The sequence below is a fragment of the Anser cygnoides genome, chromosome 36 (assembly GCF_040182565.1).
Source record: "Anser cygnoides isolate HZ-2024a breed goose chromosome 36, Taihu_goose_T2T_genome, whole genome shotgun sequence".
Lineage (NCBI taxonomy): Eukaryota > Metazoa > Chordata > Aves > Anseriformes > Anatidae > Anser > Anser cygnoides.
Window position 1 is genome coordinate 1,955,578 of NC_089908.1, and position 288,358 is coordinate 2,243,935.

At 46.6% G+C, this 288,358-nt stretch overlaps 1 protein-coding gene and 3 long non-coding RNA genes across 9 annotated transcripts; 3 read left to right on the forward strand and 1 right to left on the reverse strand.

Moving 5' to 3' along the window:
• Positions 1-1,356: 1,356 nt before the first annotated feature.
• On the reverse strand, positions 1,357-158,707 carry LOC125181524 (protein FAM219A). 6 transcript variants are annotated; one of them, XM_066986971.1, is made up of 6 exons: positions 158,341-158,669; positions 60,914-61,013; positions 17,553-17,655; positions 13,059-13,139; positions 12,641-12,695; positions 1,357-11,612 (listed from the first exon to the last, which is right to left on the reverse strand). In XM_066986971.1, exons 1-6 carry the CDS (start codon positions 158,365-158,367, stop codon positions 11,454-11,456), a joined length of 525 nt encoding a protein of 174 aa, XP_066843072.1. In that variant the 5' UTR covers positions 158,368-158,669; the 3' UTR covers positions 1,357-11,453. The 6 variants fall into 6 exon arrangements, with proteins under 6 accessions (XP_066843072.1, XP_066843071.1, XP_066843070.1 ...); XM_066986970.1 differs by having other exon boundaries at positions 1,357-11,609; positions 158,308-158,664; XM_066986969.1 differs by having other exon boundaries at positions 1,358-11,612; positions 158,308-158,663.
• On the forward strand, positions 81,199-183,418 carry LOC136788430 (uncharacterized). The gene is made up of 3 exons (XR_010827227.1): positions 81,199-81,945; positions 86,645-89,580; positions 178,388-183,418. It is a non-coding gene; the product is annotated as an uncharacterized lncRNA (long non-coding RNA).
• Positions 172,510-176,434, forward strand: LOC125181918 (uncharacterized). Its single transcript, XR_007160595.2, has 2 exons — positions 172,510-172,999; positions 173,418-176,434. It is a non-coding gene; the product is annotated as an uncharacterized lncRNA (long non-coding RNA).
• Positions 183,419-187,518: 4,100 nt separating the features above from the next.
• LOC136788425 (uncharacterized) lies at positions 187,519-192,655 on the forward strand. Its single transcript, XR_010827220.1, has 2 exons — positions 187,519-187,703; positions 191,475-192,655. It is a non-coding gene; the product is annotated as an uncharacterized lncRNA (long non-coding RNA).
• Positions 192,656-288,358: the final 95,703 nt, after the last annotated feature.

Here is a 288,358-nt window from a genome sequence, read left to right on the forward strand (position 1 = left end):
TGGGCGGACTCAGTGACACTGCATGGGACTGGGGTCTCCCAGCCCACGTGGCCCTGCGTGGAAATGGAATGGGGCCCCGGTGCCACCAGATTCTGGTGGTGCTTATGTCATCAGTGACATCATAGTGTGGCAGCAGGGGGGATTTGGGCACTTTCTGTGCCATGGCTGCGCTCCCAGGGACAGCATGTCCTGGATTAGGGTACAGCAACCCGTCCCTGCATCCCTCCCCCATCTTCCCTCCATGCCTCCTGCCATGGGCATCCCCCTGGCCCCAGGTTTCCTCCCCTCTTGCAGGCAATTAGATTAGCAAGGGTAGGAAACAATTTCAGCTGGTCCTAGTCAACATATTGTGAAAGGTTTGGGACTGTGGCTCCCAGGCATCACAGTAATTGCTGCTTTTCCAGCCCCCCTCTCCCATATTTCCTTAGAAATCCCGGAGCAGTACCACACCGCTGCAGCCACCACCATGCGGCACAGCAGGGGGCTCCACACTTGGACTGTGGCACTGTTCGGTCATTTTAGGGTATCCAGGGGAATTACTGCCTGCTTGGGGGGACCTCTTTCCCCTTTTTCATTAAAAAGCTGGATTTAGGTGACTGTGAGTGGCTCGTTTGCTATCCCGAGTGCTGCGGTGGGCTCTGCAGGGCTGGTGGAGGGAGCAATCCTCACCCAGCACCGTCAGCCAGGTTACACCCGGGAAGGGATTTACATGAACCATGTGTGCTTGTTGCCCAAAGGATGCCAAGCAGAACCCCCACCCCCTGCCCTGGGCACCTCCATCCTGAGGCTCCCCAAGATGCCACTGTTTTTCATCCCTCCTGGGAGCTGGGTAAAACCTGCCTGTCCCGTGCGGGGGGGACATGGCAAGGCAAGAGGGGACTGTGGCTTGCTCTTTAATGGGATAAATTCAAGTTGCGAGCCTCTTGCCCATGGGTTTGCATTAGTTACTGGCAGGAAAGCAGGAGTTGACGGTATTGAGGCATTGATGGCACTGCTGCACCTCCCTCCCGGGTCCTGGGCTCACTGCCCAGCTCCTCTCCATTTGTCACTGGCAGCCCTAAATCATTGGCTTACAGGTTGAAGGAAAGCACACGGCAAAGCGATGGGGGCAGGAGGGAACCAGGGGCTGGAAAGCAGTGGGACTGCCTCTGCAGATACAACCCATCAACCAAGGTGTTACTGGGAGAGGAGCAGTCTTCTGAGGTGCTTCCTCATGGGGAAGGCCAGGGCTGGCTTCCTAAATCCCCTCATCCTTGGAGAGGGCTCCCAGGGGCCACCCCACTACAGAGCACCCCTCTGTTCCCAGGAGAGCTCCTGTTTTCCTTGAGCAGGAGGCCAAGCAAGGGTGTATCAGTACAAAACCTCCTGTTCCCCATCCACTTGTCCACCTGTGGTTTCAGGCTCAGCGAGGGCTGGGGCTGCAGAGGAGGTGGTGCTGTCCGTGTCCTCCCACCCCGCTGTCCATCTCGCTCCAGTGACAAAGGCTGGCAGGCTGGTTTTCATATATATGCTTTTTAATATCATTAATTGTTACACTACACACAAACAGTAACAATGATAAATACTGCAATGGAAATGTTAAAAAAAAATATTATACGCTTCATGTTTTTTCAAACAAACATACTTTTAAAATAAATTAATGCATAAAACTGATGGTAGAAAAAAGAAAACCCAAAACAAACCACAACACAACTGATCTGTTTAAGGCAATACTCTACGTGGACGGGAACAGAAGTACAACAGTGTGCTACATGTTCTGAACAGGAAGAAAGAAAAAGAAGCCATACAAGATGCAGATTGATGCTTCAGGAGTAAAAAACTCCCAAAACCAGATAATAAAACCAATGGCCAAGTTAAGTGCAGCATTAATACACTCTGCATGTCAAATGATTAGCAGGTTCCTAACATGGACTAAGGTCAAACTACAACAAGTTTATCTTCCTAATTAAAAGGTTATTCAGGTCAAACCCTACATTTAATTCTACTTTGCATTTGGCTGTTTCAGCTATGTTTCACTATATGCAAGGACAGCCAGAAATTCATCTCGTGCTCTGAGATTAACACAAAGGTTGGGAGGTCTCTCCTGAAAGGCATTTCCATTAACTATATCCCAGAAGGATCCCATCTGCAGTGACCCACAAATGCCTCCCGCCACCCCCTCCCCTGGGCGCCAGGCACCGTGCGGTGGAAGGAGACCTTGGTAGCATTTGCTTGGGTTTCTTTCAAGCTGAGGACATGAAATGGAAATTCGGACTTGATCTGGACTCAGAAGAGGGCTGTCCCCCCACCTGCCAGGTTATCTGGAGCCTGCTGGAAGCGCAGCCTGCTCATTGCCAGCACAGGAGAAACCCAGCCTGTAGCCAGGCTCTGGATGCAGCTGTGACGTTTGCTATCAAAGCTGGTGTGAAGCTCCATACCTGCCCGGACAGCCAATCAACCCCAATTATTAATGCAGCCCAGAACTTGGCCACTGGAAGGTGGACAAAAATCTTAATGCCAAAAAAATCCCCCTCTCCCTCAAAATCAAAATCAAAAAGGAACAGTAGCCACTTCCTGCCAGATTCCCATCAGCTGCCACGTACGCAAGATTGGCAGTGCCGGATCTCACCAGCATCGACCCAGTACGTTCCCGGTAAGATGCGTGTCTGCAAGGTGCTGCCAGGGGCAAAGAAGCTTCCTGGGACATGGTCAGAGCCTCCTGTGCTGCCCTGCTGGGGTGCTTGTGGAGGAAGCCATGGTACACAAGGAAAGAAATCCAAGTGGAGTTACTAAAAATTAAGAATTGTGATGGCCAACAGCTATCCGGACTGCCTTGGGTTTGGGTGGGAGAGGGGGATGCAGAACTGGGCTGAGAGTCATTCTGGTGCAACTGCCTCTGTTGCTCATCACTAGTTCAAGGGAAAAAAAAAAAAAGATGATGGCTGCTTTGAGAAAAGAGGAGTAAAAGGAGGACGTGTGCAATATAACAAGGCTTGAGATTCTAGAACTAACCACTGGACACAGATACCGAAGTTTACCTGTGACAACTAGTTATACTTCTATCATTGCTGCTGCTTTCCCCCCTTCCCTTATCTGACCCTTCTCTAGTTTGAGAAGCTGTAGCTGTTGACGTGATGGTCAGCGTTGGTTCTCCCACCCTAGTTCCTGCACGGCGCTCTAGGTGACTCAGCTACAGGATGTGCCATGAGGTCTGGAAATCACACGGTAGACACAGACCAGCTCTGCATGCAAGCAGCACCTGCTTTCAGAACCCTTTAGAAAGTATTTAATGGTACTTTGTTTCCTTCTTTACTAAGGGTCCAATAACTCCTGTGGAAGGAGTTAAAAAGTGCAAAAAGGGAGGGAGGGGGGGAATATCTTCCTGAATTTTCTCCCCTGCAAAGACTTCATCCTCTGCAAGAGTTGTTCTCCCTGCAGAACTACAGCCCTACCCACGTGTTTCACAGCTGAGAAGGGGACCACTGACAGACTTCCACCTGTGCCTCCCCATGGGTCTCAGGCTCAGGCAGGTCTTGGACTGGGATCTCTGGTCCCAGTGTGCCCACAGTGCTGATGCTGGAAGGGTGACGGCACCCACCTGGGCTTGGTGGCTCACACCAAGGTTTTAAACTCGCTCAGGTGACCCTCAGCTCCACAGCCTTCCCCTGGCCACTCGGGTGGGTGAAGAGAAATCCCATCCAGCTCGCTGGCTCACCCACCATCATGCCTCTTGGGTCTCCTGCTGGTCTGATGTTTGCCTTGGGTTTGTCACCGGACAGAGGCAGCAACAAGCTGAACATACCTGCTATCCCAGCCAGCTTCCCCACACAAAGAAACAGAGCAGAGAAATCTGAGCTGAGGAAGGAGGCAGAAGTGACAAAAACCAGAAAGGCTGCTGTGAAGAGAGCTTGTCCAAATTTTCCAGCTCCCCATTGGTCTATATCACATCTCCTGATAAACTTTTCCTTTCCCAGATCATGCGGCCTTGAGGAAGATGAGTAACAAATGAAGATGCAGATTTCTTGGGACCAGTGCAGAAATGAGAAGGCAGCCCGGGCAGAGCAGTGCTTTCTGGAGACCTGACCTGGGGCAGCTGAATAGACAGATCGGGGAGAAATGTTGCTCTGGGAGGGCAAACATCTCGGCATGTAACGGGACTTATCTCAGCATGGCCTTTTGGTGGCCTTTTCTTTTCCTGGTGCCTACTGTGCTGGTTTCCAGTGCCATGCCTGAGACAGTCACATTTAAATGAGGCTTCTTTTGTACCTTCACTCCCTGATGTAATCCCACCGCCTCTATCGCCACTTGTTACTATGGAAATGGCTGCCTCACAGACCAGGCACAATCAGCCAGGAGAGCTCCTCCTAGGAGCAAACCCATCTTTCGCTGAAGCAGCTTTTTACAGAAAAAGAAAGCCTCAGACCCACCACCAGTTTCTGCTGGCAACTGGGTCTGGAAAGCAATGGGAAGACCTGTTCGCTGCAGGCGCCAGGGAAAGTCAGCGATGTCCTTCTCCATGCCGTGGCTTCCTGAATGCTTGCATGGGCCACGGTGCTCTGCTCTATGTAACCTCCATTAGCCCCTGGCCCTTACCTTCCAAGCAAGCTCAGCCAGGCTGCTGTGATCCTGGGATTGCCACCGATGTCAAGGGGGCTGAAGGAGGGTATGTAGCTGTAATTTTTGGGAAGCAATGCAACAGCTCAGTTGCACAACACAGGGAGTGAAAACTGGGATGCGAGCCCCTGTGAGAAACCTGCACCTGGTTAGTCTGTCATTATCCTCTCTATGTAATCCCAGGTCCCAATCTCTTCCTCTGTCTCTGGCCCTTCTGCTTCAGGGTTTGTGTGGCTCTGTAACAGGCACGTTCGTCTGGTGAGGTGCAGTTCAAGGTCTGGAGCAGCCTCTCGCACAAGAAGGCCTTGACAAGAAGTGACAAGGATGCCTTGTCCTCCTTGAGGTGAAAAGCACTTTAAAATGCAGACCTTCCCGTGCCTGCCCCTCAGGCTCAGCCTAGTCCAGCTTCCCCTGTAGCACTCTGCCCATCTCTGCAGATGTTTCTGAGACATGAGAACTAGAAAGAGAAGTGAGTTGTGAAGAGACAGCTCTGAAGGGTGCCAGAGGCCAAAGCCAGGGTATGTTCAGGGTGGCACATGCAGCCTGTGCTTGCTGAGCAGCCAGGTGACAAAGCCTGTTCTGTTCTAGGTAAGAGTGGCCATACTGTGTGAGTATGTCAAGGAAGAATGGAAAAATAAAGGAAGAGCCCAGACACAAGTGCCTCAGATCATTACATAAATGCTAAATATAAAAGCATGAAACTTCCCTGGGAATATCTCAAAAAAACCCTTCAGTGATCTCTTCCACCCAATTAAAATTCACTGTCTGAGTTGGAAATCCACTTGCACTCCTAAATTCCTTAAGTCTGCTAGCAGGGGATGGTGCTGTTGAACCACCAATTCTTCTTACATGTTCCCTGTGTCAGCGTGCATATTAAGTAGCCAGATGTGAATGAGCCAACAGCCAAATAACTGAGAAACATCCCATTGCCAAACATCTGCCCCCAAAGCTGTTTAATTTCTCTACTAAGCTCACCTTGCAGCCTTCTGGTACATGCAAGCAACATCAGAAGCTGGTAAACAGAAGGAGAGTAGAGTTGTGTTGCTGTTCTCTGCAGAACTTTGAAAATATGTGTAAAACTTTTATAGCATACTTTTTGCACCCTGTTTACAGATCTGTCCTATCAGTGGTGCCTGCCACACACTTGGCAACATCCATGCGGGGGTGGTGGTAGCATCCGGGGAAGGCAGGTTTCTCCTCTGCGCTGCAGAAGGGAATGGATGTCAAGAGGGGATGTGACCTGCCTGGGGTTGGAGCAAACACACGTGCCAAAAGCAGCGAGGGACCCCAGATCTCATTTCTGTGCTGATGGTCCAGCAGACTCTCTGCAGTACTATTTGGCTGCAGTGTTAGCTCAGGGACACGGTGTTTCTGGTGTACGCATCTGAAAACAAGCTTAGCTTGGTATCAGCACTGTACTGAGATAGATTAGTTTGGACAACTGGGATTTGCCCTAGGCCAAGGCAGCACTTGGCAACCTTTCCAGTTATTGCTTCTTTTTCTTCTCTCGTTCCATCTGGTGCCCAGCTGGGTCTTTCCTTCCTTCAAAAGCATCTTCATGTTTCTGTTGAGTCACATACAGGGTGCTGCACTTTTCAAGCTTCCTGCACGCCGTTGTACAGCTTGCAGGCCAGCCTGAGGACAGACTCTGCATGGAGAGGGAAGGTTTCTGCTCAGGATCTCAGATCAATGTGTCAGCCAGCACACAGCTGAGCAGAGCAGCTGTCTCCTTTTGGGAAAGGAGACGGAGAGCCAAACCAGAAGCAGTTGAGTCTGTCCTGTCCGTGGGTGAGCACAGCATCCTCAAGCCCCTCTGTGAAGCAGGCTTGGCTGCCTGCTTTTGCAATTGCAAGGCATCTACAAGCAGGATGGCCAGAAGAGCAGAGTAGGCTTGACAGCCAAATATACGCGTTGGGGATAGACGTGCAGCAACATCAGATATGATCCAGCGGCTCTTCCAAAGGTTGGCTTTAAGATATGCCTGATAGGACATCAAATGAGCCTCTGGGATGGTCACCTGGACATCAGCCTTCCTTCAACCAAAGGTTATTTATACAACCACAGGAAAAGCAGACTAGACCACGCTATCTAGAGCCCTTCCTCGACACTGGGAGGATACTTCCCCTCACACGGACATCTGGAAATAGGGGGGTTTGCAGACTGACTGGAGAGACAAGAATTGAGTGCTGAGACCTTGTAGTCCAAAGTTGACATGAAAGGGCTAAACTAACATCTGATAAGAGGAAGTGATTTGCCTAACCTCAGGTAATTTGGTGACTAAAATTACTTAAAATCCTAGCCAAAAAAGCCAATCTGGCTTTAGGATGGAATTTTCAAATTTAGGAATTTTCAAATGCAAATTCCTTTGTTAGTGGCACCAGCATCACTATAAGGAAGCTATCCTATTTGCGTGGTAATTTAGATGGACAGTAATGCAGCTTTTTATACTCCACAGCACTCCTCCCCCTGGTATTCTGTACACTTCAGACTGAAAATAGGGCCTGAAAAGACCGTATGGTTTGGTGCAAAGACTGGAACAAGGAATGCTTCGCTTTCTTGCAAGTAACCTGCAGTTTGGAGAGTACCCAGCAGCCCTGCAGATTTTAGGGCTTTCTAATGCTGCAACAAAGAGTCAGGGGCTGTGCTGTTTGCTTTTGTCTTCTCTGGGCCATGGCAGCAGATATACTGCTGATGTAAGGAGAACAGTGACAGAACAACCATGTATCTATACTCCTTCCTGGGAAGCCCCCACAACCTCCAGTGAGGGCACAAGGAAAACCTTCTGGCCAAAACACAAAGGTCTGAACACAAGACCAGACAGGGAGAGGCAAGCCAATTTGCTGTTAACACACACTGCTGGGCTGTCCATCGGATTCTGTAAAGAGCCAACAAACATGCCCCATGGTCATAACCTGATTAAGGGGCTGCAGTTCAGAAGGGTTAGTGGTCAGTTTTCTATGATAGCCACACGTGCATTGCCTTAATCCATTCAGCCTTCCTGATAATGACCCTACACAGGTAACTACTTTTCCCCACCCTTTCTACTTTATTCCCCTAATAAAATATATGAACACAAAGCATAGAGAGGAGAAGCCAAAAAATTGCCATTTTATGGTCCTGTACTGTCATGCCAAATCAACTATTTGTGCAACCAGCTCCTTCTGTGAGCAGGGAAAAACACTTGGCTTGTGCTTCTGTCTATTTGGAGGAAGCACTGGCCTAGTTCACATTTAAATTCATCTTCCTCCCTCACATGTGCAAATGAGTAGTTCCCTCCCAGGGACCGATGATACAAAACTGGGAGGAGTGGCCGACACGCCAGAAGGCTGTGCTGCCATTCAGCGAGACCTGGACCGGCTGGAGAGATGGGCAGGAAGAAACCAAATGAGGTTTAATAAGAGCAAGTGTAGAGTCCTGCACCTGGGAAGGAACAACTGGACGTATCAGTACAGGCTGGGGGACGACCTGCTGGAGAGGAGCTCTGAAGAGAAGGACCTGGGGGTCCTGGTGGACGACAGGTTGGCCATGAGCCAGCAGTGTGCCCTCATGGCCAAGGCGGCCAACAGGATCCTGGCGTGCATTAAAAGGAGTGCGGCCAGCAGGTCAAGGGAGGTGATCCTCCCCCTCTACTCTGCCCTGGTCAGGCCTCACCTGGAGTACTGTGTCCAGTTCTGGGCTCCCCGGTACAAAAAAGACAGGGATCTCCTGGAAGGAGTCCAGCGGAGGGCCACAAAGATGATACAGGGCCTGGAGCATCTTCCCTATGAGGAAAGGCTGCGAGACCTGGGTCTGTTCAGCCTGGAGAAAAGAAGACTGAGAGGGGATCTCATCAGTGTGTATAAATACCTGAGGTGTGGGAGACAGAGGGATTTGGCCAACCTCTTTTCAGTGGTTTGTAGGGACAGGACAAGGGGTAATGGCCACAAGATGGAGCACAGGAAGTTCCGCACCAACATGAGAAAGAACTTCTTCACGGTGAGGGTGACGGAGCACTGGAACAGGCTGCCCAGGGAGGTTGTGGAGTCTCCTTCTCTGGAGATATTCAAGGCCCGTCTGGACGCCTACCTGGGCAACCTGCTCTAGGGAACCTGCTTTGGCAGGGGGGTTGGACCTGATGATCTCTTGAGGTCCCTTCCAACCCCTACAATTCTGTGATTCTGTGATTCTGTGACCTTAAGTGGTTATGGTGGAAGCAGGTGCACATCACACAATGCAAAGGGTGTAGGGCAGTTGCAGGGTTGTGGGGTTGGGGAATGCCTCAGAGCACATGGCAGGCAAAAAACAGAAATCAGGGCAATAAAAGGACTTAGCAGTGGTGCCATGGGGCAGTGGTTACAGGGAAGGTCTGTCCTTCAGAGGGGAAGTTACAGCTGTGGGAGACACAATCTCAGACATCTACTTCCATCTTTGTCCTAAGACAAAGGTGGTTTGATGGAGAACTGTGCGATGTGCAGTCTGCCAAGGTTAACCAACGGAAACAGACACCTCATTGCTTGAGCAGGCTCACCAAAATACCCCAAGCTCCTGAGCAAAGGCTGTGGGAAAGGCTGAGTGTGTGCAGCCTGCCTGAAAGGCACAGACACTGACCCAGGAGGAGAAGTGCAATGGAGATGTTGCATGATACCAACGCTGAACTGCAAACTCCTGCTTTAGAAGTGTGAATGTTTAAAGAGACTTGGCCATGTCCTATAGGATTTAGTTTGACCATGTGGTTTCTATTTTCTGTTTTGACTACATTCCCCATCTGAAAAAAAGACTCCTGAGCTTTTCCTCCCTTTTAACCTCTCTTCCTACACAGTGCTGTTAGAGCTCTTCTCCCCACTGCAGACAACTTGCTAATCTCACACCTGAGCTAGCACTGGAGAGGAAGGCTGGCACACGAAAGAAGAAGCAAGGAATTAGGGACCTGAAGCTTTGTGCTTCTTTAGAAACATTTTTGAAATATTCCCCCTCAGCACTGCCACATGATGAGAAAGTGAGAGGAATTCAATAGAGGAACACTCTCTCCCTAGAGGAGTTGGCAAGTTAACCAGCACTTCTGCACAAGGAGGCAGAGATGCTCAGTAAACAAGTCTGCTCCATCCTCTTTCTGTTCCCTGGCAGATAGGGCAACAGTCCCTGTTTCGAGGAGGGGGCAAACACAGCTTTCACGGTTGCCTGCAGCTAGCTGCTGAATAATAAAGCCCAGGAGCCCTGTATGCCTGCTCTTTTGCTCATGCTGCGGATGACATCATGCCTTGCACTGCACAGAGTGAAAACGTGTGATGTTAAACAAGTGTCCTCTTCATCACTAAGAGAACTTCTTAAAGAGTCAGCTCATGATGTGCAAATTTCATACAAGGGATCTGTAATTCAGGGTGGAGATCAGGCTCTTTCTTGTGGCTCAGGGGAATTCTGATGGGAAACTTAGAATTGCCTTCGCTTTTTCCCTCCACCAGGCTCTAAAGAGAGTGCTGACATAAGGCAGGCAGTCTTTCTTCCTGGCTGAGCAGGAAAAGACACAGTTGTGGCTGTGTCAAAAGATTTCACCTCAGAGAAAGATGCCAGCCTATCCATCACCTGAATCCCATGTCTTCTGAAGCCAGCAGTGTAAGACTGAACAAGGAGAGGACATATTTTCTAAATCCAGAAATGATTTTGCATTTAAAACAATCTGTTGGTGAACTGGCAATTCAGCCCAGAAATCTAATGTAATGCCAGGTTTCCTGACTATTCCAGCATCAAATAAACATAATTGTTCCTGATGTGGGACTGCTCTAACAGAGCAGTTCACAAGGGGGCAGAGATGCAATAAACAGTAGTTCCCTCTCATGGCTTTTTTTTTCAGCTGAATCTGCTCATAATCCCTCTGTTGCTGAAAACTCCCCTAAAGTCTGACACCACCACGTTAACTAATGTCTCCCATAGGCACCAAGAGATACACTGTCAAGAGTACCAACAGCTGAGCTCCAAAAAATATGCTTTCTTCAACTAGCTTTTTCAGCACTGACCTTCAGACTGTACAGCTCGAGTCCTGTCTTATGCAGGACTCATTTTTTCTTAGTTGAACAAAGTTTAAGATTTTTGGAAGCAGATGGCTCTCACAGGACTTAAGTAGAAGCTGAAGTCAGTGTATTCAACTGAACTGAACTCATGATTATGGTATTCTCAGGCAAGGACTGAATCTACTGAGAGTATGGATGGATTGCAAATCAAATCTGATGTGTTTGGTGATAATTTAATGTGGTGCTAAGGGTAGATTGCATTGGGTATGTGACACAACAGCTCCAGCTACTACTGACTCACAGAGAAATGCCACCATCTTGCTCTCTTTGCAAGTGAATGAATTGTGTCATGTTGATCCTGGCTAGACTTGCCATAAGAAAGGATGCCCTGCTCTGTTGCCATTCTCGTGCCCTGGTCATGGTGTAATTTTGGTTACACAGGCAAATGAGGCTTAGTGAACTAATTATGAACTGACCTCAGGTAAACCCCCCTGACACCTCAGACTCACCCCTGATCTTGCAAATGGATTGTTTTTAGAGGGTAGGATTAACTGCAGCCCCATCTGATCCTTCCCATTCTGGAACTGACACCTTACAAAACATCTCTGGTGCCTACACAAACCCAGAAGTATCTCTGGGCCCTTCTGCATCCGCTCCCTGGACCAGTCAGTTCTGCCAGGCACTGCCTGGCACTTAGTTTAACTCTTTTGTTTAACCAGAGTTTAAAATAACTTATCAACCAATCATAAAATGAATTTTTTGGTTTCTCCTGGCTCCATGAACACAAAGAGGTGCACATCCTACCATAGGAGGAAGCAATGGCAGTTAAGTTTTACAGTTATAGTGGAAAGCACTGATCACAGCCTGCCGGCCTCACTACTGGATGTGACAGGCGGTGGAGGAGGTGGCTTGGCAACACATGCAGGTAGGGTTGACCGATTTAGGGGGGATTAGGTCGAGGTCCTCGTCATCTGGGATCTCATCTAACCGGTACCCGTCCTTTAGCAGCTGGATGTTCAAGTCTTGGTTGATCTGCTACAGACAAAGAGACAGTCAAACACTTGAGACTTCTTGCTTCTGACAGGTTGGAAGAGGAAGGAGGTCCCTTATTCTGGAATATATCTCCCACATACGATATGGGAAATATATATGATATTTAAAATGGGAAATAATGATAATAAACCAACTGGGAGCTGTGTAGTCCCTCCACTCAGTCTGGGGCACTACAGCATTTGAAAGGTGGTGGTAAAGCCACTTGGTTCTTTGTAATCTCAGATTCAAGTGCTGCCTAGCACTTTCACCTCTGGGTGAAAAACCCTTCAAGTCAGGGCCCACAGATGGCCCAGATCATTTGACCTGGTCCCTGCTCTTGGCTGTTTCTCCACACTTCAGAGGGATTTTGCCCCAGGAAGAGACACAAGGGGGAACAGTTTCCAGCAGCTTGCGTGCAGAATGGCTGCTCAGCACCCTGATTGTAAATCAGATCCTACAGAAGCAGCACCCAGAGGCTGAGCAACTAATTCACTGGAGAGCTTGGGAATACATTCAGAAACAATGCAAGGGATTAGCAAACATGAACTTCCTGCCATTTCTCTTTGAGAGGGCAAGAGTTCATATCTGTAAGTCCTCTTTGGAATTTCTGCTTGCTCCAAGTAAACACCCTCCAGGTGACCCTGACCCCCACTAGAACTGGAAATGACAGCACACCCTCAGCTCCTTTATTTGTGTCCTTGGCAAGTGGACGGTTGCTGAGCTGCCACGACAGACAAGTTGATGCTTTTGCACCACATGGGCACTGCAGGACTGAGCAGAACTGGGAAAAGCTTCAGTGAAGCTGACGGGAAAAACTCTGTGCTGTGGTGGTGTGGGGACGGAGCCAACTAGATCACTGGGGAAGAAAGAAACATGACACAGTTTCTGCCACGGCCCCTTACAGACTCACAGAGTTTACACCACTGGTAAATTCCTTGTGTAGCCGTTTCTGGCTACAAAAGGCCACTCTAAGGCGTTTCTGGATGCTCTAGTATCAGCATTCATGGCTGGGAAGAGAGAGTGTAACTCACCTCAGCTGATGAGTATCCCGAGGAGGAATATCTGGACATGTCGAAGTCATCATCACTGCAGGGAAGGACAAGACAGCAAAGAAGGAAACAGTTAAAGAGACCTGAATTCCCTGCTTAGTCCTATCCTTCTTGTGCTGTGAAGCTGCCCTTTAGGCACAGAGAATTTACATCAAGGGAGCCTGGAGAGCAACTTTCATCTGTGAACCTCAGACATTTCCATGAAAGTGCTCTTTACTCTTGTCTCTTCCTGCTTGTTTACATGCACAGACCAATTACGGCATATGCCAAAGGGCACAGCAAGGAAGGCTGCAAGTGGTCTGCAAGAATGGTTTCAGCAGGAGTTAGCTCCAGTGCTGTGCTTTGTCATGAAAACTTGCTTGCACCTTAACATATATCATCTTATTATCACTTTGCATACCTGTCCGTATCCAGGGCTACCAGTGGCTTTTCATCTGGACTCTGATCTAATGACGAATAGCCCTTATTGGGAATGACGAGCCTGAAATAATTAAATGTTCTCCATTAACCACACAGTAAAGCTCAGTACCACACATAGTCGTATCAAAGTCACATGATAGTTAAGCTTTCCCCATTTCACTTCTTTGCAAGTCCTCCCTTATTGGTGAAGACATTTAAATAGGTGCAATTCAGAGGAGGCAGGCTATGTCTCTGGGTAGCTCAGAGCAGATTTACAAGGACGGATGCTGGACATGCCTTGGGAACACACTCCTCCCTGGAAGACAAAATGATTGGGACACTCTGGGCTTCATTCTGATGAAACTGTTCAGTTCGCAGTGCTTGCCTTATCAGACTTCTGTGTTGTTTTTTTTCCTAGCAATGAGTACATGGCACTTGCAATAAGTAAGCAGGAGAAGGTATTCTAGCTAAAGGAAGGTATTATAGGATTGGAAATCAGGGATTTGGTCTTTCTGCCTGAGTCCCTACCCAGTCCCCATAACACAGAACTTGTGAAATCTCACCCCTAAATTTAGTAATATGAGAAGTGAGAACTAGTGGGTGCAGCATAAGAGCCCTGTCTGACTAGCACTTTTAAAATCCCATTATTCTATAAAGACTTTCAGTTCATCAGAAGTGTTACAATGGCTGATGATGACTTTGCACCTTTAATTGCCTGAGGGAGTCTGTGGAATGGAATATAGACTTCAGAGCCTCTAGGATAAGGAAAATACATTATTCAGTGGTATCCAGCTCACAACAGTTATTTCATCCACAAAACTGCACAAAGACTTGGGTTCATATTTAAAATAAGATCAACCAGACTGAGCAAATGGAGCAAGGTACTATGTTCAGCAGGTGGGAACTGCAAGATTATCATGGAAATCTCCTTATTCAATGGGTTAAATCAGATTCTCTCCCAAATAAATGATTGGTCTTTAACAATACAATGATGCAGCAGGGCTTCACTAAGAGTTTGGGAAAATCTAAAAATGATAATCCATCTCATCCATGCTCTAACTGCTCTTTAACCAGCTGCAATGCTCTTCTGCTCAAAAAATTTCAGAAAGTCATTATGATTTTAGTAATGTAAAGGCATTGAAGATGGGCAAGGCTCAGGGAAAGCAAAATATATTAAATGTTCTAACGAAGCAGATGTATAGGCTCATAACTAGTTGCATTTTCTTACTGCATTCATTGAAATGCAAGGCTAAATAAATTAATTGATGCAGAATTTCCAGGCTGCTGCATCAGGGTACTGCAGAAAATGGGATCCACTTGCAAAATGCAAAACCCCTTCCCATATCCTCCAGAGGTTCCTTCTGCTCCCTACAAAGCATGTAGGAAGGAAGTCAAAAAGCAAAGATGTCTGGAACTAAAACAGAAGCTGTGATCTGGCAGCTTGCCTATCCAGATACCAGAAGCACTCACTTCCATGCCTGCTCTCCATTTTTCAAGTCACTGCTCCACATACACTCACTGACAATTGTTACTACATTGTGAATGAACAAAGCACTATCAGGGGATCAAGGAGAACAGTCCTTTGTGGTGCTATTTACTTGATTAAAACAAATCACTACATCTTTTTGTTGAGAAATGTTTTTTTTCTTAGCAATGGAACTTCAACTTCTCTGCCACAGACTAAAACTGTGATAATGTTTTTGTCCTTGATTTAAGCCTTTTTCTCACATCCTGATTGCCTTTTTTTTCTTGCTTCCCAGTGTCCTTGGAACAAAGCTGGGTTTAAGTTGTACCTGCTTTCATCTGCAGGTATGAGCTTTTAGTCTTGGTGGTTTTGGTTGCTTAACATGGAATACTTTACAACAACATCTGCGTTTAGTTTATCTTTAGAGTGGACTACAATATCTGGCTGTGTAGAAGTAGTGCAGATGGTGTTGTGGGCTCTGCCTGTGCTTGCAGTGGGGATTGGCAGCATCACACCAACCTTGTTCACATTTTATTTGCTCTTAGGGAGGCTGAGCATGTTATGGATCCAGATTCTTTCACCTCTAAGGCTGGCTGTGCCCCTGCCTCAGAAGAAGACTCAATGGTGAAGGGAACCTGGTATCAGAGGCCGGATTTCAGAAATTCATATAAGTAATACTGAAGAACAATGGCCTCGGGGAAGGAGGAGGAAGTGGGGCAGGGACAAAGAGAAGCAATACACTTTGAATGAAAGAAGGAAAACATATTTGATGAGGAGAAGAGCAAAAAAGGGGAAATGGCTTTAGCTTCTTCTCCTATAGAGCCTGGAAGAAGCCAACAGTTCAGACATAAAGAGCAACTAGAACCTGGATGTTTTGCAGTGTATCCCACTGGAGTCTCTCATTGTACTGCAGCCTTGTGAACAAGGTTGTGACATTTCTGCCTTCCTGGGGTTGCCCTGTCTATGGCAGGACAGAGCAAACCATTCTGAGGTATCGTGAGGGCTGTGTCCAGAGTGCTGCTTGGTTCCTAGAAAGCCAAGGGAGCTGGGGGATGAGGAATCATGGGCCAGCAAGAGCCTGTGCCAGGCATCTCCCAGCTCTCCATACAGGAGCAACAGAGCTTGGCTACATCTGCTACTAAAGCAGTTGCTGCAAACCTGTGTTTTTCAGATCCCAAAGGAAGCTTCTAAAAGCTGTGTGAAAAGTAACTAAGAGATGTGAATCTATTGCCAGCAGGCTTAGCTTGTCTGTGCAGGGTTCTCCACATCCCTGAACACTGCTCAGATGTCCATGGATGGCATAAAACTGAGCTGGCTGTTCTAAAGCTTTTGTCAATGGTCGTCAGTGCTCTACCCTTCCCAAACCAAATCACTCTTCCTTCCACTGGCACCTCTGAAACAGCAGCCCCTCCAGGCAGAAGTAACTAATTTTACAGGAGGGCATCAGCACTTATCCTCTCTCCCTTACTATCTTCCCCCACTAATTTCAGTGTTTCTAAATCTCTAAAGCAGCAAATCTGCTACTATTCCTCTTGGGAAGCTATTGTGCAGCCTAATGCCAAAAGAATCCAAGTCTTCCCAGCTTGCATTTGGGATACAAAGAGGAGCAGTGGGTACGGAAAACCCAGCTGGGCATTTGCAGAATTTCTTACTGCCAGTAAGGGCCTGGCACCTTTACGTGGTCTCAACAACCAAATTTGGAGCAGTGTAGCATATTTTACCAACATTGCAGGTGCTTACAAATAAAACTTGACAAAGTCCTGGCATGATTTATGACTGCTGTTGTGGGTTTTGGGAACTAATTTGAAACAAAGAACCTCATCTGTTGGATGTATTGCACAGAGAGAGGCTCTCACCTACAGCTCCTATGCTACTTAATATATGGTAATCCATGCAAGTTTCTCATTCATCAACAAAAACACAGCTTTAATGCAGACTCTGCTGTCATTTTAAATAAGATCCTCCAATAAAAATTGCCACCTTTCTCATAGCATGCAAAGAGTGCAATCCTGTTGACTCAGTGGGTTCCTGCCCCTGAATGTAGGCAAACAATACACAATTGTACTGATGCCTGCATGGAAAAAAACAAAACAAAACAAAACAAAAACACACCAGAAATACTCTGAAAGAAAGTATTCAGGTAAGAACTTCTTTGTTTACAGAGGTTTGTAGCACTGTCTGATACTGTCATACAGAGATGAGCCAAAGCAGCCCCAGCAAAGTATGACCATGCTGTTTGCAGTGTGGAGGAGGTGTATAGCAAAGCACGCAGAGATGAATTATACACAAGCCTTCATTAAGTTAATCAGTATGGGGAAGAGGGCATTTTCAAAAAGAAGCAGGGGAACTATTGGGATAAAAGCAGCCAAGTCAGAACTAAGCTCTAAAACAGTTTGCTGTTACATGAAGCAGCACTGTACGCTCTCCCACTGGTAGGATTACAACGTTACATGAGGATGCCCAGAGCATTCGAGACAAACATATCAAACCTCTGATTTTCACAGAATGATCGAATCACAGGAAGGTTTGGGTTGGAAGGGACCTTAAAGATCACCCAGTCCCACCCCCCTGCCATGGGCGGGACACCTCCCACCAGCCCAGGCTGCCCAAAGCCCCATCCAGCCTGGCCTTGAGCACTGCCAGAGATGGGGCATCCACAGCTTCTCTGGGCAGCCTGTGTCAGTGCCTTGCCATCCTTACAGTAAAGAATTTCCTCCTAACATCTCATCTAAATTCTCTTCATTTAGTTTAAAACTGTTCCCCCTTGTCCTATCACTACCTTCCCAGGTAAAAGCCGTTCTCCAGGCCGGGCTCCCTCTGCCTCCTGCAGGCTGTATTGTCACTCATCCTGGGCCCAGCTGTCCCCACGTTCCCCCATGGGACAGGATGCAACACAGCACGGTGTTTGGGAAGGGCCATCACTGCTCTTGCTGTGTATTTGTAGGGGAATAGCAATGAATGTTGTTCTTGTCATCTTAAGGCCATTAGGGATTGCAGCTTAGAGCACAGCTGAGTTTTCCAGTCCTTTACCTTGTCCGTGCCATCACATTGTTCTTCTTGGGCTGCTGATTAACTGGGCTGCCCATGTTGCCGTTCTTCAGAGAGCCCTTCCGAGCCAGCTCCCTCTGTTTCTCTGCATATGGGATACAAAGGGGAAAAGCAAAATTAGGGCACCAGCCTGGCAGGTCACCATACAGCTACAGAAACCCAGATTTGATTGCAGCAAAAGGGATTGCAGAATTAATAGCACAGGACATGAGCACTCCATCTCCCAAGCAGACACAGCAAAGGCCGGAGGAGCTGTGTCCCGTTGCCTCCGAGGTCCCTAGGGGCTAAAGCTCATATGCCCTGCCTCGCAGCAGCCTGCTGACCAGGCCACACCACGACAGCCATAGAGCTTCTGGATGCAGGCCGGGACTGTCCCGCTAAGGCTGAAGAAGGGCAGAACCCCTTCCTCTGTGCAGCTATGGGCTCTGAGACTGCACTGTATGCTGGGCAAGGGAATTTATCCTTTTACATTTTCTCCTATTCAGGCTGACACTGAGGGGCCCAGCTGGGACAGAAAAGAGCCTCCGTCAATGCAGCACCGTCATTTAGTGTTAGTCCAGCCTAGCTTGACACCATGCCTGAGTTATTACCACTTCCCTGGCTGGCAACTCAATGGACTAACACACCCTACAGCAGAAAACGTTGCTGCCTCCCTGTCCTGGTTTCAGTTAGGACAGAGTTAATTTTCCCTCATAGTAGCTGGTAGGGTGCTATGTTTTGGATTAGGATGAGAAGAGCGCTGATAACATGCTGATGTTTTAATTGTTGCAGAGCAGTGTTTACACCAGGCCAAGGACTTTTCAGCTTCTCGCTCTGTCCTGCCAGCGAGCAGGCTGGGGGTGCAGCAGGAGCTGGGAGGGGACAGACCCAGGACAGCTGACCCAAACTGGCCAAAGGGGTATTCCATACCATCTGACGTCATGCTAAACAATATATAGGGGTGGCTGGCCGGGGTGGGGGGCCGGCTGCTCGGGGATAGGCTGGGCATCGGTCAGCAGGTGGTGAGCAATTGCATTGTGCATCACTTGTTTCATACACATTATTATTAGTAATACTATTATCATTATTATACCCCTTCTCCTCCTGACAGCCTGTGATGTCCCCAGCGTGTCTTCCTCTTTTATCCCACATTGAATCTTGCGAGCTTTATTTCTTTATTTAAGTAAAGTAAAAAAGCTGCACATTGTGCAGCTGTATTTTTAAACAGGCTATTGTTTGCTTAGTTTTCAAAGCATGTTCTATTTGCTGCTGAAATGTACCTTAAACCTCTGACAGTACGTGGGGCTTTCTTTGTGTATTCATTGCAAGAGGGGATTAAAATTAGCTTCTCGTTTAGGAGAGGCTATTTCTCTTCTTAATAACTTCTCACCACAGGATCATAACCAGAGTTCAGGTCCAAAAGCTAAGCCTTCTGCAGGAATGCAGCATTTGTGCTGTATTAAATCATCCCTGCCTCCAGGATAGGAGGGATAGGAGCCCATCTATGATGGGCTATCATATAAACTGATATTTAGTTTTCTGATTCAAAGCAATCAGTTAGCAATTGGCCACAAAAGCTGAGCTAACTGCCCCAAACTCATCCTGTAATGTCAGGCAAGTCTGGTAGGGAAAAGCAAAGTGAGAGACCAGCAAGGCAGGAAAAGGCCTAGTTAAAAACATTCTCCAGAGTGTGAGAAAATGCTGGAAACTACTTTTGTGTCATGCCTGAATAATAGGGGTTTACCAGACTGCTGGCTGGGGAACCTGAATAATGAATTCATTTTGTTTCTGCTTCCCCTGGGGTGTGTGAAATGTGCTGATATATTTTTCTCTTGCAGATTTTATTCCCCTTGGAGAGAAAAGCACCTGTTGCTTGTTGTGGGAAAGCTGCGTGCCTACCCAGGTGTGCAAGGGTGAGATAGGCCAACTCTGTCCTTAACACAGGGGTAAGAGCAAGGAAATGTGTCCATGGCCGCCTTTTCTGACGGATGAACAAGCGGCAGAGATACCTAGATACTGTGGCTGAGGAACCTGCAGAGAAGAGTATATACTCATACAAACCATGCCCAGCGCTGCTCCTGCTGACAGCAGAGGTAAATAAAAGCTCATTGAAGTTGGCAGGGGAAGGACCAGACCTATAACTCTCTTTGGCATGAGCAACAAAGAGACTGATACAGTATCGAAGTCAAAACCTTAAATCACAGTAATTTCTCATGACTGGAACTTGCAAATGCAGTGGTTATCTTTGTCTCCAGAAAAAAAAAAAAAAAGCTGGTATTTTGCAGGCCATGTGAATGGTGCTATTCAAACATAGAGGGATAAAGTGGGATTTTATGGAGGCAAAGGTTTACAACCCTAAATACAAAACAGCCTCCACACATCTACACCAGGAGCTCTAGTGGCTGACCACAAATATGCAGTGCTGTTACAATATACAAGTTATACAAGTTGCCAATACTTCAAGATGCTGTATAATTCACAAAAAGCACCTGACTCAGAAACAAGGTTACAGATTTCATTTTCTGTCAAGACACTTCAGGCTTGCCTGAGCCTTTTAAATGTACTGCTGCTCTCTGATTCCTATTGATTACTCACTACAAGCACTAATGCTGTTTTCCAATTCAGATTACTCATTCAGTTGATGAATATGAGCTTTAGCTACGTCTTCTTCCTTCAGTAGGTCTCCCCATGACTATTTCTCTGCTCTTACTGAGTGATAATTCAATGTGTGAGGTTGAATGATAAGACTTCTCCTATTTAACCCCTTCTTTCACTTACTTAGTGGCTTGGAGCGAATATTCCCAAAGCAATAGCACTGCAGGAATACAGTGTCATTGTCACATCCATGCTTGTGTCCCCAGACAAATTTCTTAATCATGAATCAACAGGTCAGCTCCCTTTTGGATGCTATGAATACTGAGTCCGTGGTGGCCAAAAAGCAAAAAATAGGAGGGAGAACAGGAGCTCTATCCAGCTCTGGGGTGACAGGACAAGCTCCTGGAAGATGGTAGAGATGTGTATGAGTCACTTCAGGCTTGGAGGCAAGGAAATGAGCTAACCAAGTCTTACAAGTATTATGAACTGCTGCTACTTCCACCATCAACCAAAGGAGCTGTTTGGGTGCCAGTCTCCTGAAGTAATTCTGAGCAGCCTTGCACACCAACCATCAGGTCCATGAGAATGGTGGGCTTTCAGTGCCCATTTTCTGCTTGGTGTTTCCTCCTGGCCTAGCAGGTGAAGTTGGTGAACTCCATTTATAGGCAGCGAGCTCTTTTCCAGCTCATTTAGTTTTAGCTCCCAGATGTTTGTTTTAAGGCCAGAGCTCCACATGGTAAGTATCTAAGCTCCTTTTAGAAATGTGATTGACTTAGGCAGTTCAGATGATGTTACTGTCAGGGTCCAACATGTTTACAAAAAAACTATAAATTCACAAATAAGTCCTCGTAGAAGCTGCAATCAAATGCATATAGCAGCATGTGGGAGTGTGGCCATGGGGGTCGACAAGCCCCATGGTTGGTGATAACATCAGATGGACTCTTATGGATGAGACCATCAGGAATGTAAAGAGTTTAGAGGGAACAAAGAAGGGTGATTCAGGAGACGCCTTGCTGTCTCGGGTTGCCTGTTCTCCAGCCATTAAGGCATGGAAGTTGCTGGGAGTTTGCTGTTGCCGGGCAAAGTTGTTGACCAATGAATAGTTAGTGGAAAAGTACTGCTGTGGGGCGAATGGTATAAGAAGGGAGCCTGTCCTCAATATAGGGTGATGAAGTTATGCCCTCAATAAGAGAGAGATGAAATTATGCCCTCAATAAGAGAGATTTGAAGTTATGTCATCAATAAACTAGTAGCAGTTACTGATCCTGAAAGAACCCTGGTGTCCGTGTGGTCATTACGCCACAGCAGCATGGTAAAGAGAAGGTGAAAGAAGGAACAACAACCTAGTCTTGAAAAGTAAACAGCATTTTTCTTTACAGGCTGCCCCATACTGGCTGATGTTAGACCCAAATGAGCATGAATCCCAACACCACCACCCTCCAGTGACCCAACTGTGCTAACCCTTGTGTGAAAACTGGGAACCAAGTCCTTGGGCAATTCTCAAGGTTAGGACTGCATGAAAAACAAAAGTGCTCTTTCCTTCTCAGTATCCCAGGCTCTCTGGTATGGTAGTCAAATATTCCCCATTGGACTTAAATGGCACCTATGTTCCTGTTTGTCTCCCTAAAAGCCTCAAGGCCAAAGCTTGAGACATGAGGGGCATGGTCCAACCACAGAGGATAGGCTTAGTTTGTCTTCTGCCCTTGGCAACTTCTGGCACTGGCTATGCAAAGTCTCTCCATGTCTGGGACTGCCTGTGCTGCCCACGGTATTCCAGTATGTGCAAACAAACTTCCAGGAAGGCAACACAGCCTGATGGAAAATCGATGCCGACCCTACAAAACCACCTAATTCTGGGTGTAAGGAATAGTCCAGCAATTCGTGCCACTAAGGGGTGTGAAGGGTTAACATTGAGGCCTGGGTTTAGGCGAGAAGAGAACAAAGGGATTTCTTCAGAGAAAAACTGCTGACTTTGCACGGACGTGCAGTAACTTCTGACACCCGGCCAAGAGACCACTAGATAAGGAGGAAGAATATGAGCCTCCCCGTCCGAGCGGCCCCCGAGAGACTAACAGAGACTGATAAGCAGGCGCCCCTGGGAGGACTTCGGATTCGGGAAACCAATTATAATAACCCTGCCTCTTCTAGAAGTAGTAATGAATATGTATTAGCCTAGGAGTATAAAAATTAGCCGTCTTATGTAACAGGTGTGCGTCCTGGTGGAACAGAGACTCCCGGCGTACCCAGCGCTGTTTGCTTGCCTCTATTCATTTAATAAATTGTAAACTTTGATTGTAATCCTATTTGGGACTCAGTCATTTATAACAATTGGGGGCTCGTCCGGGATGGTCTTGGTTCCTGAATTCTGACTTGATCTAGGAGGGGCGCCCCCACCATTTGGTGGCTCCTGTTCGAGTCAGGTCGGGGCTAACACCATCTTGAACCTGAATAAGGGCAAGCAAAGATTTAGATTTTTTTATGAGCTCCCTTTGCCAGCTGCAGCACTATATTTTGCCCGTAATTCTGCGCGCGAAGATCCGAACGAAGACGACGGAGTCGTAAGTATTTAAGGCGTATACCGTTCGGTTGGGTGGGTTTCGGTTGCCTGTGTGTGTGTGAGAGTGTGACTGAGACGGAACGTAGTTCCGAAGCGATTGTGGAGGTCTTCTAACCGCGGTTCCAATCTCCCGCGAGGGACTTGGCCGGTGAAGGACCGAAGCGATTCCTATAGGATTCGTGGGTGGGTGATAGGTCCTAAACCCCCTGCAAGACACTCTCACTAAGGCAACCAAGGGCTGTAGGAATTGCCACAGTAAAATTCCTAGATGGGTCAGACAAAATTGAAAACCCGGGACCAGAGAAAAGGGAGCAAATTACCAGACATACCACCAGAAAGTACATTAGGGATAATGATTAGAAATTGGAACGATAGGGGCCCCAGAAAAGGAAAAAAGTAAATTAAAAATGGTCCAGTATTGTATGACAGAATGGCCAAAGGAGCCTTTAAGACCACATGCCTTTTGGCCCGTTTTCGGATCCTTCGAAGACTGGGTTTGCCAGGCCTTAAATATACATGTTAATTCAAAGGAACCTTTTTAGCCAGGAGGAAAGTGATTATGCAGGATTATGGATCAGGACTTCACGTCCTTTTCCAGCCTCAATATTTACACTAAAAGCAGACGAGAAGTTTGACAAAGAAGAGAACAAAAAAATAAAAAATAAAAAAAAAGGAAAAAGAAAAAGATGATGAATGGGAGTCATTGGATAACCCACCACCTCTATATCCTAACAATCCACCCCCGGTGGTGCATCTTGTAATCCTGTTTTGTTCTTAAATGTTTTGACTGTGTCAAGGAGGAAGGTGGGAGCATTATCTAAGTAACAGTTTAGAAGTTTGGGTATATTCGCGGTGGTGTTTGGTCAGTTTCCCAAGTATCGGGGTGGGGGGGGGGGTGAGTGATTATCAAAGTGTTAGAACAGAGAGTCACTTCTTTGGTGGTTCGGGCCTGAGCCCTGGGAATTTGGTAAGAAGGGGGAGAGCGAATTTATTTAGGCCTCAATACCTTTTAAACCCCCATCTTGACGGATACACAGGAGTGATTCCTTGTTTTGTGTAGGCTTACTAACAAAGTGCATGAGAAAAATTAGCATTCGGCTTGAAATTCGGTCTTGTTGAAATGTAAATTTTGTGAAAAAGGTGGTATTGTTTGTCTAGAAGACAGAAGGCTGAGTGCTTCAGGTGTTTTTCCGAAGTCCTGCGGATTTATGATTGGAATGGGGCTCATTAATAATCTGAAATAGTAAAGTTTGTATGTGGAAAGAAGAGTTTAATCCCAGAGAATTGGGACATTTGGGAAGAAGATTAGGAAAAGATAGTAAAAACCTGCAATAAAAAGGTTTGCGTGGAAATTGAAACAAGGGACAGTAAGTAATATAAATAAATAAAAGGGAATGGGAAATCAAGGAAAAGGGGAAAATCCAAAACAAAGACGTCCTAAAAAAAAAAAAAAAAAGCCTCCTTGGGTGCATATTGGCACATTGGAAGGATATTGTTAGAAATGGGGGCACAGAAAGCAAGAGGACTTTCACTAAGTATTGCAATCAATGGTGGCCACTATATAAGCTAAATGGCCACTTTATGGATCAATCGACTATAACAGTGTCTTGCAATTAATGTTTTTGAGGAGAGAAGGAAAATAGGATGAAATGTTGTATAGTGATATGTTGTTTCAGCATGTTGGAGGGAAAAGGTTTGGAATTAAGTTGGCCCCTGACTGAGCCTTTGGTGTTGGCATTAGAAAAGTACAGGCTGGAGAAAGATAAAGGAAGCGTTAAAAGGGTTGTTGAAGGTGTTAAAGGTTGTGTGGTATGTAGTATTTAACAGAGCTGTTTGAAGTTGAATGAGCAGGGAAAGAGGATGTAGGAATGCTAATAGTTCAGCCTCAACCCGAGGCTGAGATCTCTAAATCGCGGTGTGAGCCCTCTGGGGCAGGGGGACCGTGATGGGTCCGAGAGAGTTGTCGTGGAAACAGAAAAGCAGCTAACTCTTGAAACAACCTGAGTTCCTGTGTGAGCTCAGATTGCCAATGGGACCGCTCAGGGAACTGTCAACGATTGCATTCCCCTGACCGACCCCCTCACTGAGACCCTAATCACCCCAGAAATTATGTAAATACCAAAATCTGGTTAAAATGGGAAATGAGAATCTGTTCCAACAAGGTCCAAAAGAAACCCCTATGGAATTTTTGAATTTTTGGACCAACTTTGAAATGCAATGAGAAAAAAAAATGGACCTGGCTTAAAAACAAACAAACAAACAAACAAACAAACAGAGGCAACTGGCTAGCCTCTTTCCAGGGCAATCGGCCCCTGATATCAGAAAGAAATTGTCTTAGGCTGCAGGACAAACTTACAACAGTCAGGAATGACGGGGACCTGGGGCATCTACCCTAGCAGGTCCACTAGTTGAAATAAAGCTAGGAAACGAAGACAGAGGCTTGAATTTTTTGTTGGTTATGGGAGCTTCTTTCTCTGTGTTAGTCAGTAAATGTAATAGGAGCAACATATTCAGTGTTAAATAGTTTAAAAGGACGATTAGGAACTAAGACAACTACAATAATTGGAGCCACAGGGAAGGAGGAGGAACGGCCATTCTTACGACCCCTTGATTTGCGTTTTGGGGGTAAGGAACTAACCCATGAATTTTAGTATGTACCAGAATGCCCGATGCCACTCTTGGGACGGGATCTATTAGCCAAATTAGATGCAACAATAACCTTTGAGGATGGAGAATTAATAATGAAGGTACCTGAGTCCAAAGTAGGACAAATTCTACTCAAAGTAGGACAAAGATAAACCCTTTGTTAATATTCCAAGAGAAGTAGAAAATGCAGTTATACCAGCAGTATGGGAAACAGATGTACCAGGGAAGTCGAAACTGGCACAACCGGTAAAGGTGGAATTAAAGGAAGGAGCCAAACCTGTTTGAATCAAACAATATCCGCTTAAGATAGAAGCTAGGCACGGGAATGGTGAAAATTATTGACAAATTTCTCAAATATCAGATTCTGGAAGAATGTAAATCGGAATACAATACTCCAATTTTTCCAGTAAAGAAGCCGAATGGCGAGTATAGATTTGTACAAGATCTTAGAGCAATAAATGAAATAACAAAGGATATTCACCCAGTAGTAGCTAATCCTTACACATTGTTAACATCTGTGAAAGGGAAATATAAATGGTTTACCGTGATAGATTTAAAGGATGCCTTCTTTTGCATACCTCTTGATAAAGGTAGTAGAAAATTATTTGCCTTCAAATGGGAAAACATATTGAAGTTTTTGGACCACATATGGTAACAACCATTTTAGAACAAAAGGGGGGGGGGGGCACTGTTTATCACCCAGCCGGATGATGAAATATCAGGCAATACTAACTGAACAAGATGACATAACCTTGAAAACGACTAACCTGTTATATCCAGCAGTATTTCTAGGAACTGTTCCAGAAGAAGGACCATTGGAACACAATTGTGTGGAAATAATCGAACATACGCCAGCCGTGAATATTCGAAGGATGTACCCCTTGAAAGGTATTCAGTGGGAATACCACACTCCGTGGCACCCACAAAGCTCAGGGAAAGTAGAAAGGATGAATCAAACAATAAAACAACAATTGGCTAAGTTAATGATGGAGACACAGCTGCCCTGGACGAAATGCTTACCATTGGCACTTTTAAACATAAGAACTAAACCACACAGTGAGACTGGATTATCACCATATGAAATGTTATATGGTATGCCTTATTCTCAAGGGATGCCCCTAGGGAACAATGTAGTTGAGGATCATAGTATCCAGAAATACATAATTACCATTGGAAGGAGATTACAGGAGCTAAGAGAAATTGGGATGATGACTCAGACACCACCTTTAGGATTTGCTATTCATAAGATACAACCAGGAGACAAGGTCTTAATAAAAACCTGGAGAGAGGAATCATTGAACCCCCGATGGGAGGGACTGTACCTTGTTTTACTTACTACTGAAACAGCTGTGAGAACAGCAGAAAGGGGTTGGACCCACGCATCCAGAATAAAAGGACCAATAACTACCGAAGCCTGGAGGGTTGAGTCCACTCCTGGGGAACTGAAACTGAGACTAAAGAGGAACTGATATCCCAGCAATGACGTTCTGCATGAATTAAGGGCACTGGATAAAGAGGACAAGGCTGAAGGGAGGAAAGGGAGAAGGCAAGACCGGGGTAGGACCCTCCACTGCGGTGTGTATGGTCTACCGAGGGAGGCAACCCCTTTGGGTATTGACCGCCGAGTGAGAGTGCCTCGACCGGACTTCTCCCACACCAAGATCAGTTTGTCCTGAGAAAAATAACATGAGAACCTTTTAAACCCATAATAAAATTGTGATTAGTTTTTCCAGGAGCTGCATCACCCCGAAGGGCTGAATGGTAACACAAGCTCTGAAAGCGGGCCCAACCCCATGATTGAAGGCGCTTCCCACACTCTCAAGATTGGACGGCGAAAAAGGCTTATAATATGACAGGTCGCCAAAGAGAACTGAATTGTGACTGTAAGTGGAAACCCAACGTGGGAGCTTGGAGGCGTGCATATACGAGTACAAACGGGGCAGACATTGTAACAGGACCACTCGGTAACAAGGACACTCTGTATTATCACGCCCCAAAGGGTAAAGAGGGATGGGATGGTCATTTTCCAAACGGGACATGGGCCCTAAAGGGACATTATTGGGTGTGTGGCAAACATGCTTACAAGAGGCTACCCGGAAACTGGTCGGGAATATGCTATGTGGGGTACATAAGACCCTTGTTCTTTTTATTGTCACAAACACAAGGAAATCATTTAGGAATAAGATTATATGATGACCTGAACAGAGTGAAACGATCTATTGATACTTCCTTAGCTGGAGATAGCGCCCAAAAATGGGGAAAGGATGAATGGCCTCCTGAAAGAATCATACAGCATTATGGGCCAGCTACCTGGAACCCGAATGAGTTGGTATCAGGAGCCCGGGAACCTATTTATAATTTGAACCCAATAATTAGGTCGCAAGCTATCCTCGAAGTTGTAACCAATCAAACAGCGACGGCCTTGGATCTTCTGGCTGATCAATCCACTCAGATGAGGAATGCTATCTTTCAACATAGAACGGTCTTAGACTATTTACTAGCAGAAGAAGGGGGAGTGTGTGGAAAACTGAACGATTCTAATTGTTGTTTACAAATTGATGATAAAGGAAAAGTGGTTAAGCAGATAAAAGAAATTAAAAAGCTAGCCCACGTCCCAGTACAAACTTGGAAGGGTATGGATTGGGATTTCTTTTCATGGTTGCCCGGTAGACCAAGGGTTAAAAGGATGCTATTTTTATTTTTATGTGGTGTAATGACATTATTGTTTATACCTTTTATGATACCTTGCTTTACGTTGTTGATACGGCGGATAATAAATAGCACCCAATTTGTGATGACTTTGGGAGAGAAAAGGTGATGTGTCGATAATGATGCTTAAGAAATGGACACCCCGAGAACTGACTGATGAAATCCAACTGCTACTAACAAAGGTTGAAGAAGAGACACGAATTGATGATATTAAAAAAAAAAAGGGAGGAATTGTAAGGAATAGTCCAGCAATTCGTGCCACTAAGGGGTGTGAAGGGTTAACATTGAGGCCTGGGTTTAGGCGAGAAGAGAACAAAGGGATTTCTTCAGAGAAAAACTGCTGACTTTGCACAGACGTGCAGTAACTTCTGACAGCCGGCCAAGAGACCACTAGATAAGGAGGAAGAATATGAGCCTCCCCGTCCGAGCGGCCCCCGAGAGACTAACAGAGACTGATAAGCAGGCGCCCCTGGGAGGACTTCGGATTTGGGAAACCAATTATAATAACCCTGCCTCTTCTAGAAGTAGTAATGAATATGTATTAGCCTAGGAGTATAAAAACCAGCTGCCTTACGTAACAGGTGTGCGTCCTGGTGGAGCAGAGACTCCCGGCGCACCCAGCGCTGTTTGCTTGCCTCTATTCATTTAATAAATTGTAAACTTTGATTGCAGTCCTATTTGGGACTCAGTCATTTATAACATGGGCAACTTTCAGGCACCAGGAAAATGAGGAATGGTTGTTAACAGGCACTGGTGCCAAATACAGAGAAAATGGGACACACAGGAATAAATGAAGGAGCGGAAGACTGTGATTCCCAGACACCAGTTATTTTGTGCCTGCTGAGTTTGCTGTTTGATGATCAGTAAAAAGCTAATATGGCAGAGATACAAGGTGAATGACAGAGACTTGGAGATTGGGAAACCAGAATAAAACAAGGCTGTTCTCCAGCTATTTCAGAGAAATTTCTAACTGCTGGCAGTAAAAGGGCAGTATAATAGCAGAGCTCCAACAGTGCTCTGAATGTGGCATTTGCAAGTATTTGAAATGAGCTGTTCAGCTTTCATTTCACTTGGCTGTTATACTTTTTATCATTGTACCTAGTGAAATATTCACTCCCATGTGGTTTGTCATCCTCTTCCCATGAAGCGGTTGGTTATGGGTGAGTGAGCATACTGTAAGTACAGATGTGATGGCTTGCAGAGCCAACAGGCAAGCAATTCCAGCAAGGCTAGTAGAGATGGGGGTGAGACAGCTTCAACCAAATCTGAGTTCCTGCTGGCTTTTCACTAATTTTCCAGAGAGATGCTTCCTGTGCACGACAGAACATAGGAGGCTGGGAGGGTATGAAGCAGCTGGTATGTGCCTTTAACATTAAAAAGTATGCTCAATTAGGAGTCTGAAGGTCATGTCTGATCATTAGTAGGGCTGTTGTGTTGGGTAATCTACCTGGCTCCACACTTGAGTGGAGCAAACTTTTGTTTCAGTGGCGAGCTCAGAGAGCACAGGCAGCTATGCGTTCAGCCTGATGCGCTGGGGATTGTGGCTGCAGCACTTCCTCCTAAGCCAATCCTGGACATTGTGTTGGAAGAGGAAAGTGTGGAGTGACACACACATGTCTGTGCCTGTGTGTGTACGTGGGGAGGGGTCCAGGATCCTTTCAATACCCATATACACCTCTGAATAGCAGGAGGTGCAATGTAGAATTGTTACCTGTTCAACCGGCTGGATGTGTCTGGTTCCTTTGTGACAAGGGAAGATAGTAATGGAGCATGTGAAGCAGAATGAACTTACATGAATGTGTCTACGTAAAACATCAGAGCTGAATAAATCATTACAATCATACCTCTGGATTCAGTATTTAACAAAATCATAACCAGTTTTAATTACAATTTCCCATTTTTTGTTTTTAAATGGAATTCTGAGCAGCTTTTTGGTACACATTGCTATGTGTGGCATTGGTTTTGTCTACACTCTATCCTAACCAGAAACGTTAAAAAATAGCGTACATTTTGGTCTCCTGCAGAACTGCTCCTTTTGCAGTATCAGGCAAAGCAGACAACCCAGGAATTTGGTGAGCATCAGCTCATGCTATGCTGAAGATCTGTTTGGAGGGTCTGAATCCCCAAATCCACGCTTCCCATTTATCTCAAGATGCTGACTCTGGCTATGTTCAAACAGTTTGGGTTGAGAGTGGTTTAGGATGCTGTTGTCTCTCACTGCCACAGTGCTTGACTGTGGGTATCCTTCTCATCTGAGGCAGCCTGATCAGCACAAATGCTGTTTGGTGGCAGATGAGGCTGATTTGCTTCCTTAGCACTATGGGTTGGAAGCAGGCAGGCACTGCCTGCTCCTGTCTTTTGGCCGAGAGCTGCTAGCTGAACCTCACTACCTCAGCTGCTTGTGAACCTGCCTAGGTGGGAGGAGACGGAGCTTCCTGCCATGGGGACTGTGCAGTGTGGTTCCATGGGATTTGATGCAGTCGGAAGACAAAGAGAAATTAATCCAGTGTGACAGAGTTGTATTTTTCCATCTTCAAGATCTACGAAATGAGATTTTGGGATGTATTTGTTTCTCTGTCCCCCACTGTCAGTCAAGACCATTTCAGAGGCTGAGGACTACAGCAATTCCCTGATGAATTCCTCCTTCTCAAGCAAGCCAAGAATTTAAATTACACAGTAAATAAAATTAATCTGTCTGTTCACACCCCGCTGAATGATCAAGAGTCATGAACAAATGGAGGGAGAACGAACAAAATGCTGACTTCAACTTTCACTTGGAGACCAAGTCCTGAACCCAGCTCAGAGCATCATTCAGCCCCGGGACATCGGCATGCATCTACTTAACACTGAAACCATACCGAACTTTCACCTCTGACAGAGAGCGTTTGGCAGCTGGGAGCGTGTCTCTCCTTGGAGAGATTTCAGGGCACACTTCAGTAGGGGCTTTGCCTGCACGCTGAGGAGTGCTGTATGGAAAGGGAGGTAAATGAATGCTGTGTGCTGTGGCTATGCCAGTGCCAACAAGGGCTGTGCTCCCTGGGGAGATTTGGAGCGCATGTGTGTGAGTGGTGGTTTTACTCAGGTGGGCAGCCGAGTTCCACCACAGCCACTCTCTCACTCCCCCTCTCAAAGGGAAAAGGGGAGAAAATACGACACAAAGAAAAGACTCTTCACATAAGTAGGGGTCAGATAGCTAAGTCATCCAGCTCCCAACTTGGGACAATATTTTTACCCAAAGCACCTCATTTTTGCTGACCCAGACAAACTTGTGGAGATTAGCAAGCTATGTCTAATTGTGAGAACTCTCAACAAGAGTGGGCATACAAATCTGTCCTCCAAGGTCCCTCCTGGACCAGGTTTTAAGCACCCATGTAGCTGCATTTTCTTCTGTTTTGCTGCTCTGGCTGCTGCTCTGTCCCTTTGGTACGACTGAGAGCTGGCACAAACCCTGCTGGGCAGTGGTTTTAAGCTCCCCTGAAGGCCTGACCAGAGACAGGAGTGGTATGCAGTACAGTACAGACACAATGTTTGTGTCTCTTTTCCAAGGATGCAGCTCTTAACTTCTAACACAGGAGCTCCTACAACAAGCAGTCAGTGCACTGCCTGCGCAGCAATGCAGGGCTAATGTGAGAAACAAAGTTGTGTTTTTGCAATAGAAGGTGTTTTTGCAGTGGAAAATTCCACTAAACTTGCATATTCAGAAGTGATTGCGTGGCATAGCAGTGGGAATATGTTAAGCAGATAAGGGGAAGGTCCCACTGTCCCAAAATAAGGAGGATAGCTAAGAAAAACAGGATGAACAGTATGAAATCAGTAAAAACAAAAATCGCAGGCCCTCTAGTCACGAGAGAAGAAGGAAAAAAAAGGAAAAGGAGAAATTAACGGTTGGTCAAATCAAATTGTACATATATGGTATAGAAGCATGTCGACTAGGTTGTGAACCTGTAGTACTCAGCCAATGAGGAAACAGGGGAGAAATCAGGTGTCGGGTAATAGGGAATATAAGGTTATGATAAACTTTTACTGTGTGCTCCTGCTTGCAGGACGCCTGCCATTGCAATGGCAAATAAAATAGCTTCACAGAAGGTCCTTTCTGAAGAAAATTATTGAGATTTTTCTCACATTGATTCCTGGGGAATGCTCTTCTGAAGCGCTGGCTCCACAAGTTAGAGAGGTTTCTGTGTGGCCAGGCTGATGTTACTATTTGCATTTCCCTTCAGAAAACACACACTAAACTAAGTGCCATGCTTTTCCTTAGCACAGAGGAGGACAGGTAAATGGCTGCTCCAGTCCCAACTGAATCCACTCACACCACAATCGTCTCCAAAATTGGCTTTATGTTCCAACAGAATGCCCCTGTACACTAGACGCGTTGTCCCAGCCCCAAAGCTCATTTATCTGACCTTCGCGTGATTATAGGAAAGAATGACTTCTCTGTTTATATCCATTATTGGGCTCTGACATGAAGGAGAGCTGGGTATCCAGTGCAACTAGCTATCTAGCAAAGGAAACCTTATAGCTGTAAACATTAGGGAAATAATTTACTGTTTTGAACACAGCCCATTTTACCTCTTCATGGCACGGTATAATCATGAATCACCTTTGTGAAGCAGTAAGCTATATTTTACTGATGGGAGAAACTATTTAACTGCTTTACCTTCAAGCCATGCAAAGCATCTGTGGCAGCAGGGAAGCAGAAAATGGGGACTCCTGGCTCCCCGTCCTCTCCCTGCTCTGTCTCTGCAGCCATCTTATTTAGACAGGTTGTGACTACGTAGCAGCAGGCAGCAACTGATCTCTCTTAAGCTTTGAACATCTATCTGGGCTGATTTCAAATGCATCTGTTGTCGCAGCTCCCAGCTCACAAGGGCATTTTGTTGTGATTCAGCTAGTGCTTTTTCACTTATTAAAAATTGAGACTTTTATTCCTAATGGCTGCAAAATACCGAATATAAAGATTTCATCCATCACTGTCAAAACTGGAATGTATGAACAGCATCAGTCTTATTTAAATGTATTTTTTTCTTCTTGCACATTTACCTTCAGAAAGATTTTTTTTTGGTATTTTCAACTATTTCTCAAAGAATAGTTTTCCTACCAGCCAAAAGAACAAAGTTAGATATGTGGGGAAGTGCTCGCAACCTGACAAGCCCAGCTAAAAAGTTTCAGCTTATAAAGTGAACTCTAAAAAATATAATCCATAAATCTGAGTTACTCTCTCCCTTTACATATTTTAAAGGTACAAAGAAAATGAAGTTATTTCATCCGGAAAGACTTCTGCAAATGCTCCCTCCAACATCATTTCTACTCAGATGAATACAGGTTTAAGACAAAGTCATTTGCTTGTCCCGAGTCTGTTGCACAGTAGATTAGATAAAAAAAAATAAAAAAGTAGTCTATTAAATGCAATTTAATTCTTATTGGTAATAGCTGTCTTCATTTAAAGCATCACTTATGCTAAAGGCACAGCAACAATCTGCCAGAGAAACAGAGTCAATCTTAGTGCCCACATCACATTTGTTATGGTCCTGAAGTTCTCTGCAGGCAGAGTTCAAAGGGGCTCACGCTGGAGATAACAGCAACGTACAGGTAGAGATGAGGACAGTTCTTAATATAAAACCCTGATGTGTCAAGCCCATCCAAAGCTGCGGTATAGCAGTGCCATCCCGATGTCACTCTGCTGGCCACCCCAGTGCAGTTGTCATTCACAGCCACAGAGGTCAGGTGCTAAAGCACTGCTGGCCTGAGTGAGGTTTCACACTGCTTTCTGGGGGCTGTAAAAAGGAGTCCAGGTGAAGGGGAGGCAGGTACAAACTAGACTCTGAGTGTCAGACCTTGTGTTTCAGAGCTCCGCGTGTTCCCAATCCTCTTGCAAAGAGTCAGACTTCTGTCTTGCCACACCGAAAGACCTGATGTGATCCCATTGACTGGCAAGCGCATCCGCCTCCCCCTAGCAGGCGGCAAGGGAGGTTTCTGCCTCTGCCCCCCAGCTGCCTGCTCTCACCACCGCAGCACTAAATGAGATCTTTCCCCAGGCTGCAGCTGCAGAGCCCCTGCCACTGACCCGCTCTCTTCAGTGACCCAGTGAGGCAGAAATGGTGGCAGGCTGACACTTCTACCTCCCTCCATGATGGGCAGCTGTATTCACCCAGGGGAGGAAAAATACCAGCTCGGATTTGCTTATCAAAAGACTGTTAGCTAAGGATTTTCTACAGCATTTCTAAACAAAGGAGAGGAGGCAAGCAAAAGCAATATGGGAATTATTGTAATTTCTGTGCTCATTGCATGCGTGGGTCAGGTTTGTGCTGGGCCATGGTGTGTGTATATTCAGCTTCACTTGGCAAATACATTCTTGTGAGCTAAAATCTCCTACTGCATATAAGCATGAGGTTGATTGCTGTATAGTTACAGGTTTGGCTGCCTGACCCGAGTTGGAGCTGGGATAAAAGGAACAGAAGAGTTGTAACAGTAGAAGAAAGGAGAGAAACAGCCTGAGGGTCTCAGCAAGCGAGATTTTAGTGCAGTAGCACTATGGGACTAGAGAGTGTGTATATAAGATGTAGTTCCATGCCTGAGGAAATTAAGACAGAAAACAGAATGTGTGTAAACAGTACAGGCAGCTAAAATGGTAGGTGTTTCAGTGATGTACAGCTCCTCTTGGTTCCAACTTCAGTTTGAATTATCTTTCAATAATTAAGATTTACAACAGGCTTTAACTTCTACCCGCAGATTCTTAAACACAGCAAAAGTTGGTTGAAGCTAATGATGAAAAAGTGGAGCGAGGAGGGTCAGCTTTTTTTTCCTGACAAAAACACTGAACTCCACCAGTCACTGTTAATTCCAGTCCTTTCAAAGGACTTTATAAAAATGACCTTCAGCCAGACGGTGCTGCCGGGTGGACAGGAAGGGGTGAAGGGGAAGGAAGGGGATTCGGCAGCGGGATGTGCAAGGAACAAAGCTACAGACTGCAATCTAGAGCAGAAGATGTGAGGAGTTGTCGTAAGGCATGGTGGTATTTCAGAAAGCCTTTGCAAAAACACAAGGCTGTTTTGTTTTTCTTTTTGGTATGCATTTTTTAAAGAAACTAATCTGCCTGTTCATAATCTGTTTTGAATCAAGAACACAGATTTCCATTGCAAACCAACTGTGTGCAGGGTAAATAGCAATTGTCTTTTATGTCTCATTATTTCCCTCTATGGAAGATTCAGCAGCTCAAAGTCACACTGCATGTCAAATTACCCCGGGGACAGAAAGTAGGGGTGATGGGAGATGGGACTGGCTGTCCTGGAGACAACTTCAGTGTGAAACTCTCTGAATGCACAAACTGGAGCAGGGAAACAAACCAGTTACCCCAAGGCAAAAAGTTCAAGCGAGTGCAGGGAGGATGAAGCAGCCATGGTGTACATACCCACCCACACCCACAACCTGTTCAATAACTCTCAAGCCTAGAATCTCTTTCTCACACACAAAATGCTGGAAAGAGCCTGGCTTTTGCCAAGACCCAAACAGAAATAGCTGTAATGTTCAGATTTCCTGATAGTCTCTCTGCCCCACTGATTCTGGCATGCGCAGTGCTCAGGGAGGATGGGGAAAAGCTGTGAGTAGAGGGAAAGGGTGGCAGAAAACACTTTCTGCTTTCAACGAGCCTTTGTGGCTGCTAACAGCTGCACTTGTGAGGTGATCGGAAGGGCAACACCATGCTTCGGGGAATAAAAAGCCTTCAACTTCTCTCTGGTCAGCACCAGCAGAGATGTGGAGGAAGCCCTTGGATTGACAGCCTTGTCCTTTCCAGGGATAGCACTTAAGCAAAAATTTGGGGGCACTGGGATGTGCCAATCTGTCTTCAAGAGGTTCTCTCCCTGAGCAGTGTGTGCATTTTCCGATCACCAACACATAACCCAGCAAAGCCAGCTGCGCGGGGAGACGTGCCCTGACTTGGAGCACGTAAGGACAAAAACTGAGGAGAGCCAGAAAAACAACTCAAACTGGCATTTTTGCATCCTCTGTGTCTGTTCCCCAGGCACCTTAAGTCACATTGGCTCAGGCCAATGACAGGAACAAGGTTTCCTCCTACCAGCTCTACAGGGGCCAGTAACATGTAAGGGAGAGCAAGCAGCATCTCCTCTCCTGAGCACGCTGATGAAGCTGTCCGAGCAGCTCTGACAGCATCACCTCTGCAGCAACCTCGGCTGGGAAAGGCACAGAGAGCCCTCACTCTTCCACGTCCCTCTGGAGAGGATGGAATCAAAAACAGGGGGCAGAAAGGCTTTTCTTCTGTAAATTAAATTAATTTGATGCTTAAAGCCAGTGAACTGGAATAAATAGGAACCCAGCAAAGTACCTCTATTCTTTCTGTGCTGGTGCGGGTGCTTTGTGGCAGAGTGGGTGCTGCTGCTCTGGGCTGGTTCTCTCTGTGGCAGGGCAGCAGCTTCAGATTTATTGTTTGGAAGCCAATAATGACATTTTGCTCTTTGAGAGTACAAATTTCAGAAACACAGACAGGAAAACTTGGAGGTTAAAATCTATCCCATTTGGTGCTCTGGAATGGCCTCAGTGGCTGTATAGTTTTCTTACTTTACTTCAAGAGTTAAATGCACCCTGCTTACTTTAGTTCACCTTGTGGAAAATCCTACTTAGGATTCACTGCTGGCTCCATAATCTGGTCGTCTGCATAGATCTCAGGACAGTCAACAGATGTCTAGTGATGACAGTGCAAGGTGCTGGGGACCTGGCAAGGCATCATCCTGAGAGAGCTTGCGTTTACCAGTTACATCTGACAGCCTCCAAGTGAAGTCAACAATTACAACTAGGATCAGCCAGCTAAAATGATCCCCCTAACTTTCTGGCTCAGAGCAGACTTTGGTACCTAAAAATGTCTCACAACATTGTGGGGCCAAAGGAAGAAGGCACAAGTCAGCGCCTGAGCAGATTGCTACCATGGGGCACTCCCCGCCTCTGGAAGCTCTGAGGTCCAAGGCCACCAGCCTGGGGGGACTTCAGCACTGCTGAATAGGCAGAGGGATACGTGTTTAGCAAGCCCTAGAGGTTTTCAAGGACTGCCCCAAATAAAAGGTTTTACAATGGTGGCCATGTACAAGTCCTGATATCAATACTTATCCTTTTCTTCCACCTAACACACTGCCATCTCCTCCACAGGTCACAGCCCAGAGTACTCAGACTTTCAGCAGCTGTTAACCACTGCTAAAGGCCAACTTGAATGCTAACTACATGATGAGTACAGTACTCAGGAAGCAAAAGTAAATAATTTGTTGAGGTGAAGGACCACAAGAAACATACTCAAGAGTCTTCAATTTTAGGTCTTCAATATTCTTTGCTTAGTTTTTCACAATTCTGTGATTCTGCCTCTGGATAATAGTCTATGAGGTCTGGCAAGTTGCTTTTGTTGTTGTTGTATCCTGTGTTAGAAAACTTTTAGCATTATTCTGTAACCTTGTTAGATATCACAATCAGCTTTTCATAAGCATCTCTTTGTTCCAGACTCCGAGATCATGAAAGAGAATTTCTTTCTTCTGTGCTATAAGCAATAAGCAATACATATACAATAAGCAATACAATAAGCAAATACAATAAGCAATAAGCTATAAGCAATACATCACAGTTTGCTCCAGACCAGCATTCATTTTTTCCCAAGAGAATCTCTGCACCTCTAACAATGTTGAACACCTGCCCACTGCCTCCACTCCTGCCCTAAATTCCTCTAAGAAGATCAAAACAGTGTTTTTTAAGTCATCAAAATAACAGACCTCATTCTTCAGGATGAATTTTAACTTCTTCTGCTTAAAAAATGCTCCCCCCATTCTGCAGAAAAAAAATACATGGGATATAAATGGGAAAGAACACAGAATGGGAGGATTCATCCACTTATTTTTTTTCTTTTCTTTCTCTTAATCATTTGTGGCAAGCAACATGTAGGGATCTACATGTGATGGGGCTCTGGGTCATGATCTTTTCTTGCAAAGTCCCCTTAATAACCCAAATTACAGTGGAAAAAAATCCTTCTGCCAAGTTGAGACTGAACTGCCTTTCCCAATGGCTGCTGGAGACATCAGCAATGCTAAGAAGAGCCCAAACTGGTCTAAGAAGTGGAGCTGTTGTACAGCTGCATTAGCAGGTGCTTGTTTGTCATCTGTGCTGCACCTCATGAAAACTTGCACAACCATCTTGAATTTGTTTCTGCTTCGTAATATTCCATTGCTACCCTTTGTGAATGCCCTTGTTCTGCTAGGACACAGTGAGTGCAAGAAATTAGGCTGCTTGCTGGTATTAAAAGATCACTCGACATTGAGAAACATGGATAAAATGCCAGTCAGGAGACATCTGTAAAAGAGCAAATTACCCTGTCTGTGCACTGGAGTCAGTCAGAGGTAAAAGCAAAGGAGAAAAATAATTTTAATATATTCTTAAATGTAATCATTGTACAATTGGGGAGGTTTGCTGAATTAAAGAGAAAGAATAGAGCAATAAAAAAAATAGAAAGAAAAACATTTGTAACAGAGTGAAAATGAAGCAGCAATTGGGTTTCTCTTGTTTACCAGTGGACCTCATGTTTATGAATGAGGACTGCTCTGTGCCAGTGCACTCAAGTTACCTAAGTCAACCTCTGCAAATCCTGCTGGGTTTGTGTTGGGATCCCAAGAGAATAACTAGATAGGACTTAGAAAGGATATGACATCTGAAAAAAATAACTGGAGGTCAAACCAGGAATGGGATCATAGGAAGGTTGGAAGGCACCTCAGGAGGTTTCTAGCCCAGTGCCTTGCTCAAAACAGGATCACCAACTGGATCAGACTGGGTTGCTCAGAGCTTTATTCAGTCAGGTTTTGAAAACCTCTAAGGATGGAGGTGACACGTCCTCTCTGGGAAAAGATTTTCTGTGCTTGACTCTTCTTGTGGTGAAAAAGGTTTTCCTTAATTGCGATTAAGGTGTGAAAAGAAACAGGCTGGGAACGAAGTACCCATCAGATGCTGCAGGCAATTGATTGCCAACTTGGCCATGTTGGTATCGCTCCTCACTGCCACAAAGGAAGTTTCTTACAATGTCTTTCCACTCCTCTTACAACTCCCCAGATTATCCTGTCATCCTCCATTTGATGGTCATAACCAGGTAAACGCAGACAGTTTTTCCCCCTTTATTCCTGCCCTTTCCTCTTTCTCTGCCCTACCCTGAGGCAGAGGGTACAGAGGTACATAATGTGTCCATAACACCATTTTCTAGGAAGGTGGAAACTCCTGCATTGCTATGACAGTTTTATTGCAGACACAAAGAAGAACACTGTCAGCAAAGGACAGGAGATCACCTCCTTGTGTGGCTGATCATCCCCTTTCAATGAAGGGTAGCAAAACACTTTATAAAGCCAAATCCAAGGACTATCCTGTACCTTAGCTCTTCTGCACACAGGCAGAAGTGAGTCAGTTATGTGAGGCATTAAGAACATAGCATCTGCCTGCACTGAAATATCTACGTCACGGTTTTGTTTTTACATTTTGCAATTGCTTTACATCATCCTGCCCCAAAGATCAGAAGCTGAGTAAAGCCACATTTCAGCCTGGTAGTTAAAGCATTCAGGCAGAGAAAGAACTTGATTCTTCCATGTTCTGACTGAAAGTCTCTATTAGCTAAACAAGGCAAAGATGTTTTGTGTCTTGAGCCTTGTCCTGGTTCCAGTTAGGACAGAGTTAATTTTCCTCCTAGTAGCTGGTAGGGTGCTATGTTTTGGATTAGGGTGAGAAGAGCGCTGATAACATGCTGATGTTTTAATTGTTGCAGAGCAGTGTTTACACCAGGCCAAGGACTTTTCGGCTTCTCGCTCTGTCCTGCCAGCGAGCAGGCTGGGGGTGCAGCAGGAGCTGGGAGGGGACAGACCCAGGACAGCTGACCCAAACTGGCCAAAGGGGTATTCCATACCATCTGACGTCATGCTAAACTATATATAGGGGTGGCTGGCCGGGGTGGGGGGCCGGCTGCTCGGGGATAGGCTGGGCATCGGTCAGCGGGTGGTGAGCAATTGCACTGTGCATCACTTGTTTTCTTACACATTATTATTATTAATACTATTATCATTATCACTATTATTATTATTATTGTTATTATTATTTTACTGTCTTAATAAACTGTCTTTATCTCAACTCACCGGCTTCACTTTCCCGTTTCTCTCCCCCATCCCAGAGAGGGAGGGGGGAGGGTGAGCCAACGGCTGTGTGGTGTTTAGCTGCCAGCCGGGTTAAACCACAACAGTCCTTTTGGCGCCCAACGTGGGGCTCGAAGGGTTGAGATATCGACAAATTTGACCAGAGTGTGTTAAACTAAAATTGGTATAAGTATTGGACCTGCTTAATAGTTGCTAGTCACGATGTTGATTGCCTTAATCTCCAGTCTCCTGTACCTGTATTCCAAATTGAGTTTTATGGTGCGTTACTTTCTGTATGTGCTCCCTGTTGCACTGTTTATCCTTTCCGGGCCCTGGTTTAAGATTGTTATGGTACTGTGCAGTGTAACAATGGCTTATGAAATGATGAAATATCTGGTCACGACTCTAACCTGGTATTTGTACTCAGCACTGACGTCGACTCTATACTTTGGAACCCATATCTCGGAAACTATTAGCAATTACACCTATTGCCTGTTTTCGTTAGGGAGCCAATCTGTGAAGGGGACAGGGGAAGACATGTTTCCCTACCTGTTCACTCTCCCTTTCTCCTTCACCACCACCCTCTTATCCCCCGAGCTAGTTACGGTGGTTCTCCGAGATGTTGAATATCCTTGGGATACTCAGACCAGCCTGCTCTTGTTGTTATGTCTCCTGAATGCGCTTCAGGTTTTGTTGAGGGTTAAACAACTACTTAGGAATCTCATCCGGAGATCTGTCTTGAGGCGGGATAGTTGCGAGTGGCAGGGAGTGTGGGAGGATATGGGCAGGTTTCTAGAGCAGTGGTCACCTCCAGTGTTTTGGACATTCACCCCTGAACAACTGCAAAATCCTAAAAAGCTGGCAGAATGCTTGAAAAAAAGGTGTCATGACTCTGGCAGTTCCAAAGTGACACAAATCACTGTAGCGTGCTGGGGTCTGGCTTGTGCCTATCGAGCTGCAATTGATGCTACTAGCAACCTAGTGACAGACGCTGCAGCCGCTCCTGCTCTTGCAGCTGCTCCAGTTCCAGCTCCTGCAGCCGCTCCAGCTCCAGCTCCTGCAGCTGCTCCCACTCCTGTGGCTGGGTCAGAGAAACGAGCTGTAGCAGTGCAAGTTGACCCCGCAGAGGGTATTCCAACCCCTGTGGCAGACCCTGTGTCTGGGTCAGAGAAACGAGCTGTAGCAGTGCAAGTTGACCCCGCAGAGGGTATTCCAACCCCTGTGGCAGACCCTGTGTCTGGGTTAGAGAAACGAGCTGTAGCAGTGCAAGTTGCCCCTGTAGACAAGGTGAAAAAATGGTATAGAGGCTCAGGTCGTTTAGAACGCAGACAGTCTTCTGCTAAGTCTGGGCATAGTGAAGACGAGGCTGGGCCATCAAAGGTGCAGGAGACTGAAGATGAGGATGGGGATGTCGAAAAATCAACAGTAACTACCCGGACTCTATACCAGCGTGAGCTACGAGATGTGCGAAAAGATTTTGGTCGCTGTATAGGCGAGCAGCTTGTCACCTGGCTGCTCTGGTGCTGGGACACCGGAGCCAATTATGTGGAATTAGAGGGCAAGGAAGCCAGGCGGCTGGGATCCCTTGCTAGGGACGCATGCATTGACAAAGCAATTGGAGATGGAGCACGATCTCGCAGCCTCTGGAGGCGTCTCCTGTCAGCTGTGCAGGAAAGGTATCCCTTCAAGGAAGAACTTGTATGTCTACCAGGCAAATGGACCACCATGGAGAAGGGAATTCAGTACCTGAGGGAATTGGCCGTACGGGAAGTAATTTATAAGGACCTAGACGACGCACAAACATCCGCAGATCCAGATGCAGTCCGGTGTACACCACCCATGTGGCGGAAGTTTGTACAGAGTGCACCATCATCATATGCCAGCTCATTGGCAATACTAGCCTGGAAAGCGGAGGAGAATCCCACAGTGAATGAAGTGACTAAAATACTCCGGCAGTACGAAGGAAATCTCTCCTCTTCCCTACAGGCCTGTGTCTCAGCTGTGGAGAAACTCTCTGAAGAGGTCCACCAACTTAAAGAGAATTTATCTTCCCCTCCACCTGAACGAACCAGTGTCCACCAGCTAAAAGAGAATGCTTTGGAGAAACTTTCTGAAAAGATCCACCAACTTGAAGAGAGATTATTTTCCTCCCCACCTGTACAAACCACTGTCTCAGCTATTAGGGGTAAACGTTCATCTATGCAAGGAAGACAATATGGTGGGCACACACACCGCGCCACCCTGTGGTTTTACCTACGTGACCATGGACAGGACATGAGAAAATGGGATGGAAAATCTACCGCGACCCTAGAGGCACGGGTACGTGAATTGCAAAGGAAAACAAGTGGGAAAAAGGGATTCTCTGAAAAGTTTGCTGCTCCAACTTCCAGCAGGCAGTCCTTTAAACACAGAAACGAAGATTCTGACCAGGACTAGAGGGGCCCTGCCTCCAGCCAGGGGGAGGAAAGGGACAATCGAGTTTATTGGACTGTGTGGATTCGATGGCCTGGCACGTCAGACGCACAGAAGTATAAGGCTTTGGTAGACACCGGTGCACAATGTACTCTAATGCCATCAAGCTATAAAGGGCCAGAGCCAATCTGTATTTATGGTGTGACGGGGGGATCCCAGCAGTTAACTGTATTGGAGGCTGAAGTGAGTCTAACCGGTAATGAGTGGCAAAAGCACCGTATTGTGACTGGCCCAGATGCTCCGTGCATCCTTGGCATAGACTATCTTAGAAGAGGATATTTCAAGGACCCAAAAGGGTTCCGCTGGGCTTCTGGCATAGCTGCCTTGGAGACAGAGGACATTAAACAGTTGTCTACCTTGCCTGGTCTCTCAGAGGACCCTTCTGTTGTAGGGTTGCTGAGGGTTGAAGAACAGCAAGTGCCGATCGCTACCACAACTGTGCACCGGCGGCAATATCGCACCAACCGAGACTCCCTGAGTCCCATCCATAAGCTAATTCGTCAACTGGAGAGCCAAGGAGTGATCAGCAAGACTCATTCACCTTTTAATAGTCCTATACGGCCAGTGCGAAAGTCTAATGGTGAGTGGAGACTAACAGTGGACTATCGTGGCCTGAACGAAGTCACGCCACCACTGAGTGCTGCAGTGCCGGACATGCTAGAACTCCAGTATGAACTGGAATCAAAGGCAGCCAAGTGGTACGCCACAATTGATATCGCTAATGCATTTTTCTCCATCCCTCTAGCAGCACAGTGCAGGCCACAGTTTGCTTTCACTTGGAGGGGTGTCCAATGCACCTGGAATCGGCTGCCCCAGGGGTGGAAACACAGCCCTACCATTTGCCATGGACTGATCCAGTCTGCGCTGGAGCAGGGGGAAGCTCCTGAACACCTGCAGTACATCGATGACATCATTGTGTGGGGTGACACTGCAGAAGAAGTTTTTGAGAAAGGGAAGAAAATAGTCCAAATCCTTCTGAAGGCCGGTTTTGCCATAAAACAGAATAAAGTTAAAGGACCTGCAGGAGAGATCCAGTTTTTAGGAATAAAATGGCAAGATGGACGTCGTCAAATCCCAATGGATGCGATCAACAAAATAACAGCTATGTCTCCACCAACTAGCAAAAAAGAAACACAAACTTTCCTAGGTGTCGTGGGGTTTTGGAGAATGCATATTCCAAATTACAGTCTGATTGTAAACCCGCGCTACCAAGTAAGCCGTAAGAAGAATGCTTTTGAATGGGGCCCTGAGCAACGACAAGCCTTTGAACAAATTAAGCAGGAAATAGTTCATGCAGTAGCCCTCGGGCCAGTCCGAACAGGACCAGATGTAAAGAATGTGCTCTACACCGCAGCCGGGGAGAATGGTCCCACCTGGAGCCTCTGGCAGAAAGAACCTGGGGAAACTCGAGGTCGACCCCTGGGGTTTTGGAGTCGGGGATACAGAGGATCTGAAGCCCGCTATACTCCAACTGAAAAGGAGATATTGGCAGCATATGAAGGAGTTCGATCTGCTTCGGAAGTGGTCGGTACTGAAGCGCAGCTCCTCCTGGCACCCCGACTGCCGGTACTAGGCTGGATGTTCAAAGGAAGGGTCCCCTCTACACATCATGCAACTGATGCTACATGGAGCAAGTGGGTTGCACTGATGACTCAGCGGGCTCGAATAGGAAACCCCAGTCGTCCAGGAATCTTGGAGGTGATTATGGACTGGCCAGAAGGCAAATACTTTGGGATATCATCAGAGGAGGAGGTGGTCCGTGCTGAAGAAGCCCCACTGTACAACAAGCTACCGGAAAATGAGAAGAAATATGCCTTGTTCGCTGACGGGTCCTGTCGTATTGTGGGAAAGCATCGGAGATGGAAAGCTGCTGTATGGAGTCCTACACGACGAGTTGCAGAAGCTGCTGAGGGAGAAGGTGAATCGAGTCAGTTTGCAGAAGTGAAAGCCATTCAGCTGGCTTTAGATATTGCTGAACGAGAAAAGTGGCCAGTTCTCTATCTCTATACTGATTCATGGATGGTAGCAAATGCCCTGTGGGGGTGGTTACAGCAATGGAAGAAGAACAACTGGCAGCGCAGGGGCAAGCCCATCTGGGCTGCTGCATTGTGGCAAGATATTGCTGCCCAGGTAGAGAACCTGGTTGTAAAGGTACGCCATGTAGATGCTCATGTGCCCAAGAATCGGGCTACTGAAGAACATCAAAACAACCAGCAGGTGGATCAGGCTGCTAAGATTGAAGTGGCTCAGGTGGACCTGGACTGGCAACATAAAGGTGAATTATTTATAGCCCGATGGGCCCATGACACCTCAGGCCATCAAGGTAGAGATGCAACATACAGATGGGCTCGTGATCGAGGGGTGGACCTGACCATGGACACTATAGCACAGGTTATTCATGACTGTGAAACATGTGCTGCAATCAAGCAAGCCAAACGGTCAAAGCCTCTTTGGTATGGAGGACGATGGCTGAAATATAAAGATGGAGAGGCCTGGCAGATTGCTTACATCACACTCCCTCAAACCCGCAACGGCAAGCGCCACGTACTTACAATGGTGGAAGCAACCACCCGATGGCTGGAAACATATCCTGTGCCCCATGCCACCGCCCGGAACACTATCCTGGGCCTTGAAAAGCAAGTCCTATGGCGACACGGCACCCCAGAGAGAATTGAGTCAGACAACGGGACTCATTTCCGAAACAACCTTATAGACACTTGGGCCAAAGAACAAGGTATTGAGTGGGTGTATCACATCCCCTATCATGCACCAGCCTCTGGAAAAGTTGAACGATACAATGGACTGTTGAAGACTACACTGAAAGCAATGGGTGCTGGGACATTCAAAAATTGGGATACACATTTGGCAAAGGCCACCTGGTTAGTCAATACCAGGGGATCTGCCAACCGAGCTGGACCTGCCCAATCAAACCTGTTACGCACTGTAGAAGGGGATAAAGTTCCTGTAGTGCACGTAAGAAACATGCTGGGTAAAACAGTCTGGGCTACTCCTGCCTCAGGAAAAGGCAAACCTATTCGTGGAATTGCTTTTGCTCAGGGACCTGGATGCACTTGGTGGGTAATGCAAAAGAATGGGGAGGTCCGGTGTGTACCTCAAGGGGATTTGATACTGGGTGAGAATAGCCCATGAGTTGAATTGTAGTATGTTAATTATTATATAATACTGTATGTCATCACTACCATGATTGCTATATATCATAGATGAAAATGGTGATTAATTAGAATGTATTGGAAAGAGTGTAACCTGAGCATGACATAAATGGTATGGAATAAGGGGTGGATATCTGTCCTGGTTCCAGTTAGGACAGAGTTAATTTTCCCTCATAGTAGCTGGTAAGGTGCTATGTTTTGGATTAGGGTGAGAAAAGCGCTGATAACATGCTGATGTTTAATTGTTGCAGAGCAGTGTTTACACCAGGCCAAGGACTTTTCGGCTTCTCGCTCTGTCCTGCCAGCGAGCAGGCTGGGGGTGCAGCAGGAGCCGGGAGGGGACAGACCCAGGACAGCTGACCCAAACTGGCCAAAGGGGTATTCCATACCATCTGACGTCATGCTAAACAATATATAGGGGTGGCTGGCCGGGGTGGGGGGCCGGCTGCTCGGGGATAGGCTGGGCATCGGTCAGCGGGTGGTGAGCAATTGCATTGTGCATCACTTGTTTTCTTACACATTATTATTATTAATACTATTATCATTATCACTATTATTATTATTATTGTTATTATTATATTCCTGTCTTAATAAACTGTCTTTATCTCAACTCACCGGCTTCACTTTCCCGTTTCTCTCCCCCATCCCAGAGAGGGAGGGGGGAGGGTGAGCGAACGGCTGTGTGGTGTTTAGCTGCCAGCCGGGTTAAACCACAACAAGCCTCTCAATTTTTTCTAGCCAGAAACACCTTGCAAATTAGACCCAGATTTGGGAATACTTTTGGAATGAGCAAGTACATATTCTTTCAGTGAATGTACAAAAATAAAGTGCTAGGGTTTATTGAAGACTTTAAGCCCAAGATACCTGTTTCTTCTTTAAAAAATTTAAACAAAGCCTGAAAAATCTTAATTTTAAAGAGCGGCCTCTGTTCTGGACTCAAACTACCCATGCCTGACAGCATCACTTTAAATATTAAATATGCTAGCCTTGCTCAGGATCTATTTTTAACACTGTGTCATTTAATATGTCAAATACTGCTTGTCAGATCACTTATACAAAGTACAATTGTCTCAATTGTAATCTTCACCTCTTCTCCAAAATTGCTAGTCTTACAACTAGTATTTTAAATAAATCAAAGCAAATCTTTCTTTTTTTGAAAACCTGCTCTTATTTTGGGCCCGGTAGTGGAGGCAGACCGAGAGGGGCTGTTTTCTGGCACGATGTTTCCTGGGAGCTCCATTGCAGTGAAGGAACTGCCAGCAGCCCGCAGCTCTGAAACAACTGGTGCGATCAAACCCTCTTCTCATAGCCAGCTCACGGTTTACTCATGGCAGAAAGCACTTTTAAGCTCCTGAACTTCAGCCTGCTGAGCTAGATGGGAGAGTGCATTGTTCCTCCAAAAGACATCAACAGCTGCTGACTTGATTGTACCATTTCATAGCAGGGAGCAAAAAAGTGGGTATGTGTGTAGGTTGTTTGGAAAAAGAAGGAATTGTCTTGCATTTAGAGCAAAAGGTAGAAAAAATCAGTTACAGTAAACTTAACATGATGACTTTGGGTTTACAATAGAATTGCCTTAACACCCTGTAGAAGATTAATTTTATTGTGCTATAAAAAAGTGTTACTTTAAAGATGGAATTGAAACAGTTCCCCGTCCACAGAGGCTTAGGCTGAATCAATTCAAGCTCTTCTCAGGGTAAGAACTGAGGGAAGAAAAGGGCACAGAGTTAAGTACCAGAGCAGAGGACACAGATGAAAGAAAAAGATTTGGGCAGAGTCCACAGGCAAAAGGGACACGGAGCGGAAGGCAGGAGCTGGGGAGAGGCAGTGGCTGAGCTGTGCAGTCATGAAACGTGAGGATGAAATGTTTCACTGAGAGAGAAAGCAGGACGAAGCCTGGGAGAGGAGCAGTTTGCAAAGCAGAGGGGAGAGAACAGGAGTCCACCACTAGTACTGGCCAAGGCTGGAGGCAGGGAGGAGCAGATCACAGGGATTATAAAGGAGAAGTTGGAGATGACTCTGAGCAAATGAATCCAGCAAGCTGGATCTACCTGGCAAGAATGTGTTTGCTGTCCTTCCTCTCCCCTCTTATTCAGACCTGGAGAAAGGAACACAAACGTTGTCTGTGGGACATGCTTTTTCTACAGGTTAATTTAGAAAAATGGTTTGGGGAATACTCATGTTTTAAAAACTGATGAACAAATTCTGTTTCTCCTTCTGGAAGAGGTTTCACAAAGGGGACTATGACTGTTTTGCACAGTACCCGACTGTGATGTCTCATTTCCATGAATGATGCAATAAATGCCTACCCTCAGCACAAGCTTTTCAGCCATGATTCAGTCAGTAATTAAAGCTCTTTAAATGATAGCTGTGTTTAACAACTGGCGAAATGGGATCAGACTGTCCAATTACTGCTGTGACTTTACAACTTTTTAAATAAAATCTTATCTTGGTAAGTATGTGGCATCTATAAAAACAGCTTTATTTTCCTTCAGCGAGACCTGCTTTATAGAGAATAGCTGCCAAGCGGAACAAAAAAAGAGCTGTGCCAAAAGCTTGAGGTTTGAGAGAAAAGGAGGAGAGGTGCCAGAGGTGTTTCTGCATGCAGCAGAGCAGAAAGACTGCAACTGGTACAGGCTGTGGTCCTTCCTGAAGAGGCCACCTGCCTCGTTACTTGCAGGGGTGAAGCGGCTGTCAGGGTACAGGCGAAGCTCCCTCTCAGTCCCAGCCAGGGCTTGCAAGATCCAGAAGCCTCGTTGCACAACTGCCCCCACTGTCTGCACTGCAGCCTCATTTCTATTTCTAAAAGTTCTCCATAAAGGTGTTGGTGTAAAAGGTGGGAGGGATCTCTGACCTCAAGCTTGGATCCTGAGAACAGCTGGAGATGCTGTAGAATCACTTCCATTGGTCTGCTAACCTAGGCAACAGCCTCCTTTGTGTGTACCCACCATAGGCCCATGGAGCAACATGCCCCGTGACCTGCTCCAACCAGCCCTCTTCCCTCCATGAAGCACTGTGAAAGAAACATGCTGATTCCCCCACTTTGGGGAAGCTCTTCTCCCCAGCCCTCTGAGCTGAAACTGATGGACACGATGAAGTCCAACAGTTGCTAACTGAGCAAAAAAAAACCATGTTTAGTTTGCTGCTGTTGCTCCAATCCTACCTCTTGTCCATCATTTGGTACATCTTTCTCACTGACACCATAAGAGCCTGGGCACATGGGTGGTGCTTAGCTGCACTGCTGTACTGTGCCTGGCACACTGGGGCTCTGCTGTGCACAGCTTGGTGCAACGCTGGCTGCTGTAAATGGAGACAAGACAGACTGTCCCCAGGTTCAGGGCAGAAGGGCTCCTTGAATGTTCCTCCGTTAATGTTCAGCTCAGGTTCATTTCCAAGACCACTAGGGTACCCTCACCTAACAAGGACCCTGCTATTGCCAGGACACAAATATTGATGACATCCTCATCCATTCTGCTTTCCCACTGTAGCACATTGAGATTGGAAACTCTCCTGAGTCTCTGAAGGATCCTTTAAGATTTCAGAGAAATGACAAGAAGTTTTCAGGGTGCTGTGAGCATCCTCCATGAATAAGGATAGCAGTTAAAGAACATGAATTGCAGTGAATTCCTATACCAGCACAAGCCCCTTCCCTTTGAGAAAGTATGTGTTATTTCTCCATAATAGAGCCCTGGACAGAGCACTTTAGCCCCAACATTCAATAAGCAGGCAGTAACCTTTCCCAGTTAAGAGCTGAGTGTGCAGCACAGAGAAGACAAAGGGAGAGCCCACACCACTGAATAGTCAGAACAAATTCAATTAACTGTCAGGTACAGTTTAAGGCTCATCATTAATAAATCAAACACAGAATTAAAAAAAAAAAAGCATCATCCAACCTTGTCTGTGGATGTCGTGGTCTGTTCTGGAGCCAGTTTACATTAATTACACTGGGCTCTACTTGCTTCCCTTGCCTGCTACACAGAAACTCATCTACCTGCAGAGATGTTAGAAGGAATTATAAAAATAGTCAGACCGGGGGAAGTGTTTCTTTGCAGAGGGCCAGAGGAGCAGGTGGAACCTACATTTGAGGACACGGGGCTCTGTGAAGCCAGAAAACTTAGTCCTATCATCCCTTTCCTGTGTTGGCTCTGTCGAAGGTGTCAGCACCTGAGCGGGCAGCTTTGTTAGCACAGCTGATGTTAGTCTTTTTAATGTCAGGAACAAAGTGCACATCATCTTTGGGGGTGAACACACTTTTAAATGGGGTCTCTATTTGCTTCGCAGAAAGCAGCGATGACAGCAATATGCAGCATGTAGTGAGACCTCTGAACAGACCATGGGCTTATCACTGCTGGGGTGTTCACTGCTGTGGTTAGGTTCTGCCAGGGTAGTTTTTATTCTAATCACTACTTCAATTACTGTGTTTTTCCCTCCTTCTATCAGAGATTCTCAGTAATTTGCTTAATTTGTTTACCTCACAACCTACTGCTAGTGAAATAAGCAGGACATGATCTGAGCTACTTCTTACATTTGTGACAGATTATGGCAGGTCAGGGCAGTGCAAAAAAGAGAACCTGTAATTTGCAGCTCTGGTCTTCTGCTTCAAGCACAAAACCTCCATTCAGATGCTTTGGCACATTCTGATTACAAAGTGAAATAACTTGTGTAGAAGCAGATCTCCAGGATTAGCTCACTTTCCTGGACTACCACATATGTTTATACTATAAAAACTCCGAGGCTAGAGGATGGTCAAATCCTGCCCATCAGAATAATACAGCTAGCTCATAGCCTCTTCCTACACGACCTTTTATCTGAAGCCATGTTAGTCAAGACTGTTGTGTGTGATACAAGATGTGAGTGCACGTGTGTCTATCGGCTGGTGAGGCAGGTGGGTACGCAGTGACTTGTCACAGGAGAGGTGCACGTATGATGGAGGAGGGCTGGGAGGGGCAGTAAGACCCTGGTGGGCTGGCATAACAAATTGAACAGCAGTGACAGAAAGACTAGGATCATTTAGTGTAAATGTAAATCATGCCACATCGTGCTCGTATTTATTTGTCCACACTTTGCTTTGCTCCTGGCTTTGCTGACTGGTACTTCCCTTCCCTCTGTCTCATCTACCTACACACATCCTCCTGCCCAGAGATCTCTGCTGAACCCCACTGGGTTGCTCGATTCCAGTTTCTCTTAATGGCTTTACTGTTTACTGGTGCCTGTGTCAGCTACAGCATCTCACACACCTCTTCCTTTCTGATCCTCTATTTCTCCTCTAGCTAATCTTCAATAACATGCCTGTCACATCTGTTTTTCTGCCCTCGTCTTTGCCACTCTGTCTGCAGACAGCCCTGCTGCCCTTAACGTGATGCAGCTGTTCACTCTCATTCCCTTCCAAACAGCCTGGAGATATCCTACAGGAAGGATGCTGCAATAAATCTGTGTACACAATTTCTCTTACAAATGGTAAGAGTAATAACATATGAAATAATGTTTAAATAAATTCCTCCCAGCCCCAGGAGACCTCCGAGTGGTAGGCTGCACTTCTGTCTTCATGAAGAAAATCAATAGCAGTGCTATATTGCCACTGCACTCTGGCTTCCACATTACTCATCCCCCCTCACCCCCCCCCCCCAACATACAGACTGTGTTCAAGGAAATGGGTGCTCCCAAGGGAGGAAAATAAATGGCTTTGTGCACTTAAGGTAACGATGTCATTTGAGGTCACCAAGCAAACAGTTATGGATACGGAAATCTGCAGTTTTGTCAATAGAGCTGGAACCTGGGGACCTAGCTAAAGAGATACAGCTTTTTAATAAAATGTTTCCCTAATTTACTTACAGAGCTTCTTCCCAGGAACAACAGCTGCTGTACCTAATTAACATTAATCGCCTTGTTACAGAAGAACTGGGAATAGTACAGTACTTGAGGTACTGACAAAAGGATACACTAATGGCATTGATTTGTCCAGTCTACTACAACCTTCCCTTATTATTCTACTTTCTGTATTGAAACACTTAGAAGTCACAAGCTGTGAAGCAGACTGGGAAGAGATGATGCAGAAAAGAAGCCAAGGATGCAGACAGGTACCAATCCATTCAGACTGCACAAGAAGCTTGATACCTGCTCCCTTTGGGATGGCATCTCCCAGAGCCACTTTTTCATCTTGACCTCTGGCAAAAGCAGCACTGGAAGGGGGTCTCTGAGTGAGGCATCCTTTTGAACAGCACTGGGACAGGTTACTCCACTGTTCATTTTGTGTCTCTTCAGTGGATCTGCTTTAGAACAAGTTCTGAACCCATACACAACCTTATGAGAGTGGTTCAATAGCTACACATGAGTTAAATAACTACACATTGAAAGATCAGTTTCAGAGGCAACATGGAGAGTTAAAGGCAGCCTGTCCTTTACTGGGCTAGAGACCATCTGTAAAGTTTCAACCAGAAATACACGAATTTTGTTATGTTGAACCCTGAGGGCTTTGTAGTTCTCAGCTCATTGACTGATATTCCCAGTACTACTCATCCCTGACAGTATGGCAATTTAATATCTGCCACGAATGCACAGCAGCAGGCTGGAAGGCAGGAGGCAACACCAAAGCTTGTGCTGTTAGCCTCTGTCCCCAAGTGGATGATTCCTTTGTTCACTCCAGTCTCCACTAAGATGGGGCCCAGCCATAAATTAGATCCTTAGTGTCCTGGTTCCAGTTAGGACAGAGTTAATTTTCCCTCATAGTAGCTGGTAGGGTGCTATGTTTTGGATTAGGATGAGAAGAGCGCTGATAACATGCTGATGTTTTAATTGTTGCAGAGCAGTGTTTACACCAGGCCAAGGGCTTTTCGGCTTCTCGCTCTGTCCTGCCAGCGAGCAGGCTGGGGGTGCAGCAGGAGCTGGGAGGGGACAGACCCAGGACAGCTGACCCAAACTGGCCAAAGGGGTATTCCATACCATCTGACGTCATGCTAAACAATATATAGGGGTGGCTGGCTGGGGTGGGGGGCCGGCTGCTCGGGGATAGGCTGGGCATCGGTCAGCGGGTGGTGAGCAATTGCATTGTGCATCACTTGTTTTCTTACACATTATTATTATTAATACTATTATCATTATCACTATTATTATTATTATTGTTATTATTATATTCCTGTCTTAATAAACTGTCTTTATCTCAACTCACCGGCTTCACTTTCCCGTTTCTCTCCCCCATCCCAGAGAGGGAGGGGGGAGGGTGAGCGAACGGCTGTGTGGTGTTTAGCTGCCAGCCGGGTTAAACCACAACACTTAGTTTTTTCCAACTCAAGCACACCAGGGAACAACATGCTGAATTTCCTTGGGACAGGATTTCTGTTGCCGTTTCACCCTTACCAGAGTTGCTTGCTGTAAGTGAACATCATTCAAGTTAAGTGACTGAGGTTTCAGAGAATGTTGTTAACAAGCAGGAATTAATACAATAGCACAGGAGAAATAATTTGGTGCTTGGAAGTGGACACACGTGATTGGTGTCTCTGTGCAGAATCCCTGTCCCCAGCTAGAGGCTGAGAAAGCCAGAGATATGAAATCCTCTCCTGCCATCAGGTAAAATCTTAGACATGGAGAAGTCCAGTGATGGAGCGATGAGCAACAGGTAGGGATTGGGCCCATTCCCTCACAGCCTGGTTACGTCTCCGTATGTCACACTCCAGTGCTGGGTACCACTGGGCTCCCTTTTAGCAATCCTCTCAGCAAGCCCCTCAGCTTAAGCAAGACCTGCAACAGCCTCTTGCAAAATTCAAGGATAATCCTGGTCAACCCCTAGTGTGGCATTTGCCTCAAAAGGTATTTGGATAATGCCCTCATTAAAAGGCTTTAACTTTTGGTTAGCCCTGAAGTAGTCAGGCAGTTGGACAAGAAGATCTTTGAAGCTCCCTTCCAACAGAACTATTCTATTCTATTCCAGCATAGATGAAAAAATATTTTATTTCCTGCTATTTCTTCCTCATTATCCAAATATGTTTTGTATACTTATTGCTGGATTTGACAGGTATTATAAGGTTATACCATACAACAGGGTGATATAAAACTTAATTGGATATCTGCAGAGTGCTTTGAGCTTAAAAGGAGATATGGTACATAGCATATTCTGTATGGTATGTATAATAGAGCAAAAAAGTGAAAATTTTACTCAAATTCTTGTATCTTTCAGGACATTTGATGTATCCTTTAAATATGCTTTTTTTTTTTAACATCAGCACTTTTTTTTTTTAAATAAACAACATCATAGAGAGGTGGGACTGATACAGAGAGAAACAGAAGCAGACAGAAAGCCTCGGTGGTCTAATCTGAGATCTCATCTCTCCTTGGAGGGAGAGCATTATGGTTATGTGTCAGAGCACAGCTTTTTCTCCTTCCTTCACCTCACCCTGCTTGACTCAGGCCCCCCTATGGCTGCTCAGTTGCTCTCATCTCCTTCTTGTCATACAGAAAGCCAAAAGGCCAGGCTAGGATGATTCAAGATGCTTTTATGCTCACCCTAGCGATAGGTCCAGGCTCCAGGAAAGCATAATTTCCTCCCTGACAGTAACAGGACTGTGGCTGACCTGCTCTAAGAATGATCTGTGCAATGTCTCCTGGAGAAAAAAAGCAACATCCTACAATGCAGCTGGCCCCAGCAAAGTGTTAGTACCCTATTAATTCATGAAATAGCTCTGCTCTGTTAGCTGTAGGACAGCTTCCTGCCTCTTGAAGCAAGGGAAGTTTTTGGTTAGGCTGGCAGATTATATAATTGAGCAACAGCAACTTACATTAAAGGCAAATTTGTGACATGTGCTTCTCCTTATGGGGCTGACTAGTACCAGCCACTGTGGCTTTTTTGGTACTTAGATAAATACCAGCATGAGATCTGAGCTGGGAGAGGAACAAAACTGTAGATAGGAAAGTGGGAAAATTATCTGCTACATTTGCAATTCAGGTCACTTTTTACAAGAAGCTTTGCAAACAAAATCTAAAATAAAAACCACAAATATTTTCAAGCCAGCATCAATATGAAATAGGCTTCCTTTTGGGACTTCATCTGCATGTAGCTCACTCAGTCCTAAGGTGGGATCCAGTGTGCTAGATTAGACATTTGCTGATCACATACAGTTAGGCACCCCACTGAGCAATCTTCCAAAAGCAGTGCCATATTTCTCTACCTAGTTTAAGGAGAGAAGGTGCTTACATCTAAGCAGACAAGATCCCACCAGAGCCCTCCAAAAATACCCACCTTTCCCCATTAGCTGACTGGCAACTTTATAAAGAAGCAGTTAAGAAACTGCTCCAGAACCTAGCTAAACTAAAGACAGCAAGGAAGTGCTGACATCAGGTGCACTGCATCCCTGATGGGTGTCTAGAAGAGCGAGCCCACAGAGAATAATTAGGAGGTCAAAAGGCTGGGAAGAAAGGTATTGGCTGCAACATTTGAGCCTCTTCTGAATATAGCCCATAAAGCATGTATTTTCATAAATGGAGAAGATTTATCCTTTTTCAAGAACCATGTCCAAGGAGAGCCTCTCTAATTTTCCACAAAACAATCAAAACTCCCTAATGGCAGCTTGATTTTTCATACCCATCATCAGCCCTTGTTACTTTGCTTGCCTGAAGCCAGTTACAGTCAGCGAGCCCTTTCTGGGGTGGAGTATCTCCCTCCAGCACATTAAGTGTACTGGCCAGGTGTCATGCCTTGGACACTGCAGTTTTCCTTCCCTCTACAACAGTTGAGATTGCATGAAAGCCTACATTGAAGCCAGCCTGCATGCTAGTCACGGACACTGAGTAAGAAAAGGAAGCAGGTCTCAGAGGGATGCTGCTATGAGTCGCTCTGTCTGTCTGTCTCTCTCTCGTATGTTCATCTTGCAGACAGGGATGTGGGGGATTTACTGCCAAGCTCCTGGCGTGATGGATGTGTTGATAAAGATGCCACTGCCACAGTCCCTCATCACCACTGTAGCCTGTGCTGCAACCTATTGCCACACTGCCTATTTTGTTTTAACGCAAACTGTCACATCACTGACTGCTAGGTAAGACAGACAGGCTGTCTGGATGGGGATTTCAGCGCAAAGAAGTGAAATTAAAAATGCAAAATAGAAAAACAGATGGCATAAACTTCATTAAAATAATATGTCATCTTGTGGGGATCCCATGGGGATCTGTTACCTTCCAGTGGATATGGAGCCCCTGAGGTTTACATTTAGGGATTATTCTGTTCCTTCCTCTCCTTATCACGACTCTCTTCTGTTTTCCAAAGGCTTGTGGTATGTGTTCCATCTGGATATGCCTCCTAATAAGGATGTGCTGGAGACATCTCCCAGCACTAATGGACACCCAACCCCCCCAGTGCTGTCGGGAGCCTCCTTATCAAGTGATTTGCAGGCAAGAAAGAAGCATGGCTGAGTCCTGAAACTTCAAGAGAAAGACAAAGTGGGAGTGTTAGGAAAGTAAGGAGTACATAATTAATATGGATAGAATATCTGTAAGTCTTAAGATGATGAATTACATGAGGCAGGAGAAGTTACTTTCCCTTGATGTGAAGTTTGTCTCTTTTTAGATGTGGTACCAGCAACAAGCTAAATACTTTACTATTCTGCTTACAAACCAGGTGTAATCTTTAGGAACTTACTAGAAATAAAAGCCACCTGTGAAGATTTTCTTGTATCTAACTGACCCCCAAACAAACATGTGGTAATGCCATGTATTTACTTATGGGGCAGAGAAACAACCATAGAAAGGACATTCAAGCAGCAGGATAAATCTGAGTTCGGAGCATGCAGCACAGCACACTTTCTGTCGCCTTCAATCACTGTGGGCTCTGGAAGCAAAACTTGTATGCATGCTGGGTTGCTATTTAATTGAGCTCATTTAAACCAAGCTTCCAGCAAGCTGTTGTGGTTTAACCAGGCTGGCAGCTAAACACCACACAGCAGTTCGCTCACCCTCCCCCCTCCCTCTCTGGGATGGGGGAGAGAAACGGGAAAGTGAAGCCGGTGAGTTGAGATAAAGACAGTTTATTAAGACAGGAATATAATAATATAAGGAATATAAGGAATATAATAATAACAATAATAATAATAATAGTGATAATGATAATAGTATTCATAATAATAATGTGTACGAAACAAGTGATGCACAATGCAATTGCTCACCACCCGCTGACCGATGCCCAGCCTATCCCCGAGCAGCCGGCCCCCCCACCCCGGCCAGCCACCCCTATATATTGTTTAGCATGACGTCAGATGGTATGGAATACCCCTTTGGCCAGTTTGGGTCAGCTGTCCTGGGTCTGTCCCCTCCCAGCTCCTGCTGCACCCCCAGCCTGCTCGCTGGCAGGACAGAGCGAGAAGCCGAAAAGTCCTTGGCCCGGTGTAAACACTGCTCTGCAACAATTAAAACATCAGCATGTTATCAGCGCTCTTCTCATCCTAATCCAAAACATAGCACCCTACCAGCTACTATGAGCTACTTAACTCTGTCCTAACTGGAACCAGGACACAAGCACATATGACAGATTTATATATGAATCTTCACAGAGTATAAAATGACATTTATCAACCTTCCGTCAGAGCATTTGATATTTGAACAACTGATTCTGATTTAACAGTGAAAAATGCCACTATCCATACAGAAAACTTGCAATAGGATTAAAACCCTAGTCACTACCATCCCCAACAATGGCTCTGCCAGGTAAGCTATTAAACATTTATGTACTACCTTAACTTTGTCTAGGCTTAAAGGGATTAAAAAGCAGTCCAAATCCCGATGAGTTTAATGCAGAAGAGACTAAAGATTGAGTTGGAAGAAAAGGAGCCAGAGCTGGGAGATGTGAGACATTACGCTGCTTGAAAATTGCAAAGGTCGGGCAGATTTTAAGAACGACAGCAGCAGGAGCTGACTGATGTGGATTAAAAGCATGTTACACTGGCTGCAGACAATACCATCAGTCTCGTTTTGGCCCAGGTAACCTAGCACTCATCAGAGTATGGCTAAGAGTAGAGAGTCAATCCAAATACCGCTAGATATGCGTTCACCTAATTAAAGAGGCACACTGTATCCACAGGGAGAGGAGGTTTTTGAGCAGACTTTTCTCTGGAGCCTGGGCAGGAACGTGCTTGTCAGCGTTGTTGGACAATTCCTCCTAAGCAGGTAGATTTCACTAACTATGATCTTCATAAGCACAGTGTGGTCAGCACCGAGCATTCACTAGGCAGGAGCACTAGCAGGTCCTGGAGGCTGCGTTCTTCTATAACTCTGTGGAGCTCTAACATAATACAAGTTTTGGATGTTTTCTGTTATTCCCAGAAGACGCCAGTTGAGCCTGTCCCTGCTTTCATGGTTAAGCATGCTTTAATTTCCAGATGTAATATACCCCTCACAATTTATGCTTAACTTTTCCAATGTTGACACCATTTATTACGTCAAATATTTCTTTTTTTGTTCCTGATATTTACTTCCTGAAAGATTTATATATGGCAAGCAAATCCTTTCTCCATCCTGGTTTTACCAGGTTCAATATGCTAACCTCTTTTAGTTTTCTGTTATATGACAGGCTTTCAAATCCCATGTCTTATGTAGTTCTCATCTACGCCTAGCCCACACTAAATTCTTATTGGTGGAACTGAAGAGATGAGATTGCTACACTGCATTGCAAACATCTTACCCTGGCCTTTCACAATAGCAATGATACACCTTTATCTACTGGAAAAAGTGATACTGACTCTTCTAATATCTACCTTTCCCACTTTAATGGTGGATAATATCATTCAGCAGTGGCCAAATGGAATAAAATTTTCCCTACATGATAAAGCAGAAGTTTTGGCAGAAGAACTAATCATTCTGCTCTATCTGTATGTTTGGAAAAAAGCTGGGAAACTGCAAAGGTATGACTATGGCATATTTTTATGTATTAGTCCATTTTAACAATTGCTTATCTTGCAATCATATCAGGCTTCCTCTTCCTTAGTCACTTCCAGTTGGTAAACTCCAATTTACAGCAGATTGAGTTGCTCCTGTCATATTTTTCTCATTTCTATTATTTCAGTTTTTATGCCTTTTCTCTGTGGTATTTCTGAGTCTTTGTTGTACTGATGTCTCCCTCCTTTCTTAGCCAACTCCCTCCTGCTTTTTGTCCCTTTGTCATTAATGAACTTCTAAAAGAAATGACTGTTGGAGAAGTCCATTAACAATCTCCTTTCTTCTGACAGTTTCTCCTTCACCACTACCTAATGTAGTTCCCGGGGTTCTCAATTCACTGTCCCTGCTTATGCACTCACTTCATAAAACTGAAATTTGTTATAGATCTATTTTAAATTACCTTTACATTTAATTTGCATGAATTGAACTTATTATCTCTGAATCCAAATCTATTTTTGATGATCAGATCTTCTATGATGTCCTCATGTGTTACCAAAGCCAAGTATAGAATAGCACCATTTTCTGTCACATTAGTGAATCTCTGGAGGATATCTTTATTGTCTAGAAATACAAGAATGTCTCGGACCTCCCAATAATAGTATCAATTGCTCTCCAACCTAATTCCTGATGTTAAATTATCCAAAACTACTGCAGTAGTAATTACCTCTCTAATAACATTACAGAACTCTTTAGGTAGTGAAAAAGGAACCTGATGGCATATGGCATGCTGGCAGTGATTATCTTTTACCAAACTGTGAGTTGAGCTGTCATTAACACTGCTTTCTGCCTTTTCCTGAAAGGCAGCTGCCGGTTTTAGAGTACTTATGATTGCTATTGCAGGGCAGATCTACTGTCCCAATGCACTTGCTCATATCCTCTATCAATAGTTCAAGGTCTTCCACTTTGCTGCATAACCTTGCTGCATTTGCACATACAACTTTGTCTTTTCCTCCCTAGTCACTCTTTCTTCAAGATCACTATTCAACTACTTTCTTTCACTTTGCTGTCCATGGACCTAGTCTACAAAATTCCTTTATGCACTGCAATGACCAGATTTGTCTATTATTCAATCTCTCATATACTCCATCAGAGCCTTGAGACTGCACAAGTGCTTCCAGCCTTTTCTGAGTGTTTCTTTAAAGCTTCTCTTACCAATGAAGCCAACACCACTGTTTGCAGTAGTACTGCAGGTCCTTGGGTTAAACCTACCTATTGACAAGATCTCTTCATAACCACATAACAATGCTCACACTTTCCCAAATCTTGTTCAGACTTTATCTGTCTGCTGACCTTCCCTGTCATTTATTTGGTAGGGTCCGGAGCTATGCCACTGAACATCTGGGCATCCACTTTTTTTCAGAGCCTTCCCTGACATAGCACAGTCAACCTCAATCAGCTCTAGCAGTATCCCATCAATGTCATTTATTCTGATGCGAAGGACAACTATGGACTGCTTTCTGCTCCTATCTGGAAATTTTCCAGACCATTTTTTACCCATGCTCTAAGCAAAAAGCACACTATTCCTTTGACATGTCCTTTGTCAGGGTCTTGAGTCTGTATGGCACAACAGCAGCTCAGGTTTTGGAAGCAGGATGGCAATGTGTGGATTGCTGTCCTCTTGTAAGCATCATCTTTGTGAGGAAGCAGTGTATTGTGCTAATATATGCTGCTGCTTCCAGAACTTCAGAAATACTGCTCAGAAATAGCATGAGCATTTCTTTGTGAACTATTACAAACCTACAGTCCCTCCACCTCACAACACAGCTATGTCTTTTCCTGGTAATGGTCCAAGTCTCTGTTCCTCTCCCTTTTGTTTGCAGTCATCCTGTCCTCTTCTTTTTACAGTCCCTCTATATTATCTTCATTCTTTTTCTGGCCAAGCCTTAATCTTAGCTTGATGAAATTCTGTGAGTTTAAAAAGCTATGCCTTCCTTTTGAAAAAGACCTCTACCACAGCCCAAGACAAAGTGTCCTTCAACGTTTGTAGGTCAGTTCCCTGAGCAGTGGAATCACACTGATAAACTGCTCTGTGAGATTTCTGAGCTGAGCTGGCACATTCAGTCATACAAATGGAGATCTGCTTATGATCCCACTAGCACCTCAACATATTACAGACCCTAGATTCAGCCTTCTCATTCTTCATCAGCAAAGACTCACCTAATTTCACTTGGAGTGGGGGCGGCTTATAGTTCATGGCTACAGTCTCTCCCTCTCTCGTATCACAATCTCTGTCCGAAATAGATGCAGCTGTTGGATCCTGTGGAGATAGAAAATGAAACAGAACAGAACGGTTTAGCTAAAAGTTATGCAGTCACTTCTCTAACTGACTATTAGGTGAGTCCATCCCCACCTGCGTTCAGAGGGAGCAGAGACTATGCTGGTGTTTCAAATGGCTGAAACCTAGGGGAAAATCACAGAACTCTAGAAGCATGTTTAGTATGTTTAAAGTATCTCTGGAAATGCCAGATTTCAACATCAGACACATGATAGATGATATCGGGAATATAATATGGAGGGTGGGTCACCAGATCAAATTCAGCCTGGGCTGGCAATAGTCCCAAGCCATTTTCATATGATGACTCTTTGGTGTGTCGTATGAAACACACTACAGTTTCAACTGAGTTCTAAGTGGATCAGTCAACCTCATGATTAAAACTAAAAAGCTCGTGACCAGCTGTGTAAGTCTAGCTCAAAAGGAATTAAGACCAAATGAAAAGGTGAATTCAATCTCCGGTCCATCTTGGAGAAGACTGAAGAAGCCTGTATTTCCCATACTGGACCTATTTTGCGGCTAAATGGGAAGATTTAATTTCAGTATCTGTCAGCACAGCAACTTTCACTGGAATCCCCCTAAAACAAAAGCTCCCAAAACTTAAATCTGCTCCATCATGTCCACTCGCAGACAACCTAATCCAGGTAGCGCTGTACTCAGTGTTACAGTGCATCAGAGCATTCATACAGAGACAAGTTACCAATTCACTTGGCTCCAGCACTGATGAAAGTATTTAAAATCCTTTCACGTCAAATTTCAAACCTGTTGGACTTATCTCTATTTAGCACCACTGATTTTCCAATGTGTTCACTTCTTCCCAGCTAGAAACTAAATTGAACATGCATATGTATATATGCAAATATGGGTATATGAATTCTGATTTATAATAGGTACAGCTGCACAGGGAAAACAAACATCCAGCATTAAGTCCAATATCTGAAGAAACCATCACTTTGTAGAAATAGAACAAATCGTGAGAAACTAAATATCGATAAATACCACTCCAAACTAGCTAATTAATATTGTCCATCTCTCAGTTTCTGGAGATTTTTACAGATTTTCTAGTAAAAATGCAACCCATGATTTGGCACTGACACCTGTATGCAATGCAAGCCAGTTAGTGAGTTTCAAAGCAAGGGACTGTTGCTCTTCTGTCTCAGAAAGAAATGTCTGTGAGCTCAGTGAGTTCTCCTTCAGTCAGTAAGCTCTGCAGAAAAGGACCGAGGAGTCAAGTTGACAGGACACCAAGGACACCAAGTTGAAGGTGAGTCAGCAATGAAGAGTAGAAGGGTAACAGCATTCTTGGCTGCATTAGGCAAAGCATTGCCAGCAGGTCAACAGATATGCTCCTTCCCCTCTACTTAGCACTGGGGAGGCTGCACCTGCAGTGCTGGGTCCAGTTCCAGGCCCCTCAGTACAAGAGAGACATGGACACACTGGAGAGAGTCCAACAGAGGGCCACCACGACGATCAAGGTGCTGGAGCACCTCTCCTGTGAGGAGAGGCTGAGAGAGCTGGGGCTGTTCAGGGGGGACAAGAGGCGGCTCAGGGGGGGATCTCACCAATGTCTAGAAATGCCTGAAGGGAGGGTGCAAAGAGGACGGATCCAGGCTCTTCCCAGTGGCGCCCAGTGCCAGGACAAGAGGTCATGGGCACAAACTGGAGCACGGGAGGTTCCCCCTGACCACCAGGAAGCACTGCTGTGCTGTACAGGCAACAGAGCACTGGCACAGGTGGCACAGAGAGGCTGTGGGGTCTCCCTCTTTGGGATCTTCAAAATCCACCTGGACTGGTCCTGGGCACCCTGCTCTGGGTGTCCCTGCTTGGGCAGGGGTTGGACCAGATGGCATCCAGAGGTCCTGCCCACCTCAGCACTTGGCGAGTCTGTGAACCACCATCCCTTCCACCCCCAGTGCCTGCCTTCTCTTTGCTCTTTTTAATTCTTTAGCTCTTTTTAATACACTGTGTTTAAGAGATAAAATATGTTTCTTGAATTAGGCTGTGTCTTAATAGGAACTGGTCAAATAACACATGCAGGATTATTTTATCAAAATTCTGCTCCCTTGCACTGTCCAGTAGACGTTCTTTGACAGCACTTAAAATGGATAGTGCTTACAAGACTCTGCATTCAATGACACAAAATAGATAATGCTGAACCTTCCTCTAAAACGTAGCCACTGCCAGAGTAGCGCAGCAGCAGTTTAATAATACGGTGAGAAAGGTTACAGTAAGTTGCAGACAACCAAGCCAGTATCCAGGAGAACATGATTAGGCATGAATAATAAATCACATGGATTTTAGGTTAGAAATCCTACTTTTGTGACAAAAAATACCAGATTTTTAATAACCACACTGAATGACAAAGTACGGCAGCTGAATGGTAAAAATACAACAGTTGAAATTAAATGAAGATAAAAGTGGCAGACAGAAGAAAAAAAAAATCCCAACTTCACAAATGAAAATGGTGAGCTGCAGCTAGCTTCTGTCACTCAAGGAAGAGATCCTGGATGACAGGTTCCATGAGATGACCAGAACAACACAGACCAGGACTCTTCAGCCAGGAAGAGACAATGGATGGGGGATCTGGGAGAAGTTTAAATGATCCAGAGTGGGATGAGAAGGTGAATAGGGATCAGCCAGCCTTTATTTTCTACAAGAAAGGGCTATCAAATGGCAGTTAACATGCAGCAGCTGGAAACAAACTCAGTACTTCTCCATACAACAGGTGACAGGCTACTGAGGATGCTAAAAGGGGCTGAGAAAAGGGCGAGATAAATGCATGGAAGGGATATCCATGAAGATTATCAAATACTAAAGTTCTGCTGTGAGCTTAGGCAGCCCTAGAGGCACAGATCTCTGGAGAGAGTGAACCAGGGAGGTAACACCGGGGACTCACCCTGTTCTCGTGCTCATGGGGACACAATGAAGGGGTAGGTGAGACCTTTCATCTGACTAGTCTATGCCAGGAAATCATTTCTAAGGCCTAAAATGTTGCCCTTCTGCCTCAGCACACCTCACTGCTACATCAGACACACTTGGGCACACACTCCTGCCGCACAGCACTCATGACGGGCACAAAGGGCCTATGCAGCAACAGCTGAGCCTGAGCAACCACCGCTGCGGTGCACGGGCCAGGCCTGCTCCCTCTGAATTGCAAAACTGAACCAGAAGGACACCGAGCTGGGCCAGGGACAGCACCCCCAGCACTAGTGTGTCTTGTCCGTGGCACTGGCATAACCATGGTTCTGCAGCAACGCACAGGGCTCCAGACAAGCACAAGCACAACAGCATTCCTGTGGTTCAGCTAGGGCTGCAGCCTTGCCTCTGTGCATCATGAATGCACACATTTCTCTCTCTGTAGCAAATCTACCCAGAGAAATATTTACTCAACTGTTGTGGTTTAACCCGGCTGGCAGCTAAACACCACACAGCCGTTCGCTCACCCTCCCCCCTCCCTCTCTGGGATGGGGGAGAGAAACGGGAAAGTGAAGCCGGTGAGTTGAGATAAAGACAGTTTATTAAGACAGGAATATAATAATAACAATAATAATAATAATAGTGATAATGATAATAGTATTAATAATAATAATGTGTAAGAAAACAAGTGATGCACAATGCAATTGCTCACCACCCGCTGACCGATGCCCAGCCTATCCCCGAGCAGCCGGCCCCCCCACCCCGGCCAGCCACCCCTATATATTGTTTAGCATGACGTCAGATGGTATGGAATACCCCTTTGGCCAGTTTGGGTCAGCTGTCCTGGGTCTGTCCCCTCCCAGCTCCTGCTGCACCCCCAGCCTGCTCGCTGGCAGGACAGAGCGAGAAGCCGAAAAGTCCTTGGCCCGGTGTAAACACTGCTCTGCAACAATTAAAACATCAGCATGTTATCAGCGCTCTTCTCATCCTAATCCAAAACATAGCACCCTACCAGCTACTATGAGGGAAAATTAACTCTGTCCTAACTGGAACCAGGACAGATATCCACTCCTTATTCCATACCATTTATGTCATGCTCAGGTTACACTCTTTCCAATACATTCTAATTAATCACCATTTTCATCTATGATATATAGCAATCATGGTAGTGATGACATACAGTATTATATAATAATTAACATACTACAATTCAACTCATGGGCTATTCTCACCCAGTATCAAATCCCCTTGAGGTACACACCGGACCTCCCCATTCTTTTGCATTACCCACCAAGTGCATCCAGGTCCCTGAGCAAAAGCAATTCCACGAATGGGTTTGCCTTTTCCTGAGGCAGGAGTAGCCCAGACTGTTTTACCCAGCATGTTTCTTACGTGCACTACAGGAACTTTATCCCCTTCTACAGTGCGTAACAGGTTTGATTGGGCAGGTCCAGCTCGGTTGGCAGATCCCCTGGTATTGACTAACCAGGTGGCCTTTGCCAAATGTGTATCCCAATTTTTGAATGTCCCAGCACCCATTGCTTTCAGTGTAGTCTTTAACAGTCCATTGTATCGTTCAACTTTCCCGGAGGCTGGTGCATGACAGGGGATGTGATACACCCACTCAATACCATGTTCTTTGGCCCAAGTGTCTATCAGGTTGTTTCGGAAATGAGTCCCATTGTCTGACTCAATTCTTTCTGGGGTGCCATGTCGCCATAGGACTTGCTTTTCTAGGCCCAGGATAGTGTTCCGGGCGGTGGCATGGGGCACAGGATATGTTTCCAGCCATCCGGTGGTTGCTTCCACCATTGTAAGTACGTGGCGCTTGCCGTTGTGGGTTTGAGGGAGTGTGATGTAATCAATCTGCCAGGCCTCTCCATCTTTATATTTCAGCCATCGTCCTCCATACCAAAGAGGCTTTGACCGTTTGGCTTGCTTGATTGCAGCACATGTTTCACAGTCATGAATAACCTGTGCTATAGTGTCCATGGTCAGGTCCACCCCTCGATCACGAGCCCATCTGTATGTTGCATCTCTACCTTGATGGCCTGAGGTGTCATGGGCCCATCGGGCTATAAATAATTCACCTTTATGTTGCCAGTCCAGGTCCACCTGAGCCACTTCAATCTTAGCAGCCTGATCCACCTGCTGGTTGTTTTGATGTTCTTCAGTAGCCCGATTCTTGGGCACATGAGCATCTACATGGCGTACCTTTACAACCAGGTTCTCTACCTGGGCAGCAATATCTTGCCACAATGCAGCAGCCCAGATGGGCTTGCCCCTGCGCTGCCAGTTGTTCTTCTTCCATTGCTGTAACCACCCCCACAGGGCATTTGCTACCATCCATGAATCAGTATAGAGATAGAGAACTGGCCACTTTTCTCGTTCAGCAATGTCTAAAGCCGGCTGAATGGCTTTCACTTCTGCAAACTGACTCGATTCACCTTCTCCCTCAGCAGCTTCTGCAACTCGTCGTGTAGGACTCCATACAGCAGCTTTCCATCTCCGATGCTTTCCCACAATACGACAGGACCTGTCAGTGAACAAGGCATATTTCTTCTCATTTTCCGGTAGCTTGTTGTACAGTGGGGCTTCTTCAGCACGGACCACCTCCTCCTCTGATGATATCCCAAAGTATTTGCCTTCTGGCCAGTCCATAATCACCTCCAAGATTCCTGGACGACTGGGGTTTCCTATTCGAGCCCGCTGAGTCATCAGTGCAACCCACTTGCTCCATGTGGCATCAGTTGCATGATGTGTAGAGGGGACCCTTCCTTTGAACATCCAGCCTAGTACCGGCAGTCGGGGTGCCAGGAGGAGCTGCGCTTCAGTACCGACCACTTCCGAAGCAGATCGAACTCCTTCATATGCTGCCAATATCTCCTTTTCAGTTGGAGTATAGCGGGCCTCAGATCCTCTGTATCCCCGACTCCAAAACCCCAGGGGTCGACCTCGAGTTTCCCCAGGTTCTTTCTGCCAGAGGCTCCAGGTGGGACCATTCTCCCCGGCTGCGGTGTAGAGCACATTCTTTACATCTGGTCCTGTTCGGACTGGCCCGAGGGCTACTGCATGAACTATTTCCTGCTTAATTTGTTCAAAGGCTTGTCGTTGCTCAGGGCCCCATTCAAAAGCATTCTTCTTACGGGTTACTTGGTAGAGCGGGTTTACAATCAGACTGTAATTTGGAATATGCATTCTCCAAAACCCCACGACACCTAGGAAAGTTTGTGTTTCTTTTTTGCTAGTTGGTGGAGACATAGCTGTTATTTTGTTGATCACATCCATTGGGATTTGACGACGTCCATCTTGCCATTTTATTCCTAAAAACTGGATTTCTCGTGTAGGTCCTTTAACTTTATTTTGTTTTATGGCAAAACCAGCCTTCAGAAGGATTTGGACTATTTTCTTCCCTTTCTCGAAAACTTCCTCTGCTGTGTCACCCCACACAATGATGCCATCCATGTACTGCAGGTGTTCAGGAGCTTCCCCCTGCTCCAGCGCAGACTGGATCAGTCCATGGCAAATGGTAGGGCTGTGTTTCCACCCCTGGGGCAGCCGATTCCAAGTATATTGGACTCCCCTCCAAGTGAAAGCAAACTGTGGCCTGCACTGTGCTGCTAGAGGGATGGAGAAAAATGCATTAGTGATATCAATTGTGGCATACCACTTGGCTGCCTTTGATTCCAGTTCATACTGGAGTTCTAGCATGTCCGGCACTGCAGCACTCAGTGGTGGCGTGACTTCGTTCAGGCCACGATAGTCCACTGTTAGTCTCCACTCACCATTAGACTTTCGCACTGGCCATATGGGGCTATTAAAAGGTGAATGAGTCTTGCTGATCACTCCTTGGCTCTCCAGTTGACGAATTAGCTTATGGATGGGACTCAGGGAGTCTCGGTTGGTGCGATATTGCCGCCGGTGCACAGTTGTGGTAGAGACTGGCACCTGCTATTCTTCAACCCTCAGCAACCCCACAACAGAAGGGTCCTCTGAGAGACCAGGCAAGGTAGACAACTGTTTAATGTCCTCTGTCTCCAAGGCAGCTATGCCAAAAGCCCAGCGGAACCCTTTTGGGTCCTTGAAATATCCTCTTCTAAGATGCCAAGATGTCTATGCCAAGGATGCACGGAGCATCTGGGCCAGTCACAACACGGTGCTTTTGCCACTCATTACCGGTTAGACTCACTTCAGCCTCCAATACAGTTAACTGCTGGGATCCCCCCGTCACACCATAAATACAGATGGGCTCTGGCCCTTTATAGCTTGATGGCATTACAGTACACTGTGCACCGGTGTCTACCAAAGCCTTATACTTCTGTGCGTCTGACGTGCCAGGCCATCGAATCCACACAGTCCAATAAACTCGATTGTCCCTTTCCTCCCCCTGGCTGGAGGCAGGGCCCCTCTAGTCCTGGTCAGAATCTTCGTTTCTGTGTCTAAAGGACTGCCTGCTGGAAGTTGGAGCAGCAAACTTTTCAGAGAATCCCTTTTTCCCACTTGTTTTCCTTTGCAATTCACGTACCCGTGCCTCTAGGGTCGCAGTAGATTTTCCATCCCATTTTCTCATGTCCTCTCCATGGTCACGTAGGTAAAACCACAGGGTGGCGCGGTGTGTGTGCCCACCATATTGTCTTCCTTGCATAGATGAACGTTTACCCCTAATAGCTGAGACAGTGGTTTGTACAGGTGGGGAGGAAAATAATCTCTCTTCAAGTTGGTGGATCTTTTCAGAAAGTTTCTCCAAAGCATTCTCTTTTAGCTGGTGGACACTGGTTCGTTCAGGTGGAGGGGAAGATAAATTCTCTTTAAGTTGGTGGACCTCTTCAGAGAGTTTCTCCACAGCTGAGACACAGGCCTGTAGGGAAGAGGAGAGATTTCCTTCGTACTGCCGGAGTATTTTAGTCACTTCATTCACTGTGGGATTCTCCTCCGCTTTCCAGGCTAGTATTGCCAATGAGCTGGCATATGATGATGGTGCACTCTGTACAAACTTCCGCCACATGGGTAGTGTACACCGGACTGCATCTGGATCTGCGGATGTTTGTGCGTCGTCTAGGTCCTTATAAATTACTTCCCGTACGGCCAATTCCCTCAGGTACTGAATTCCCTTCTCCATGGTGGTCCATTTGCCTGGTAGACATACAAATTCTTCCTTGAAGGGATACCTTTCCTGCACAGCTGACAGGAGACGCCTCCAGAGGCTGCGAGATCGTGCTCCATCTCCAATTGCTTTGTCAATGCGTGCGTCCCTAGCAAGGGATCCCAGCCGCCTGGCTTCCTTGCCCTCTAATTCCACATAATTGGCTCCCGTGTCCCAGCACCGGAGCAGCCAGGTGACAAGCTGCTCGCCTATACAGCGACCAAAATCTTTTCGCACATCTCGTAGCTCACGCTGGTATAGGGTTCGGGTAGTTACTGTTGATTTTTCGACATCCTCATCCTCATCTTCAGTCTCCTGCACCTTTGATGGCCCAGCCTCGTCTTCACTATGCCCAGACTTAGCAGAAGACTGTCTGCGTTCTAAACGACCTGAGCCTGAACAATAATAATAATAATAGTGATAATGATAATAGTATTAACAATAATAATGTGTAAGAAAACAAGTGATGCACAATGCAATTGCTCACCACCCGCTGACCGACGCCCAGCCTATCCCCGAGCAGCCGGCCCCCCACCCCGGCCAGCCACCCCTATATATTGTTTAGCATGACGCCAGATGGTATGGAATACCCCTTTGGCCAGTTTGGGTCAGCTGTCCTGGGTCTGTCCCCTCCCAGCTCCTGCTGCACCCCCAGCCTGCTCGCTGGCAGGACAGAGCGAGAAGCCGAAAAGTCCTTGGCCTGGTGTAAACACTGCTCTGCAACAATTAAAACATCAGCATGTTATCAGCACTCTTCTCATCCTAATCCAAAACATAGCACCCTACCAGCTACTATGAGGGAAAATTAACTCTGTCCTAACTGGAACCAGGACAGGCTTCTAAAATAAGAGTCCACCTCACCTCCACACCTGTGTCTCTGTGACTAATTAGCAGCCGGAGGATACGGGTTCTCCTCTGATAAAGCGCTGTTTGGCTCGGCTCTCCCCTGACACGTTTGTATTAGAAATATCTCGTTATGTGACTAATCTGGGAAGCCGAGACGAAGGCACAGGAGCCGACTTAAAGGGAAATTGCTGACTTTTATGGACACAGCTCATAAATTATTCTGCCTCCAAAGGGCAGAGATACTTCTTTCCCTCCCATTCCTGAAAAAAAAAAAAAGTACAAAATTAAGATCTCTGAAGAAAAACCTATTTTTATTCCGAGAAGGGGAAACTCTCATCTCCTCCACTACTGAAGCCAGTGGCACTGGGCTGGCTTGCGTTTCCCTGGTTATTGCAGGACTGCAGTTTGCTGGCTGCAGAGGGCCGGGACAGCACGCCAGCCCGACACCGCAGCAGGGGTAGGCCTCAGCGAGTTGCTCGACAGCCGCAGCGCTGTCAGAGGCTGTGGATGGGAAGTGACAAGCATGGTTAGGGTTTAACCACGTTCAGCTTCGAGCTGGTGGCACGCAAAATGCCAGCCACATCCCCGGCTGTCCCTTGAGAGCAAGGGAAGATATTTAGCGCTGTTATCTTTCACACAGCGCAGCAGCCTCAGCGAGGACCAGAGCATGCCTCAAATACTGAGGTAAACCCAGCTTGGCAGGAGCTGTTTGAAATAAAGGCAAGCAGACACCATTTAACAGCGTGAGGAGAGCGTTTTTAAGGGGAGATTTGTTTCTCTCCACGTTCCCTGCAATGGAGCTGGTCTCCATCCGGCCCCAGCTTGTCTCCTCGGCCTCCCGTTGACAGCACCAGAAAGAGATATCAGGCCAGACAGCTTCCGCCTCGCTTCTCCTTTGAAGGCAGCCCCTTTATCAGCCTAAATCAAGCCATCTGTCCCTGGCCCCCTCCGAGGCGATGCAGCAGATTGCAGAGGAAACACCGCGCGAGGTGGGACCAGGAGGTCAAGGAAGCTCCTCGCACGCACAAAAAGCCAAACCAGACCCCCTTCCCCCAGCGCCGGGGGGAAGCCCTTGAGCTGGGAAGGGAGATGAAAGGGTGGCTGCTGCCATCAGTGCTCCTGGGATGAGCTCAGACACACGCTCACCGGTCCCTGCTGCTTGGCTCCCTCTGGGCTGCTGCTCCTTCTGCCACGGAGACATGGAGCAGCCCCAAAGCCCTGCACAGGGGCTCCCAGAGGCTTGCTGGAAGGCAGGCTGCTGAGAGACACGCAGGGCTTTGCTTGCTTAGCGTGACTGCCCAAATCTTTCCATTTTGACAGTTCACTGTTTGCTGTTTTTTTTTTTTTCATTTGCCAAATGCCTATTCTCTGGGCCAAAATTTTGCACTCCAGGTACTTCTCAACCTCATTTGTTTTTTTTAAAAAAAATCAATATATAATTTAATAAACACAAATACAATTTTTTTGTTGGGGTGCTGGGAATCTATTTTGTCACCTTCAGCCCTCCCTGCTAAGTGATAGCCCCTCAGCAATCGCAGCCTCAGGGTGATGAGGGCAGGGGGCTGAGGAAGGAGGGGAGGCAGAGTCTGCTGGTAGGACTCAAGATGGATAGGGATGGGGGAAGTGGATGGGGTGGCTAGCTAGGAGGGGCTGAAGGATGTTCCTGGACAGGTCCAAGAAGACAATGAAGAGACAGGACGGGGATGGTGAGTGTACCATTGCTGTTACTTCCCCAGCTGTATTAAGCTCTAAAAGCCCTCCTGCACTGACGAGAAATCAGCAGGATTTAGTAACCATGCTGTCCCTGTGGCCTGAGCTTAGCTAGGGCTAGTGGCACAGAGCTGAGCGCTCAGACAGCCTTGATCCATGCTGATGCTGCTGTGCCAGGTCATGCTGGACTTCCTTTATAGCCCATTTTCCTCTGTTAAAACTGCAGGGAACTGACATTACAAGAAAAAAACCCCAAACCAGCAGGGCTGGTTATCCAAGCTCCAAAATACAGCGGCTGCAGCCTAATTTGAGTCCTTGCAACCTATGTGCTATAAAACAGTCTTTAATGACATACTCACGTAACCTCTTTTCCTTGGTAATTCAGGGGACAGGACAGACCTATGCTGGAGATGAACCAGGGTTAAGCAACCAGGGAAGAGAAGCCCAAGTACATGATTTCTTGCAGAAGCTGCAAGTCACGTAGGGAGCAGGGAAACAGTGCACAGGAGGAAAGATGATCTCGTGGTTATACAACCCAGGGCTGTCCTAGGGAACTGGGACCTTTACTCTTGAGCTCTTACGTGAAGTGTGCCAAGCCTCTTAAACCAGATTTCCCACAAAGGATCACTAATAAGGTCTCTCTCCTTTCCTGGGTTCCTGGCTCATAGCCCTGTAGTGCAATTTGCTGAGTGCTGCTTGCAACTGCTACCAAAGTGAGCGGCAGATGTGCTGTGAATAGGAGAAAAGCTATGAATCAGGATGATAAAATAATCATCAGGCAAGAGGTGTGCTGCACCAAAAACCCCAAATGATGTTCTGGCCTGAATTACTGTCTGTTTCAAGCCCTTATCCATCTAGTCACAAAATCATAAGAGAGAGGGATGGGATTTTGAAAGGGCTGGGGGATCTTGCGGGCTTTTTAAACCACCCCCTCACCAGGCAGGAGCGCTGCAAAGATAAACAAAGACTTCGTGAAGTGCTCAAGCACCATGTCCGGCCAAACACCACAGAACAGCCCACAAAATGACTGACTTAGGGGTATTTTGACCTGCTGTGAACACCTAGACAGCCAGGTAGGCACAATGAGACTACAGCAAAATCCAGAAAGCCTTGCTTGTGAACAGAGCGAATCCTGTCCATCTGAACAGAGAAATGGTCTTGTTTCTAAACTATTCATAGTGCATAAGGTCCGTATCAGGGAGGAGGCTTAACGTGGCAGTTTGTAAGTAGCTCTGGGCATTCTCCTTAGACATTGACTATCCCTTTCTGTCAAGTGAAGCCTGTGCCAGTGGGTCCATAAGCCATAGGAATGGGTTCACATCCCAGCCTCTCCTCCTCACCCCACTATAACTCAGCTTTGGGATCTGTGTTGTTCTAAGTTCTGTTTTGGAGTAGCAGTCTGGGTACCCACAAAAACCTTGTCTCTTTTTTCTACCTCCTTGACTATTTCCCTCCTCTTAGTATGCATCCTTTTATTTATTTCCCGAAGAAGAAACAATTCCACTATTTTCACTGTCTCTTTCTTGTTACCATCTCTTTATGGTTCTACAACGTCTTTCTCAAGGTGGGTGATCAGAAACACATGCAATGTCCCAGGCACCGTACTACTGATCTAGAACGGCTTCACAGTATCTTGTCTACTCTCTGCTCCCTGAACTTTTGTTTGCCTTTTTGTTTTTGTTGCCACGAAACCTAGATAGCTTAATTCGAGTTCCCAGCAGTGATGCTGAGTTCTTTCCCATGTCTCAGCTATCCTCCTTTTCATCTTTCAAAGCGTTTTTGTGAGAGGTGTCTGAATCATTATCCCCATTTTATACCTGGGCAAGCTGAGATCCAGAGAGGTGAAGCTGTTCAACACAAGAGCAGGAGAGCTGTGTCCTCCCCCCGGTTTTGCCTCTGAGACAAGAGCATTTTCATAAATGCATTTCTACCGAATCCACTTGATAGCACACACCAGAAAGCAGTGAGTACCAATATTACACTTCCAACTACACTGCAGGGGAAGGAAAATGGTCAGAAGCTGCAGTTCCAGGACTACGTTACAGTCCTGAAAAGTGGTTCCTTCCTGCGAGAACTTGATATTAAGCAGAAAATTACATAAACAAATCAAAAGTCTTGCAAGCCGCATTGTTCCCCAGACATTTTAAAGGTTGGGTTCAGTATACATGCTTGTTTCTTTTTCTTGTAATCTTCTTTTTCCAGCAAAATGTTTTTTCCAGAATTGCCTTGCAAACGGCTTCATGCTCTTTGCTCATTTAATTTTCTCAGGAACTTACTCCTTTCTCATTATCATCCAAACTACTGTAATTCAGACAGCGCTCCCCAACGTGTCAATTATGTCACACATCCCTGATCAATGTAAAGAGTCGCCTCTCTACCAATCTGTCACATCTGACAATTTCTGCTCCCTGTGAGTCTCATTTATATAAGGAGCTCACAATTAAGAGCAACACATGAGCTTAAAAAGATAATAAAAAATGCACAATTTGCCTTAGTATCTTCCCCTAAGGTACTTTCTCAGTTGTAGATATTGAGGCTAAGTCCACACTTGCGTCTGCTTCTTTTGCTTTGTATGGAGAAGTGGAGACTAGAAACAAGTCAACAAAACAAGAATGGGATCTTTTGGAAGGGTTTCAATTTGATTTGTAAGTTGCCTATAGAATTAATGCATGGGGAAGCATTAAGAAGACCTCCTATTAACACCAAAGTCTTTTTAGCTTCATGAGGATGACTTAGAAAATACATCCTGATACAGGAGAGATGGTTCACAAAAACTTTATGTAAGAAAGGTCCCTTGAGCCTGGTTCTACCTCTTTGTCTTCATGGCTTTCAATTAACAATGTGGGTGGGCGCAGAAACACTTTCAGCTCATTATTTTCTTTTCAAATACTGGTGGACATGAGATATTTAGCTGAAACAGCCCTTTGTAGATATCTTAAATTCCATTAAGATGACAGACAAGGGAAAGAGGTACTGTTTTCCCTACATACTAGTTCCATCTTTTGCAGGGTAGAATCAGCTTCATGAATTAACTTAAGGTTTGCAATGCCTGTGCTGCTGGAAAAAGCTATCTGAAATGCACATCTTAAGAGTAATGATTGATTTAAGCTGAACTCAGGCACTTATGGAGGCACAAATCAGGAATGTTACTGGCTAAAATATCCAGAAGCCTCCCAATAAAATAAAAAGTGGTAAATAAATTGGAGTCTCTCTGGATGATCATTCTCATTATCTGGCTATACAAGACAATGAGAGAAGCACTGAAGAAAGCTTGTCATTAGCTGTTAATTGAGGCACTTTCAGAAAGTGCTGCTTAAACCTTGAAAGATAGACTGTATTTCCAACTGTTACCTAATATGCATGTTAGCGCCGTATTAAAGCAGTCTCATTAGGTCCCTGCCCCCAGCACCATAGCTGAGAGCGAGCTTCGGATGCTTTAGATGAAACTCACGTTTTAAAAAGCTCATCTACATGCAGCCTCCCCCCTGGGCATACCTCCAGCACATGTTACCGCACACAGACCTATCTAAACCGGCATGCACACTGTACAAACACAAGATACCTAAGTGCGTCGTAATGACCTTCAGAAGAGGCAGCAGAGTCCCGGCCCACTATGATGTATAATCACATAATGTACCGATGACACAAATCATAATGATTAGCCTGTAAGCTAAGTGCAGCTATCTCAGGACATGATTTTAGGATCCCTGGCTCTTTACAGCTCTTTCGCACACCCTCTGTTGCTCTCACCATCTCCCTCTCCTTATTCCCAGACCTTTTATTCTCACCCTTAAGTAGCTCATTGTCCATAGCTGGGAGCCCATTAGTTTTGAAGGGGGTTTCACATGGAGATAATCATTCCTGGGTGTCCTGGTTTCAGTTAGGACAGAGTTAATTTTTCCTCCTAGTAGCTGGTAGGGTGCTATGTTTTGGATTAGGATGAGAAGAGCGCTGATAACATGCTGATATTTTAGTTGTTGCAGAGCAGTGCTTACACTAAGCCAAGGACTTTTCGGCTTCTCGCTCTGTCCTGCCAGCGAGCAGGCTGGGGGTGCAGCAGGAGCTGGGAGGGGACAGACCCAGGACAGCTGACCCAAACTGGCCAAAGGGGTATTCCATACCATCTGACGTCATGCTAAACAATATATAGGGGTGGCTGGCCGGGGTGGGGGGCCGGCTGCTCGGGGATAGGCTGGGCATCGGTCAGCGGGTGGTGAGCAATTGCATTGTGCATCACTTGTTTCGTACACATTATTAGTAGTAGTACTATTATCATTATTATTATTGTTGTTATTGTTGTTGTTATTATATTCCTGTCTTAATAAACTGTCTTTATCTCAACTCACAGGCTTCACTTTCCCGTTTCTCTCCCCCATCCCAGAGAGGGAGGGGGAGGGTGAGCGAACGGCTGTGTGGTGTTTAGCTGCCGGCCGGGTTAAACCACGACACTGGGTGAGACACCTTGGTTCCTGTGTAACAGCCAGCTCTCTAACCTACCTGTAACCTGTGCTCTAGCCTGACAAAACTTGGAGGCCTTCAATTGAAACTGACTACACTTCCATTTCAACTCTTCTCTGTCTTTACAACTATTGAAGTAAAAATCCATCTCGTCACTATTTTGCCTCCACAACAATGTTTTCCATTTAAGTTACAGGATCACTATCATATCTGGAAATTCAGCATCATGACAAAAACTTGTGTAAAGTGCCTGCAGAACCTTGGCTTTTAATTGAGGGGTGTGATGTGGGGTGACCAGAAGACAGCACAATGAGGTGGCCTGAGCCCAACAGAACAGGGTCACAGAGACAGAAATAGGGTCATGTCTAAAAAACACCCAGAACAACACGTGTGGGTCATCTGTGCCAGGAGGATCAACAATTTAGTTGCGATCTGTGTGCCAACCAGTTTGCACAGCCACTAGGCTGTGCATTTTGCATACTAAGAATGACATTAAGATTGCATTATGTTTAATCATAGCGTAATCCGTGCCCATCTACCTTGTCCCTATTTCTTATGCTTCTACTTCTGCAGTATTTGCAAATATTTGAAGCAGAGCAATGCAGTCAACACTGAGTATACACCTGTGCTTACACAGGGAAACATAATTCACTTGAATTTCCCACCTCAGTCATTTTGGAGTTATCAAGAAGCTGTGAACTATTTCCTGTTTGCAGGAGAGCTAACAGACTTTAACACAGCAAAATTAAATTATTCTGCTTTTACAGTATGTAAAATCCCCATAGAATTGCTTTGAGCAGAAATGGATATTAAATTGCACAAACAGTACAGTTTAGGGCCATTTACTCCAACTGCTCCAAGGGCTTTTCAAATATAACTACTTCCCCACTATAATGGGGCAGGATTTGGGGAATTTGTGACTGCTTTTTAAGTCTCTAAAAACATGTGTATGGCTAAACTCCAGTTTGAGCTACTAGTTCTCGGATCCAGCTTTTACATCAAGAAAATTATGGAGGTACTTGCCTGCTGCCATTATGCCCATGATAATCCTGAGGTGCTGACAGTGACACATGCACCCATGCAAAAAGAGACAATGTGTGGCATCTTAATTATATAGGACACCATGCCAAACACATTTTCATTTACAACTACACCCAGAACCTTGAACTAAGACATTCCTGCTAATCCTGCATAAAAATTTCAGTAATTGTTCTCTATTTCCATCACACCAGTGGGTATCCCATTGCATTAACATAATATGTTTTAAATTCAGAATTAAAAAGTACACCCAGTAGACTGGTAGCTAGTACTGTGGTTTCTACAGAGCCAAGACGTATCTCACAAAAGTGTGGCCACATGACAACACGGATGCTGAAAATGCTCTCTGCCCACATTACAGTTTAACTCCTCACTGTCTCTATACCCTTCCACCCCCAGCAACAGCTGCACTATATGGCTTCTCCTGAAGAACATCATTTCATAAAGGCCTCCAGAAGTAGCCTGGGTCTTGTACCATCCATACAATTTACAGGAGGCGATTATCACAGTGAAGGTGTTTTTTTGTGGGGCAAGAATACAGCCCACCGACAATCAGCTCATAGGGTTTCTCACTGGGTCACACCAGAAAGAGGACCTCCTGCTGCTTCAGTCAATGTGACTCCTTGAGATTTTTATCTGGAGATGATTGGTAAAGTCACTTTCCAATCACATCTGCACAGAGAGCACAAACTAACTGGGCAGGTGAACACAAGAGAGAACAGAACAATGACCTGAAACAAGATTTCAACTATTCAGGTGAGCCTCTCACTACGAATGCAATGCATTCGTCCTTCAGCTGCTAGGCTGACAAGTTATTCACCCACAGATCTGTGACATTTGCTCGCAGTATGTTTTGTGTTTCTTCCACCACTTACGATGGCGCAGCTCAGCTGGCAGCCCAGGCTGGCACGCTGCTTTTTCCTTGAAAGATGGCAGGAATGGGTTTTCTGGCAGCATGGGCTGCCTTCACATCTGATCATCTCCTTCAGCCCATGCTACTCACAAGTCCAGAGCCTGAGCAGCTGCTGCACGCCCCAGAGGGAAGTGGCAAGGCTGGGATCACACCGCTCCTTGCACATGCACGCAGCCCAGAGCTCTGTGCTGCAGCCACTACCACATCAGCTGGCCCTCAGAGCCAGGCTGCTGCTCCTCGAAGCCACCACAGCTGGGCTGTGCTGATTCACAGGTTCTGCTGTCACAGCAAAGGGAGGGTGTTGGTGTATCTCATGTCACAGTCATGACAACTGTCACAAAAACATCGCAGCTGAAAAAAAGTAGTCTCTCTAAGCATAAGACTCCTACAGCTAAAGTCTGGGGGGTGAGTAAGAGTCCACACTTCTCTGTAATGTGAAGACTCATCCCTGCTTCAGAAACAGGAGATTAAATGTTACCTGAACAAGCTTGGCATGTCATATGCAAACAATTACATGCTCCAAGGCACTTTTTTTTTTAATAAACTTTCCTCACTGGATGCAATGGAGGGAAGACAGTTTCAAGTTCTGACGTATCTTTGACCACACAGTGGTACCACACAGTACCTCCCTTGTAAAAAACATTTCCAGCTGGAGGAACTTTACATTTCCATTCTGATTTCTCCAGCTGAACATGTCACACCAGAGCTGAGATTTAAGGAGAAAGTCAATACTTTTGTTCCTTTATTTTAGAAGAAAAATAAAGGGTGGGGCAACACTTCAATGCAAAAGTACTGCAGCAACACTATCCTTACACTGCATAGGAAGCAACAAAGACTTACTCAAGCGCTGTCAAGATAACTGGATTTAAGAACAACAAACATGCCACATCAGGATGGAAGAGGCTGCTTTTGTCCAAGCCAGCACGAGAACCATCTGTTAAGACATTCACTTACATTGTTGGTGTAACAATTCCACAGCCATTCTCCATAAATTAAAAAAGTACAAAGCTAACGGAATAACAAGTATTTCATTTCAGTAGATGGTCAAAAAAACTATTTCTTTTTGTTGCATTAAAAAAAAAGACAACCAAGGTAAATGCCACTGGCAAACTCCTCTTCTTTCCCAGAAGAAAACAAGAAAGCACATTGCTTTAACTCAAAAAACACCAGAAGTATTCTACATCTTATAACCCAAGCAATTTCATTTAACATATTTTATCCTGTAACAGATTATTTGAGAACTCTATTATGGTATCGATCCCTGTCTGTTAAGTATACTTTCCAAACAAACTATGGATCCACTCATAATGAAAGACTGAATAATATCTTACCTGCAAACAGAGATGGAAGAGAAATGAAGCAGAAGAAGAGTCTCCCACCTCTTCCCCAGCAAAACAGCTGCTTATATAGAGCTCTTCTTTTTAGTCAAGTAAAAGCTCCTCTCCTGTTTCTTTTTATTCTAACAACCATGGCAAGCTTCATGCAAACTGGCACCTAATCAAATCCTAAACCGTAGGAGGACAAGATGTCAGTTTTAATGTCCCGTGCTCAAGCCAGCCAACATGATTACTGTAGACCTTATTTAAACCATCTCCAAAGGCATCTGAAATGCCCTTGGCTCCCAGTGCAGCGAGCAGATAAAGAAGAGGCTGCATTCAGACCACTGGGTCCAGATGTCAATCTCAGTGAGCTTGATGACTTCTTTTCAGGAGCCAGGACATGGCAGCTTTAGACAGCTCTGAACTGTACCTTGCTCTCTTGAACAGAGATGCACGTGGCCCTGATCCCTGCCCATTCTTGTGTAGCTTTAGCTCTGCTGCAAAGAGTAGGTCATTTCTTCCTGTTCCAGCTGTGGCACTACCACTCTTGTTCCTCCATGAACACTGCAACAAATTGGTGATGGCTGAAGATGTGCCCCACAGCCTTAAATTAGCAGTCAGTAAAGCAGTTTGTTAATGGAGCAAACCTGGACCATCAGTGTGCAACTCTGCGTAAGGAAAGGGATTAAGATCCAAGCACAATGGTGGAACACAAAGACTCAATTACAATTACTATTATCCAATCCTGTACAGAAATCTACATATATATAATTAAATTATTATTATTTTTTCACCCTGCAGGTACCAAAACCATGACTGAAACTAATTAGATGTAGCCCTTTCAGGAACATTGCCTAATGTATCTTGGTAAGGCAGAGATAAGTTATTTTCTATTTAAACCAGACTGATGTGGAAAAGCCTGAAAAAGTTAAAAAAATAATGAAACAGAAAAGAAGGTGATAATGACATTTTTTATTTTTAAACTAAACTGTTTTGCTTTTAAGAGACTGTCCTCAACTTTATGGGCTCACAGAACATTACTGGATGGGTAGGCTGTGCAGGACCATAAACCATAAAGAGTAGGGCTACTGCTCCAGGCTAATAGTGTAAATTTCCACTGGATGGGTTTCATTTACAATTCACCTATTGCATCTGGAAGTCTAATTGTAGCCAAGTACATTTTCAGGCTGTTCAAGGTGTAATAAAGAAACCAATAGCTTAGAAAGGAAGCTTTAACTTCATAATTAGAAACATTTGCTATTTCAGGTGGCTTCCCCCCAGCATGTTTATGAGTTCCCTATTATACCTTTCACTGTGCTGTAAAAATAAACCATGACAGACCACAGAGTGATTCACAATACAATAAGAAACAGGGAGGAGAGAAGTTATGCAGGAAGTGTCTGAATAAACCTAGGACAGCAGGGTACCTGGGTGCTCATAAGCAAGGAGTTTTGCTGCAGGAGTGAGGACAGAAGAGTTGTCTGCATGCTATTCCCCAGTAGCCCTTTTAACACAAGGTGACAATGGAAACCAGTACCTATTTCTCATATATGAGGTGTGAATAGATTTATCAGTAGACTTCAGGGGCACTCACAAATGCTGTGCATTGTTAGCCACCATCCCACCTTAGGCTGGCAGCTACTACCCGCTGGAGCAGCTAGAGATGCTCCTCTCACCACTCCATGGCCCCAGTTAATCCTAATTGTACAGACCCTGCTGGCAGCAATCCCATCTCTCCTAGAAGTGACTGATAGCAGCCTGTAGTGCTCGGGAGCAAAGCACGCCATCCTTAAGAGCCATTCAGTCCCTCCAAGTCAAATGCTAACATGTGAAAACAGATCTATTGCTAGTAAGGAATAGAAAGTTCACCATCCTGAAGGAGGGCAAACAACCGCTTTCCTTTGCAGCTAATGGTTTAGCAGAACTTGGTTTTGATGAAAATCTGTAGTTTTCTGTCAAAATAACAACTGCATTGTAATTATTCTTGGTTATTGCTGTGAGAAACAAAGTTGTGTTTTTGCAATAGAAGGTGTTTTTGCAGTGGAAAATTCCACTAACCTTGCATATTCAAAAGTGGTTGTGCGGCATAGCAGTGGGGAGTATGTTAAGCAGATAAGGGGAAGGTCCCACTGTCCCAAAATAAGGAGGATAGCTAAGGAAAACAGGAGAAGCAGTAAAAAATCAGTAAAAACAAAAATCGCAGGCAATGATATGTTTACTATAATGTGCTCCTAATTGGCAGGACGCCCACCATTGCAATCGTGAATAAAATAGCTTCACAGAAGGTCCTGTCTGAAGAAAATTATTTGAGATTTTTCTCACAGTTTGGGGGCTCGTCCGGGAGCTTGTCGCCTACCGAAGAGTTCTTGCCACCACAGACAGGAAGGTGCACCCCGCTGATTTCAGCGGCCCTGTCGTGGTAGGTTGTCTCGGGATGGCCGGCAAGGGAACGAGACTGTTAATCTGAAGACAGGCTCTGCGAAGGTCTGGGGAGAAGGGAGGCCAGCACTGACACAGCACAGGCACAGGGATAACTGCTGATAACCCAGACCAGGAAGCCGTGCACGGACCGAGGTAAGGGAAACTTTACCGTATCTTGCCTTGGGGTGGGTTCAGGGAGACTTTTGTGTGGAGTGTGCATAAGACGCACTTTTAGTGCGAAGCGAGTGTAGAGTCCCGATCCGCAAGGTTCCGTAGTCCCGCGAGGGGCGTGGCCAGAGAAGGACGAAGCAAAAGAGAGACGAGTGAAAGAGAGTCTCGGGGGTTTGGGCCCTTAGGTGTACGGTACCCCGAGCACGGTGAGGTAAGGTGCTCGGCAGTACACCCCACCTCTGTCCTAATCCTAGGTGAAGGCGTGTGGTACCCTGTGGGTGGTAAAGTCCACAGCAGCACATCAGGAAGAGATGGGGATTAAGGGTTCCAAGAGTCAGCAGGGTGGGGGTGGAGACCCTGGGATTGTTCCTAAAGATAGTCCTTTGGGGAGAATGATAAGGATTTGGACAAACAACCCAAAAACTAGGGGAAAAGATTAAAAAAAAATGGTTAGATATTGTGTAATTGTCTGGCCTAAAAAGCCAATAAAAGGAACTTCAGTATTTTGGCCAAAATATGGGTCTGATGATAATTCAATCTTTAAATTTATATGTAAGCAATAAGACTCCTTTTTCAGAGGAAGAATCAAGTTATGCTCCCTATAATCCTAATATTGCACCGGAGGCAGCGGCAGCTGCTCCAGGAGGGGAGACAGGGACTGCAATTGACACTGTCCCTGGAGAAGGAACACACTCTAGGCTCCGGCAAGAATTAGAACAATGTAGAAGAGATATTGAGAGTTTCGCCTTTCCTGATACTAACAGTACTGACACTAACTGTGTATCCTCTTAGGGAGATTCCAGTGGGACAAGGACAAATATGTTATGTGAACTCCCCCCTTACCAGCAGAGAGGTTAGGAGTTTTAAGAAGGAAATGGAAGTTTTTAATTGAGGGCCTAGCAGAACAGTCAAATCCATTTATAAGGCCTAATTTGTATTCGGGGGGGGGGGGGGATGTCAATCTTGAGTATGTTGTTCACTGGAGAAGAATGTTTAGGGGGGGAATGATTTGCCAGGAACTATGCAAGAATGAGAAAGAACTAACACCCCCCCCGGACCGAGAGTAATTCCAATAGAGCAGAAATATCCGCTTATCTAACTGCAATAATAACAACCCACAACACAGAAATCATATGAGAGACTCGGGGCCAGAATGAGAAAGTACTCGGGGATGACTCCTCAGGACCCGGTAGCCCAAGGGCTCTTTAAAGTTCATTTTGTGGTTAAAGCCTGGCCAGATACACAGAAAAAGCTCCAGAAGGTGGGAGGATGGAGTGAACAATGTAGGTAGTATGAAGGTGTATGCCAGGAGGGGAGATGAGAAGGAAAAGTAGAGAGCGAAACAAATGGTATTCACAGTGTACTGGGTAGTGAGGCAGAGGGTTGGAGACAGAGGGACTTTCGGGAGGAGTCAGGCCCAGGCTGGAAAGGAGGGGAAGAGAGACGAAGGAATGGCAGACAAGGAAAGCTACCTGTGTTGCAGCCTAAATCCTAGCAAGGACAGGTTTGAGAAGATGTGGCCAAGCCGGCCACTTCAAATAGGAATACCCGGAGTGAAAGAAGGAGGAGAGATTGCTGTTATAAATTCAGAATAGGGGAGTCAGGGCTTCTCAGAAAGCTAGTTCCCTGATAAATGAAAAAGTGTACCTCAAGGGCTCCTCAAGTGTACCTCAATGGGGATCACTCTACAATTATAATTGCGGGTAAAACAGACAGCATAGGAAGATTAATAAAATTTATTACCTATTGCTGACAGGCTGGAGCGGTGAGAAACAAAGAAACAAGCTGGGGGCACCTTCCCCTATCCACCCTCTTCCACCTCTTCCCTGCCCTGAGTGGCGCGGGGGGGCTGGCAGTGGGGGCTGCCGTCAGTCCGTGGTGCTTCATTTCCACCGCTCCTTCACGGTCACTCTCCCCCCTGCTCTGGTGTGGGGTCCCTCTTGTGGGGTGCTGACCTTCCTGGGCTGGTCCTGTGTGGGTTTCTCCACGGGCAGCGAAAAACGGGCTCTTTGGGAGCTGCTCCAGGTGTGGGTCTGTGCCACAGGGTCTATTCGTCAGGAGAAGGTTGGTCCGGCTTGGAACCCCCTGGGGTCCACCCCCCCCCCCCCACCCCCCCCCCCACCCCCCCCCCCGATCACCTGCTCCTGCATGGGCTCCTCTCCACGGGCTGCAGCGTGGAGATGTGCTCTGCTGTGGTACACCATGGGCTGCGGGGGGGGCAGCCTGCTCCACCAGGGGCCTCTCTGTGGGCCGCGAGGGGGCTTAGGCTCCAGCACCTGGAACACCTCCTCCCCCTCCTCTGCACTGACTTTGGTGTCTGCAGGGAGGTTTCTCACTCCTCACTCTCCCAGCTGCTGTTGTGCAGCAGTTTTTTTCCTTTTCTTGGGTGTGCTCTCACAGAGGCACAAACTGCATTGCTCATGGCTTGGCTCTGGGCCGTGGTGGGCCCCTTTGGGGCCGGCTGAAACTGGCCCTTATCTAACATGGGGCAGCTGCTGGAATCTTCTCACAGGGGCTACCACCGCAGCACTCTCTGCTACCAGAACCTTGCCATGTGAACCCAATACACTGGGGCAGCTAGGTCATTACTGGCCTGTAAAGTATCAGGGCTTAAATTAACTAATGAAACCCTAAATGTGATGGGGGTAGAAGGGGCTGGGATAACAGTGCCGCTTTTTGAGGACACTGTCCTGTTTTCAGTTAGGACAGAGTTAATTTTCCTCCTAGTAGCTGGTAGGGTGCTATGTTTTGGATTAGGATGAGAAGAGCGCTGATAACATGCTGATGTTTTAATTGTTGCAGAGCAGTGTTTACACCAGGCCAAGGACTTTTCGGCTTCTTGCTCTGTCCTGCCAGCGGGCAGGCTGGAGGTGCAGCAGGAGCTGGGAGGGGACAGACCCAGGACAGCTGACCCAAACTGGCCAAAGGGGTATTCCATACCATCTGACGTCATGCTAAACAATATATAGGGGTGGCTGGCCGGGGTGGGGGGCCGGCTGCTCGGGGATAGGCTGGGCATCGGTCAGCGGGTGGTGAGCAATTGCATTGTGCATCACTTGTTTCGTACACATCAGTAGTAGTAGTACTATTATCATTATTATTATTATTATTATATTCCTGTCTTAATAAACTGTCTTTATCTCAACTCACAGGCTTCACTTTCCCGTTTCTCTCCCCCATCCCAGACAGGGAGGGGGGAGGGTGAGCGAACAGCTGTGTGGTGTTTAGCTGCCGGCCGTGTTAAACCACAACAGATACCAAGTAGAGACTAGGGACAGATTGATCACTGGGCAATTATTGTATGCACCCGAGGCAGGGACTAACTTGTTGGGAAAGGATTTGATAATGACATTGAGCATTAAAATAGTAAATTGTTAGACTGGAATAACAGTGTTATTAATGGAGGGCTCTCAGACCCTGAGAGTAAAGATATATTTGCCTTTGAGTGGAAAGACCCTGAAATGGGGTGGAAACAGCAATACAGATGGACAGTTTTACCTCAGGGGTTTACAGGGCCACCGATTTATTTGGGCAAGTTCTAGAAGAAATTTTGGAGCAATTCCAACCTCCAAAGGAGGTGTTACTGTTACAATATGTGGATGATCCTTTATTGTCAGGACAGGAGAAAACAGTTGTGAAGGAAGCCACTAACAAGCTATTCGACTTTCTGGGAAAACAGGGCTCGAAAGGATTGGAAAATAAATTACAATATGTAGAAAGAGAAGTCAGGTATTTAGGGCATCTAGTGTCTGAGGGAGAACAAAGAATAAATCCAGAGAGGATTCAGGGAACTGTTGAGCTACCCCTACCCAAAACTAAAAAGGAGTAAAGAGTTTTAAGAGAAAGAGGTTCCTAAGGAATGAGGAGTCATGAAATCCAAAGGAAAACAGATACTCCCTGATGGGAGAGAAATGCTGAATAAAGTGCTAATGAGGCAAATATTAACTGTTTTACATCAAGAGGGTCATTGGGGAATTCAAGCAACGTGTGATGCTGTGCTATGGAAATATGTATGTGTAGGAATACATATGTACTCTGGCTGAACAAGTATGCAGGAGTTGTGTAGTATGTCAAAAGGTAAATAGGAAAAGTATCCGCAGTCAGCCCAAAGAGGGGTGAGAACCAGGAATTCAATGCTTCCAAAATGTACAGGTAGATTTTACAGAACTCCTTAGAGTAGGTAGATTTAAATACTTGTTAGTCTTGGTCGATCATTTGTCAGGGTGGGTGGAAGCTTTCCCTTCAGTACCGGCTACTGCGAACATAGTAACTAAAGTAATTCTAGAACAAATAACTCCCAGGTATGGAATTGTTGAAAATATTGACTCTGATCAAGGAAATCACTTTATGTCAGAAATATTGCAAGGGCTAATGTGGACTCTAGGAATTAAGTGGAAATTTCACACTCCTTGGCATCCTTCCTCTTCTGGAAGGGTGGAGAGGATCAGACAGTAAGCAGCAATTGACTAAGTTCTGGAAACTCAGCTTCCCCAAAGTGCTTACCTTTGGCACTTCTCCGAATTCAAACTGCACCAAGAAAAGATGTGGGAGTTTCACCATATAAAATATTATTAGGATTGCTGTACATGGACAAAGGGAATGAATTACCTCAAAATGAGACAAAATATGCTTTTCTTAAGAACTATATACTGAGGCTGTCATCCTCTTTGTCATCTCTCAGGACCCGTGGACTGTTAGCTCAAACCCCACCCTTGGAAGCCCCGATCCATCCATTCCGAGCAGGAGACTGGGATCTGATGCGAACATGGAGAGAACTGAAACTGCAACCTGAGTGGGACGGACTGTTCCAAGTGCTCCTGACTACTGAGATGACAGTAAGAAGAGCTGAGAAAGGGTGGACTCATTCCTGGGTAAAAGCATCAGTTAACCCTGATACCTGAGAGACTGCATTAACAAAGACTTTTAAGGTTAAAACTGTTGAAATTATCTATTGTAAACCTTTAACTTCTCCTCAGAAGAATTCTTAATGAATTAATGAGTAAAAGGGATTGAATTACACAGAATTGGGGTGTTTCCAGGGAACACTCCCTGAAAGTGGGAGAAAAAGAAGAGGGGGGATATTTAATCCCCACCAGAAGAATCCTTATTAGTTTGTGATTTTTATTGTTTTTCTTTATTATTATTTCTTAATTATTATAGGTGTAAGGAATGGTCCAGCAATTCGTGCCACTAAGGGATTTGAAGGGTTAACATTGAGGCCTGGGGTTAGGTGAGAAGAGAACAAAGGGATTTCTTCAGAGAAAAACTGCTGACTTTGCACGGACCTGCAGTAACTTCTGACACCCGGCCAAGAGACCACTAGATAAGGAGGAAGAATATGAGCATCCCCGTCCGAGCGGCCCCCGAGAGACTAACAGAGACTGATAAGCAGGCGCCCCTGGGAGGACTTCGGATTCGGGAAACCAATTATAATAACCCTGCCTCTTCTAGAAGTAGTAATGAATATGTATTAGCCTAGGAGCATAAAAACCAGCCGTCTTACGTAACAGGTGTGCGTCCTGGTGGAGCAGAGACTCCCGGCACACCCAGCGCTGTTTGCTTGCCTCTATTCATTTAATAAATTGTAAACTTTGATTGTAATCCTATTTGGGACTCAGTCATTTATAACAATTGGGGGCTCGTCCGGGATGGTCTTGGTTCCTGAATTCTGACTTGATCTAGGAGGGGCGCCCCCACCATTTGGTGGCTCCTGTTCGAGTCAGGTCGGGGCTAACGCCATCTTGAACCTGAATAAGGGCAAGCAAAGATTTAGATTTTTTTATGAGCTCCCTTTGCCAGCTGCAGCACTATATTTTGCCCGTAATTCTGCGCGCAAAGATCCGAACGAAGACGACGGAGTCGTAAGTATTTAAGGCGTATACCGTTCGGTTGGGTGGGATTCGGTTGCCTGTGTGTGTGAGAGTGTGACTGAGACGGAACGTAGTTCCGAAGCGATTGTGGAGGTCTTCTAACCGCGGTTCCAATCTCCCGCGAGGGACTTGGCCGGTGAAGGACCGAAGCGATTCCTATAGGATTCGTGGGTGGGTGATAGGTCCTAAACCCCCTGCAAGACACTCTCACTAAGGCAACCAAGGGCTGTAGGAATTGCCACAGTAAAATTCCTAGATGGGTCAGACAAAATTGAAGACCCGGGACCAGAGAAAAGGGAGCAAATTACCAGACATACCACCAGAAAGTCCATTAGGGATAATGATTAGAAATTGGAACGATAGGGGCCCCAGAAAAGGAAAAAAGTAAATTAAAAATGGTCCAGTATTGTATAATAGAATGGCCAAAGGAGCCTTTAAGACCACATGTCTTTTGGCCCGTTTTCGGATCCTTCGAAGACTGGGTTTGCCAGGCCTTAAATATACATGTTAATTCAAAGGAACCTTTTAGCCAGGAGGAAAGTGATTATGCAGGATTATGGATCAGGACTTCACGTCCTTTTCCAGCCTCAATATTTACACTAAAAGCAGACAAGAAGTTTGAAGAAGAAGAAAAAAAAAAAAGGAAAAAGAAAAAGATGATGAATGGGAGTCATTGGATAACCCACCACCTCTATATCCTAACAATCCACCCCCGGTGGTGCATCTTGCAATCCTATTTTGTTCTTAAATGTTTTGACTGTGTCAAGGAGGAAGGTGGGAGCATTATCTAAGTAACAGTTTAGAAGTTTGGGTATATTTGCGGTGGTGTTTGGTCAGTTTCCCAAGTATCGGGGGAGAGGGGCTGACATTATCAAAGTGGTAGAACGGAGAGTCACTTCTTTGGTGGTTCGGGCCTGAGCCCTGGGAATTTGGTAAGAAGGGGGAGAGCGAATTTATTTAGGCCTCAATACCTTTTAAACCCCCCATATTGATGGATACACAGGAGTGATTCCTTGTTTTGTGTGGGCTTACTAACAAAGTGCATGAGAAAAATAGGCATTCGGCTTGAAATTCGGTCTTGTTGAAATGTAAATTTTGTGAAAAAGGTGTTATTGTTTGTCTAGAAGACAGAAGGCTGAGTGCTTCTGGTGTTTTTCCGAAGTCCTGTGGATTTATGATTGGAACGGGGCTCATTAATAATCTGAAATAGTGAAGTTTGTATGTGGAAAGAAGAGTTTAATCCCAGAGAATTGGGACATTTGGGAAGAAGATTAGGAAAAGATAGTAAAAACCTGCAATAAAAAGGTTTGCGTGGAAATTGAAACAAGGGACAGTAAGTAATATAAATAAATAAAAGGGAATGGGAAATCAAGGAAATGAGTAAAATCCAAAACAAAGACGTCCTAAAAAAAAAAAAAAAAGCCTCCTTGGGTGCATATTGGCACATTGGAAGGATATTGTTAGAAATGGGGGCACAGAAAGCAAGAGGACTTTCACTAAGTATTGCAATCAATGGTGGCCACTATATAAACTAAATGGCCACTTTATGGATCAATCGACTATAACAGTGTCTTGCAATTAATGTTTTTGAGGAGAGAAGGAAAATAGGATGAAATGTTGTATAGTGATATGTTGTTTCAGCATCTTGGAGGGAAAAGGTTTGGAATTAAGTTGGCCCCTGACTGAGCCTTTGGTGTTGGCATTAGAAAAGTACAGGCTGGAGAAAGATAAAGGAAGCGTTAAAAGGGTTGTTGAAGGTGTTAAAGGTTGTGTGGTATGTAGTATTTAACAGAGCTGTTTGAAGTTGAATGAGCAGGGAAAGAGGATGTAGGAATGCTAATAGTTCCGTCTCAACCCGAGGCTGAGATCTCTAAATCGCGGGTGCGAGCCCTCTGGGGCAGGGGGACCGTGATGGGTCCGAGAGAGTTGTCGTGGAAACAGAAAAGCAGCTAACTCTTGAAACAACCTGAGTTCCTGTGTGAGCTCAGATTGCCAATGGGACCGCTCAGGGAACTGTCAACAATTGCATTCCCCTGACCGACGCCCCTACTGAGACCCTAATCATCCCGGAAATTATGTAAATACCAAAATCTGGTTAAAATGGGAAATGAGAATCTGTTCCAACAAGGTCCAAAAGAAACCCCTATGGAATTTTTGAATTTTTGGACCAACTTTGAAATGCAATGAGAAAAAAAAATGGACCTGGCTTAAAAACAAACAAACAAACAAACAAACAAACAGAGGCAACTGGCTAGCCTCTTTCCAGGGCAATCGGCCCCTGATATCAGAAAGAAATTGTCTTAGGCTGCAGGACAAACTTACAACAGTCAGGAATGACGGGGACCTGGGGCATCTACCCTAGCAGGTCCACTAGTTGAAATAAAGCTAGGAAACGAAGACAGAGGCTTGAATTTTTTGTTGGTTATGGGAGCTTCTTTCTCTGTGTTAGTCAGTAAATGTAATAGGAGCAACATATTCAGTGTTAAATAGTTTAAAAGGACGATTAGGAACTAAGACAACTACAATAATTGGAGCCACAGGGAAGGAGGAGGAACGGCCATTCTTACGACCCCTTGATTTGCGTTTTGGGGGTAAGGAACTAACCCATGAATTTTAGTATGTACCAGAATGCCCGATGCCACTCTTGGGACGGGATCTATTAGCCAAATTAGATGCAACAATAACCTTTGAGGATGGAGAATTAATAATGAAGGTACCTGAGTCCAAAGTAGGACAAATTCTACTCAAAGTAGGACAAAGATAAACCCTTTGTTAATATTCCAAGAGAAGTAGAAAATGCAGTTATACCAGCAGTATGGGAAACAGATGTACCAGGGAAGTCGAAACTGGCACAACCGGTAAAGGTGGAATTAAAGAAAGGAGCCAAACCTGTTTGAATCAAAAAATATCCACTTAAGATAGAAGCTAGGCAGGGGATAGTGAAAATTATTGACAAATTTCTCAAATATCAGATTCTGGAAGAATGTAAATCGGAATACAATACTCCAATTTTTCCAGTAAAGAAGCCGAATGGCGAGTATAGATTAGTACAAGATCTTAGAGGAATAAATGAAATAACAAAGGACATTCACCCGGTAGTAGCTAATCCTTACACATTGTTAACATCTGTGAAAGGGAAATATAAATGGTTTACCGTGATAGATTTAAAGGATGCCTTCTTTTGCATACCTCTTGATAAAGATAGTAGAAAATTATTTGCCTTCGAATGGGAAAACATATTGAAGTTTTTGGACCACATATGGTAACAACCATTTTAGAACAAAAGGGGGGGGGGGGCACTGTTTATCACCCAGCCGGATGATGAAATATCAGGCAATACTAACTGAACAAGATGACATAACCTTGAAAACGACTAACCTGTTATATCCAGCAGTATTTCTAGGAACTGTTCCAGAAGAAGGACCATTGGAACACAATTGTGTGGAAATAATCGAACATACGCCAGCCGCGAATATTCGAAGGATGTACCCCTTGAAAGGTATTCAGTGGGAATACCACACTCCGTGGCACCCACAAAGCTCAGGGAAAGTAGAAAGGATGAATCAAACAATAAAACAACAATTGGCTAAGTTAATGATGGAGACACAGCTGCCCTGGACGAAATGCTTACCATTGGCACTTTTAAACATAAGAACTAAACCACACAGTGAGACTGGATTATCACCATATGAAATGTTATATGGTATGCCTTATTCTCAAGGGATGCCCCTAGGGAACAATGTAGTTGAGGATCATAGTATCCAGAAATACATAATTACCATTGGAAGGAGATTACAGGAGCTAAGAGAAATTGGGATGATGACTCAGACACCACCTTTAGGATTTGCTATTCATAAGATACAACCAGGAGACAAGGTCTTAATAAAAACCTGGAGAGAGGAATCATTGAACCCCCGATGGGAGGGACTGTACCTTGTTTTACTTACTACTGAAACAGCTGTGAGAACAGCAGAAAGGGGTTGGACCCACGCATCCAGAATAAAAGGACCAATAACTGCCGAAGCCTGGAAGGTTGAGTCCACTCCTGGGGAACTGAAACTGAGACTAAAGAGGAACTGATATCCCAGCAATGAGGTTCTGCATGAATTAAGGGCACTGGATAAAGAGGACAAGGCTGAAGGGAGGAAAGGGAGGAGGCAAGACCGGGGTAGGACCCTCCACTGTGGTGTGTATGGTCTACTGAGGGAGGCAACCCCTATGGGTATTGACCGCCGAGTGAGAGGGCCTCGACCGGACTTCTCCCGCGCTAAGATCAGGTTGTCCTGAGAAAAATAACATGAGAACCTTTTGAACCCATAATAAAATTGTGATTAGTTTTTCCAGGAGCTGGATCACCCCTAAGGGCTGAATGGTAACACAAGCTCTGAAAAGCGGGCCCAACCCCATGATTGAAGGAGCTTCCCACACTCTCAAGATTGGACAGCACAAAAGGATAAGAAATGCTATATACTTCCTGGCATTGTTTTTACAGGGGCAATTGGGCCATGGGCAAGAATGGAGGAATAACTTTTTCACTTTGGGGGAGGAAGTGGCCAAGGCCTTTAACCTTAGTAACTGCTGGATTTGTGGAGGACCAGGGGGGAACTGAAAGTTGGCCCTGGGTAGCAGGCCCGGTCGAACCCAAGTGGTGGGTCAGGAATTTGAGCGAAGTTCATAATGGGACGCAATTTTGGAAAGAGGAAGGAGGTCCATGGCAGTTGCACTCGTCAGCTCGGGGTGTATACTGCTTGAACAGAACAGGAACAGTGGCGGTGGGAAAAAGCGTTTGCAATTGGACTCTGTCTCCTGGATATGATTGTACCGATCCTGGATGTAGTCCTATAAGCTGTACAGCACGTAGTGGGAAATGGAACGCCACACATGTTCAGCTGAGAAATGGGACTTGGCTGAAATGCTCATATTGAGAATTTTTTGGATCCGGATGTGAAACTGTGGCAAGAGCACAAGAGGGGGGACAATTCGATGGTCAAATCTTGAGCTGTCAGCGTGATAACACCACTAAGGAATAGCATGTGGTGCGTGTCTATCGTTGGAAATGGCAGAATGAGAATGGGAGGCGAGTGTTCTTTAAACATTTCTGGTCAGCTTATAATATGACAGGCCACCAAAGAGAACTGAATTGTGACTGTAAGCGGAAACCCAACGTGGGAGCTTGGAAGTGCGCATATACGAGTACAAACGGGGCAGACATTGTAACAGGACCACTCGGTAACAAGGACACTCTGTATTATCACGCCCCAAAGGGTAAAGAGGGATGGGATGGTCATTTTCCAAACGGGACATGGGCCCTAAAGGGACATTATTTGGTGTGTGGCAAACATGCTTACAAGAGGCTACCCGGAAACTGGTCGGGAATATGCTATGTGGGGTACATAAGACCCTTGTTCTTTTTATTGTCACAAACACAAGGAAATCATTTAGGAATAAGATTATATGATGACCTGAACAGAGTGAAACGATCTATTGATACTTCCTTAGCCGGGGGTAGTGCCCAAAAATGGGGAAAGGATGAATGGCCTCCTGAAAGAATCATACAGCATTATGGGCCAGCTACCTGGAACCCGAATGAGTTGGTATCAGGAGCCCGAGAACCTATTTATAATTTGAACCCAATAATTAGGTTGCAAGCTATCCTCGAAGTTGTAACCAATCAAACAGCGACGGCCTTGGATCTTCTGGCTGATCAATCCACTCAGATGAGGAATGCTATCTTTCAACATAGAACGGTCTTAGACTATTTACTAGCAGAAGAAGGGGGAGTGTGTGGAAAACTGAACGATTCTAATTGTTGTTTACAAATTGATGATAATGGAAAAGTGGTTAAACGGATAACAAAGGAAATTAAAAAGCTAGCCCACGTCCCAGTACAAACTTGGAAGGGTATGGATTGGGATTTCTTTTCGTGGTTGCCCGGTGGACCATGGGTTAAAAGGATGCTATTTTTATTTTTATGTGGTGTAATGACATTATTGTTTATACCTTGTATGATACCTTGCTTTACGTTGTTGGTACGGCGAATAATAAATAGCACCCAATTTGTGATGACTTTGGGAGAGAAAAGGTAATGTGTCGATAATGATGCTTAAGAAATGGACACCCCGAGAACTGACTGATGAAATCCAATTGTTACTGACAAAGGTTGAAGAAGAGACACGAATTGATGATATTAAAAAGAAGGTGAGGAATTGTAAGGAATGGTCCAGCAATTCGTGCCACTAAGGGATTTGAAGGGTTAACATTGAGGCCTGGGTTTAGGTGAGAAGAGAACAAAGGGATTTCTTCAGAGAAAAACTGCTGACTTTGCACGGACGTGCAGTAACTTCTGACAGCCGGCCAAGAGACCACTAGATAAGGAGGAAGAATATGAGCCTCCCCGTCCGAGCGGCCCCCGAGAGACTAACAGAGACTGATAAGCAGGCGCACCTGGGAGGACTTCGGATTCGGGAAACCAATTGTAATAACCCTGCCTCTTCTAGAAGTAGTAATGAATATGTATTAGCCTAGGAGCATAAAAACCAGCTGCCTTACGTAACAGGTGTGCGTCCTGGTGGAGCAGAGACTCCCGGCGCACCCAGCGCTGTTTGCTTGCCTCTATTCATTTAATAAATTGTAAACTTTGACTGTAATCCTATTTGGGACTCAGTCATTTATAACATAGGGGTGTATATATATAGAGAGAGAAATGATGTATTTTAAGTTTATCTTAGTAATACCTATTCTCAATGGATTAGTGATAGGATGGAGGGAAAAATCAGCATTTCCAATGAATCCAGAACATCTATCGAGTTCTGTCTCAAAATAAATGTTGGATTTGCACCCAAATACCTAGAAGGATTGAAAAGGCCTTGTCCCTGATTGCTACTTCCAGCAGCAACTGTGTCTTTATTCTCTAGATTTCTAAAAATGACAGATCATACTCAGTCCTGGGAAGGACTAGATTTTGAAGTTGAGCTCCCTACACATAATCCTGGCTACAATATACTGTGTCATCAAAAGTGCCTTTTAAACAACATTGCTAGAAAGTAAGGGGGCAATAGTACTGACCCTGGGTGTGTTAATATTATCCATGAAGTAGTGAATAATCCATACTGTACCGAATATGGTAGCTACAGGAATGCTAATATACATAATGCACACCAGGTACAACATGAGAATCCTGTAACCGGATGGCCTGTCCCAAATGGCAAGGGGTGGTACTGGCTATGTGGCAATAAAGCCAGGAAGGTGTTGCCCCTAGGTTGGAAGGGAGCTTGCACCCTAGAGGCAGTAATTCCAAATGTAACTATTATTGAAGACCTACAAAGCCAAAGCCCCCTTGAGACCACATTTCACAGTTTTGCAATGTGGTTTTTAAGGAGGATGGCTAAGAAAAACAGGATGAGCAGTATAAAATCAGTAAAAACATAAATCACAGGCCCTCTAGTCATGAGAGAAGGAAAAAAAAGGAAAAGGAGAAATTAACGGTTGGTCAAATCAAATTGTACATATATGGTATAGAAGTGCGTTGAGTAGGTTGTGAACCTGTAGTACTCAGCCAATGAGGAAACAGGAGAGAAATCAGGTGTCAGGTAATAGGGAATATAAGGTTATGATAAACTTTTACTGTGCGCTCCTGCTTGCAGGACGCCCGCCATTGCAATTGCGAATAAAATAGCTTCACAGAAGGTCCTGTCTGAAGAGAATTATTGAGATTGTTCTCACATTGCCTTTGCTGGACTAGAACTGGGAGTTCAAGTGTGAGAGGTTTTCTACCATCTCATCAATTCTCTGACTCCACCATTTGCCTCCTTGAGAAGGATTATGAAAATCATGCTAGGGAAGACACAGAGAATACGATCTTGAATTAAAAAGCCAAGACTCAGTTGTTCCAGGATTAGTGGAAGACACATAAATAGGTGGTTTAATGAAAAGATAAATTTGCTTTAGCTTTATAGATCTTCAAATCTTTAGCTTTATAGATGCCCCCAAACTGGGTATTACAGATCAATGCTGACTAGGAAGCATTTCAGCCTACTGCATTTTCTGCATTGTATCAATTCAAGTTATTTTTACTTTAAAATTTACAAGGCTACGATTGCCTTTCCGGAATATTCATGCTAGCACTACACATCAATACTTCTAAATACACTTTTCTTCTTCCCCTGCTAGCACAGATTGGATGCTGCTGCAAGCATCATTACTGATATGGGTGATACAGACAACTCCTCCTTAAGAAGTTTTACAAACATTTCATAAGGAGTCATGAAAAGTTCAGGCATCTCCTGAAAAAAATAGATGAACATAGACTTAAGATTGGATACCATCTCTTCCAAGAAGCTCTGCGTGGCTGTGGAATGCTCTCGCTGCATCACTACAAGCTGTGCTGACAACCGACGTCCACCTGGGCACATGGCCAGCACAGAGCGCTGGGAGCACAGCTCTGGATGACAGCAACACGCAGGTCATGCTGGTCAGGCTGCACAAAAGTTCAGTGAGCATAAGGACATGGCTTGGGGGGCTTTCCTTCTCTTTTGCTGATACTTTTTGGATGTTCTGTAGAGGTGGTGCATCGCTGATGCCTGATTTCTCTGTTTTGTAGCTTTTATCAGTGCAGAGATTTCCACGCTTGAGACAACACGACTTTGCAGACCACAGTCTGCTCACAGTCCACCATGAAGAAACCTGAAGAAAACTCTTTTCTTTTAATGGCATTACTTGAGATTACACCAGTGTTTCTGCAGAGTATTTTACAGAGTGTTTCTGCAGCATCAACTGCCTTGCTAAGCACACTTAGCATTGTCAAAACAAAATTATGAGAGATAAGAGAAGAGAATGTAACATCTAAGATGACGTTCTCTTCTTTTATTATATGAGAAGGTGAATGGCTCTATACAACGGACAAGCAGGACAAAAAGGGAAGGCTGTGCAAAAAGCCAGGGCTTTTGCACAGCATGGTGTTGTGAGCTTTCTCTACTGAGGTTTAAACACCCACAGCACTCCTAGGATGCACTCCAGATCACATTATCCCAACTACACAGACTTCCAGAAAATAAGGCTCTCTCTCTCTTATAAAATACTCTTAAATCACAGAATGGGTTGGGTTGGAAGGGACCTTAAAGACCATCTAATTCCTGCCCCCTGCCATAGGCAGGGACACCTCCCACCAGCCCAGGTTGCCCAAAGCCCCATCCAGCCTGGCCTTGAGCACTGCCAGGGATGGGGCATACACAGCTTCTCTGGGCAGCCTGGGCCAGGGCCTCACTGCCCTCACAGTGAAGAATTTTGTTACAACATGACTAGGTGTTTTTATCACACAACATCCTTATGCCTTGCTGGTTTTCTATCTGCTTTAAGACATCCCTGCCCACAGCAGGCCCTGCTGGCATGTGCAGAGCAGACTGATCCACCCACAGACTGGAGGTGCCTAGATCTCAGCTGAGGCTCAGATACACAATACTCATATACTCAGAACAACTGCCTGGCCCTCCAGGATCTAGGACGTGTATCATACTAAGTAGCATCTCCCCAGTGATATTCTGCAAAGAAAGGATTCGGTTTATTATGGTAGCACAGCCCAGTTTGCTCGCTCACTCAAGTTCTTCCTGCATTTTCAGTTGGCCACAGTCCTGAGCATCTCCTTCTCTCTGCCATACAAATGACCTCTGCCAACAGGCAATCAGCCACGTGTCCCAAGACAGGTGTGTCTGCTCTGAAGTAGTTTATTTTATACAGCCATTAGGTTAAAATCTTTCTGCAAGATCCTCTATAGAAGGAGGTAGGTGCTCTCTGGAGCTGCATTCTTTGGGAGGGAGCATCTGCCTTGCACATCAGCTAACACGGGGGCAGTTTTATGCCTGTGGTGCTGCTGTCCTCCTTCCCATCCAAGGCATGCTCTGACAATTTTCCCACCTCTGAGCCGGCCATGGTGCTGCGTCACCCACCAACAGGCTCCTGGTTCATCAGCAAAGAGAACCTGAAGCTTTTCTAAGGCTGTTGTTCAGGGTCTCCCTGAGCTTCTCTCTGAGACCCAGAGATAAAAGAAAAAACTTAAAAATAAATCAATGTAAAATGGTTGCAGATAACGTTGCACTAGCAGACTCCAGCTGACTGGGAAGAAAGGATAACTAAGCCATTTGAGAGTTAAAATCGTGTCACTGAGCCTATGGAAAGAGTTTTAGATCTATAATACCCTGGCCATATGGTAGGCAACAGACACCTAGCTATCTCAACTGCAACTGTTTACAGAAGCTTATGGGGAGGGCAGGGTGTGGGAAGCGAATTTTCTTACAATCCTGTGCTATCTTGAATAGGATTCCCCGGCCTAAGGTAGAGAAGAAGAAATGCAGAGAAAAGAAGTGGCAATGCTAGAGACAGACTAATTGTAGAATCAACCACACGCTGTTTGCTTGCAGCTGGTGAGTGACCTTTGCATTATTCACAGCTAGCAGGAAATTCCAGTCTATGCTAATAAGCAGAATATTGCTCACTCTTCCAATAAAGCTTGCTTTAAAGGCTTTGTTGCATGCAGTCCTCAGCCATTTTCTACCCGCTTGTTCTTCATGCTGCTCACCTCAACACATCTGAATCAGCACAGTGGTTTGCAACAGTGCCGTGGGGCTGCCCTCTCGAATGAAACACCGTACTTCAGAGTTTTATAGGGGAGTGGAGAAAGAGGATTTCTTCACCCTTCACAGCTATGTTGCCACAGGTGTTTCCAGATGGCCACTGCTACAAGACAGTTACTTTCAGCCAGGGATTCACCCCAAATTTGCTGAGATGATTTTAACAGTGGTGAATTTTATGGATGATTAGATGAAGACAAACAGGGTTCCATTTGTTGCAGACATGCACTTCTCATTAAACGCAATAATGGCTTTACACAGACGTGACTGGGTTTCTGGATTTAGATGTAACCTGTTGAAGTATAAATTCAAGCCTTGGTTTTCAGCCACGACTAAGCATTTAGAAAGGAAGATGCAGCACAGGGACAAATCACTGTCTTCAGAATATAACTGGTGCAAGGAATTAGTCTTAAAGAAATATTCTTCCGGTCTTCAGTGCTGCAGAAGCATGCCTGTGCTAGGTGTTGAAGTGTTCTCCACTTGAGCAGGAAAGCCCTGTCCCAACTAAGGGAACGAGATACCCATGATCCTACTCATATAGCACCTTTCCTCCCTGCGTGCCCCACATGCAGAAGGATTACCGCTGTCTTGAGAGCTGTGAACAGTCCAACAGAGGGCCACCACGACGATCAAGGTGCTGGAGCATCTCTCCTGTGAGGAGAGGCTGAGAGAGCTGGGGCTGTTCAGGGGGGACAAGAGGCGGCTCAGGGGGGGATCTCACCAATGTCTAGAAATGCCTGAAGGGAGGGTGCAAAGAGGACGGATCCAGGCTCTTCCCAGTGGCGCCCAGTGCCAGGACAAGAGGTCATGGGCACAAACTGGAGCACGGGAGGTTCCCCCTGACCACCAGGAAGCACTGCTGTGCTGTACAGGCAACAGAGCACTGGCACAGGTGGCACAGAGAGGCTGTGGGGTCTCCCTCTTTGGGATCTTCAAAATCCACCTGGACTGGTCCTGGGCACCCTGCTCTGGGTGTCCCTGCTTGGGCAGGGGTTGGACCAGAGGGACCCAGAGGTCCTGCCCACCTCAGCCATTCTGTGAGAGGTGGCTTCACTTCTGCAGAAGGGAAACGAGCGTCACTATAACAAGCACTGAATGAGTTTCTCCAGACTATCTAACCAGGCAAAATTTTACAGGTATTTAACAGCAAACAGACAAGTAGAATTTAGCAGAGCATCCAGTACCTCAATGACATTTTCAGCAGCGAGCAAGGATGCTGTAAATCTTGTCAAGGCTGCACGCAGCCGTTCCCATTTGGCAACACACAGCCCATTCCACTGTTCCACACACAATCTCTAGTCACCCTTGCATCATCTGGGAACATCAAGCACCATCTTTCATGCCTTGGCCATCCCTCTTCATACAGCCTGCTGATTGCAAATGCCCTATTGCTTCTCTCTGGGCTGCTGCACCTCTGCTAGCTGCTGATTCTCTGCATGCCTTACTGGGGCTGTGAGCGTGCATCCCTTCCCTTTTACTTTTTCTGGATAAAAAGAATCATAGAGTGATGTTGTCAGCAACCTTTAGAGGTCATCTTATCCAACGCCCTGCTCAGAGCCGGTGCCCTGGAGCATGTCCAAGCAGCTTTTGTACATCTTCAAGGGGACTCCACAACCTCTCTGGGCAACCTGTGCCCATCCTATCAGAGCAGAGGATGCTTCTGTTGCCTCACACTGTTTGTACCTCAGAGATGGAGGTGAGCAAGGACTTGCCCTGTTGCACTGAAGTGGAGAGCTGCCTTGCAGTGGCCACGTGCAAAAATTTCTGCTGCAGTGTTAAGCACAGGGATCCTGGTTTACGCTGGGTCTGAGGCTTTCAGATCCCATAAGCATATATTCTTTTCTAGGAAGACGACGTTTAACCAGCTAGGGAAAACAGCCAATTATACATTTCCCTGCAGGTCATAACCATAGCTAGAAATTCTTAATTAAGACATTAAAACTCATTTACAAAAGGGTTATTAACATTTTTAGGACCAGTATATGCAGTTTGCCAAACAGAAAATAGCCTGAAACACTGCAACAGAGTCACCAGAACAGAACACCACAGCAGATTTGACCTCTTCAGACTTTACCTCTTTTACATTTGGCTCCTTTTCCTTTTGCATTTGTTTCAGCTCACATATATCAAGCTTCAGAAGGAAGCATATAGCTTGCTGAAGGTGAATTCATCTCAGGTTGTTTTTTTGTTTGTTTTTTAAATAATTAAAAGAGCTTTTAAACCTGTGGTCTATCACTGTATTTTGGAAACCATGTCAAGGTGTTTACTGTCCAAGACAATGATTTGAAGGCTTTGACTCATTTAAGGGCCAGTGGCTCCAACTGACTATCAAAAAGCAAGGGCAATTAGATTTTTAAAAAAAAAAGACTTGACAATTTGCCAATTCCTTTCATAAGATTGACCCTAGTGACTCAGTGTTGTAAGGTACCGATGAAAGATGGCAGAGCTTTTCACCTAGATGCCCTGCTTTAACTTGTAGGTTTTATTAGCAGTCATTTATATAGGCTGATACAGAAAGATACAGCAGCCCAGGATTCAGATCCTAACAGACAGATGACCATACCTGCTGGAAAAGCTAACCTCCCATGCGAGAGCAGGTAAGCCCTGAGCACTCTGTTCCAAAATCAACAGAGCATAACAGCTAGTTTTGTTAAGTTTTATGGCTAACTGTGCTGTCTGTCTGAAGGCTTTGTTTCTGCATGTGAAGCGATGCACTGCTGCCCAATCTGATTAGCAGCTATCAGCTACTGAAAAAAGGACAGGGGAACAGTCAACCAAAAATCTTTCTTGTTCGTGACCCCAATAACATGGCTTCAAAGAGTTAATGCTCCTCCTTTTCAGCAACGAAACCAACTGAAAGATCCAACTCAGATACCTTCTTTTCCTCAGGTACTCCAATGCACTAAGGAGCAAGACCACTTTCTCAAGAATCCTGACACCTTTTAATTCCAGCAGCAACTATGGCAGACAATGCATGGCCTCTCCTCCAATATTCTGTCCCAGCTCTGGGATATCATGGGCTAAGGATGCTTTTCTGAGCCCTGTACGGGCTCTAAAACTACTACACTACTCCACTTGTTCCAGCACTCTGCCTCATGGAAAACAAGTATCTGAGTTTCTGCAAGCTTGCTTCCTTTCTTGAAGGTCAGACAGGTGCGCAGTCTTCAAGGGGAAACAGGTTTCTGGGAGAATGAACCTGCTCTGTGGGACTCTAGCATGGCATCCCCACTTCTCTCCCTTCCCAGTCTTCCTCAGGCAGCTCAGAGGATGCTGCCCTGCTCTGGCTGCACACAGTCAGCAAGAGGGACCCCAGGAGGATGAGGATTCAAAGATCACAGCAATGGACATTTTGTAGCTCCATCTGAACAGAACAACATGAGTCTCCCCTGCACTGCAGCATTACACAAGCAGCTCTGAAATCTCAGATAATGGGTAAAAAGCCACATCCACCAAAACCCTTCCTTCCCCTTTTGAATAAAAAAAGCAATTAGTGATTAGCAGAACCATCCCTAAAGCTGCAGGCTGGTGGCAGATAGAGCAGAGAACAGTTTGTCTGCACAGGGACACAGTGCAGCAAACTGCCTTCATTGCAGAAGGGGCTGAGCAAGCCAATCTCACAGTGCCAGAGCTCAATCCATCAGCACCGCGTGCAGTGCAGTGACTGCTTTTAGTCTACGGCATTACCATCTCTGCTGACCACCTACACCTGACCCACCCCTGCTCTCAAGCCAACCTCCTCCTCGTCCACCACAGGAGGATGTGTTTGTGCAAAGTTCCCAAGGTGTGAAATACGCTGAGAGCATTACCAGCACTGCACGCAGCAGCAGATGGCTTGCACGGCGCCAGGTGAGGGGCTGCGCTCACAGCCGGCTGCACGGGCACGGCTCCTCTGTGGGGCACAGGCACTGGCACTAGCAGAGTCCGTGGCAGAAGACTTTGTGCAAGGGCATTTTATCATAGAATCATAGAATATCCTGAGTTGGAAGGGACCCTTAAGGATCATCAAGTCCAACTCTTGATACCGCACAGGTCTACCCAAAAGTTCAGACCATGTGACTAAGTGCACAGTCCAATCTCTTCTTAAATTCAGACAGGCTCGGTGCAGTGACCACTTCCCTGGGGAGCCTGTTCCAGTGTGCAACCACCCTCTCTGTGAAGAACCCCCTCCTGATGTCAAGCCTAAATTTCCCCTGCCTCAGCTTAACCCCGTTCCCGCGGGTCCTGTCACTGGTGTTAATGGAGAAAAGGTCTCCTGCCTCTCGACACCCCCTTACGAGGAAGTTGTAGACTGTGATGTGGTCCCCCCTCAGCCTCCTCTTCTCCAGGCTGAACAGGCCCAGTGACCTCAGCCGTTCCTCGTACGTCTTCCCCTCCAGGCCTTTCACCATCTTCGTCGCCCTCCTCTGGACACTCTCCAACAGTTTCATGTCCTTTTTATACTGTGGTGCCCAGAACTGCACACAGTACTCGAGGTGAGGCCGCACCAGCGCAGAGTAGAGCGGGACAATCACCTCCCTTGACCTACTAGCGATGCCGTGCTTGATGCACCCCAGGACACGGTTGGCCCTCCTGGCCGCCAGGGCACACTGCTGGCTCATATTCAACTTGCTGTCTACCACGACCCCCAGATCCCTCTCTTCTAGGCTGCTCCCCAGCGTCTCATCGCCCAGTCTGTATGTGCAGCCAGGGTTTCCCCGTCCCAGGTGCAGGACCCGGCACTTGCTCTTATTGAACTTCATGCGGTTGGTGATCGCCCAGCTCTCCAACCTATCCAGATCCCTCTGTAAGGCCTTTCCACCCTCATTCGAGTCCACAACTCCTCCAAGTTTGGTGTCATCAGCAAACTTGCTCAAAATACCTTCTATTCCTACATCCAGATCGTTTATAAAAATATTGAAAAGTACCGGCCCTAAAATGGAGCCTTGAGGGACCCCACTGGTGACCGCCCGCCAGCCTGACGCAGCCCCATTTACCATAACCCTTTGGGCCCTGCCCGTTAGCCAATTGCTCACCCATTGTATGATGTTTTTATTTAGCTGTATGGTGGACATTTTGTCCAGTAGGATCCTATGGGAAACCGTGTCAAAAGCCTTGCTGAAGTCCAAAAAAATCACATCAGCTGGTTTCCCTTGGTCCATCATATGGGTGATCTTATCATAAAAGGAAATCAGGTTAGTTAGGCAGGACCTACCCTTCACAAACCCATGCTGGCTGGGACCAATGACTGCTTTGTCCCCCAGGTGAGCCTCAATAAGTTCGAGAACCATCTTCTCCATGATTTTACCAGGCACTGACGTGAGACTGACAGGCCTGTAATTGCTAGGGTCTTCTTTCTGACCCTTCTTGTAAATCGGCACAACATTTGCCAGCTTCCAGTCTACCGGGACCTCTCCAAATTCCCAGGATCGTTGAAAAATAATTGAGAGAGGTTCCGCGATGACGTCCGCCAGCTCTTTCAGCACCCGGGGATGAATCCCATCCGGACCCATGGACTTGTAGGGATCCAGGTGGAGAAGCAAATCCCGCACACGTTCAGGGTCGGTTGGGAGTTTGTCATCCCCACCGTCCCGGTCCTCCAGCTCAGGGCACCCTGGGTCCCGAAGCCCATCATCGGCATTGAAGACAGAGGCAAAGAAGGCGTTAAGCGTCTCTGCTTTGCCTATGTCATTGTCTGTGAGGAGACCTTCCCTATCAAGGAGCGGCCCTATGTATTCTTTAGTTCTCCTTTTTCCATTCACATATCTGAAAAAGCCCTTTTTATTTTCTCTCACAGACACAGCCAGCTTCAACTCTAGGTGTGCTTTGGCCACACGAATTTTCTGCCTACAAACACGAACAGCATCCCTGTATTCTTTCCATGACACCTGGCCCTCCTTCCAGTAGCGAAACACTCTCTGTTTCCGCCTAATCTCCATTAGAATGTTCCTGGTCAGCCATGCCGGCCTCCTGCCCCGCCTGCCTGACTTGCGATATTTAGGAATTGCTTGATCTTGTGCTTCTAGGAGGCATCGTTTAAAGAATGACCAGCACTGGTGGACATCGAGGCCTTCAAGAGCAGTTTCCCAGGGGACCTTGCTGACTAGTTCCCTGAGCAGCCTGAAGTCCGCTTTCCCCATATCTAGGGATGAGGTTTTGGTGGCACTTTTCCTTCTGTCACCGTAAATTTTGAACTCAACCACTTCATGGTCGCTATGACCAAGGCGGCCACCAATCACCACATCTCCCACCAGACCCTCTCTGTTTTCTAGCAACAGGTCTAGGAGGGCACCTTTCCTAGTTGGCTCCGTTAGCACCTGCACCAAGAAGTTATCATCTAGGTGCTTCATGAACCTCCTGGACTTGCTCGTGTCAGCCGTGTGGCACTCCCAGTTAACGTCTGGCAAGTTGAAGTCCCCCATAAGGACAAGGGGAGTTAATCTCGAGGCCTCTCTTAGTTCTGTAAAGAATAATTTATCTGCGCTATCGTCCTGGCCAGGCGGTCTGTAATAGACTCCCACAACGACATCCCCTTTATTCGTTCGTCCCTTGATCCTTACCCAGAGGCTCTCAACTTTGCCATCGCCGACCTGAAGTTCCACACAGTCCAGCCCCTGCTTCACATACATCGCCACCCCACCACCTCGCCTACCCTGCCTGTCCCTCCTGAAGAGCCTGTAACCATCTATCGCAACACCCCAGTCACAGGACTCATCCCACCAGGTTTCGCTTATGCCGATGATGTCGTAGTTGCGGGACTGGGCCAGGACTTCTAGCTCATCCATTTTATTCCTCATACTGCGTGCGTTCGTGTAGAAGCACTTCAGGTGTGTCTCCTTACACTCAGCACCTTGTGGATCTGCCCGAAGGACCTCACTGGCACCCAGCCCCTCTGATTCTAGCGTACCTTCCCTTAGGTTTTCACCGGCGTGCCTGGTTTTAGCCCCTTCCCCCTTCGACTCTAGTTTAAAGCCCTATCTATCAGCCCTGCCAACTCCTGACCAAAGATCCTTACCCCTCTCCGAGAGAGGCACATCCCATCCGGTGCCATCAGGCCCTGTGTAGCATAGACCTTCCCGTGATCAAAGAACCCAAAGTTCTGCCGGTCACACCAGTCTCGAAGCCACGAGTTTATGTGAACAGCACGCCTTTCAGCTTCGATCCCCCCTATCGGAAGGACAGAGGCAAACACAACCTGCGCCCCTGATCCTCTAAGTAGTCGCCCCAAATCCCTAAAGTCTCTTTTGATCGCCTTCGGACTTCTCGTTGCTACTTCATCGCTACCAGCCTGAAAGACCAGTAGCGGGTAGTAGTCAGTGGGCCGTACCAGGCGCTGGACTTTCTTGGCGAAGTCTCTCACCCGAGCCCCAGGGAGGCAACAGACTTCTCTGCGGGTTGGGTCCGGTCGGCATATCGGTCCCTCTGTCCCTTTCAGAAGGGAGCCCCCCATAACAATAGCCCTTCTTTCTTTTTTGAAGGATGATGTGGCAATGCGATGTGTAGGTCGCCTTGTCTTAGGCGCCCCCTCCAACTGGGACGGGTTTTTATCTACTTTGTCATTCAGATTGTCTTGTTCTAGTCCTTCATATCGATTATTTAAGGGTAGATGAGAAGGTGAGGTGGGCAGAGAGAGGGCTCGCCTACCACCCCGAATAGGCACCTGCCTCCATTCCTCCCCTTGATCTAGGTCTCCTCCCGCTGCCTGGCAGGAGGAGGGAACCTCCGTCTTCTGCATAACAGGAGACGCCTGTGCTGTGGCAGGTTCGTGAGCCTGCCTCAGAGAGGGTAGAGTGCACCTCCACCAGTCAATTTCCATCTCCGATTCCCTGATGCTCCTGAGCCTGTTCACCTCCTCCCGGAGCACCGCTACCTGGCTGAGCAGTTCTTCAACCTGGGCACACCTCCCACAGGCATACCCACCACTGCTGTCGGAGACCGACAGAAGGCTGGGGCACACTCTGCAGCCCAGGACCTGGACGGCTGCGTTTTTCCCGGATCCCTCCGTCTGAGTAGCCACCCTGGTGACCGTGGCTGGAGATGCCGCACGAGATGCGGAGGCCACGGTTTTCTGCCTGGTTGATACCATGGTCAGGTTCTACGCAAGCAGGTTACAAGCACCGAAGGGAGAGGCAGCTGCAACAGAGCGACGAATCGCTAGAATTTTAGAATTTTAGAATCACTATGCTTTGCCCTAGAAAATCAGAGCTGCAAATCAGAATGAATTTTTATTTTGACTCATATTTTGAAATGAGTGTGTATAAGCGAAAGGTGGAACTCTGCTAATGAAAATGGAGCACAGTGGGACTTGAGTTGCTGTACTGTTACCCAAAGACAGTCATCATGTGATGGACAGCTAATTCATTTAAAGGGTCTGAGACACCAGTGCAGGTTTCTCCAATATAGTTCTTCTCCCAAACAGCTTCCATTCAATCTAAAATTGTGTGAGAGAGGAAAAAGCCAGCATTATTGTAACTGAGGCTTTCACAGAGGAATTTAATCTGTTGCTTAGATATTTTTTTCATTTTCTGCCTGAAAGAAATCGCAATCTATCATTTAAAGTAAAAGAAACAAAAACAAAAAAAAAAAACACAACCTACAGCCAATATACAGAGGAACATTGGGCTACTGGGGACAATAGGAGATGCATCAGAAAACCAGGACCAGGAATAGAGAAGCCAAAGCACAGAGTGGAAGGAATAAGTTTACAGCCTCAAAACATGATGAAAGTTAAAAACAAACAAAACACGCAACGTTCAGAGGAATCTTTCTAAATCATCTCATATAGTCCTGACCCCAAACGCTGTGTTACCCTGTGGTCAAAGTTCATCCTTCATTAACACGCCTTGTACATTAACAGTTATTATTCTGCAGGTTGTTAGCTTGCACTGAGCTGTAGTCAGATTTTTCTGTAAATTCTGTAAAAATGAACCCTTCTGATTTCATTAAAAAAAAAAAAAGAAGCTATTCTCTGACCAGCAGCACTAAGGAATCTTGGTTCCTCAAAGATGTTTCTTTGCAGCTGCCACACAGACCCTGAGATGAATCCTGTCTGTCCTTCCCACACCAGGGAACTCTTGGATCTCTCTTCTACTGCTGGTTTTCACAGAGCCTGAAACATGGGATGCTAGTTATCTTTGGAAAAAAAAAAGCTTTAAAACTGGCTTGTATTGGCTAACAAAAACTTATTTCTGGGGAAATGGACAGACATCACCATAGCATAAGCCACCTGTCCTCCTGAAACCAAACTGTTATGGACGCAGGATCTACACTTCAAGAACTACCTTACAACACACCTCCGTGTTTCTGTGAGCTGCTGAAAATACACTGACATTCTCCTGTGGGCCACAGAGGTGCTTGAAAGCAGCACTTACCACAGCTAAGAAAAGGGGTAAGCCAACAGTGTGCTGGGCCTTAACCATTGTGCATTTCAGCATTTACCTCTAAAGCTGAACACTAAAGACTGAAATGTAGTGAGCACGCTACGTTTTGTGCACATACCTCAAAAACAGGAAAAATTAGGGAGAGGTTTTCCAGAGTTGGCTTTCTTCTCTGTCCCACACATATATAATAATGCTTACATCGAGACACAACCTATGTTAAAATCCTTTTCTTCACACTCCATGATATAGAAATGCAAGTTTCTCATTTCCAATTAGATTCATTAGACACAGATGTGCTTCTTCCAAACCCACTCAGGCATTTATAAGGGTCAGCCACCATAGCATTCTGGTCCTGAAGAGAAATTAAAGCATAGCTCCACATTTGGAAACCAATTCTAAAAATATCACCCCTGAATTCAAAGTTAACAAATCTCAATGGCCCAGATCAAACACAGAATCACAGAATCATCTAGGTTGGAAGAGACCTCCAAGATCACCGAGTCCAACCTCTGACCTAACACTAACAAGTCCTCCACTAAACCATATCACTAAGCTCTACATCTAAACGTCTCTTAAAGACCTCCAGGGATGGTGACTCAACCACTTCCCTGGGCAGCCCATTCCAATGCCTAACAACCCTTTCAGTAAAGAAATTCTTCCTAATATCCAACCTAAACCTCCCACTTCACTTCAGTTCTCTAGGAATATTTTCTTGGTGAGCAGCGCACAATGCAACCCTGTGGCAGGATCCTTTTCCTCACCTCTAATTAACGGGTTGAATGATTTTAAAGACTCACAGCCATACTCCACAAACACAGAGGATCACTAGTGTCACACACAGGCTGCATAACATGACCTTCACTGTTTCCATTATGAGTGATGCTGCATGAAGTAGAAAAGTCTTGTGACCATCTTCAAGAAGTGAAGAAGTGACCAAGAAGTGACCATCTTCATCTTGAATGAGCTGCTCTTAAAAGACCATCGTCACACCAAGACAGGTGAGCTAACCCAGGGTCAGGGAAAAGAGAAAGAGGACAATCTACATTACAGCCCTTTCCCCCCACATAGCACACTGTATTATGTCTATGGCAATGCTAACGGAGGGACTTTCAGGCCTCAGACCGCCCCCCCCCGAAATCCCAGCCTATCCTCCAAGAACTGCAGTAAGCCAGGACTGACAAACGTTACAGCCTGAGACTGGGACTGAATGAAGACTGACTGTGTTATACAAAGATTGTTAGCCCATAGGCAGCTATTTCAAGGAAGAAAGTTTATTTTCCTTTTTGCAGTGATTTCGTGAGCAGACATTCTTCTACAGCAAGAGAAAAGACAACTTTATTAGAACAGCTGAATCTCTAGCCATAAGCTTTACAAAGCATCAAGTAGCACAAATAAACATTTATTAACCAGACCAACAGAAACTAAGCCAACAGAGCATATTGAAACACAAGGCTCTGTACAGTTTTACAGAACGTGAGAGTGGAGACAGGGCTGTGCTGTACTGACCACAAGTGCGTGAAAGCACAGGGCTTCACCACGTTAGAATGACTTCGTGCACAGAAGCGGCAAGGGAAAAACCCTCTGTGCTCCTGCCAGTACATCTTTTGCAACCCTGATTGCTTTCATTGCCCTAAAGCGTGAGGTAAAGATGCACAATGATTTGATATCTTTGTGATTTATATCCTTACCAACACCAGTGACTTAAAAAAAAAAAGTATTGAACATAAATTTAAGTCACTGACTAACTTTGATTTTATGCGTTAGTTTTTACTCTGGTGACTGGCCTCTTTTTTGGGTTAACTTTCAATTCACAACTAGATCTAGTCTTACACCATAGTTACTGGTTTTGCTCCCCATAACAATCTGCATACATACACCCATCTTTATGCTTACCCACCCTCTGGTGTCACGACAAATTAATCTGATTCCGGCCCCTCCTCTCCCCTGCCAAATTTCTACTCTTCTCCTGAAATTACACTCGAATAGAAATTAGAGCTCAAGTGCACAAACTTTTAACAACTTTTAACAAGCAGTGACGATCTTAAAAACAGTACATCTGAGATTATAAATGCAGATTTTCTGTCAATGTGTTGCAAAATTGATACAATTTCTGACCAACAAGATTTCAGAACAGGTCTCTGCCAAAGACCTCTTTCACAACTGAAGGAGAAACACACTTTCTTCCCTTTTTCTAACTCCCAACTGATTTCTCAGTTGTGAAATTATTATTCAACTAGTTCAGTTTAATAACCTGAAAATCTCTCTCATGGCCCAGAAGAGATGATTACTGAAGAAGCTGGGGCTTTGTATGTCAAACCTGGACACCAAGTTTTCAGCCAGCGACTTCTCCATTTCACTAGTTCAACCATGAAGTGTTGATATCACATATTCTTCTGAATGTTTTATTTGCACAGCAGCAAGTTTCTTTCACACAGGTTCTTTCTGAAATAAACAGTTGTCCCAAATCTTTAAAACAGATGATTGCATATTTTAAAATCAAAACGAGTTACTTTAGTCAGCAAAATGCCTGGCAAGTTCCAAATGATTCTCTCTTACCACCTGACAGACATCACTACGCTGAGACTGCAACAACAAACAATAACATCACAATCCAGGCTTCTCCAGTAAAGCAGTGTTTCTGCCCATCTCAGTAATTTCCTTTCCACTGCATCTCCCAAGCATCTCCCAAGCATCTCTCTCTCTCTCTCTCTCTCTCTCTCTCTCTCTCTCCTTATCTTTCTATTATGCATTGTAAAGTCCCAAAACATTTAATCTCCTGCCACCTGCTCCCTTGCCATGGATGCTTTGCAGCTGCTATGAACTCTACAGCTCCTGTAGTCAGTGGCTGCCAGGAAAGCAACTAAAGCTTTTTAAAAAAAAAACAAAACGCACATAGTAACCACTACATTCTTTAAACTAGGTGGGAAGGGGGACAGGGAGGGAACAAGGCTCATTAGAGGTGTGCCAGGGAGAACAAAGTCAGGGCCGGGGGAGCAGGCAATGGCCCAGCTGAAGTGCATCTACACTAATGCATGCAGCATGGGCAACAAACAGGAGGAGCTGGAAGCCATCATGCAGCAAGCTAGCTATGACTTGGTAGCCATCACTGAAACGTGGTGGCACCACTCCAAAATTATTTGTGTGGCACCACACAAAATTAGAAAGGCCAAAGCTCATCTGGAGCTCAATATGGCTACTGCTGTTAAAGACAACAGAAAATGTTTTTATAAATACATTAACACGAAAAGGAGGAGTAAGGAGAATCTCCATCCTTTACTGGATGCGGGGGGAAACTTAGTTACAAAAGATGAGGAAAAAGCTGAGGTGCTTAATGTCTTCTTTGCCTCAGTCTTTAGAGGCAAGACCAGTTGTTCTCTGGATATCTGGTACCCTGAGCTGGTGGAAGGGGATGGGGAGCAGGATATGGCCCTCACTATCCACGAGGAAATGGTTGGCGACCTGCTACAGCACTTGGATGTACGCAAGTCAATGGAACCCGATGGGGTCCACCCGAGGGTGCTGAGCGAACTGGTGGAGGAGCTGGCCAAGCCGCTTTCCATCATTTATCGGCAGTCCTGGCTATCAGGGGAGGTCCCAGTCGACTGGCGGCTAGCAAACATGACGCCCATCTAAAAGAAGGGCCGGAGGGTAGACCCGGGGAACTACAGGCCTGTTAGTTTGACCTCAGTGCCAGGGAAGCTCATGGAGCAGATTATCTTGAGGGTCATCACGCGGCACTTGCAGGGCAACTAGGCGATCAGGCCCAGTCAGCATGGGCTTATGAAAGGCAGGTCCTGCTTGACGAACCTGATCTCCTTCTATGACAAAGTGACACGCTTGGTGGATGAGGGGAAGGCTGTGGATGTGGTCTACCTTGACCTCAGTAAGGCTTTTGACACTGTTTCCCACAGCATTCTCCTGAAGAAACTGGCTGCTCATGGCTTGGACTGGCGTACGCTTCGTTGGGTTAGAAACTGGCTGGGTAGCCGGGCCCAAAGAGTTGTGGTGAATAGAGTTAAATCCAGTTGGAGGCCGGTCACTAGTGGAGTCCCCCAGGGCTCAGTACTAGGGCCAGTTCTTTTTAATATCTTCATTGATGACCTGGATGAGGGGATCGAGTGCACCCTCAGTAAGCTTGCAGATGACACCGTTACATGCGTGTGTCAATCTGCTCGAGGGTAGGAAGGCTCTGCAGGAGGATTTGGATAGCCTGGACTGATGGGCTGAGGCCAACTGTATGAGGTTCAACAAGGCCAAGTGCTGGCTTGTTGTGGTTTAACCCAGCCGGCAGCTAAACACCACACAGCCGTTCGCTCACCCTCCCCCCTCCCCCTCTGGGATGGGGGAGAGAAACGGGAAAGTGAAGCCGGTGAGTTGAGATAAAGACAGTTTATTAAGACAGGAAAATAATAATAATAATAATAATAATGATAACAGTGCTACTAATAATAATGTGTAAGAAACAAGTGATGCAGAATGCAATTGCTCACCACCCGCTGACCGATGCCCAGCCTATCCCCGAGCAGCCGGCCCCCCCACCCCGGCCAGCCACCCCTATATATTGTTTAGCATGACGTCAGATGGTATGGAATACCCCTTTGGCCAGTTTGGGTCAGCTGTCCTGGGTCTGTCCCCTCCCAGCTCCTGCTGCACCCCCAGCCTGCTCGCTGGCAGGACAGAGCGAGAAGCCGAAAAGTCCTTGGCCTGGTGTAAACACTGCTCTGCAACAATTAAAACATCAGCATGTTATCAGCGCTCTTCTCATCCTAATCCAAAACATAGCACCCTACCAGCTACTAGGAGGAAAATTAACTCTGTCCTAACTGGAACCAGGACAGATATCCACCCCTTATTCCATACCATTTATGTCATACTCAGGTTACACTCTTTCCAATACATTCTAATTAATCACCATTTTCATCTATGGTATATAGCAATCATGGTAGTGATGACATACAGTATTAGATAATAATTAACATAATACAATTCAACTCATGGGTTATTCTCACCCAGTATTAAATCCCCTTGAGGTACACACCGGACCTCCCCATTCTTTTGCATTACCCACCAAGTGCATCCAGGTCCCTGAGCAAAAGCAATTCCACGAATGGGTTTGCCTTTTCCTGAGGCAGGAGTAGCCCAGACTGTCTTCCCCAGCATATTTCTTACGTGCACTACAGGAACTTTATCCCCTTCTACAGTACGTAGCAGGTTTGATTGGGCAGGTCCGGCTCAGTTGGCCAGGTGGCCTTTGCCAAGTGTGTATCTCAATTTCTGAATGCCCCAGCACCCATTGCTTTCAGTGTAGTCTTTAACAGTCCATTGTATCGCTCAACTTTCCCGGAGGCTGGTGCATGATAGGGGATGTGATACACCCACTCAATACCATGTTCTTTGGCCCAAGTGTCTATAAGGTTGTTTCGGAAATGAGTCCCATTGTCTGACTCAATTCTTTCTGGGGTGCCATGTTGCCATAGGACTTGCTTTTCAAGGCCCAGGATAGTGTTCCAGGCGGTGGCATGGGGCACAGGATATGTTTCCAGCCATCCGGTGGTTGCTTCCACCATTGTAAGTACGTGGCGCTTGCCGTTGTGGGTTTGAGGGAGTGTCATGTAATCAATCTGCCAGGCCTCTCCATATTTATATTTCAGCCATTGTCCTCCATACCAAAGAGGCTTTGACCGTTTGGCTTGCTTGATTGCAGCACATGTTTCACAATCATGAATAACCTGTGCTATAGTGTCCATGGTCAGGTCCACCCCTCGATCACGAGCCCATCTGTATGTTGCATCTCTACCTTGATGGCCTGAGGTGTCATGGGCCCATCGGGCTATACATAATTCACCTTTATGTTGCCAGTCCAGGTCCACCTGAGCCACTTCAATCTTAGCAGCCTGATCCACCTGCTGGTTGTTTTGATGTTCTTCAGTAGCCCGATTCTTGGGCACGTGAGCATCTACATGGCGTACCTTTACAACCAGGTTCTCTACCCGGACAGCAATATCTTGCCACAATGCCGCAGCCCAGATGGGTTTGCCCCTGCGCTCCCAGTTGTTCTGCTTCCATTGCTGTAACCACCCCCACAGGGCATTTGCTACCATCCATGAATCAGTATAGAGATAGAGAACTGGCCACTTTTCTCGTTCAGCAATGTCTAAAGCCGGCTGAATGGCTTTCACTTCTGCAAACTGACTCGATTCACCTTCTCCCTCAGCAGCTTCTGCAACTCGTCGTGTAGGACTCCATACAGCAGCTTTCCATCTCCGATGCTTTCCCACAATACGACAGGACCCGTCAGTGAACAGGGCATATTGCTTCTCATTTTCTGGTAGCTTGTTGTACAGTGGGGCTTCTTCAGTATGGGCCGCCTCCTCCTCCGGTGACATCCCAAAGTATTTGCCTTCTGGCCAGTCCACAATCACCTCCAAGATTCCTGGGTGACTGGGGTTTCCTATCCGAGCCCGCTGAGTAATCAGTGCAACCCACTTACTCCATGTAGCATCAGTTGCATGATGTGTAGAGGGGACCCTTCCTTTGAACATCCAGCCTAGTACCGGCAGTCGGGGTGCCAGGAGGAGCTGCGCTTCAGTACCGACCACTTCCGAAGCAGATCGAACTCCTTCATATGCTGCCAATATCTCCTTTTCAGTTGGAGTATAGCGGGCCTCAGATCCTCTGTATCCCCGACTCCAAAACCCCAGGGGTCGACCTCGAGTTTCCCCAGGTTCTTTCTGCCAGAGGCTCCAGGTGGGACCATTCTCCCCGGCTGCGGTGTAGAGCACATTCTTTACATCTGGTCCTGTTCGGACTGGCCCGAGGGCTACTGCATGAACTATTTCCTGCTTAATTTGTTCAAAGGCTTGTCGTTGCTCAGGGCCCCATTCAAAAGCATTCTTCTTACGGGTTACTTGGTAGAGCGGGTTTACAATCAGACTGTAATTTGGAATATGCATTCTCCAAAACCCCACGACACCTAGGAAAGTTTGTGTTTCTTTTTTGCTAGTTGGTGGAGACATAGCTGTTATTTTGTTGATCACATCCATTGGGATTTGACGACGTCCATCTTGCCATTTTATTCCTAAAAGCTGGATCTCTCGTGCAGGTCCTTTGACTTTATTTTGTTTTATGGCAAAACCGGCCTTCAGAAGGATTTGGACTATTTTCTTCCCTTTCTCGAAAACTTCCTCTGCAGTGTCACCCCACACAATGATGTCATCGATGTACTGCAGGTGTTCAGGAGCTTCCCCCTGCTCCAGCGCAGACTGGATCAGTCCATGGCAAATGGTAGGGCTGTGTTTCCACCCCTGGGGCAGCCGATTCCAGGTGTATTGGACACCCCTCCAAGTGAAAGCAAACTGTGGCCTGCACTGTGCTGCTAGAGGGATGGAGAAAAATGCATTAGCGATACCAATTGTGGCGTACCACTTGGCTGCCTTTGATTCCAGTTCATACTGGAGTTCTAGCATGTCCGGCACTGCAGCACTCAGTGGTGGCGTGACTTCGTTCAGGCCACGATAGTCCACTGTTAGTCTCCACTCACCATTAGACTTTCTCACTGGCCATATGGGACTATTAAAAGGTGAATGAGTCTTGCTGATCACTCCTTGGCTCTCCAGTTGACGAATTAGCTTATGGATGGGAATCAGGGGGTCCCGGTTAGACTCACTTCAGCCTCCAATACAGTTAACTGCTGGGATCCTCCCATCACCCCATAAATACAGATGGGCTCTGGCCCTTTATAGCTTGATGGCATTACTATACACTGCGCACCGGTGTCTACTAAAGCCTTATACTTCTGTGCATCTGACGTGCCAGGCCATCGAATCCACACAGTCCAATAAACTCGATTGTCCCTTTCCTCCTCCTGGCTGGAGGCAGGGCCCCTTTAGTCCTGGTCAGAATCTTCATTTCTGTGTCTAAAGGACTGCCTGCTGGAAGTTGGAGCAGCAAACTTTTCAGAGAACCCCTTTTTCCCACTTGTTTTCTTTTGCAACTCATGTACTCTTGCCTCTAGGTTCGAGGTAGATTTTCCATCCCATTTTCCCATGTCCTCTCCATGGTCAGGTAGGTAAAACCACAGGGTGGCGCAGGGTGTGTACCCACCATATTGTCTTCCTTGCAAGGATGAACGCTTACCAATGATAGCTGAGACACTGGTTTGTACATGTGGGGAGGAAAATAAACTCTCTTCAAGTTGGTGGACCTTTTCAGAAAGTTTCTCCAAAGTATTCTCTTTTAGTTGATGGATGCTTTCAGAGAGTTTCTCCACAGCTGAGAGACAGGCCTGTAGGGAAGAGGAGAGACTTTCTTCGTACTGCTGGAGTTGTTTAGCCAATTCATCCACTGTGGGTTCCTCATCCTCTTTCCAGGCCATTACTGCCAATGAGCTGGCATATGATGATGGTGCACTCTGTACAAACTTCCGCCACATGGGTCGCGTACACTGGACTTTGTCTGGATCTGTGGATATTTGTGCGTCGTCTAGGTCCTCATAAATCATCTCCCGTATGGCTAATTCCCTCAGGTACTGGATTTCCTTCTCCATAGTGGTCCACTTGCCTGGTAGACATACAAGTTCTTCCTTGAAGGGATACCTTTCCTTCACAGCTGACAGGAGATGCCTCCAGAGGCTGTAAGGTCACACTCCATCTCCAATTGCTTTGTCAATGCCTGCATCTCTAGCAAGGGATCCCAGCCGCCTGGCTTCCCTGCCCTCTAATTCCACACAGTTGGCTCCAGTGTCTCAGCACTGGAACAGCCAGGTGACAAGCTGCTCACCTATGCAGCTCTAGTGGGTTTACTTGGCAAGGTTTTGGTAGCAGGGGGCCATAGGGGTGGCTTCTGTGAGAAGGATCTAGAAGCTGCCCCATGTTAGGTTAGTTAAGCTCCCCCACTGCTGACCAGAGCCAGGCCAATAAGCGATGTTGTTTTGCGCCTCTGTGAGAGCATATTTAAGACAGGGAAAAAAAAAAAAAACGCTGCGCCACACAGCAGCTGGGAGAGTGAGAGGAGTGGGGAACAGCCTTGCTTGCGCCAAGGTCAGTGAAGGAGGAGGGGGAGAGGTGCTCCAGGCGCCGGAGCAGAAGTCCCCTGCAGCATGTGGTGGGGACCATGGTGAAGCAGGTTGTCCCCCTGCAGCCCATGGAGTACCACGGTGGAGCAGGGTTCCACGCTGCAGCCCATGGAGGAGACCACGGTGGAGCAGGTGGACCTGCACCGACGGAGACTGTGGAAGACCCCTGCTGGAGCAGATTCCAGGCCGAACCTGTAGCCTGTGGAGAGGAGCCCACGCAGGAGCAGGTGACCTGGCAGGAGCTGCTGCCTGTGGGGGACCCAGGTTGGAGCAGTTTGCTCCTGAGGGATGGACCCAGTGGTACAGACCCATATCTGGAGCAGTTCTTGAAGAGCTGCTGCCTGTGGGAAGCCTACGCAGGATCAGTTCAGCAAGGACTGCATCTCGTGGGAGGGACCCCACAACACAGGGGACGAGAGTGACCGAGAAGGAGCAGTGGCGAAGAAGCGCTACAGACTGACCATAACCCCCGTTCCCCTGCGCTGCTCGGGGGGAGGAGGTAGAAGAGGGCGGATGGGGGGAAGGCGTTTTTGGTTTCTTTCCTTTGTTTCTCACTTCTCTAGCTTGTTAGTAATAAGCAATAAATCTTACTATCTCCCTATGCTGAGTCTGTTTTGCCCGTCACGATAATTACTGCACGATATCTTCATCCTTATCTCAACCCTTGAGCCCTTTTCATCATATTTTCTCCCCGTTCCTCTTTGAGGAGGGGGAGTGAGAGAGCGGTTGTGGTGGAGCTTGGCTGCCCACCCGAGTAAAACCACCACAGCAGCGACCAAAATCTTTTCGCACATCTCATAGCTCACGCTGGTATAGGTTTTGGGTAATTAGTGTTGCTTTTTCGACATCCTGATCTTCATCCTCCTTCTCCTCTGATGGCCCAGCCTCGTCTTCTCTATACCCAGACCTAGCAGAAGACTGTCTGCGTTCTAAACGACCAGAATCTCTATACCATTTTTTCACCTTGTCTACAGGGGCAACTTGCACTGCTACAGCTCGTTTCTCTGACCCAGCCACAGGGCCTGCCACAGGGGTTGGAATACCCTCTGCGGGGTCAACTTGCACTGCTACAGCTCGTTTCTCTGACCCAGACACAGGGTCTGCCACAGAGGTTGGAATACCCTCTGCGGGGTCAACTTGCACTGCTACAGCTCGTTTCTCTAACCCAGCCACAGGGCCTGCCACAGGGGTTGGAATAAACGCTGGGCCCATCACAGGGGCTGGAGCAGCTGCAGGAGCTGGAGCGGCTGCAATAGCTGGAGCGGCTGCGGGAGATGCAGAGGCTGCAGGGTCCATCTTAGGGGTTAGAGTGGACATTGGGCCTGTCACAGGACTTGAAGCGGCCGTAGGGTCTGTCACAAGGTTGATAGTAGCATCAATTGCAGCTTGATAGGCACAGTCCAGGCCCCAGCACGCTACAGTGATTTGTGTCTCTTTGGAACTGCCAGAGTCATGACACCCTTTTTTCAAGCATTCTGCCAGCTTTTTAGGATTTTGCAGTTGTTCAGGGGTGAATGTCCAAAACACTGGAGGTGCCCACTGCTCTAGAAACCTGCCCATATCCTCCCACACTCCCTGCCACTCGCAACTATCCCGCCTCAGGACAGATCTCTGGATGAGATACTTAAGTAGTTGTTTAACCTTAAACAAAACCTGAAGCGCCTACCAGCTACTAGGAGGACAATTAACTCTATCCTAACTGAAACCAGGACACGGGTCCTACACCTGGGGCACAACAACCCCAAGCAGCGCCACAGGCTGGGATATGAGTGGCTGGAAAGCTGCCTGGCAGAGAAGGACCTGGGAGTACTGGTTGATAGTCGGCTGAATATGAGCCAGCAGTGTGCTCAGGTGGCCAAGAAGGCCAACAGCATCCTGGCTTGCATAAGAAGCAGTGTGGCCAGCAGGGCTAGAGAAGTGATTGTCCCCCTGTACACAGCTCTGGTGAGGCCCGCACCTCGAGTACTGTGTTCAGTTTTGGGCCCCTCACTACAAGAAGGACATGGAGGTGCTCGAGAGAGTCCAGAGAAGGGCAACGAAGCTGGTGAGGGGTCTGGAGAACAAGGCTTACGAGGAGCGGCTGAGGGAGCTGGGCTTGTTCAGCCTGGAGAAGAGGAGGCTCAGGGGCGACCTTATCGCTCTCTATAGGTACCTTAAAGGAGGCTGTAGCGAGGTGGGGGTTGGTCTGTTCTCCCACGTGCATGGTGACAGGACGAGGGGGAATGGGCTAAAGTTGTGCCAGGGGAGGTTTAGGTTGGATGTTAGGAAGAACTTCTTTACTGAAAGGGTTGTTAGGCATTGGAACGGGCTGCCCAGGGAAGTGGTTGAGTCACCATCCCTGGAGGTCTTTAAGAGACGTTTAGATGTAGCCCTTAGTGATATGGTTTAGTGGAGGACTTGTTAGTGTTAGGTCAGAGGTTGGACTGGGTGATCTTGGAGGTCTCTTCCAACCTAGAAGATTCTGTGATTCTGTGAGTCTGTGATTCCCCATTTCTGCAGTAATATTCCAAGAAATTTTCTTTAAACTTGGATATAAGATTGTTTCTCTGTCTCTTTCACACTTGAACTATAGCACAGCTTGGAAGAAGAAAGTTCAAGAGGAGCAGAGAACAGGTTCACAGCTAACCAAACACCTCTGAAGCCTTGACACATGTCTCCAGGGTGCAGAAATGCACCTTGTTCAGACTAGTGACTGGTACAGGACAAGGATAAGTACCTAAGTAAAATGCTACTCTTCCAGCAGAAGAAAGCAGTACTGCTTAGCCATAAACATTAAAACAACGTGCAACCTTGAGTATTTGTAGGGAAAACAACCCTCTCCACTTCTGAATTCTGTTTTGCTGACAGGCAGGTGTGGAAAAGCACACTGCTAAATAAGCAGGTGTCCCAAACCCAGAGTCATTCATACTGTGAGTGATTACCTGAGTGACTTATCTCCCCATGAACTTACTGACAAGAATTCCTCAAAGTGCCTTTTAAAATTGCTGTAACTTGAAACAAGGTCTTATTATGCTGCAAGTGCTTTTGTTCTCTGACGTGTTGACTCCTATACCTGCACTGTGAAGGGGCTGGCCTTGGCTGCACAGACTACTTTGCAGGAGCAAGAAAAGAAGAAGGGTCTAGCAGAAAGCAGAGACCTCTGCCCCCGCAAATTCTGAAGAGGGAGATGAATTTATGCTGATGTTTAGAAAAGAGGTTGGTGCTGAGAGAAGCACTGCAGTCAGACACAGCAAAATAGCGCACCCTCAATGCACAGACTCAAATATTACATTTAATATTCCCTGGAAAAGCTCCCACCATCCCTGCCAAGTTTTGGTGGCAGGTTTACGTCTGCCAAAGTTTCAGAAAATCTAACTTGGGAAAAGATTTGACTTTCAAGAGCTGTTCATCAGAAGCCTTGTTAAAGGTCACTGGCCTCTGGCATTTCTTCATCAGTCCTATTGCTGCTTAATTGCAGCTTCATTGATGCTTTTTGGCAGAAATACCACCCCACTTGACACCTCAAAAGCCTGTTGCTCCCTCTTCTGTGTATGGAGTCGATGGGTGGGTGGCTCTCGAGGGGTTCTTTTCCTCTGCAGTGCTAAAACTTATCACGGATGCACCAGCCTGTCTGTCATGTCTCAGGTGGTCCCATGACCTGTGTGCCTGTGCCCACTGTCACCCCTTAGGCAAGAGCTACGCCTTGTCACACAGAGCCCCCTACAAACCTCTGCTGGGAGTTTGCAAGACATCTTTCCTCAGCTGCTTCATCTGCAGCCTCTTTGCAGGTACACACGAAACTTGGTGGCTCTCACACCAAGGACAGAAACCTGCAATTGCACACAGACATGCTTGGCTGTGGCCCAGCATTAAAAGTCATATCTGACCCCACAGCAGTCTGAAGTAACATGGGGTGGGAGAGCAGTGAAAGGGCTGGTAGCAAGGAAGACTGTTTAAGGAAGGTACATTTAGTGGTATCTTTGATTTTGCCATGCAAATAACAGACATCTTAATCAAGGAGAAGTCACAGCCAAAACAGCTCCCTGTGCAGGAAAGCCTCAAATCTCTGCAGAGCACAACTGTATGGATGTTTGTGAATAAAAGGGCTGCCTCAGGGAGCCTGCTCAGAGCCCTGAGCACCTTAGAGATTGGCCAGGAAATAACATTGCACATTCGGTCCTCTTGGGTTACTTGCCCTCCAGAAACAAAACCCTGCATGGCAGCTCAAAGCCAGAACCAAGTTACAGCAATGCTATGGATCAATCAGCTCTGACTTTTTATGTCATTTTTTTCCTCCCCAACACAGCACACTGACCCAGCAGTGGTATAGCAAAACCTTCTATTTTAATTCACACACTTACTATATTTGATACAATTGTCCTGAAACGAATACCTATTAAAATCTCCTTTGTAGTTGCTCCGTTAAATACAGCCTTCCAAAAGCATCTGGAGACTTCTTCACATAAGTCTTTGCTTGCCCACACATTCATTTACTTATTTTACAGGGACAGACAAGGCATACAGATTGTTTAAAACCCTTACCTAATGGCTTTCATAGGGCATTTTAGAGGTCTTCCACTGGTTTCCTATTGCCTCCAGCGTCTAATACACTAAGACAGTATAGGAGTCCCTGCAGAAATCAAAGCTATGTAAAAATAGATCTACTGAGTAAGAAGCTTTCAAGAACAGGACAGATACCACAGGCCAAATCCACACAGCTTGCCCTGTTCTCAGACACTTTTCCAGCAGCAGCAGGATGCAGAAGTTATCCTCCTAGAACATCATCCTGACAATTTATTTTAGAAGGGAGCAACAGCAGCATTGAAAATGGATGGCAAGAGTTCCAGAGAGCGCCCCCAGTAATCATTGCCTTCCACAAACAGAAAAGCCATGAAATTCTACACAATATTCTGTAGGGCTCAGACATTGCTTGAAAATGTAACTGCAGTTCACCAAATGACTGTTAAGATAAGTCAAGTTAAACCCCCCCCTTTTTTTTTTCTTTTTTAAAAAGCAAAACCATATGTGCCTGGCTTTCCACACTGCCTCTCTGCAGTTACCTACAAAACACATCCCTTAGAACCCATAAAACTCAATTCGACTAAGTGAACATCAAAAAAAACCTCCCTCCAGACTTTTAGCAAGTAACCTCACTGGAAGTAGCTTGAATATGTTAGTAAGAAAAGGACTTATAACCATGAGGCAGTACAATCTGTGCATGACCAGCATGCACTCTTGTATACCTTGGAGGCAAATCTCTTTCATGTAGCTAAAAAAAAAAAAATATTCAGAGCACTGAGCTACTTGCTACTATCTAAGTTACTGCCATGCAGCAGAAAGACAACTCTGCTTAGGTTTAACCAAGTTACCTGAGGTGTATTTTCACTGTGCAATCAGAAAAGCATGAAGTTCACTGAAGGCTAATTTACCTGCTTCTGGGACAGATCTTTTAGTCCTGCTGGGCTCCATACTGGGGTGCCTGGATAGAGGTGCTTAGTTTGACTTTAATTCAGAAATCTCCACACTCTGCTGGAGTAATTGATATGGTCACAGCATGAACACACTCTCAGATATTCCTGGGAGTGGAAAACAGCACCACAGACCCATTCATTTTCTCATGTGGTTCTAACAGCCATCATCACCATGAAGCCAAGGACTGCCTAAATAATAACCAATCCCATACTGGACACGAGTAGGTTTTCTTTCATGAAAGATTTAAGAAAACCATTAGAAAAAAAAATGTGCTGCTCATATGGAAAGAGATGGTTGCATCCCATTTCAATTGGCCAAAAGACACGGCCATATCATTAAGGTGATAGGAAAAACTGTTAGAGAAATATTATGATTTCTGGTACAGGTACATAATATATTTCTGGTCTATATAAAAGTGAAATGGTTTCAAAATTGTACATCCCATCTTAAGCCAGCTTGTAACATCCTGTCTATAAGAACAAGAGGAATGGTGGCTGTTCAGGGAGAACAAGGAATATGGATGTCACACTGCTGTCCCAAAAGTCTGCATCTAGCCTATGGTGGCTGTTGACTACCATCTCACATCAGTGAGAACAGCCAGAGGGTATAAAGACAAAAATCAGTGCTGCAAGAACACATTAGAGATTGTCTGTGAAAGAAGTGTCTGGAGATTAGGACCCATCAGGTTCCCTACACTGTTTATTTAGATATCATTGCAAGGATAAGATTCATTTTCCTCTGGGTTGTTTTCGCTGGAGAAATCCCCCTGCTTCAGAAAGAGCCACGAGTTGCTGATCTCCAAATGAAAGTCGACACAAGCGATCTCTTCATTTAGTCTTGTTTTGTCCTCAGCTGCAGTGCTGGTTTCTCGGGAAGGTGGCCAGCACCTCCATGGGGAGAGACCAGCCAGAATCTGAGGCACTGCTGAAACATAAGTTTAAAAAGTGAATTTTGAGTTAAGACACAGGCTGAACAGTGCACAGCTCTAATACGTTTGCCCTTGACCACTCAGGAAGCAAAGGAAAGAGACAAACAGAAAACCTGTTCCACTGTGGAAAGGCATTAAAAAATAATCAATTGAGAACAGAAATAGAAATCCCTGATCTTGTTAGCATTATTTCTGTGTACTCACATGGCTGTCAGAGCTCTCTTCATCTATGGGAAGAAACCTTGTTTCTACCAGAAAGACCATGGAAACATTAAAATGTAATCTAATATTCAGTAAGCTTACAATGTGTTGGTTGCCTATAGCAACACAATGGCACCATCACCAGACTCTGCTTAATTGTGACTGCAATTTTAATCAATATTAACCAAGAGCACATCCAATCAAAGGTTTTGTATTGACACAGAACTGACATTTATGGACAGCTATCTGGTTCAGAAGCTATTTTTCTAACAGGCATGGTTATTTAGATGAGGATAGAGATACAGCACCACAAAATTGTCATACTCTTAATCCAACACTGCATACAGGAAATTTAAATTTTACAAAGAATGATCAGTTCTTTTGGGGAAAAAGGCTTTAAGGTTTTCTACTGTCTTCCACTCTTGCCCTGGAAAACGGAAATCACTACTTAATTTCTTATGCAATGTTTTTTTGAGAGAAACAAGAGACCAGAAAAGCCCAGTGTGCCACTGGAGAGGGCTACAGCAGGGCTTCTCCAATACTTTCTCAATACATCAAGATGACAAGTTGTACAATATGGGGACATGTCACCCTAAGACCACCTTGAGTCTCCTCCCTGGAAGCTTTGAAGAGACTTTTGACCACTTACCAGAAAATACGACTGCTCATCAGAGGTTTCTGCAGCTCTTACCCAATTTGGGACAGAACTAGAACCTTCCACCACCACTTGTCCAGGTTTATCCCATTTTCAATGATTCTTTACTAGAGACAAGTTCACAGGAGATGAGAAAGATTTTGTTTTTCAACTCCTCCCTTCCAGCAACCCATGGTGGATAAAGCTTGGGTACTTTTTTTTTTTTTTTTAACCTTAGCCAGAGCAAAACCTTTCCTCAGGACATGGCCAGATTGGGTGGAAAAAAAAGATTGCCTGCATTTCTGTTTGCAGCTGGCAAAAGGGGTTGTAACAGATGGCCTTAGCAGGTATGACACTCTGAGCTGTTGGCAACAGATCAGACACACTGCCTACACCCCAAGTACTGCACATGTGCTTTTGGGGTGGCCCAAAACCTTGTGTGTGTGTATACAGCTAAGAGCACACCTGCTACACCAAAGCAGCAGAACAGTTTACAGGAAGGCTGTGCCTTGCAAATGCTGAAGTATTCCAGCTTACCTGAACTTGTCAGAAGCCTGCAGGTAGCAAAGGAGCCACATCTACCTTCCACCCTGGCCCGCCTGGATAATTAGGCAGATGGCAAGCCTGCAACAAGGCTGATATGAGACAGTCCATACTCCTGTTCACCGGACCTTGTAATGCAGCTTAATTTCTCCAATCCATACACCAAATCCTGAAAGCTGCTGTTTCTCTCGCTCATTTTCTAGACAACATTAGGATTCCAGAAGGGAGGTGTTTGCTTTAAAAATAGGATGTTGTCACATCAAACCATCAGTGCATTCTGTAAAAGCTGTGGAAAAGCTTTTGAAGAACACACTCCAAATGCCAGCTTTTCCTCCTGCTACTACCTGGCCTTTGCATTCAAGGGGCACGGGGCATTCAGCTACCCCATGGTTGAGCTCCAGTAACGAAAGTCCTGACCCGGTACCACAAGCATAGCTAAATCTGTAGAAAGCCTTCTCTGAGCTGTGAGAAAGAGATGCAGACTGCAGACTACAAAAAGGAGCTCTTCTAGAGATCAGGAAGAATCCCTGCTAGTTGCTTTACCAGCAACTTTCAACCCAGCATCCTGGATTTGTTTTCAAAAGCTTTAGCAGAAGAGCTGCTCAACATGCAGCATGAGGCACAGCCTGACACTGGAGTGGGTAAAAGTCCCGAGTTTCCCAGCACGTAGGGCCACATAATTTTCATCTCTGGCTGTAACATTCAACACCGACCACACAACTTGCTATGGAACAAGTGACAGAAGCATGCAGCAACACCACATCAGGTGCAAGGCTGCTAAGTTACATGGCCACCTAAACACAGCTTAACCACATGTCAAGGACCTAGTGCCTGAAGACCAGTCACTGCACTTAGTTTACCACCTGGGTTTCTTTAAGGTGAAAAGCATGCACACTAATACACCTAGCCAATTTACTATGTGTTGTTGTTTTTTTTTAATTTACAATTTACTTTGTGTTACCTTGCTTATTTATGGTATCTTTCCCACAGAGTTCACCAAATTTGATTAGAGCCCCTGGAGGTGTTACAGTTTCCAGCATCCAACTACACCATGTTTTATTCACATATGGATCCTGCCTACTAATGACGTGCAATTATCTCTGAAACCAAAGCTACAATAAGGTAAAACAATAAGACTAATACTGGTACAGATGAATTTTAACTGCATTTACACAGTCATAGCAACCTGAGAACTGCAGCACTCAGTTTCCAAATTGTCCTGGTGTTGGCTGGGATGGAGTTGATTTTCTTTGTGGAGGCTCATATGATGCTGTGTTCTGGATATAGGATGAGAACAATGCTGACATCACATCCTTGTTTCAGTGGTTGCAGAGCAGCGCTTCCATGGAGCCAAGGACTTTTCAGCTCCTCACGCTGTGAAGAGGCCGGGGGTGCACAAGGAGCTGGGAGGGGACAGAACCAGGACAGCTGACCCCAACTGGCCAAAGGGATGTTCCACTCCATATGGCGTCACACTCAGCAATAACAGCTGGGGTAAAGGAGGAGAAAAGGGGGGATATTTGCAGTGACATTGTTTGTCTTCCCAAGAAACCATTATGCATGGTGAACTCTGCTTTCCTGGAAGTGGCTGAACACCTGCCTGCTGCTGGCAAATACTGAATGAATTCCTTGTTTTACCTTGCTTGCATGCATAGCTTTCGCTTTACCTACTAAACTGTCTTTATCTCACCCCATGAGTTCTCGCACTTTTACCTTTCCCGTTCTCTCCCCATTCCATCTTGGGACAGTGAGTGAGCAGCTGTATGGTGCTTGGCTGCTTGCCAAGGTTAAAACAAAACAAAAAGCCCAGTTTTGACCTATCATTTCTATGGAGCTCCTGAAGAACAGACCTAAGCTGCCATTTCCTTTGCTCCATTTTCATAGCTGAAGGTACAGTGAGTTATGTTTAACCAGCACTCCCCACTCAGATCTCAAAGCTACAAGACCATCCATTTTCAAGAAGTCTCCAATTGCCATTACTGAAGGCAACTATGCATGGTAATACTAATTTGCTCTTTTAAGATAGTAGGGCTGAAATGACAGGTAGAGTAATTGATTTATTTTCACCAGAGTGTTCCTAAAGAAAAAGGCACATCAAGTACAACCCTGATGGTGCATCACTTAAAGCCTCTTTTTAAAGGCTGAAAACAGGACTTAGGACTTTGACACTTGTATCACAGAATCACAGAATCATCTAGGTTGGAAGAGACCTCCAAGATCACCCAGTCCAACCTCTGACCTAACACTAACAAGTCCTCCACTAAACCATATCACTAAGTACATGTACTTGGCATACTCCACATTCAAACACATTAAGCCCTCTGCCTTGCCTCACAATTACTCTCAATGCTTACTGCTGCTGTGGTGGTCTTCCAGGAGGGCTGCACCTGTGTCCTCCTTCCATTCAGCTCCCCCTTCCAACCCACTCTCCCTTATACCTCCTTCCAGCTCCCCACCTTCACCCACAGCACTTCCTTGCCTCTATCTCACTGTGCTCAGGCCATCCTATATATGTCCCAGAAAAAAAAAAAAACACAAACAAACAATGTGTTGGCAATCAACAGAATTAAGTCCCGTGCCACAGTAATAACCAAGGAAAAGTATCTTTAATTTTTCAAGTCTGAAGTCAATTCATCCTTTTTATTATGCAAAAATAAAGGATGTCATGTTTATCAATTAAGATCACAGCCTGAAGAAGTGTTTCAGACCATTAAAAGCAGGTTCTTCAATGCTGCTAAACCAAAAGAAGTTCATGATAACAAGAGAATAAAAATCCCAGCAAGGGTCTAATACACTTCAGAAGGTCAAATTTGGAGTGGTATTTAATAGGCCTGCCTCAGCCATGCCTCCCAGATCTGTGCGTCAGCATGAAAACCTTATCACCATTGCAACTAACTGCTAATAATTCCCTGTGATGTTAATGAGTTTTGAATTTATGTAAAGTCTCCCAGCAGGTTCTTCCGCAATTTCTACCAGCCTCCATACCAATGGGAAATACCTGTGGTAAAAAACATTTAGCTTTCTCCCAGTTATTCATTAATAAAGCAAGCCAGACTTCAGTGGCCATTTGAAAATCTCTCTCTCAAAAGCAAAACAAAAAAAACAAAAACAAAACAAAACAAAAAAAAACACCAAAAAACAAAACACAACACCAAAACAACTGGTCTGGAAAGAAGTAGACAACAAGGAAATGCATCAGGACTTGTTTTTGGGTCCCTATGTATCTATTAAAAAAACTCACGTGTCCTATAATTCTGACTAGTCTTCCACAGAAAAAAAAAACAAGTCAGAAACGAAAATGAAGTGTTTGACCCTCAAACCAAATAAGAACATTTGCCAGAGCTATCAGGACTTAGTGCAGTCAAGAAAAATAAACTCTTAACCAGGTGTGGACTTGGAAGTTGGGAAGTCTGAAGGCTTAATACTGAATTTCGCTACTCATTTTAGCAAAATTATCAATGGTCACTTAGCATCACAGCCATTGCCAAGCTGCCATAGCTTATCAAGAAAAAAAAGCAAACTTTTTGCTCATGAAACAGAATCACAGAACCGTAGAACAGGCAAAGAAAGTAAGCCAGCAAACACACATCTCTCATGCCAGTATGAGCACCTTGTGCCTCTCCAGCTAGGCTTTTACTAGGGCATTGACCACTACCTCTTCTGAACAGCACCTCTACACAGGCACTTTTGTACTAAATATTGCTTCAAGGGTTAATCATATGGACAAGCAAGGGAAAACACTGGCAGTATTAGAGTCTACACTGTGGATTACTAAATTATAGAGCAGAGTTGAAAACAGAGCCGGTACCTTGGCAACACTAGCACATACATCCTCTATCTCAGGCCCAGACTGATCAATGACCAGAATCCTAGTCACTGAAAAGAGTTTGTCATATATATATTCCACATTTCTCAAACTGAGACCGCCTATAGCCGCAAACCAAGCAGCAAGCTTCACACCTCTACAAATTAAAACAAAAGCACCTGCAGATTCCTGAAGTGTAACACCAGTGAACCTGGGGAGACAACCTTTTTTTTGCTGGGTTGCTCTCTACCTAAAGAATTTTTTCCCCCAATTCAGAGATTAATCTTAAAGAATTTAATGCTGCAAATACAGAACCTTAGTGTTAATAAAAGCTCACATCTGACATTTCCCACTGCAGCATGAGGAAACTTTTTCTGAAGAAGCATGGCTTATAAATTATACGTAGCTACATAATCCAAATGAAGCATTTTCCCCTAACCAGATAATCTCTTTATAATAATTCTTACATGCACAGCATGGATCATCTCAGTTATTTTCACAATCACTTTGCCCCAATTTTTGCAAGAGCTACAAGATATTCTTTTCATGGGGAAGTGCTTTTGTGATATGCTGGCTAAAGCATATCCACTGAAGGGTTTGGCTCTGCTGGAATAGCTGAAAAGGAGTAGTATGTCTTTTTACTCCATTGCAGCAGCAGAAGAATCACTAGTGCTTTGAAGAATTCCAGACTATACATTCAGGCCCTGCATTAACATCCCAAAGTAGCAATTCGTGCCAGTTAAATCTCAGTGCAAGTATCATATAACGCATTTACAAGAAACATTGGACTTCCTATAACTCCTTTACCATACCCATTCTCCTCAATCCCAGCATAGTGACCAAAACTGGAATCTAAACCCAACTTTTGACATATGCAGATATACAGAAATTGAGTCACACTAGCTAGAAGTTTCCCCTAGGATTATCAGATGCCAACAACCCAATGCGAAGTACAGCTTTTACATGCTCCAACAGGCTAGGTGACCTCCATCTTTAAAGCCTGTGAACATGCTGTTCCTACAGCTATTCTCAGGACTGCTATTCGATTTTTTTTTCTTAGATAAAGAAACTTTACAGAGATCTAGACAGACCCACAGACCTGAAAGTGGTTGGCAGGGAGAAAGAGAAATAGTTAAACCTTTCCCTGGACTGCATCATAATTCTGCTGCAAGATTGCCTAGAGTTTAGGAATCCTAAACTTAGAAAAAGTTTCCTCCTGCTTCCATATCAGGTAGATCCTGTGAAACATTCGTTACACATTCATCACTTACACAACTAACTGAAAACCTCTTCACTTCCACTATTATTCCACCTTTTATTAAACAGCTTAAATCATAAGATCTCAAAACTTGTTCTAGATCAGAGTCCACCTATTCTGCCTCTCTCCCACAGCTTGTCTCAAGGGATGTTGTATTTGGCTCTCTCTTATTCCACGTGTCCCAAAAGCAGCTGCTATGAGAACCAAGGTTCAGGCATTGTGCCTTCCTTTGTGCTTTCAAACTAAATCCACATTTGCAACCATTAGGGCTCAGTGCTATGTCTAAAGATGCAACAGCATTTTGATGACCCAGGCTGTACTTCCCAAAATCCATTTTGCCAGTGGAACAAAGCAGTCCCCCAACAACAACAAGGGGAAGCAGAGGGAAGCCGTGCCACAGGAACACTCACTGTACATTTTGCCATACCTGAGACCCCTTCTGAAAATGGTACAGGCCATGCTGGTAAGGGTGAACCATCACTTGTTTTGCTCCATCAGTGTGATCACCAGCTGAGACCCCTTTCCATGCCCCAACTGACAGAAAAGGGCCTGCGGGAGCCCTGTGTCTGCATGGTGCTCAGCTAGAGGGACTGCTCTAGCCATCGGAGACAACGTATTTTCTATTTGCACTATGTGCATGTGGATGAGAAGAAAATCATGCTTTTACACAGAAGAGCGTATTGTTTTTAGAAGCATCAGCCACAAGATCCTGCCAGACAACAGATTTAAATGCAGTCTCTGGTCAGGAACATTCCTAATTGGTTTTTCTTTTCAATTAACAGCATGCTCCCAATGCAACACAGCTTTTCCTCCCTCTCTCGTTTCTCAGAAGGTCGATCTGTTCAGACAGCTCCTTGGATGTTCTGGTTCTGCAGATTTCAGAAAAAAATTTAAAAGTCGTCCTTTATCACACCCCAACCTGCTTGAAGCTACTGACCACAAGACAAGTTTCAGATTAAAAGTTAAACCCCACAAATGGGCTACTACCACTGAGAACAAGCCACTGTGAGTATTCAGGTAGTATACTTCTCTACTACTGTGTCAACCACCACAGGTGAAGGTCCTTGCACTCAAACAGGCCACTGGCAACATTTAGAGGTTTTGGGGCGGATTTGAATCCCCTTATCTCCTCATCTCTAACAGAATTAGACCTGCATGATCTAAGAGCTGTGATCCTAGAACTAGCTTGGCTAAAAACATGGATAAAAACAAAGATGGCTAAAAGATTAGCTAAAAACAAAGACGATGTCTAATCTTTGACACCGAGACAGAAACTATGGTTTGTTCTCACCTGGGGCTGCATACGAACAAAAATATGAGACAAGTCACAGCCTGGTTTCAGTAAGGACAGAGTTAATTTTCCTCCTAGTAGCTGGTAGGGTGCTATGTTTTGGATTAGGATGAGAAGAGCGCTGATAACATGCTGATGTTTTAATTGTTGCAGAGCAGTGCTTACGCCAAGCCAAGGACTTTTCAGCTTCTCGCTCTGTCCTGCCACTCCAGCTACTGCAGCCGCTCCAACCCCTGTGATGGGCCCAGCGTGTATTCCAACCCCTGTGGCAGGCCCTGTGGCTGGGTTAGAGAAACGAGCTGTAGCAGTGCAAGTTGCCCCTGTAGGTGAAAAAATGGTATAGAGGCTCAGGTCGTTTAGAACGCAGAGAGTCTTCTGTTAGGCCTGGGTATAGAGAAGACGAGGCTGGGCCATCAGAGGTGCAGGAGGATGAAGATGAGGATGAGGATGTCGAAAAATCAACAGTAACTACCCGAACCCTATACCAGCGTGAGCTACGAGATGTGCGAAAAGATTTTGGTCGCTGTATAGGTGAGCAGCTTGTCACCTGTCTGCTCCGGTGCTGGGACACCGGAGCCAATTATGTGGAATTAGAGGGCAGGGAAGCCAGGCGGCTGGGATCCCTTGCTAGAGACGCAGGCATTGACAAAGCAATTGGAGATGGAGCACGATCTCGCAGCCTCTGGAGGCGTCTCCTGTCAGCTGTGCAGGAAAGGTATCCCTTCAAGGAAGAACTTGTATGTCTACCAGGCAAGTAGACCACTATGGAGAAGGGAATCCAGTACCTGAGGGAATTAGCCATACGGGAGATGACTTATGAGGACCTAGACGACGCACAAATATCCACAGATCCAGATGAAGTCAAGTGTACATGACCCATGGGGCAGAAGTTTGTACGGAGTACACCATCATCATATGCCAGCTCATTGGCAGTAATGGCCTGGAAAGAGGATGAGGAACCCACAGCAGATGAATTGACTAAACAACTCTGGCAGTATGAAGAAAGTCTCTCCTCTTCCCTACAGGCCTGTCTCTCAGCTGTGGAGAAACTTTCTGAAGAGTTCCACCAACTTGAAGAGAGATTATTTTCCTCCCCACCTGTACAAACCAGTGTCTCAGCTATTAGGGGTAAACGTTCATCTATGCAAGGAAGACAATATGGTGGGCACACACACCGTGCCACCCTGTGGTTTTACCTACGTGACCATGGAGAGGACATGAGAAAATGGGATGGAAAATCTACTGCAACCCTAGAGGCACGGGTATGTGAGTTGCAAGGAAAAACAATAGGGAAAAAGGGATTCTCTGAAAAGTTTGCTGCTCCAACTTCCAGCAGGCAGTCCTTTAGACACAGAAACGAAGATTCTGACCAGGACTAGAGGGGCCCTGCCTCCAGCCAGGAGGAGGAAAGGGGCAATCGAGTTTATTGGACTGTGTGGATTCGATGGCCTGGCACGTCAGACGCACAGAAGTATAAGGCTTTAGTAGACACCGGTGCACAGTGTACTGTAATGCCATCAAGCTATAAAGGGCCAGAGCCCATCTGTATTTATGGGGTGACGGGGGGATCCCAGCAGTTAACTGTATTGGAGGCTGAAGTGAGTCTAACCGGAAATGAGTGGCAAAAGCACCGTATTGTGACTGGCCCGGATGCTCCGTGCATCCTTGGCATAAACTAACTCAGGAGAAGATATCTCAAAGACCCAAAAGGGTTCTGCTGGGCTTTTGGCATAGCTGCCTTAGAGACAGAGGATGCGCTCTACACCGAAGCCGGGGAGAATGCCCCACCTGGAGCCTCTGGCAGAAAGAACCTGGGGAAACTCGAGGTCGACCCCTAGGGTTTTGGAGTTGGGGATACAGAGGATCTGAGGCCCACTACACCCCAACCGAAAAGGAGATATTGGCAGCATATGAAGGAGTTCGATCTGCTTCGGAAGTGGTCGGTACTGAAGCGCAGCTCCTCCTGGCACCCCGACTGCCGGTACTAGGCTGGATGTTCAAAGGAAGGGTCCCCTCTACACATCATGCAACTGATGCTACATGGAGCAAGTGGGTTGCACTGATTACTCAGCGGGCTCAGATAGAAAACCCCAGTCACCCAGGAACCTTGGAAGTTATGGACTGACCAGAAGGCAAATACTTTGGGATGTCACCGGAGGAGGAGGTGGCCCGTGCTGAAGAAGCCCCACTGTACAACAAGCTACCAGAAAATGAGAAGCAATATGCCCTGTTCACTGATGGGTCCTGTCGTATTGTGGGAAAGCATCGGAGGTGGAAGGCTGCTGTATGGAGTCCTACACGACGAGTTGCAGAAGCTGCTGAGGGAGAAGGTGAATCGAGTCAGTTTGCAGAAGTGAAAGCCATCCAGCTGGCTTTAGATATTGCTGAACGAGAAAAGTGGCCAGTTCTCTATCTCTATACTGATTCATGGATGGTAGCAAATGCCCTGTGGGGGTGGTTACAGCAATGGAAGCAGAACAACTGGGAGCGCAGGGGCAAACCCATCTGGGCTGCTGCATTGTGGCAAGATATTGCTGCCCGGGTAGAGAACCTGGTTGTAAAGGTATCCCATGTAGATGCTCATGTGCCCAAGAATCGGGCTACTGAAGAACATCAAAACAACCAGCAGGTGGATTAGGCTGCTAAGATTGAAGTGGCTCAGGTGGACCTGGACTGGCAACATAAAAGTGAATTATTTATAGCCCGATGGGCCCATGACACCTCAGGCCATCAAGGTAGAGATGCAACATACAGATGGGCTCGTGATCGAGGGGTGGACCTGACCATGGACACTATAGCACAGGTTATTCATGACTGTGAAACATGTGCTGCAATCAAGCAAGCCAAACTGTCAAAACCTCTTTGGTATGGAGGACGATGGCTGAAATATAAATATGGAGAGGCCTGGCAGATTGCTTACATGACACTCCCTCAAACCCGCAACGGCAAGCGCCACGTACTTACAATGGTGGAAGCAACCACCGGATGGCTGGAAACATATCCTGTGCCCCATGCCACCGCCCGGAACACTATCCTGGGCCTAGAAAAGCAAGTCCTATGGCGACATGGCACCCCAGAAAGAATTGAGTCAGACAATGGCTACTCCTGCCTCAGGAAAAGGCAAACCCATTCGTGGGATTGCTTTTGCTCAGGGACCTGGATGCACTTGGTGGGTAATGCAAAAGAATGGGGAGGTCCGGTGTGTACCTCAAGGGGATTTAATACTGGGTGAGAATAGCCCATGAGTTGAATTGTATTATGTTAATTATTATCTAATACTGTATGTCATCACTGCCATGATTGCTATATACCATAGATGAAAATGGTGATTAATTAGAATGTATTGGAAAGAGTGTAACCTGAGCATGACATAAATGGTATGGAATAAGCATATGGAATAATATACTATTCTGTTTTCCCAAGCCATTTTGCTGGTGGCATCTAGTTGTTCAGCGATTCCTCTTATCGCATCCCTTGTATAATTTATGAATCTCTGCTGATTATAATAAATATAATTAATCCAATCCACATTCTTGATTGTTACCCACCAGAACAGTGACTCAAACCCTGCAGCAGTTTGATTCCTGGCTTTCTGTTCATCGGGAACTCCTCTAGGCACCCCAATAGAATCTATGTATACTCTATCATCAAATGATACTCCTAAGCTTCTTTTACTTCTTCTGGGTATTTGTGATGTTTCTCTTTCAAATGCCAGGGTGAAGGGTATAGCTAATTGAACAAGTGCACAAGTGCCTCCCCAGTTAGATGGTAGGGTGGACCGTAAGATCTTCCCTCCACAGTACCACCAGAGATCTGCCCTGGGGATCTCAAGTCTTGAGCAGTTTCCCATCAAGTCCTCGGTAGCATTCAAGGTCCTCGTGCACAAGACAAATTCTCCCAGATGCCGGGTAGCACTCACACCCTGCCGTGAGAGGCAAGCTGTATGGTTACCTATAGCTGTAGAGAATGCAGATATTGCTACTACGCAAGGAAGGGAATAGCAAAGAGAGAGACTTACAGGCCTCATTTCCCCAGGCAGTCTTTTCTTGGTAGAGTGCAATCATACATCGCATCCCCTGGGAATCCTTGGTCCACCCCAATGGGCAGGGCACTATCTGGGCAATCGGTCGTCCGGAGGCACAGGCATAGCAATTTCTATGGTTGAGACTCTGGACAGTATATTTGACCCATTCTATCCAGGCATTCACATCCCCATACCCTGTCTCAATCTCAAATGTTTGACTAAGATCTTTTATTTCTTTAACTGTGACAACTGCCGCATTTCGAAGAGGGCCTCCTGTTTTCTCCTCGAGTTTCTCCCTCTCTTTGGTGGCAATAGAGGATGGTTCCCATACAGCTATTCTCAATCTGGCTGTTGGGTCTCTCTCCCAGTTACAATTTCTCCGAGACCTGAAGTATGGTTAGTAATGTAATCAGCCTGACTAATTGTTATAGTTATTGGATTACATTGTAGATGCCGAAAATTGGGCTGAACAGTTCCTTTAAATATGTTAATTTGTTTCTTTAACCTTATGAAGTCAACAGTTGAGGTGGGCATATGCGACCACCCTTTATGATTGGTCATCCACCATACATCAGTCCATGATGGGCAAGGGGGTCCTTCAAACATCCTGCTAGTCTTAGGTTCAGGACAGAGATATTTGTTCTCTCTGCTCAGTTGTCATTGGGCATTTAAATCTCCACAAGCTAACACCTCACAAGCATCAAACATGACGGATTGTGGTACATAACCCTCTGTCACAGTCACCCATATTTTGACGGGGTATCCCATCTTTGCTATTATCTGGTCATGCATTCTCCAAGTTGCCAATTGACCAAGGCCTTCTCTGAGGCCTACAATCACTAGAAACAAAATTAATAGTCGATTTTTCCCTGTCATTATTTTTAAACCTTAGGCTTCCAAATTATTATCAATACAAAGAATAAGATGTACACTACTACTAGAACAAAAACCCCTTGGGAGCACTTCAATTCGCTATAGGCCAGTCCTTTCTCTCAATCGCAAGTCACACTCATTAGTTACCTGTGAAAATAAAAGGTTAGTTTACAATTGTAAGCTTTTATCCAGCTCAGAGTCTATTATGAGATTTTTATTTTTGATTGTAACTTTCAACAAGTCTTCTGTAGAAAGAACATCCCAGGTACCAGGGTCAATGGGTGCTTTCACTTGAGTATAGTGAGTCCAATCTTTTTCCGCAGTTCTTATGGCTGTTTCAGCGGTTAGTATCCCAAGTCCTCAATATCTTTTTCCAGCCAAAAACTACCCACCTCCACCGAGATTTGACTCCTCTTATTTACAGAATCAATTTTCCAATTTCCCTCCAAAAGCCTGTATTTTGGACAATTTAATTCACCCCCTACTTCCAAATTGACCCAACACTGCGTCCCACAATTTGGACATTCAGTTATTTGGACTGGTCCTTCTGTTGGATACTCAGTCCTTTTTAGCATTTCAGAATAACAGGTTTGCTTACAGAATTATTACCAGAACTCCGTGCACCTTGGTTTATACAGGATCATACCAAAAGCAAGTAAGCAGATTATTAAAAAGACCAATATTCCGTCATTAGGACACACTAATTCAGTATAGGACAGTCCATTTGCCCAATCACCAGTCTCATCTGTCATATTCATGTATCTTTTCTTCTGATGCTAACTTTCAGAGGGGCATCTGTTGAAACTGTCTCCCAAGTATCAGGGCTGGAGGATGCTTTTACCCGTGTGAAGTGAGTCCACCCCTTTTCTGCAGTTCTTACGGCTGTTTCAGTGGTGAGGAGTATCTGGAATGATCCTTCCCATTCAGGCTGCAGCCTTGATTCTTTCCAGGTCCAAATCAGGACCCAATTTCCTGGTTGATGGTGGTGAATGGGGAATTCCAAAGGTGGGGTTTGAGCCAGCAACCCACGGGTCCTGAGAGATGACAAAGAAGAGGACAACCCCAGAATACAGTTCTTAAGAAAACTCTCTTGTTTCGAATTGCAGTATCTCACCCCTCCTGCCCAGATAGGGTAATCCAAACAGCATGTCATATGGTGAAATTCCTATATCCTTTCTTGGTGCTGTTTGAACCTGGAAGAGTGCTAAGGGTAAGCATTTTACCATTTTGCTCCACCTTCCCAGAAGAGGAGGGGTGCTGAGGGTGTGAAAATCCCACTCAATCTCTAAGGCCTGCATTAACCCTTGCAGTACTTGTGAAGGGAAATGACTTCCTTGATCTGAATCAATGTTTTCAGCTATCCCATATCTAGGGACTGTTTGCTCCAGTGATACCTTAGCCACCGTGTTTGCAGTGGCAGATACCGAGGGGAAAGCTTACACCCATCCAGTCATGTGGTCAATTAGGACGAACAAGTACTTAAGTCTCCCTGCTTTAGGTAACTCAGTAAAGTCTACCTGTATACTTCAGAAAGGCCGAATCCCTGGCTCCCGTCCCCCTCTAAGTGAGTTACGAATGACCTTTTTATTTGCCTTTTGACATATGGTACATCCTCTGCATATTTGCTTCACTGAAGTGTATATTCCTACACAGACATACTGTCTTAGCACAACATCACACATTGCTTGCACCTCCCAATGACTCTCTTGATATAAAACAGTTAATATTTGCCTCATTGGTGCTTTATTCAACATTTCTCTCCCATCAGGGAGTATCCACTCCTTCAGACTTCGTAGCTCCTGATTCCTTAAAAAAAAAACAAAATCTTTCTCTTAAAACTTTTTCTTTCTTTCTTAATTTTGGTTAGGGGTAGCCCAACAGTTCCCTGAATCCTCTCTGGATTTATTCTCCGTTTTCCCTCAGACATTAGATGCCTTAAATACCTGACTTCTCTTTCTACGTATTGTAATTTAGTTTTCAATACTCCCAAGCCCTGCTTTCCCAGAAAGTTGAATAGCTTGTTAGTGGCTTCCTTCACAACTGTTTTCTCCTGTCCTGACAATAAAAGATCACCCACATATTGTAACAGTAACACCTCCTCGGGAGGTTGGAATTGCTCCAAAATCTGTTCTAGAACTTGCCCAAATAAATTGGTGGCCCTGTAAACCCCTGAGGTAAAACTGTCCATCTGTATTGCTGCTTCTGCCCCCATTTCAGGGTCTTTCCAGTCAGAGGTGAATATATCTTTGCTCTCAGGGCCTGAAAATAACACTGTTATTCCAGTCTAACAATTTACTATTTGAATGCCCAATTTCATCATCAAATCCCTTCCCAACAAGTTAGTCCCTGCCTTGGGTACATACAATAATTGCCCAGTGATCATTTTATCCCCTAGTCTCAGCTTGGTATCCCCCCAAAGGTGGCACTGTTATCCCAGCCCCTTCTACCCCCATCACTTTTAGGGTTTCATTAGTTAATTTAATCCCTGATACTTTACAGGCCAGTAATGACCTAGCTGCCCCAGTGTATTGGGTTTGATGGCAAGGTTTGGGGGGGGGGGGGGGGGGGGGGCTGCAGTGGTAACCCCTGTGAGAAGAATCCAGCAGCTGCCCCATGTTAGATAAGGGCCAGTTTCAGCCGGCCCCAAAGGGGCCCACCACTGCCCAGAGCCAAGCCATTAGCAACACAGTTTGTGCCTCTGTGAGAGCACATCCAAGAAAACGAAAACAAACAAACAAACTGCTGCTCAACAGCAGCTGGGAGAGTGAGGAGTGAGAAACCTCCTTGTGACTTGCAGAAAACGGACTCCACAATCAGTAAGATTGTAAAGTAGGTATGTTTATTCAGCGCTGGGCAGCACGGGGGGTAGTCCCGCCAAAGTCATGCGCGCCTGATGCGGCAACTTGCCATGGTTATATGCAGCAAAGAGTTACATATGCATGAAGTTTCACAATACACCTATACATATTCATAACCTGTCCCCGCTTCATATTAAAATTAGTTCCAAGGAGTCATTTCCATAAACTCCTCCTATCTGCACTTGCGCAGTGTATTCTGGTGGTGGTCGTCGGGGGTCGTGGGGATGAAGATTGATGACTCTTCCTCGTCACCGCTAGTTGACCTCTTGTCTCTGCGCAGACTCAGTTGCTTCTTGGGTCTTGTCCATCCACAGGACCAGTTTCTAAAGATAGGCTCACACTCTTATTAAGAGACTGACCTTGGTAAAGGGGCCCAAGGCTTCTTGCTTTAATTAATTTGCACAAGCACCATAGTTAGTAAAGACACTAAGTAGGATCCTAGTTCCATGCCGTCAGCACTCTATCTCTACTTGATAAGATTCCCCTAACTCCCTCTCTCAGTCCCCCCTTTTCTAAAAAGTTAGTAAATTCTCTAAAAGTTAGTAAATTATTATATTCTCCTAACTCTCTCTCTCACTTGCAGACACCAAGGTCAGTGCGGAAGGAGGGGGAGGAGGCGCTCCAGGTGCTGGAGACGAAGCCCCCCCCCCCCGCGGCCCATAGAGAGGCCCTTGGTGGAGGCTGTATTGTGTCGTCGTCATCGTCCTCGTGTCCCCCACCCATCCTTGGGAAACTGACCAAACACCACAGCAAATATACCAAAACTTCTAGACTGTTACTTAGATAATGCCTACATCCTCTTTCCCTGCTCATTCAATTTCATATAGCTCTGTCAAACACTACATACCACACCTTTAACACCTTCAACAACCCTTTTAACACTTCCTTTATCTTTCTCCAGCCTGTACTTTCACCAAAGGCTCAGTCAGGGGCCAACTTAATTCCATACCTTTTTCCCTCCAGGATGCTGAAACAACATATCAGTATATAACATTTCATCCCGTTTTCCTTCTCTCCTCCTTCTTCCACTCTGGATATTCCTACTTGAAGTGGCCAACCTGGCCACACTCAAAACATCCCATCAAAGCCTGTCCCTGCTAGGATTCAGGCTGCAACACGGGTAGCTTTCCTTGCCTGCCATTCCTTCATCTCTCTTCCTCTCCTTTCCATCCTGGCCCTGACTCCCCCTGAAGATTTTCTTCCTCTTTCTCCAACCCTCTGCCTCACTACCTGCTACACTGTCAATACCATTAGTTTCACTCTCTGCTTTTCCTTCTCATCTCCCCTCTTGACACACACCTTCAGGGCCTCCCGCAGGAGGGCCCCCCAGTGACTGTTCACTACATCCTCCCACCTTCTGGAGCTTTTTCTGTGTATCTGGCCAGGCTTTAATCACAAAATGAACTTTCAAGAGCCCTTGGGATACCGGGTCCTGAGGAGTCATCCCCAAGTACTTTCTCATTCTGACCCCAAGTCTCTCATATGATTTCTGTGTTGCGCATTATTATTATTATTCCAGCCAGGATCGGCAAGTGGGTATTTCTGCTCTGCTTGTATTACCCCTGGTCCTGGAGGATGAGCTCTTTCCCATTCTTGTATAGCAGCTCTCCTCCTGATCATTCCCCTTTCTTCCCCTATAAACAACATACTTAGTACAGACATAATTTCCCCCCCCCGAGAGTATAAGTTAGGCCCTAGGAACTGGTCTAATTGTTCAGCTAGCCCGATGGGGTCCTCAATTAAAGACTTCATCTCCTTAAAACTCCTAACCTCTCTGCTGGTAAGGAGGGGAGGAGTTCACCTAAGACGACACACAGTTAGTGTTAGTAGTGCTAGTATCAGGGAAGGCAAAACTCTCAATCTCTCTTCTACCTTGTTCTAATTCTTACCAGAGCCTAGAGTACGCTCCTTCTCTAGGGACAGTGTTAATTGCAGTCCCTGTCTCCTTTCCTGGAGCGGCTGCTGCTGCCTCTGGTGCAATATTAGGATTATAGAGAGCATAACTTGGCTCCTTCTCCAAAAAAGGAATCTTATTGTTTACATATAAATTTAAAGCTTGAATTTTCATCAGACCCGTATTTTGGCCAAAATACTGCTGTTTCCTTAATTGGTTCTTTTGTACAGGCCGATACACAATATTTAACCATTTTCTTCTTTTATCACTTCCTCTAATTTTGGGATTATTTTTCCAATTTCTTATCATTCTTCAGGAAGAACTGTCGGTAGGCACTCCCCCAGGGATATCTCCCTGTCCCCTGGAACCCATATTTCCCATTTTTCCTAGCCCTTGTCAGTGTGCTGCTACAGAAATTTCCCTCCTGCAGGGTACCACACACTAACGTTCCGATTCTGGAAAATGGGGCTGTACTGCCAAGCACCTCACCATGCAAGGGGTACCGTACACCAAATTTCCCGAGACTCTTCCTTTCTCTCTCTTATCTCACACTCTCTTATCTTATCCATCTCCGGCCACGCCCCTCGCGGAGCTACAGAACTACGGATCTGTCCTGGTTTCAGCTAGGATAGAGTTAATATTCCTCCTAGTAGCTGGTAGGGTACTATGTTTTGGATTAGGATGAGAAGAACGCACAGGATGGCATCCAGGCAGGTTTTGAGTATCTCCAGAAAAGGAAATTCCACAACCTCTCTGGGCAACCTGCTCCAGTGCTCTGTCACCCTCACAGTGAAGAAGTGCCCTCATAGCCCCTGAGAATCCAGCTCTCAGGCATCCTTACAGCATGCCAGCACTTAGCAAAGGGGGCTTCCCTACCAGGGCAGGAAGGAAGGAGGAAGTAAAACTATTTGATCTTTGTTGGGGGGAGACGGGGGTTAGCATAGTTGGTCCAGAAGCACCCCAAAGCAACAACATCCAGAATGCATACCAGAATACCGTAACTGACCAGGGAAAGCTGAAGGTAAGAAAGAAGGACAGGCGTGAGGGCTCAGAGCTGTGAAGTGGTGGTTGAGATCCTGGGGCAAGCCCCAGTGATCTGTGAGGGAGTCCTGACAGTGGGAGCTCTTCCAGGGTGTGTGCAACAACAAGAGAACAGAAACCCTTGCTCATCTTTCCCCATCTGGACTGGTTTATGGTCAGGAAACTTCTGGTTATCCAAGGGTGATTCATATGGACTGGGGTTTACCCATACCATGTCTGTACGGTCTCTGTGCAGATCTATACAGCTCCCAAAGCCTGAGCCATCAGCTAAACACAGCAGAGCCCAATCAGACCTCCCTGCTCCTCCAACTGAGGGCTAGAGCCTCAAACGCAGAAGTACAGAAATAGTTCTGCACAGGCCTGGTGTCTTTGGAGCCATTTGGTTGTTTCTGCACATGTGGTAAGAGGGCTTCTGGGCTTGTGAGTAGAAAAGAGCATGAGAGAGGATCTCTGTGACATACGTAATGCTTCCACTAAAAAGTACTTGCAATAGTCAAGTTACCAAGGCTTTATAAAGTTTGCAAAGGACAGAAATTGAGAACCAAAGACCACATTCAGTCCTAGATAATAAAGATGTTTATGCTAAAATTGTAAAACCCATTAATAACAATGATATAAACTAAACATGGGATTAAATGCTTGCTCTGAATCCCAGTTTCTTTTATTTTTAGAATTTCCACATACACATTTTTTCCTGGTTTCAGCTAGGATAGAGTTAATTTTCCTCCTAGTAGCTGGCATGGTGCTGTGTTTGGGATTTAGGATGAGAAGAATGTTGATAACACCCTGATGGTTTAATTGTTGCAGAGCAGTGCTTACACTAACTAAGCCAAGGACTTTTCAGCTTCTCGCTCTGTCCTGCCAGAGGGCAGGCTGGGGGTGCAGCAGGAGCTGGGAGGGGACAGACCCAGGACAGCTGACCCAAACTGGCCAAAGGGGTATTCCATACCATCTGACGTCATGCTAAACAATATATAGGGGTGGCTGGCCGGGGTGGGGGGGCCGGCTGCTCGGGGATAGGCTGGGCATCGGTCAGCGGGTGGTGAGCAATTGCATTGTGCATCACTTGTTATGTACACGTTATTAGTAGTAGTACTATTATCATTATGAGACAGAGAACAAGATAAAGGATGTTGATTCCATAGGTCTTAGGTAGCACAAATGTATGTTAACGACCCCATTAATAAGGGAGTAATGGACTGTATGCATAGATAATGGAACCAGCAAGAACTGGCTTGACTGCTGAAGTCTGTCAAAGACAGGAAAGGCCAGAAGATTAGCAGCAAGGAAGACTTCTGGCCTTCATCAAAAAGACCACCAGAGTATGCCAGACGACCACCCAAGGACTCCAGTACACATACAAATAGAGACAGAACCTACGCTAATGATTCTTCGGAGACCTGATGAATATGCAAGAGCCTTAAGGGAAATGAAATGAGTATGTATTTGTTCCACTGATATAAACACACTGCCAGTAACCCTTGGTACACAAGTTAGGTGGAGCAATCCCCTCGCACCCGGCATGTGCGCAGCGCTGTATAAACATACCTGCTTTATAACCATTCCGAGGTTATAGAGTCTGATTTCTGCAACTCAGTTATTATTATTATTATTTTCCTTCCCTTTCCTATTAAACTGTCTTTATCTCAACTCACAGGTCTTCATGTCTTTCTGATTCTCTCCCCCCATCCCAGAGAGGGAGGGGGAAGGGTGAGCGAACAGCTGTGTGGTGCTTAGCTGCCGGCGGGGTTAAACCACAACAGTCCTTTTGGCACCCAACCTGAGGCTCGAAGGGTTGAGATAACGACAGGTCTGACAAAAGTGTGTTAAAACAAAACTGGTATAAGTATTAGACCTGCTTAATAGTTGCTAGTCACAATGTTGATTGCTTTGATCTCAGATCTGCTGTGCCTGTTTTCCAAATTGAGTTATATGGCACATTACTTACTGTATGTGTTCCCTGTCGTGCTGTTTATCCCTTCCAGGGGCTGGTTTAAGATTATTATTTTACTGTACGGTGTAACACTGGCTTATGAAATGATAAAAGTGCTGGTCACGACTCTAACCTGGTATTTGTACTCAGCACTGCCATCAACTCCATACTTTGGAAACCATATCTCAGAAACTATTAACAATTACACCTATTACCTTTTTTCTTCAGGGAGCCAATCTATAGAGGGGACAATGTGAGAAACACTGTGGCCAATAACATAGGCTCAGGCAAGAATCTCAGTGAAGTAGAATTTTTATTCATGATTGCAATAGTGGACGTCCCGCAAGCAGGAGCGCACCTACTTGTGGGAAAGGAATTCGCAGGTGGCTTTGCGCTGCTTCACACGTCCCTGAATTAGAGATAATGAGGAAATAAGCGGTAGAAAAAAAACTTGAGCAAGGTTGAGATAAATTAACTTGGCTGCAGTGTTAAAGATGAGCTTTGCGCAGTGGCCAATTGCTGGCTGGCTTGAGGCGTGTGTCTGAGGGTCTCTAACCAATTGCATGACAGATTCAGGTGCGTGGACAGCGCATAGGGTTACGGGAAAAGTATATGCAGTGGAGAAAAAGGGGTAATAAAGGTCTCCTGTTCAAGAGCCATCAGGAGTCCGTGTCTTTCATCCCTTCAAAGGGTGACCCCGATGTGATCGGGAAGAGAGCAACGCTGAGAGAAGCATCTGAAGGGACCCCAGCCAAACTAACAATACCCTTCCAATGTGCCAATATGCACCCAAGGAAGCTTTCTTTAAAACATCTTTGTTTTGGATATTACCCATTTCCTTGATTTCCCATTCCCTTTTATTTATTTATTTATTACTATTCCTTATTCGTTACTGTCCCTTGTTTCAATTTCCACGCAAACCTTTTTATTGCAGGTTTTTACTATCTTTTCCTAATCTTCTTCCCAAAAATCCCAGTTCCCTGGGATTAAACTCTTCTTTCCACATACAAACTTTACTATTTCAGATTCTTAATGAGCCCCGTTCCAATCATAAATCCGCAGGGCTTCGGAAAAACACCAGAAGCACTCAGCCTTCTGTCTTCTAGACAAACAATATCACCTTTTCCACAAAATTTACATTTCAACAAGACCGAATTTCAAGCCGAATGCTAATTTTTCTCATGCACTTTGTTAGTAAGCCCACACAAAACAAGGAATCACTCCTGTGTATCCATCAATATGGGGGTTTAAAAGGTATTGAGGCCTAAATAAATTCGCTCTCCCCCTTCTTACCAAATTCCCAGGGCTCAGGCCCGAACCACCAAAGAAGTGACTCTCCGTTCTACCACTTTGATAATGTCAGCCCCTCTCCCCCGATACTTGGGAAACTGACCAAACACCACCGCAAATATACCCAAACTTCTAAACTGTTACTTAGATAATGCTCCCACCTTCCTCCTTGTCACACTCAAAATATTTAAGAATGAGACCTGGTATTTGTACTCAGCACTGTCGTCGACTCTATACTTTGGAAACCTATCTCAGAAACTAATAACAATTACACCTATTACCTTTCTTCTTCAGGGAGCCAATCTGTGGAGGGGACAGGGGGAGATATTTTTTCCTACTTCTTTACTCTCCCTTTCTCCTTCACCACCCTCTTCTCCTCCGAGCTAGTTACGATAGCTCTCCAAGATGTTGAATATCCTTGGGATACTCAGACCAGCATGTTGTTATTGTTATGTCTCCTGAATGCGCTTCAGGTTTTGTTTAAGGTTAAACAACTACTTCGGAATCTCATCCAGAGACCTGTCCTAAGGCAGGATAGTTATGTGTGGCAGGGATCGTGGGAGGATATAGACAGGCATCTAGAGCAGTGGGCACCTCCAGTGTTCTGGAAATTCACCCCTGAACAACTGCAAAATCCTAAAAATCTGGTAGAATGCTTGAAAAAGGATGTCATCCCTCTGGCAGTTACAAAGAGACAAATCACTGCAACGTGCTGGGGTCTAGCCTATGCCTATTGAGCTGCAATCGATGCCACTATAACCCTAGTGACAGACCCTGTGGCCACTCCAAGTCCTGTGACAGGCCCAACAACCACTCCAACCCCCGCGGCCACTCCAAACCCTACGATGGACACTGCGTCCGTTCAGGCACCTGTGACGGGCCCAGCGTTTGTTCCAACCCCCGTGGCGGGCCCTGTGGTTGGGTCAGAGAAATGAATTGTAGCAGTGCAAGTTGCCCCTGTAGACAAGGTGAAAAAATGGTATAGAGATTCTGGCCGTTTAGAACACAGTCTTCTGCTAGGTCTAGAGAAGACGAGGCCGGGCCATCAGAGGTACAGGAGGATGAAGATGCCGCAAAAACAACAGTAACTACCCGAACCCTATACCAGCGTCAGCTACGAGTTGTACAAAAAGATTTTGGTCGATGCATAGGTGAACAGCTTGTCACCTGGCTGCTCCGGTGCTGGGACACGGGAGCCAATTGTGTGGAATTAGAGGGCAGGGAAGCCAGGCGGCTGGGATCCCTTGCTAGAGACGCAGGCATTGACAAAGCAATTGGAGATGGAGCACGATCTCGCAGCCTCTGGAGGTGTCTCCTGTCAGCTGTGAAGGAAAGGTATCCCTTCAAGGAAGAACTTGTATGTCTACCAGGCAAGTGGACCACTATGGAGAAGGGAATCCAGTACCTGAGGGAATTAGCCATACGGGAGGTGATTTATAGGGACCTAGACAACGAACAAATATCCACAGGTCCAGATGAAGTCCAGTGTACACGACCCATGTGGCGGAAGTTTGTACGGAGTGCACCATCATCATATGCCAGCTCATTGGCAGTAATGGCCTGGAAAGAGGATGAGGAACCCACAGCGGATGAATTGACTAAACAACTCTGGCAGTATGAAGAAAGTCTCTCCTCTTCCCTACAGGCCTGTCTCTCAGCTGTGGAGAAACTTTCTGAAGAGTTCCACCAACTTGAAGAGAGATTATTTTCCTCCCCACCTGTACAAACCAGTGTCTCAGCTATTAGGGGTAAACGTTCATCTATGCAAGGAAGACAATATGGTGGGCACACACCCCGCGCCACCCTGTGGTTTTACCTACGTGACCATGGAGAGGACATGAGAAAATGGGATGGAAAATCTACTGCAACCCTAGGCACGGGTATGTGAGTTGCAAGGAAAAACAATAGGGAAAAAGGGATTCTCTGAAAAGTTTGCTGCTCCAACTTCCAGCAGGCAGTCCTTTAGACACAGAAATGAAGATTCTGACCAGGACTAAAGGGGCCCTGCCTCCAGCCAGGGGGAGGAAAGGGACAATCGAGTTTATTGTACTGTGTGGATTCGATGGCCTGGCACGTCAGACGCACAGAAGTATAAGGCTTTAGTAGACACCGGTGCACAATGTACTCTAATGCCATCAAGCTATAAAGGGCCAGAGCCCATCTGTATTTATGGTGTGACAGGGGGATCCCAGCAGTTAACTGAATTGGAGGCTGAAGTGAGTCTAACCGGTAATGAGTGGCAAAAGCACCGTATTGTGACCGGCCCGGATGCTCCGTGCATCCTTGGCATAGACTATCTTAGAAGAGGATATTTCAAGGACCCAAAAGGGTTCCGCTGGGCTTTTGGCATAGCTGCCTTGGAGACAGAGGACATTAAACAGCTGTGTGGTGCTTAGCTACCAGCCGGGTTAAACCATAACACATATTCAATCACTTTCAGTAACCCATTATCTCAAAAACTCTGAAATGGATAGGCTTTGATTCACATGTTATTAGAAAAACTTAATTAAAATAAAAAGAATGCCTTTACGGCACACTGAAGTTCTTGAAACATCACAAACTGTTTAAACTCTTTGGATTTTTGGGTTTTCCCATAACTTCCATTACAATTACTTAAAAGAAAATAACTTTACCTTGTCCTGTACTGCCTTTCCTATATTTGCCTGTGCTTGTTAAATCTAACTGCTGTTTTGTGCATTTTCATCGACTGGAATATTCTTGCAGTGGAGGAATTGTGTGAATCACTAGCTGGCTCTGGACTCCAGAGGCTTTTGTCTCATTTTTACTGATTTAAAGTACAGCCCACATCACTGGGGCTTGGAGAGTCACAGGAGTGGATGGCTGCGCCTTTGCACGACTCACTGCTCCATCAGGGCCCGATGACTGGTATTTACTGGGGCCTGATGGCTACTGTAAAATTAATTGGTGAGTCAAGGTCTAGATCCCAATTCTTGTCAAGAAAATCTCTTTTGAAAGCAAACGAGCAAAGCCCTGCACTTGTGTCTCAGACACGTTCTTCCTCTCTGCCAGTGTTCGTAAAAAAGCAGGAAACAAGCTTGCTACTTGCCTGTGAGACTGCTTTTTCTTCTGAGCATCGTTTCCATGGCTTTCCACCCTTGTCCTTTTCACTGCAAGTTCTCCTATAGCATTATGCTCTTTTCACCTATCCCCATACTTTTCATTCCTCTACTTCCCTTGTATTTCTTTGTTCTGTTCTGCCTCGTAGGTTTTTCACTGCTGACTGCTTTCCCTTTGAAAATTTTCTTCCTGAGATTGTGCTCAAAGCTGAGACAGTTACCCGAGTGGTATCAGGTTCTTCTCTTTTACCATGTGTCACTTCCAGTCCCTCCTTCGCTTCCATGGCTGTGGGTTCTTTGAGTGCTTTGTGATCAACCCTTTTTTTTTTTTCTTTCCCTACATGCGGCAGTTGCCTGCCCTTCTTCTGCCTGTCTTGTATTTGCCCTCTCCTCTGACATGAGTCTCTTGCTTTCTTTCACTCTTTATCTCTTTATCCCAGTGACTTCAGCCTCCAGTTCAAACTCCAACTACCCAGTGTCTTTTTCTTCTTTGAATGGAATCTCCCCAATTCTTGGATGAAAATATGCCAAAATCTGGTTAGCTGTCAGAGATAAAGGTGGCAGATGAAGTGGATTCAAGATGAATCCACTGCCTTAGAGACAGAGGACATTGAACAGTTGTCTGCCTTGCCCGGTGTCCCGGAGGACTCTTCTGTTGTGGGGTTGCTGAGGGTCGAAGAACAGCAGGTGCCAATCGCCACCACAACTGTGCACCAGCAGCAATATCGCACCAACCGAGAGTCCCTGATTCCCATCCATAAGCTAATTCGTCAACTGGAGAGCCAAGGAGTGATCAGCAAGACTCATTCACCTTTTAATAGTCCCATATGGCCTGGGGAAACGCTAGGTCGACCCCTAGGGTTTTGGAGTCAGGGATACAGAGGATCTGAGGCCCGCTACACTCCAACCGAAAAGGAGATATTGGCAGCATATGAAGGAGTTCGATCTGCTTTGGAAGTGGTCCATACTAAAGCACAGCTCCTCCTGGCACCCCGACTGCCGGTACTAGGCTGCATGTTCAAAAGAGTCCCCTCTACACATCAAGCAACTGATGCTACATGGAGCAAGTGGGTTGCACTGATGACTCAGCGGGCTCGGATAGGAAACCCCAATCTCCCAGGAAGTTATTATGGACTGACCAGAAGGCAAATACTTTGGGATATCATCAGAGGAGGAGGTGGTCCGTGCTGAAGAAGCCCCACTGTACAACAAGCTACCAGAAAATGAGAAGAAATATGCCTTGTTCACTGATGGGTCCTGTCGTATTGTGGGAAAGCATCGGAGATGGAAGGCTGCTGTATGGAGTCCTACACGACGAGTTGCAGAAGCTGCTGAGGGAGAAGGTGAATCGAGTCAGTTTACAAAGTGAAAGCCATCCAGCTGGCTTTAGATATTGCTGAACGAGAAAAGTGGCCAGTTCTCTATCTCTATACTGATTCATGGATGGTAGCAAATGCCCTGTGGGGGTGGTTACAGCAGTGGAAGCAGAACAACTGGCAGCGCAGGGGCAAACCCATCTGGGCTGCTGCATTGTGGCAAGATACGGCTGCCCAGGTAGAGAACCTGGTTGTAAAGGTACGCCATGTAGATGCTCACGTGCCCAAGAATCGGGCTACTGAAGAACATCAAAACAACCAGCAGGTGGATCAGGCTGCTAAGATTGAAGTGGCCCAGGTGGACCTGGACTGGCAACATAAAGGTGAATTATTTATAGCCCGATGGGCCCATGACACCTCAGGCCATCAAGGTAGAGATGCAACATACAGATGGGCTCGTGATCGAGGGGTGGACCTGACCATGGACACTATAGCACAGGTTATTCATGATTGTGAAACGTGCTGCAATCAAGCAAGCCAAACGGTCAAAGCCTCTTTGGTATGGAGGACGATGGCTGAAATATAAATATATGGAGCGGCCTGGCAGATTGCTTACATCACACTCCCTCAAACCCGCAACGGCAAGCGCCACGTACTTACAATGGTGGAAGCAACCACCGGATGGCTGGAAACATATCCTGTGCCCCATGTCACCGCCCGGAACACTATCCTGGGCCTTGAAAAGCAAGTCCTATAGCGACATGGCACCCCAGAGAGAATTGAGTCAGACAACGGGACTCATTTCCGAAACAACCTTATAGACACTTGGGCCAAAGAACATGGTATTGAGTGGGTGTATCACATCCCCTATCATGCACCAGCCTCCGGGAAAGTTGAGTGATACAATGGACTGTTAAAGACTACACTGAAAGCAATGGGTGCTGGGACATTCAAACATCGGGATACACATTTGGGAAAGGCCACCTGGTTAGTCAATACTAGGGGATCTGCCAACCGAGCTGGACCTGCCCAATCAAACCTGTTACGCACTGTAGAAGGGGATAAAGTTCCTGTAGTGCACGTAAGAAACATGCTGGGTAAAACAGTCTGGGCTACTCCTGCCTCAGGAAAAGGCAAACCCATTCGTGGGATTGCTTTTGCTCAGGGACCTGGATGCACTCGGTGGGTGATGCAAAAGAATGGGGAGGTCTGGTGTGTACCTCAAGGGGATTTAATACTGGGTGAGAATAGCCCATGAGTTGAATTGTAGTATGTTAATTATTATATAATACTGTATGTCATCACTACCATGATTGCTATGTATCAATGTCCTGTTAATGGTATCACAGTAAGAGCCACACAGATAATGATGAATGAATTTTGATAGAATTGGACAGGCACAGAGATGTGATGTAATGACAATAGGCTTCAACATGTGACGATCCAACACCACACACCATCGCTTCTGCCCTGGAAGACTGCTGAGACAGATGGAGCCCAAAGCCAGTCATGGCCTATGCAAATTCTGTGGACATTCTATATACCATAGATGAAAATGGTGATTAATTGGAATGTATTGGAAAGGGTGTAACCTGAGCATGACATAAGTGGTATGGAATAAGGGGTGAATATCTGTCCTGGTTTCAGTTAGGATAGAGTTAATTTTCCTCCTAGTAGATGGTAGGGTGCTATGTTTTGGATTAGGATGAGAAGAGCGCTGATAACATGCCGATGTTTTAATTGTTGCAGAGCAGTGTTTACACCAGGCCAAGGACTTCTCGGCTTCTCGCTCTGTCCTGCCAGCGAGCAGGCTGGGGGTGCAGCAGGAGCTGGGAGGGGACAGACCCAGGACAGCTGACCCAAACTGGCCAAAGGGGTATTCCATACCATCTGACGTCATGCTAAACAATATATAGGGGTGGCTGGCCGGGGTGGTGGGCCGGCTGCTCATCGGTCAGCGGGTGGTGAGCAATTGCATTGTGCATCACTTGTTTCGTACACAGTAGTAGTAGTACTGTCATCATCATTTTTTTTTTTTCTCTGTCTTAATAAACTGTCTCTATCTCAAGCCACAGGCTTCACTTTCCCGTTTCTCTCCCCCATCCCAGAGAGGGTGGGGGGAGGGTGAGCAAATGGCTGTGTCGTGCTTAGCTGGCAGCCGGGTTAAACGACAACAGGATCAGGACTCCACACTCGCTTCGTACAAAAGTACATCTCAATCACACATCACACAGAGTCTCACCCGACCCCCAAGGCAATACTTAATATTTCTTACCTTGGTCTGTGCACAGAGTTACCAGATCAGTTCTCAAACCAGAAGTGCCTACCTTCTTCCGTTCCCCACTACTTCACAGATCCTGCCTCTTTAATCAGTCTCGGGCCCTCTGTCAGCTCTCCACAAAACCACCACCGTAGATGCACAGAACCCCTGAAATCAGCAGGGCATGCCTTCCTGCTGCTGCAGCAGGTCTCCCCGGTAGGTGACTGGATCCGGGACGAGCCCCCAAATTGTGAGAAACACGCTGTAGCCAATAACATAAGGTCAGGCAAGGATCTCAGTGAAGTAGCATTTTTAGTCGCGATTGCAATGGCAGGTGTCCCACAAGCAGAAACACGCCTACTAGTCACATAGTATAGTTTATATACTTCATTTCTCAAAGAAGCGATTGTCCCCCTGTACACAGCTCTGGTGAGGCCGCACCTCGAGTACTGTGTTCAGTTTTGGGCCCCTCACTACAAGAAGGACATGGAGGTGCTCGAGAGAGTCCAGAGAAGGGCAACGTAGCTGGTCAGGGGTCTGGAGAACAAGGCTTACGAGGAGCAGCTGAGGGAGCTGGGATTGTTCAGCCTGGAGAAGAGGAGGCTCAGGGGCGACCTTATCGCTCTCTATAGGTACCTTAAAGGAGGCTGTAGAGAGGTGGGGGTTGGTCTATTCTCCCACGTGCCTGGTGACAGGACGAGGGGGAATGGGCTAAAGTTGCGCCAGGGGAGGTTTAGGTTGGATGTTAGGAAGAACTTCTTTACTGAAAGGGTTGTTAGGCATTGGAATGGGCTGCCCAGGGAAGTGGTTGAGTCACCATCCCTGGAGGTCTTTAAGAGACGTTTAGATATAGAGCTTAGTGATATGGTTTAGTGGAGGACTCGTTAGTGTTAGGTCAGAGGTTGGACTAGGTGATCTTGGAGGTCTCTTCCAACCTAGATCATTCTGTGACTGGGACCCTCCCCTGTTTCCCCATTGACTGGGTAGTCCAGGTTCATAACCTATCCAATGCTTCACAGATAATACATGGCTTTCAGTTGCCAGCCTGTTATTTTACAAATTTCTTTTGACTTTTATACTCTTTGAGGTGGTAATGTTTCTTCCCTTATCTGACTTGACTCAGACACCGTTATTTTCACCTAACTGCACTAAGGAGTCCAGTTGCCTGCATTTTACAAGGTTGTCTGGTAAGCTTTGTTATCACTGCAAGCATATCTCAATACCACATTCCTTCCCTCTAAACAATGTAACTCTGTGCAAAAACAACATTTCTGTTCCCACAGAGGTATGGAAGAATCCCTAGTGGAGACTGTGGATGGAGGTAGAATTCTTCATCAAGTTCGCAGTGCCGCTGTTTAAACACCTTTCTTCGCTCATGAATCTATCTCCCAACACGACTGACAGAAGAAATACGTTTAATAGTTTGTGCAAAGTAGTAGAAAAGAAGCAGCAGCCTGCAGAGCCAGGGCTCCTGCACCCTTTGGCAGAAGCAGCCGCATCCCTCAGCACAGCCTGTGCTAGAATAACTGTTCAAGCTCTTCCGTGGCCTGGGGGAAAAATGGAGATTGCTCCTGTACCTCTGCACCAAAGGCCTGATACAGAATGGGGGACAACAACCATTACATAACCAAAGTATTCAGGTAGATCATTCTTACGACTCTGGCTATAAATGACACTGCAGCACATCAAGTCAGATTGTATAACTAAAGGAAGTGCCATCTGAAATAGAAATATTTCCGAACTCGTAGTACTGACTCATTACAAGTCTCATGTACTGTAGGCATTTACAAAACATATAGCTCAGTAACCCCTGGGCTACATTACCATGAATATACATAGGGATGATATTTTCATTTTAGAAGCTTTTTCCTTATAGAAAGATGAGTTTCTCATCTAGCTGCACTTGAGACCTAACGTTACATTAACATACCATTTCTAAGCCCTATAGGTATAACCTTTCTTTTTGCTTGGTAGTAACTCTTGCTTTTCTAATGTCAGGTTTTTCCTTATTTTAGAGATGCACCAGACAAAAAAAAGATCTTAAAGCACGGCACAACTTCCCTAACAGGAGATAGTCAATATTTCCAAAAACTAAGAACACAGATTTTATAAGCATGCTGAACACACATACTGTCTGCTGACTAAAAATTATAGTTTGCTTTTGAAAAACTAAGTACCCAGTAGATAGAAAATAAAAACAGGAAAAAAAAGACTAATTTTCAAGAACAGGTGTATGGAAATGCAACTTCTGTATCTTTGAGTTTTCTGGAAATTTTACACCTCCAGTATCAGTACGGATTCAGCATCTCAGCTAAAGAGCCATCAGCATCACTGCAGGATGTGGCTAATTGAAATCCTTCAAACAGCTTTAGCAGTCACAACTCGAGCTGCCAACCCAAGGCTCCACAGCATGGCAAACCTCTGCAAGGAGCCAACCTGCCCACAATGCTTCAGAAGTAGATATAAGAACCATTAGCCCAATTTCTCTGCAAAGAGTTCCATTTTTCAAGCAGGTGGAGAACTGGGAAATTAAAATATTGTGTTCCAGCTGCCACCTACAGAAATCAAGACAAAGTCTCCGCAGTTTATGGAAAAGCTCCTCTGAAGCTGCTGCATTTTGGCAGGTGCTTTTTCCTCAGGAAAAGTGGTACCGATGCCATATGGGCAAATGCACTTCTATTCTACTTGCATTTTCGTGCTAAGAACAGCAACTGCCTGCATTAGCATATAGGAATGATGTGCGATCCAATACTGTCACCTGTCAGTTTGTCACCATACACCAGCCGTGCTCAGGAGGGCTTCCACATACCGCCAAAATTCAAGATACAACCCCACCACACTGTGCTCGGTATATTCCATTCTAACAAAAATAGGAAGGATTTTGCAGGAGTTTAGCCAACACAAACTTGTAAGTCATGGGAAGAGCATGTAGTGAGGTTCCTGTGCTGAACTTTTGTTAGAATAGGTCCACATATAACTACAGGCTGCCCCATTCCTATTCCAGACTAATGCTCTTCCCCTTGGGCATCCTCACTGGGCAAACGTCCCTCTACTTCTCCCTCTGTTTAATACCTATCTCTGCAACAAGAATGATGTGTTATGAACCCTTCCAGGCAAAAAAGAAAAAAGCAGAGAAAAACCCACATCAATCGTCACAATAATGCAACAAAAGGCTTGCAGTATTTCTCTAGTTACAAGTTAACACATCAAATCCCAACCACATCAGCAAAGACAGCTACCCACAGAGCATAAGCATCCCAGAAATAGCGTGTTTCAGGCCTCATCACATCATACGTCCCAGCAACATTAGAACTTTGCTTTCTCTGAAACTAACCTGCTGCCCAGCAGCTGCTGAAAAGATCCCTTTTTGTGAGCACAGAAGGCTTGTGACCAGGCAGAGATCAAAGAGAAATTAAGCAGAACAGAGTTTCCACAGTTGAGTTTGCATCGCATTGATAGGGAAGACATGATAATAAGCGTTAGGAGTAAACAAGACCCCAGGTAAATTAGTATATTAATTAATTTGAAAGGGCAGGTATTTTGGGGATGGAAGTCAAGAGCCACCAGCATCCAAGACAGGAAATCAGAATCAAAACCATTCCAATATTATAGAAAGATGTCACATGTGTGTTCCAGAAGGAATGTGTACTGAATTGTGCCACAATATCAAGACGTGCAGAATAATACATCTTGCAGAGATGTGAAACACTGGGCCTTGACTTGTCAGTGTTGATCCAGGGTCTGTAGGCCATCCCATCCATTTCTCTGCAGCAAATCCCTCTCATTAAGTCCTGCACTGAACCTTCTCTTGGGTCAGCATTAGTACACAGCAGTTCTCATAATCCATGTTTGCAGAGGTCAAGCAGAATCAAGACAGCTTGTCTGACTCAGTGTTGCTTATCCAAACAGGCTGAATAGAGGAGGAAATGACTGGCCACCCTCCTAGCTCCACATCATTGCAATTGATGAGAAGGGTAGGGAAATCACAACAGAGCTGGCCAGCCCAACAAACACTTATCTGCTCTGCGACACAACCCCTGACCAACCCTATTATTAGCTGGGAGCAACTTGCAGCAACCAGAGATCCCAGCAGGCTTTGTCAGAGCAAGCGATGCTCCACACAGCTCCAGTTAGGGGCAGCCCTTAGCCTTGTACTAAGACACCAACATAACCCTTAGCCAGACATGAGACAAGGTTCCCCCTCCAGACACATTTGAACTTTAAGGATTTGGACAAAAAGTCATAGTTGGGCCAAGTACTCTGCCCCTGCTCAGTGATTACAATACTATTAGTATCATGATGCACACTCTGTGGGCACCAGACATTTGTGCAGAACCACCACAAAGGCTGAGGTTGGCAGGAACCTCTGGAGGTCACCTGCTCCAAGCCCCAGCTCAAGCAGTGCCACCCCAAGACAGCTGCCCAGGAGGCTTTTGACATCTCCCAAGAGGGAGACTTGTGCTTCTGCTTGGCAAAAATACATACAAGTAGGGCATGGAACAAGTCCCCATCAGCTTGTATAGACATTTTTTCCCCCCAACACAAGAGTTAGAAGCTACAGAAATGAAGAACAACAAGAACAACCTAAAATATTTTCACCATTTGTCACCCCTGACAGACAACTGAACAATAATGCCAGTATTGGTGGCAGGTTTGGATACTTAGAGGATCAGAAAGGCTTCAGACTACATTCTGAGAATGGCTTTCCTTAAGCATTTACCAGCTGTACCTGTCTCTTAAATTTGAGGAGTTCTGGCTCTCAGGTCACACCTGGAAAACAAGATTCTACCTCAGCCCTTTGGATGGGGAAAACACTGCCAGGCTCCTTCAGCCTTCAACATTGCACAGACCACTGTCTCTGGGACCATGTGGAATTTGAAGCCTTTCCACTGAGGGAAAAAAAAAAACACAGTCCTGAGATGCACCAGTTATTTTGTACTTAAAAACATGGAATGGGGTAAGAAGGGAGGGGAGGAAGAAGAACAGGACAAGCAGTAGCTGCTGTAGAACAACACAGCAGCATGGGGCAGAATTGCGCCAGCCAAGCAGACTGCTACAAACCCCAGCCAACTTCTGAACTGCAAGGAGCCTTGCAAGCACCAGTGCCTGCATGCCAGGTGCTGACCAGGACCTACAAGCAGGTGGTGCCACAGGAAATGCTGTACCAGACTCGTTCTGCCCCATTCCTGAGACTGACGCCAGCATTCCCAAGCACGTGGAAGAATCCCCCACCATCCACTCACTGCATCAGTCCCTTGCATGCACACATTTTTACTATGAACTCTATTAGTTTAAAAAAAAAAAAAATCAACAGAAACCCTGAAGCATAGGGGGAAAAAAAAACTCCTTTAGCTGTGTTCAGAATATTTTGCTTTTTAAATGTGAAATTCCTCTGTGAAACTTTCATAATTTTGGCAGCTGAGGAGGGGAAGGAAACCTTCTTAAGCTTACTACCATTACTGCATGATATAACATCCTACCCTGAGACAGCAGGGCTGGACCAAGTCACCTCTTCAGGTTCTGCCCACTCTATGCCTCCAAAAATGTGCACGTAAATACCATTTCCATCCCTCTACTATTATGGGATTTTATTGGGCATAAGAAATCCCAACCGCTTTGGGAAGTATTTAAGAGTTCTGTTTTTTTGGTCTGCCAACGACTCTTCTAAACTCACTCATCTCAATACTACCCCTGCTGCCTTCACCAGTGGGTATAACAGGGCCAGCCTCACCATGCTCAACAAAAATGCATGCAACAAGTCCCCAACAGCTTGTAGGGACAGTTTTCTTCCCATCACAAAGGTTACAGACTAAAAAAAACAAACCATAAAAAAAGATCAGCCTGAAACTATTCCCGTAATTCATCACCGGGAGGTAATCAGTTTGGAGACCAGCATAGGAAAGCCTTTCTGTTCGCAAGCCAGTTACTGCGTTCTCAATTTTTATTTAGCTGATAAACATTAGTTGCCACAAGAAACCAAGGTGCACACACCAACTCTAGACAGCCAACAGCTCAATACACCAGGAGCCTCGGAAGCACCTTCAGGGCTAACATGAACCTGCCACTAACAGTCTCACTCCCACTGCCAGGAGATCTGTACAGGCATTTCAGTCAAGTCCATCACACCTCTCCAAGAAGCTCACCCCACACAACCAGGTGCTGGGATGGAACCTGCTTCCTCCAGGTGCCAAGAGGAGGTGGTGCGTTGAAGCCACCTGCCTTGACCATGATGCCAACAGGTCATGAGCTTTGGAGGGGACCATAAGGAGGCAGAAAAGAAGGGGAGGAAAATGGGGAACGAGGAAGGAAGGCAAGGAAGGAGGAGAGAAAGACACAGGACCTTTACCGGGCAGGATGCAGGGCCAGACGCGCCCCAATGCTTGCATGCTGCTGGGGCACAGCACCAGGAGCAAACCCTTAGCCCCAGAGTAAGGTGGCCACACACACGTAGGAAGCCGTTGGCTACCAGGCAGCCAACCGGCAGCCCCTGGGGATAGCCATGCCTCCTTCCTTCCCACCCACTAGATCTAGGCGAGCCTCAACCGGGATGCGGGGGGCCACATTTTCTGGTGGCCACCGCCCCCCACACCCTCCGCCATGACACAGCAGGAGACTGCCGCTATGTAACAGCCCCGAGGAGAGCCTCCACCCCCGCTTTCCCCTCCCTAATCCTAATCCCGTTCCCCCAGGCAAGGCACCAGCCAAGCGGGCCCTCCCGCTCCGCCACGACCCCGCCCGCCGCTCACCAGCGGCTGCATTTCTGCGCGCACGGCGGGCACCTGGAACCGGTCTATCTCCTCCATCATGGTGACGGCAGGAAGGGAGGACAGGAGGACAAGCTCTCGGATCCTCGCTCACGCACCCACCACCACCCGCCGCAACCTCATCGCCGCCGCCGTGACTCAGCCGCGTCGCTTCCGGGCCTAAAGACGCCACCACCTCCCCTTTCATTTGCATATTCATGAGAACGGGAGTGCAGTGGGCGGAGCCAGAGCGCGGAATAGCTCGGAAGGGAGAGAGAGTTCGGTAGCAGCGCTATCGGCGCATTGCTACGGCTACTGGAGTCAACTTCTGGTGGAGGGGAGGCCGGGGCGGTGGGCCGCCATGCCGGCTAAAGCGGGTGACAAGCAGCGGCAGGTACGGGGCAGGGCGGCGACGCGGTGACGTCACCCCCGCATCCCTGACGCCCCGTGTCCCCATTCCCCTGTGTCCCCAATCAGCAGCGCCCCCGCTGTGTCTCTGTCACTGTCACCTCACAGCGTCACAGAAAACGAAAACAAACAAACAAACAAACTGCTGCACAACAGCAGCTGGGAGAGTGATGAGTGAGAAACCTCCCCGCAGACACCAAGGTCAGTGCGGAAGGAGGGGGAGGAGGCGCTCCTGCTGGAGACGAAGCCCCCCCCGCGGCCCATAGAGAGGCCCTTGGTGGAGGCTGTGTCGTCATGTCCCCCCCGTCCCCCATTGGGAAACTGACCAAACACCACAGCAAATATACCAAAACTAATATAAAACAAATATACCAAAAAATATTATTTTTCCAGCAAAAAAATTCCCACCTCCACAGAGATTTGACTCCTCTTATTTACAGAATCAATTTTCCAATTTCCCTCCAAAAGCCTGTATTTTGGACAATTTAATTCACCCCCTACTTCCAAATTGACCCAACACTGCGTCCCACAATTTGGACATTCAGTTATTTGGACTGGTCCTTCTGTTGGATACTCAGTCCTTTTTAGCATTTCAGAATAACAGGTTTGCTTACAGAATTATTACCAGAACTCCGTGCACCTTGGTTTATACAGGATCATACCAAAAGCAAGTAAGCAGATTATTAAAAAGACCAATATTCCGTCATTAGGACACACTAATTCAGTATAGGACAGTCCATTTGCCCAATCACCAGTCTCATCTGTCATATTCATGTATCTTTTCTTCTGATGCTAACTTTCAGAGGGGCATCTGTTGAAACTGTCTCCCAAGTATCAGGGCTGGAGGATGCTTTTACCCGTGTGAAGTGAGTCCACCCCTTTTCTGCAGTTCTTACGGCTGTTTCAGTGGTGAGGAGTATCTGGAATGATCCTTCCTGTGATAAATTAGCGGGTGTTTGTTCATTGTCTTTAAAAGGAATTCAGAGAATCTGCTGAGAAGATAAGGTTTTGCAATTTACGACCTTGTTAAGGGGAAGACTAAGCAAATAGATAGTGGGGAGGGGGTGCTGGATAAACGTCCTTGGTAAACAAAGACTCTGTGAAATACTGTTTGCTTCTTTACTACCCTTGAACACGAGCACAAGGCATGATCATTGAAAGAAACAGAACGAACTGCTCAGCTTCAGAAGATTCAACAAGTCCTGACAAGCCGAAACTTGGATGCTGACAAGCCGAAACTTGGATGCTATAAAACGGCGACACTGAAATGGGAAAGTTGCGTGCTGTGATGGAGCGGAGACTCCCCAGCCGCCCAGCGCTGTTTTGCTTGTACCTGCTTACTTAATTAATAAATTATCTTCGATAGACCAGAAAACTGCGTGGTCTCGCTTATAACAAATTTGGTGCCGTGACTCGGATAAAGGCAAATTGACTGAGGACCCTTTCGGGGGAGGCGCCCCGCCGATTTCGGCGGCCCCTGGAACGGAAAGCCTCACTCGAGCCCTTCACCGACGAACCCTAAAATTAGGCAGAAGCAAATAAAACCGGTAACCCCAAGCAATCTTTGTGCACGAAGACCGAACGAAGACCCACGGGGTGGGTAAGTATAGGCCGGTGATCCGTTCGGTTGGGGTTGGTGATCCCGGAGTGCGTCTGTGTGAGACGTCCAATTGCGGACGAAGTGAGTGCGGACCCCTCAGTAGTGCGGTTCCCACATCCCGCGAGGGACTGGGCCACGACCAGGGGGAAGCGGCTCTGTGTGTGTGTGAAGGCACTCCGGAAGATGGGACAGAAGAAGAGTAAGCCTTCTGGTCCCATGGGTGGGGTAATGCCTAGTGCTAGGTTGCCCCCTATTCCCCCAGATAGTCCACTGGGGTTAATGATTAAGAATTGGAGTGATTCCCCTTTTAGGCGGGGAAAGGATAAAGTAAAAATGATTCATTATTGTGTTGAAGTTTGGGAAGGTAGGCAAATTATTGGCCCATATCTAGGTCGTTTGAAGACTGGGTTTGTCAAGCCTTAAATGTTTATGTAAATGCAAAGGAACCTTTTTGTTTAGAGGAGAGCAAATATGTGAGCCTTTGGATTGGCTCAGAGAATCGAGTTAATCTGTACCCTCTGTACCCTTTAAAAGAAAAAGGAGGGGCAAAATTACAAATTGTGGAGCAAGAGATAAAGTACCTGGGTCACCAGTTAAGTAAGGGGACTAAGTTGTTAGACCCGGGCAGAATCAGTGGAATATTGGTTTTAGCGTCCCCGCGAACTAAAAGGCAGGTACGGCAACTGTTAGGGTTGACCGGATACTGTAGACAATGGGTAGAAGATTACAGTGGAAAGGTTAAATTTTTATATAACAAGCTGAATAAGGATGGATTACTCAAATGGACAAAAGAAGATGAGGAACGACTGAACAAGTTAAAGGAGGAACTAGTACGCCCCCCAGTGTTAAGCTTACCAGATTTAAGGAGGCTGTTTTTTTTTTTTTTTTTTTGTGAACAGCGCAGAAGGCACGGCATATGGAGTGCTGGCCCAAGAATGGGCAGGGAGTAAAAAACCTGTGGCCTATTTGTCTAAATTATTGGATCCGGTTAGCCGGGGTTGGCCAAACTGTTTGCAGGTAGTGGTAGCTGCTGCCTTGTTAGTGGAAGAAGCACAGAAGATCACTTTTGGGGGGGAAATCAAGGTAATATCTCTACACAATATATGCGGGGTACTGCAACAGAAGGCAGAGAAATGGATCACTGACGCCACATTATTAAAATATGAAGGAATTTTGATTTCCTCTCCAAAATTAACATTAGAAACAACCTCCCTACAGAACCCTGCTCAATTTCTTTATGGGGAACCAAATGAGTCCTTAGGACATGATTGCCTCCGAAATATAGAAGAGCAAACGAAATTGAGACCTGATCTAGAGGAGGTGGAATTACCCATCGGTGAACAGATATATGTGGATGGTTCCTCGAGAGTAGTCGAGGGAAAGCAAAAATCAGGATACGCGTTAGTAAACGGGAAAACATTTGAGATAGTGGAATCTGGACCTTTGAGCCCTAGCTGGTCCGCCCAAGCTTGCGAGCTATATGCCATATTGCGGGCCCTAAAATTGTTGAAAAATAAAAGCGGTACAATATATACAGATTCAAAATATGCTTATGGGGTAGTACATACATTTGGTAAAATATGGGAAGAAAGGGGGCTCATCAATTCACAAGGAAAGGGTTTAATACATCAGGAATTGATTACCCAGGTTTTACAAGCTATCAGAGAGCCCAAAGAAATTGCCGTAGTACATATAAAAGGGCATCAAAAAGGACTCACCCCTCAGGTTAGGGGTAATAATCTAGCAGATCAGGAGGCAAAAAGGGCAGCATTAATGAGTATAAGAATTATAAGAACGAGGGAAGATTGCCCAGACTGTGGGAAATACTTAATACTTATACTTAATGCTTAATATATAATAATTAATATAATAATTAATAATATAATAATATATAAATAATATATAATAATGCTTAATATAATACTTAATACTGTGGGAAAGACTTAAAGGAATTTCCATGTTATGATTGCTGGAGTGAATGGGGAGTTGATGGGATTGAATGCAGTTGTTCTGAGGAAGAAAGCCCGCCTTATAAAAAACTGCTACAAGTGCGGGCCGGCTAACTCCCTGTGGTCGAATGGACCCATTCCCCTCCCCTTACTCTGTTTCACTATTACAGAAGAAGACAAGATGACACAAATGGGGGTTCGAAAAAAAAAAAATGATAAAGGGAAATGGGTACTGCCTGATGGACGGGAAGTGTTACCAAAATCAGTAGCTATGAGGGTGCTACGGAGATTTCATGAACAGATGCACTGGGGAACCCAGGCATTGGTGGATCAATTTGCCACAAATTATATGTGTATAGGGATTTATAATATAGCAAAGAGGATCATAAATAATTGTATAACTTGTCGGAGGGTAAATGCTCAACATATGAGAAAAAGGGTCCCGGGAGGACGAGAATTGACATATCGACCTTTTGCAAAGATTCAATTAGATTTTACTGAACTTCCAACCTTATCTTCTCAGCAACCTTATCTTCTTATCTTCTCAACTAACTGGTTAGTTATTGTAGACCACCTCACAAACTTTGTTGAAGCATTCCCTACGGCAAGGGCCACAGCTCAAACCGTGGTAAAGATATTATTAGAAAGCATCATACCCAGATACGGGATAATAGAAGCAACTGACTCTGATCAAGGCCCACACTTTGTGTCAAAGGTATCCCGAGACACGATGAAGGCTCTGGGAATTAAATGGGAATATCACACTCCCTGGCATCCTCAGAGTTCGGGAAAGGTAGAACGAATGAATGGTGAAATTAAAAAGCAACTAACAAAGCTTATGATAGAGACAAAAACCTCCTGGGTGAAATGTTTACCGCTTGCACTATTGAATATCCGGACACAGCCCCGAGCCGATGTCGGAATCTCACCTTTTGAAAGGCTGTATGGTATGCCTTATGATTTAGAGATGCCATCTGATCACCCCCAGGTACAGGATATCCAATTAAAACCTTATTTAATACAGCTTATGAACCGACGGAGGGAGTTGCAAGCGAAAGGCTTGGTGGCTAGATATAGCAATCCATAGGATACAACCTGGAGATAGGGTTCTAATTAAGACATGGAAAGAAACGTCTTTAACACCGCGGTGGGGAGGCCCCTATGTTGTTTTACTTATCACAGAGACGGCTATCCGGACGGCTGAGAAGGGGTGAACGCATGCCAGTCGCGTGAAAGGACCGATCCAGAAAAGCAAATGGGAAGCGGTCGCAGGCCCTGATGACTTAAAGCTCACGTTGAAACGAACTCGAGAAGTATGGTCTAACTGTCTATGTATCGTAAAAAAAAAAAAAAAAAAAGAGGAGGAGAGGGGACCCTGTTTGATCAGAAAAAGGTCGCGGTTACCTGAGAAACTCCCCTGAAGAACACTGCTGCTGCCGAGAAGAACCTGCACCTTGTAGTTCGCTGCAACCGAACTGACAAGCGAGGCAGAGAGTGAAACGGTGGGGAATTACGTGGCCAGGTAAAGAACTCTGGAAAATGGGCCCTAGCCATTTTTTTATTTTTTTTTTTGCGATACATAGTAATGGGTACGATTGTTTACACTGTTCCTGGGTCTGTGCACCCTCACAAACCTTTTAAATGGAGCCTGATTAGATGGGAAGATCACCATGTTGTTCAGCAGATAACTACTGCTGGGGGACTGATAGGGGAGGCATCATCTATATAAAGAAGGAAGAGACAAAGAGTCCCCAACGGATGGGACCAAATCAGAAACTGTCGGGGAGTGTTTTGAGGATTCAGCCTACACAAGCTTTTAGAATGCTAACTCCTTGTTGTGGTTTAACCCGGCTGGCAGCTAAACACCACACAGCCGTTCGCTCACCCTCCCCCCTCCCTCTCTGGGATGGGGGAGAGAAACGGGAAAGTGAAGCCGGTGAGTTGAGATAAAGACAGTTTATTAAGACAGGAAAATAATAATAACAATAATAATAATAATAGTGATAATGATAATGATAATAGTATTAATAATAATGTGTATGAAACAAGTGATGCACAATGCAATTGCTCACCACCCGCTGACCGATGCCCAGCCTATCCCCGAGCAGCCGGCCCCCCACCCCGGCCAGCCACCCCTATATATTGTTTAGCATGACGTCAGATGGTATGGAATACCCCTTTGGCCAGTTTGGGTCAGCTGTCCTGGGTCTGTCCCCTCCCAGCTCCTGCTGCACCCCCAGCCTGCTCGCTGGCAGGACAGAGCGAGAAGCTGAAAAGCCCTTGGCCTGGTGTAAACACTGCTCTGCAACAATTAAAACATCAGCATGTTATCAGCGCTCTTCTCACCCTAATCCAAAACATAGCACCCTACCAGCTACTATGAGGAAAATTAACTCTGTCCTAACTGGAACCAGGACACTCCTAATAGCCCTAAACCACTGGAGGTTGCTAATAAATCAGTAAACCCGGAGTACGGGATTAGAAATGAAGGGGTGACCGGGAATAACATATGGAGAATCATGAATGCTAGTTATCAGTTGTTGAATCAAACAAATCCAGACGTGCCTAGACCTTGCTGGTTATGTCTTGATATAAGGCCCTCATATTACGACGCCATTGGGGATCTGGGAGAAACCACCCGTTCAAACGAAACCGATCCCCCACAATGCCATTGGGGAAGGGATGTAGGAATAACGTTAACGGAAGTAACTGGGAATGGCAGGTGCGTAGGCACGGTCCCTGGTGAGAAGTTCCATCTATGCAATATTACAGAAAATGTTACACAATTAGACAAAGAAAAATGGTTAATACCAGCAGATAACACCAGATGGGTATGTTCGTCTCTGGGGGTAACTCCATGCTTATCTTTGAAATTGTTCAACTCGTCTCATGATTTCTGTGTACAGGTAGTAATTATACCTAGGATTCTTTACCATTCTGAGGAGTATATGTACATCCAACATGCTATGGCAAAAAACCACTTAAGGAAGAGAGAGCCTATTACGGCTGTTACTTTAGCCACTCTGATGATTCTGGGGGCTGCAGGAGCCGGAACTGGAATTACCTCTCTGGTAAAACAAAGCCAAGAATTTACCTCTCTACGCATTGCTGTAGATGAGGATTTGGCCCATATCGAGCAATCTATATCAGCTTTCGAGAAATCTGTGCGATCCTTATCTGAAGTAGTACTACAAAATCGTAGGGGATTAGATCTGATTTTTCTACAACAAGGAGGACTGTGTGCAGCCCTAAGAGAGGAGTGTTGTGTATATGCTGATCATACTGGAGTAGTAAGGGACACAATGACTAAATTGAGAGAAGGGCTAGAAAAACGAAAAAGGGAAAATGAAGCCCACCAGAATTGGTATGAATCCTGGTTTAATTACTCACCTTGGCTCACTACACTGCTATCAGCTATAGCAGGACCTTTGTTGCTGCTCATATTTACACTAACATTTGGACCATGTATATTCAATCAAATAATCACAATTGTGAAAAAAACGATTAGAGGCAGCTCACCTTATGCTTGTGCGTGCGAAATATGAATCTCTTGAACAGGAGGAGGATGACGCAGAAACTTTAATATTGAGCAAACAAGTGCTTCAAAAATTCATCAATGAACAAAATATGTTAGAAAAAGAAAAAGGAGGGATTGTGATAAATTAGTGGGTGTTTGTTCATTGTCTTTAAAAGGAATTCAGAGAATCTGCTGAGAAGATAAGGTTTTGCAATTTATGACCTTGTTAAGGGGAAGACTAAGCAAGTAGATAGTGGGGAGGGGGTGCTGGATAAACGTCCTTGGTAAAACAAAGACTGTGAAATACTGTTTGCTGCTTTACTACCCTTGAACACGAGCACAACTTCCAGCCGCCCAGTGCTGTTTTGCTTGTACCTGCTTACTTAATTAATAAATTATCTTCGATAGACCAGAAAATTGCGTGGTCTCGCTTATAACACTTCCCATTCAGGCTGCAGCCTTGATTCTTTCCAGGTCCAAATCAGGACCCAATTTCCTGGTTGATGGTGGTGAATGGGGAATTCCAAAGGTGGGGTTTGAGTCAGCAACCCACGGGTCCTGAGAGATGACAAAGAAGAGGACAACCCCAGAATACAGTTCTTAAGAAAACTCTCTTGTTTCGAATTGCAGTATCTCACCCCTCCTGCCCAGATAGGGTAATCCAAACAGCATGTCATATGGTGAAATTCCTATATCCTTTCTTGGTGCTGTTTGAACCTGGAAGAGTGCTAAGGGTAAGCATTTTACCATTTTGCTCCACCTTCCCAGAAGAGGAGGGGTGCTGAGGGTGTGAAAATCCCACTCAATCTCTAAGGCCTGCATTAACCCTTGCAGTACTTGTGAAGGGAAATGACTTCCTTGATCTGAATCAATGTTTTCAGCTATCCCATATCTAGGGACTGTTTGCTCCAGTGATACCTTAGCCACCGTGTTCGCAGTGGCAGATACGGAGGGGAAAGCTTACACCCATCCAGTCACGTGGTCAACTAGGACAAACAAGTACTTAAATCTCCCTGCTTTAGGTAACTCAGTAAAGTCTACCTGTATACTTCGGAAAGGCCGAATCCCTGGCTCCCGTCCCCCTCTAAGTGAGTTACGAATGACCTTTTTATTTGCCTTTTGACATATGGTACATCCTCTGCATATTTGCTTCACTGAAGTGTATATTCCTACACAGACATACTGTCTTAGCACAACATCACACATTGCTTGCACCTCCCAATGACTCTCTTGATGTAAAACGATTAATATTTGCCTCATTGGTGCTTTATTCAACATTTCTCTCCCATCAGGGAGTATCCATTTTCCCTCAGACTTCGTGGCTCCTGATTCCTTAAAAAAATCTTTCTCTTAAAACTTTTTAGTTCTTTCTTAGTTTTCAACAATTCCCTGAATCCTCTCTGGATTTATTCTCCGTTTTCCCTCAGACATTAGATGCCTTAAATACCTGACTTCTCTTTCTACGTATTGAAATTTATTTTTCAATACTCCCAAGCCCTGCTTTCCCAGAAAGTTGAATAGCTTGTTAGTAGCTTCCTTCAGAACTGTTTTCTCCTGTCCTGACAATAAACGATCATCCATATTTTCTAACAGTAATTCCTCCTCAGGATGTTGTAATTGCTCCAAAATCTGTTCTAGAACTTTGCCCAAATAAATCGGTGGCCCTGTAAACCCCTGAGGTAAAACTGTCCATATGTATTGTTGCTTCCGCCCCTATTTCAAGGTCTTTCCAGTCAGAGGTGAATATATCTTTGCTCTCAGGGCCTGAGAGCCCTCCATTAATAACACTGTTATTCCAGTCTAACAATTTACTATTTGAATGCCCAATTTCATCATCAAATCCCTTCCCAACAAGTTAGTCCCTGCCTTGGGTACATACAATAATTGCCCAGAGATCATTTTATCCCCTAGTCTCAGCTTGGTATCCCTCAAAGGTGGCACTGTTATCCCAGCCCCTTCTACCCCCATCACTTTTTAGGGTTTCATTAGTTAATTTAATCCCTGATACTTTACAGGCCAGTAATGACCTAGCTGCCCCAGTGTATTGTGTTTGATGGCAAGGTTCGGGAGGGGGCTGCAGTGGCAGCCCCCACGAGGAGAATCCAGAAACCACCTCGTGGCAGATAAGGGACAATTTCATCAAGCTCCAAAGGGGTCCACCGCTGCCCAGAGCCAAGCCATGAGGGACACAGTCCGTGCCTCTGTGAGAGCACATCCACGAAAACGAACAAACAAAAACCTGCTGCTCAACAGCAGCTGGGAGAGTGAGGAGTGAGAAACCTCCCCGCAGACACCAAAGTCAGCTCAGAAGGAGGGGGTGGAGGCGCTCCAGGCGCCGGATCCGAAGTCCCCTGCGGCCTGTGGAGAGGCCCCTGGTGGAGCAGGCTGCCCCCCCTGCCCCCCCCCCCTTCTCGATACTTGGGAAACTGACCAAACACCACAGCAAATATACCAAAACTTCTAGACTGTTACTTAGATAATGCCTACATCCTCTTTCCCTGCTTATTCAACTTTCCCAACTCATTCAAAAAACAGCTGTCAAACATTACATACCACACCTTTAACACCTTCAATAACCCTTTTTAACACTTCTTCTTATCTTTCTCCAGCCTGTCCTATCACCAAAGGCTCAGTCATTGGCCAACTTAATTCCATACCTTTCTCCCTCCAGGATGCTGAAACAACATATCAGTATAACATATTTCATCCCATTTTCCTTCTCTCCTCCTTCTTCCACTCTGGATATTCCCACCTGAAGTGGCCAGCCTGGCCACACTTAAAACATCCCATCAAAGCCTGTCCCTGCTAGGATTCAGGCCGCAACACGGGTAGCTTTCCTTGCCTGCCATTCCTTCATCTCTCTTCCTCTCCTTTCCATCCTGGCCCTGACTCCCCCTGAAGATTTTCTTCCTCTTTCTCCAACCCTCTGCCTCACTACCTGCTACACTGTCAATACCATTAGTTTCACTCTCTGCTTTTCCTTCTCATCTCCCCTCCTGACACACACCTTCAGGGCCTCCCGCAGGAGGGCCCCCCAGTGACTGTTCACTACATCCTCCCACCTTCTGGAGCTTTTTCTGTGTATCTGGCCAGGCTTTAATCACAAAATGAACTTTCAAGAGCCCTTGGGATACCGGGTCCTGAGGAGTCATCCCCAAGTACTTTCTCATTCTGACCCCAAGTCTCTCATATGATTTCTGTGTTGCGCATTATTATTATTATTCCAGCCAGGATCGGCAAGTGGGTATTTCTGCTCTGCTTGTATTACCCCTGGTCCTGGAGGATGAGCTCTTTCCCATTCTTGTATAGCAGCTCTCCTCCTGATCATTCCCCTTTCTTCCCCTATAAACAACATACTTAGTACAGACATAATTTCCCCCCCCCGAGAGTATAAGTTAGGCCCTAGGAACTGGTCTAATTGTTCAGCTAGCCCGATGGGGTCCTCAATTAAAGACTTCATCTCCTTAAAACTCCTAACCTCTCTGCTGGTAAGGAGGGGAGGAGTTCACCTAAGACGACACACAGTTAGTGTTAGTAGTGCTAGTATCAGGGAAGGCAAAACTCTCAATCTCTCTTCTACCTTGTTCTAATTCTTACCAGAGCCTAGAGTGCGCTCCTTCTCTAGGGACAGTGTTAATTGCAGTCCCTGTCTCCTTTCCTGGAGCGGCTGCTGCTGCCTCTGGTGCAATATTAGGATTATAGAGAGCATAACTTGGCTCCTTCTCCAAAAAAGGAATCTTATTGTTTACATATAAATTTAAAGCTTGAATTTTCATCAGACCCATATTTTGGCCAAAATACTGCTGTTTCCTTAATTGGTTCTTTTGTACAGACCGATACACAATATTTAACCATTTTCTTCTTTTATCACTTCCTCTAATTTTGGGATTATTTTTCCAATTTCTTATCATTCTTCAGGAAGAACTGTCGGTAGGCACTCCCCCAGGGATATCTCCCTGTCCCCTGGAACCCATATTTCCCATTTTTCCTAGCCCTTGTCAGTGTGCTGCTACAGAAATTTCCCTCCTGCAGGGTACCACACACTAACGTTCCGATTCTGGAAAATGGGGCTGTACTGCCAAGCACTTCCCCGTGCAAGGGGTACCGCACACCTATGAGTTTACCAGATTCCCTGGTGTACTTCCGAGCACTTCCCCATGCAAGGATTACTGTACACCAAATTTCCCTGGTGTACTGCCAAGCACTTCCCTGTGCAAGGACTACCGCAAACCAAATTTCCCTGGTGTACTGCCAAGCACTTCCCCGTGCAAGGACTACCGCACACCAAATTTCCCTGGTGTATTGCCAAGCACTTCCCTGTGCAAGGGCTTACCATACACCAAATTTCCCGAGACTCTTCCTTTCTCTCCCTTATCTCACGCTTCGTCCGTCTCCGGCCACGCCCCTCGCGGAGCTACGGAACCGCGGATCAGGACTCCACACTCGCTTCGTACAAAAGTACGTCTCAATCACACATCACACAGAGTCTCACCCGACCCCCAAGGCAATACTTAATATTTCTTACCTTGGTCTGTGCACAGAGTTACCGGATCAATTCTTAAACCCGGAGTGCCTACCTTCTTCCCTTCCCCAGTACTTCATGGTACTTCATGGATCCTGCCTCTTTAATCAGTCTCGGGCCCTCTGTCAGCTCTCCGCAGAACTGCCACCGTCGATGCACAGGACCCTGAAATCAGCGGGGCATGCCTTCCTGCTGCTGCGGCGGTGGGGCTCCCCGGTAGGTGACTGGCTCCCGGACGAGCCCCCAAATTGTGAGAAACGCTCCGTAGCCAATAACTTAGGCTCAGGCGAGGATCTCAGTGAAGTAGTAATTTATTCGCGATTGCAATGGCGGGCGTCCCACAAGCAGGAGCGCACCTACTGGTTCCAAAACACAGTTTATATACTTTTTGATGACAGGACCCTCCCCTGTTTCCCCATTGACTGGGTAATCCAGGTTCACAATCTATCTGATGCTTCACAGACAATGCCTGGCCTTCAGTTGCCGGCCTGTTAAATTTCAAATTTCTTTAGACTTTTTTACTGTTTGAAGTGGTAATGTTTCTTCACTTATCTGACTTAACACCGTGATTTTCACCTAATTGCTCTAAGGAGTCTGGTTGTCTGCATTTTACAAGGTCGCCTGCTAAGTTTTCTTATCACTGCAAGCATATCTTAATACCCCATTCCTTACCTTTAAACAATGTAACTCTGCAAAAATAACATTTTTATTCCCACAGCAGTGATGCTTCGTCTCACTCACACAGCACAATCACGCAATCACACAAAGAGGCCCCTTGCACTTCTCGTTCATACCACAAGAATATATCACTTAAAACAATAATCAAACTTGTTTGTATCATCTCTGGCCGTGTTCCTCGTGGAGTAACTCACTTCACAACAATACTTTGTCTCAAACACATACACTTACACAAATGCTTTCAACATGAGATACCCAGACATCTACAAATAAGACATACAATTGTTAACACTCCAATTAATATCCCTCCATCAATTGCAAATATTACCCAGGTAACCTTGTCACAATTGTGAGAGGCCCGCTTACCCTTCTCCTGCTTCTTATACAGTCATTAGCAGGTCCGTCCTGGCTCCCAAAACTGGGATGCAGCGGTAACCTCGGATTTGCTCGATCTGCTACCAAGATCGCTAGTGGCTGTTCCATCGGTCAGCAAATCCCCCTTGACCACTCAATCAGTCAGCCTGTAGGGTACCCTCCTCCCTTACGGGGACTATGCTGCATGCCAGACGTCTCTGCGCAATTTACCAGCTGCCCCAACCACACATACGACTTATAGGCCCTTCCTGTACTGTTACACATACTGTTTGTCCACGGTCCAGCAAGTCATTGTCTGCCCCCTCAGTGAGCGGCCGAGGAGCGGATTTCCTCCAGGGAATTGTGCCCGGTGTACGCTAGGACGTCCGCGGTGCAGCCACTCCTGTGGGCAGGCAGAGAGCCTCCTGGCTGGCTCGCCAAAATGATTCGTGGAAGAGCTCTATAACTAAAAGCAAATAAGTTATAAAGTAGGTATGTGGTTTTTTTCGGCGCCGGGCGCATGGGTGATATAGCTCCCAAAGGCACGCGCACCTTAACGCGGCAACTTGCTTTGGTTATATGCAGTAAAAAGTTACATATTGTGAGAAACACTCCGTAGCCAATAACTCAGGCTCAGGCGAGGATCTCAGTGAAGTAGTAATTTATTCGCGATTGCAATGGCGGGCGCCCCACAAGCAGGAGAGCGCACCTACTAGTTCCAAAAACACAGTTTATATACTTTTTGATGACAGGACCCTCCCCTGTTTCCCCACTGGAGTGGGTAATCCAGGTTCACAATCTATCTGATGCTTCACAGACAATGCCTGGCCTTCAGTTGCCGGCCTGTTTTTGAGATGGTAATGTTTTCTCCCCTTATCTGGCTTGACTAAACATAGTGATTTTCACCTGATTGCTCTAAGGAGTCTGGTTGTCTGCATTTTAGGAGGTCACCTGCTGAGCTTTCTTATCACTGTAAGCATATCTCAATACCACATTCCTTCCTTCTATACAATGTAACACTGCAAAAACAACATTTCTATTCCCACAATATGCATGAAGTTTCCCAATACGCCTATACATATGCATAACCTATCCCCGCTTTGTATTAAAATTAGCTCCAATAAGTCATTTCCATAAACTCCTCCCATCTGTGCCTGCGCAATGCCTTCTGGTGGTGGTCGTCCGGGGGTCGTGGGGATGAAGTCCGATAACTCCTCTTCATCACCACTAGTTGACCCCCTGCCTTTGTACAGACTCAGCTGCTCCTCGGCTCTTGTCCAAACCACAAGGTCAGTCTCAGCTGGTTTTTGAGACAGGTTCTCCATTTTTGTCAGGAAACATCTTCTGTGAGGGGCCCCGAGACTCCTTTTTTCAGTTAATTTGCACAGTAGTAAGCAAAGAGACTTAGCAATATCTATTTTAAAGCGATTAAGCAAGCCCCCATTCTTCTATCCCTGGCTTCACGTGAACTTTACTACTGCATATATTCAAAGGTTCAAGCCTTTAGACTGTGTGCAATCCTGTGGGAATGGGCTCTGATGTTAATGTGCGAAACACTGTGCATTTCTGTGGAAGAATATGGTTAATAATAAATGAAATCTTATATGAAATTTCTCAATACAGGAATCCAAAGTACAAGGACCTATTTGCAGTGGGGTACAGCTCTTGTAAGTAACAAATGCAAAAATATCACTGAGGGATATAAAATATTAAAGTGGTGCATTGAGATTAAATTATATTATACTGCACAGATTGCTTCTCGTAGAAAAGACTCACCTGATTTCATAGCTCTAAATTGAGATTTAACTCAAGATAGGGATTACACCTATGTTCTGTGATGTGAGCATCCACAAATAAATAGGCATAGGCAGTATTAGCCAGGGCTTCTGGTTTACGATAGTGCTGACTCTCCCTTTGGTCAAGGACTTGCCTCTAGAAGCACCACTTAATTCTTCTTATTTTACCTGATGGGTTATGGTTGGCATTTCCCTGTTCCCAGTCTTCTGATCCCTGAAAGACCAGACGTTTTGCCAGAAGCTAATGGTGAGATGCTTCTCTAAATGTAAACTCCTTGTTCTCTTGTAGGGGGACATCTAGGAATGTCTCAGAAGATAAGCTCTCCACTAGGGCACATCAAGCCTGTATGCTGTGAAAAGGCACCTCCCCTGCTGTAGTGTCTGGAATTAGATATGTGATAATTATGAGCAGCTATGGACATCTCTGGTTCAGAGTTTCCTGTGTTAATCCATTGCAATTTCTATCCAGTATTACTGCTCTCACATTCAGGAAATGGAAAAGAATTCTAACAAGTTGATGTTTTCTCACCATTTTTGTGCTGTTTTGCTGTGTGCCTTACATCTCCCCGCTCAGTTTACCATTGGGTTGTTTTTTGTTTGGTTGGTTGTTTTGTTTTGTTGTTGTTTTGTTTGTTTGTTTTCCCACTTTATGTGGGAATGTGGCCATGGGGGTCGACAAGCCCCATGGTTGGTGATAACATCGGACTCTTAACGATGAGACCATCAGGAATGTAAAGAGTTTAGAGGGAACAAAGAAGGGTGATTCAGGAGACGCCTTGCTGTCTCGGGTTGCCTCTTCTCCAGCCATTAAGGCATGGAAGTTGCTGGGTGTTTGCAGTTGCCAGGCAAAGTTGTTGACCAATGAACAGTTAATGGAAAAGTACTGCTGTGGGGCGAATAGTAGAAAAAGGGAGGCTGTCCTCATGATGAGAGGCAACATGGATAATGAAGTTATGTCATCAATAAAGTAGCAGCAGTTACTGATCCTGAAAGAACCCTGCTGTCCGTGTGGTCATTATGCCACAAATGGCGCCCAGACAGGGACAACCTGAAGGACAGGGACAACTTGAAGGACAGGTACCAGGACAGGAACAGGGACATTGATCGCCTCATGAAGATAGATTCGGCTAAACTCAGCAAACCGCTCAAAGAAGCTCGTACTGAAAGTCGCTGGAAATTGGCGCACCGGAGCTGGAAAGAAGCTGGAGCTGAAAGAAGCGGCCCAGCGCACACAACTGCCCCTCGCTGGCCGAAGGTAAGCAGTTGCGCGCTATGGGAAATCATATGTCCTTAGAAACAAAAAATGTCCTGGTAACCTTACAGCTTATTCCCTTTATTACGAATCAGACAGTTTATGATCCTGAAACATGGGACCAAATTGAGGTCAAGGTGTGGGAATCTGCTACTAAAAACGACAAGGTTGTGGCGGGATTGCTCGGCACCTGGCGAGCAATCTCTGAGGCCTTAAAGAGCCATGTGGGACCACAGTCAGAAACGTGTGCTTTGCCAGACAGTGAGGGAGCTGCGGGCTCATTTACTGATCCACCTGCTACGCCATCGGCCCCTCCGCTGCTACAGCCAACGCAGGCCTTTGCTGTTATGCCCCCTGGTGACCTGAACGTTCCTTTTGATCCAGGCCCTATGGGCCCTGAAAAGGAGCCGGATCTGCTTCCCTTCGATCCGGGAGGAATAGGATACGTAGGGCCCGAAGGCCGAGTTGCTTAACAATTTAAAGCGAGACATATTGTTCCCACGACTAGCCCTGGAAGTCTCCGGTGTTTGTAATCAAGAAAAGGAATGGAAAATGGAGACTGTTACACGATCTGAGAAAAATTAATGAAGTCATGGAAGATATGGGAGCACTTCAACCAGGATTGCCATCTCCAACTATGCTCCCCCAGTCATGGACATTGATAGTAATAGACTTAAAGGATTGTTTGTTAAACACTTGCCAGAATTCGGAAAACTTTGCTATGTTTATGTTTCAGCTGATACCTTTTCGGATTGTATTTTTGCATCTGTCCATGCAGGAGAAAAGGCAAAGGATGTGTGTCAACATCTGCTGTCAGCTTTTGTGAAATTAGGAGTTCCAAAAATGATTAAAACAGATAAAGGGATAGGATATGTGGCCCATGCAACCCACTTTTTTCAACAGTGGGGTATTCAACATCTGACAGGTATACCTCATTCTTCCCACGGGTTAAGCAATTATTGAACAGGCCTACGATACCCTAAAAGCTAAAACAAAAAAGGGGGAATAGGGGTGTGACCCCCAGGAAAAGATAGCTAAAGCATGCTATGTTCTTAATTTTTTAAACCGATGGACAGAGGAAGGTCCTTGCATCTGTCCATGCAGGAGAAAAGGCGACAGACATATCTGGGAGACAGACAGATCTGGGAGACAGATCTGGGAGAAACTCAGTTGAAGAAAGGGCACAAGTCATGGTAAAAGATTAAAGCACCAATCATTGGCAAGGGCACTACACTCTAATAAATTGGGGCCGAGGTTGTGCTTGTGTTTCAACAGGAGCCGACCCTAGATGGGTCCATCCAGCCGTCTCATCATCTGCCTTAACATGATCGCAGCACTCTCCTCCGCGGTTTGGACTCCAGCTCAAACCAAAAACACCGTATGGGAGGGTCCCTCTGGCATATGCAGGACCCACAAGCAAGGACTCCAGGAGTTGGAGAGGCAGCCAGAGCCCCCCGGTGGCTGGGCAGCACTCAGTGCCTACCTCTCCCAGGGATGTGGTTACAAAGTTTGTTGAAGATAGAATTGGTATGCCTGGTAGTTTTTCCCTGTGTTTTAGTTTGTGTTAACTGTGCTTTCTTAATTTGTGTTAATCGCGCTTTTTTATGTTAATAAATGTAAGGAATGGTCCAGCAATTCGTGCCACTAAGGGATTTGAAGGGTTAACATTGAGGCCTGGGGTTAGGTGAGAAGAGAACAAAGGGATTTCTTCAGAGAAAAACTGCTGACTCTGCACGGACCTGCAGTAACTTCTGACACCCGGCTAAGAGACAACCAGATAATGAGGAAGAATATGATCCTCCCCGTCCGAGCGGCCCCCGAGAGACTAACAGAGACTGATAAGCAGGCGCCCCTGGGAGGACTTTGGATTCGGAAAACCAATTGTAATAACCCTGCCTCTTCTAGAAGTAGTAATGAATATGTTTTAGCCTAGGAGCATAAATTCAGCCGTCTTATGTAACAGGTGTGCGTCCTGGTGGAGCAGAGACTCCCGGCGCACCCAGCGCTGTTTGCTTGCCTCTATTCATTTAATAAATTGTAAACTTTGATTGTAATCCTATTTGGGACTCAGTCATTTATAACAATTGGGGGCTCGTCCAGGATGGTCTTGGTTCCTGAATTCTGACTTGATCTAGGAGGGGTGCCCCCACCATTTGGTGGCTGCTGTTCGAGTCGGGTCGGGACTAACACCATCTTGAACCTGAATAAGGGCAAGCAAAGATTTAGATTTTTTTATGAGCTCCCTTTGCCAGCTGCAGCACTATATTTTGCCCGTAATTCTGCGCGCGAAGATCCGAACGAAGACGACGGAGTCGTAAGTATTTAAGGCGTATACCGTTCGGTTGGGTGGGATTCGGTTGCCTGTGTGTGTGTGAGAGTGTGACTGAGACGGAACGTAGTTCCGAAGCGATTGTGGAGGTCTTCTAACCGCGGTTCCAATCTCCCGCGAGGGACTTGGCCGGTGAAGGACCGAAGCGATTCCTATAGGATTCGTGGGTGGGTGATAGGTCCTAAACCCCCTGCAAGACACTCTCACTAAGGCAACCAAGGGCTGTAGGAATTGCCACAGTAAAATTCCTAGATGGGTCAGACAAAATTGAAGACCCGGGACCAGAGAAAAGGGAGCAAATTACCAGACATACCACCAGAAAGTCCATTAGGGATAATGATTAGAAATTGGAACGATAGGGGCCCCAGAAAAGGAAAAAAGTAAATTAAAAATGGTCCAGTATCGAATGATAGAATGGCCGAAGGATCCTTTAAGACCACATGTCTTTTGGCCCGTTTTCGGATCCTTCGAAGACTGGGTTTGCCAGGCCTTAAATATACATGTTAATTCAAAGGAACCTTTTTAGCTAGGAGGAAAGTGATTATGCAGGATTATGGATCAGGACTTCACGTCCTTTTCCAGCCTCAATATTTACACTAAAAGCAGACAAGAAGTTTGAAGAAGAAGAAAAAAAAAAAAGGAAAAAGAAAAAGATGATGAATGGGAGTCATTGGATAACCTACCACCTCTATATCCTAACAATCCACCCCCGGTGGTGCATCTTGCAATCCTATTTTGTTCTTAAATGTTTTGACTGTGTCAAGGAGGAAGGTGGGAGCCTTATCTAAGTAACAGTTTAGAAGTTTTGGTATATTCGCGGTGGTGTTTGGTCAGTTTCCCAAGTATCGGGGGAGGGGGAGGGGGTGGCTGATTATCAAAGCGGTAGAACGGAGAGTCACTTCTTTGGTGGTTCGGGCCTGAGCCCTGGGAATTTGGTAAGAAGGGGGAGAGCGAATTTATTTAGGCCTCAATACCTTTTAAACCCCCCATATTGATGGATACACAGGAGTGATTCCTTGTTTTGTGTGGGCTTACTAACAAAGTGCATGAGAAAAATAGGCATTCGGCTTGAAATTCGGTCTTGTTGAAATGTAAATTTTGTGGAAAAGGTGATATTGTTTGTCTAGAAGACAGAAGGCTGAGTGCTTCTGGTGTTTTTCCGAAGTCCTGTGGATTTATGATTGGAACGGGGCTCATTAATAATCTGAAATAGTGAAGTTTGTATGTGGAAAGAAGAGTTTAATCCCAGAGAATTGGGACATTTGGGAAGAAGATTAGGAAAAGATAGTAAAAACCTGCAATAAAAAGGTTTGCGTGGAAATTGAAACAAGGGACAGTAACTAATATAAATAAATAAAAGGGAATGGGAAATCAAGGAAATGAGTAAAATCCAAAACAAAGACATCCTAAAAAAAAAAAAAAAAGCCTCCTTGGGTGCATACTTTGGGTGCATATTGGCACATTGGAAGGATATTGTTAGAAATGGGGGCACAGAAAGCAAGAGGACTTTCACTAAGTATTGCAATCAATGGTGGCCACTATATAAACTAAATGGCCACTTTATGGATCAATCGACTATAACAGTGTCTTGCAATTAATGTTGTTTTAGAGGAGAGAAGGAAAATAGGAAGAAATGTTGTATAGTGATATGTTGTTTCAGCATCTTGGAGGGAAAAAGTTTGGAATTAAGTTGGCCCCTGACTGAGCCTTTGGTGTTGGCATTAGAAAAGTACAGGCTGGAGAAAGATAAAGGAAGTGTTAAAAGGGTTGTTGAAGGTGTTAAAGGTTGTGTGGTATGTAGTATTTAACAGAGCTGTTTGAAGTTGAATGAGCAGGGAAAGAGGATGTAGGAATGCTAATAGTTCCGCCTCAACCCGAGGCTGAGATCTCTAAATCGCGGGTGTGAGCCCTCTGGGGCAGGGGGACCGTGATGGGTCCGAGAGAGTTGTCGTGGAAACAGAAAAGCAGCTAACTCTTGAAACAACCTGAGTTCCTGTGTGAGCTCAGATTGCCAATGGGACCGCTCAGGGAACTGTCAACGATTGCATTCCCCTGACCGACCCCCTCACTGAGACCCTAATCACCCCAGAAATTATGTAAATACCAAAATCTGGTTAAAATGGGAAATGAGAATCTGTTCCAACAAGGTCCAAAAGAAACCCCTATGGAATTTTTGAATTTTTGGACCAACTTTGAAATGCAATGAGAAAAAAAAATGGACCTGGCTTAAAAACAAACAAACAAACAAACAAACAAACAGAGGCAACTGGCTAGCCTCTTTCCAGGGCAATCGGCCCCTGATATCAGAAAGAAATTGTCTTAGGCTGCAGGACAAACTTACAACAGTCAGGAATGACGGGGACCTGGGGCATCTACCCTAGCAGGTCCACTAGTTGAAATAAAGCTAGGAAACGAAGACAGAGGCTTGAATTTTTTGTTGGTTATGGGAGCTTCTTTCTCTGTGTTAGTCAGTAAATGTAATAGGAGCAACATATTCAGTGTTAAATAGTTTAAAAGGACGATTAGGAACTAAGACAACTACAATAATTGGAGCCACAGGGAAGGAGGAGGAACGGCCATTCTTACGACCCCTTGATTTGCGTTTTGGGGGTAAGGAACTAACCCATGAATTTTAGTATGTACCAGAATGCCCGATGCCACTCTTGGGATGGGATCTATTAGCCAAATTAGATGCAACAATAACCTTTGAGGATGGAGAATTAATAATGAAGGTACCTGAGTCCAAAGTAGGACAAATTCTACTCAAAGTAGGACAAAGATAAACCCTTTGTTAATATTCCAAGAGAAGTAGAAAATGCAGTTATACCAGCAGTATGGGAAACAGATGTACCAGGGAAGTCGAAACTGGCACAACCGGTAAAGGTGGAATTAAAGAAAGGAGCCAAACCTGTTTGAATCAAAAAATATCCACTTAAGATAGAAGCTAGGCAGGGGATAGTGAAAATTATTGACAAATTTCTCAAATATCAGATTCTGGAAGAATGTAAATCGGAATACAATACTCCAATTTTTCCAGTAAAGAAGCCGAATGGCGAGTATAGATTAGTACAAGATCTTAGAGGAATAAATGAAATAACAAAGGACATTCACCCGGTAGTAGCTAATCCTTACACATTGTTAACATCTGTGAAAGGGAAATATAAATGGTTTACCGTGATAGATTTAAAGGATGCCTTCTTTTGCATACCTCTTGATAAAGATAGTAGAAAATTATTTGCCTTCAAATGGGAAAACATATTGAAGTTTTTGGACCACATATGGTAACAACCATTTTAGAACAAAAGGGGGGGGGGGGCACTGTTTATCACCCAGCCGGATGATGAAATATCAGGCAATACTAACTGAACAAGATGACATCACCTTGAAAACGACTAACCTGTTATATCCAGCAGTATTTCCAGGAACTGTTCCAGAAGAAGGGCCATTGGAACACAATTGTGTGGAAATAATCGAACATACGCCAGCCGTGAATATTCGAAGGATGTACCCCTTGAAAGGTATTCAGTGGGAATACCACACTCCGTGGCACCCACAAAGCTCAGGGAAAGTAGAAAGGATGAATCAAACAATAAAACAACAATTGGCTAAGTTAATGATGGAGACACAGCTGCCCTGGACGAAATGCTTACCATTGGCACTTTTAAACATAAGAACTAAACCACACAGTGAGACTGGATTATCACCATATGAAATGTTATATGGTATGCCTTATTCTCAAGGGATGCCCCTAGGGAACAATGTAGTTGAGGATCATAGTATCCAGAAATACATAATTACCATTGGAAGGAGATTACAGGAGCTAAGAGAAATTGGGATGATGACTCAGACACCACCTTTAGGATTTGCTATTCATAAGATACAACCAGGAGACAAGGTCTTAATAAAAACCTGGAGAGAGGAATCATTGAACCCCTGATGGGAGGGACCGTACCTTGTTTTACTTACTACTGAAACAGCTGTGAGAACAGCAGAAACGGGTTGGACCCACGCATCCAGAATAAAAGGACCAATAACTACCGAAGCCTGGAGGGTTGAGTCCACTCCTGGGGAACTGAAACTGAGACTAAAGAGGAACTGATATCCCAGCAATGAGGTTCTGCATGAATTAAGGGCACTGGATAAAAAGGACAAGGCTGCAGGGAGGAAAGGGAGGAGGCAAGACCGGGGTAGGACCCTCCACTGCAGTGTGTATGGTCTACTGAGGGAGGCAACCCCTATGGGTATTGACCGCCGAGTGAGAGGGCCTCGACCGGACTTCTCCCGCGCTAAGATCAGGTTGTCCTGAGAAAAATAACATGAGAACCTTTTGAACCCATAATAAAATTGTGATTAGTTTTTCCAGGAGCTGGATCACCCCGAAGGGCTGAATGGTAACACAAGCTCTGAAAGCGGGCCCAACCCCATGATTGAAGGAGCTTCCCACACTCTCAAGATTGGACGGCGAAAAAGGATAAGAAATGCTATACTTCCTGGTATTGTTTTTACAGGGGCAATTGGGCCATGGGCAGGAATGGAGGAATAACTTTTTCACTTTGGGGGAGGAAGTGGCCAAGGCCTTTAACCTTAGTAACTGCTGGATTTGTGGAGGACCAGGGGGGAACTGAAAGTTGGCCCTGGGTAGCAGGCCCGGTTGAACCCAAGTGGTGGGTCAGGAATTTGAGCGAAGTTCATAATGGGACGCAATTTTGGAAAGAGGAAGGAGGTCCATGGCAGTTGCACTCGTCAGCTCGGGGTGTATACTGCTTGAACAGAACAGGAACAGTGGCGGTGGGAAAAAGCGTTTGCGATTGGACTCTGTCCCCCGGATATGATTGTACCGATCCTGGATGTAGTCCTATAAACTGTACAGCACGTAGTGGGAAATGGAACGCCACACATGTTCAGCTGAGAAATGGGACTTGGCTGAAATGCTCATATAGGGATTTTTTTTGGATCCGGATGTGAAACTGTGGCAAGAGCACAAGAGGGGGGACAATTCGATGGTCAAATCTTGAGCTGTCAGCGTGATAACACCACTAAGGAACAGCATGTGGTGCGGGTCTATTGCTGGAGATTGCAGGATGAGAATGGGAGGCGAGTGTTCTTTAAACATTTCTGGTCAGCTTATAATATGACAGGCCGCCAAAGAGAACTGAATTGTGACTGTAAGCGGAAACCCAACGTGGGAGCTTGGAAGTGTGCATATACGAGTACAAACGGGGCAGACATTGTAACAGGACCACTCGGTAACAAGGACACTCTGTATTATCACGCCCCAAAGGGTAAAGAGGGATGGGATGGTCCTTTTCCAAATGGGACGTGGGCCCTAAAGGGACATTATTGGGTGTGTGGCAAACATGCTTACAAGAGGCTACCCGGAAACTGGTCGGGAATATGCTATGTGGGGTACATAAGACCCTTGTTCTTTTTATTGTCACAAACACAAGGAAATCATTTAGGAATAAGATTATATGATGACCTGAACAGAGTGAAACGATCTATTGATACTTCCTTAGCCGGGGGTAGTGCCCAAAAAAGGGGAAAGGATGAATGGCCTCCTGAAAGAATCATACAGCATTATGGGCCAGCTACCTGGAACCCGAATGAGTTGGTATCAGGAGCCCGAGCACCTATTTATAATTTGAACCCAATAATTAGGTTGCAAGCTATCCTCGAAGTTGTAACCAATCAAACAGCGACGACCTTGGATCTTCTGGCTGATCAATCCACTCAGATGAGGAATGCTATCTTTCAACATAGAATGGTCTTAGACTATTTACTAGCAGAAGAAGGGGGAGTGTGTGGAAAACTGAACGATTCTAATTGTTGTTTACAAATTGATGATAATGGAAAAGTGGTTAAACAGATAACAAAGGAAATTAGGAAGTTAGCCCACGTCCCAGTACAAACTTGGAAGGGTATGGATTGGGATTTCTTTTCGTGGTTGCCCGGTGGACCATGGGTTAAAAGGATGCTATTTTTATTTTTATGTGGTGTAATGACATTATTGTTTATACCTTGTATGATACCTTGCTTTACGTTGTTGGTACGGCGAATAATAAATAGCACCCAATTTGTGATGACTTTGGGAGAGAAAAGTTGATGTGTCGATAATGATGCTTAAGAAATGGACACCCCGAGAACTGACTGATGAAATCCAATTGTTACTGACAAAGGTTGAAGAAGAGACACGAATTGATGATATTAAAAAGAAGGTGAGGAATTGTAAGGAATGGTCCAGCAATTCGTGCCACTAAGGGGTTTGAAGGGTTAACATTGAGGCCTGGGGTTAGGTGAGAAGAGAACAAAGGGATTTTTTAGAGAAAAACTGCTGACTCTGCACGGACGTGCAGTAACTTCTGACACCCGGCCAAGAGACCACCAGATAAGGAGGAAGAATATGAGCATCCCCGTCCGAGCGGCCCCCGAGAGACTAACAGAGACTGATAAGCAGGCGCCCCTGGGAGGACTTCGGATTCGGGAAACCAATTGTAATAACCCTGCCTCTTCTAGAAGTAGTAATGAATATGTATTAGCCTAGGAGCATAAAAATCAGCCGTCTTATGTAACGGGTGTGCGTCCTGGTGGAGCAGAGACTCCCGGCGCACCCAGAGCTGTTTGCTTGCCTCTATTCGTTTAATAAATTGTAAACTTTGATTGCAGTCCTATTTGGGACTCAGTCATTTATAACAAAGTTATGCCCTCAATGGGGAGGAGTTGAAGATACGTCATCAATAAAGTACTAGCAGTTACTGATCCTTAAAGAACCCTGTTGTCCGTGTGGGTCATGAAGTCACAGTTTCTGATGCTAATGGCATTTCTTTGGCATGAGACAGTCCCCTCTGAACAAAGAAATATTGTCATGATAATTTGCAATTCAGAATCTTTGCTGCCTGACTAGAAGTAATTTTTATTCCCATCGGGAGAAGCTGTCTTTCTGCTTTTGTTTTTGCATAAATGAGATCGCTGGATTTCTGGCTAGATTGACAGCCTGCGGTACGGGGTTCAGAGGGCTGTGATGGGTGTTGGGCTTGTGTTTTGCCTTGCTCATGGGAGCACCACAAGCCCAGGCCTTAGTAATCACCTCAATTCATGTTTCACAAGCAAGAGTGCCTCTGACAACATTCAGAGATGGCTTTTTATGTGCAGCTCCATCTGTCAGTACATGAGGTGACTAGAGAAAAGCAATATCTGCTGGGCCAATGTAGTTTCTCCTGATATTTCTTTGCACTCCACAGATGTAACTTTTCAGTCACAAGGATGAGTGAAGAGTACAGACTCGCACTCAGAACATGGATAGTCTTTCATTTACTGCCTGCTACTGACTGACACTGATGGATAGACATTGCGATAAGCATATTCCCCAATGGGACATGCTCAGAGTGCTTCAGAGAGAACAGGGAGAGAAGAAAATGATCCAGGTGGCTTTAACAGTAAGGGACTGCAGTTTCACTCCTGTGCTTTGTAGGCATTGCTTGCACACCTGGAGGTTTCATCTCGCAGCAGATCTTCCACTCTTCCAAGTCAATTGAATCTATTCTTCCTCAGTGCTCCACGAGCACTTAGCACTTAAGGAAGAAGTGAAGTTCTTCAAGGAGTTAGCTCCACAGTAACACTGAGAAACTTTCTCTTCAGGAAAGGTAGTGAAGACAAGTTAGCAGGATGAATGTAAAGTAAGATTGGCATGGTCAAGGAACATGCTTCTTTTGCCTTGCAGACAGCTTCTCTGCAAGGGTCTGATCTTACACAGACAACTGAATGGAGAATCCATTACTACACACCATAACTGGTGATTTGCAGAATCAGGACTTGAAAATATGAGCTTAGAATAAAGAAAATGACTGGTAACAAAACTTGCTTGCTTCTGGTGGGTAAAAGTCATCCTGCAGGGACTAAGAGAGTATCTTTGGAAGTATTCCGTTTTCTTTCTCTCATTTTGTGCAAGAAGCCTGGGTTCCCTCTAGAAAGCAAACAGTGGAAAAAATAATTAGTAGAGGATTCCCAATGCACTGTTCACTTCAAAGATTTCATGAAAATTAAAATCAGCTTCATATTACACAACAATTAGGTTCATGCAGAGCCTGCTCCAAGTCCCAAAGGCTTCTGCTAGGCCAAATACTTTGTTTTCTAGCATCTTCTAAACATTAATTCGAGAGACACAAATCAGGAGTAGTGGAGGCCAAAGTGGCCTGTTTCCAAGTTCTTCCAAGGGAAGGAAGTTCTTTAGGCACCCTATACCCTCGTGGTTTCAGAGTGTGATTCTTACCTCAAGATGCTGTTGAAAACCTTAGACGTTGAAACCTTCAAGTCTTGGAAGAGGTAGGGCAGATATTCTCTGACAGAGTATAGGATCCTGAGCATATAAACAAGATGCTTTCACCAGGCATCAGGAAGTACTCATGGTACCACTGCAGAGTTGTGCCATGCCCTGACAAGCACTTTCTCTTCAGTTATGGACTGTTTGTTGACTAAGACTAACTTGCAGAAAATAGAAGTTCAGGAGTCAGGTTAGATAGCAGGAAGATGTTCTTTCCTGATCCTGACAGAAGACCAATCAGAGAACTGAAGCCTAAGCTCTGATCATAACTCTCCTAAGGCAAGCCTACAGCTGTTCTGAGCAAGGTGTGACATTCTTCTTGGAGTCAAGGAAAAAAAAGTAATGGGCAGCGGGGCTGGATCCCATCCTACCTTCACATGCTGGCTGGAGGATTTATCTTAAAAGCTGGGTCAAAGCATGAGTTTTAGAATGATGCTCAATTTTCACGTCAAAATTCCATCTGATGGTGAGTCCTTAACATCCCCCTTCCCTCTCATACTGTTCCAACTTTGATTTGGTCTGCCTCCTGGTAAATGGTGTCTCATTTCAAGGTTAAATTTATTTAACTTAAATTTTTAACCATTGAAACTCATTAATGTATTGTCTGCAAGCTCAAAAAGCCTTTACAGCAACTCCCTTCTCCATGGGTAAATGCCCATATGCATTGATGAAGCATTCTCTCATTTTTCTCTTTTTAGACAACTCGTCATGCTCTACTCAAGACTTGTTTTCTATAAGCCACATAATATTAGTGGACTTTCTCTAACCTTTCATGAAAACATCCACATTATTCTTGAGTGCAAGCACCATAACCAGACATACTCACCCAGTTTATCTGTTATGCATGTTTCATAGATACACAGCTTTGTCTCCTTGGGTGGTCCTCTCAGTTTTAGACCTAGCCACTGTGTAGTCACAGCTCATGGTAATGGTTATCCAAAACAACTGGCATGGGTCTTGGAGTTTTTGCTTTCCAAATTGTAGCTTCCCATCCTTGGTGTAACTTTCATTCCCAAATGTACCATGGGTGTATGGAAAGGGCACATGCAGTGGTGCCCATTTAACTAATAGGATACTGTAACTAAGAGCATACTGTAAGAATAGCTGCCTTTTTCATCATTTCTGTGTCACCCACTGTTGTGTCATCTTCAGGCTCTCCCAGCAAATGGTTTATAAAAGTATTCACATTAAAATAAAAACATTAGCAGTGCAGGACCAAGAAATGATGCCTGTAAATCTGCACTAGAAAACATCTCTATTTATTTCTGCTTACAGCTCTACTTTAGGCCTCAACAGTGAACCAGTTTTTAATCCATCTAGTATATGCTCTGCTCATTCCATATCATAGATAAGTTTTAAAATGAAATGTTATGATGTAATTAACTGAATGCTGAGGGAATACACAGATATATTCTTGTTGTGAGAAACTAAGCTGTGTTTTTGCAGTAGAGAACTAATTTTCTGTATTCAAAAGTAGTTGTGTAGTCATAACAAGGAGAAATGCTAAGTAGATAAGTGGACAGTAGAAGGCCTCACTGTTGCAAAATAAGGTGGAAGCTTGAGAAACTCAGGATGAGCAGTGTGAGAACAGTAAAACAAAGATCACAAGTTCTCAAAACATAAGAAAGGAGAAAAAAGAAGGGAAAAAGGAGAAATTAAAGGGTTGAAAAAAATTGTACATATATGGTATAGAGGGGCGTCAAGTAGCTTGTGAACCTGTAGTATTCAGCCAATGAGGAAACAGGGGAGGTGACCAGGTGTCGGGTAATAGGGAATAAAAGGTTATATATTTAATGTGCTCCTAATTGGCAGGATGCCCACCATTGCAATCGCGAATAAAATAGCTTCACAGAAGATCCTGTCTGAAGAAAATTATTTGAGATTTTTCTCACAATTTGGGGGCTCGTCCGGGAGCTTGTCGCCTACCGAAGAGTTCTTGCCACCACAGACAGGAAGGTGCACCACACTGATTTCAGCGGTCCCGTCGGGGGTGGTGGGTCATCTTGGTATGGCCGACAAAGGACTGAGACTGTTAATCTGAAGACAGGCTCTGCGAAGCTCTGGGAAGAAGGGAGGCCAGCACTGACACACCACAGACACAGCCCAGACAGGGTACAGGCACAGGGATTACTGCTGATAACCCGGACCGGGAAGCTGTACACAGACCGAGGTAAGAGAAACTTTACCGTATCTTGCCTCGGGTTGGGTTCGGGGAGACTCTTGTGTGTGTGGGAAAGGAATTTGCAGGGAGCTTTGTGCTGTTTCACACGTCCCTGAGTTAGAGATAATGAGGAAAACAGCAGTAGAACCAAAAACTTGAGCAATGTCGAGATAGAGTAAATTGGCTGCAGTGTTAAAGATGAGCTTTGCGCAGTGGCCAATTGCTGGCTGTCTCAAGGCGCGTGTCTGAGGGTCTCTAACCAATTGTAAGATGGATTCGGGCACATGGACAGCACGTGGGGCTACGGGGAAAGTATATGTAGTGGTGAAAAATGGCAATAAAGGTCTCCTGTTCAAGAGTCATGAGGAGTCCGTGTCTTGCATCCCTTCAAATGGTGACCCCGATGTGATAGGGGAGGAGCAGCATTGCACGAGCGTCCGAAGGGAACCCAGCCGAAAGAGTCAAGCTCGCAGCTGGGCTGCAGCTTCAACCCCGGGGACAGCACCTGGAGGACAGGTGAGCGGCTGGGCATTAATCATGGGAGCTAGCCTTTCGGCAGAGGAAGAGGCTATAGTGAAACTACTAACACAACTCCTAATAGACAGGGGAGTAAAAAATGATCCGTTTAAGATAAAGCTATTATTGAAATTTTTGCGAAAACAAGGGTTCCCCTCAATGGCTTCCACAGTATTTGATGTAAAAACTTGGGACCAATCAGGGGAAAAAATATGGGAAGCAGCGTCCCGTGGGGATACTAATGCTGCTGAGGTGATGACTATGTGGCGGCTGGTGACAGAGACTTTAAGAGCATGGCAGGCAGAAAAGAAAGTACAGAACGCCGCTGCCCAGGCAATAACAGCAGCCGAACTGAGATCAGAGCCTGCAAGGTCACCAGAGCAGTGCAGTTTGATAGACCCGGGGGATGACAAGGAAGAGGGCCGTGGACCGCCACCGCAGAGCCCCTCCCCGCTGACCCCCTCGACTCCCGCCTTGCCTGCCCCCGATAATGCCTCCCTGGGGGCCCGAGCTTTCGACCCGCGGGAACGATGGGAGCTGGTGCGCCGGGAAGCTCTAAAAGACGGGGACCCGGTAGGAATGGCTTTCCCGGTGCAGGTGCGACCCAACGGTCAAAATGAATATAATGCCTTCCACTGGGACCTAATTAAAGAGTTGAGAAAGACTGTGACTACATATGGATTACACGCACCATTTACTCAGTCACTGTTAGAAAATGTTATGACTGGTCACTTGCTGGTGCCGTACGATTGCCGCCAGCGCCGCCGCCCGCCCCGCTGTCAGCTCCGGGCACCCGCCCGCCCGCCCCGCCGCCAGCTGCTGCGTTTCTCCGGTTTGGGCGCCCGCCCGCACGCACCGGGCGCTGCCGTGTTCCGCCTGCTGCTGCGCCCAGGCCCGCCGCCCCGCGGGCCCCCGCTCTGTCCGTCCTGCGAGGCCGGGCAGAGCCGCGCACCGCCCCCGCTCCGCGACAGCCCGCACGGCCGCAAGCGCCGCCACCGCCCCCCCGCTCGTCGCCGACCGCCGTCGCCGCCGCTGCTGCCCCCCCCCTCAGCCCGCCGACCCCTCTGCTGGCGCTGCGGGCCGCCGCCGGCAGCTCGGCCAAGGATGTGGGTGGATCCCCTGAAAAGGCAGCCACAGATCTCAGCAGTGAACACAAATTCAATAAATCCCAGCAGCTGAAAAAGTTTTCAAAGAATGTGGTGCTGTAGGGGTTTCATTCCATGTTGGAATTTCATTAGTATCTCTAGGAATCTTCTACCTGGCTGTGTCAAGTGGTGTGGATATGACTGCAGTTCTCCTCAAACTTGGTTTCAGTGAATCATCGCTGCAATCTAAAAGGGCTGCTGGTACAGGCACGTTTGTGTTGGCATATGCTATTCACAAATTGTTTGCTCCGGTACGAATCAGCATTATATAGTTTCTGTGCCATTTATTGTCTGATACTGCTGGAAGATTGGTTTCTTTAAACCTCCTACCCCAAATCCGTGATAACTTCTTATGGTTTTTACTCACCCAACATGGGGCTCAAGGAATTTGAGATAGGGATGATAGCTGAGAGAAGTAACAGGCAAAACATGGACTGGATTTTTTTTTATGAATGTATTAGTTGTGAAGAATTTAAGAAAGCAGCAATTGTGAGGAATATGTTTCATATTAGTGTGGTGAAGGGACGAGGGGTGGTGTGTGTGTAAACTGTCCACCTCATCGGTGTTGTGATGATGTTATGTTTATTCTGGTGTGGGGAATTCTTTTTTTTTGATGTAAGTGAAGTTTGTGAAGATTGTGATAATTGTAAATTAAGAGTATATTGGAATGTAGTGGGTTTATGTGGCAAGGTATTGGTAGCAGGGGGCCATAGGGGTGGCTTCTGTGAAAAGAATCTAGAAGCTGCCCCATGTTAGGTAAGGGCCCCACTGCTGACCAGAGCCGAGCCAATAAGCGATGTTGTTTGAGCCTCTGTGAGAGCAGAAGTAAGAAAGAGAAAAGAAAAAAAAAAAAGGAAAAAAAACGCTGTGCCACACAGCAGCTGGGAGAGTGAGAGGAGTGAGGAACAGCCTTGCAGGCGCCAAGGTCAGTGAAGGAGGAGGGGGAGAGGTGCTCCAGGCGCCAGAGCAGAAGTCCCCTGCGGCCTGTGGTGAGGACCATGGTGAAGCAGGCTGTCCCCCTGCAGCCCATGGAGTACCACGGTGGAGCAGGGTTCCATGCTGCAGCCCTGCTGCCACAGTTACCACCGTGGACACCCTTTCAGCAAGAACCAGAGGGAGTGCCGGAGTGGATGGCCCCACAGTAACAGACGCCACGTTGTGGTGTACTCACGTTCATAAAATTCCATTGAACATCAAAGGACCAATTGGGAATGACTGTAGTGTATTGCTGCTAGGACGATCAAGTACAACTTTGACCGGATTGTTTGTTTTGCCGGGGATAATTGATGCCGATTATAATGGACAAATCCAAACTATGGCTTGGATACCGTCTCCACCATTGTCAATACCAAAGGGAACTAGAATTGCTCAATTGATTCTTTTCCGAGCAGTAGTCTGCAGGACTTGGTTCAAGAACAACTCCAACAAGGACATTGTTCTGACAAACAGCCTATGGAATTCACCAGTGTTTGTTATCAAGAAGAAGAGTGGGAAATGGAGATTACTGCATGATTTGCGATGAATCAATGCAGTGATCGAGGACATTGCAGCCAGAAAAAAAAAAGAGAGAAAAAAAAGGAAACAAGAAAAAAAAAAAATGTACCTTTGAATATTGTATCGGACTTGCAATATGCTGTAGGTGTTGCTCAGCGCATTGAGAGGGCACGTTTGAGACATATCCCAAAGGAAAACTTGTTTCTAAAATTTAAAGAGCTGTTATTTTTGGTAGAGCAGAGAGTGCACCTGTATTGTATTATTCACATGCAGAGCCACACCATGTTACCTGGTATTTTTGCAGAGGGTAACACATACGCTGACCAGCTAACTAATATGACCCTGACTGCCCCGGTGCCTAAGGTGCTGGAGCAAGCAGGGTTATCCCATGCCTTTTTCCATCAATCCGCCAAAGTCTTGGCGAAACAATTCACTATATCGATCACTGACGCCAAATTGATTGTCCAAACATGTCCTGACTGTCAACAACATGTTTCGACCCCGTCTTTAATGGTAAACCATAGAGGTCTACGGTCCTTACAGTTATGGCGGACTGATGTAATACATATTCTGGAATTTGGTCACTTGAAAAATGTTCACGTATCGGTAGATACTTTCTCTCATGCTATTTGGGTGACAGTTGCGGTGGGTGAAACTAGTCGCCATGTCCAGGCTCACTTCCGTGTTGCTTTCGTGGCGCTAGGCATCCCAAAAGAAATAAAAACCAACAATGGCCCCGCCTATGGTAGTCACTCCCTTCAAACCTTTTTTCAAACTTAGGGTATCCGACACATCACAGGCATTCCTCATTGCCCCACGGGTCAAGCCATTGTTGAGCGCACACATTGCACCTTGAAAACACTGCCAAATAAACAAAAAGGGGGAGACACCCAGGAAGCACTACAGAACAGGTTGGGAAAGGCACTGCACGTAATGACTCACCTATCATTACCCTTTCCTCACAAAGAGGTACCGCCCATAGTAAAACATTACAAAAATATGAATTCCACGCTGTCACGGGTGCCACAGTCAGAGCAGGCCTTAGTAATAGTAAAAAATTTAAATACAGGTCTTTGGGAGGGACCCCAGCCTCTAATAACTTGGGGTCGAGGGTATGCTTGTGTCTCCACAGGTCATGGACCAAGATGGGTACCAGCAAGGGGGGTAACGCCATGGTTGGCCTCCTCCTCACAGTCGCTGCTGTCATTGGTTATTGCCAGCCCTGGGTCACCATCCAACCACGCCGCAACATCTGGGTCACCCTTGCCAACATGACAGGACAAGAAGGTCCAAGAAGGACAAGGGCACCTGCCTGCCCCTGGCTAGTGCTAACGACCCTTTTACAACATGTCTGGTGGGGAACCCAGCAGATAACAAAGACTGGACTGTCTACTTACCGCAAGCGCCCCTAGAGCCACAGGAATTAGATATCCTGGGATGTGAAACAGCAACAGCATGTGTAAGGTTTAATTGCTCAGGCAAAAAAACAAATCATGAAACAAATGGTCAACACCACACTTGCTCCTTTTTGCAATGCATCTCTTTGCTGTCATTATACAAATTATAATAGCATCCTTCTTTGCGCCAGGAGCCACTCTGCTCGGCTGTGGGATCGACTGTGGAACAGACGCCCCTAGGTGCACCCCGAACATTTTCCTAGGAGGGGTCTCCACTCTCAGTCTCTCACCGCGGGAGTACACAAGGACCTCCTGAAGCCGCGGACAAATTATTTTAAGTGATATTTTCGTGTGGTATGAATGAGAAGTGCAAGAGGCCTCCTTGCGTGATTGTGTGATTGTGCTGTGCGAGTGAGAAGCAGTATCCCTGCGAAGCAACATCCCTAGCGCTTAGTGGCTTAGTGGCTTGTAGATTCTAGTAGGCACGCTACTTTACAATCGTAATTCTGCTTGTGATTTTCACCCTGTTGCTTATTGTACCTTGCTTATTGCAGTGTCTGCGGTGATTGATCGAAAAATCCATAGAAAGCGTTTGGTTGATTGAAAATAAAAAAGGGAAAATTGTGGGAAAGGAATTCGCAGGGAGCTTTGTGCTGTTTAACATGTCCCTGAGTTAGAGATAATGAGGAAAACAGCAGTAGAACCAAAAACTTGAGCAATGTCGAGATAGAGTAAATTGTCTGCAGTGTTAAAGATGAGCTTTGGGCAGTGGCCAATTGCTGGCTGGCTCAAGGCGCGTGTCTGAGGGTCTCTAACCAATTGTAAGACAGATTCGGGCGCGTGGACAGCGTGTGGGGCTATGGGGAAAGTACATGTAGTGGTGAAAAATGGCAATAAAGGTCTCCTGTTCAAGAGTCATGAGGAGTCCGTGTCTTGCATCCCTTCATGTGTGGAGTGTGAATGAGGCGCACTTTTAGTGCAAAGCGAGTGTGGAGTCCTGATCTGCGAGGTTCTGAAGTCCCTTGAGGGGACGAACGAAGTCCCCTCGGCTGGAGATGGACGAAGCAAAAGATAAATGAGCGAAAGAGAGTCTCGGGGGTTTGGGCCCTTAGGTGTACGGTACCCCGAGCACGGTGAAGTGAGGTGCTCGGCAGTACACCCCACCTCTGTCCTAATTCTAGGTGAAGGCGTGTGGTACCCTGTGGGTGGTAAAGTCCACAGCAGCACATCAGGAAGAGCTGGGGATTAAGGGTTCCAAGAGCAAGTCAGCAGGGTGGGGTTGGAGATCCCGGGATTGTTCCTAAAGATAGTCCTTTGGGGAGAATGATAAGGATTTGGACAAACAACCCAAAAACTAGGGGAAAAGATTAAAAAAAAAAAGAAAAAAGGTTAGAGATCGTGTAATTGTCTGGCCTAAAAAGCCAATAAAAGGAACTACAGTATTTTGGCCAAAATACGGGTCTGATGAAAATTCAGGCTTTGAATTTATATGTAAACAATAAGACTCCTTTTTCGGAGGAGGAATCAAGTTATGCTCCCTATAATCCTAATATTGTACCAGAGGCAGCGGCAGCTGTTCCAGGAGGGGAGGCAGGGGCTGCAATTGACGCTGTCCCTGGAGAAGTGGCGCCAGAGAGCGTGGAGCAGCAGGAGCGGAGGGGGAACGGGGTCCCGGTGGGGCCTCGGGGTCGTGCGGTGCTGCAGAGCCAGTGCCACTCCCCCCTTACCAGCAGAGAGGTTAGGAGATTTAAGAAGAAAATGAAGTCTTTAATTGAGGGCCTAGCAGAACAGTCAAATCCGTTTCTAAGGCTTAATTTGTATTCCTGGGGGGGAAATGTCAATCTTGAGTACTTTATTCACTGGAGAAGAATATTAAGGAGGGGAATGATTCGGCAGGCAGCTATGCAAGAATGGGAAAGAACTAACATCCCCCCCGACCGAGAGTAATTCCGATAGACCAGAAATATACGCTTATCCAACTGGGATAATAACAACCCACAACATAGAAATCATATGAGAGACTCGGGGTCAGAATGAGAAAGTACTCGGGGATGAATCCTGAGGACCCGGAAGCCCAAGGGCTCTTGAAAGTTCATTTTGTGATTAAAGCCTGGCCAGATACACAGAAAAAGCTCCAGAAGGTGGGAGGATGGAGTGAACAGTGTAGGTAGTTGTCCTGGTTCCAGTTAGGACAGAGTTAATTTTTCCTCATAGTAGCTGGTAGGGTGCTATGTTTTGGATTAGGATGAGAAGAGCGCTGATAACATGCTGATGTTTTAATTGTTGCAGAGCAGTGTTTACACCAGGCCAAGGACTTTTTGGCTTCTCGCTCTGTCCTGCCAGCGAGCAGGCTAGGGGTGCAGCAGGAGCTGGGAGGGGACAGACCCAGGACAACTGAACCAAACGGGCCAAAGGGGTATTCCGTGTGCTTTGCCAGACAGTGAGGGAGCTGCGGGCTCGTTTACTGATCCACCTGCTACGCCATCGGCCCCTCCGCTGCTACAGCCAACGCAGGCCTTTGCTGTTATGCCCCCTGGTGACCTGAACGTTCCTTTTGATCCAGGCCCTATGGGCCCTGAAAAGGAGCCGGATCTGCTTCCCTTCGATCCGGGAGGAATGGGATACGTAGGGCCCGAAGGCCGAGTTGCTTAACAATTTAAAGCGAGACATATTGTTCCCGCGGCTAGCCCTGGAAGTCTCCGGTGTTTGTACTCAAGAAAAAGAATGGAAAATGGAGACTGTTACACGATCTGAGAAAAAGTAATGAAGTCATGGAAGATATGGGAGCACTTCAGCCGGGATTACCAACTCCAACTATGCTCCCCCAGTCATGGACATTAACGGTAATAGACTTAAAGGATTGTTTGTTAAACACTTGCCAGAATTCGGAAAACTTTGCTATGTTTATGTTTCAACTGATACCTTTTCGGATTGAATTTTTGCATCTGTTCTTGCAGGAGAAAAGGCAAAGGATGTGTGTCAACATCTGCTGTCAGCTTTTGCGAAATTAGGAGTTCCAAAAATGATTAAAACAGATAATGGGCGGGGATATGGGACTCATGCAACCCACTTTTTTTTTTCTTTTCAACGGTGGGGCATTCAACATCTGACGGGTTCTCCCCACGGGTCAAGTAATTATTGAACAGGCCTATGATACCCTAAAAGCTATGCTTCTAAAACAAAAAAAAAAAAAGGGGGAATAGGGGTGTAACCCCCAGGAAAAGATAGCTAAAGCATGCTATGTTCTTAATTTTTTAAACCGATGGACAGAGGAAGGTCCTTGCATCTGTCCATGCAGGAGAAAAGGCGACAGACATATCTGGGAGACAGACAGATCTGGGAGAAACTCATTTGAAGAAAGAGCACAAGTCATGGTAAAAGATTAAAGCACCAATCATTGGAAGGGCACTACACTCTAATAAATTGGGGCCGAGGTTGTGCTTGTGTTTTAACAGGAGCCGGTCCTAGATGGGTGTCAGCACGATGGGTCCGTCCGGCCGTCTCATCATCTGCCTTCACATGATCACAGCACTCTCCTCCGCGGTTTGGACTCCAGCTCAAACCAAAAACACCATATGGGAGGGTCCCGCTGGCATATGCAGGACCCACAAACAAGGACTCCAGGAGTTGGAGGGGCAGCCAAAGCCCTCCCGCAGCTGGGCAGCACTCAGTGCCTGCCTCTCCCAGGGATGTGGTTACAAAGTTTGTTAAAGATAGAATTGGTATGCCTGGTAGTTTTTCTCTGTGTTTTAATTTGTGTTAATCGTGCTTTCTTAATTTGTGTTAATCGTGCTTTTTTATGTTACTAAAGAAGGGGGAGATGTGGGAGTGTGGCCATGGGGGTCGACAAGCCCCATGGTTGGTGATAACACCAGATGGACTCTTATCGATGAGACCATCAGGAATGTAAAGAGTGTAGAGGGAACAAAGAAGGGTGATTCAGGAGACGCCTTGCTGTCTCGGGTTGCCTCTTCTCCAGCCATTAAGGCATGGAAGTTGCTGGGTGTTTGCTGTTGCCAGGCAAAGTTGTTGACCAATGAATAGTTAGTGGAAAAGTACTGCTGTGGGGCGAATAGTAGAAGAAGGAAGCCTGTCCTCAATATGGAGAGGCAGCAAGAATAATGAAGTTATGTCCTCAATATGAGAGATGAAGTTAGGCCCTCAGTAAAAGATAATGAAGTTATGTCATCAATAAAGAAGTAGCAGTTACTGATCCTAAAAGAACCCTGGTGTCCGTGTGGTCGTTACGCAACAAATGGTGCCCGAACAGGGACATGAAGAACAGGAACAGGGACAGGCTAACAGAACAGGGACAAAACCAAAAAAGGAATGAATAGGGACAGGCTAGCAGAACAGGGACCAGGACAGGAACAGGGACATTGATTGCCTCGTGAAGATAGGTTCGGCCGAACTCAGCAAACCGCTCAGAGAAGCTCGTATTGAATGTCGCTGAAAGGAAGCGCACCCAAGCTGGAAAGAAGCTCGTACTGAAAGTCGCTGGAAATAGGCGCACCGGAGCTGGAAAGAGGCTCGTATTGAAAGTCGCTGGAAATAGGCGCACCGGAGCTGGAAAGAGTCTCGTATTGAAAGTTGCTAGAAATAGGCGCGCCGGAGCTGGAAGCTCAAGCTGAGAGATGCAGACCCGCGCACACAACTGCCCCTCACTGGCCGAAGGTAAGCAGTTGCACGCTTTGGGGAATCTTATGTTCTTAGAAAGAAAAAATGTCCTGGTAACCTTACAGCTTATTCCCTTTATTTCGAATCAGACAGTTTATGATCCTGAAACATGGGACCAAATTGAGGTCAAGGTGTGGGACTCTGCTACTAAAAATGACAAGGTTGTGGCGGGATTGCTCGGCACCTGGCGAGCAATCTCTGAGGCCTTAAAGAGCCATGTGGGACCACAGTCAGAAACGTGTGCTTTGCCAGACAGTGAGGGAGCTGCGGGCCCGTTTACTGATCCACCTGCTACGCCATCGGACCCTCCGCTGCTACAGCCAACGCAGGCCTTTGCTGTTATGCTCCCTGGTGACCTGAACGTTCCTTTTGATCCAGGCCCTATGGGCCCTGAAAAGGAGCCGGATCTGCTTCCCTTCGATCCGGGAGGAATAGGATACGTAGGGCCCGAAGGCCGAGTTGCTTAACAATTTAAAGCGAGACATATTGTTCCCACGGCTAGCCCTGGAAGTCTCCGGTGTTTGTACTCAAGAAAAAGAATGGAAAATGGAGACTGTTACACGATCTGAGAAAAAGTAATGAAGTCATGGAAGATATGGGAGCACTTCAGCCGGGATTACCAACTCCAACTATGCTCCCCCAGTCATGGACATTAATAGTAATAGACTTAAAGGATTGTTTGTTAAACACTTGCCAGAATTCGGAAAACTTTGCTATGTTTATGTTTCAGCTGATACCTTTTCGGATTGTATTTTTGCATCTGTTCTTGCAGGAGAAAAGGCAAAGGATGTGTGTCAACATCTGCTGTCAGCTTTTGCGAAATTAGGAGTTCCAAAAATGATTAAAACAGATAATGGGCCGGGATACGGGACTCATGCAACCCACTTCTTTTTTCTTTTCAACAGTGGGGTATTCAACATCTGACGGGTTCTCCCCACGGGTCAAGTAATTATTGAACAGGCCTATGATACCCTAAAAGCTATGCTTCTAAAACCAAAAAAAGGGGGAATAGGGGTGTGACCCCCAGGAAAAGATAGCTAAAGCATGCTATGTTCTTAATTTTTTAAACCGATGGACAGAGGAAGGTCCTTGCATCTGTCCATGCAGGAGAAAAGGCGACAGACATATCTGGGAGACAGACAGATCTGGGAGAAACTCAGTTGAAGAAAGGGCACAAGTCATGGTAAAAGATTAAAGCAGCAATCATTGGCAAGGGCACTACACTCTAATAAATTGGGGCCGAGGTTGTGCTTGTGTTTTAACAGGAGCCGGTCCTAGATGGGTGTCAGCACGATGGGTCCGTCCGGCCGTCTCATCATCTGCCTTCACATGATCACAGCACTCTCCTCCGCGGTTTGGACTCCAGCTCAAACCAAAAACACCGTATGGGAGGGTCCCGCTGTCATATGCAGGACCCACAAACAAGGACTCCAGGAGTTGGAGGGGCAGCCAAAGCCCCCCCGCGGCTGGGCAGCACTCAGTGCCTGCCTCTCCCAGGGATGTGGTTACAAAGTTTGTTAAAGATAGAATTGGTATGCCTGGTAGTTTTTCTCTGTGTTTTAATTTGTGTTAATCGTGCTTTCTTAATTTGTGTTAATCGTGCTTTTTTATGTTAGTAAAGAAGGGGGAGATGTGGGAGTGTGGCCATGGGGGTCGACAAGCCCCATGGTTGGTGATAACACCAGATGGACTCTTATCGATGAGACCATCAGGAATGTAAAGAGTTTAGAGGGAACAAAGAAGGGTGATTCAGGAGACGCCTTGCTGTCTCGGGTTGCCTGTTCTCCAGCCATTAAGGCATGGAAGTTGCTGGGTGTTTGCTGTTGCCAGGCAAAGTTGTTGACCAATGAATAGTTAGTGGAAAAGTACTGCTGTGGGGCGAATAGTAGAAGAAGGAAGCCTGTCCTCAATATGGGGAGGCAGCAAGAATAATGAAGTTCTGTCCTCAATATGAGAGATGAAGTTAGGCCCTCAGTAAAAGATAATGAAGTTATGTCATCAATAAAGAAGCAGCAGTTACTGATCCTAAAAGAACCCTGGTGTCCGTGTGGTCGTTACGCAACAAATGGTGCCCGAACAGGGACATGAAGAACAGGAACAGGGACAGGCTAACAGAACAGGGACAAAACCAAAAAAGGAATGAATAGGGACAGGCTAGCAGATGAGGGACCAGGACAGGAACAGGGACATTGATTGCCTCGTGAAGATAGGTTCGGCCGAACTCAGCAAACCGCTCAGAGAAGCTCGTATTGAAAGTCGCTGAAAGGAAGGCACCCAAGCTGGAAGGAAGCTCGTACTGAAAGTCGCTGGAAATAGGCGCACCGGAGCTGGAAAGAGGCTCATATTGAAAGTCGCTGGAAATAGGCGCACGGGAGCTGGAAAGAAGCTCCTATTGAAAGTCGCTGGAAATAAGCACACGTGAGCTGGAAGCTCAAGCTGAGAGAAGCAGACCCGCGCACACAACTGCCCCTCACTGTCCGAAGGTAAGCAGTTGCACGCTTTGGGGAATCATATGTCCTTAGAAAGAAAAAATGTCCTGGTAACCTTACAGCTTATTCCCTTTATTTCGAATCAGACAGTTTATGATCCTGAAACATGGGACCAAATTGAGGTCAAGGTGTGGGACTCTGCTACTAAAAATGACAAGGTTGTGGCGGGATTGCTCGGCACCTGGCGAGCAATCTCTGAGGCCTTAAAGAGCCATGTGGGACCACAGTCAGAAACGTGTGCTTTGCCAGACAGTGAGGGAGCTGCGGGCTCGTTTACTGATCCACCTGCTACGCCATCGGCCCCTCCGCTGCTACAGCCAACGCAGGCCTTTGCTGTTATGCTCCCTGGTGACCTGAACGTTCCTTTTGATCCAGGCCCTATGAGCCCTGAAAAGGAGCCGGATCTGCTCTCCTTCGATCCGGGAGGAATAGGATAGGTAGGGCCCGAAGGCCGAGTTGCTTAACAATTTAAAGCGAGACATATTGTTCCCACGGCTAGCCCTGGAAGTCTCCGGTGTTTGTACTCAAGAAAAAGAATGGAAAATGGAGACTGTTACACGATCTGAGAAAAAGTAATGAAGTCATGGAAGATATGGGAGCACTTCAGCCGGGATTACCAACTCCAACTATGCTCCCCCAGTCATGGACATTAATAGTAATAGACTTAAAGGATTGTTTGTTAAACACTTGCCAGAATTCGGAAAACTTTGCTATGTTTATGTTTCAGCTGATACCTTTTCGGATTGTATTTTTGCATCTGTTCTTGCAGGAGAAAAGGCAAAGGATGTGTGTCAACATCTGCTGTCAGCTTTTGCGAAATTAGGAGTTCCAAAAATGATTAAAACAGATGATGGGCCAGGATATGGGACTCATGCAACCCACTTTTTTTTTCTTTTCAACGGTGGGGTATTCAACATCTGACGTGTTCTCCCCACGGGTCAAGTAATTATTGAACAGGCCTACGATACCCTAAAAGCTATGTTTCTAAAACAAAAAAAAGGGGGAATAGGGGTGTGACCCCCAGGAAAAGATAGCTAAAGCATGCTATGTTCTTAATTTTTTAAACCGATGGGCAGAGGAAGGTCCTTGCATCTGTCCATGCAGGAGAAAAGGCGACAGACATATCTGGGAGACAGACAGATCTGGGAGACAGATCTGGGAGAAACTCAGTTGAAGTAAGGGCACAAGTCATGGTAAAAGATTAAAGCACCAATCATTGGCAAGGGCACTACACTCTAATAAATTGGGGCCGAGGTTGTGCTTGTGTTTTAACAGGAGCCGGTCCTAGATGGGTGTCAGCACGATGGGTCCGTCCGGCCGTCTCATCATCTGCCTTCACATGATCGCAGCACTCTCCTCCGCGGTTTGGACTCCAGCTCAAACCAAAAACACCGTATGGGAGGGTCCCGCTGTCATATGCAGGACCCACAAACAAGGACTCCAGGAGTTGGAGGGGCAGCCAAAGCCCCCCCGCGGCTGGGCAGCACTCAGTGCCTGCCTCTCCCAGGGATGTGGTTACAAAGTTTGTTAAAGATAGAATTGGTATGCCTGGTAGTTTTTCTCTGTGTTTTCATTAGTGTTAATCGTGCTTTCTTAATTTGTGTTAATCGTGCTTTTTTATGTTAGTAAAGAAGGGGGAGATGTGGGAGTGTGGCCATGGGGGTCGACAAGCCCCATGGTTGGTGATAACACCAGATGGACTCTTATCGATGAGACCATCAGGAATGTAAAGAGTTTAGAGGGAACAAAGAAGGGTGATTCAGGAGACGCCTTGCTGTCTCGGGTTGCCTGTTCTCCAGCCATTAAGGCATGGAAGTTGCTGGGTGTTTGCTGTTGCCAGGCAAAGTTGTTGACCAATGAATAGTTAGTGGAAAAGTACTGCTGTGGGGCGAATAGTAGAAGAAGGAAGCCTGTCCTCAATATGGGGAGGCAGCAAGAATAATGAAGTTATGTCCTCAATATGAGAGATGAAGTTAGGCCCTCAGTAAAAGATAATGAAGTTATGTCATCAATAAAGAAGCAGCAGTTACTGATCCTAAAAGAACCCTGGTGTCCGTGTGGTCGTTACGCAACAAATGGTGCCCGAACAGGGACATGAAGAACAGGAACAGGGACAGGCTAACAGAACAGGGACAAAACCAAAAAAGGAATGAATAGGGACAGGCTAGCAGATGAGGGACCAGGACAGGAACAGGGACATTGATTGCCTCGTGAAGATAGGTTCGGCCGAACTCAGCAAACCGCTCAGAGAAGCTCGTATTGAAAGTCGCTGAAAGGAAGGCACCCAAGCTGGAAGGAAGCTCGTACTGAAAGTCGCTGGAAATAGGCGCACCGGAGCTGGAAAGAGGCTCATATTGAAAGTCGCTGGAAATAGGCGCACCGGAGCTGGAAAGAAGCTCCTATTGAAAGTCGCTGGAAATAAGCACACGTGAGCTGGAAGCTCAAGCTGAGAGAAGCAGACCCGCGCACACAACTGCCCCTCACTGTCCGAAGGTAAGCAGTTGCACGCTTTGGGGAATCATATGTCCTTAGAAAGAAAAAATGTCCTGGTAACCTTACAGCTTATTCCCTTTATTTCGAATCAGACAGTTTATGATCCTGAAACATGGGACCAAATTGAGGTCAAGGTGTGGGACTCTGCTACTAAAAATGACAAGGTTGTGGCGGGATTGCTCGGCACCTGGCGAGCAATCTCTGAGGCCTTAAAGAGCCATGTGGGACCACAGTCAGAAACGTGTGCTTTGCCAGACAGTGAGGGAGCTGCGGGCTCGTTTACGGATCCACCTGCTACGCCATCGGCCCCTCCGCTGCTACAGCCAACGCAGGCCTTTGCTGTTATGCTCCCTGGTGACCTGAACGTTCCTTTTGATCCAGGCCCTATGGGCCCCGAAAAGGAGCCGGATCTGCTTCCCTTCGATCCGGGAGGAATAGGATGCGTAGGGCCCGAAGGCCGAGTTGCTTAACAATTTAAAGCGAGACATATTGTTCCCACGGCTAGCCCTGGAAGTCTCCGGTGTTTGTACTCAAGAAAAAGAATGGAAAATGGAGACTGTTACACGATCTGAGAAAAAGTAATGAAGTCATGGAAGATATGGGAGCACTTCAGCCGGGATTACCAACTCCAACTATGCTCCCCCAGTCATGGACATTAATAGTAATAGACTTAAAGGATTGTTTGTTAAACACTTGCCAGAATTCGGAAAACTTTGCTATGTTTATGTTTCAGCTGATACCTTTTCGGATTGTATTTTTGCATCTGTTCTTGCAGGAGAAAAGGCAAAGGATGTGTGTCAACATCTGCTGTCAGCTTTTGCGAAATTAGGAGTTCCAAAAATGATTAAAACAGATGATGGGCCAGGATATGGGACTCATGCAACCCACTTTTTTTTTCTTTTCAACGGTGGGGTATTCAGTATCTGACGGGTTCTCCCCACGGGTCAAGTAATTATTGAACAGGCCTATGATACCCTAAAAGCTATGCTTCTATAACAAAAAAAAAAAAGGGGGAATAGGGGTGTGACCCCCAGGAAAAGATAGCTAAAGCATGCTATGTTCTTAATTTTTTAAACCGATGGACAGAGGAAGGTCCTTGCATCTGTCCATGCAGGAGAAAAGGCGACAGACATATCTGGGAGACAGACAGATCTGGGAGACAGATCTGGGAGAAACTCAGTTGAAGAAAGGGCACAAGTCATGGTAAAAGATTAAAGCAGCAATCATTGGCAAGGGCACTACACTCTAATAAATTGGGGCCGAGGTTGTGCTTGTGTTTTAACAGGAGCCGGTCCTAGATGGGTGTCAGCACGATGGGTCCGTCCGGCCGTCTCATCATCTGCCTTCACATGATCGCAGCACTCTCCTCCGCGGTTTGGACTCCAGCTCAAACCAAAAACACCGTATGGGAGGGTCCCGCTGTCATATGCAGGACCCACAAACAAGGACTCCAGGAGTTGGAGGGGCAGCCAAAGCCCCCCCCACCCCCGGCTGGGCAGCACTCAGTGCCTGCCTCTCCCAGGGATGTGGTTACAAAGTTTGTTAAAGATAGAATTGGTATGCCTGGTAGTTTTTCTCTGTGTTTTCATTAGTGTTAATCGTGCTTTCTTAATTTGTGTTAATCGTGCTTTTTTATGTTAGTAAAGAAGGGGGAGATGTGGGAGTGTGGCCATGGGGGTCGACAAGCCCCATGGTTGGTGATAACACCAGATGGACTCTTATCGATGAGACCATCAGGAATGTAAAGAGTTTAGAGGGAACAAAGAAGGGTGATTCAGGAGACGCCTTGCTGTCTCGGGTTGCCTGTTCTCCAGCCATTAAGGCATGGAAGTTGCTGGGTGTTTGCCGTTGCCAGGCAAAGTTGTTGACCAATGAATAGTTAGTGGAAAAGTACTGCTGTGGGGCGAATAGTAGAAGAAGGAAGCCTGTCCTCAATATGGGGAGGCAGCAAGAATAATGAAGTTATGTCCTCAATGTGAGAGATGAAGTTAGGCCCTCAGTAAAAGATAATGAAGTTATGTCATCAATAAAGAAGCAGCAGTTACTGATCCTAAAAGAACCCTGGTGTCCGTGTGGTCGTTACGCAACAAATGGTGCCCGAACAGGGACATGAAGAACAGGAACAGGGACAGGCTAACAGAACAGGGACAAAACCAAAAAAGGAATGAATAGGGACAGGCTAGCAGATGAGGGACCAGGACAGGAACAGGGACATTGATTGCCTCGTGAAGATAGGTTCGGCCGAACTCAGCAAACCGCTCAGAGAAGCTCGTATTGAAAGTCGCTGAAAGGAAGGCACCCAAGCTGCAAGGAAGCTCGTACTGAAAGTCGCTGGAAATAGGCGCACCGGAGCTGGAAAGAGGCTCATATTGAAAGTCGCTGGAAATAGGCGCACGGGAGCTGGAAAGAAGCTCCTATTGAAAGTCGCTGGAAATAAGCACACGTGAGCTGGAAGCTCAAGCTGAGAGAAGCAGACCCGCGCACACAACTGCCCCTCACTGGCCGAAGGTAAGCAGTTGCACGCTTTGGGGAATCATATGTCCTTAGAAACAAAAAAATGTCCTGGTAACCTTACAGCTTATTCCCTTTATTTCGAATCAGACAGTTTATGATCCTGAAACATGGGACCAAATTGAGGTCAAGGTGTGGGACTCTGCTACTAAAAATGACAAGGTTGTGGCGGGATTGCTCGGCACCTGGCGAGCAATCTCTGAGGCCTTAAAGAGCCATGTGGGACCACAGTCAGAAACGTGTGCTTTGCCAGACAGTGAGGGAGCTGCGGGCTCGTTTACGGATCCACCTGCTACGCCATCGGCCCCTCCGCTGCTACAGCCAACGCAGGCCTTTGCTGTTATGCTCCCTGGTGACCTGAACGTTCCTTTTGATCCAGGCCCTATGGGCCCCGAAAAGGAGCCGGATCTGCTTCCCTTCGATCCGGGAGGAATAGGATACGTAGGGCCCGAAGGCCGAGTTGCTTAACAATTTAAAGCGAGACATATTGTTCCCACGGCTAGCCCTGGAAGTCTCCGGTGTTTGTACTCAAGAAAAAGAATGGAAAATGGAGACTGTTACACGATCTGAGAAAAAGTAATGAAGTCATGGAAGATATGGGAGCACTTCAGCCGGGATTACCAACTCCAACTATGCTCCCCCAGTCATGGACATTAATAGTAATAGACTTAAAGGATTGTTTGTTAAACACTTGCCAGAATTCGGAAAACTTTGCTATGTTTATGTTTCAACTGATACCTTTTCGGATTGTATTTTTGCATCTGTTCTTGCAGGAGAAAAGGCAAAGGATGTGTGTCAACATCTGCTGTCAGCTTTTGCGAAATTAGGAGTTCCAAAAATGATTAAAACAGATAATGGGCCAGGATATGGGACTCATGCAACCCACTTTTTTTTTCTTTTCAACGGTGGGGTATTCAGTATCTGACGGGTTCTCCCCACGGGTCAAGTAATTATTGAACAGGCCTATGATACCCTAAAAGCTATGCTTCTATAACAAAAAAAAAAAAAAAGGGGGAATAGGGGTGTGACCCCCAGGAAAAGATAGCTAAAGCATGCTATGTTCTTAATTTTTTAAACCGATGGGCAGAGGAAGGTCCTTGCATCTGTCCATGCAGGAGAAAAGGCGACAGACATATCTGGGAGACAGACAGATCTGGGAGACAGATCTGGGAGAAACTCAGTTGAAGAAAGGGCACAAGTCATGGTAAAAGATTAAAGCACCAATCATTGGCAAGGGCACTACACTCTAATAAATTGGGGCCGAGGTTGTGCTTGTGTTTTAACAGGAGCCGGTCCTAGATGGGTGTCAGCACGATGGGTCCGTCCGGCCGTCTCATCATCTGCCTTCACATGATCGCAGCACTCTCCTCCGCGGTTTGGACTCCAGCTCAAACCAAAAACACCGTATGGGAGGGTCCCGCTGTCATATGCAGCACCCACAAACAAGGACTCCAGGAGTTGGAGGGGCAGCCAAAGCCCCCCCGCGGCTGGGCAGCACTCAGTGCCCGCCTCTCCCAGGGATGTGGTTACAAAGTTTGTTAAAGATAGAATTGGTATGCCTGGTAGTTTTTCTCTGTGTTTTCATTAGTGTTAATCGTGCTTTCTTAATTTGTGTTAATCGTGCTTTTTTATGTTAGTAAAGAAGGGGGAGATGTGGGAGTGTGGCCATGGGGGTCGACAAGCCCCATGGTTGGTGATAACACCAGATGGACTCTTATCGATGAGACCATCAGGAATGTAAAGAGTTTAGAGGGAACAAAGAAGGGTGATTCAGGAGACGCCTTGCTGTCTCGGGTTGCCTGTTCTCCAGCCATTAAGGCATGGAAGTTGCTGGGTGTTTGCTGTTGCCAGGCAAAGTTGTTGACCAATGAATAGTTAGTGGAAAAGTACTGCTGTGGGGCGAATAGTAGAAGAAGGAAGCCTGTCCTCAATATGGGGAGGCAGCAAGAATAATGAAGTTATGTCCTCAATATGAGAGATGAAGTTAGGCCCTCAGTAAAAGATAATGAAGTTATGTCATCAATAAAGAAGCAGCAGTTACTGATCCTAAAAGAACCCTGGTGTCCGTGTGGTCGTTACGCAACAAATGGTGCCCGAACAGGGACATGAAGAACAGGAACAGGGACAGGCTAACAGAACAGGGACAAAACCAAAAAAGGAATGAATAGGGACAGGCTAGCAGATGAGGGACCAGGACAGGAACAGGGACATTGATTGCCTCGTGAAGATAGGTTCGGCCGAACTCAGCAAACCGCTCCGAGAAGCTCGTATTGAAAGTCGCTGAAAGGAAGGCACCCAAGCTGGAAGGAAGCTCGTACTGAAAGTCGCTGGAAATAGGCGCACCGGAGCTGGAAAGAGGCTCATATTGAAAGTCGCTGGAAATAGGCGCACGGGAGCTGGAAAGAAGCTCCTATTGAAAGTCGCTGGAAATAAGCACACGTGAGCTGGAAGCTCAAGCTGAGAGAAGCAGACCCGCGCACACAACTGCCCCTCACTGTCCGAAGGTAAGCAGTTGCACGCTTTGGGGAATCATATGTCCTTAGAAAGAAAAAATGTCCTGGTAACCTTACAGCTTATTCCCTTTATTTCGAATCAGACAGTTTATGATCCTGAAACATGGGACCAAATTGAGGTCAAGGTGTGGGACTCTGCTACTAAAAATGACAAGGTTGTGGCGGGATTGCTCGGCACCTGGCGAGCAATCTCTGAGGCCTTAAAGAGCCATGTGGGACCACAGTCAGAAACGTGTGCTTTGCCAGACAGTGAGGGAGCTGCGGGCTCGTTTACGGATCCACCTGCTACGCCATCGGCCCCTCCGCTGCTACAGCCAACGCAGGCCTTTGCTGTTATGCTCCCTGGTGACCTGAACGTTCCTTTTGATCCAGGCCCTATGGGCCCCGAAAAGGAGCCGGATCTGCTTCCCTTCGATCCGGGAGGAATAGGATGCGTAGGGCCCGAAGGCCGAGTTGCTTAACAATTTAAAGCGAGACATATTGTTCCCACGGCTAGCCCTGGAAGTCTCCGGTGTTTGTACTCAAGAAAAAGAATGGAAAATGGAGACTGTTACACGATCTGAGAAAAAGTAATGAAGTCATGGAAGATATGGGAGCACTTCAGCCGGGATTACCAACTCCAACTATGCTCCCCCAGTCATGGACATTAATAGTAATAGACTTAAAGGATTGTTTGTTAAACACTTGCCAGAATTCGGAAAACTTTGCTATGTTTATGTTTCAGCTGATACCTTTTCGGATTGTATTTTTGCATCTGTTCTTGCAGGAGAAAAGGCAAAGGATGTGTGTCAACATCTGCTGTCAGCTTTTGCGAAATTAGGAGTTCCAAAAATGATTAAAACAGATGATGGGCCAGGATATGGGACTCATGCAACCCACTTTTTTTTTCTTTTCAACGGTGGGGTATTCAGTATCTGACGGGTTCTCCCCACGGGTCAAGTAATTATTGAACAGGCCTATGATACCCTAAAAGCTATGCTTCTATAACAAAAAAAAAAAAGGGGGAATAGGGGTGTGACCCCCAGGAAAAGATAGCTAAAGCATGCTATGTTCTTAATTTTTTAAACCGATGGACAGAGGAAGGTCCTTGCATCTGTCCATGCAGGAGAAAAGGAGACAGACATATCTGGGAGACAGACAGATCTGGGAGACAGATCTGGGAGAAACTCAGTTGAAGAAAGGGCACAAGTCATGGTAAAAGATTAAAGCAGCAATCATTGGCAAGGGCACTACACTCTAATAAATTGGGGCCGAGGTTGTGCTTGTGTTTTAACAGGAGCCGGTCCTAGATGGGTGTCAGCACGATGGGTCCGTCCGGCCGTCTCATCATCTGCCTTCACATGATCGCAGCACTCTCCTCCGCGGTTTGGACTCCAGCTCAAACCAAAAACACCGTATGGGAGGGTCCCGCTGTCATATGCAGGACCCACAAACAAGGACTCCAGGAGTTGGAGGGGCAGCCAAAGCCCCCCCGCGGCTGGGCAGCACTCAGTGCCTGCCTCTCCCAGGGATGTGGTTACAAAGTTTGTTAAAGATAGAATTGGTATGCCTGGTAGTTTTTCTCTGTGTTTTCATTAGTGTTAATCGTGCTTTCTTAATTTGTGTTAATCGTGCTTTTTTATGTTAGTAAAGAAGGGGGAGATGTGGGAGTGTGGCCATGGGGGTCGACAAGCCCCATGGTTGGTGATAACACCAGATGGACTCTTATCGATGAGACCATCAGGAATGTAAAGAGTTTAGAGGGAACAAAGAAGGGTGATTCAGGAGACGCCTTGCTGTCTCGGGTTGCCTGTTCTCCAGCCATTAAGGCATGGAAGTTGCTGGGTGTTTGCTGTTGCCAGGCAAAGTTGTTGACCAATGAATAGTTAGTGGAAAAGTACTGCTGTGGGGCGAATAGTAGAAGAAGGAAGCCTGTCCTCAATATGGGGAGGCAGCAAGAATAATGAAGTTATGTCCTCAATATGAGAGATGAAGTTAGGCCCTCAGTAAAAGATAATGAAGTTATGTCATCAATAAAGAAGCAGCAGTTACTGATCCTAAAAGAACCCTGGTGTCCGTGTGGTCGTTACGCAACAAATGGTGCCCGAACAGGGACATGAAGAACAGGAACAGGGACAGGCTAACAGAACAGGGACAAAACCAAAAAAGGAATGAATAGGGACAGGCTAGCAGATGAGGGACCAGGACAGGAACAGGGACATTGATTGCCTCGTGAAGATAGGTTCGGCCGAACTCAGCAAACCGCTCAGAGAAGCTCGTATTGAAAGTCGCTGAAAGGAAGGCACCCAAGCTGCAAGGAAGCTCGTACTGAAAGTCGCTGGAAATAGGCGCACCGGAGCTGGAAAGAGGCTCATATTGAAAGTCGCTGGAAATAGGCGCACCAGAGCTGGAAAGAAGCTCCTATTGAAAGTCGCTGGAAATAAGCACACGTGAGCTGGAAGCTCAAGCTGAGAGAAGCAGACCCGCGCACACAACTGCCCCTCACTGTCCGAAGGTAAGCAGTTGCACGCTTTGGGGAATCATATGTCCTTAGAAAGAAAAAATGTCCTGGTAACCTTACAGCTTATTCCCTTTATTTCGAATCAGACAGTTTATGATCCTGAAACATGGGACCAAATTGAGGTCAAGGTGTGGGACTCTGCTACTAAAAATGACAAGGTTGTGGCGGGATTGCTCGGCACCTGGCGAGCAATCTCTGAGGCCTTAAAGAGCCATGTGGGACCACAGTCAGAAACGTGTGCTTTGCCAGACAGTGAGGGAGCTGCGGGCTCGTTTACGGATCCACCTGCTACGCCATCGGCCCCTCCGCTGCTACAGCCAACGCAGGCCTTTGCTGTTATGCTCCCTGGTGACCTGAACGTTCCTTTTGATCCAGGCCCTATGGGCCCCGAAAAGGAGCCGGATCTGCTTCCCTTCGATCCGGGAGGAATAGGATACGTAGGGCCCGAAGGCCGAGTTGCTTAACAATTTAAAGCGAGACATATTGTTCCCACGGCTAGCCCTGGAAGTCTCCGGTGTTTGTACTCAAGAAAAAGAATGGAAAATGGAGACCGTTACACGATCTGAGAAAAAGTAATGAAGTCATGGAAGATATGGGAGCACTTCAGCCGGGATTACCAACTCCAACTATGCTCCCCCAGTCATGGACATTAATAGTAATAGACTTAAAGGATTGTTTGTTAAACACTTGCCAGAATTCGGAAAACTTTGCTATGTTTATGTTTCAGCTGATACCTTTTCGGATTGTATTTTTGCATCTGTTCTTGCAGGAGAAAAGGCAAAGGATGTGTGTCAACATCTGCTGTCAGCTTTTGCGAAATTAGGAGTTCCAAAAATGATTAAAACAGATGATGGGCCAGGATATGGGACTCATGCAACCCACTTTTTTTTTCTTTTCAACGGTGGGGTATTCAGTATCTGACGGGTTCTCCCCACGGGTCAAGTAATTATTGAACAGGCCTATGATACCCTAAAAGCTATGCTTCTATAACAAAAAAAAAAAAGGGGGAATAGGGGTGTGACCCCCAGGAAAAGATAGCTAAAGCATGCTATGTTCTTAATTTTTTAAACCGATGGACAGAGGAAGGTCCTTGCATCTGTCCATGCAGGAGAAAAGGCGACAGACATATCTGGGAGACAGACAGATCTGGGAGACAGATCTGGGAGAAACTCAGTTGAAGAAAGGGCACAAGTCATGGTAAAAGATTAAAGCACCAATCATTGGCAAGGGCACTACACTCTAATAAATTGGGGCCGAGGTTGTGCTTGTGTTTTAACAGGAGCCGGTCCTAGATGGGTGTCAGCACGATGGGTCCGTCCGGCCGTCTCATCATCTGCCTTCACATGATCGCAGCACTCTCCTCCGCGGTTTGGACTCCAGCTCAAACCAAAAACACCGTATGGGAGGGTCCCGCTGTCATATGCAGCACCCACAAACAAGGACTCCAGGAGTTGGAGGGGCAGCCAAAGCCCCCCCGCGGCTGGGCAGCACTCAGTGCCTGCCTCTCCCAGGGATGTGGTTACAAAGTTTGTTAAAGATAGAATTGGTATGCCTGGTAGTTTTTCTCTGTGTTTTCATTAGTGTTAATCGTGCTTTCTTAATTTGTGTTAATCGTGCTTTTTTATGTTAGTAAAGAAGGGGGAGATGTGGGAGTGTGGCCATGGGGGTCGACAAGCCCCATGGTTGGTGATAACACCAGATGGACTCTTATCGATGAGACCATCAGGAATGTAAAGAGTTTAGAGGGAACAAAGAAGGGTGATTCAGGAGACGCCTTGCTGTCTCGGGTTGCCTGTTCTCCAGCCATTAAGGCATGGAAGTTGCTGGGTGTTTGCTGTTGCCAGGCAAAGTTGTTGACCAATGAATAGTTAGTGGAAAAGTACTGCTGTGGGGCGAATAGTAGAAGAAGGAAGCCTGTCCTCAATATGGGGAGGCAGCAAGAATAATGAAGTTATGTCCTCAATATGAGAGATGAAGTTAGGCCCTCAGTAAAAGATAATGAAGTTATGTCATCAATAAAGAAGCAGCAGTTACTGATCCTAAAAGAACCCTGGTGTCCGTGTGGTCGTTACGCAACAAATGGTGCCCGAACAGGGACATGAAGAACAGGAACAGGGACAGGCTAACAGAACAGGGACAAAACCAAAAAAGGAATGAATAGGGACAGGCTAGCAGATGAGGGACCAGGACAGGAACAGGGACATTGATTGCCTCGTGAAGATAGGTTCGGCCGAACTCAGCAAACCGCTCAGAGAAGCTCGTATTGAAAGTCGCTGAAAGGAAGGCACCCAAGCTGGAAGGAAGCTCGTACTGAAAGTCGCTGGAAATAGGCGCACCGGAGCTGGAAAGAGGCTCATATTGAAAGTCGCTGGAAATAGGCGCACCAGAGCTGGAAAGAAGCTCCTATTGAAAGTCGCTGGAAATAAGCACACGTGAGCTGGAAGCTCAAGCTGAGAGAAGCAGACCCGCGCACACAACTGCCCCTCACTGTCCGAAGGTAAGCAGTTGCACGCTTTGGGGAATCATATGTCCTTAGAAAGAAAAAATGTCCTGGTAACCTTACAGCTTATTCCCTTTATTTCGAATCAGACAGTTTATGATCCTGAAACATGGGACCAAATTGAGGTCAAGGTGTGGGACTCTGCTACTAAAAATGACAAGGTTGTGGCGGGATTGCTCGGCACCTGGCGAGCAATCTCTGAGGCCTTAAAGAGCCATGTGGGACCACAGTCAGAAACGTGTGCTTTGCCAGACAGTGAGGGAGCTGCGGGCTCGTTTACGGATCCACCTGCTACGCCATCGGCCCCTCCGCTGCTACAGCCAACGCAGGCCTTTGCTGTTATGCTCCCTGGTGACCTGAACGTTCCTTTTGATCCAGGCCCTATGGGCCCCGAAAAGGAGCCGGATCTGCTTCCCTTCGATCCGGGAGGAATAGGATACGTAGGGCCCGAAGGCCGAGTTGCTTAACAATTTAAAGCGAGACATATTGTTCCCACGGCTAGCCCTGGAAGTCTCCGGTGTTTGTACTCAAGAAAAAGAATGGAAAATGGAGACCGTTACACGATCTGAGAAAAAGTAATGAAGTCATGGAAGATATGGGAGCACTTCAGCCGGGATTACCAACTCCAACTATGCTCCCCCAGTCATGGACATTAATAGTAATAGACTTAAAGGATTGTTTGTTAAACACTTGCCAGAATTCGGAAAACTTTGCTATGTTTATGTTTCAGCTGATACCTTTTCGGATTGTATTTTTGCATCTGTTCTTGCAGGAGAAAAGGCAAAGGATGTGTGTCAACATCTGCTGTCAGCTTTTGCGAAATTAGGAGTTCCAAAAATGATTAAAACAGATGATGGGCCAGGATATGGGACTCATGCAACCCACTTTTTTTTTCTTTTCAACGGTGGGGTATTCAGTATCTGACGGGTTCTCCCCACGGGTCAAGTAATTATTGAACAGGCCTATGATACCCTAAAAGCTATGCTTCTATAACAAAAAAAAAAAAGGGGGAATAGGGGTGTGACCCCCAGGAAAAGATAGCTAAAGCATGCTATGTTCTTAATTTTTTAAACCGATGGACAGAGGAAGGTCCTTGCATCTGTCCATGCAGGAGAAAAGGCGACAGACATATCTGGGAGACAGACAGATCTGGGAGACAGATCTGGGAGAAACTCAGTTGAAGAAAGGGCACAAGTCATGGTAAAAGATTAAAGCACCAATCATTGGCAAGGGCACTACACTCTAATAAATTGGGGCCGAGGTTGTGCTTGTGTTTTAACAGGAGCCGGTCCTAGATGGGTGTCAGCACGATGGGTCCGTCCGGCCGTCTCATCATCTGCCTTCACATGATCACAGCACTCTCCTCCGCGGTTTGGACTCCAGCTCAAACCAAAAACACCGTATGGGAGGGTCCCGCTGTCATATGCAGCACCCACAAACAAGGACTCCAGGAGTTGGAGGGGCAGCCAAAGCCCCCCCGCGGCTGGGCAGCACTCAGTGCCTGCCTCTCCCAGGGATGTGGTTACAAAGTTTGTTAAAGATAGAATTGGTATGCCTGGTAGTTTTTCTCTGTGTTTTCATTAGTGTTAATCGTGCTTTCTTAATTTGTGTTAATCGTGCTTTTTTATGTTAGTAAAGAAGGGGGAGATGTGGGAGTGTGGCCATGGGGGTCGACAAGCCCCATGGTTGGTGATAACACCAGATGGACTCTTATCGATGAGACCATCAGGAATGTAAAGAGTTTAGAGGGAACAAAGAAGGGTGATTCAGGAGACGCCTTGCTGTCTCGGGTTGCCTGTTCTCCAGCCATTAAGGCATGGAAGTTGCTGGGTGTTTGCTGTTGCCAGGCAAAGTTGTTGACCAATGAATAGTTAGTGGAAAAGTACTGCTGTGGGGCGAATAGTAGAAGAAGGAAGCCTGTCCTCAATATGGGGAGGCAGCAAGAATAATGAAGTTATGTCCTCAATATGAGAGATGAAGTTAGGCCCTCAGTAAAAGATAATGAAGTTATGTCATCAATAAAGAAGCAGCAGTTACTGATCCTAAAAGAACCCTGGTGTCCGTGTGGTCATTACGCAACAAATGGTGCCCGAACAGGGACATGAAGAACAGGAACAGGGACAGGCTAACAGAACAGGGACAAAACCAAAAAAGGAATGAATAGGGACAGGCTAGCAGATGAGGGACCAGGACAGGAACAGGGACATTGATTGCCTCGTGAAGATAGGTTCGGCCGAACTCAGCAAACCGCTCCGAGAAGCTCGTATTGAAAGTCGCTGAAAGGAAGGCACCCAAGCTGGAAGGAAGCTCGTACTGAAAGTCGCTGGAAATAGGCGCACCGGAGCTGGAAAGAGGCTCATATTGAAAGTCTCTGGAAATAGGCGCACGGGAGCTGGAAAGAAGCTCCTATTGAAAGTCGCTGGAAATAAGCACACGTGAGCTGGAAGCTCAAGCTGAGAGAAGCAGACCCGCGCACACAACTGCCCCTCACTGGCCGAAGGTAAGCAGTTGCACGCTTTGGGGAATCATATGTCCTTAGAAACAAAAAAATGTCCTGGTAACCTTACAGCTTATTCCCTTTATTTCGAATCAGACAGTTTATGATCCTGAAACATGGGACCAAATTGAGGTCAAGGTGTGGGACTCTGCTACTAAAAATGACAAGGTTGTGGCGGGATTGCTCGACACCTGGCGAGCAATCTCTGAGGCCTTAAAGAGCCATGTGGGACCACAGTCAGAAACGTGTGCTTTGCCAGACAGTGAGGGAGCTGCGGGCTCGTTTACGGATCCACCTGCTACGCCATCGGCCCCTCCGCTGCTACAGCCAACGCAGGCCTTTGCTGTTATGCTCCCTGGTGACCTGAACGTTCCTTTTGATCCAGGCCCTATGGGCCCCGAAAAGGAGCCGGATCTGCTTCCCTTCGATCCGGGAGGAATAGGATACGTAGGGCCCGAAGGCCGAGTTGCTTAACAATTTAAAGCGAGACATATTGTTCCCACGGCTAGCCCTGGAAGTCTCCGGTGTTTGTACTCAAGAAAAAGAATGGAAAATGGAGACTGTTACACGATCTGAGAAAAAGTAATGAAGTCATGGAAGATATGGGAGCACTTCAGCCGGGATTACCAACTCCAACTATGCTCCCCCAGTCATGGACATTAATAGTAATAGACTTAAAGGATTGTTTGTTAAACACTTGCCAGAATTCGGAAAACTTTGCTATGTTTATGTTTCAACTGATACCTTTTCGGATTGTATTTTTGCATCTGTTCTTGCAGGAGAAAAGGCAAAGGATGTGTGTCAACATCTGCTGTCAGCTTTTGCGAAATTAGGAGTTCCAAAAATGATTAAAACAGATAATGGGCCAGGATATGGGACTCATGCAACCCACTTTTTTTTTCTTTTCAACGGTGGGGTATTCAGTATCTGACGGGTTCTCCCCACGGGTCAAGTAATTATTGAACAGGCCTATGATACCCTAAAAGCTATGCTTCTATAACAAAAAAAAAAAAAAAGGGGGAATAGGGGTGTGACCCCCAGGAAAAGATAGCTAAAGCATGCTATGTTCTTAATTTTTTAAACCGATGGACAGAGGAAGGTCCTTGCATCTGTCCATGCAGGAGAAAAGGCGACAGACATATCTGGGAGACAGACAGATCTGGGAGACAGATCTGGGAGAAACTCAGTTGAAGAAAGGGCACAAGTCATGGTAAAAGATTAAAGCACCAATCATTGGCAAGGGCACTACACTCTAATAAATTGGGGCCGAGGTTGTGCTTGTGTTTTAACAGGAGCCGGTCCTAGATGGGTGTCAGCACGATGGGTCCGTCCGGCCGTCTCATCATCTGCCTTCACATGATCGCAGCACTCTCCTCCGCGGTTTGGACTCCAGCTCAAACCAAAAACACCGTATGGGAGGGTCCCGCTGTCATATGCAGCACCCACAAACAAGGACTCCAGGAGTTGGAGGGGCAGCCAAAGCCCCCCCGCGGCTGGGCAGCACTCAGTGCCTGCCTCTCCCAGGGATGTGGTTACAAAGTTTGTTAAAGATAGAATTGGTATGCCTGGTAGTTTTTCTCTGTGTTTTCATTAGTGTTAATCGTGCTTTCTTAATTTGTGTTAATCGTGCTTTTTTATGTTAGTAAAGAAGGGGGAGATGTGGGAGTGTGGCCATGGGGGTCGACAAGCCCCATGGTTGGTGATAACACCAGATGGACTCTTATCGATGAGACCATCAGGAATGTAAAGAGTTTAGAGGGAACAAAGAAGGGTGATTCAGGAGACGCCTTGCTGTCTCGGGTTGCCTGTTCTCCAGCCATTAAGGCATGGAAGTTGCTGGGTGTTTGCTGTTGCCAGGCAAAGTTGTTGACCAATGAATAGTTAGTGGAAAAGTACTGCTGTGGGGCGAATAGTAGAAGAAGGAAGCCTGTCCTCAATATGGGGAGGCAGCAAGAATAATGAAGTTATGTCCTCAATATGAGAGATGAAGTTAGGCCCTCAGTAAAAGATAATGAAGTTATGTCATCAATAAAGAAGCAGCAGTTACTGATCCTAAAAGAACCCTGGTGTCCGTGTGGTCGTTACGCAACAAATGGTGCCCGAACAGGGACATGAAGAACAGGAACAGGGACAGGCTAACAGAACAGGGACAAAACCAAAAAAGGAATGAATAGGGACAGGCTAGCAGATGAGGGACCAGGACAGGAACAGGGACATTGATTGCCTCGTGAAGATAGGTTCGGCCGAACTCAGCAAACCGCTCAGAGAAGCTCGTATTGAAAGTCGCTGAAAGGAAGGCACCCAAGCTGGAAGGAAGCTCGTACTGAAAGTCGCTGGAAATAGGCGCACCGGAGCTGGAAAGAGGCTCATATTGAAAGTCGCTGGAAATAGGCGCACGGGAGCTGGAAAGAAGCTCCTATTGAAAGTCGCTGGAAATAAGCACACGTGAGCTGGAAGCTCAAGCTGAGAGAAGCAGACCCGCGCACACAACTGCCCCTCACTGTCCGAAGGTAAGCAGTTGCACGCTTTGGGGAATCATATGTCCTTAGAAAGAAAAAATGTCCTGGTAACCTTACAGCTTATTCCCTTTATTTCGAATCAGACAGTTTATGATCCTGAAACATGGGACCAAATTGAGGTCAAGGTGTGGGACTCTGCTACTAAAAATGACAAGGTTGTGGCGGGATTGCTCGGCACCTGGCGAGCAATCTCTGAGGCCTTAAAGAGCCATGTGGGACCACAGTCAGAAACGTGTGCTTTGCCAGACAGTGAGGGAGCTGCGGGCTCGTTTACGGATCCACCTGCTACGCCATCGGCCCCTCCGCTGCTACAGCCAACGCAGGCCTTTGCTGTTATGCTCCCTGGTGACCTGAACGTTCCTTTTGATCCAGGCCCTATGGGCCCTGAAAAGGAGCCGGATCTGCTCTCCTTCGATCCGGGAGGAATAGGATACGTAGGGCCCGAAGGCCGAGTTGCTTAACAATTTAAAGCGAGACATATTGTTCCCACGGCTAGCCCTGGAAGTCTCTGGTGTTTGTACTCAAGAAAAAGAATGGAAAATGGAGACTGTTACACGATCTGAGAAAAAGTAATGAAGTCATGGAAGATATGGGAGCACTTCAGCCGGGATTACCAACTCCAACTATGCTCCCCCAGTCATGGACATTAATAGTAATAGACTTAAAGGATTGTTTGTTAAACACTTGCCAGAATTCGGAAAACTTTGCTATGTTTATGTTTCAGCTGATACCTTTTCGGATTGTATTTTTGCATCTGTTCTTGCAGGAGAAAAGGCAAAGGATGTGTGTCAACATCTGCTGTCAGCTTTTGCGAAATTAGGAGTTCCAAAAATGATTAAAACAGATGATGGGCCAGGATATGGGACTCATGCAACCCACTTTTTTTTTCTTTTCAACGGTGGGGTATTCAGTATCTGACGGGTTCTCCCCACGGGTCAAGTAATTATTGAACAGGCCTATGATACCCTAAAAGCTATGCTTCTATAACAAAAAAAAAAAAGGGGGAATAGGGGTGTGACCCCCAGGAAAAGATAGCTAAAGCATGCTATGTTCTTAATTTTTTAAACCGATGGACAGAGGAAGGTCCTTGCATCTGTCCATGCAGGAGAAAAGGCGACAGACATATCTGGGAGACAGACAGATCTGGGAGACAGATCTGGGAGAAACTCAGTTGAAGAAAGGGCACAAGCCATGGTAAAAGATTAAAGCACCAATCATTGGAAGGGCACTACACTCTAATAAATTGGGGCCGAGGTTGTGCTTGTGTTTTAACAGGAGCCGGTCCTAGATGGGTGTCAGCACGAGGGGTCCGTCCGGCCGTCTCATCATCTGCCTTCACATGATCACAGCACTCTCCTCCGCGGTTTGGACTCCAGCTCAAACCAAAAACACCGTATGGGAGGGTCCCGCTGTCATATGCAGGACCCACAAACAAGGACTCCAGGAGTTGGAGGGGCAGCCAAAGCCCCCCCCACCCCCGGCTGGGCAGCACTCAGTGCCCGCCTCTCCCAGGGATGTGGTTACAAAGTTTGTTAAAGATAGAATTGGTATGCCTGGTAGTTTTTCTCTGTGTTTTCATTAGTGTTAATCGTGCTTTCTTAATTTGTGTTAATCGTGCTTTTTTATGTTAGTAAAGAAGGGGGAGATGTGGGAGTGTGGCCATGGGGGTCGACAAGCCCCATGGTTGGTGATAACACCAGATGGACTCTTATCGATGAGACCATCAGGAATGTAAAGAGTTTAGAGGGAACAAAGAAGGGTGATTCAGGAGACGCCTTGCTGTCTCGGGTTGCCTGTTCTCCAGCCATTAAGGCATGGAAGTTGCTGGGTGTTTGCTGTTGCCAGGCAAAGTTGTTGACCAATGAATAGTTAGTGGAAAAGTACTGCTGTGGGGCGAATAGTAGAAGAAGGAAGCCTGTCCTCAATATGGGGAGGCAACGAGAATAATGAAGTTCTGTCCTCAATATGAGAGATGAAGTTAGGCCCTCAGTAAAAGATAATGAAGTTATGTCATCAATAAAGAAGTAGCAGTTACTGATCCTAAAAGAACCCTGGTGTCCGTGTGGTCGTTACGCAACAAATGGTGCCCGAACAGGGACATGAAGAACAGGAACAGGGACAGGCTAACAGAACAGGGACAAAACCAAAAAAGGAATGAATAGGGACAGGCTAGCAGATGAGGGACCAGGACAGGAACAGGGACATTGATTGCCTCGTGAAGATAGGTTCGGCCGAACTTAGCAAACCGCTCAGAGAAGCTCGTATTGAAAGTCGCTGAAAGGAAGGCACCCAAGCTGGAAGGAAGCTCGTACTGAAAGTCGCTGGAAATAGGCGCACCGGAGCTGGAAAGAGGCTCATATTGAAAGTCGCTGGAAATAGGCGCACGGGAGCTGGAAAGAAGCTCCTATTGAAAGTCGCTGGAAATAAGCACACGTGAGCTGGAAGCTCAAGCTGAGAGAAGCAGACCCGCGCACACAACTGCCCCTCACTGTCCGAAGGTAAGCAGTTGCACGCTTTGGGGAATCATATGTCCTTAGAAAGAAAAAATGTCCTGGTAACCTTACAGCTTATTCCCTTTATTTCGAATCAGACAGTTTATGATCCTGAAACATGGGACCAAATTGAGGTCAAGGTGTGGGACTCTGCTACTAAAAATGACAAGGTTGTGGCGGGATTGCTCGGCACCTGGCGAGCAATCTCTGAGGCCTTAAAGAGCCATGTGGGACCACAGTCAGAAACGTGTGCTTTGCCAGACAGTGAGGGAGCTGCGGGCTCGTTTACGGATCCACCTGCTACGCCATCGGCCCCTCCGCTGCTACAGCCAACGCAGGCCTTTGCTGTTATGCTCCCTGGTGACCTGAACGTTCCTTTTGATCCAGGCCCTATGGGCCCCGAAAAGGAGCCGGATCTGCTCTCCTTCGATCCGGGAGGAATAGGATACGTAGGGCCCGAAGGCCGAGTTGCTTAACAATTTAAAGCGAGACATATTGTTCCCACGGCTAGCCCTGGAAGTCTCTGGTGTTTGTACTCAAGAAAAAGAATGGAAAATGGAGACTGTTACACGATCTGAGAAAAAGTAATGAAGTCATGGAAGATATGGGAGCACTTCAGCCGGGATTACCAACTCCAACTATGCCCCCCCAGTCATGGACATTAATAGTAATAGACTTAAAGGATTGTTTGTTAAACACTTGCCAGAATTCGGAAAACTTTGCTATGTTTATGTTTCAGCTGATACCTTTTCGGATTGTATTTTTGCATCTGTTCTTGCAGGAGAAAAGGCAAAGGATGTGTGTCAACATCTGCTGTCAGCTTTTGCGAAATTAGGAGTTCCAAAAATGATTAAAACAGATGATGGGCCAGGATATGGGACTCATGCAACCCACTTTTTTTTTCTTTTCAACGGTGGGGTATTCAGTATCTGACGGGTTCTCCCCACGGGTCAAGTAATTATTGAACAGGCCTATGATACCCTAAAAGCTATGCTTCTATAACAAAAAAAAAAAAGGGGGAATAGGGGTGTGACCCCCAGGAAAAGATAGCTAAAGCATGCTATGTTCTTAATTTTTTAAACCGATGGACAGAGGAAGGTCCTTGCATCTGTCCATGCAGGAGAAAAGGCGACAGACATATCTGGGAGACAGACAGATCTGGGAGACAGATCTGGGAGAAACTCAGTTGAAGAAAGGGCACAAGTCATGGTAAAAGATTAAAGCACCAATCATTGGCAAGGGCACTACACTCTAATAAATTGGGGCCGAGGTTGTGCTTGTGTTTTAACAGGAGCCGGTCCTAGATGGGTGTCAGCACGATGGGTCCGTCCGGCCGTCTCATCATCTGCCTTCACATGATCACAGCACTCTCCTCCGCGGTTTGGACTCCAGCTCAAACCAAAAACACCGTATGGGAGGGTCCCGCTGTCATATGCAGGACCCACAAACAAGGACTCCAGGAGTTGGAGGGGCAGCCAAAGCCCCCCCCACCCCCGGCTGGGCAGCACTCAGTGCCTGCCTCTCCCAGGGATGTGGTTACAAAGTTTGTTAAAGATAGAATTGGTATGCCTGGTAGCTTTTCTCTGTGTTTTCATTAGTGTTAATCGTGCTTTCTTAATTTGTGTTAATCGTGCTTTTTTATGTTAGTAAAGAAGGGGGAGATGTGGGAGTGTGGCCATGGGGGTCGACAAGCCCCATGGTTGGTGATAACACCAGATGGACTCTTATCGATGAGACCATCAGGAATGTAAAGAGTTTAGAGGGAACAAAGAAGGGTGATTCAGGAGACGCCTTGCTGTCTCGGGTTGCCTGTTCTCCAGCCATTAAGGCATGGAAGTTGCTGGGTGTTTGCCGTTGCCAGGCAAAGTTGTTGACCAATGAATAGTTAGTGGAAAAGTACTGCTGTGGGGCGAATAGTAGAAGAAGGAAGCCTGTCCTCAATATGGGGAGGCAACAAGAATAATGAAGTTCTGTCCTCAATATGAGAGATGAAGTTAGGCCCTCAGTAAAAGATAATGAAGTTATGTCATCAATAAAGAAGCAGCAGTTACTGATCCTAAAAGAACCCTGGTGTCCGTGTGGTCGTTACGCAACAAATGGTGCCCGAACAGGGACATGAAGAACAGGAACAGGGACAGGCTAACAGAACAGGGACAAAACCAAAAAAGGAATGAATAGGGACAGGCTAGCAGAACAGGGACCAGGACAGGAACAGGGACATTGATTGCCTCGTGAAGATAGGTTCGGCCGAACTCAGCAAACCGCTCCGAGAAGCTCGTATTGAAAGTCGCTGAAAGGAAGGCACCCAAGCTGGAAGGAAGCTCGTACTGAAAGTCGCTGGAAATAGGCGCACCGGAGCTGGAAAGAGGCTCATATTGAAAGTCGCTGGAAATAGGCGCACCGGAGCTGGAAAGAAGCTCCTATTGAAAGTCGCTGGAAATAAGCACACGTGAGCTGGAAGCTCAAGCTGAGAGAAGCAGACCCGCGCACACAACTGCCCCTCACTGTCCGAAGGTAAGCAGTTGCACGCTTTGGGGAATCATATGTCCTTAGAAAGAAAAAATGTCCTGGTAACCTTACAGCTTATTCCCTTTATTTCGAATCAGACAGTTTATGATCCTGAAACATGGGACCAAATTGAGGTCAAGGTGTGGGACTCTGCTACTAAAAATGACAAGGTTGTGGCGGGATTGCTCGGCACCTGGCGAGCAATCTCTGAGGCCTTAAAGAGCCATGTGGGACCACAGTCAGAAACGTGTGCTTTGCCAGACAGTGAGGGAGCTGCGGGCTCGTTTACGGATCCACCTGCTACGCCATCGGCCCCTCCGCTGCTACAGCCAACGCAGGCCTTTGCTGTTATGCTCCCTGGTGACCTGAACGTTCCTTTTGATCCAGGCCCTATGGGCCCCGAAAAGGAGCCGGATCTGCTTCCCTTCGATCCGGGAGGAATAGGATACGTAGGGCCCGAAGGCCGAGTTGCTTAACAATTTAAAGCGAGACATATTGTTCCCACGGCTAGCCCTGGAAGTCTCTGGTGTTTGTACTCAAGAAAAAGAATGGAAAATGGAGACTGTTACACGATCTGAGAAAAAGTAATGAAGTCATGGAAGATATGGGAGCACTTCAGCCGGGATTACCAACTCCAACTATGCTCCCCCAGTCATGGACATTAATAGTAATAGACTTAAAGGATTGTTTGTTAAACACTTGCCAGAATTCGGAAAACTTTGCTATGTTTATGTTTCAACTGATACCTTTTCGGATTGTATTTTTGCATCTGTTCTTGCAGGAGAAAAGGCAAAGGATGTGTGTCAACATCTGCTGTCAGCTTTTGCGAAATTAGGAGTTCCAAAAATGATTAAAACAGATAATGGGCCAGGATATGGGACTCATGCAACCCACTTTTTTTTTCTTTTCAACGGTGGGGTATTCAGTATCTGACGGGTTCTCCCCACGGGTCAAGTAATTATTGAACAGGCCTATGATACCCTAAAAGCTATGCTTCTATAACAAAAAAAAGGGGGAATAGGGGTGTGACCCCCAGGAAAAGATAGCTAAAGCATGCTATGTTCTTAATTTTTTAAACCGATGGGCAGAGGAAGGTCCTTGCATCTGTCCATGCAGGAGAAAAGGCGACAGACATATCTGGGAGACAGACAGATCTGGGAGACAGATCTGGGAGAAACTCAGTTGAAGAAAGGGCACAAGTCATGGTAAAAGATTAAAGCAGCAATCATTGGCAAGGGCACTACACTCTAATAAATTGGGGCCGAGGTTGTGCTTGTGTTTTAACAGGAGCCGGTCCTAGATGGGTGTCAGCACGATGGGTCCGTCCGGCCGTCTCATCATCTGCCTTCACATGATCACAGCACTCTCCTCCGCGGTTTGGACTCCAGCTCAAACCAAAAACACCGTATGGGAGGGTCCCGCTGTCATATGCAGCACCCACAAACAAGGACTCCAGGAGTTGGAGGGGCAGCCAAAGCCCCCCCGCGGCTGGGCAGCACTCAGTGCCTGCCTCTCCCAGGGATGTGGTTACAAAGTTTGTTAAAGATAGAATTGGTATGCCTGGTAGTTTTTCTCTGTGTTTTCATTTGTGTTAATCGTGCTTTCTTAATTTGTGTTAATCGTGCTTTTTTATGTTAGTAAAGAAGGGGGAGATGTGGGAGTGTGGCCATGGGGGTCGACAAGCCCCATGGTTGGTGATAACACCAGATGGACTCTTATCGATGAGACCATCAGGAATGTAAAGAGTTTAGAGGGAACAAAGAAGGGTGATTCAGGAGACGCCTTGCTGTCTCGGGTTGCCTGTTCTCCAGCCATTAAGGCATGGAAGTTGCTGGGTGTTTGCTGTTGCCAGGCAAAGTTGTTGACCAATGAATAGTTAGTGGAAAAGTACTGCTGTGGGGCGAATAGTAGAAGAAGGAAGCCTGTCCTCAATATGGGGAGGCAACAAGAATAATGAAGTTCTGTCCTCAATGTGAGAGATGAAGTTAGGCCCTCAGTAAAAGATAATGAAGTTATGTCATCAATAAAGAAGCAGCAGTTACTGATCCTAAAAGAACCCTGGTGTCCGTGAGGTCGTTACGCAACAAATGGTGCCCGAACAGGGACATGAAGAACAGGAACAGGGACAGGCTAACAGAACAGGGACAAAACCAAAAAAGGAATGAATAGGGACAGGCTAGCAGATGAGGGACCAGGACAGGAACAGGGACATTGATTGCCTCGTGAAGATAGGTTCGGCCGAACTCAGCAAACCGCTCCGAGAAGCTCGTATTGAAAGTCGCTGAAAGGAAGGCACCCAAGCTGGAAGGAAGCTCGTACTGAAAGTCGCTGGAAATAGGCGCACCGGAGCTGGAAAGAGGCTCATATTGAAAGTCGCTGGAAATAGGCGCACGGGAGCTGGAAAGAAGCTCCTATTGAAAGTCGCTGGAAATAAGCACACGTGAGCTGGAAGCTCAAGCTGAGAGAAGCAGACCCGCGCACACAACTGCCCCTCACTGTCCGAAGGTAAGCAGTTGCACGCTTTGGGGAATCATATGTCCTTAGAAAGAAAAAATGTCCTGGTAACCTTACAGCTTATTCCCTTTATTTCGAATCAGACAGTTTATGATCCTGAAACATGGGACCAAATTGAGGTCAAGGTGTGGGACTCTGCTACTAAAAATGACAAGGTTGTGGCGGGATTGCTCGGCACCTGGCGAGCAATCTCTGAGGCCTTAAAGAGCCATGTGGGACCACAGTCAGAAACGTGTGCTTTGCCAGACAGTGAGGGAGCTGCGGGCTCGTTTACGGATCCACCTGCTACGCCATCGGCCCCTCCGCTGCTACAGCCAACGCAGGCCTTTGCTGTTATGCTCCCTGGTGACCTGAACGTTCCTTTTGATCCAGGCCCTATGGGCCCCGAAAAGGAGCCGGATCTGCTCTCCTTCGATCCGGGAGGAATAGGATACGTAGGGCCCGAAGGCCGAGTTGCTTAACAATTTAAAGCGAGACATATTGTTCCCACGGCTAGCCCTGGAAGTCTCTGGTGTTTGTACTCAAGAAAAAGAATGGAAAATGGAGACTGTTACACGATCTGAGAAAAAGTAATGAAGTCATGGAAGATATGGGAGCACTTCAGCCGGGATTACCAACTCCAACTATGCTCCCCCAGTCATGGACATTAATAGTAATAGACTTAAAGGATTGTTTGTTAAACACTTGCCAGAATTCGGAAAACTTTGCTATGTTTATGTTTCAGCTGATACCTTTTCGGATTGTTTTTTTGCATCTGTTCTTGCAGGAGAAAAGGCAAAGGATGTGTGTCAACATCTGCTGTCAGCTTTTGCGAAATTAGGAGTTCCAAAAATGATTGAAACAGATAATGGGCCGGGATACGGGACTCATGCAACCCACTTTTTTTTTCTTTTCAACAGTGGGGTATTCAACATCTGACGGGTTCTCCCCACGGGTCAAGACATTATTGAACAGGCCTACGATACCCTAAAATCTATGCTTCTAAAACAAAAAAAAGGGGGAATAGGGGTGTGACCCCCAGGAAAAGATAGCTAAAGCATGCTATGTTCTTAATTTTTTAAACCGATGGGCAGAGGAAGGTCCTTGCATCTGTCCATGCAGGAGAAAAGGCGACAGACATATCTGGGAGACAGACAGATCTGGGAGACAGATCTGGGAGAAACTCAGTTGAAGAAAGGGCACAAGTCATGGTAAAAGATTAAAGCAGCAATCATTGGCAAGGGCACTACACTCTAATAAATTGGGGCCGAGGTTGTGCTTGCGTTTTAACAGGAGCCGGTCCTAGATGGGTGTCAGCACGATGGGTCCGTCCGGCCGTCTCATCATCTGCCTTCACATGATCGCAGCACTCTCCTCCGCGGTTTGGACTCCAGCTCAAACCAAAAACACCGTATGGGAGGGTCCCACTGTCATATGCAGCACCCACAAACAAGGACTCCAGGAGTTGGAGGGGCAGCCAAAGCCCCCCCGCGGCTGGGCAGCACTCAGTGCCTGCCTCTCCCAGGGATGTGGTTACAAAGTTTGTTAAAGATAGAATTGGTATGCCTGGTAGTTTTTCTCTGTGTTTTCATTTGTGTTAATCGTGCTTTCTTAATTTGTGTTAATCGTGCTTTTTTATGTTAGTAAAGAAGGGGGAGATGTGGGAGTGTGGCCATGGGGGTCGACAAGCCCCATGGTTGGTGATAACACCAGATGGACTCTTATCGATGAGACCATCAGGAATGTAAAGAGTTTAGAGGGAACAAAGAAGGGTGATTCAGGAGACGCCTTGCTGTCTCGGGTTGCCTGTTCTCCAGCCATTAAGGCATGGAAGTTGCTGGGTGTTTGCTGTTGCCAGGCAAAGTTGTTGACCAATGAATAGTTAGTGGAAAAGTACTGCTGTGGGGCGAATAGTAGAAGAAGGAAGCCTGTCCTCAATATGGGGAGGCAACAAGAATAATGAAGTTCTGTCCTCAATATGAGAGATGAAGTTAGGCCCTCAGTAAAAGATAATGAAGTTATGTCATCAATAAAGAAGCAGCAGTTACTGATCCTAAAAGAACCCTGGTGTCCGTGTGGTCGTTACGCAACAAATGGTGCCCGAACAGGGACATGAAGAACAGGAACAGGGACAGGCTAACAGAACAGGGACAAAACCAAAAAAGGAATGAATAGGGACAGGCTAGCAGAACAGGGACCAGGACAGGAACAGGGACATTGATTGCCTCGTGAAGATAGGTTCGGCCGAACTCAGCAAACCGCTCCGAGAAGCTCGTATTGAAAGTCGCTGAAAGGAAGGCACCCAAGCTGGAAGGAAGCTCGTACTGAAAGTCGCTGGAAATAGGCGCACCGGAGCTGGAAAGAGGCTCATATTGAAAGTCGCTGGAAATAGGCGCACCGGAGCTGGAAAGAAGCTCCTATTGAAAGTCGCTGGAAATAAGCACACGTGAGCTGGAAGCTCAAGCTGAGAGAAGCAGACCCGCGCACACAACTGCCCCTCACTGTCCGAAGGTAAGCAGTTGCACGCTTTGGGGAATCATATGTCCTTAGAAAGAAAAAATGTCCTGGTAACCTTACAGCTTATTCCCTTTATTTCGAATCAGACAGTTTATGATCCTGAAACATGGGACCAAATTGAGGTCAAGGTGTGGGACTCTGCTACTAAAAATGACAAGGTTGTGGCGGGATTGCTCGGCACCTGGCGAGCAATCTCTGAGGCCTTAAAGAGCCATGTGGGACCACAGTCAGAAACGTGTGCTTTGCCAGACAGTGAGGGAGCTGCGGGCTCGTTTACGGATCCACCTGCTACGCCATCGGCCCCTCCGCTGCTACAGCCAACGCAGGCCTTTGCTGTTATGCTCCCTGGTGACCTGAACGTTCCTTTTGATCCAGGCCCTATGGGCCCCGAAAAGGAGCCGGATCTGCTTCCCTTCGATCCGGGAGGAATAGGATACGTAGGGCCCGAAGGCCGAGTTGCTTAACAATTTAAAGCGAGACATATTGTTCCCACGGCTAGCCCTGGAAGTCTCTGGTGTTTGTACTCAAGAAAAAGAATGGAAAATGGAGACTGTTACACGATCTGAGAAAAAGTAATGAAGTCATGGAAGATATGGGAGCACTTCAGCCGGGATTACCAACTCCAACTATGCTCCCCCAGTCATGGACATTAATAGTAATAGACTTAAAGGATTGTTTGTTAAACACTTGCCAGAATTCGGAAAACTTTGCTATGTTTATGTTTCAGCTGATACCTTTTCTGATTGTATTTTTGCATCTGTTCTTGCAGGAGAAAAGGCAAAGGATGTGTGTCAACATCTGCTGTCAGCTTTTGCGAAATTAGGAGTTCCAAAAATGATTAAAACAGATAATGGGCCAGGATATGGGACTCATGCAACCCACTTTTTTTTTCTTTTCAACGGTGGGGTATTCAGTATCTGACGGGTTCTCCCCACGGGTCAAGTAATTATTGAACAGGCCTATGATACCCTAAAAGCTATGCTTCTATAACAAAAAAAAGGGGGAATAGGGGTGTGACCCCCAGGAAAAGATAGCTAAAGCATGCTATGTTCTTAATTTTTTAAACCGATGGGCAGAGGAAGGTCCTTGCATCTGTCCATGCAGGAGAAAAGGCGACAGACATATCTGGGAGACAGACAGATCTGGGAGACAGATCTGGGAGAAACTCAGTTGAAGAAAGGGCACAAGTCATGGTAAAAGATTAAAGCAGCAATCATTGGCAAGGGCACTACACTCTAATAAATTGGGGCCGAGGTTGTGCTTGTGTTTTAACAGGAGCCGGTCCTAGATGGGTGTCAGCACGATGGGTCCGTCCGGCCGTCTCATCATCTGCCTTCACATGATCACAGCACTCTCCTCCGCGGTTTGGACTCCAGCTCAAACCAAAAACACCGTATGGGAGGGTCCCGCTGTCATATGCAGCACCCACAAACAAGGACTCCAGGAGTTGGAGGGGCAGCCAAAGCCCCCCCGCGGCTGGGCAGCACTCAGTGCCTGCCTCTCCCAGGGATGTGGTTACAAAGTTTGTTAAAGATAGAATTGGTATGCCTGGTAGTTTTTCTCTGTGTTTTCATTTGTGTTAATCGTGCTTTCTTAATTTGTGTTAATCGTGCTTTTTTATGTTAGTAAAGAAGGGGGAGATGTGGGAGTGTGGCCATGGGGGTCGACAAGCCCCATGGTTGGTGATAACACCAGATGGACTCTTATCGATGAGACCATCAGGAATGTAAAGAGTTTAGAGGGAACAAAGAAGGGTGATTCAGGAGACGCCTTGCTGTCTCGGGTTGCCTGTTCTCCAGCCATTAAGGCATGGAAGTTGCTGGGTGTTTGCTGTTGCCAGGCAAAGTTGTTGACCAATGAATAGTTAGTGGAAAAGTACTGCTGTGGGGCGAATAGTAGAAGAAGGAAGCCTGTCCTCAATATGGGGAGGCAACAAGAATAATGAAGTTCTGTCCTCAATGTGAGAGATGAAGTTAGGCCCTCAGTAAAAGATAATGAAGTTATGTCATCAATAAAGAAGCAGCAGTTACTGATCCTAAAAGAACCCTGGTGTCCGTGAGGTCGTTACGCAACAAATGGTGCCCGAACAGGGACATGAAGAACAGGAACAGGGACAGGCTAACAGAACAGGGACAAAACCAAAAAAGGAATGAATAGGGACAGGCTAGCAGATGAGGGACCAGGACAGGAACAGGGACATTGATTGCCTCGTGAAGATAGGTTCGGCCGAACTCAGCAAACCGCTCCGAGAAGCTCGTATTGAAAGTCGCTGAAAGGAAGGCACCCAAGCTGGAAGGAAGCTCGTACTGAAAGTCGCTGGAAATAGGCGCACCGGAGCTGGAAAGAGGCTCATATTGAAAGTCGCTGGAAATAGGCGCACGGGAGCTGGAAAGAAGCTCCTATTGAAAGTCGCTGGAAATAAGCACACGTGAGCTGGAAGCTCAAGCTGAGAGAAGCAGACCCGCGCACACAACTGCCCCTCACTGTCCGAAGGTAAGCAGTTGCACGCTTTGGGGAATCATATGTCCTTAGAAAGAAAAAATGTCCTGGTAACCTTACAGCTTATTCCCTTTATTTCGAATCAGACAGTTTATGATCCTGAAACATGGGACCAAATTGAGGTCAAGGTGTGGGACTCTGCTACTAAAAATGACAAGGTTGTGGCGGGATTGCTCGGCACCTGGCGAGCAATCTCTGAGGCCTTAAAGAGCCATGTGGGACCACAGTCAGAAACGTGTGCTTTGCCAGACAGTGAGGGAGCTGCGGGCTCGTTTACGGATCCACCTGCTACGCCATCGGCCCCTCCGCTGCTACAGCCAACGCAGGCCTTTGCTGTTATGCTCCCTGGTGACCTGAACGTTCCTTTTGATCCAGGCCCTATGGGCCCCGAAAAGGAGCCGGATCTGCTCTCCTTCGATCCGGGAGGAATAGGATACGTAGGGCCCGAAGGCCGAGTTGCTTAACAATTTAAAGCGAGACATATTGTTCCCACGGCTAGCCCTGGAAGTCTCTGGTGTTTGTACTCAAGAAAAAGAATGGAAAATGGAGACTGTTACACGATCTGAGAAAAAGTAATGAAGTCATGGAAGATATGGGAGCACTTCAGCCGGGATTACCAACTCCAACTATGCTCCCCCAGTCATGGAGATTAATAGTAATAGACTTAAAGGATTGTTTGTTAAACACTTGCCAGAATTCGGAAAACTTTGCTATGTTTATGTTTCAGCTGATACCTTTTCGGATTGTTTTTTTGCATCTGTTCTTGCAGGAGAAAAGGCAAAGGATGTGTGTCAACATCTGCTGTCAGCTTTTGCGAAATTAGGAGTTCCAAAAATGATTGAAACAGATAATGGGCCGGGATACGGGACTCATGCAACCCACTTTTTTTTTCTTTTCAACAGTGGGGTATTCAACATCTGACGGGTTCTCCCCACGGGTCAAGACATTATTGAACAGGCCTACGATACCCTAAAATCTATGCTTCTAAAACAAAAAAAAGGGGGAATAGGGGTGTGACCCCCAGGAAAAGATAGCTAAAGCATGCTATGTTCTTAATTTTTTAAACCGATGGGCAGAGGAAGGTCCTTGCATCTGTCCATGCAGGAGAAAAGGCGACAGACATATCTGGGAGACAGACAGATCTGGGAGACAGATCTGGGAGAAACTCAGTTGAAGAAAGGGCACAAGTCATGGTAAAAGATTAAAGCAGCAATCATTGGCAAGGGCACTACACTCTAATAAATTGGGGCCGAGGTTGTGCTTGTGTTTTAACAGGAGCCGGTCCTAGATGGGTGTCAGCACGATGGGTCCGTCCGGCCGTCTCATCATCTGCCTTCACATGATCGCAGCACTCTCCTCCGCGGTTTGGACTCCAGCTCAAACCAAAAACACCGTATGGGAGGGTCCCACTGTCATATGCAGCACCCACAAACAAGGACTCCAGGAGTTGGAGGGGCAGCCAAAGCCCCCCCGCGGCTGGGCAGCACTCAGTGCCTGCCTCTCCCAGGGATGTGGTTACAAAGTTTGTTAAAGATAGAATTGGTATGCCTGGTAGTTTTTCTCTGTGTTTTCATTTGTGTTAATCGTGCTTTCTTAATTTGTGTTAATCGTGCTTTTTTATGTTAGTAAAGAAGGGGGAGATGTGGGAGTGTGGCCATGGGGGTCGACAAGCCCCATGGTTGGTGATAACACCAGATGGACTCTTATCGATGAGACCATCAGGAATGTAAAGAGTTTAGAGGGAACAAAGAAGGGTGATTCAGGAGACGCCTTGCTGTCTCGGGTTGCCTGTTCTCCAGCCATTAAGGCATGGAAGTTGCTGGGTGTTTGCTGTTGCCAGGCAAAGTTGTTGACCAATGAATAGTTAGTGGAAAAGTACTGCTGTGGGGCGAATAGTAGAAGAAGGAAGCCTGTCCTCAATATGGGGAGGCAACAAGAATAATGAAGTTCTGTCCTCAATATGAGAGATGAAGTTAGGCCCTCAGTAAAAGATAATGAAGTTATGTCATCAATAAAGAAGCAGCAGTTACTGATCCTAAAAGAACCCTGGTGTCCGTGTGGTCGTTATGCAACAAATGGTGCCCGAACAGGGACATGAAGAACAGGAACAGGGACAGGCTAACAGAACAGGGACAAAACCAAAAAAGGAATGAATAGGGACAGGCTAGCAGAACAGGGAAACTGATTGCCTCGTGAAGATTGGTTCGGCCGAACTCAGCAAACCGCTCAGAGAAGCTCGTATTGAAAGTCGCTGAAAGGAAGAGCACCCAAGCTGGAAAGAAGCTCGTACTGAAAGTCGCTGAAAGGAAGCGCACCCAAGCTGGAAAGAAGCTCGTACTGAAAGTCGTTGAAAGTAGGCGCACCGGAACTGGAAAGAAGCTCGTATTGAAAGTCGCTGGAAATAGGCGCACGGGAGCTGGAAAGAAGCTCATTTTGAAAGTCGCTGGAAATAAGTGCACATGAGCTGGAAGCTCAAGCTGAGAGAAGCAGACCCGCGCACACAACTGCCCCTCACTGGCCGAAGGTAAGCAGTTGCACGCTTTGGGGAATCATATGTCCTTAGAAAGAAAAAATGTCCTGGTAACCTTACAGCTTATTCCCTTTATTTCGAATCAGACAGCTTATGATCCTGAAACATGGGACCAAATTGAGGTCAAGGTGTGGAACTCTTCTACTAAAAATGACAAGGTTGTGGCGGGATTGCTCGGCACCTGGCGAGCAATCTCTGAGGCCTTAAAGAGCCATGTGGGACCACAGTCAGAAACGTGTGCTTTGCCAGACAGTGAGGCAGCTGCGGGCTCGTTTACGGATCCACCTGCTACGCCATCGGCCCCTCCGCTGCTACAGCCAACGCAGGCCTTTGCTGTTATGCCCCCTGGTGACCTGAACGTTCCTTTTGATCCAGGCCCTATGGGCCCTGAAAAGGAGCCGGATCTGCTTCCCTTCGATCCGGGAGGAATAGGATACGTAGGGCCCAAAGGCCGAGTTGCTTAACAATTTAAAGCGAGACATATTGTTCCCGCGGCTAGCCCTGGAAGTCTCCGGTGTTTGTACTCAAGAAAAAGAATGGAAAATGGAGACTGTTACACGATCTGAGAAAAAGTAATGAAGTCATGGAAGATATGGGAGCACTTCAGCCGGGATTACCAACTCCAACTATGCTCCCCCAGTCATGGACATTAATAGTAATAGACTTAAAGGATTGTTTGTTAAACACTGGCCAGAATTCGGAAAACTTTGCTATGTTTATGTTTCAGCTGATATCTTTTCTGATTGTATTTTTGCATCTGTTCTTGCAGGAGAAAAGGCAAAGGATGTGTGTCAACATCTGCTGTCAGCTTTTGCGAAATTAGGAGTTCCAAAAATGATTAAAACAGATAATGGGCCAGGATAGGGGACTCATGCAACCCACTTTTTTTTTTCTTTTCAACAGTGGGGTATTCAGTATCTGACGGGTTCTCCCCACGGGTCAAGTAATTATTGAACAGGCCTATGATACCCTAAAAGCTATGCTTCTAAAACAAAAAAAAAGGGGGAATAGGGGTGTGACCCCCAGGAAAAGATAGCTAAAGCATGCTATGTTCTTAATTTTTTAAACCGATGGACAGAGGAAGGTCCTTGCATCTGTCCATGCAGGAGAAAAGGCGACAGACATATCTGGGAGGCAGACAGATCTGGGAGACAGATCTGGGAGAAACTCAGTTGAAGAAAGGGCACAAGTCATGGTAAAAGATTAAAGCAGCAATCATTGGCAAGGGCACTACACTCTAATAAATTGGGGCCGAGGTTGTGCTTGTGTTTTAACAGGAGCCGGTCCTAGATGGGTGTCAGCACGATGGGTCCGTCCGGCCGTCTCATCATCTGCCTTCACATGATCACAGCACTCTCCTCCGCGGTTTGGACTCCAGCTCAAACCAAAAACACCGTATGGGAGGGTCCCGCTGGCATATGCAGGACCCACAAACAAGGACTCCAGGAGTTGGAGGGGCAGCCAAAGCCCCCCCCACCCCCGGCTGGGCAGCACTCAGTGCCTGCCTCTCCCAGGGATGTGGTTACAAAGTTTGTTAAAGATAGAATTGGTATGCCTGGTAGTTTTTCTCTGTGTTTTCATTTGTGTTAATCGTGCTTTCTTAATTTGTGTTAATCGTGCTTTTTTATGTTACTAAAGAAGGGGGAGATGTGGGAGTGTGGCCATGGGGGTCGACAAGCCCCATGGTTGGTGATAACATCAGCTGGACTCTTATCGATGAGACCATCAGGAATGTAAAGAGTTTAGAGGGAACAAAGAAGGGTGATTCAGGAGACGCCTTGCTGTCTCGGGTTGCCTGTTCTCCAGCCATTAAGGCATGGAAGTTGCTGGGTGTTTGCTGTTGCCAGGCAAAGTTGTTGACCAATGAATAGTTAGTGGAAAAGTACTGCTGTGGGGCGAATAGTAGAAGAAGGAAGCCTGTCCTCAATATGGGGAGGCAACGAGAATAATGAAGTTCTGTCCTCAATATGAGAGATGAAGTTAGGCCCTCAGTAAAAGATAATGAAGTTATGTCATCAATAAAGAAGTAGCAGTTACTGATCCTAAAAGAACCCTGGTGTCCGTGTGGTCGTTACGCAACAAATGGTGCCCGAACAGGGACATGAAGAACAGGAACAGGGACAGGCTAATAGAACAGGGACCAGGACAGGAACAGGGACACTGATTGCTTCATGAAGATAGGTTCGGCCGAACTCAGCAAACCGCTCAGAGAAGCTCGTATTGAAAGTCGCTGAAAGGAAGCGCACCCAAGCTGGAAAGAAGCTTGTACTGTCGCCATCGGGCAGAGGGAGGGGACCTGCGAGTTGAGGAGGAATGGAGACAGGTCCCTGCTCGACCTCGCAGGGGATGCCCTCCCCTTCCGGCGCCGCCTTCCCAGGTGCCCTTGAACAATAGGTTTGAGGCCCTGGAGCTTGAGAGACCGGTGGGTGAGGATGAGGTAGGAAGCCTACCCAGGAGGATGCCTGAGGTGAGGAAGTTGACTCCACGCCTCAGGACTGCCTCCACCAAGAAAGAAAGAAGGGTGATTGTTGTGGGCGACTCCCTCCTCAGGGGAACGGAGGGCCCTATTTGTCGGCCTGACCCCACACATAGGGAAGTCTGCTGCCTCCCTGGGGCCAGGGTCAGAGACGTTACCAGGAAGCTTCCAAACCTGGTTCGCCCCTCTGACTATTACCCGCTTTTGATAGTCCAGGCTGGCAGTGATGATGTTGAAAAGAGAAGCCTCAAGGCTATCAAACAGGACTATAGGGGGCTGGGACGATTGGTGGAGGGAGTGGGAGTGCAGGTGGTGTTTTCGTCTATCCCTACGGGGGAAGGGAGAGGCACGGAGAGGACACGGAAAGCTCACGTGGTTAATAGGTGGCTCAGAGGCTGGTGCCAGCACAGAAATTTTGGGTTTTTCACCATGGGGAGCTTTACTCGGCACCCGGCCTGATGGCCCCAGACGGGTCCCTATCTCCAAGGGGAAAACGGATCCTAGGCCAGGAGCTGGCGGGGCTCATAGAGAGCGCTTTAAACTAGGTAAGAAGGGGGACGGGGCTCAAACAAGGCTTGTTGGAGCTGTGCCGGGGGAAACAATGGCTAGGCCGGGGAAGAAGGCGATGGCCCAGCTGAAGTGCATCTACACTAATGCACGCAGCATGGGTAACAAACAGGAGGAGCTGGAAGCCATCGTGCAGCAGGCAGGCTACGACTTGGTTGCCATCACGGAGACGTGGTGGGACCGCTCCCACGACTGGAGTGCTGCAATGCCTGGCTATCGGCTCTTCAGGAGGGACAGGCAGCACAGAGGGGGTGGTGGCGTGGCTCTCTACATTAGAGAATCTTTTGATGTTGTGGAACTCCAGGCTGGGAATGATAAGGTTGAATCCCTGTGGGTTAGGATCCGCGGGAAGGCCGGCAAGACTAGCATCCTGGTCGGGGTCTGTTATAGACCGCCGAACCAGGATGAGGAGACGGATGAGGAGTTTTATAGGCAACTGACAGAAGTTGCAAAATCGTCGGCGCTTGTCCTCGTGGGGGACTTCAACTTCCCGGACATATCCTGGAAACACAACACGGCACAGAGAAAGCAGTGTAGGAGGTTTCTGGAGAGCGTGGGAGATAGCTTCCTGACGCAGCTGGTCAGTGAACCTACCAGGGGTGGTGCCCCGCTAGACCTTCTCTTCACAAACAGAGAAGGACTGGTGGGAGATGTGGTGGTCGGAAGCTGTCTTGGGCAGAGTGACCACGAAATGGTAGAGTTCTCTATTCTTGGCGAGGCCAGGAAGGGGACCAGTAAAACTGCTGTCTTGGACTTCCGGAGGGCTGACTTTGAGCTGTTCAGGACGCTGGTTGGCCGAGTCCCTTGGGAGGCGGTTCTGAAGGGCAGAGGAGTCCAGGAAGGCTGGGCGCTCCTCAAGAAGGAAATCGTGATGGCACAGGAGTGGTCCGTCCCCACGTGCCCAAAGACGGGCCGGCATGGAAGAAGACCGGCCTGGCTCAACAGAGAGTTGCGGCTTGTGCTTAGCAGAAAAAAGAGGGTTTATAATCTTTGGAAAGAAGGGCGGGCCACTGAGGAGGACTACAAAGATGTAGTGAGGCTGTGCAGGGAGAAAATTAGAAAGGCCAAAGCTCATCTGGAGCTCAATCTGGCTACTGCCGTTAAAGACAACAAAAAATCCTTTTACAAATATATCAACGCAAAACGGAGGACTAAGGAGAATCTCCATCCTTTACTGGATGCGAGGGGAAACCTAGTTACTAAGGATGAGGAAAAGGCTGAGGTGCTTAATGCCGCCTTTGCCTCAGTCTTTAGCGGCAATACCGGTTGTTCTCTGGATACCCAGTGCCCTGAGCTGGTGGAAGGGGATGGGGAGCAGGATGTGGCCTTCGCTATCCTTGAGGAAATGGTTGGCGACCTGCTACGGAGCTTGGATGTGCGCAAGTCGATGGGGCCGGATGGGATGCACCCGAGGGTACTGAAAGAACTGGCGGAGGAGCTGGCCGAGCCGCTTTCCATCATTTATCGGCAGTCCTGGCTATCGGGGGAGGTCCCAGTTGACTGGCGGCTAGCCAATGTGACGCCCATCTATAAGAAGGGCCGGAGGGCAGACCCGGGGAACTGTAGGCCTGTCAGTTTGACCTCAGTGCCAGGAAAGCTCATGGAGCAGATTATCTTGAGGGTCATCACGCGGCACTTGCAGGGCAAGCAGGCGATCTGGCCCAGTCAACATGGGTTTATGAAAGGCAGGTCCTGCTTGACGAACCTGATCTCCTTCTATGACAAAGTGACGCGCTTGGTGGATGAGGGAAAGGCTGTGGATGTGGTCTACCTTGACCTCAGTAAGGCTTTTGACACCGTTCCCCACAACATTCTCCTCAAGAAACTGGCTGCTCGGGGCTTGGACTGGCGTACGCTTCGCTGGGTTAGAAACTGGCTGGATAGCCGGGCCCAGAGAGTTGTGGTGAATGGAGTCAAATCTGGTTGGAGGCTGGTCACTAGTGGTGTCCCCCAGGGCTCGGTACTGGGGCCGGTCCTCTTTAATATCTTTATCGATGATCTGGATGAGGGCGTCCAGTGCACCCTCAGTAAGTTTGCAGATGACACCAAGCTAAGTGCGTTTGTCGATCTGCTCGAGGGCAGGAAGGCTCTGCAGGAGGATCTGGATAGGCTGGAGCGATGGGCTGAGGTCAACTGTATGAAGTTCAACAAGGCCAAGTGCCGGGTCCTGCACCTGGGGCGCAACAACCCCAAGCAGAGCTACAGGCTGGGAGATGAGTGGCTGGAAAGCTGCCTGGCCGAGAAGGACCTGGGAGTATTGGTTGATAGTCGGCTGAATATGAGCCAGCAGTGTGCTCAGGTGGCCAAGAAGGCCAACAGCATCCTGGCCTGTATAAGAAGCAGTGTGGCCAGCAGGTCTAGGGAAGTGATTGTCCCCCTGTACTCGGCTCTGGTGAGGCCGCACCTCGAGTACTGTGTTCAGTTTTGGGCCCCTCGCTACAGGAAGGACATGGACGTGCTCGAGCGAGTCCAGAGAAGGGCGACCAAGCTGGTGAGGGGTCTGGAGAACAAGTCTTACGAGGAGCGGCTGAGGGAGCTGGGCTTGTTCAGCCTGGAGAAGAGGAGGCTCAGGGGCGACCTTATCGCTCTCTACACTTAACTTAAAGGAGGCTGTAGAGAGGTGGGGGTTGGTCTGTTCTCCCACGTGCCTGGTGACAGGACGAGGGGGAATGGGCGAAAGTTGCAACAGGGGAGTTTTAGGTTGGATGTTAGGAAGTACTTCTTTACCGAAAGGGTTATTAAGCATTGGAACGGGCTGCCCAGGGAGGTCGTGGAGTCACCATCCCTGGAGGTCTTTAAAAGACGTTTAGATGTAGAGCTTAGCAATATGGTTTAGTGGAGTACTTAGTGTTAGGTCGGAGGTTGGACTCGATGATCTTGAGGTCTCTTCCAACCTAGAAATCTGTGATACTGTGAAAGTCGCTGGAAATAGGCGCACCGGAGCTGGAAAGAGGCTCGTATTGAAAGTCGCTGAAACGAAGCGCACGTGAGCTGGAAGCTCAAGCTGAGAGAAGCAGACCTGCGCACACAACTGCCCCTCACTGGCCGAAGGTAAGCAGTTGCACGCTTTGGGGAATCATATGTCCTTAGAAACAAAAAATGTCCTGGTAACCTTACAGCTTATTCCCTTTATTTCAAATCAGACAGTTTATGATCCTGTCCTGGTTCCAGTTAGGACAGAGTTAATTTTCCCTCATAGTAGCTGGTAGGGTGCTATGTTTTGGATTAGGATGAGAAGAGCGCTGATAACATGCTGATGTTTTAATTGTTGCAGAGCAGTGTTTACACCAGGCCAAGGACTTTTCAGCTTCTCGCTCTGTCCTGCCAGCGAGCAGGCTGGGGGTGCAGCAGGAGCTGGGAGGGGACAGACCCAGGACAGCTGACCCAAACTGGCCAAAGGGGTATTCCATACCATCTGACGTCATGCTAAACAATATATAGGGGTGGCTGGCCGGGGTGGGGGGCCGGCTGCTCGGGGATAGGCTGGGCATCGGTCAGCGGGTGGTGAGCAATTGCGTTGTGCATCACTTGTTTTCTTACACATTATTATTATTAATACTATTATCATTATCACTATTATTATTATTATTGTTATTATTATATTCCTGTCTTAATAAACTGTCTTTATCTCAACTCATCGGCTTCACTTTCCCGTTTCTCTCCCCCATCCCAGAGAGGGAGGGGAGAGGGTGAGCGAACGGCTGTGTGGTGTTTAGCTGCCAGCCGGGTTAAACCACAACAGATCCTGAAACATGGGACCAAATTGAGGTCAAGGTGTGGGACTCTGCTACTAAAAATGACAAGGTTGTGGCGGGATTGCTCGGCACCTGGCGAGCAATCTCTGAGGCCTTAAAGAGCCATGTGGGACCACAGTCAGAAACGTGTGCTTTGCCAGACAGTGAGGGAGCTGCGGGCTCGTTTACCGATCCACCTGCTACGCCATCGGCCCCTCCGCTGCTACAGCCAACGCAGGCCTTTGCTGTTATGCCCCCTGGTGACCTGAACGTTCCTTTTGATCCAGGCCCTATGGGCCCTGAAAAGGAGCCGGATCTGCTCTCCTTCGATCCGGGAGGAATAGGATACGTAGGGCCCGAAGGCCGAGTTGCTTAACAATTTAAAGCGAGACATATTGTTCCCACGGCTAGCCCTGGAAGTCTCCGGTGTTTGTACTCAAGAAAAAGAATGGAAAATGGAGACTGTTACACGATCTGAGAAAAAGTAATGAAGTCATGGAAGATATGGGAGCACTTCAGCCGGGATTACCAACTCCAACTATGCTCCCCCAGTCATGGACATTAACGGTAATAGGCTTAAAGGATTGTTTGTTAAACACTTGCCAGAATTCGGAAAACTTTGCTATGTTTATGTTTCAGCTGATACCTTTCCGGATTGTATTTTTGCATCTGTTCTTGCAGGAGAAAAGGCAAAGGATGTGTGTCAACATCTGCTGTCAGCTTTTGCGAAATTAGGAGTTCCAAAAATGATTAAAACAGATAATGGGCCGGGATACGGGACTCATGCAACCCACTTTTTTTTTCTTTTCAACAGTGGGGTATTCAACATCTGACGGGTTCTCCCCACGGGTCAAGACATTATTGAACAGGCCTACGATACCCTAAAATCTATGCTTCTAAAACAAAAAAAAGGGGGAATAGGGGTGTGACCCCCAGGAAAAGATAGCTAAAGCATGCTATGTTCTTAATTTTTTAAACCGATGGGCAGAGGAAGGTCCTTGCATCTGTCCATGCAGGAGAAAAGGCGACAGACATATCTGGGAGACAGACAGATCTGGGAGACAGATCTGGGAGAAACTCAGTTGAAGAAAGGGCACAAGTCATGGTAAAAGATTAAAGCAGCAATCATTGGCAAGGGCACTACACTCTAATAAATTGGGGCCGAGGTTGTGCTTGTGTTTTAACAGGAGCCGGTCCTAGATGGGTGTCAGCACGATGGGTCCGTCCGGCCGTCTCATCATCTGCCTTCACATGATCACAGCACTCTCCTCCGCAGTTTGGACTCCAGCTCAAACCAAAAACACCGTATGGGAGGGTCCCGCTGGCATATGCAGGACCCACAAACAAGGACTCCAGGAGTTGGAGGGGCAGCCAAAGCCCCCCCCCCGGCTGGGCAGCACTCAGTGCCTGCCTCTCCCAGGGATGTGGTTACAAAGTTTGTTAAAGATAGAATTGGTATGCCTGGCAGTTTTTCTCTGTGTTTTAATTTGTGTTAATCGTGCTTTCTTAATTTGTGTTAATCGTGCTTTTTTATGTTGCTAAAGAAGGGGGAGATGTGGGAGTGTGGCCATGGGGGTCGACAAGCCCCATGGTTGGTGATAACATCAGCTGGACTCTTATCGATGAGACCATCAGGAATGTAAAGAGTTTAGAGGGAACAAAGAAGGGTGATTCAGGAGACGCCTTGCTGTCTCGGGTTGCCTGTTCTCCAGCCATTAAGGCATGGAAGTTGCTGGGTGTTTGCTGTTGCCAGGCAAAGTTGTTGACCAATGAATAGTTAGTGGAAAAGTACTGCTGTGGGGCGAATAGTAGAAGAAGGAAGCCTGTCCTCAATATGGGGAGGCAACGAGAATAATGAAGTTCTGTCCTCAATATGAGAGATGAAGTTAGGCCCTCAGTAAAAGATAATGAAGTTATGTCATCAATAAAGAAGTAGCAGTTACTGATCCTAAAAGAACCCTGGTGTCCGTGTGGTCGTTACGCAACAAATGGTGCCCGAACAGGGACATGAAGAACAGGAACAGGGACAGGCTAACAGAACAGGGACAAAACCAAAAAAGGAATGAATAGGGACAGGCTAGCAGAACAGGGGCCAGGACAGGAAATGGGACATTGATTGCCTCGTGAAGATAGGTTCGGCCGAACTCAGCAAACCGCTCAGAGAAGCTCTAATTGAAAGTTGCTGGAAATAGGCGCACCGGAACTGGAAAGAGGCTCGTATTGAAAGTCGCTGGAAATAGGCGCACCGGAGCTGGAAAGAGGCTCATATTGAAAGTCGCTGGAAATAGGCGCACCGGAGCTGGAAAGAGGCTCGTTTTGAAATTCGCTGGAAATAGGCGCACGTGAGCTGGAAGCTCAAGCTGAGAGAAGCAGACTCGCGCACACAACTGCCCCTCACTGGCCGAAGGTAAGCAGTTGCACGCTTTGGGAAATCATATGTCCTTAGAAAAAAAAATGTCATGGTAACCTTACAGCTTATTCCCTTTATTTCGAATCAGACAGTTTATGATCCTGAAACATGGGACCAAATTGAGGTCAAGGTGTGGGACTCTGCTACTAAAAATGACAAGGTTGTGGCGGGATTGCTCGGCACCTGGCGAGCAATCTCTGAGGCCTTAAAGAGCCATGTGGGACCACAGTCAGAAACGTGTGCTTTGCCAGACAGTGAGGGAGCTGCGGGCTCGTTTACCGATCTACCTGCTACGCCATCGGCCCCTCCGCTGCTACAGCCAACGCAGGCCTTTGCTGTTATGCCCCCTGGTGACCTGAACGTTCCTTTTGATCCAGGCCCTATGGGCCCTGAAAAGGAGCCGGATCTGCTCTCCTTCGATCCGGGAGGAATAGGATAGGTAGGGCCCGAAGGCCGAGTTGCTTAACAATTTAAAGCGAGACATATTGTTCCCACGGCTAGCCCTGGAAGTCTCCGGTGTTTGTACTCAAGAAAAAGAATGGAAAATGGAGACTGTTACACGATCTGAGAAAAAGTAATGAAGTCATGGAAGATATGGGAGCACTTCAGCCGGGATTACCAACTCCAACTATGCTCCCCCAGTCATGGACATTAATAGTAATAGACTTAAAGGATTGTTTGTTAAACACTTGCCAGAATTCGGAAAACTTTGCTATGTTTATGTTTCAGCTGATACCTTTTCTGATTGTATTTTTGCATCTGTTCTTGCAGGAGAAAAGGCAAAGGATGTGTGTCAACATCTGCTGTCAGCTTTTGCGAAATTAGGAGTTCCAAAAATGATTGAAACAGATAATGGGCCGGGATACGGGACTCATGCAACCCACTTTTTTTTTCTTTTCAACAGTGGGGTATTCAACATCTGACGGGTTCTCCCCATGGGTCAAGACATTATTGAACAGGCCTACGATACCCTAAAATCTATGCTTCTAAAACAAAAAAAAGGGGGAATAGGGGTGTGACCCCCAGGAAAAGATAGCTAAAGCATGCTATGTTCTTAATTTTTTAAACCGATGGGCAGAGGAAGGTCCTTGCATCTGTCCATGCAGGAGAAAAGGCGACAGACATATCTGGGAGACAGACAGATCTGGGAGACAGATCTGGGAGAAACTCAGTTGAAGAAAGGGCACAAGTCATGGTAAAAGATTAAAGCACCAAGCATTGGAAGGGCACTACACTCTAATAAATTGGGGCCGAGGTTGTGCTTGTGTTTTAACAGGAGCCGGTCCTAGATGGGTGTCAGCACGATGGGTCCGTCCGGCCGTCTCATCATCTGCCTTCACATGATCACAGCACTCTCCTCCGCAGTTTGGACTCCAGCTCAAACCAAAAACACCGTATGGGAGGGTCCCGCTGGCATATGCAGGACCCACAAACAAGGACTCCAGGAGTTGGAGGGGCAGCCAAAGCCCCCCCCACCCCCGGCTGGGCAGCACTCAGTGCCTGCCTCTCCCAGGGATGTGGTTACAAAGTTTGTTAAAGATAGAATTGGTATGCCTGGCAGTTTTTCTCTGTGTTTTAATTTGTGTTAATCGTGCTTTCTTAATTTGTGTTAATCGTGCTTTTTTATGTTACTAAAGAAGGGGGAGATGTGGGAGTGTGGCCATGGGGGTCGACAAGCCCCATGGTTGGTGATAACATCAGCTGGACTCTTATCGATGAGACCATCAGGAATGTAAAGAGTTTAGAGGGAACAAAGAAGGGTGATTCAGGAGACGCCTTGCTGTCTCGGGTTGCCTGTTCTCCAGCCATTAAGGCATGGAAGTTGCTGGGTGTTTGCTGTTGCCAGGCAAAGTTGTTGACCAATGAATAGTTAGTGGAAAAGTACTGCTGTGGGGCGAATAGTAGAAGAAGGAAGCCTGTCCTCAATATGGGGAGGCAACGAGAATAATGAAGTTCTGTCCTCAATATGAGAGATGAAGTTAGGCCCTCAGTAAAAGATAATGAAGTTATGTCATCAATAAAGAAGTAGCAGTTACTGATCCTAAAAGAACCCTGGTGTCCGTGTGGTCGTTACGCAACAAATGGTGCCCGAACAGGGACATGAAGAACAGGAACAGGGACAGGCTAACAGAACAGGGACAAAACCAAAAAAGGAATGAATAGGGACAGGCTAGCAGAACAGGGGCCAGGACAGGAAATGGGACATTGATTGCCTCGTGAAGATAGGTTCGGCCGAACTCAGCAAACCGCTCAGAGAAGCTCTAATTGAAAGTTGCTGGAAATAGGCGCACCGGAACTGGAAAGAGGCTCGTATTGAAAGTCGCTGGAAATAGGCGCACCGGAGCTGGAAAGAGGCTGGTATTGAAAGTCGCTGGAAATAAGCGCACGTGAGCTGGAAGCTCAAGCTGAGAGAAGCAGACTCGCGCACACAACTGCCCCTCACTGGCCGAAGGTAAGCAGTTGCACGCTTTGGGGAATCATATGTCCTTAGAAACAAAAAATGTCCTGGTAACCTTACAGCTTATTCCCTTTATTTCGAATCAGACAGTTTATGATCCTGAAACATGGGACCAAATTGAGGTCAAGGTGTGGGACTCTGCTACTAAAAATGACAAGGTTGTGGCGGGATTGCTCGGCACCTGGCGAGCAATCTCTGAGGCCTTAAAGAGCCATGTGGGACCACAGTCAGAAACGTGTGCTTTGCCAGACAGTGAGGGAGCTGCGGGCTCGTTTACGGATCCACCTGCTACGCCATCGGCCCCTCCGCTGCTACAGCCAAGGCAGGCCTTTGCTGTTATGCCCCCTGGTGACCTGAACGTTCCTTTTGATCCAGGCCCTATGGGCCCCGAAAAGGAGCCGGATGTGCTCTCCTTCGATCCGGGAGGAATAGGATAGGTAGGGCCCGAAGGCCGAGTTGCTTAACAATTTTAAGCGAGACATATTGTTCCCACGGCTAGCCCTGGAAGTCTCCGGTGTTTGTACTCAAGAAAAAGAATGGAAAATGGAGACTGTTACACGATCTGAGAAAAAGTAATGAAGTCATGGAAGATATGGGAGCACTTCAGCCGGGATTACCAACTCCAACTATGCTCCCCCAGTCATGGACATTAATAGTAATAGACTTAAAGGATTGTTTGTTAAAAGATTGCCAGAATTCGGAAAACTTTGCTATGTTTATGTTTCAGCTGATACGTTTTCCGATTGTATTTTTGCATCTGTTCTTGCAGGAGAAAAGGGAAAGGATGTGTGTCAACATCTGCTGTCAGCTTTTGCGAAATTAGGAGTTCCAAAAATGATTGAAACAGATAATGGGCCGGGATACGGGACTCATGCAACCCACTTTTTTTTTCTTTTCAACAGTGGGGTATTCAACATCTGACGGGTTCTCCCCACGGGTCAAGTAATTATTGAACAGGCCTATGATACCCTAAAAGCTATGTTTCTAAAACAAAAAAAAAGGGGGAATAGGGGTGTGACCCCCAGGAAAAGATAGCTAAAGCATGCTATGTTCTTAATTTTTAAACCGATGGACAGAGGAAGGTCCTTGCATCTGTCCATGCAGGAGAAAAGGCGACAGACATATCTGGGAGACAGACAGATCTGGGAGACAGATCTGGGAGAAACTCAGTTGAAGAAAGGGCACAAGTCATGGTAAAAGATTAAAGCACCAATGATTGGCAAGGGCACTACACTCTAATAAATTGGGGCCGAGGTTGTGCTTGTGTTTTAACAGGAGCCGGTCCTAGATGGGTGTCAGCACGAGGGGTCCGTCCGGCCGTCTCATCATCTGCCTTCACATGATCACAGCACTCTCCTCCGCGGTTTGGACTCCAGCTCAAACCAAAAACACCGTATGGGAGGGTCCCGCTGGCATATGCAGGACCCACAAACAAGGACTCCAGGAGTTGGAGGGGCAGCCAAAGCCCCCCCCCCGGCTGGGCAGCACTCAGTGCCTGCCTCTCCCAGGGATGTGGTTACAAAGTTTGTTAAAGATAGAATTGGTATGCCTGGCAGTTTTTCTCTGTGTTTTAATTTGTGTTAATCGTGCTTTCTTAATTTGTGTTAATCGTGCTTTTTTATGTTACTAAAGAAGGGGGAGATGTGGGAGTGTGGCCATGGGGGTCGACAAGCCCCATGGTTGGTGATAACATCAGCTGGACTCTTATCGATGAGACCATCAGGAATGTAAAGAGTTTAGAGGGAACAAAGAAGGGTGATTCAGGAGACGCCTTGCTGTCTCGGGTTGCCTGTTCTCCAGCCATTAAGGCATGGAAGTTGCTGGGTGTTTGCTGTTGCCAGGCAAAGTTGTTGACCAATGAATAGTTAGTGGAAAAGTACTGCTGTGGGGCGAATAGTAGAAGAAGGAAGCCTGTCCTCAATATGGGGAGGCAACGAGAATAATGAAGTTATGTCCTCAATATGAGAGGTGAAGTTAGGCCCTCAGTAAAAGATAATGAAGTTATGTCATCAATAAAGAAGTAGCAGTTACTGATCCTAAAAGAACCCTGGTGTCCGTGTGGTCGTTACGCAACAAATGGTGCCCGAACAGGGACATGAAGAACAGGAACAGGGACAGGCTAACAGAACAGGGACAAAACCAAAAAAGGAATGAATAGGGACAGGCTAGCAGAACAGGGACCAGGACAGGAACAGGGACATTGATTGCCTCGTGAAGATAGGTTCGGCCGAACTCAGCAAACCGCTCAGAGAAGCTCTAATTGAAAGTTGCTGGAAATAGGCGCACCGGAACTGGAAAGAGGCTCGTATTGAAAGTCGCTGGAAATAGGCGCACCGGAGCTGGAAAGAGGCTGGTATTGAAAGTCGCTGGAAATAGGCGCACCGGAGCTGGAAAGAGGCTCGTTTTGAAATTCCCTGGAAATAGGCGCACGTGAGCTGGAAGCTCAAGCTGAGAGAAGCAGACTCGCGCACACAACTGCCCCTCACTGTCCGAAGGTAAGCAGTTGCACGCTTTGGGAAATCATATGTCCTTAGAAACAAAAAATGTCCTGGTAACCTTACAGCTTATTCCCTTTATTTCGAATCAGACAGTTTATGATCCTGAAACATGGGACCAAATTGAGGTCAAGGTGTGGGACTCTGCTACTAAAAATGACAAGGTTGTGGCGGGATTGCTCGGCACCTGGCGAGCAATCTCTGAGGCCTTAAAGAGCCATGTGGGACCACAGTCAGAAACGTGTGCTTTGCCAGACAGTGAGGGAGCTGCGGGCTCGTTTACCGATCTACCTGCTACGCCATCGGCCCCTCCGCTGCTACAGCCAACGCAGGCCTTTGCTGTTATGCCCCCTGGTGACCTGAACGTTCCTTTTGATCCAGGCCCTATGGGCCCTGAAAAGGAGCCGGATCTGCTCTCCTTCGATCCGGGAGGAATAGGATAGGTAGGGCCCGAAGGCCGAGTTGCTTAACAATTTAAAGCGAGACATATTGTTCCCACGGCTAGCCCTGGAAGTCTCCGGTGTTTGTACTCAAGAAAAAGAATGGAAAATGGAGACTGTTACACGATCTGAGAAAAAGTAATGAAGTCATGGAAGATATGGGAGCACTTCAGCCGGGATTACCAACTCCAACTATGCTCCCCCAGTCATGGACATTAATAGTAATAGACTTAAAGGATTGTTTGTTAAACACTTGCCAGAATTCGGAAAACTTTGCTATGTTTATGTTTCAGCTGATACCTTTTCGGATTGTATTTTTGCATCTGTTCTTGCAGGAGAAAAGGCAAAGGATGTGTGTCAACATCTGCTGTCAGCTTTTGCGAAATTAGGAGTTCCAAAAATGATTGAAACAGATAATGGGCCGGGATACGGGACTCATGCAACCCACTTTTTTTTTCTTTTCAACAGTGGGGTATTCAACATCTGACGGGTTCTCCCCACGGGTCAAGACATTATTGAACAGGCCTACGATACCCTAAAAGCTATGCTTCTAAAACAAAAAAAAGGGGGAATAGGGGTGTGACCCCCAGGAAAAGATAGCTAAAGCATGCTATGTTCTTAATTTTTTAAACCGATGGGCAGAGGAAGGTCCTTGCATCTGTCCATGCAGGAGAAAAGGCGACAGACATATCTGGGAGACAGACAGATCTGGGAGACAGATCTGGGAGAAACTCAGTTGAAGAAAGGGCACAAGTCATGGTAAAAGATTAAAGCACCAAGCATTGGAAGGGCACTACACTCTAATAAATTGGGGCCGAGGTTGTGCTTGTGTTTTAACAGGAGCCGGTCCTAGATGGGTGTCAGCACGATGGGTCCGTCCGGCCGTCTCATCATCTGCCTTCACATGATCACAGCACTCTCCTCCGCAGTTTGGACTCCAGCTCAAACCAAAAACACCGTATGGGAGGGTCCCGCTGGCATATGCAGGACCCACAAACAAGGACTCCAGGAGTTGGAGGGGCAGCCAAAGCCCCCCCCCCGGCTGGGCAGCACTCAGTGCCTGCCTCTCCCAGGGATGTGGTTACAAAGTTTGTTAAAAATAGAATTGGTATGCCTGGTAGTTTTTCTCTGTGTTTTCATTTGTGTTAATCGTGCTTTCTTAATTTGTGTTAATCGTGCTTTTTTATGTTACTAAAGAAGGGGGAGATGTGGGAGTGTGGCCATGGGGGTCGACAAGCCCCATGGTTGGTGATAACATCAGCTGGACTCTTATCGATGAGACCATCAGGAATGTAAAGATTTTAGAGGGAACAAAGAAGGGTGATTCAGGAGACGCCTTGCTGTCTCGGGTTGCCTGTTCTCCAGCCATTAAGGCATGGAAGTTGCTGGGTGTTTGCTGTTGCCAGGCAAAGTTGTTGACCAATGAATAGTTAGTGGAAAAGTACTGCTGTGGGGCGAATAGTAGAAAAAGGAAGCCTGTCCTCAATATGGGGAGGCAACAAGAATAATGAAGTTCTGTCCTCAATATGAGAGATGAAGTTAGGCCCTCAGTAAAAGATAATGAAGTTATGTCATCAATAAAGAAGTAGCAGTTACTGATCCTAAAAGAACCCTGGTGTCCGTGTGGTCGTTACGCAACAAATGGTGCCCGAACAGGGACATGAAGAACAGGAACAGGGACAGGCTAACAGAACAGGGACAAAACCAAAAAAGGAATGAATAGGGACAGGCTAGCAGAACAGGGGCCAGGACAGGAACAGGGACATTGATTGCCTCGTGAAGATAGGTTCGGCCGAACTCAGCAAACCGCTCAGAGAAGCTCGTATTGAAAGTTGCTGGAAATAGGCGCACCGGAACTGGAAAGAGGCTCGTATTGAAAGTCGCTGGAAATAGGCGCACCGGAGCTGGAAAGAGGCTGGTATTGAAAGTCGCTGGAAATAAGCGCACGTGAGCTGGAAGCTCAAGCTGAGAGAAGCAGACTCGCGCACACAACTGCCCCTCACTGGCCGAAGGTAAGCAGTTGCACGCTTTGGGGAATCATATGTCCTTAGAAACAAAAAATGTCCTGGTAACCTTACAGCTTATTCCCTTTATTTCGAATCAGACAGTTTATGATCCTGAAACATGGGACCAAATTGAGGTCAAGGTGTGGGACTCTGCTACTAAAAATGACAAGGTTGTGGCGGGATTGCTCGGCACCTGGCGAGCAATCTCTGAGGCCTTAAAGAGCCATGTGGGACCACAGTCAGAAACGTGTGCTTTGCCAGACAGTGAGGGAGCTGCGGGCTCGTTTACGGATCCACCTGCTACGCCATCCACCCTCCGCTGCTACAGCCAAGGCAGGCCTTTGCTGTTATGCCCCCTGGTGACCTGAACGTTCCTTTTGATCCAGGCCCTATGGGCCCCGAAAAGGAGCCGGATGTGCTCTCCTTCGATCCGGGAGGAATAGGATACGTAGGGCCCGAAGGCTGAGTTGCTTAACAATTTAAAGCGAGACATATTGTTCCCACGGCTAGCCCTGGAAGTCTCCGGTGTTTGTACTCAAGAAAAAGAATGGAAAATGGAGACTGTTAAACGATCTGAGAAAAAGTAATGAAGTCATGGAAGATATGGGAGCACTTCAGCCGGGATTACCAACTCCAACTATGCTCCCCCAGTCATGGATATTAATAGTAATAGACTTAAAGGATTGTTTGTTAAACACTGGCCAGAATTCGGAAAACTTTGCTATGTTTATGTTTCAGCTGATACGTTTTCCGATTGTATTTTTGCATCTGTTCTTGCAGGAGAAAAGGGAAAGGATGTGTGTCAACATCTGCTGTCAGCTTTTGCGAAATTAGGAGTTCCAAAAATGATTGAAACAGATAATGGGCCGGGATACGGGACTCATGCAACCCACTTTTTTTTTCTTTTCAACAGTGGGGTATTCAACATCTGACGGGTTCTCCCCACGGGTCAAGTAATTATTGAACAGGCCTATGATACCCTAAAAGCTATGTTTCTAAAACAAAAAAAAAGGGGGAATAGGGGTGTGACCCCCAGGAAAAGATAGCTAAAGCATGCTATGTTCTTAATTTTTAAACCGATGGACAGAGGAAGGTCCTTGCATCTGTCCATGCAGGAGAAAAGGCGACAGACATATCTGGGAGACAGACAGATCTGGGAGACAGATCTGGGAGAAACTCAGTTGAAGAAAGGGCACAAGTCATGGTAAAAGATTAAAGCACCAATCATTGGCAAGGGCACTACACTCTAATAAATTGGGGCCGAGGTTGTGCTTGTGTTTTAACAGGAGCCGGTCCTAGATGGGTGTCAGCACGAGGGGTCCGTCCGGCCGTCTCATCATCTGCCTTCACATGATCACAGCACTCTCCTCCGCGGTTTGGACTCCAGCTCAAACCAAAAACACCGTATGGGAGGGTCCCGCTGGCATATGCAGGACCCACAAACAAGGACTCCAGGAGTTGGAGGGGCAGCCAAAGCCCCCCCGCAGCTGGGCAGCACTCAGTGCCTGCCTCTCCCAGGGATGTGGTTACAAAGTTTGTTAAAGATAGAATTGGTATGCCTGGTAGTTTTTCTCTGTGTTTTCATTTGTGTTAATCGTGCTTTCTTAATTTGTGTTAATCGTGCTTTTTTATGTTACTAAAGAAGGGGGAGATGTGGGAGTGTGGCCATGGGGGTCGACAAGCCCCATGGTTGGTGATAACATCAGCTGGACTCTTATCGATGAGACCATCAGGAATGTAAAGAGTTTAGAGGGAACAAAGAAGGGTGATTCAGGAGATGCCTTGCTGTCTCGGGTTGCCTGTTCTCCAGCCATTAAGGCATGGAAGTTGCTGGGTGTTTGCTGTTGCCAGGCAAAGTTGTTGACCAATGAATAGTTAGTGGAAAAGTACTGCTGTGGGGCGAATAGTAGAAGAAGGAAGCCTGTCCTCAATATGGAGAGGCAGCAAGAATAATGAAGTTATGTCCTCAATATGAGAGATGAAGTTAGGCCCTCAGTAAAAGATAATGAAGTTATGTCATCAATAAAGAAGTAGCAGTTACTGATCCTAAAAGAACCCTGGTGTCCGTGTGGTCGTTACGCAACAAATGGTGCCCGAACAGGGACATGAAGAACAGGAACAGGGACAGGCTAACAGAACATGGACAAAACCAAATAAGGAATGAATAGGGACAGGCTAGCAGAACAGGGACCAGGACAGGAACAGGGACATTGATTGCCTCGTGAAGATAGGTTCGGCCGAACTCAGCAAACCGCTCAGAGAAGCTCGTATTGAAAGTCACTGAAAGGAAGCGCACCCAAGCTGGAAAGAAGCTCGTACTGAAAGTCGCTGGAAATAGGCGCACCGGAGCTGGAAAGAGGCTCATATTGAAAGTCGCTGGAAATAGGCGCACCAGAGCTGGAAAGAAGCTCCTATTGAAAGTCGCTGGAAATAAGCACACGTGAGCTGGAAGCTCAAGCTGAGAGAAGCAGACCCGCGCACACAACTGCCCCTCACTGTCCGAAGGTAAGCAGTTGCACGCTTTGGGGAATCATATGTCCTTAGAAAGAAAAAATGTCCTGGTAACCTTACAGCTTATTCCCTTTATTTCGAATCAGACAGTTTATGATCCTGAAACATGGGACCAAATTGAGGTCAAGGTGTGGGACTCTGCTACTAAAAATGACAAGGTTGTGGCGGGATTGCTCGGCACCTGGCGAGCAATCTCTGAGGCCTTAAAGAGCCATGTGGGACCACAGTCAGAAACGTGTGCTTTGCCAGACAGTGAGGGAGCTGCGGGCTCGTTTACGGATCCACCTGCTACGCCATCGGCCCCTCCGCTGCTACAGCCAACGCAGGCCTTTGCTGTTATGCTCCCTGGTGACCTGAACGTTCCTTTTGATCCAGGCCCTATGGGCCCCGAAAAGGAGCCGGATCTGCTTCCCTTCGATCCGGGAGGAATAGGATACGTAGGGCCCGAAGGCCGAGTTGCTTAACAATTTAAAGCGAGACATATTGTTCCCACGGCTAGCCCTGGAAGTCTCCGGTGTTTGTACTCAAGAAAAAGAATGGAAAATGGAGACCGTTACACGATCTGAGAAAAAGTAATGAAGTCATGGAAGATATGGGAGCACTTCAGCCGGGATTACCAACTCCAACTATGCTCCCCCAGTCATGGACATTAATAGTAATAGACTTAAAGGATTGTTTGTTAAACACTTGCCAGAATTTGGAAAACTTTGCTATGTTTATGTTTCAGCTGATACCTTTTCGGATTGTATTTTTGCATCTGTTCTTGCAGGAGAAAAGGCAAAGGATGTGTGTCAACATCTGCTGTCAGCTTTTGCGAAATTAGGAGTTCCAAAAATGATTAAAACAGATGATGGGCCAGGATATGGGACTCATGCAACCCACTTTTTTTTTCTTTTCAACGGTGGGGTATTCAGTATCTGACGGGTTCTCCCCACGGGTCAAGTAATTATTGAACAGGCCTATGATACCCTAAAAGCTATGCTTCTATAACAAAAAAAAAAAAGGGGGAATAGGGGTGTGACCCCCAGGAAAAGATAGCTAAAGCATGCTATGTTCTTAATTTTTTAAACCGATGGACAGAGGAAGGTCCTTGCATCTGTCCATGCAGGAGAAAAGGAGACAGACATATCTGGGAGACAGACAGATCTGGGAGACAGATCTGGGAGAAACTCAGTTGAAGAAAGGGCACAAGTCATGGTAAAAGATTAAAGCACCAATCATTGGCAAGGGCACTACACTCTAATAAATTGGGGCCGAGGTTGTGCTTGTGTTTTAACAGGAGCCGGTCCTAGATGGGTGTCAGCACGATGGGTCCGTCCAGCCGTCTCATCATCTGCCTTCACATGATCGCAGCACTCTCCTCCGCGGTTTGGACTCCAGCTCAAACCAAAAACACCGTATGGGAGGGTCCCGCTGTCATATGCAGGACCCACAAACAAGGACTCCAGGAGTTGGAGGGGCAGCCAAAGCCCCCCCGCGGCTGGGCAGCACTCAGTGCCTGCCTCTCCCAGGGATGTGGTTACAAAGTTTGTTAAAGATAGAATTGGTATGCCTGGTAGTTTTTCTCTGTGTTTTCATTAGTGTTAATCGTGCTTTCTTAATTTGTGTTAATCGTGCTTTTTTATGTTAGTAAAGAAGGGGGAGATGTGGGAGTGTGGCCATGGGGGTCGACAAGCCCCATGGTTGGTGATAACACCAGATGGACTCTTATCGATGAGACCATCAGGAATGTAAAGAGTTTAGAGGGAACAAAGAAGGGTGATTCAGGAGACGCCTTGCTGTCTCGGGTTGCCTGTTCTCCAGCCATTAAGGCATGGAAGTTGCTGGGTGTTTGCCGTTGCCAGGCAAAGTTGTTGACCAATGAATAGTTAGTGGAAAAGTACTGCTGTGGGGCGAATAGTAGAAGAAGGAAGCCTGTCCTCAATATGGGGAGGCAGCAAGAATAATGAAGTTATGTCCTCAATGTGAGAGATGAAGTTAGGCCCTCAGTAAAAGATAATGAAGTTATGTCATCAATAAAGAAGCAGCAGTTACTGATCCTAAAAGAACCCTGGTGTCCGTGTGGTCGTTACGCAACAAATGGTGCCCGAACAGGGACATGAAGAACAGGAACAGGGACAGGCTAACAGAACAGGGACAAAACCAAAAAAGGAATGAATAGGGACAGGCTAGCAGATGAGGGACCAGGACAGGAACAGGGACATTGATTGCCTCGTGAAGATAGGTTCGGCCGAACTCAGCAAACCGCTCCGAGAAGCTCGTATTGAAAGTCGCTGAAAGGAAGGCACCCAAGCTGGAAGGAAGCTCGTACTGAAAGTCGCTGGAAATAGGCGCACCGGAGCTGGAAAGAGGCTCATATTGAAAGTCGCTGGAAATAGGCGCACGGGAGCTGGAAAGAAGCTCCTATTGAAAGTCGCTGGAAATAAGCACACGTGAGCTGTAAGCTCAAGCTGAGAGAAGCAGACCCGCGCACACAACTGCCCCTCACTGTCCGAAGGTAAGCAGTTGCACGCTTTGGGGAATCATATGTCCTTAGAAACAAAAAAATGTCCTGGTAACCTTACAGCTTATTCCCTTTATTTCGAATCAGACAGTTTATGATCCTGAAACATGGGACCAAATTGAGGTCAAGGTGTGGGACTCTGCTACTAAAAATGACAAGGTTGTGGCGGGATTGCTCGGCACCTGGCGAGCAATCTCTGAGGCCTTAAAGAGCCATGTGGGACCACAGTCAGAAACGTGTGCTTTGCCAGACAGTGAGGGAGCTGCGGGCTCGTTTACGGATCCACCTGCTACGCCATCGGCCCCTCCGCTGCTACAGCCAACGCAGGCCTTTGCTGTTATGCTCCCTGGTGACCTGAACGTTCCTTTTGATCCAGGCCCTATGGGCCCCGAAAAGGAGCCGGATCTGCTTCCCTTCGATCCGGGAGGAATAGGATACGTAGGGCCCGAAGGCCGAGTTGCTTAACAATTTAAAGCGAGACATATTGTTCCCACGGCTAGCCCTGGAAGTCTCCGGTGTTTGTACTCAAGAAAAAGAATGGAAAATGGAGACTGTTACACGATCTGAGAAAAAGTAATGAAGTCATGGAAGATATGGGAGCACTTCAGCCGGGATTACCAACTCCAACTATGCTCCCCCAGTCATGGACATTAATAGTAATAGACTTAAAGGATTGTTTGTTAAACACTTGCCAGAATTCGGAAAACTTTGCTATGTTTATGTTTCAACTGATACCTTTTCGGATTGTATTTTTGCATCTGTTCTTGCAGGAGAAAAGGCAAAGGATGTGTGTCAACATCTGCTGTCAGCTTTTGCGAAATTAGGAGTTCCAAAAATGATTAAAACAGATAATGGGCCAGGATATGGGACTCATGCAACCCACTTTTTTTTTCTTTTCAACGGTGGGGTATTCAGTATCTGACGGGTTCTCCCCACGGGTCAAGTAATTATTGAACAGGCCTATGATACCCTAAAAGCTATGCTTCTATAACAAAAAAAAAAAAAAAGGGGGAATAGGGGTGTGACCCCCAGGAAAAGATAGCTAAAGCATGCTATGTTCTTAATTTTTTAAACCGATGGGCAGAGGAAGGTCCTTGCATCTGTCCATGCAGGAGAAAAGGCGACAGACATATCTGGGAGACAGACAGATCTGGGAGACAGATCTGGGAGAAACTCAGTTGAAGAAAGGGCACAAGTCATGGTAAAAGATTAAAGCACCAATCATTGGCAAGGGCACTACACTCTAATAAATTGGGGCCGAGGTTGTGCTTGTGTTTTAACAGGAGCCGGTCCTAGATGGGTGTCAGCACGATGGGTCCGTCCGGCCGTCTCATCATCTGCCTTCACATGATCGCAGCACTCTCCTCCGCGGTTTGGACTCCAGCTCAAACCAAAAACACCGTATGGGAGGGTCCCGCTGTCATATGCAGCACCCACAAACAAGGACTCCAGGAGTTGGAGGGGCAGCCAAAGCCCCCCCGCGGCTGGGCAGCACTCAGTGCCCGCCTCTCCCAGGGATGTGGTTACAAAGTTTGTTAAAGATAGAATTGGTATGCCTGGTAGTTTTTCTCTGTGTTTTCATTAGTGTTAATCGTGCTTTCTTAATTTGTGTTAATCGTGCTTTTTTATGTTAGTAAAGAAGGGGGAGATGTGGGAGTGTGGCCATGGGGGTCGACAAGCCCCATGGTTGGTGATAACACCAGATGGACTCTTATCGATGAGACCATCAGGAATGTAAAGAGTTTAGAGGGAACAAAGAAGGGTGATTCAGGAGACGCCTTGCTGTCTCGGGTTGCCTGTTCTCCAGCCATTAAGGCATGGAAGTTGCTGGGTGTTTGCTGTTGCCAGGCAAAGTTGTTGACCAATGAATAGTTAGTGGAAAAGTACTGCTGTGGGGCGAATAGTAGAAGAAGGAAGCCTGTCCTCAATATGGAGAGGCAGCAAGAATAATGAAGTTATGTCCTCAATATGAGAGATGAAGTTAGGCCCTCAGTAAAAGATAATGAAGTTATGTCATCAATAAAGAAGTAGCAGTTACTGATCCTAAAAGAACCCTGGTGTCCGTGTGGTCGTTACGCAACAAATGGTGCCCGAACAGGGACATGAAGAACAGGAACAGGGACAGGCTAACAGAACATGGACAAAACCAAATAAGGAATGAATAGGGACAGGCTAGCAGAACAGGGACCAGGACAGGAACAGGGACATTGATTGCCTCGTGAAGATAGGTTCGGCCGAACTCAGCAAACCGCTCAGAGAAGCTCGTATTGAAAGTCACTGAAAGGAAGCGCACCCAAGCTGGAAAGAAGCTCGTACTGAAAGTCGCTGGAAATAGGCGCACCGGAGCTGGAAAGAGGCTCATATTGAAAGTCGCTGGAAATAGGCGCACCAGAGCTGGAAAGAAGCTCCTATTGAAAGTCGCTGGAAATAAGCACACGTGAGCTGGAAGCTCAAGCTGAGAGAAGCAGACCCGCGCACACAACTGCCCCTCACTGTCCGAAGGTAAGCAGTTGCACGCTTTGGGGAATCATATGTCCTTAGAAAGAAAAAATGTCCTGGTAACCTTACAGCTTATTCCCTTTATTTCGAATCAGACAGTTTATGATCCTGAAACATGGGACCAAATTGAGGTCAAGGTGTGGGACTCTGCTACTAAAAATGACAAGGTTGTGGCGGGATTGCTCGGCACCTGGCGAGCAATCTCTGAGGCCTTAAAGAGCCATGTGGGACCACAGTCAGAAACGTGTGCTTTGCCAGACAGTGAGGGAGCTGCGGGCTCGTTTACGGATCCACCTGCTACGCCATCGGCCCCTCCGCTGCTACAGCCAACGCAGGCCTTTGCTGTTATGCTCCCTGGTGACCTGAACGTTCCTTTTGATCCAGGCCCTATGGGCCCCGAAAAGGAGCCGGATCTGCTTCCCTTCGATCCGGGAGGAATAGGATACGTAGGGCCCGAAGGCCGAGTTGCTTAACAATTTAAAGCGAGACATATTGTTCCCACGGCTAGCCCTGGAAGTCTCCGGTGTTTGTACTCAAGAAAAAGAATGGAAAATGGAGACCGTTACACGATCTGAGAAAAAGTAATGAAGTCATGGAAGATATGGGAGCACTTCAGCCGGGATTACCAACTCCAACTATGCTCCCCCAGTCATGGACATTAATAGTAATAGACTTAAAGGATTGTTTGTTAAAAGATTGCCAGAATTCGGAAAACTTTGCTATGTTTATGTTTCAGCTGATACGTTTTCCGATTGTATTTTTGCATCTGTTCTTGCAGGAGAAAAGGGAAAGGATGTGTGTCAACATCTGCTGTCAGCTTTTGCGAAATTAGGAGTTCCAAAAATGATTGAAACAGATAATGGGCCGGGATACGGGACTCATGCAACCCACTTTTTTTTTCTTTTCAACAGTGGGGTATTCAACATCTGACGGGTTCTCCCCACGGGTCAAGTAATTATTGAACAGGCCTATGATACCCTAAAAGCTATGTTTCTAAAACAAAAAAAAAGGGGGAATAGGGGTGTGACCCCCAGGAAAAGATAGCTAAAGCATGCTATGTTCTTAATTTTTAAACCGATGGACAGAGGAAGGTCCTTGCATCTGTCCATGCAGGAGAAAAGGCGACAGACATATCTGGGAGACAGACAGATCTGGGAGACAGATCTGGGAGAAACTCAGTTGAAGAAAGGGCACAAGTCATGGTAAAAGATTAAAGCACCAATGATTGGCAAGGGCACTACACTCTAATAAATTGGGGCCGAGGTTGTGCTTGTGTTTTAACAGGAGCCGGTCCTAGATGGGTGTCAGCACGAGGGGTCCGTCCGGCCGTCTCATCATCTGCCTTCACATGATCACAGCACTCTCCTCCGCGGTTTGGACTCCAGCTCAAACCAAAAACACCGTATGGGAGGGTCCCGCTGGCATATGCAGGACCCACAAACAAGGACTCCAGGAGTTGGAGGGGCAGCCAAAGCCCCCCCCCCGGCTGGGCAGCACTCAGTGCCTGCCTCTCCCAGGGATGTGGTTACAAAGTTTGTTAAAGATAGAATTGGTATGCCTGGCAGTTTTTCTCTGTGTTTTAATTTGTGTTAATCGTGCTTTCTTAATTTGTGTTAATCGTGCTTTTTTATGTTACTAAAGAAGGGGGAGATGTGGGAGTGTGGCCATGGGGGTCGACAAGCCCCATGGTTGGTGATAACATCAGCTGGACTCTTATCGATGAGACCATCAGGAATGTAAAGAGTTTAGAGGGAACAAAGAAGGGTGATTCAGGAGACGCCTTGCTGTCTCGGGTTGCCTGTTCTCCAGCCATTAAGGCATGGAAGTTGCTGGGTGTTTGCTGTTGCCAGGCAAAGTTGTTGACCAATGAATAGTTAGTGGAAAAGTACTGCTGTGGGGCGAATAGTAGAAGAAGGAAGCCTGTCCTCAATATGGGGAGGCAACGAGAATAATGAAGTTATGTCCTCAATATGAGAGGTGAAGTTAGGCCCTCAGTAAAAGATAATGAAGTTATGTCATCAATAAAGAAGTAGCAGTTACTGATCCTAAAAGAACCCTGGTGTCCGTGTGGTCGTTACGCAACAAATGGTGCCCGAACAGGGACATGAAGAACAGGAACAGGGACAGGCTAACAGAACAGGGACAAAACCAAAAAAGGAATGAATAGGGACAGGCTAGCAGAACAGGGACCAGGACAGGAACAGGGACATTGATTGCCTCGTGAAGATAGGTTCGGCCGAACTCAGCAAACCGCTCAGAGAAGCTCTAATTGAAAGTTGCTGGAAATAGGCGCACCGGAACTGGAAAGAGGCTCGTATTGAAAGTCGCTGGAAATAGGCGCACCGGAGCTGGAAAGAGGCTGGTATTGAAAGTCGCTGGAAATAGGCGCACCGGAGCTGGAAAGAGGCTCGTTTTGAAATTCCCTGGAAATAGGCGCACGTGAGCTGGAAGCTCAAGCTGAGAGAAGCAGACTCGCGCACACAACTGCCCCTCACTGTCCGAAGGTAAGCAGTTGCACGCTTTGGGAAATCATATGTCCTTAGAAACAAAAAATGTCATGGTAACCTTACAGCTTATTCCCTTTATTTCGAATCAGACAGTTTATGATCCTGAAACATGGGACCAAATTGAGGTCAAGGTGTGGGACTCTGCTACTAAAAATGACAAGGTTGTGGCGGGATTGCTCGGCACCTGGCGAGCAATCTCTGAGGCCTTAAAGAGCCATGTGGGACCACAGTCAGAAACGTGTGCTTTGCCAGACAGTGAGGGAGCTGCGGGCTCGTTTACCGATCTACCTGCTACGCCATCGGCCCCTCCGCTGCTACAGCCAACGCAGGCCTTTGCTGTTATGCCCCCTGGTGACCTGAACGTTCCTTTTGATCCAGGCCCTATGGGCCCTGAAAAGGAGCCGGATCTGCTCTCCTTCGATCCGGGAGGAATAGGATAGGTAGGGCCCGAAGGCCGAGTTGCTTAACAATTTAAAGCGAGACATATTGTTCCCACGGCTAGCCCTGGAAGTCTCCGGTGTTTGTACTCAAGAAAAAGAATGGAAAATGGAGACTGTTACACGATCTGAGAAAAAGTAATGAAGTCATGGAAGATATGGGAGCACTTCAGCCGGGATTACCAACTCCAACTATGCTCCCCCAGTCATGGACATTAATAGTAATAGACTTAAAGGATTGTTTGTTAAACACTTGCCAGAATTCGGAAAACTTTGCTATGTTTATGTTTCAGCTGATACCTTTTCGGATTGTATTTTTGCATCTGTTCTTGCAGGAGAAAAGGCAAAGGATGTGTGTCAACATCTGCTGTCAGCTTTTGCGAAATTAGGAGTTCCAAAAATGATTGAAACAGATAATGGGCCGGGATACGGGACTCATGCAACCCACTTTTTTTTTCTTTTCAACAGTGGGGTATTCAACATCTGACGGGTTCTCCCCACGGGTCAAGACATTATTGAACAGGCCTACGATACCCTAAAAGCTATGCTTCTAAAACAAAAAAAAGGGGGAATAGGGGTGTGACCCCCAGGAAAAGATAGCTAAAGCATGCTATGTTCTTAATTTTTTAAACCGATGGGCAGAGGAAGGTCCTTGCATCTGTCCATGCAGGAGAAAAGGCGACAGACATATCTGGGAGACAGACAGATCTGGGAGACAGATCTGGGAGAAACTCAGTTGAAGAAAGGGCACAAGTCATGGTAAAAGATTAAAGCACCAAGCATTGGAAGGGCACTACACTCTAATAAATTGGGGCCGAGGTTGTGCTTGTGTTTTAACAGGAGCCGGTCCTAGATGGGTGTCAGCACGATGGGTCCGTCCGGCCGTCTCATCATCTGCCTTCACATGATCACAGCACTCTCCTCCGCAGTTTGGACTCCAGCTCAAACCAAAAACACCGTATGGGAGGGTCCCGCTGGCATATGCAGGACCCACAAACAAGGACTCCAGGAGTTGGAGGGGCAGCCAAAGCCCCCCCCCCGGCTGGGCAGCACTCAGTGCCTGCCTCTCCCAGGGATGTGGTTACAAAGTTTGTTAAAAATAGAATTGGTATGCCTGGTAGTTTTTCTCTGTGTTTTCATTTGTGTTAATCGTGCTTTCTTAATTTGTGTTAATCGTGCTTTTTTATGTTACTAAAGAAGGGGGAGATGTGGGAGTGTGGCCATGGGGGTCGACAAGCCCCATGGTTGGTGATAACATCAGCTGGACTCTTATCGATGAGACCATCAGGAATGTAAAGATTTTAGAGGGAACAAAGAAGGGTGATTCAGGAGACGCCTTGCTGTCTCGGGTTGCCTGTTCTCCAGCCATTAAGGCATGGAAGTTGCTGGGTGTTTGCTGTTGCCAGGCAAAGTTGTTGACCAATGAATAGTTAGTGGAAAAGTACTGCTGTGGGGCGAATAGTAGAAAAAGGAAGCCTGTCCTCAATATGGGGAGGCAACAAGAATAATGAAGTTCTGTCCTCAATATGAGAGATGAAGTTAGGCCCTCAGTAAAAGATAATGAAGTTATGTCATCAATAAAGAAGTAGCAGTTACTGATCCTAAAAGAACCCTGGTGTCCGTGTGGTCGTTACGCAACAAATGGTGCCCGAACAGGGACATGAAGAACAGGAACAGGGACAGGCTAACAGAACAGGGACAAAACCAAAAAAGGAATGAATAGGGACAGGCTAGCAGAACAGGGGCCAGGACAGGAACAGGGACATTGATTGCCTCGTGAAGATAGGTTCGGCCGAACTCAGCAAACCGCTCAGAGAAGCTCGTATTGAAAGTTGCTGGAAATAGGCGCACCGGAACTGGAAAGAGGCTCGTATTGAAAGTCGCTGGAAATAGGCGCACCGGAGCTGGAAAGAGGCTGGTATTGAAAGTCGCTGGAAATAAGCGCACGTGAGCTGGAAGCTCAAGCTGAGAGAAGCAGACTCGCGCACACAACTGCCCCTCACTGGCCGAAGGTAAGCAGTTGCACGCTTTGGGGAATCATATGTCCTTAGAAACAAAAAATGTCCTGGTAACCTTACAGCTTATTCCCTTTATTTCGAATCAGACAGTTTATGATCCTGAAACATGGGACCAAATTGAGGTCAAGGTGTGGGACTCTGCTACTAAAAATGACAAGGTTGTGGCGGGATTGCTCGGCACCTGGCGAGCAATCTCTGAGGCCTTAAAGAGCCATGTGGGACCACAGTCAGAAACGTGTGCTTTGCCAGACAGTGAGGGAGCTGCGGGCTCGTTTACGGATCCACCTGCTACGCCATCCACCCTCAGCTGCTACAGCCAAGGCAGGCCTTTGCTGTTATGCCCCCTGGTGACCTGAACGTTCCTTTTGATCCAGGCCCTATGGGCCCCGAAAAGGAGCCGGATGTGCTCTCCTTCGATCCGGGAGGAATAGGATACGTAGGGCCCGAAGGCTGAGTTGCTTAACAATTTAAAGCGAGACATATTGTTCCCACGGCTAGCCCTGGAAGTCTCCGGTGTTTGTACTCAAGAAAAAGAATGGAAAATGGAGACTGTTAAACGATCTGAGAAAAAGTAATGAAGTCATGGAAGATATGGGAGCACTTCAGCCGGGATTACCAACTCCAACTATGCTCCCCCAGTCATGGATATTAATAGTAATAGACTTAAAGGATTGTTTGTTAAACACTGGCCAGAATTCGGAAAACTTTGCTATGTTTATGTTTCAGCTGATACGTTTTCCGATTGTATTTTTGCATCTGTTCTTGCAGGAGAAAAGGGAAAGGATGTGTGTCAACATCTGCTGTCAGCTTTTGCGAAATTAGGAGTTCCAAAAATGATTGAAACAGATAATGGGCCGGGATACGGGACTCATGCAACCCACTTTTTTTTTCTTTTCAACAGTGGGGTATTCAACATCTGACGGGTTCTCCCCACGGGTCAAGTAATTATTGAACAGGCCTATGATACCCTAAAAGCTATGTTTCTAAAACAAAAAAAAAGGGGGAATAGGGGTGTGACCCCCAGGAAAAGATAGCTAAAGCATGCTATGTTCTTAATTTTTAAACCGATGGACAGAGGAAGGTCCTTGCATCTGTCCATGCAGGAGAAAAGGCGACAGACATATCTGGGAGACAGACAGATCTGGGAGACAGATCTGGGAGAAACTCAGTTGAAGAAAGGGCACAAGTCATGGTAAAAGATTAAAGCACCAATCATTGGCAAGGGCACTACACTCTAATAAATTGGGGCCGAGGTTGTGCTTGTGTTTTAACAGGAGCCGGTCCTAGATGGGTGTCAGCACGAGGGGTCCGTCCGGCCGTCTCATCATCTGCCTTCACATGATCACAGCACTCTCCTCCGCGGTTTGGACTCCAGCTCAAACCAAAAACACCGTATGGGAGGGTCCCGCTGGCATATGCAGGACCCACAAACAAGGACTCCAGGAGTTGGAGGGGCAGCCAAAGCCCCCCCGCAGCTGGGCAGCACTCAGTGCCTGCCTCTCCCAGGGATGTGGTTACAAAGTTTGTTAAAGATAGAATTGGTATGCCTGGTAGTTTTTCTCTGTGTTTTCATTTGTGTTAATCGTGCTTTCTTAATTTGTGTTAATCGTGCTTTTTTATGTTACTAAAGAAGGGGGAGATGTGGGAGTGTGGCCATGGGGGTCGACAAGCCCCATGGTTGGTGATAACATCAGCTGGACTCTTATCGATGAGACCATCAGGAATGTAAAGAGTTTAGAGGGAACAAAGAAGGGTGATTCAGGAGATGCCTTGCTGTCTCGGGTTGCCTGTTCTCCAGCCATTAAGGCATGGAAGTTGCTGGGTGTTTGCTGTTGCCAGGCAAAGTTGTTGACCAATGAATAGTTAGTGGAAAAGTACTGCTGTGGGGCGAATAGTAGAAGAAGGAAGCCTGTCCTCAATATGGAGAGGCAGCAAGAATAATGAAGTTATGTCCTCAATATGAGAGATGAAGTTAGGCCCTCAGTAAAAGATAATGAAGTTATGTCATCAATAAAGAAGTAGCAGTTACTGATCCTAAAAGAACCCTGGTGTCCGTGTGGTCGTTACGCAACAAATGGTGCCCGAACAGGGACATGAAGAACAGGAACAGGGACAGGCTAACAGAACATGGACAAAACCAAAAAAGGAATGAATAGGGACAGGCTAGCAGAACAGGGACCAGGACAGGAACAGGGACATTGATTGCCTCGTGAAGATAGGTTCGGCCGAACTCAGCAAACCGCTCAGAGAAGCTCGTATTGAAAGTCACTGAAAGGAAGCGCACCCAAGCTGGAAAGAAGCTCGTACTGAAAGTCGCTGGAAATAGGCGCACCGGAGCTGGAAAGAGGCTCATATTGAAAGTCGCTGGAAATAGGCGCACCAGAGCTGGAAAGAAGCTCCTATTGAAAGTCGCTGGAAATAAGCACACGTGAGCTGGAAGCTCAAGCTGAGAGAAGCAGACCCGCGCACACAACTGCCCCTCACTGTCCGAAGGTAAGCAGTTGCACGCTTTGGGGAATCATATGTCCTTAGAAAGAAAAAATGTCCTGGTAACCTTACAGCTTATTCCCTTTATTTCGAATCAGACAGTTTATGATCCTGAAACATGGGACCAAATTGAGGTCAAGGTGTGGGACTCTGCTACTAAAAATGACAAGGTTGTGGCGGGATTGCTCGGCACCTGGCGAGCAATCTCTGAGGCCTTAAAGAGCCATGTGGGACCACAGTCAGAAACGTGTGCTTTGCCAGACAGTGAGGGAGCTGCGGGCTCGTTTACGGATCCACCTGCTACGCCATCGGCCCCTCCGCTGCTACAGCCAACGCAGGCCTTTGCTGTTATGCTCCCTGGTGACCTGAACGTTCCTTTTGATCCAGGCCCTATGGGCCCCGAAAAGGAGCCGGATCTGCTTCCCTTCGATCCGGGAGGAATAGGATACGTAGGGCCCGAAGGCCGAGTTGCTTAACAATTTAAAGCGAGACATATTGTTCCCACGGCTAGCCCTGGAAGTCTCCGGTGTTTGTACTCAAGAAAAAGAATGGAAAATGGAGACCGTTACACGATCTGAGAAAAAGTAATGAAGTCATGGAAGATATGGGAGCACTTCAGCCGGGATTACCAACTCCAACTATGCTCCCCCAGTCATGGACATTAATAGTAATAGACTTAAAGGATTGTTTGTTAAACACTTGCCAGAATTTGGAAAACTTTGCTATGTTTATGTTTCAGCTGATACCTTTTCGGATTGTATTTTTGCATCTGTTCTTGCAGGAGAAAAGGCAAAGGATGTGTGTCAACATCTGCTGTCAGCTTTTGCGAAATTAGGAGTTCCAAAAATGATTAAAACAGATGATGGGCCAGGATATGGGACTCATGCAACCCACTTTTTTTTTCTTTTCAACGGTGGGGTATTCAGTATCTGACGGGTTCTCCCCACGGGTCAAGTAATTATTGAACAGGCCTATGATACCCTAAAAGCTATGCTTCTATAACAAAAAAAAAAAAGGGGGAATAGGGGTGTGACCCCCAGGAAAAGATAGCTAAAGCATGCTATGTTCTTAATTTTTTAAACCGATGGACAGAGGAAGGTCCTTGCATCTGTCCATGCAGGAGAAAAGGAGACAGACATATCTGGGAGACAGACAGATCTGGGAGACAGATCTGGGAGAAACTCAGTTGAAGAAAGGGCACAAGTCATGGTAAAAGATTAAAGCACCAATCATTGGCAAGGGCACTACACTCTAATAAATTGGGGCCGAGGTTGTGCTTGTGTTTTAACAGGAGCCGGTCCTAGATGGGTGTCAGCACGATGGGTCCGTCCAGCCGTCTCATCATCTGCCTTCACATGATCGCAGCACTCTCCTCCGCGGTTTGGACTCCAGCTCAAACCAAAAACACCGTATGGGAGGGTCCCGCTGTCATATGCAGGACCCACAAACAAGGACTCCAGGAGTTGGAGGGGCAGCCAAAGCCCCCCCGCGGCTGGGCAGCACTCAGTGCCTGCCTCTCCCAGGGATGTGGTTACAAAGTTTGTTAAAGATAGAATTGGTATGCCTGGTAGTTTTTCTCTGTGTTTTCATTAGTGTTAATCGTGCTTTCTTAATTTGTGTTAATCGTGCTTTTTTATGTTAGTAAAGAAGGGGGAGATGTGGGAGTGTGGCCATGGGGGTCGACAAGCCCCATGGTTGGTGATAACACCAGATGGACTCTTATCGATGAGACCATCAGGAATGTAAAGAGTTTAGAGGGAACAAAGAAGGGTGATTCAGGAGACGCCTTGCTGTCTCGGGTTGCCTGTTCTCCAGCCATTAAGGCATGGAAGTTGCTGGGTGTTTGCCGTTGCCAGGCAAAGTTGTTGACCAATGAATAGTTAGTGGAAAAGTACTGCTGTGGGGCGAATAGTAGAAGAAGGAAGCCTGTCCTCAATATGGGGAGGCAGCAAGAATAATGAAGTTATGTCCTCAATGTGAGAGATGAAGTTAGGCCCTCAGTAAAAGATAATGAAGTTATGTCATCAATAAAGAAGCAGCAGTTACTGATCCTAAAAGAACCCTGGTGTCCGTGTGGTCGTTACGCAACAAATGGTGCCCGAACAGGGACATGAAGAACAGGAACAGGGACAGGCTAACAGAACAGGGACAAAACCAAAAAAGGAATGAATAGGGACAGGCTAGCAGATGAGGGACCAGGACAGGAACAGGGACATTGATTGCCTCGTGAAGATAGGTTCGGCCGAACTCAGCAAACCGCTCCGAGAAGCTCGTATTGAAAGTCGCTGAAAGGAAGGCACCCAAGCTGGAAGGAAGCTCGTACTGAAAGTCGCTGGAAATAGGCGCACCGGAGCTGGAAAGAGGCTCATATTGAAAGTCGCTGGAAATAGGCGCACGGGAGCTGGAAAGAAGCTCCTATTGAAAGTCGCTGGAAATAAGCACACGTGAGCTGTAAGCTCAAGCTGAGAGAAGCAGACCCGCGCACACAACTGCCCCTCACTGTCCGAAGGTAAGCAGTTGCACGCTTTGGGGAATCATATGTCCTTAGAAACAAAAAAATGTCCTGGTAACCTTACAGCTTATTCCCTTTATTTCGAATCAGACAGTTTATGATCCTGAAACATGGGACCAAATTGAGGTCAAGGTGTGGGACTCTGCTACTAAAAATGACAAGGTTGTGGCGGGATTGCTCGGCACCTGGCGAGCAATCTCTGAGGCCTTAAAGAGCCATGTGGGACCACAGTCAGAAACGTGTGCTTTGCCAGACAGTGAGGGAGCTGCGGGCTCGTTTACGGATCCACCTGCTACGCCATCGGCCCCTCCGCTGCTACAGCCAACGCAGGCCTTTGCTGTTATGCTCCCTGGTGACCTGAACGTTCCTTTTGATCCAGGCCCTATGGGCCCCGAAAAGGAGCCGGATCTGCTTCCCTTCGATCCGGGAGGAATAGGATACGTAGGGCCCGAAGGCCGAGTTGCTTAACAATTTAAAGCGAGACATATTGTTCCCACGGCTAGCCCTGGAAGTCTCCGGTGTTTGTACTCAAGAAAAAGAATGGAAAATGGAGACTGTTACACGATCTGAGAAAAAGTAATGAAGTCATGGAAGATATGGGAGCACTTCAGCCGGGATTACCAACTCCAACTATGCTCCCCCAGTCATGGACATTAATAGTAATAGACTTAAAGGATTGTTTGTTAAACACTTGCCAGAATTCGGAAAACTTTGCTATGTTTATGTTTCAACTGATACCTTTTCGGATTGTATTTTTGCATCTGTTCTTGCAGGAGAAAAGGCAAAGGATGTGTGTCAACATCTGCTGTCAGCTTTTGCGAAATTAGGAGTTCCAAAAATGATTAAAACAGATAATGGGCCAGGATATGGGACTCATGCAACCCACTTTTTTTTTCTTTTCAACGGTGGGGTATTCAGTATCTGACGGGTTCTCCCCACGGGTCAAGTAATTATTGAACAGGCCTATGATACCCTAAAAGCTATGCTTCTATAACAAAAAAAAAAAAAAAGGGGGAATAGGGGTGTGACCCCCAGGAAAAGATAGCTAAAGCATGCTATGTTCTTAATTTTTTAAACCGATGGGCAGAGGAAGGTCCTTGCATCTGTCCATGCAGGAGAAAAGGCGACAGACATATCTGGGAGACAGACAGATCTGGGAGACAGATCTGGGAGAAACTCAGTTGAAGAAAGGGCACAAGTCATGGTAAAAGATTAAAGCACCAATCATTGGCAAGGGCACTACACTCTAATAAATTGGGGCCGAGGTTGTGCTTGTGTTTTAACAGGAGCCGGTCCTAGATGGGTGTCAGCACGATGGGTCCGTCCGGCCGTCTCATCATCTGCCTTCACATGATCGCAGCACTCTCCTCCGCGGTTTGGACTCCAGCTCAAACCAAAAACACCGTATGGGAGGGTCCCGCTGTCATATGCAGCACCCACAAACAAGGACTCCAGGAGTTGGAGGGGCAGCCAAAGCCCCCCCGCGGCTGGGCAGCACTCAGTGCCCGCCTCTCCCAGGGATGTGGTTACAAAGTTTGTTAAAGATAGAATTGGTATGCCTGGTAGTTTTTCTCTGTGTTTTCATTAGTGTTAATCGTGCTTTCTTAATTTGTGTTAATCGTGCTTTTTTATGTTAGTAAAGAAGGGGGAGATGTGGGAGTGTGGCCATGGGGGTCGACAAGCCCCATGGTTGGTGATAACACCAGATGGACTCTTATCGATGAGACCATCAGGAATGTAAAGAGTTTAGAGGGAACAAAGAAGGGTGATTCAGGAGACGCCTTGCTGTCTCGGGTTGCCTGTTCTCCAGCCATTAAGGCATGGAAGTTGCTGGGTGTTTGCTGTTGCCAGGCAAAGTTGTTGACCAATGAATAGTTAGTGGAAAAGTACTGCTGTGGGGCGAATAGTAGAAGAAGGAAGCCTGTCCTCAATATGGAGAGGCAGCAAGAATAATGAAGTTATGTCCTCAATATGAGAGATGAAGTTAGGCCCTCAGTAAAAGATAATGAAGTTATGTCATCAATAAAGAAGTAGCAGTTACTGATCCTAAAAGAACCCTGGTGTCCGTGTGGTCGTTACGCAACAAATGGTGCCCGAACAGGGACATGAAGAACAGGAACAGGGACAGGCTAACAGAACATGGACAAAACCAAATAAGGAATGAATAGGGACAGGCTAGCAGAACAGGGACCAGGACAGGAACAGGGACATTGATTGCCTCGTGAAGATAGGTTCGGCCGAACTCAGCAAACCGCTCAGAGAAGCTCGTATTGAAAGTCACTGAAAGGAAGCGCACCCAAGCTGGAAAGAAGCTCGTACTGAAAGTCGCTGGAAATAGGCGCACCGGAGCTGGAAAGAGGCTCATATTGAAAGTCGCTGGAAATAGGCGCACCAGAGCTGGAAAGAAGCTCCTATTGAAAGTCGCTGGAAATAAGCACACGTGAGCTGGAAGCTCAAGCTGAGAGAAGCAGACCCGCGCACACAACTGCCCCTCACTGTCCGAAGGTAAGCAGTTGCACGCTTTGGGGAATCATATGTCCTTAGAAAGAAAAAATGTCCTGGTAACCTTACAGCTTATTCCCTTTATTTCGAATCAGACAGTTTATGATCCTGAAACATGGGACCAAATTGAGGTCAAGGTGTGGGACTCTGCTACTAAAAATGACAAGGTTGTGGCGGGATTGCTCGGCACCTGGCGAGCAATCTCTGAGGCCTTAAAGAGCCATGTGGGACCACAGTCAGAAACGTGTGCTTTGCCAGACAGTGAGGGAGCTGCGGGCTCGTTTACGGATCCACCTGCTACGCCATCGGCCCCTCCGCTGCTACAGCCAACGCAGGCCTTTGCTGTTATGCTCCCTGGTGACCTGAACGTTCCTTTTGATCCAGGCCCTATGGGCCCCGAAAAGGAGCCGGATCTGCTTCCCTTCGATCCGGGAGGAATAGGATACGTAGGGCCCGAAGGCCGAGTTGCTTAACAATTTAAAGCGAGACATATTGTTCCCACGGCTAGCCCTGGAAGTCTCCGGTGTTTGTACTCAAGAAAAAGAATGGAAAATGGAGACCGTTACACGATCTGAGAAAAAGTAATGAAGTCATGGAAGATATGGGAGCACTTCAGCCGGGATTACCAACTCCAACTATGCTCCCCCAGTCATGGACATTAATAGTAATAGACTTAAAGGATTGTTTGTTAAACACTTGCCAGAATTTGGAAAACTTTGCTATGTTTATGTTTCAGCTGATACCTTTTCGGATTGTATTTTTGCATCTGTTCTTGCAGGAGAAAAGGCAAAGGATGTGTGTCAACATCTGCTGTCAGCTTTTGCGAAATTAGGAGTTCCAAAAATGATTAAAACAGATGATGGGCCAGGATATGGGACTCATGCAACCCACTTTTTTTTTCTTTTCAACGGTGGGGTATTCAGTATCTGACGGGTTCTCCCCACGGGTCAAGTAATTATTGAACAGGCCTATGATACCCTAAAAGCTATGCTTCTATAACAAAAAAAAAAAAGGGGGAATAGGGGTGTGACCCCCAGGAAAAGATAGCTAAAGCATGCTATGTTCTTAATTTTTTAAACCGATGGACAGAGGAAGGTCCTTGCATCTGTCCATGCAGGAGAAAAGGAGACAGACATATCTGGGAGACAGACAGATCTGGGAGACAGATCTGGGAGAAACTCAGTTGAAGAAAGGGCACAAGTCATGGTAAAAGATTAAAGCACCAATCATTGGCAAGGGCACTACACTCTAATAAATTGGGGCCGAGGTTGTGCTTGTGTTTTAACAGGAGCCGGTCCTAGATGGGTGTCAGCACGATGGGTCCGTCCAGCCGTCTCATCATCTGCCTTCACATGATCGCAGCACTCTCCTCCGCGGTTTGGACTCCAGCTCAAACCAAAAACACCGTATGGGAGGGTCCCGCTGTCATATGCAGGACCCACAAACAAGGACTCCAGGAGTTGGAGGGGCAGCCAAAGCCCCCCCGCGGCTGGGCAGCACTCAGTGCCTGCCTCTCCCAGGGATGTGGTTACAAAGTTTGTTAAAGATAGAATTGGTATGCCTGGTAGTTTTTCTCTGTGTTTTCATTAGTGTTAATCGTGCTTTCTTAATTTGTGTTAATCGTGCTTTTTTATGTTAGTAAAGAAGGGGGAGATGTGGGAGTGTGGCCATGGGGGTCGACAAGCCCCATGGTTGGTGATAACACCAGATGGACTCTTATCGATGAGACCATCAGGAATGTAAAGAGTTTAGAGGGAACAAAGAAGGGTGATTCAGGAGACGCCTTGCTGTCTCGGGTTGCCTGTTCTCCAGCCATTAAGGCATGGAAGTTGCTGGGTGTTTGCCGTTGCCAGGCAAAGTTGTTGACCAATGAATAGTTAGTGGAAAAGTACTGCTGTGGGGCGAATAGTAGAAGAAGGAAGCCTGTCCTCAATATGGGGAGGCAGCAAGAATAATGAAGTTATGTCCTCAATGTGAGAGATGAAGTTAGGCCCTCAGTAAAAGATAATGAAGTTATGTCATCAATAAAGAAGCAGCAGTTACTGATCCTAAAAGAACCCTGGTGTCCGTGTGGTCGTTACGCAACAAATGGTGCCCGAACAGGGACATGAAGAACAGGAACAGGGACAGGCTAACAGAACAGGGACAAAACCAAAAAAGGAATGAATAGGGACAGGCTAGCAGATGAGGGACCAGGACAGGAACAGGGACATTGATTGCCTCGTGAAGATAGGTTCGGCCGAACTCAGCAAACCGCTCCGAGAAGCTCGTATTGAAAGTCGCTGAAAGGAAGGCACCCAAGCTGGAAGGAAGCTCGTACTGAAAGTCGCTGGAAATAGGCGCACCGGAGCTGGAAAGAGGCTCATATTGAAAGTCGCTGGAAATAGGCGCACGGGAGCTGGAAAGAAGCTCCTATTGAAAGTCGCTGGAAATAAGCACACGTGAGCTGGAAGCTCAAGCTGAGAGAAGCAGACCCGCGCACACAACTGCCCCTCACTGGCCGAAGGTAAGCAGTTGCACGCTTTGGGGAATCATATGTCCTTAGAAACAAAAAAATGTCCTGGTAACCTTACAGCTTATTCCCTTTATTTCGAATCAGACAGTTTATGATCCTGAAACATGGGACCAAATTGAGGTCAAGGTGTGGGACTCTGCTACTAAAAATGACAAGGTTGTGGCGGGATTGCTCGGCACCTGGCGAGCAATCTCTGAGGCCTTAAAGAGCCATGTGGGACCACAGTCAGAAACGTGTGCTTTGCCAGACAGTGAGGGAGCTGCGGGCTCGTTTACGGATCCACCTGCTACGCCATCGGCCCCTCCGCTGCTACAGCCAACGCAGGCCTTTGCTGTTATGCTCCCTGGTGACCTGAACGTTCCTTTTGATCCAGGCCCTATGGGCCCCGAAAAGGAGCCGGATCTGCTTCCCTTCGATCCGGGAGGAATAGGATACGTAGGGCCCGAAGGCCGAGTTGCTTAACAATTTAAAGCGAGACATATTGTTCCCACGGCTAGCCCTGGAAGTCTCCGGTGCTTGTACTCAAGAAAAAGAATGGAAAATGGAGACTGTTACACGATCTGAGAAAAAGTAATGAAGTCATGGAAGATATGGGAGCACTTCAGCCGGGATTACCAACTCCAACTATGCTCCCCCAGTCATGGACATTAATAGTAATAGACTTAAAGGATTGTTTGTTAAACACTTGCCAGAATTCGGAAAACTTTGCTATGTTTATGTTTCAACTGATACCTTTTCGGATTGTATTTTTGCATCTGTTCTTGCAGGAGAAAAGGCAAAGGATGTGTGTCAACATCTGCTGTCAGCTTTTGCGAAATTAGGAGTTCCAAAAATGATTAAAACAGATAATGGGCCAGGATATGGGACTCATGCAACCCACTTTTTTTTTCTTTTCAACGGTGGGGTATTCAGTATCTGACGGGTTCTCCCCACGGGTCAAGTAATTATTGAACAGGCCTATGATACCCTAAAAGCTATGCTTCTATAACAAAAAAAAAAAAAAAGGGGGAATAGGGGTGTGACCCCCAGGAAAAGATAGCTAAAGCATGCTATGTTCTTAATTTTTTAAACCGATGGGCAGAGGAAGGTCCTTGCATCTGTCCATGCAGGAGAAAAGGCGACAGACATATCTGGGAGACAGACAGATCTGGGAGACAGATCTGGGAGAAACTCAGTTGAAGAAAGGGCACAAGTCATGGTAAAAGATTAAAGCACCAATCATTGGCAAGGGCACTACACTCTAATAAATTGGGGCCGAGGTTGTGCTTGTGTTTTAACAGGAGCCGGTCCTAGATGGGTGTCAGCACGATGGGTCCGTCCGGCCGTCTCATCATCTGCCTTCACATGATCGCAGCACTCTCCTCCGCGGTTTGGACTCCAGCTCAAACCAAAAACACCGTATGGGAGGGTCCCGCTGTCATATGCAGCACCCACAAACAAGGACTCCAGGAGTTGGAGGGGCAGCCAAAGCCCCCCCGCGGCTGGGCAGCACTCAGTGCCCGCCTCTCCCAGGGATGTGGTTACAAAGTTTGTTAAAGATAGAATTGGTATGCCTGGTAGTTTTTCTCTGTGTTTTCATTAGTGTTAATCGTGCTTTCTTAATTTGTGTTAATCGTGCTTTTTTATGTTAGTAAAGAAGGGGGAGATGTGGGAGTGTGGCCATGGGGGTCGACAAGCCCCATGGTTGGTGATAACACCAGATGGACTCTTATCGATGAGACCATCAGGAATGTAAAGAGTTTAGAGGGAACAAAGAAGGGTGATTCAGGAGACGCCTTGCTGTCTCGGGTTGCCTGTTCTCCAGCCATTAAGGCATGGAAGTTGCTGGGTGTTTGCTGTTGCCAGGCAAAGTTGTTGACCAATGAATAGTTAGTGGAAAAGTACTGCTGTGGGGCGAATAGTAGAAGAAGGAAGCCTGTCCTCAATATGGGGAGGCAGCAAGAATAATGAAGTTATGTCCTCAATATGAGAGATGAAGTTAGGCCCTCAGTAAAAGATAATGAAGTTATGTCATCAATAAAGAAGCAGCAGTTACTGATCCTAAAAGAACCCTGGTGTCCGTGTGGTCGTTACGCAACAAATGGTGCCCGAACAGGGACATGAAGAACAGGAACAGGGACAGGCTAACAGAACAGGGACAAAACCAAAAAAGGAATGAATAGGGACAGGCTAGCAGATGAGGGACCAGGACAGGAACAGGGACATTGATTGCCTCGTGAAGATAGGTTCGGCCGAACTCAGCAAACCGCTCCGAGAAGCTCGTATTGAAAGTCGCTGAAAGGAAGGCACCCAAGCTGGAAGGAAGCTCGTACTGAAAGTCGCTGGAAATAGGCGCACCGGAGCTGGAAAGAGGCTCATATTGAAAGTCGCTGGAAATAGGCGCACGGGAGCTGGAAAGAAGCTCCTATTGAAAGTCGCTGGAAATAAGCACACGTGAGCTGGAAGCTCAAGCTGAGAGAAGCAGACCCGCGCACACAACTGCCCCTCACTGTCCGAAGGTAAGCAGTTGCACGCTTTGGGGAATCATATGTCCTTAGAAAGAAAAAATGTCCTGGTAACCTTACAGCTTATTCCCTTTATTTCGAATCAGACAGTTTATGATCCTGAAACATGGGACCAAATTGAGGTCAAGGTGTGGGACTCTGCTACTAAAAATGACAAGGTTGTGGCGGGATTGCTCGGCACCTGGCGAGCAATCTCTGAGGCCTTAAAGAGCCATGTGGGACCACAGTCAGAAACGTGTGCTTTGCCAGACAGTGAGGGAGCTGCGGGCTCGTTTACGGATCCACCTGCTACGCCATCGGCCCCTCCGCTGCTACAGCCAATGCAGGCCTTTGCTGTTATGCTCCCTGGTGACCTGAACGTTCCTTTTGATCCAGGCCCTATGGGCCCCGAAAAGGAGCCGGATCTGCTTCCCTTCGATCCGGGAGGAATAGGATGCGTAGGGCCCGAAGGCCGAGTTGCTTAACAATTTAAAGCGAGACATATTGTTCCCACGGCTAGCCCTGGAAGTCTCCGGTGTTTGTACTCAAGAAAAAGAATGGAAAATGGAGACTGTTACACGATCTGAGAAAAAGTAATGAAGTCATGGAAGATATGGGAGCACTTCAGCCGGGATTACCAACTCCAACTATGCTCCCCCAGTCATGGACATTAATAGTAATAGACTTAAAGGATTGTTTGTTAAACACTTGCCAGAATTCGGAAAACTTTGCTATGTTTATGTTTCAGCTGATACCTTTTCGGATTGTATTTTTGCATCTGTTCTTGCAGGAGAAAAGGCAAAGGATGTGTGTCAACATCTGCTGTCAGCTTTTGCGAAATTAGGAGTTCCAAAAATGATTAAAACAGATGATGGGCCAGGATATGGGACTCATGCAACCCACTTTTTTTTTCTTTTCAACGGTGGGGTATTCAGTATCTGACGGGTTCTCCCCACGGGTCAAGTAATTATTGAACAGGCCTATGATACCCTAAAAGCTATGCTTCTATAACAAAAAAAAAAAAGGGGGAATAGGGGTGTGACCCCCAGGAAAAGATAGCTAAAGCATGCTATGTTCTTAATTTTTTAAACCGATGGACAGAGGAAGGTCCTTGCATCTGTCCATGCAGGAGAAAAGGCGACAGACATATCTGGGAGACAGACAGATCTGGGAGACAGATCTGGGAGAAACTCAGTTGAAGAAAGGGCACAAGTCATGGTAAAAGATTAAAGCAGCAATCATTGGCAAGGGCACTACACTCTAATAAATTGGGGCCGAGGTTGTGCTTGTGTTTTAACAGGAGCCGGTCCTAGATGGGTGTCAGCACGATGGGTCCGTCCGGCCGTCTCATCATCTGCCTTCACATGATCGCAGCACTCTCCTCCGCGGTTTGGACTCCAGCTCAAACCAAAAACACCGTATGGGAGGGTCCCGCTGTCATATGCAGGACCCACAAACAAGGACTCCAGGAGTTGGAGGGGCAGCCAAAGCCCCCCCGCGGCTGGGCAGCACTCAGTGCCTGCCTCTCCCAGGGATGTGGTTACAAAGTTTGTTAAAGATAGAATTGGTATGCCTGGTAGTTTTTCTCTGTGTTTTCATTAGTGTTAATCGTGCTTTCTTAATTTGTGTTAATCGTGCTTTTTTATGTTAGTAAAGAAGGGGGAGATGTGGGAGTGTGGCCATGGGGGTCGACAAGCCCCATGGTTGGTGATAACACCAGATGGACTCTTATCGATGAGACCATCAGGAATGTAAAGAGTTTAGAGGGAACAAAGAAGGGTGATTCAGGAGACGCCTTGCTGTCTTGCTGTCTCGGGTTGCCTGTTCTCCAGCCATTAAGGCATGGAAGTTGCTGGGTGTTTGCTGTTGCCAGGCAAAGTTGTTGACCAATGAATAGTTAGTGGAAAAGTACTGCTGTGGGGCGAATAGTAGAAGAAGGAAGCCTGTCCTCAATATGGGGAGGCAGCAAGAATAATGAAGTTATGTCCTCAATATGAGAGATGAAGTTAGGCCCTCAGTAAAAGATAATGAAGTTATGTCATCAATAAAGAAGCAGCAGTTACTGATCCTAAAAGAACCCTGGTGTCCGTGTGGTCGTTACGCAACAAATGGTGCCCGAACAGGGACATGAAGAACAGGAACAGGGACAGGCTAACAGAACAGGGACAAAACCAAATAAGGAATGAATAGGGACAGGCTAGCAGATGAGGGACCAGGACAGGAACAGGGACATTGATTGCCTCGTGAAGATAGGTTCGGCCGAACTCAGCAAACCGCTCAGAGAAGCTCGTATTGAAAGTCGCTGAAAGGAAGGCACCCAAGCTGGAAGGAAGCTCGTACTGAAAGTCGCTGGAAATAGGCGCACCGGAGCTGGAAAGAGGCTCATATTGAAAGTCGCTGGAAATAGGCGCACGGGAGCTGGAAAGAAGCTCCTATTGAAAGTCGCTGGAAATAAGCACACGTGAGCTGGAAGCTCAAGCTGAGAGAAGCAGACCCGCGCACACAACTGCCCCTCACTGTCCGAAGGTAAGCAGTTGCACGCTTTGGGGAATCATATGTCCTTAGAAAGAAAAAATGTCCTGGTAACCTTACAGCTTATTCCCTTTATTTCGAATCAGACAGTTTATGATCCTGAAACATGGGACCAAATTGAGGTCAAGGTGTGGGACTCTGCTACTAAAAATGACAAGGTTGTGGCGGGATTGCTCGGCACCTGGCGAGCAATCTCTGAGGCCTTAAAGAGCCATGTGGGACCACAGTCAGAAACGTGTGCTTTGCCAGACAGTGAGGGAGCTGCGGGCTCGTTTACGGATCCACCTGCTACGCCATCGGCCCCTCCGCTGCTACAGCCAACGCAGGCCTTTGCTGTTATGCTCCCTGGTGACCTGAACGTTCCTTTTGATCCAGGCCCTATGGGCCCCGAAAAGGAGCCGGATCTGCTTCCCTTCGATCCGGGAGGAATAGGATACGTAGGGCCCGAAGGCCGAGTTGCTTAACAATTTAAAGCGAGACATATTGTTCCCACGGCTAGCCCTGGAAGTCTCCGGTGTTTGTACTCAAGAAAAAGAATGGAAAATGGAGACTGTTACACGATCTGAGAAAAAGTAATGAAGTCATGGAAGATATGGGAGCACTTCAGCCGGGATTACCAACTCCAACTATGCTCCCCCAGTCATGGACATTAATAGTAATAGACTTAAAGGATTGTTTGTTAAACACTTGCCAGAATTCGGAAAACTTTGCTATGTTTATGTTTCAGCTGATACCTTTTCGGATTGTATTTTTGCATCTGTTCTTGCAGGAGAAAAGGCAAAGGATGTGTGTCAACATCTGCTGTCAGCTTTTGCGAAATTAGGAGTTCCAAAAATGATTAAAACAGATGATGGGCCAGGATATGGGACTCATGCAACCCACTTTTTTTTTCTTTTCAACGGTGGGGTATTCAGTATCTGACGGGTTCTCCCCACGGGTCAAGTAATTATTGAACAGGCCTATGATACCCTAAAAGCTATGCTTCTATAACAAAAAAAAAAAGGGGGAATAGGGGTGTGACCCCCAGGAAAAGATAGCTAAAGCATGCTATGTTCTTAATTTTTTAAACCGATGGACAGAGGAAGGTCCTTGCATCTGTCCATGCAGGAGAAAAGGCGACAGACATATCTGGGAGACAGACAGATCTGGGAGACAGATCTGGGAGAAACTCAGTTGAAGAAAGGGCACAAGTCATGGTAAAAGATTAAAGCAGCAATCATTGGCAAGGGCACTACACTCTAATAAATTGGGGCCGAGGTTGTGCTTGTGTTTTAACAGGAGCCGGTCCTAGATGGGTGTCAGCACGATGGGTCCGTCCGGCCGTCTCATCATCTGCCTTCACATGATCACAGCACTCTCCTCCGCGGTTTGGACTCCAGCTCAAACCAAAAACACCGTATGGGAGGGTCCCGCTGTCATATGCAGGACCCACAAACAAGGACTCCAGGAGTTGGAGGGGCAGCCAAAGCCCCCCCCACCCCCGGCTGGGCAGCACTCAGTGCCTGCCTCTCCCAGGGATGTGGTTACAAAGTTTGTTAAAGATAGAATTGGTATGCCTGGTAGTTTTTCTCTGTGTTTTCATTAGTGTTAATCGTGCTTTCTTAATTTGTGTTAATCGTGCTTTTTTATGTTAGTAAAGAAGGGGGAGATGTGGGAGTGTGGCCATGGGGGTCGACAAGCCCCATGGTTGGTGATAACACCAGATGGACTCTTATCGATGAGACCATCAGGAATGTAAAGAGTTTAGAGGGAACAAAGAAGGGTGATTCAGGAGACGCCTTGCTGTCTCGGGTTGCCTGTTCTCCAGCCATTAAGGCATGGAAGTTGCTGGGTGTTTGCTGTTGCCAGGCAAAGTTGTTGACCAATGAATAGTTAGTGGAAAAGTACTGCTGTGGGGCGAATAGTAGAAGAAGGAAGCCTGTCCTCAATATGGGGAGGCAGCAAGAATAATGAAGTTATGTCCTCAATATGAGAGATGAAGTTAGGCCCTCAGTAAAAGATAATGAAGTTATGTCATCAATAAAGAAGCAGCAGTTACTGATCCTAAAAGAACCCTGGTGTCCGTGTGGTCGTTACGCAACAAATGGTGCCCGAACAGGGACATGAAGAACAGGAACAGGGACAGGCTAACAGAACAGGGACAAAACCAAAAAAGGAATGAATAGGGACAGGCTAGCAGATGAGGGACCAGGACAGGAACAGGGACATTGATTGCCTCGTGAAGATAGGTTCGGCCGAACTCAGCAAACCGCTCAGAGAAGCTCGTATTGAAAGTCGCTGAAAGGAAGGCACCCAAGCTGCAAGGAAGCTCGTACTGAAAGTCGCTGGAAATAGGCGCACCGGAGCTGGAAAGAGGCTCATATTGAAAGTCGCTGGAAATAGGCGCACCAGAGCTGGAAAGAAGCTCCTATTGAAAGTCGCTGGAAATAAGCACACGTGAGCTGGAAGCTCAAGCTGAGAGAAGCAGACCCGCGCACACAACTGCCCCTCACTGTCCGAAGGTAAGCAGTTGCACGCTTTGGGGAATCATATGTCCTTAGAAAGAAAAAATGTCCTGGTAACCTTACAGCTTATTCCCTTTATTTCGAATCAGACAGTTTATGATCCTGAAACATGGGACCAAATTGAGGTCAAGGTGTGGGACTCTGCTACTAAAAATGACAAGGTTGTGGCGGGATTGCTCGGCACCTGGCGAGCAATCTCTGAGGCCTTAAAGAGCCATGTGGGACCACAGTCAGAAACGTGTGCTTTGCCAGACAGTGAGGGAGCTGCGGGCTCGTTTACGGATCCACCTGCTACGCCATCGGCCCCTCCGCTGCTACAGCCAACGCAGGCCTTTGCTGTTATGCTCCCTGGTGACCTGAACGTTCCTTTTGATCCAGGCCCTATGGGCCCCGAAAAGGAGCCGGATCTGCTTCCCTTCGATCCGGGAGGAATAGGATACGTAGGGCCCGAAGGCCGAGTTGCTTAACAATTTAAAGCGAGACATATTGTTCCCACGGCTAGCCCTGGAAGTCTCCGGTGTTTGTACTCAAGAAAAAGAATGGAAAATGGAGACCGTTACACGATCTGAGAAAAAGTAATGAAGTCATGGAAGATATGGGAGCACTTCAGCCGGGATTACCAACTCCAACTATGCTCCCCCAGTCATGGACATTAATAGTAATAGACTTAAAGGATTGTTTGTTAAACACTTGCCAGAATTCGGAAAACTTTGCTATGTTTATGTTTCAGCTGATACCTTTTCGGATTGTATTTTTGCATCTGTTCTTGCAGGAGAAAAGGCAAAGGATGTGTGTCAACATCTGCTGTCAGCTTTTGCGAAATTAGGAGTTCCAAAAATGATTAAAACAGATGATGGGCCAGGATATGGGACTCATGCAACCCACTTTTTTTTTCTTTTCAACGGTGGGGTATTCAGTATCTGACGGGTTCTCCCCACGGGTCAAGTAATTATTGAACAGGCCTATGATACCCTAAAAGCTATGCTTCTATAACAAAAAAAAAAAAGGGGGAATAGGGGTGTGACCCCCAGGAAAAGATAGCTAAAGCATGCTATGTTCTTAATTTTTAAAACCGATGGACAGAGGAAGGTCCTTGCATCTGTCCATGCAGGAGAAAAGGCGACAGACATATCTGGGAGACAGACAGATCTGGGAGACAGATCTGGGAGAAACTCAGTTGAAGAAAGGGCACAAGTCATGGTAAAAGATTAAAGCAGCAATCATTGGCAAGGGCACTACACTCTAATAAATTGGGGCCGAGGTTGTGCTTGTGTTTTAACAGGAGCCGGTCCTAGATGGGTGTCAGCACGATGGGTCCGTCCGGCCGTCTCATCATCTGCCTTCACATGATCACAGCACTCTCCTCCGCGGTTTGGACTCCAGCTCAAACCAAAAACACCGTATGGGAGGGTCCCGCTGTCATATGCAGGACCCACAAACAAGGACTCCAGGAGTTGGAGGGGCAGCCAAAGCCCCCCCCACCCCCGGCTGGGCAGCACTCAGTGCCTGCCTCTCCCAGGGATGTGGTTACAAAGTTTGTTAAAGATAGAATTGGTATGCCTGGTAGTTTTTCTCTGTGTTTTCATTAGTGTTAATCGTGCTTTCTTAATTTGTGTTAATCGTGCTTTTTTATGTTAGTAAAGAAGGGGGAGATGTGGGAGTGTGGCCATGGGGGTCGACAAGCCCCATGGTTGGTGATAACACCAGATGGACTCTTATCGATGAGACCATCAGGAATGTAAAGAGTTTAGAGGGAACAAAGAAGGGTGATTCAGGAGACGCCTTGCTGTCTCGGGTTGCCTGTTCTCCAGCCATTAAGGCATGGAAGTTGCTGGGTGTTTGCTGTTGCCAGGCAAAGTTGTTGACCAATGAATAGTTAGTGGAAAAGTACTGCTGTGGGGCGAATAGTAGAAGAAGGAAGCCTGTCCTCAATATGGGGAGGCAGCAAGAATAATGAAGTTATGTCCTCAATATGAGAGATGAAGTTAGGCCCTCAGTAAAAGATAATGAAGTTATGTCATCAATAAAGAAGCAGCAGTTACTGATCCTAAAAGAACCCTGGTGTCCGTGTGGTCGTTACGCAACAAATGGTGCCCGAACAGGGACATGAAGAACAGGAACAGGGACAGGCTAACAGAACAGGGACAAAACCAAAAAAGGAATGAATAGGGACAGGCTAGCAGATGAGGGACCAGGACAGGAACAGGGACATTGATTGCCTCGTGAAGATAGGTTCGGCCGAACTCAGCAAACCGCTCCGAGAAGCTCGTATTGAAAGTCGCTGAAAGGAAGGCACCCAAGCTGGAAGGAAGCTCGTACTGAAAGTCGCTGGAAATAGGCGCACCGGAGCTGGAAAGAGGCTCATATTGAAAGTCGCTGGAAATAGGCGCACGGGAGCTGGAAAGAAGCTCCTATTGAAAGTCGCTGGAAATAAGCACACGTGAGCTGGAAGCTCAAGCTGAGAGAAGCAGACCCGCGCACACAACTGCCCCTCACTGGCCGAAGGTAAGCAGTTGCACGCTTTGGGGAATCATATGTCCTTAGAAACAAAAAAATGTCCTGGTAACCTTACAGCTTATTCCCTTTATTTCGAATCAGACAGTTTATGATCCTGAAACATGGGACCAAATTGAGGTCAAGGTGTGGGACTCTGCTACTAAAAATGACAAGGTTGTGGCGGGATTGCTCGGCACCTGGCGAGCAATCTCTGAGGCCTTAAAGAGCCATGTGGGACCACAGTCAGAAACGTGTGCTTTGCCAGACAGTGAGGGAGCTGCGGGCTCGTTTACGGATCCACCTGCTACGCCATCGGCCCCTCCGCTGCTACAGCCAACGCAGGCCTTTGCTGTTATGCTCCCTGGTGACCTGAACGTTCCTTTTGATCCAGGCCCTATGGGCCCCGAAAAGGAGCCGGATCTGCTTCCCTTCGATCCGGGAGGAATAGGATACGTAGGGCCCGAAGGCCGAGTTGCTTAACAATTTAAAGCGAGACATATTGTTCCCACGGCTAGCCCTGGAAGTCTCCGGTGTTTGTACTCAAGAAAAAGAATGGAAAATGGAGACTGTTACACGATCTGAGAAAAAGTAATGAAGTCATGGAAGATATGGGAGCACTTCAGCCGGGATTACCAACTCCAACTATGCTCCCCCAGTCATGGACATTAATAGTAATAGACTTAAAGGATTGTTTGTTAAACACTTGCCAGAATTCGGAAAACTTTGCTATGTTTATGTTTCAACTGATACCTTTTCGGATTGTATTTTTGCATCTGTTCTTGCAGGAGAAAAGGCAAAGGATGTGTGTCAACATCTGCTGTCAGCTTTTGCGAAATTAGGAGTTCCAAAAATGATTAAAACAGATGATGGGCCAGGATATGGGACTCATGCAACCCACTTTTTTTTTCTTTTCAACGGTGGGGTATTCAGTATCTGACGGGTTCTCCCCACGGGTCAAGTAATTATTGAACAGGCCTATGATACCCTAAAAGCTATGCTTCTATAACAAAAAAAAAAAAAAGGGGGAATAGGGGTGTGACCCCCAGGAAAAGATAGCTAAAGCATGCTATGTTCTTAATTTTTTAAACCGATGGACAGAGGAAGGTCCTTGCATCTGTCCATGCAGGAGAAAAGGCGACAGACATATCTGGGAGACAGACAGATCTGGGAGACAGATCTGGGAGAAACTCAGTTGAAGAAAGGGCACAAGTCATGGTAAAAGATTAAAGCACCAATCATTGGCAAGGGCACTACACTCTAATAAATTGGGGCCGAGGTTGTGCTTGTGTTTTAACAGGAGCCGGTCCTAGATGGGTGTCAGCACGATGGGTCCGTCCGGCCGTCTCATCATCTGCCTTCACATGATCGCAGCACTCTCCTCCGCGGTTTGGACTCCAGCTCAAACCAAAAACACCGTATGGGAGGGTCCCGCTGTCATATGCAGCACCCACAAACAAGGACTCCAGGAGTTGGAGGGGCAGCCAAAGCCCCCCCGCGGCTGGGCAGCACTCAGTGCCTGCCTCTCCCAGGGATGTGGTTACAAAGTTTGTTAAAGATAGAATTGGTATGCCTGGTAGTTTTTCTCTGTGTTTTCATTAGTGTTAATCGTGCTTTCTTAATTTGTGTTAATCGTGCTTTTTTATGTTAGTAAAGAAGGGGGAGATGTGGGAGTGTGGCCATGGGGGTCGACAAGCCCCATGGTTGGTGATAACACCAGATGGACTCTTATCGATGAGACCATCAGGAATGTAAAGAGTTTAGAGGGAACAAAGAAGGGTGATTCAGGAGACGCCTTGCTGTCTCGGGTTGCCTGTTCTCCAGCCATTAAGGCATGGAAGTTGCTGGGTGTTTGCTGTTGCCAGGCAAAGTTGTTGACCAATGAATAGTTAGTGGAAAAGTACTGCTGTGGGGTGAATAGTAGAAGAAGGAAGCCTGTCCTCAATATGGGGAGGCAGCAAGAATAATGAAGTTATGTCCTCAATATGAGAGATGAAGTTAGGCCCTCAGTAAAAGATAATGAAGTTATGTCATCAATAAAGAAGCAGCAGTTACTGATCCTAAAAGAACCCTGGTGTCCGTGTGGTCGTTACGCAACAAATGGTGCCCGAACAGGGACATGAAGAACAGGAACAGGGACAGGCTAACAGAACAGGGACAAAACCAAAAAAGGAATGAATAGGGACAGGCTAGCAGATGAGGGACCAGGACAGGAACAGGGACATTGATTGCCTCGTGAAGATAGGTTCGGCCGAACTCAGCAAACCGCTCCGAGAAGCTCGTATTGAAAGTCGCTGAAAGGAAGGCACCCAAGCTGGAAGGAAGCTCGTACTGAAAGTCGCTGGAAATAGGCGCACCGGAGCTGGAAAGAGGCTCATATTGAAAGTCGCTGGAAATAGGCGCACCGGAGCTGGAAAGAAGCTCCTATTGAAAGTCGCTGGAAATAAGCACACGTGAGCTGGAAGCTCAAGCTGAGAGAAGCAGACCCGCGCACACAACTGCCCCTCACTGTCCGAAGGTAAGCAGTTGCACGCTTTGGGGAATCATATGTCCTTAGAAAGAAAAAATGTCCTGGTAACCTTACAGCTTATTCCCTTTATTTCGAATCAGACAGTTTATGATCCTGAAACATGGGACCAAATTGAGGTCAAGGTGTGGGACTCTGCTACTAAAAATGACAAGGTTGTGGCGGGATTGCTCGGCACCTGGCGAGCAATCTCTGAGGCCTTAAAGAGCCATGTGGGACCACAGTCAGAAACGTGTGCTTTGCCAGACAGTGAGGGAGCTGCGGGCTCGTTTACGGATCCACCTGCTACGCCATCGGCCCCTCCGCTGCTACAGCCAACGCAGGCCTTTGCTGTTATGCTCCCTGGTGACCTGAACGTTCCTTTTGATCCAGGCCCTATGGGCCCTGAAAAGGAGCCGGATCTGCTCTCCTTCGATCCGGGAGGAATAGGATACGTAGGGCCCGAAGGCCGAGTTGCTTAACAATTTAAAGCGAGACATATTGTTCCCACGGCTAGCCCTGGAAGTCTCTGGTGTTTGTACTCAAGAAAAAGAATGGAAAATGGAGACTGTTACACGATCTGAGAAAAAGTAATGAAGTCATGGAAGATATGGGAGCACTTCAGCCGGGATTACCAACTCCAACTATGCTCCCCCAGTCATGGACATTAATAGTAATAGACTTAAAGGATTGTTTGTTAAACACTTGCCAGAATTCGGAAAACTTTGCTATGTTTATGTTTCAGCTGATACCTTTTCGGATTGTATTTTTGCATCTGTTCTTGCAGGAGAAAAGGCAAAGGATGTGTGTCAACATCTGCTGTCAGCTTTTGCGAAATTAGGAGTTCCAAAAATGATTAAAACAGATGATGGGCCAGGATATGGGACTCATGCAACCCACTTTTTTTTTCTTTTCAACGGTGGGGTATTCAGTATCTGACGGGTTCTCCCCACGGGTCAAGACATTATTGAACAGGCCTATGATACCCTAAAAGCTATGCTTCTATAACAAAAAAAAAAAAGGGGGAATAGGGGTGTGACCCCCAGGAAAAGATAGCTAAAGCATGCTATGTTCTTAATTTTTTAAACCGATGGACAGAGGAAGGTCCTTGCATCTGTCCATGCAGGAGAAAAGGCGACAGACATATCTGGGAGACAGACAGATCTGGGAGACAGATCTGGGAGAAACTCAGTTGAAGAAAGGGCACAAGCCATGGTAAAAGATTAAAGCACCAATCATTGGAAGGGCACTACACTCTAATAAATTGGGGCCGAGGTTGTGCTTGTGTTTTAACAGGAGCCGGTCCTAGATGGGTGTCAGCACGATGGGTCCGTCCGGCCGTCTCATCATCTGCCTTCACATGATCACAGCACTCTCCTCCGCGGTTTGGACTCCAGCTCAAACCAAAAACACCGTATGGGAGGGTCCCGCTGTCATATGCAGCACCCACAAACAAGGACTCCAGGAGTTGGAGGGGCAGCCAAAGCCCCCCCCACCCCCGGCTGGGCAGCACTCAGTGCCCGCCTCTCCCAGGGATGTGGTTACAAAGTTTGTTAAAGATAGAATTGGTATGCCTGGTAGTTTTTCTCTGTGTTTTCATTTGTGTTAATCGTGCTTTCTTAATTTGTGTTAATCGTGCTTTTTTATGTTAGTAAAGAAGGGGGAGATGTGGGAGTGTGGCCATGGGGGTCGACAAGCCCCATGGTTGGTGATAACACCAGATGGACTCTTATCGATGAGACCATCAGGAATGTAAAGAGTTTAGAGGGAACAAAGAAGGGTGATTCAGGAGACGCCTTGCTGTCTCGGGTTGCCTGTTCTCCAGCCATTAAGGCATGGAAGTTGCTGGGTGTTTGCTGTTGCCAGGCAAAGTTGTTGACCAATGAATAGTTAGTGGAAAAGTACTGCTGTGGGGCGAATAGTAGAAGAAGGAAGCCTGTCCTCAATATGGGGAGGCAGCAAGAATAATGAAGTTATGTCCTCAATATGAGAGATGAAGTTAGGCCCTCAGTAAAAGATAATGAAGTTATGTCATCAATAAAGAAGCAGCAGTTACTGATCCTAAAAGAACCCTGGTGTCCGTGTGGTCGTTACGCAACAAATGGTGCCCGAACAGGGACATGAAGAACAGGAACAGGGACAGGCTAACAGAACAGGGACAAAACCAAAAAAGGAATGAATAGGGACAGGCTAGCAGATGAGGGACCAGGACAGGAACAGGGACATTGATTGCCTCGTGAAGATAGGTTCGGCCGAACTTAGCAAACCGCTCCGAGAAGCTCGTATTGAAAGTCGCTGAAAGGAAGGCACCCAAGCTGGAAGGAAGCTCGTACTGAAAGTCGCTGGAAATAGGCGCACCGGAGCTGGAAAGAGGCTCATATTGAAAGTCGCTGGAAATAGGCGCACGGGAGCTGGAAAGAAGCTCCTATTGAAAGTCGCTGGAAATAAGCACACGTGAGCTGGAAGCTCAAGCTGAGAGAAGCAGACCCGCGCACACAACTGCCCCTCACTGTCCGAAGGTAAGCAGTTGCACGCTTTGGGGAATCATATGTCCTTAGAAAGAAAAAATGTCCTGGTAACCTTACAGCTTATTCCCTTTATTTCGAATCAGACAGTTTATGATCCTGAAACATGGGACCAAATTGAGGTCAAGGTGTGGGACTCTGCTACTAAAAATGACAAGGTTGTGGCGGGATTGCTCGGCACCTGGCGAGCAATCTCTGAGGCCTTAAAGAGCCATGTGGGACCACAGTCAGAAACGTGTGCTTTGCCAGACAGTGAGGGAGCTGCGGGCTCGTTTACGGATCCACCTGCTACGCCATCGGCCCCTCCGCTGCTACAGCCAACGCAGGCCTTTGCTGTTATGCTCCCTGGTGACCTGAACGTTCCTTTTGATCCAGGCCCTATGGGCCCCGAAAAGGAGCCGGATCTGCTTCCCTTCGATCCGGGAGGAATAGGATACGTAGGGCCCGAAGGCCGAGTTGCTTAACAATTTAAAGCGAGACATATTGTTCCCACGGCTAGCCCTGGAAGTCTCTGGTGTTTGTACTCAAGAAAAAGAATGGAAAATGGAGACTGTTACACGATCTGAGAAAAAGTAATGAAGTCATGGAAGATATGGGAGCACTTCAGCCGGGATTACCAACTCCAACTATGCCCCCCCAGTCATGGACATTAATAGTAATAGACTTAAAGGATTGTTTGTTAAACACTTGCCAGAATTCGGAAAACTTTGCTATGTTTATGTTTCAGCTGATACCTTTTCGGATTGTATTTTTGCATCTGTTCTTGCAGGAGAAAAGGCAAAGGATGTGTGTCAACATCTGCTGTCAGCTTTTGCGAAATTAGGAGTTCCAAAAATGATTAAAACAGATGATGGGCCAGGATATGGGACTCATGCAACCCACTTTTTTTTTCTTTTCAACGGTGGGGTATTCAGTATCTGACGGGTTCTCCCCACGGGTCAAGTAATTATTGAACAGGCCTATGATACCCTAAAAGCTATGCTTCTATAACAAAAAAAAAAAAGGGGGAATAGGGGTGTGACCCCCAGGAAAAGATAGCTAAAGCATGCTATGTTCTTAATTTTTTAAACCGATGGACAGAGGAAGGTCCTTGCATCTGTCCATGCAGGAGAAAAGGCGACAGACATATCTGGGAGACAGACAGATCTGGGAGACAGATCTGGGAGAAACTCAGTTGAAGAAAGGGCACAAGTCATGGTAAAAGATTAAAGCACCAATCATTGGCAAGGGCACTACACTCTAATAAATTGGGGCCGAGGTTGTGCTTGTGTTTTAACAGGAGCCGGTCCTAGATGGGTGTCAGCACGATGGGTCCGTCCGGCCGTCTCATCATCTGCCTTCACATGATCACAGCACTCTCCTCCGCGGTTTGGACTCCAGCTCAAACCAAAAACACCGTATGGGAGGGTCCCGCTGTCATATGCAGGACCCACAAACAAGGACTCCAGGAGTTGGAGGGGCAGCCAAAGCCCCCCCCACCCCCGGCTGGGCAGCACTCAGTGCCTGCCTCTCCCAGGGATGTGGTTACAAAGTTTGTTAAAGATAGAATTGGTATGCCTGGTAGCTTTTCTCTGTGTTTTCATTAGTGTTAATCGTGCTTTCTTAATTTGTGTTAATCGTGCTTTTTTATGTTAGTAAAGAAGGGGGAGATGTGGGAGTGTGGCCATGGGGGTCGACAAGCCCCATGGTTGGTGATAACACCAGATGGACTCTTATCGATGAGACCATCAGGAATGTAAAGAGTTTAGAGGGAACAAAGAAGGGTGATTCAGGAGACGCCTTGCTGTCTCGGGTTGCCTGTTCTCCAGCCATTAAGGCATGGAAGTTGCTGGGTGTTTGCTGTTGCCAGGCAAAGTTGTTGACCAATGAATAGTTAGTGGAAAAGTACTGCTGTGGGGCGAATAGTAGAAGAAGGAAGCCTGTCCTCAATATGGGGAGGCAACAAGAATAATGAAGTTCTGTCCTCAATATGAGAGATGAAGTTAGGCCCTCAGTAAAAGATAATGAAGTTATGTCATCAATAAAGAAGCAGCAGTTACTGATCCTAAAAGAACCCTGGTGTCCGTGTGGTCGTTACGCAACAAATGGTGCCCGAACAGGGACATGAAGAACAGGAACAGGGACAGGCTAACAGAACAGGGACAAAACCAAAAAAGGAATGAATAGGGACAGGCTAGCAGAACAGGGACCAGGACAGGAACAGGGACATTGATTGCCTCGTGAAGATAGGTTCGGCCGAACTCAGCAAACCGCTCCGAGAAGCTCGTATTGAAAGTCGCTGAAAGGAAGGCACCCAAGCTGGAAGGAAGCTCGTACTGAAAGTCGCTGGAAATAGGCGCACCGGAGCTGGAAAGAGGCTCATATTGAAAGTCGCTGGAAATAGGCGCACCGGAGCTGGAAAGAAGCTCCTATTGAAAGTCGCTGGAAATAAGCACACGTGAGCTGGAAGCTCAAGCTGAGAGAAGCAGACCCGCGCACACAACTGCCCCTCACTGTCCGAAGGTAAGCAGTTGCACGCTTTGGGGAATCATATGTCCTTAGAAAGAAAAAATGTCCTGGTAACCTTACAGCTTATTCCCTTTATTTCGAATCAGACAGTTTATGATCCTGAAACATGGGACCAAATTGAGGTCAAGGTGTGGGACTCTGCTACTAAAAATGACAAGGTTGTGGCGGGATTGCTCGGCACCTGGCGAGCAATCTCTGAGGCCTTAAAGAGCCATGTGGGACCACAGTCAGAAACGTGTGCTTTGCCAGACAG

Bases quoted from the DNA above. Each gene is read 5' to 3' on its own strand.
- LOC125181524 (XM_066986966.1), bottom strand. From the start codon at position 115,277: ATGCTAGAACTCCAGTATGAACTGGAATCAAAGGCAGCCAAGTGGTAC.